At 41.2% G+C, this 245,790-nt stretch overlaps 1 protein-coding gene across 1 annotated transcript; it reads left to right on the top strand.

Moving 5' to 3' along the window:
* The first annotated feature begins 4,318 nt into the window (after positions 1 to 4,318).
* Positions 4,319 to 130,346, top strand: LOC128661714 (ATPase family AAA domain-containing protein 2). Its single transcript, XM_053715937.1, has 6 exons — positions 4,319 to 4,429; positions 11,107 to 11,578; positions 16,766 to 17,122; positions 34,796 to 34,908; positions 118,681 to 118,809; positions 130,206 to 130,346. The coding sequence occupies exons 1-6, from the start codon at positions 4,319 to 4,321 to the stop codon at positions 130,239 to 130,241; spliced, it is 1,218 nt and encodes a 405-aa protein (XP_053571912.1). The 3' UTR covers positions 130,242 to 130,346.
* The last annotated feature ends 115,444 nt before the right edge of the window (positions 130,347 to 245,790 follow it).

Below are 245,790 nucleotides of genomic sequence, written 5' to 3'. Positions count from 1 at the left end.
GGGGGAGTGGTCTCTCCATCCAGATGTGTTTCATCAGATTGTACAGATGTGGGGTCTTGCAGAAATAGATCTGATGGTCTCCCGTTTGAACAAGAAACTTCCCAGATATGTTTCCAGATCCAGTAATCCTCAGGGGTAGATGGTGGATGCTTTAGCAGTTCCTTGGTTTTACCAACCTGCTTACATTTTTCCACCTCTAGTTCTTCTTCCAAGAGGATCTCCAAGATCATAATGGAACAATCTCATGTGTTTCTGATAGCACCAGCATGGCCTCTCAGGTTTTGGTATGCAGATCTTGTCTAGATGTCCAGTTGCCAACCTTGGCCACTTCCTTTAAGGCCAGACAGAAGGTCTCAAGGGCCGTTTTTCCATCAGGATCTCAAATCTCTAAAATGAAAGGTATGGATATTGAACGCTTAGTTCTTAGTCATAGAGTTTTCTCTGACTCAATTATTAACACTGTTAAAGGCTCTTAAGTCTAATTTGAGGAAGATTTTTTTGCGTTTGGAAAACCTATATTTCATGGTGCTCCTCTCATAATTTTTCTTGGCATTCTTTTAGAATTCCTAGGATTTTAGTTTATTCAGGATGGTTTGGATAAGGGTTTGTCTGCAAATCCTTTGAAGGGACAAATCTCTGCTCTTTCTGTCTTATTTCATAGAAAGGTTGCTAAACTTCCTGATATTCACTGTTTTGTTCAGGCTTTGGTTCGTATCAAATCTGTTAAGTCCATATTTCTCTTCCTTGAAGTCTCAATTTGGTTTTAAGGATTTTGCAGGCTCCTCCTTTTGAGCCTATGCATTCTTTGGATATTAAACTACTTTCTTGGAGAAGTGTTGTTTCTGTTGGCTATCTCTTCTGCTAGAAGAGTTTGAGTTGTAGGCTCTCTTGTAAGTCTCCTTATCTGATTTTCCATCAAGATAAAGCTGTTTTATGGACTTCATTTAAATTTTTGCCTAAAGTTGTGAAATTGTTGCCTAAAGTTGTGAATTCTAACAACATTAATAGGGAAAATGTTGTTCCTTCTTTTTTTGTCCTAATCCTAAGAATTCTCTTGAGAGATCTCTACATTCTTTGGATGTGGTAAGAGCTTTGAAATACTATGTTGAGGCTACTAAGGATTTGAGAAAGAATTCTAGTCTATTTGTTATTTTCGCTGGTTCCAGGAAAGGACAGAAAGCCTCTGCCATTTCTTTGGCATCTTAGTTGAAACTTTTGATTCACAAGGCTTATTTGGAGTCGGTTCAGTTTCCGCCTCAAAGACTTAAAGCTAATTTTACTAGATCAGTTGCCACTTCTTGGGCTTTCAAGAATGAAGCTTCAGTTGATCAGATTTGCAAAGCAGCAACTTGGTTTTCTTTGCATAAATTTACTAAATTTTACCATTTTGATGTATTTGGTTCTTCAGAAGCAGTCTTTAATAGAAAAAATTCTACAGGCAGCTATCTCAGTTTGATTCTACTGCCTATGATTTGAGTTTTTTGAACTTTTTAAGAAAACTTCATTATTATTTGGATTTAATTTTTCAGCGGAAATAGCGGTTTTTATTTGATCCCTCCGTCTCTAGTGACTCTGTGGATTTCCACATCTTGGGTATTACTATCCCATACATCACTAGCTCATGGACTCTTGCCACTTACATGAAAGAAAACATCATTTATGTAAGAACTTACCTGATAAATTAATTTCTTTCATAGTGGCAAGAGTCCATGAGCCCCACCCTATTTTTTTGGTGGTTATGATTTTTTTGTATAAATTGTTTTTTTCATGCAGATAAGGCTGTTCTCCGTACCAAGTTTGGTTTTCTTCCTAAGGTTGTTCCTTCTTTCTGTCCTAATCCTTCTCATAAAGAACATTTGTTGCACAACTTAGACGTTGTGCTGGCTCTTAAGTTCTATCTGCAGGCTACTTAGGACTTCCGTCATTCTCCTGCATTGTTTGTTAGCTTTTCTGGAAAACGTAAGGACCAGAAAGCTACTGCCACTTCTTTCTCTCTGGTTGAGAAGTGTTATTCATATGGCTTATGAGACTGCTGGACTGAAGCCTCCTGAGAGAATTACAGCTCACTCCACTAGGGCGGTGTCTTCCTCTTGGGCCCTCAAGAATGAGGCTTCTGTAGAACAGATTTGCAAGCCTGCGACTTTGCAGACTTTTTCAAAATTCTATAAATGTGATACTTTTGCTTTAGCAGAAGCTTCTTTTGGGAGAAAGGTACTGCAAGCAGTGGTGCCTTCTGTTTAGGTTACCTGTCTTGCCCTCCCTAATCATCTGTGTCCTCTAGCTTGGGTATTGATTCCTAACAGTAATTGATGATTCCTTGGACTCACCGTGTCTTAAGAAAGAAAACAAAATGTATGCTTCCCTGATAAATTTCTTTCTTTCTTGACACGGTAAGTTCACGGCCCTCCCTGTTTTCTCAGACAGTTTTTTATATTTATTTATATATATATATATATATATATATATATATATATATATATATATATATATATATATATATATATATATATATAAACATCTGCACCTTGTGGTATTTCCTTTCTCTCCTTTTCCTTCGGTCGAATGACTGGGGGTTGTGGGAAGGGAAGTGATACTTAAAGGGACACTGAACCCACATTTTTTCTTTCCTGATTCAGATAGAGCAGGCAGTTTTAAGCAACTTTCTAATTTACTCCTATCAATTTTTCTTCATTCTCTTGCTATCTTTAATTTAAAAAAAGAAGGCATCTTAGCTTTTTTTTTTTATTCGGAATTCTGGACAGCACTTTTTTATTGGTGGATGAATTTATCCACCAATGGGCTGGTATCTAAACTTACATTCTTGCATTTAAAATAAAGATACCAAGAGAATGACGAAAATTTGATAATAAGAGCAAATTAGAAAGTTGCTTAAAATTTCATGTTCTATCTGAATCACTAAAGAAAAAATGTGGGTTCAGTGTGCTCTTTGCCTCCTCCTGCTGGCCAGGCCAGGAGTGATATTCCCAACAGTAATTGATGATTCCAGGGACTCACCGTGTCAAGCATTCATTTTGTTTATGATTAAGAAATTAATCCAATGCCTAGACCTACTTTTTTCTTGTATAGAGCATAAACATATCTGGTGATTTATTATCATTACAAATGCCTCATTATATTTCTGATTTTGGAAATACAGTTCTCGGGTGGTTTATTAGCCTTGCTAGTGTCTACATATGCTCATAACTTTTATATAGCCTTTGCATTTTTGTGTTTTATTTCCAGTAATTAAACATACTACTTTTATTATATAGAAAATAAGCATACCTGGTGGTATAGTACATTATCTTTACTTAGACATACTTATTTCTTATATAGCAGTCAAGCATATCTGCTGGTTAATGAACATGGCCAATGTTCAATCTGGCTTAATTCTTATATAAAATCTAAATGTCTGGTGGTTTATCAGTCTTCCCAGTACTTGAGCATATTTATTTTTCTTTTTACATTAAAAAAAATTGTCTAGTGTTTCAAAAGCTTTTCTTGTACATACTTTCTGGGATATGAACAGTACTAATGTTAAACTTTATTTTCTACAGCTAATAACATATCTTGTTACCTACCGTCACCTCCACTTATCCAAATTCTCATTAGCATGGATTGTGTTTAGACGCTGATTTCTCTCCTGCAAATCCCTATATGCATTATAGTGTTTATTGCACTTTATTTGACACTAGGTGATAAGCCTGCCCAGAAGGCAGTCTTTTTAAAATTACTGGAAAAAATAAACAAAATTATTAAATATTAAACCTAATCTAATACCCCTATAAAATAACCCCCCCCCCCCCCGCCAAAAAAAAAAAAAAAACGCTAATCTAACAAACTACCAATAGCCCTTAAAAGGGCCTTTTGTAGGGCATTGACCTAAGTTAAACAACTCTTTTACCTAAAAAAATTAAGTACCCCCTAAAAGTAAAATTAATTACTTATTTCTTTTACAAGATATGATGAGTCCACGGATTTCATCCTTACTTATGGGATATCGCCTCCTGGTCAACAAGAGGAGGCAAAGAGCACAACAGCAGAGCTGTGTATATATAGCTCCTCCCTTCCCTCCCACTCCAGTCATTCTCTTTGCCTGTGTTAGAATAGGAAGAGGTAAAGTGAGGTGTTAGTTTAGTTTCTTCAATCAAGAGTTTTTTATTTTTAAATGGTGCCAGTGAGTACTATTTTTCTACAGGGTGTAGCCAGGACCTGGTCAGCCTCTTGTTAGCAGGGCTACAGGTGGCTTTAAGGCATTGGGAACTGGTGGGATTCATTTCTCACTGCGCCTCCCATACTGTATGCTGCCCTTCTCAAAATGGTTTTAGACATGCTAACTAAGGCCCTGTATGTCTCCACAGATTTACAAGAAGATAATGAAGACTTCTTTGTAGCTGTGGGACGTTTCATGCTGTCGATCAGCAACAAGGTATGTGCAGCTCTTTTTTTCTAGGCAGAATTAACTCAGGAGTCGCTGCTACCTTCTGTCTACAAGCCCCTTATTTCTCTTGTAAGGTGTATCCAGTCCAAGAGGATCACCCGCAGCAGAGCTGTCTATATAGCTCCTCCCCTAACTGCCACCTCCAGTCATTCTCTTGCAGCTCTCGACAAGGGAAGTATCAAGAGAGATGTGGTGAATTAGTGTAGTTTATCTTCAATCAAAAGTTTATTTTTAAACGGTACCGGGGTTGTACTGTTTTTTACCTCAGGCAGAAATTAGAAGAAGAGTTTTGCCTGAGGTTTTTGATGATCTTAGCAGGTTGTAACTAAGGTCCACTGCTGTTCTCACACATAACTGAAGAGTATGGGGAAACTTCAGCTGGGGGAACGGCCTGCAGAATTAACTGCCCTGAGGTATGTTCAGTATATTTTTTCTAGAGGATGATAAGAACTAGAAAATGCTGACAGTGCCTGATATATTTAAGGTAAGCCTGATTGCAGTGATTTAATAGACTGGCATCATGCTTGCAGTAAAGGGTAATATTCATATTACTTTCTATTATGGCTTAGTATGTAAAACGTTTGCATATATATAAAGAACGTTTTTTTTACTGAGGGTGATAAATCTTTATTTGGGGCCTAGTTTTCCACATGGCTGACTAGATTTCTCCTAGGGGTAGTTATTTATGGCCCTTTCACTTTGAGTGCATGGTGGGAGGGGCCTATTTTTGCGCTCTAATTGCGCTGTTGTTTTTACATTCTAAGACATCCAGCTTCCCTGAAGGAGTCCCCTGACATATTGGACCTCTATAAAGGGTTTTTGTGCCTACAAAAGTCGTTTTCTGGGAAGGTAGGAGCCACAGTAGAGCTGTGGCAGTTTGCTTGTGACTGTTATAACGGTTTTACCATTTTTTTGCTTCGTTTTTGAGCCTGAGGGGTTAATCATCCATTTGCAAGTGGGTGCAATGCTATTTTAGTCTGTTATACACACTGTAAAAATTTCATAACGATAACTGCTTTTTTCACTGTTTTGCAGTTTTTGTGTTTGTTTTTTTCCCTTAAAGGCACAGTACCGTTTTTTATAATCTGCTTTTTCACATTAATTAAAGTGTTTTCCAAGCTTGCTGGTCTCATTACTAGTCTGTTAAACATGTCTGACATAGAGGAAACTCCTTGTTCATTATGTTTAGAAGCCATTGTGGAACTCCCTCTTAGAATGTGTACCAAATGTGCTGATCTTACTGTAAGTTATAAAGACCATATTCTGGCTTTGAAAGATTTATCACCAGAGGAAATTGACAAGGGGGAAGTTATGCTGACTAACTCTCCCCACGTGTCAGAACCTATAACTCCCGCTCAAGGGACGCCAAGTACATCTAGCGCGCCCATTGCGTATACTTTACAAGACATGGCGGCAGTTATGAATCATACTCTTACAGAAGTATTGTCTAAACTGCCAGGGTTACAAGGAAAGTGAGACAGCTCTGGGGCTAGAACAAATACAGAGCTCTCTGACGCTTTAGTAGCTATGTCTGATATACCCTCACAATGTGCAGAAGCCGAAGAAGGAGAGCTTCTATCTGTGGGTGATTTTTCGGACTCAGGGAAGACACTTCAACCTGATTCTGATATGTCTACATTAAAATTTAAGCTTGAATACCTCCGCATGTTGCTCAGGGAGGTTTTAGCAACTCTGGATGACTGACGCCATTGTAGTCCCAGAGAAATTGTGTAAATTGGATAAATATTATGCAGTGCCTGTTTTATACTGATGTTTTTCCAATACCTAAGAGGTTTTCAGACATTATTACTAAGGAATGGGATAGACCAGGTGTACCGTTCTCTCCCCCTCCTGTTTTTAAAAAAAGATGTTTCCTATAGATGCCGCTACATGGGACTTGTGGCAAACGGTCCCTAAGGTGGAGAGAGCAGTCTCTACCCTAGCGAAGCGTACAACTATCCCTGTCGAGGACAGTTGTGCTTTTCTAGATCCAATGGACAAAAAATTAGAGGGTTACCTTAAGAAAATTTTTATTCAACAAGGTTTTATTCTTTAGCCCCTTGCATGCATTGCCCCTGTCACTGCTGCTGCGGCCTTCTGGTTTGAGTCTCTAGAAGAGGCTCTACAGGTAGAAACCCCATTGGATGATATCCTTGACAAGCTTAAAGCTCTTAAGCTAGCCAATTCATTTGTTTCTGATGCCATTGTTCATTTAACCAAGCTAACGGCTAAAAACTCAGGTTTTGCTATTCAGGTGCATAGGGCGCTATGGCTTAAATCCTGGTCAGCTGACGTTACTTCAAAGTCTAAGCTTCTCAATATTCCCTTCAAGGGGCAGACCCTATTCGGGCCTGGACTGAAGGAGATCATTTCTGATATTACTGGAGGAAAAGGTCATACCCTTCCTCAGGATAGGTCCAACAAATTAAGGACCAAACAGACTAATTTTCGTTCCTTTCGAAATTTCAAGAGTGGCGCAGCTTCAACTTCCTCTAATACAAAACAAGAGGGAAATTTTGCCCAGTCCAAGCCGGTCTGGAGACCTAACCAGGCTTGGAACATAGTAAAGCAGGCCAAAAAAACCTGCTGCTGCCTCTAAGACAGCATGAAAGATCAGCCCCCGTTTCGGAAACGGATCTAGTAGGGGGCAGACTTTCTCTCTTCGCCCAGGCTTGGGCAAGAGATGTCCAGGATCCCTGGGCGTTGGAAATTGTGTCCCAGGGATATCTTCTGGACTTCAAAGCTTCTTCCCCAAAAGGGAGATTTCATCTCTCACAATTATCTGCAAACCAGATAAAGAGAGAGGCATTCTTACATTGTGTTCAAGACCACCTAGTTATGGGAGTGATCCACCCAGTTCCAAAGGAGGAACAGGGGCAAGGCTTCTATTCAAATCTGTTTGTAGTTCCCAAGAAAGAGGGAACTTTCAGACCAATCTTAGATTTCAAGATCCTAAACAAATATCTCAGGGTCCCCTCCTTCAAGATGGAGACTATTCGAACCATCCTACCTATGATCCAGGAGGGTCAATATATGACTACCGTGGACTTAAAGGATGCTTATCTTCACATTCCGATACACAGAGATCATCATCGGTTTCTCAGGTTCGCCTTCCTAGACAGGCATTACCAGTTTGTGGCTCTTCCCTTTGGGTTAGCTACGGCACCAAGAATCTTTACGAAGCTTCTAGGGTCACTCCTAGCGGTCCTAAGGCCGCGGGGTATAGCAGTAGCCCCTTACCTAGACGACATTCTGATACAGGCGTCGAATTTTCAAATCGCCAGGTCCCATACGAATATTGTGCTGGCATTTCTGAGGTCTCATGGGTGGAAAGTGAACGAAGAAAAGAGTTCTCTATCCCCTCTCACAAGAGTTTCCTTCCTAGGAACTCTGATAGATTCTGTAGAAATGAAGATTTACCTGACAGAGGCCAGGTTGTCAAAACTTCTAAATTCCTGCCGTGTTCTTTATTCTACTTCTCGCCCTTCAGTGGCTCAGTGTATGGAAGTAATCGGCTTAATGGTAGCGGCAATGGACATAGTTTCGTTTGCCCGCCTATATCTCAGACCGCTGCAACTTTGCATGCTCAGTCAGTGGAATGGGGATTACACAGATTTGTCCCCTCTACTAAATCTGGATCAAGAGACCAGAGATTCTCTTCTCTGGTGGCTATCTCGGGTCCATCTGTCCAAGAGTATGACCCTCCGCAGGCCAGATTGGACAATAGTAACGACAGATGCCAGCCTTCTGGGCTGGGTGCAGTCTGGAACTCCCTGAAGGCTCAGGGCTCATGGACTCAGGATAAACATTCTGGAACTAAGAGCGATATTCAATGCTCTTCAGGCTTGGCCTCAGCTTGCTGCGGTCAGGTTCATCAGATTTCAGTCGGACAATATCACGACTGTAGCCTACATCAACCATCATGGGGGAACAAGGAGTTCCCTTGCAATGTTGGAGGTTTCAAAAATAATTCTATGGGCAGAGGTTCACTCTTGCCATCTATCAGCCATCCATATCCCAGGAGTAGAGAACTGGGAGGCGACAGACTTTTCATCCGGGAGAGTGGGAACTCCATCCGGAGGGGTTTGCACAGTTGATTCAACTTTGGGGCAAACCAGAACTGGATCTCATGGTGTCTCGTCAGAACGCCAAGCTTCCTTGTTACGGATCCAGGTCCAGGGATCCCAAGGCAGCGCTGATAGATGCTCTAGCAGCGCCTTGGTCCTTCAACCTGGCTTATGTGTTTCCACCGTTTCCTCTGCTCTCTCGTCTGATTGCCAAGATCAAGCAGGAGAGAGCTTCAGTGATATTAATAGCACCTGCGTGGCCACGCAGGACTTGGTATGCAGATCTGGTGGACATGTCATCCCTTCCACCATGGACTCTGCCGCTGAGGCAGGACTTTCTATTTCAGGGTCCTTTCAACCATCCAAATCTAATTTCTCTGCGTCTGACTGCTTGGAGATTGAACGCTTGATTTTATCAAAACGTGGGTTCTCCGAGTCAGTCATTGATACCTTAATTCAGGCTCGAAAGCCTGTCAACCAGGAAAAACTATCATAAGATATGGTGTAAATATCTTCATTGCTGTGAATCCAAGGGTTACTCATGGAGTAAAGTCAGGATTCCCAGGATATTATCTTTTCTCCAAGAAGGATTGGAGAAGGGATTGTCAGCTAGTTCCTTAAAGGGACAGATTTCTGTTCTGTCTATTCTTTTGCACAAGCGTCTGGCGGATGTTCCAGACGTTCAGGCGTTTTGTCAGGCTTTAGTTAGAATCAAGCCTGTGTTTAAACCTGTTGCTCCGCCATGGAGTTTAAATTTAGTTCTTAAAGTTCTTCAAGGGGTTCCGTTTGAACCTCTGCATTCCATAGATATCAAGCTTTTATCTTGGAAAGTTCTGTTTTTGGTAGCTATCGCTTCGGCTCGAAGAGTTTCAGAGTTATCTGCCTTAGAGTGTGATTCCCCTTATCTGATCTTCCATGCAGATAAGGTAGTTTTGCGTACCAAACCTGGGTTTCTTCCTAAGGTGGTATCTAATAAGAATATCAATCAGGAGATTGTTGTTCCGTCACTGTGTCCTAATCCTTCTTCAAAGAAGGAACGTCTATTACATAATCTTGACGTGGTTCGTGCTTTAAAGTTTTATTTACAAGCTACTAAGGATTTTCGTCAAACATCTGCATTGTTTGTTGTCTACTCTGGACAGAGAAGAGGCCAAAAGGCTTCATCAACTTCTCTTTTTTTTGGTTAAGAAGTATAATCCGCTTATCTTATGAGACTGCTGGATAGCAGCCTTCTGAATGAATTACAGCTCATTCCACTAGAGCGGTGGCTTCCACATGGGCTTTTAAAAATGAGGCTTCTGTTGAACAGATTTGTAAGGCGGCGACTTGGTCTTCGCTTCATACTTTTTCTAAATTCTACAAATTTGATACTTTTGCGTCTTCGGAGGCTATTTTTGGGAAAAAGGTCTTACAGGCAGTGGTGCCTTCCGTTTAAGCGCCTGCCTTGTCCCTCCCTTCATCCGTGTCCTATAGCTTTGGTATTGGTATCCCACAAGTAATGGATTAATCCGTGGACTGGATACACCTTACAAGAGAAAACTAAATTTATGCTTACCTGATAAATTTATTTCTCTTGTGGTGTATCCAGTCCACTACCCGTCCTGTCATTTTAAGGCAGGTGTTTTTTATTTTTAAACTACAGTCACCACTGCACCCTATAGTTTCTCCTTTCTCTTGCTTGTCTTCGGTCGAATGACTGGAGGTGGCAGTTAAGGGAGGAGCTATATAGACAGCTCTGCTGTGGGTGATCCTCTTGCAGCTTCCTGTTGGGAAGGAGAATATCCCACAAGTAATGGATGAATCCGTGGACTGGATACACCACAAGAGAAATAAATTCATCAGGTAAGCATAAATTTTGTTTTTAACCCAGGACCTCCATTAAAGGGTTAAGGATGAGGTGGTGGGGGTGGATAGTTTGGATCGCTCTGGGCACATTTATGAAAATATGTGGGAGCGCTTATGGACTGGGCTGGCGCTGGGAGATTATTTTATATGTCTGCCTGAAGGTGGAGCTTGTCTCCGGTGTTTGTGTGCACTCGGTGTTTGTCTATAACTTGCAAACAGTTTGTTTTCACTGTATGCGCCTCTTAGATAGATGTGTGAGGCTTCAGGGTACTTAAACCACATGGCCGTTTCACTGCGATGCAGTGACATACGGCTTGCGGTTCTTGAGGGCTCAATCTGTATGACGTGGGGTATTAGTGACACCCACGAAGGGCGGGATTCTTGTCCCGCGTTCTGGATGCCGCGCTACTCCATTTCCGGATGGCTGCAACGGAGGAGAGTGTGATAGGAGCTTCCTCTCTGCCGGGACCGCATGGTCTTATGTTTTAGAGCAAACAGTCTTAGGCAGTGTGTGTGAACAGCGCAGACAACTTCGAGGGGGCAGGTAGGTGCCTCAGCAGAGCTGTTGAGGCGGCAGAGACTAAGTTTGACGATCCGTTTTTTTTTCTAAGCAAATATACTTGATCGTATTTTTTACTGCCCTCTTGGGTTTTCATGTTTAATTTACTTTAATTGGTTATCATCTGTTATTTGGTGGTTAACTGTTAACAGTGCAGCTGCATTTGTTATTAGAGCTGCTTATTAACCCTTTAGTTGCAGGACAAGACCAAGTTTACTGCTTATGCTATCATGGACACGACTGTTACATATTCGTTATGTTTGTCTGCACATGTGGAACCTCCCGTTACCTTTTGCCCCTCGTGTACTGAGAGGGCTTTACAGTTTAGGGAGCAAATGTTTTTTGATACAGATTTAAATAAGGCGGATGCTTCTCAAGGTTCTAACAATGAGAATCCGGGTATGCCACATCTTTCTCCCCAAGCGTCACAGTCCCTATCGCCTACCCAGGCACAGTCCAGTACCTCTGCAGTTTCACCTGCATTTACTGTAAAGGACATAGCAACTGTTATGTCCTCTACTCTTTCTGAAGCGTTGTCTGCCTTTCCCGTCCTGCAAGGCAAACGCAGGAGGAAGGACGACCTCGTGGCTACTACGCCTTTGGATGCTTTAATTGCGAGGTCAAAAATGCCTTTACAGGGCTCAGAATTGGAGCCCCTATCTGAAGGTGAGCTTTCTGAATCAGATAGCGCCCTGCTACTGACGTATTCAAAAGTAATGTCTTTCCGGTTTAAACTATAACACCTCCGTCTGTTATTGAAGGAGGTTTTGGTGACTCTGGATGACTGCGATTCAATCATGGTCCCTCCAGAAAAATTGAGTAAGTTGGACAGGTATCTAGAAGTCCCTTCTTATTCAGATGTTTTTCCAGTTCCCAAGAGAACTTCGGAAATTATTGCTAAGGAATGGGAGAGACCAGGTATACCATTCTCTCCTTCTCCCGTTTTCAGGAAGATGTATCCCATAGCGGATTCTATCAGGAATTCTTGGCAGACAGTGCCTAAGGTGGAAGGTGCCATTTCCCTATTGAGGATAGTTGTGCTTTTAAGGACCCTATGGATAAGAAATTAGAGGGTCTGCTTAAGAAACTTTATGTTCATCAAGGGTTACTTTTACAACCGGCAGCCCGCATCGTCACGGTTACCACGGCGGCTGCTTATTGGTTTGATGCTCTGGAGGAGTCTCTTAAAACTGCGACTCCTTTGGAAGAGATACAGGACAGAATTAAAGCCCTTAAGCTGGCTAATTCTTTTGTGACAGATGCTTCGCTGCAAATTACTAAGTTGGCGGCCAAAAGTTCAGGATTTTCAATTTTAGCACGTAGGGCCTTATGGCTGAAGTCCTGGTCTGCCGATGTGTCATCCAAAACTAAGCTTTTGGCTATCCCTTACAAGGGTAAGACCTTGTTTGGCCCCGACTTGAAATAAATTATTTCTGACATCACGGGAGATAAGGATCACCTCCTTCCTCAGGATAAGAAATCCAAACAGAGGGGTCGACAGACATTTCATCCGGGAGAGTGGGAACTCCATCCGGAGGTATTTGCCGACCTGATTCTCAGATGGTGCAGCCCGGAGTTGGATCTCATGGCATCTCGCCAGAATGCCAAGCTTCCGAGATCCAGGTCCAGGGATCCCCAGGCCGAGCTGATAGATGCCTTGGCCATTCAGCCTAGCTTATGTGTTTCCTCCATTTGCTCTCCTTCCCCGGGTGATTGCCCAAGTCAAGCAGGAGAGGGCATCGGTGATACTCATCGCCCCTGCGTGGCCTCGCAGGACTTGGTATGCCGATCTGGTGGACATGTTATCCCAGCCTCCGTGGAAGCTTCCATTGAGGAACGACCTTCTCATTCAGGGACCCTTCCATCATCCGAATCTAGTTTCTCTGCAGCTAACTGCTTGGAGATTGAACGCTTAATTTTATCTAAGCGAGGGTTTTCTGATTCGGTTAAAGATACTTTGATTCAGACACGTAAGCCTGTTACTAGGAAAATTTACCATAATATATGGCGTAAATATATTTTTTGGTGCGAATCCAAGGGCTACTCATGGAGTAGGGTTAGGATTCCCAGGATCTTGTCTTTTCTCCAAGATGGATTGGAGAAACGGTTGTCAGCAAGTTCCTTAAAGGGACAGATTTCTGCTTTGTCTATTTTGTTGCACAAACGTCTGGCAGATGTTCCAGATGTTCAATCTTTTTGTCAGGCTCTGACTAGAATCAGGCCTGTGTTTCGACCAATTGCTCCTCCATGGAGTTTGAATTTAGTTCTTAAAGTTCTTCAAGGGATTCCGTTTGAACCTATGCATTCCATAGATATTAAGTTATTATCTTGGAAAGTTTTTTTTTTGGTTGCCATTTCTTCTGCTCGCAGAGTTTCTGAGCTTTCAGCATTACAATGTGATTCTCCTTATCTTATTTTTCATTCGGATAAGGTAGTGTTGCATACCAAACCTGGTTTTCTTCCTAAGGTTGTTTCAAATAAAAATATTAATCAGGAAATTGTTGTTCCTTCCTTGTGTCCTAATCCTCCTTCTAAGAAGGAGCGACTGTTGCATTATTAGGACGTGGTCCGTGCCTTGAAGTTTTACTTACAGGCAACTAAGGATTTACGTCAATCTTCTTCCCTGTTTGTTGTTTTTTCTGGGAAGCGTAGGTATCAGAAAGCTATGGCTACCTCTCTTTCTTTTTGGCTGAGGAGTATCATCCATTTTGCATATGAGACTGCTGGACAGCAGCCTCCTGAACGAATTACATCTCATTTCGCTAGGGCTGTGGCTTCCTCATGGGCATTCAAAAATGATGCTTCTGTTGAACAGATTTGCAAAGCTGCAACTTGGGGCTAGATTTATCAAAGGCTAGGCGAACTCTGTATGTTCTTCGCCTGTAACTGCGCCCCAGCTCGCCTCCGGAGAGGCGCACATGTGCGCCTAAATTTATAAAAAAAATAGACTTAACTTTGCGCAGGCGAGCTGGGGCGTAATAATGATAAATTGCGCCTGTCGGAAAAAGCATTTACTCCCAATTTACTCCCTATTTATCACAGTACATCCCTATAAATATTTGCGCCGCCATGTTTTGATTATTAAAAAAACGTTTTTTAGGTAACTATTTAGCTAATATTTATATTATTTAATGTTTCTGTGCTGTTTGTGCCATATGTTGACACACAAATAAATATATATATATATATATATATATATATATATATATATATATATATATATATATATATATATATATATATATATATAAAACTTTTGGTACCATATGCCCTGTGGAAGCGCAAATTACTTGGAATAACAGTATCTTCTTTGCGCTGAACTTTTGAAAAATTAGTTAAGAGTAAAGTACTGCATCACAAGATGTAAAAGCATGAAAAGCATGTATTATAATGGTGTTCGACTCAGTCTGTATGGCGAAATATACAACACGCAATTACAGCCGAAATTATGATGAATAAGCAACTGGGCGTATTTGTAGGTCGGGCTGTTAAATTACGCCTATTACTAATGTATATTGGTGCACTCGGGAGCGCGCCTGTGAGCCTAGGCGAATGCAAGTGGAGTGCGAAGAAGTATCTTTCAGATTTGCGCAATTATAGGCGTAGAGTGCTTTGATAAATATGAGGATCCGTTTGTATGCGTTATTTTGGACGATATTAGAGGAGAATGGCTTTGATAAATCTAGCCCTTGGTCTTCTCTTCACACTTTTTCAAAATTTTACAAATTTGATACTTTTGCCTCGTCTGAGGCTGTTTTTAGGAGAAAAGTTCTTCAAGTGGTGCCTTCCGTTTAGGTTCCCTGTCTTGTCCCTCCCTTTCATCCGTGTCCTATAGCTTTGGTATTGTATCCCATAAGTAAGGATGAAATCCGTGGACTCATCATATCTTGTAAAAGAAAATGGAAATTTATGCTTACCTGATCAATTTGTTTCTTTTACGATACGATGAATCCACGACCCACCCTGTTTTGTATGACAGGTCTTTTATTTTTGTTAAACTTCAGTCACCTCTGCACCTTTGGCTTTTCCTTTCTCTTCCTAACTTCGGTCGAATGACTGGAGTGGGAGGGAAGGGAGGAGCTATATATACAGCTCTGCTGTTGTGCTCTTTGCCTCCTTTGACCAGGAGGCGATATCCCATAAGTAAGGATGAAATCCGTGGACTCATCGTATCGTAAAAGAAACAAATTTATCAGGTAAGCATAAATTTCCTTTTTTGCGATGTGGGGGTTGGCGGTTTAGAGGTACATTTTGCGTTACTTGTTTGTTAATATTTCTTGCGGGCGGTTAGTTTTTTTTGTTTTTTTGATAATACTTTGTGCGGGTGGTTAGGTGTTTTTTTTGTTAATACTTCGTGCAGGCGGTGATGGGTTTTTTTTTAATACTTTGTGCGGGCGGTTATGTGTTTTTTTGATAATACTTCGTTTACGGGGGTTAGATTTTTTTTAATATTTAATGCGGGCGGTTAGGTTATTTAAATGCTTCATTTGGCTGTGCGCGCAGCCTACATTCTTTTGGCTGCGTGCACGACGGACGCATTACAAACGCGATTATAGTATAGTTTGCTAGACTTGTTCTAGCCTTTGTCAGTGTTTATACACATTTTATTTCTTCCCTGCTATATTCATTCTTGTGGTTTTTGCAGTACATGTGCTGAAACAGACTTTGATTAGCATTATCGGGTACTTTAAAGTGCCATAAAACAGGTTGAGATCTGTGCATATCCTAAGGGTTAATTAATTAAAAATAGTTTGCATAAAAAAATGTTTAAAAATTGCTGGCAAGTATTTTAAAATAATTTTAAAAAATAAGCAAAATTAATTACATAGATAAGCTGCCTGGAACAGCGAACTCCACCCCTCTTGTCAGTGTTTAGACACAGGCATTGTATTTCAACTGAGTTCACAGCTTCTAGGCATGCACCAGCAGATAATCCCTATGCACTTTTGCAGTCTACCAAAGCAACAATAGATATAGATAGTCATAGTAGGAAATGTGTGGGGGGGAGTTAGAGCTTTACAATTCAGAAACTAAAAAGAAAGGGTTAATGGTGAGGTACTGCAGTATAAATTTGCAGTTAAAGTAATTAAAGTACATATTATATTTTGTCTCTATCCCAATGTTTTATGTCCCTTTGACTGACTCTGTCCTTAAACATTCCAGTGTTTAAAATCTCCTTGTACTGCAAACATACATTTCTTTTTCTAGCGTTGCGCTGTATGGGGTCCTCTGAGAGCTCCAGAGGGAAGCAAAACTTCCTATCAACATTCTGGAACTGAGGACCATCTTCCAAGATCTACAATCATGGCCTCGTTTGTGTTCCGTCTGTTTTAGACAATCTTAACCGGACATTATCTCTATGGTGGCCTATGTTAACCACCAGGGTGGAACTTGCAGTTCTCTGATGATAAAAGGAATTTTTTGTATCCTTCAGTGGACAGAGACTTACCAATGTCCAATTTCAGCCATCTACATTCCAGGCGTGGACAATTGGGAAGCAGATTTTATAAGCAGACAGGCTTTGCACTCCGGGGAGTGGTCACTAGACCAGGAGGTGTTTTGCGAGATCACCTGCAGGACAGTGCAGATCTAATCTACTACTCCATAAAAGTATCCTGCAGTGTTTTTGCTGTTTTTTTCCCACTCTTTCAAAACCATATATTGCTCTTTATCATTAAGTATCAACTATTGCAACTACTGGGGTAAGCATTCAGTATTTCACCATGGTAGTTCTATAATATAATCTTTTTTTAATACATGTAATGGGGCGTACTGGAGAGTTATAGGCTGCTGAATATAAGAATTTGACTCAGTGTTTCAACTGTATTTCTTTTTTTCCTTTTGACTTTATAGTTCAAACAAAAAGAAAATATAAAAGAAAAAACAAATGGCAGTCTGGTTTAATTGCAAAGAAAAAGAAGGTTTTAAACAAAGATGATAAAACTGATGGAGTTGAAAGTGAAATTGATCATGAAAATCCTGAATCAAGCCTAGACCATGCTGAAGTTGATTTTGAGTCCTCAGTTGAAGTTGAAAATGACACTTCCATGACAGAATGTGCAAGTCCTACTGTGAACTGGAAAGAAACTGTGGCTGCTCCTGAAAATACAAATCCTACTGGTTCCACGGCAGTTAATGACCCAACAAAAAAACATATGGAATCTTCTCAGTCCATTACCATTCAAAATGGTGACCACAGTGAGTTAGAAGGTATGTAGCAGATTTCGCCATAATATTTTCTCTTACAAGGTGCTATGTATTTAAAAGGACAGTGTACTCTAATATTTTTTCCCCTTTAATGTGTTGCCAATTATCCATTTTATCTACTGGAGTGTATTAAATAGTTTACAAATAGCTCCTTCACATATTTCTTTTTAATGGCAGCGAGGGTCCACAAAAATCATTCATAACCTATGGGAAATACTTCACCTGTCCATCAGGAGGAGGCAAAGATACCCCAAACAAAGCATTAAATATCTCTCCAACTTCCCTACCGTCCCAGTATTTCTTTGACTTCTTTCATGGAGGTTGGCAGAGAGAGGTGCTCTTCTGAAGATTGAGTTTCTGATTGCTCTCAATGGATTGTTTCCTGCAAGAGAGGGCAGTGGAGTTGGTAAAAGCCATGTTATTCTCTTAGTAGAGTTTTGGTGTTGTAGGGAAGTTCCCATACCTCTTCCAGATATCCGAGCTATCCTCCCTTTACAGATAAACATTGTTAGTTACACTGATTTATTTCTGTATTACAGGTCCCAGACTGGATACGTCTCTTATCTCCCTCCTTCCTCCCTAATGACTTGTTGCCTAAATATCAAGGGCACTGGATGACTCCTGCATTCAGGTAAAAGGGCAGTGTATCTTATAATGTGCATGAAGCTCACTACAAGTGGCACCGGTTACTCTGACTCGACTTGCCATACTGACCAGATGCACACTAGTTTGATGCCTAATGCTCCACTGAAGCTCTCATAGAAGCAAAGTTAGTGTCTTATACTGGGGCAGTGGGAAAGTTTGATGGCCACAACCGCGATTAGCACAGTATACATTAGATTTTGGCATCATTTGCTAGCGGACATAGTTCAGTCATCTGACGAGTGGATGCCGCACTTATGAAAGACGGCGATATTCCCGCCCATTTTTATGTTGCGCACTGTGTGCAGATATAGCCTTTATATGGATCGTCAGCGTGGAAGTGTAGTGCTACAGGGGACGTGGTAAGACATCCCAAAAATCATTGTTGTTCAGAGGGGCTACATTAGGGATTTTCTGTTTATTTTGGCTCAGAACGTGTTTTTCTTCATTGGCATATAGTTTATCATATATGGAGGACTTCAGTCAGAAGGATGTTTGCCCTGCTGAGAAGATTCCATATGTTTTCTTTCATGTAATTAACAAGAGTCCATGAGCTAGTGACGTATGGGATATACATTCCTACCAGGAGGGGCAAAGTTTCCCAAACCTTAAAATGCCTATAAATACACCCCTCACCACACCCACAAATCAGTTTTACAAACTTTGCCTCCGATGGAGGTGGTGAAGTAAGTTTGTGCTAGATTCTACGTTGATATGCGCTCCGCAGCAAGTTGGAGCCCGGTTTTCCTCTCAGCGTGCAGTGAATGTCAGAGGGATGTGAGGAGAGTATTGCCTATTGAATGCAGTGATCTCCTTCTACGGGGTCTATTTCATAAGGTTCTCTGTTATCGGTCGTAGAGATTCATCTCTTACCTCCCTTTTCAGATCGACGATATACTCTTATATTTACCATTTCCTCTACTGATTCTCGTTTCAGTACTGGTTTGGCTTTCTACAAACATGTAGATGAGTGTCCTGGGGTAAGTAAGTCTTATTTTCTGTGACACTCTAAGCTATGGTTGGGCACTTTATTTATAAAGTTCTAAATATATGTATTCAAACATTTATTTGCCTTGACTCAGAATGTTCAACTTTCCTTATTTCCAGACAGTCAGTTTCATATTTGGGATTATGCTTTAATTATCATATATTTTCTTACCTCAAAAATTTGACTTTTTTTCCCTGTGGGCTGTTAGGCTCGCGGGGGCTGAAAATGCTTCATTTTATTGCGTCATTCTTGGCGCGGACTTTTTTGGCGCAAAAATTCATTTCCGTTTCCGGCGTCATACGTGTCGCCGGAAGTTGCGTCATTTTTGACGTTATTTTGCGCCAAAAATGTCGGCGTTCCGGATGTGGCGTCATTTTTGGCGCCAAAAGCATTTAGGCGCCAAATAATGTGGGCGTTTTATTTGGCGCCAAAAAATATGGGCGTCGCCTTTGTCTCCACATTATTTCAGTCTCATTTTTCATTTGCTTCTGGTTGCTAGAAGCTTGATGTTTGGCATTTTTTTCCCATTCCTGAAACTGTCTTATAAGGAATTTGATCTATTTTGCTTTATATGTTGTTTTTTCTCTTACATATTGCAAGATGTCTCACGTTGCATCTGAGCCAGAAGATACTACAGGAAAACCTCTGCCTGCTGGATCTACCAAAGCTAAGTGTATCTGCTGTAAACTTTTGGTAGCTATTCCTCCAGCTGTTGTTTGTATTAAATGTCATGACAAACTTGTTAATGCAGATAATATTTCCTTTAGTGATGTACCATTGCCTGTTGCAGTTCCCTCAACATCTAAGGTGCAGAATGTTCCTGATAACATAAGAGATTTTGTTTCTGAATCTATAAGAAGGCTTTGTCTGTTATTTCTCCTTCTAGTAAACGTAAAAAGTCTTTTAAATCTTCTCTCTCTACAGATGAATTTTTAAATGAACACCATCATTCTGATTCTTTGGACTCTTCTGGTTCAGAGGATTCTGTCTCAGAGATTGATGCTGATAAATCTTCATATTTATTTAAGATGGAATTTATTCGCTCTTTACTTAAAGAAGTACTAATTGCTTTAGAAATAGAGGATTCTAGTCCTCTTGATACTAATTCTATACGTTTGGATAAGGTTTTTTAAAGCTCCTGCGGTTATTCCAGAAGTCTTTCCTGTTCCTAATGCTATTTCTGCAGTAATTGCTAAGGAATGGGATAGATTGGGTAATTCATTTACTCCTTCTAAACGTTTTAAGCAATTATATCCTGTTCCGCCTGACAGGTTAGAATTTTGGGACAAAATCCCTAAAGTTGATGGGGCTATTTCTACCCTTGCTAAACGTACTACCATTCCTACATCAGATGGTACCTCGTTTAAGGATCCTTTAGATAGAAAAATTGAATCTTTTCTAAGAAAAGCTTATCTATGTTCAGGTAATCTTCTTAGACCTGCTATATCATTGGCTGATGTTGCTGCAGCTTCAACTTTTTGGTTGGAAACTCTAGCGCAACAAGTAACAAATCGTGATTCTCATGATATTATTATTCTTCTCCAGCATGCTAATAATTTCATCTGTGATGCCATTTTTGATATTATTAGAGTTGATGTTAGATTTATGTCTCTGGCTATCTTAGCCAGAAGAGCTTTATGGCTTAAGACTTGGAATGCTGATATGGCTTCTAAATCAACTCTACTTTCCATTTCTTTCCAGGGAAACAAATTATTTGGTTCTCAGTTGGATTCTATTATTTCAACTGTTACTGGTGGGAAAGGAACTTTTTTACCACAGGATAAAAAGTCTAAAGGTAAAAACAGGGCTAACAATCGTTTTCGTTCCTTTCGTTTCAACAAAGAACAAAAGCCTGATCCTTCGTCCTCAGGAGCAGTTTCAGTTTGGAAACCATCTCCAGTCTGGAATAAATCCAAGCCTGCTAGAAAGGCAAAGCCTGCTTCTAAGTTCACATGAAGGTACGGCCCTCATTCCAGTTCAGCTGGTAGGGGGCAGGTTACGTTTTTTCAAAGAAATTTGGATCAATTCTGTTCACAATCTTTGGATTCAGAACATTGTTTCAGAAGGGTACAGAATTGGTTTCAAGATGAGACCTCCTGCAAAGAGATTTTTTCTTTCCCATGTCCCAGTAAATCCAGTGAAAGCTCAAGCATTTCTGAATTGTGTTTCAGATTTAGAGTTGGCTGGAGTAATTATGCCAGTTCCAATTCCGGAACAGGGGATGGGGTTTTATTCAAATCTCTTCATTGTACCAAAGAAGGAGAATTCCTTCAGACCAGTTCTGGATCTAAAATTATTGAATCGTTATGTAAGGATACCAACGTTCAAGATGGTAACTGTAAGGACTATATTGCCTTTTGTTCAGCAAGGGAATTATATGTCCACAATAGATTTACAGGATGCATATCTGCATATTCCGATTCATCCAGATCATTATCAGTTCCTGAGATTCTCTTTTCTAGACAAGCATTACCAATTTGTGGCTCTACCGTTTGGCCTTGCTACAGCTCCAAGAATTTTCACAAAGATTCTCGGTGCCCTTCTGTCTGTAATCAGAGAACAGGGTATTGTGGTATTTCCTTATTTGGACGATATCTTGGTACTTGCTCCGTCTTTACATTTAGCAGAGTCTCATACGAATCGACTTGTGTTGTTTCTTCAAGATCATGGTTGGAGGATCAATTTACCAAAAAGTTCTTTGATTCCTCAAACAAGGGTAACCTTTCTGGGTTTCCAGATAGATTCAGTGTCCATGACTTTGTCTTTAACAGACAAGAGACGTCTAAAATTGATTACAGCCTGTCGAAACCTTCAGTCTCAATCATTCCCTTCGGTAGCCTTATGCATGAAATTCTAGGTCTTATGACTGCTGCATCGGACGCGATCCCCTTTGCTCGTTTTCACATGCGACCTCTTCAGCTCTGTATGCTGAACCAATGGTGCAGGGATTACACGAAGATATATCAATTAATATCTTTAAAACCGATTGTTCGGCACTCTCTAACGTGGTGGACAGATCACCATCGTTTAATTCAGGGGGCTTCTTTTGTTCTTCCGACCTGGACTGTAATTTCAACAGATGCAAGTCTCACAGGTTGGGGAGCTGTGTGGGGATCTCTGACGGCACAAGGAGTTTGGGAATCTCAGGAGGTGAGATTACCGATCAATATCTTGGAACTCCGTGCAGTTTTCAGAGCTCTTCAGTTTTGGCCTCTTCTGAAGAGAGAATCGTTCATTTGTTTTCAGACAGACAATGTCACAACTGTGGCATACATCAATCATCAAGGAGGGACTCACAGTCCTCTGGCTATGAAAGAAGTATCTCGAATTTTGGTTTGGGCGGAATCCAGCTCCTGTCTAATCTCTGCGGTTCATATCCCAGGTGTAGACAATTGGGAAGCGGATTATCTCAGTCGCCAAACGTTGCATCCGGGCGAATGGTCTCTTCACCCAGAGGTATTTCTTCAGATTGTTCAAATGTGGGGGGTTCCCAGAGATAGATCTGATGGCCTCTCATCTAAACAAGAAACTTCCCAGGTATCTGTCCAGATCCCGGGATCCTCGGGCGGAGGCAGTGGATGCATTATCACTTCCTTGGAAGTATCATCCTGCCTATATCTTTCCGCCTCTAGTTCTTCTTCCAAGAGTAATCTCCAAGATTCTGAGGGAATGCTCGTTTGTTCTGCTAATAGCTCCGGCATGGCCTCACAGGTTTTGGTATGCGGATCTTGTCCGGATGGCATCTTGCCAACCATGGACTCTTCCGTTAAGACCAGACCTTCTGTCTCAAGGTCCTTTTTTCCATCCGGATCTGAAATCCTTAAATTTAAAGGTATGGAGATTGAACGCTTGATTCTTGGTCATAGAGGTTTCTCTGACTCCGTGATTAATACTATGTTACAGGCTCGTAAATCTGTATCTCGAGAGATATATTATAGAGTCTGGAAGACTTATATTTCTTGGTGTCTTTCTCATCATTTTTCTTGGCATTCTTTTAGAATACCGAGGATTTTACAGTTTCTTCAGGATGGTTTAGATAAGGGTTTGTCCGCGAGTTCTTTGAAAGGACAAATCTCCGCTCTTTCAGTTCTTTTTCACAGAAAGATTGCTATTCTTCCTGATATTCATTGTTTTGTACAAGCTTTGGTTCGTATAAAACCTGTCATTAAGTCAATTTCTCCTCCTTGGAGTTTGAATTTGGTTCTGGGAGCTCTTCAAGCTCCTCCGTTTGAACCTATGCATTCATTGGACATTAAATTACTTTCTTGGAAAGTTTTGTTCCTTTTGGCCATCTCTTCTGCTAGAAGAGTTTCTGAATTTTCTGCTCTTTCGTGTGAGTCTCCTTTTCTGATTTTTCATCAGGATAAGGCGGTGTTGCGAACTTCTTTTGAATTTTTACCTAAAGTTGTGAATTCCAACAACATTAGTAGAGAAATTGCGGTTCCTTCATTATGTCCTAATCCTAAGAATTCTAAGGAGAAATCATTGCATTCTTTGGATGTTGTTAGAGCTTTGAAATATTATGTTGAAGCTACGAAATCTTTCCGTAAGACTTCTAGTCTATTTGTTATCTTTTCCGGCTCTAGGAAAGGCCAGAAAGCTTCTGCCATTTCTTTGGCATCTTGGTTGAAATCTTTAATTCATCTTGCCTATGTTGAGTCGGGTAAAATTCCGCCTCAGAGAATTACAGCTCATTCTACTAGGTCAGTATCTACTTCCTGGGCGTTTAGGAATGAAGCTTCGGTTGACCAGATCTGCAAAGCAGCAACTTGGTCCTCTTTGCATACTTTTACTAAATTCTACCATTTTGATGTATTTTCTTCTTCTGAAGCAGTTTTTGGTAGAAAAGTTCTTCAGGCAGCGATTTCAGTTTGAATCTTCTGCTTATGTTTTTTGTTAAACTTTATTTTGGGTGTGGATTATTTTCAGCAGGAATTGGCTGTCTTTATTTTATCCCTCCCTCTCTAGTGACTCTTGTGTGGAAAGATCCACATCTTGGGTAGTCATTATCCCATACGTCACTAGCCTCATGGACTCTTGTTAATATGAAAGAAAACATAATTTATGTAAGAACTTACCTGATAAATTCATTTCTTTCATATTAACAAGAGTCCATGAGGCCCACCCTTTTTTGTGGTGGTTATGATTTTTTTGTATAAAGCACAATTATTCCAATTCCTTATTTTATATGCTTCGCACTTTTTTTCTTATCACCCCACTTCTTGGCTATTCGTTAAACTGATTTGTGGGTGTGGTGAGGGGTGTATTTATAGGCATTTTAAGGTTTGGGAAACTTTGCCCCTCCTGGTAGGAATGTATATCCCATACGTCACTAGCTCATGGACTCTTGTTAATATGAAAGAAATGAATTTATCAGGTAAGTTCTTACATAAATTATGTTTTTTTGTTGGGTCATTGCCAGTATTACAACACTAGGCTACCTGTCCACTCCCCTCACATGTGTTACCCTGCAACCCCGTCCCTCAAACTTCACCAGCAGTTGGTGTTTTTTCTCAAGTCTTTGCAGCCCAATTACAGTCTGCGGTTTCTGCTGCCTTGAGTGTGATGCCAATTGCAGTAAAAATGAAGAAGAAAGTTGAGCATGATTCCTCTGATTCTAGAACCATTCCTCTGATTCCAGTCATAGGCAACTTTCTGAAGAGGATGATTCCTTGGCTAGTTATGAATGGAAACTTTCATCCTTTAACTCCTCCGGTGAGTCAGTAAATGACACCGAGGACATTCATTTTAGGTTCAAAATTGAACATCTGAGATATTTGCTTAAGGAGGTATTATCCATTCTGGGCGTACCTGAGTTTAAACCATCAGAATAGAAACAGGAAAATAAATTGGATATGGTTTTTAAACCTAAGTTAAAGACCCTTGAAGTGTTTCCAGTACCTTCATTAGTGGCAGACATTCTATCCAAGGAGTGGGAAAAAACAGGTGTTCCCTTTTTCTCCTTCAAGTTTTAAGAAGATGTTTCTGGTTCGGATAGCTATTTGGAAGTGTGGAATACTGTTCCTAAAGTGGACAGTGCCATTTCCACTCTGAGTAAACGCGCTACTATACCTCTAGAGGATAGTACATCCTTTAAGGATCCTATGGATAGGAAATTAGGATACCCGAGAGAGGTTTTTCTTCAATGAGGCTTGCTTTCCCATCCTGCTGTAGGTGTTGCAATAGTGGCTGAGGCTACCACCTTTTGGTGTGACACCTGATCTGATTTCGGTGGAATCTCCCTTTAAAAGATATTCAAGACCGCATTCAAGCACTAAAAACATCCAATTTCTTTATTTGTGATGCAATTATCCAAATCATTCGTCTCAATGCTAAGACCTCTGGTTTTGCTGTACTTGCTAGAAGGGCTCTTTCGTTAAAGGTCCTGGCCAGCGGACATAGTTTCCAAGTTTAAGCTCCTATCTCTAGCCTTTAAGGGAAAGACCTTATTTGGGCCAGGCCTGGGTTCTGTCATTTCTACTGTCACTGGTGGTCTTTTCTGTCCCAAGACAAGAAATCTAAATCTAAGGTACGTCCTATGGGATATTTTTCGCTCATTTCGTCATAACAAGACACAGAGAAGCAACTCCACATCTAAGTAGGAAACTCACAGGAGTGCCTGGAATCCTAGCCCGGTGTGGAACAAAAGCAAACAACCCAAGAAGTCGACCCCAGACAACAAGTCAGGATGAAGGGTCAGCCCCCAACCTGGGTTCAGGTCAAGAAGGGGGCAGATTATCCCAGTTTCAGGAAGCATGGGCTCAGTCCGTCCAGAACCCCCTTGGTTTCTAGACATCATAACCCAGGGGATACAAAATAGGTTTTCTCCAAGGGGCAGGTTCCTTCTATCAAGGATCTCTCGGTAACCCAAAAAAAAATCCTTCCTGGGCTGTGTAGAAGATCTAGTATCTATGGGACTTTTTGTCCCAGTGCCTCAGTCAGAGAGAAGAGGGTTCTATTCAAACCTCCTAATGGTTCCCAAAAAGGAGGGAACCTTTCGTCCCATTTTAGATCTGAAGTGCCTCAACAAATTCTTAAGGGTACCTTCTTTCAAAATGGAGACCATCTGTTCCATTCTTCATCTCGTGCAAGAGGGTCAGTAATTCACCAACATAGATTTGAAGGATGCCTACCTTCACATCCCTATTCACCGAGATCACTACCAGTACTTATGTTCCTTTCTGGACAAACATTACTAGTTTGTAGCTCTTCCATTTGGTCTAGCTACGGCTCCCAGAATCTTTACAAAAGTTTTAGGGGCCCTTCTTGCTGTAGTCAGACTACAGGGGAATGCTGTGGCACCATGCTTAGACGCCATCTTGGTTCAGGTGCCATCTTTACATTTAGCGACATCTCACACAGAGGTTACTCTGGTATCTTCGGACGCATGGTCTGCAAACTAAATCTTGAAGAGTTCCCTCAACGCCTACACGAGAGTGAACTTTCTAGGGATAATCTTAGATTCTATCAGCATGCATATCTATCTCACAGATCAACACATGGATAAGTTGCAGTCTGCCTGCCTTCTCCTTTAATCTAATCCTCGGCCTTCGGTGGCCCAGTGTATGGATGTGGCTGCCTCAGACACTATTCCTTTTGCTCGTTTTCATCTGAGACCTCTACAGTTAATGGATGCCTCCGTCACTTGGATCTGTCTCGGACAATATCTCTGGATCCAGTGCTGGTGGCTGTCTTAAGAGTTTTTTGGTGTTTAAATGTAGTTTTTTATTCTTCAATCAAGTGTTTGTTATTTTAAAATAGTGCTGGTATGTACTATTTACTCTGAAACAGAAAAGAGATGAAGATTTCTGTTTGTAAGAGGAAGATGATTTTAGCAAACGTTACTAAAATCGATTGCTGTTTCCACACAGGACTGTTGAGATGAAGTAACTTCAGTTGGGGGAAGCAGTTGGCAGACTTTTCTGCCTGAGGTATGACTGGCCACATTTCTAACAAGACTTTGTAATGCTGGAAGGCTGTCATTTTCCCTATGGGGACCGGGTAAGCCATTTTCTTAGATTAAGTAAAAGAATAAAGGGCTTTATAAGGGCTTAAAAAACTGGTAGACATTTTTCTGGGCTAAAACGATTACTTTGCTAAGCATATTTGGCTGATTATAACTCTTTATAGTTATTATAATCTTGGGGATTGTTGTTAAAAAACGGCAGGCACTGTATGGACACCTTTTTCAGATGGTGGGACTTCTCATAGGCAGAGCCTCATTTTCGCGCCACTAATGCGCAGTTGTTTTTGGAAAGCAAGGCATGCAGATGCATGTGTGAGGAGCTAAGAACCACTGAAAAAGCTTATAGAAGGCGTCATTTGGTATCGTATTCCCCTCTGGGCTTGGTTGGGTCTCAGCAAAGCAGATACCTGGGACTGTATAGGGGTTAAATGTAAAAAACGGCTCCGGTTCCGTTATTTTAAGGGTTAAAGCTTTCAAATTTGGTGTGCAATACTTTTAAGGCTTTAAGACACTGTGGTGAAATTTTGGTGAATTTTGAACAATTCCTTCATGCTTTTTCGCATATTCAGTAATAAAGTGTGTTCTGTTTAAAATTTAAAGTGACAGTAACGGTTTTATTTTAAAACGTTTTTTTGTGCTTTGTTGACAAGTTTAAGCCTGTTTAACATGTCTGAACCATCAGATAAGCGATGTTCTATATGTATGAAAGCCAATGTGTCTCCCCATTTAAATATATGTGATAATTGTGACATAGTGTCCAAACAAAGTAGGGACAATGATGCCACAGATAATAATATTGCCCAAGATGATTCTTCAAATGAGGGGAGTAAGCATGGTACTGCATCATCCCCTTCTGTGTCTACACCAGTTTTGCCCACACAAGAGGCCCCTAGTACATCTAGTGCGCCAATACTTATTACCATGCAACAATTAACGGCTGTTATGGATAATTCTATTGCTAATATTTTATCTAAAATGCCTACTTATCAGAGAAAGCGCGATTGCTCTGTTTTAAACACTGAAGAGCAAGAGGACGCTGATGATAACGTTTCTGACATACCCTCACACCAATCTGAAGGGGCCAGGAGGGAGGTTTTTGTCTGAGGGAGAAATTTCAGATTCAGGAAAAATTTCTCAACAAGCTGAACCTGATGTTGTAACATTTAAATTTAAATTAGAACATCTCCGCGCACTGCTTAAGGAGGTATTATCTACTCTGGATGATTGTGACAATTTGGTCATTCCAGAGAAATTATGTAAGATGGACAAGTTCCTAGAGGTTCTGGTGCCCCCCGATGCTTTTCCTATACCCAAGCGGGTGGCGGACATAGTAAATAAGGAGTGGGAAAGGCCCGGCATACCTTTTGTTCCTCCCCCTATATTTAAGAAATTATTTCCTATAGTCGACCCCAGAAAGGACTTATGGCAGACAGTCCCTAAGGTCGAGGGGGCAGTCTCTACTCTAAACAAACGCACTACTATTCCCATAGAAGATAGTTGTGTTTTCAAAGATCCTATGGATAAAAAACTAGAGGGTTTGCTTAAAAAGATGTTTGTTCAGCAAGGTTACCTTCTACAACCAATTTCATGCATTGTTCCTGTCACTACGGCAGCGTGTTTCTGGTTCGAAGAACTAGAAAAGTCGCTCAATAAAGAATCTTCGTATGAGGGAGGTTATGGACAGAGTTCAAGCACTTAAATTGGCTAACTCTTTTATTCTAGATGCCGCTTTGCAATTAGCTAGATTAGCGGCGAAAAATTCAGGGTTTGCTATCGTGGCACGCAGAGCGCTTTGGCTAAAGTCTTGGTCAGCGGATGTGTCTTCCAAGACAAAAATTGCTTAACATCCCTTTCAAGGGTAAAACACTGTTTGGTCCCTGATTTGAAAGAGATTATTTCAGACATCACCGGGGGAAAGGGGCCACGCCCTTCCTCAGGATAGGTCTTTTAAGGCTAAACATAAGCCTAATTTTCGTCCCTTTCGCAGAAACGGACCATCCTCTACTTCTACATCCTCTAAGCAAGAGGGTAATACTTCTCAACCCAAACCAGCCTGGAGACCGATGCAAGGCTGGAACAAGGGTAAGCAGGCCAAGAAGCCTGCCACTGCTACCAAAACAGCATGAAGGGATGGCCCCCGATCCGGGACCGGATCTGGTGGGGGGCAGACTTTCTCTCTTTGCTCAGGCCTGGGCAAGAGATGTTCAGGATCCTTGGGCACTAGAAATAGTTTCTCAAGGTTATCTCCTGGAATTCAAGGAACTACCCCCAAGGGGAAGGTTCCACAGGTCTCAATTATCTTCAAACCAAATAAAAAGACAGGGCATTCTTACATTGTGTAGAAGACCTGTTAAAGATGGGAGTAATTCATCCTGTTCCATTAGAAGAACAAGGGATGGGATTCTACTCCAATCTGTTCATAGTTCCCAAAAAAGAGGGAACATTCAGACCAATCTTAGATCTCAAGATCCTAAACAAGTTTCTCAAGGTTCCATCGTTCAAATGGAAACTATTCGGACAATTCTTCCTTCCATCCAGGAAGGTCAATTCATGACCACGGTGGATTTAAAGGATGCGTACCTACATATTCCTATCCACAAGGATCATCATCAGTTCCTAAGGTCGCTTTTTCCTGGACAAGCATTACCAGTTTGTGGCACTTCCATTCGGATTAGCCACTGCTCCGAGAATTTTCACAAAGGTACTAGGTTCCCTTCTAGCGGTTCTAAGACCAAGGGGCATTGCAGTAGTACCGTACTTGGACGACATCCTGATTCAAGCGTCGTCTCTGTCAAAAGCAAAGGCTCATACGGACATCGTCCTAGCCTTTCTCAGATCTCACGGATGGAAAGTGAATATAGAAAAAAGTTCTCTTTCCCCGTCAACAAGAGTTCCCTTCTTGGGAACAATAATAGGACTCCTTAGAAATGAGGATTTTTTCTGACAGAGGTCAGAAAATCAAAACTTCTAAGCTCTTGTCAAGTACTTCATTCTGTTCTTCGTCCTTCCATAGCGCAGTGCATGGAAGTATTAGGATTGATGGTTGCAGCAATGGACATAGTTCCTTTTGCACGAATTCATCTAAGACCATTACAACTGTGCATGCTCAGACAGTGGAATGGGGATTATACAGACTTGTCTCCGACGATTCAAGTAGATCAAAGGACCAGAGATTCACTCAGTTGGTGGCTGATCCTGGACAACCTGTCACAGGGAATGAGCTTCCGCAGACCAGAGTGGGTCATTGTCACGACCGACCGCCAGTCTGGTGGGCTGGGGCGCGGTCTGGGAACCCCTGAAAGCTCAGGGTCTATGGTCCTCGGGAAGAATCTCTTCTCCCGATAAACATTCTGGAACTGAGAGCGATATTCAATGCTCTCAAGGCCTTGGCCTCATCTAGCAAAGGCCAAATTCATAAGGTTTCAATCAGACAACATGACGACAGTTTGCATATATCAACCATCAGGGGGGAACAAGGAGTTCCTGGCGATGGAGGAAGTGACCAAGATAATTCAATGGGCGGAGGATCACTCCTGCCACTTGTCTGCAATCCACATCCCAGGAGTGGAAAATTGGGAAGCGGATTTTCTGAGTCGTCAGACATTCCATCCGGGGGGAGTGGGAACTCCATCCGGAAATCTTTGCCCAAATAACTCGATTATGGGGCATTCCAGACATGGATCTGATGGCCTCTCGTCAGAACTTCAAGGTTCCTTGTTACGGGTCCAGATCCAGGGATCCCAAGGCGACTCTAGTAGATGCACTAGTAGCACCTTGGACCTTCAACCTAGCTTATGTATTCCCACCGTTTCCTCTCATTCCCAGGCTGGTAGCCAGGATCAATCAGGAGAGGGCTTCGGTGATCTTGATAGCTCCTGCGTGGCCACGCAGGACTTGGTATGCAGACCTGGTGAATATGTCATCGGCTCCACCATGGAAGCTACCTTTGAGACAGGACCTTCTTGTTCAAGGTCCATTCGAACATCCGAATCTGGTTTCCCTCCAACTGACTGCTTGGAGATTGAACGCTTGATTTTATCAAAGCGTGGGTTTTCAGATTCTGTAATAGATACTCTGATTCAGGCTAGAAAGCCTGTAACTAGAAAAATTTACCATAAGATATGGAAAAAATATATCTGTTGGTGTGAATCCAAAGGATTCCCATGGAATAAGATAAAAATTCCTAAGATTCTATCCTTTCTACAAGAGGGTTTGGAGAAAGGATTATCTGCAAGTTCTCTGAAGGGACAGATCTCTGCGTTATCTGTTTTACCTCACAAAAGGCTGGCAGCTGGTGCCAGACGTTCAAGCGTTTGTTCAGGCTCTGGTTAGAATCAAGCCTGTTTACAGACCTTTGACTCCTCCCGGAGTCTTAATCTAGTTCTTTCAGTTCTTCAAGGGGTTCCGTTTGAACCCTTACATTCCGTAGATATTAAGTTATTATCTTGGAAAGTTTTGTTTTTGGTTGCAATTTCTTCTGCTAGAAGAGTTTCTGAGTTATCTGCTCTGCAGTGTTCTCCGCCCTATCTGGTGTTCCATGCAGATAAGGTGGTTTTGCGTACTAAGCCTGGTTTTCTTCCGAAAGTTGTTTCCAACAAAAATATTAACCAGGAGATAGTTGTACCTTCTTTGTGTCCGAATCCAGTTTTCAAAGAAGGAACGTTTGTTGCACAATTTGGACGTAGTCCGTGCTCTAAAATTCTATTTAGAGGCCACTAAAGATTTCAGATAAACATCTTCTTTGTTTGTTGTTTATTCTGGTAAAAGGAGAGGTCAAAAAGCAACTTCTACCCTCTCTTTCTTTTTGGCTTAAAAAGCATTATCCGATTGGCTTATGAGGACTGCCGGACGGCAGCCTCCTGAAAGAATCACAGCTCATTCCACTAGGGCTGTGGCTTCCACATGGGCCTTCAAGAACGAGGCTTCTGTTGATCAGATATGTAAGGCAGCGACTTGGTCTTCACTGCACACTTTTGCCAAATTTTACAAATTTGATACTTTTGCTTCTTCGGAGGCTATTTTTGGGAGAAAGGTTTTGCAAGCCGTGGTGCCTTCCATTTAGGTGACCTGATTTGCTCCCTCCCTTCATTCCGTGTCCTAAAGCTTTGGTATTGGTTCCCACAAGTAAGGATGACGCCGTGACCGGACACACCTATGTTGGACAAAACAGATTTTTTGTTTACCTTATAAATTACTTTCCCAACGGGTGTGTCGGGCCCACGGCCCGCCCTGGTTTTTTTAATCAGGTCTGTTGAATTATTTTTCTAACTACAGTCACCACAGTATCATATGGTTTCTCCTATGCATATTTCCTCCTGTAACGTCTGTCGAATGACTGGGGTAGGCGGAGCCTAGGAGGTATCATGTGACCAGCTTTGCTGGGCTCTTTGCCATTCCTGTTGGGGAAGAGAATATCCCACAAGTAAGGATGACGCCGTGGACCGGGACACACCGTTGGAGAAAGTAATTTATCAGGGTAAACATAAATTCTGTTTTCATGTGGACCATATAGATAACATTGTGCTGGTGTGGTTGTGGATGACACTGCACTAATTGGCTAAAAGCAAGTCAATAGATTTATAAATAAATAGCCATGTGATCAAGGGGCTGTCTGCAGAGGGTTAGATACAAGGTAATCAAAGAAGTTAAAAGGTATATTATTATAACCATGTTGGCTGTGCAAAACTGGGGGATGGATAATAAAGGTGAATTATCTATTTTGGGAGTTGACTGTCCCTTTAACTGATAAATTATTTTCTTTCTTGGCAGTGAGAGTCCATGAACCTACCCTGATTTTTAATTTTGTTTGTAGTGGCAGCAGTCTTTTGGCACCTCTGTACCCCTTTTATGTCTCTACTTTTCCTTATCCTTGAACTACTGAGAGGGTAGGGGGAAGTGGAAGGGATGATTTGTCTTTGCCTCCTCCTGGTGTCCAGGTGAAGTATTTCCAATATGTTAGGAATGATTTTTGTGGACTTTATTTTTTTTATTTTTTTTTTTTTTTAAATCTTTATTATAAAAATAAGAAAGTGAGCAAAACTTCACACACATATCAAGAAAAAAATCATCTGGGATATCATTACATCTATATGATAAATAACCATCACCAATTTATAATACCCCCCCTATTCCTCCTTCTTTCACTTCGCTCTCTTTCCACTATAATTCAACAACGTTCTTTGGTCAAAAACGCTAAATAACTTTGCACTATTATCTTATGGTTTCAGATAAATATGGAACCTGTCCCTTCTCCACCCATCCCCACCCTCCAAGCAAAAAAGAAGGGGGAAAAAAGGGAGGGGGCAAATTAACCAGTGCTTCCCCACTTCCCATGGACAGTGGGGTTATTTGTGATATATTTTACACAGCATCTTCCCCCATATACTTAAAGGGACACTGAACCCAAATTTTTTCTTTTCGTGATTCAGATAGAGCATGCCATTTTAAGCAACTTTCTAATTTACTCCTATTATAAATTTTTCTTCGTTTCTCTTGCTATTTGAAAAGAAGGTATCTAAGCTTTTTTCTTGGTTCAGAACTCTAGACAGCTCTTTTTATTGGTGGATGAATTTATCCACCAATCAGCAAGGACAACCCAGGTTGTTCAACAAAAAAATTGGCCGCATCTAAACTTAAATACTTGCATTTCAAATAAAGATACCAAGAGATTAAAGAAAATTAGATAATAGGAGTAAATTATAAAGTTGCTTAAAAATGTATGACTCTATCTGAATCACAAAAGAAACATTTGGGGTTCAGTGTCCCTTTAATAAATTCCATAAAGCCATGTTTTCTTGTAACTCAAGACATTTGCTTTGTTGTAAAATTTTGTATCATAGGCCTCCAGGGTTTTTGTGGACTCTCACTGCCAAGAAAGAAAATAATTTATTAGGTAAGCATAAATTATGTTTATTGCATCTGAAAAAGCTGATTAAATCCCCACCTATACTGAAAATTCTGGTTACAAAAAAAACATGTAAAGAATGTTTTGAATAAAATAATGTTGCCAGTGTGGGGCTGTGACAGAGAGGTACTTCAATATTAATTTTTCATTATTCTTTCTAAGTATTGGCCTTCAAGGTATTATCTCCCTACAAGATTCAGACCGTTGTAGTGCGTTGTGGTTTTAGTTAGCAAAAATTGCTATTTCATATACAAAAATATTCACAAAGGAACACTTTGCCATACATTTAAAACTCTGCAGCTGGTATAACAAGTAATTGGAAAAACATTAAGGCGAAACCCGTTTCATGGTACACTGTCATTTAAAGAAGTATTGAGAAAAATGAACCTTATTTTTACATGTACATAAACAATTCTGTATTATTGCTATAAGCATGAATCACTGTTTGTTACATGGTGATGTTTTTCAACCTAGCTTGGTTTCATTATCATTAAACGCAATTAGTAGGTTCTTTGACTAAAGAGAATACATTAATTAAGCAACTCCGCTCCATGTCTGTGAAACAATCTCCCCAGCACTTTGAAAGAAGCCCCTTCTATAAACATTTTTAAACAAAGACTCAAGACCTGCTTGCTCACACGAGCCTTTCAGAACTAAAATCTCTTAACTTGAATCCCTTATTTAAATGTACCATTTGTAAAGTGCTTTGAGCCCATCAAGAGACAAGCCCTATATATGTTGTTGTTAAAGTATCATTTTTGAAGCAGTGGTCATAATTTCTTTAATACTGTTTTTTTTTGCCTCATATTAACCCTAAACATTTTTATTTAGTGCTAAGTTATGTTTGTAGTCCGCATGGATCAAAATTTCATGTCTCTTGCTTTAAAATCAAGCACTCAATATATTGTTGAAAGACTCTGAATTTTCAAAACATACCATTTCAAGTGTGTGCAAGTAACATTTTGCAAATATCACCCCTTCATCTGTCACAGAATATTGGCTACTGCTTAAAATAATCACTGCTACACAGTTCATTTTATACACAAATTGAATTGGGTAGCTTCAAGATACCATTTTATAGAGTCACCAATTAAAAGGTGTAGGGCACTGCATTTGATATATTGTGGTATGTAAATATAATTATTATTATTTTTTGTTACCCTTTCAACTTTTAAGATGTGCGCATTTTTCGAAACATACGTGGAAAGCCAATGGAAACAGAACAGCAAGCTATAATTAATGTTGAGAAAGAAGTGGAGACACTTAATGTGGATAGACCAAAGCTCAAGGTAAGATTTAATTGTGCTATTTCAGTTGAGTGTATAAGTTAAACTAAGTTCTGTACAAAAAAGCGCAAAGCACTCAACCAGGTGAAAAATAGCTTGTTCAAAGCTTTGCTTCACTCATACTCCCACTAATCCACCACTGCAGTCAATTACTTTTTTGACCTAAAATTTACATGCTTAATCTGAATCTTGAAACTTTACTTTTTACCGTCATGTCCCTTATATGATTAAAACTGCTTCCTTGGCTGTTTTAGCCAGATGTACTTTATGGCTTAAGCCTTAAAGGAACCGTCTATCCTTTTTAGTCTTCTTAAACTCTTACTTTAGATTAAGCTGCAAATATCTCCTGCACCCTTTCTACATCATGCAGCAGTAACAGTAAAAAAGTTATTTTAAAATGACTATTGTTTCTGGTCACTTTGAAATGGCTGCCAAGCTCTGCCCACTGATGACATCAATATCTGGGCTGCATTAAAGGTAGGGTTGCACCGATACTAGTATCAGTACTGATACCAAGTACTTGTGCAAATGCTCCGATACTTAAACCGATACCTCCAGATCTTAGATCTTACCCATACGCCATTTTGTGGCATTTTTTCCAAACTTCATGCTCCTATTTAATTTTAAGCTGGAGTGGAAACTTAACTAAAAATTGTTCACTGCTGTTCTGCCAATACAAATTGTGGGTATTTGTATTATTGTATGTCTGAGAGAAGTGCTCCAAAAGCTGCTACTATACAGCTGGAAGCCTACCTGGAGAGATCACTGTACCTCATTCAGACAAACTCCTGAAGTACTGGGCAGTTAATAAACAGATTTAATGGCGCAAAAATATCTTTCTGCCCCATGCAGTAGTGTGGAAATTATAAGACTGTTCAGATTAGTGTCAAATGTCCTTATTGATAAAAGAAACAGACTTATAGCTGAACATACAGAGATGCTTATGTTCCTTAAAAATAGCTTGCCACTATCTTTTGAAAAATGTATTCTAATTGCTAGATTGCCAGTTATACTGCTAGTTCTCATCTTGCACAATGTATGCTCAAAACATACTGTACTCTGAGGAACATCCTTAGCTTATATAATTGCAGGAAGAGTGTTCATAGGACACATTAAGTTAATCCCTATGAACACTCATCCTACAATTATAGGACTAGATTTAGATTACATTTGATTGGTAAGCTTTTTACCCAATGCTCTGTTCACATTTCCAACTCCATAGACTTTAGAATAGTTGGACATGTAATGAGAGCATTGGTAAAATTTACCAGCCAATGTAATCTATCCCATACTGTTGTTCCCCATGATTAAACAGTGCACTGTTATATTTTTTACTGTATTGCACTTTTGGTTGATTGTGATTTTATTTTTATTATTTTTCATTTGTTATTTATTGCTATTGTATTTTGTTGTAATATGTTTATTTATAAACATGTTCTGTGAAATTTCTTTGAGTTTTTACAACTTTGTGACAACAAGCAAATAAAACTTATTTCATAATATCTTTTGAGTTCTTCATAATTCTAAAGAAGCAATCTTAAATCATTAGTCTGTATTGTGCTTGAGAAACTGTCACATGACATTTAAAAAAAAAGCGTCGGTAATTGGTATCGGCGAGTATTTTAAAAAAAGTATCGGTACTTGTACTCGGTCTTAAAAAAAAATGTTATCGGTGCAACCCTAATTAAAGGCTTTACTAGTTACAAAAGACTCTCTAATTGGATTCAACAGACTGTCTATGCCATTCAGCAGAATGCATAAATGCAGCCCAGATCAGTAGGCAGTCATTTTAAAATTATTTTTTTACTTTTACTGCTGCATGATATAGAAAGGGTGCAGGAGGATATTTGCAGCTTAATCTAAAGTAAGACTTAAGAGGACTAAGGTGTAAACTGTCTCTAAGTTTCTGGCCCTCCTAATACGGTTTCCATGAGCGGACTGTTAACACTTCCTTCTTAGAGTAAATCTGTTTGAACAGGGCTATATGCTATTTTCTCCAACATAGGTGTGTCCGGTCCACGCGTCATCCTTACTTGTGGGATATTCTCTTCCCCAACAGGAAATGGCAAAGAGCCCAGCAAAGCTGGTCACATGATCCCTCCTAGGCTCCCCGCCTACCCCAGTCATTCTCTTGCCGTAGGTACAGTCATCCCAGAGAAACTATGTAAAATGGACAAGGTTCCTAGAGGTGCCGGGGCTCCCAGAAGCTTTTCCTATACCCAAGCGGTGTGGCGGACATTGTTAATAAAGAATGGGAAAGGCCCGGTATTCCTTTCGTCCCTCCCCCCATATTTAAAAAATTGTTTCCTATGGTCGACCCCAGAAAGGACTTATGGCAGACAGTCCTCCAAGGTCGAGGGAGCGGTTTCCACTTTAAACAAACGCACCACTATACCCATAGAGGATAGTTGTGCTTTCAAAGATCCTATGATAAAAAATTAGAAGGTTTGCTTAAAAAGATGTTTGTTCAGCAGGGTACCTTCTACAGACCAAGTTTCATGCGTTGTCCCTTCGCTACAGCCCATGTTTCTGGTTCGATGAGCAGATAAAGGGCGGTCGATAGTGATTCTCCTCCCTTATGAGGAGATTATGGACAGAATCAATGCTCCTCAAATTGGCTAATTCTTTTACCCTAGACGCCACTTGCAATTGCGTAGGTTAGCGAGGCTAAGATTCTGGTTTGCATTGTGGCGCGCAGAGCGCTTTGGTTGAAATCTTGGTCGGCTGAGTGCGTCTTCCAAGAACAAGCTACTTAACATTCCTTTCAAGGGGAAAACGCTGTTTTGGCCCTGACTTGAAAGAGATTATCTCATGATATCACTGGGGGTAAGGGCCCACGCCCTTCCTCAGGATCGGCCTTTCAAGGCAAAAAATAAACCTACTTTTTCGTCCCTTTCGTTAGGAAACGGACCAGCCCAAAGTGCTACGTCCTCTAAGCAAGAGGGTAATACTTCGTCAAGCCAAGCCAGCTTGGAGACCAATGCAAAGGCTGGAACAAGGGAAAGCAGGCCAAGAAACCTGCCACTGCTACCAAGACAGCATGAAATGTTGGCCCCCGATCCGGTACCCGGATCTGGTGGGGGGCAGACTCTCTCTCTTTCGCTCAGGCTTGGCAAGAGATGTTCTGGATCCTTGGGCGCTAGAAATAGTCTCCCAAGGTTATCTTCTGGAATTCAAGGGGCTTCCCCCAAGGGGGAGGTTCCACAGGTCTCAGTTGTCTTCAGACCACATAAAAAGACAGGCATTCTTACATTGTGTAGAAGACCTGTTAAAAATGGGAGTGATTCATCCTGTTCCATTAAGAGAACAAGGGATGGGGTTCTACTCCAATCTGTTCATAGTTCCCAAAAAAGAGGGAACGTTCAGACCAATCTTAGATCTCAAGATCTTAAACAAGTTTCTCAGGGTTCCATCGTTCAAGATGGAAACCATTCGAACTATTCTTCCTTCCATCCAGGAAGGTCAATTCATGACCACGGTGGATTTAAAGGATGCGTATCTACATATTCCTATCCACAAGGAACATCATCGGTTCCTAAGGTTCGCATTCCTGGACAAGCATTACCAGTTCGTGGCGCTTCCTTTCGGATTAGCCACTGCTCCAAGGATTTTCACAAAGGTACTAGGGTCCCTTCTAGCTGTGCTAAGACCAAGGGGCATTGCTGTAGTACCTTATTTGGACGACATTCTGATTCAAGCGTCGTCCCTTCCTCAAGCAAAGGCTCACACGGACATAGTCCTGGCCTTTTCTCAGATCTCACGGATGGAAAGTGAACGTGGAAAAAGAGTTCTCTATCTCCGTCAACAAGGGTTCCTTCTTGGGAACAATAATAGACTCCTTAGAAATGAGGATATTTCTGACAGAGGCCAGAAAAAACAAAGCTTCTAGACTCTTGTCGGTATACTTCATTCCGTTCCTCTTCCTTCCATAGCTCAGTGCATGAAGTGATCGGGGTTGATGTAGCGGCAATGGACATAGTTCCTTTGCGCGCATTCATCTAAGGACCATTACAACTGTGCATGCTCAGTCAGTGGAATGGGGGATTATACAGACTTGTCTCCGAAGATACAAGTAAATCAGAGACCAGAGACTCACGTCCGTTGGTGGCTGTCCCTGGACAACCTGTCACAAGGGATGACATTCCGCAGACCAGAGTGGGTCATTGTCACGACCGACGCCAGTCTGATGGGCTGTGGGCGCGGTCTGGGGATCCTGAAAGCGCAGGGTCTTTGGTCTCGGGAAGAATCTCTTCTACCGATAAAGATTTCTGGAACTAGAGCGATATCAATGCTCTCAAGGCTTGGCCTCAGCTAGCGAGGGCCAAGTTCATACGGGTTCAATCAGACAACATGACAACTGTTGCGTACATCAACCATCAGGGGGGGAACAAGGAGTTCCCTAGCGATGGAAGAAGTGACCAAAATCATTCTATGGGCGGAGTCTCACTCCTGCCACCTGTCCGCTATCCACATCCCAGGAGTGGAAAATTGGAAGCGGATTTTCTGAGGTCGTCAGACATTGCATCCGGGGGAGTGGGGAACTCCATCCGAAATCTTTGCCCAAGTCACTCAGGCTGTGGGGCATTCCAGACATGGATCTGATGGCCTCTCGTCAGAACTTCAAAGTTCCTTGCTACGGGTCCAGGATCCAGGGATCCCTAAGGCGGCTCTAGTGGATGCACTAGTAGCAGCCTTGGAGCCTTCAAACTAGCGTATGTGTTCCCGCCGTTTCTCTCTCATCCCCAGGCTGGTAGCCAGGATCAATCAGGAGAGGGCGTTGGGATCTGGATAGCTCCTGCGTGGCCACGCAGACTTGGTATCAGATCTGTGAATATGTCATCGCTCCACCTTGGAAGCTACCTTTGAGACGAGACCTTCTGGTTCAGGGTCCGTTCGAACATCCGAACCGGTTTCACTCCACTGACTGCTTGGAGATTGAAGCGCTTGATCTTATCGAAGCGGAGGGTTCTCAGATTCCTTTATCGTTACTCTGTTCAGCCAGAAAGCCTGTAACTAGAAAGATTTACCACAAAATTATTGAAAAATTATATCTGTTGGGGTGGTGAAGCGAAAGGATTCCCTTGGACAAGGTTAGAGATTCCTAAAGAGTCTATCCTTCCTTCAAGAAGGGATGGAAAAAGGATTATCTGCAAGTTCCCTGAAGGGACAGATTTCTGCCTTGTCTGTGTTACTTCACAAAAAGCGGCAGCTGTGGCCAGATGTTCAAGCCTTTGTTTCAGGCTCGTGGTAAATTAAGCCTGTTTACAAACCTTTGACTCCTCCTTGGAGTCTCAATTTAGTTCTTTCAGTTCTTCAGGGGGTTCCGTTTGGAACCCTTACATTCCGTTGATATTAAGTTATGATCTTGGTAAGTTTGTTTTAGTTGCAATTTCTTCTGCTAGAGAGAGTTTCAGAATATCTGCTCTGCAGTGTTCTCCTCCTTATCTGGTTTCCATGCAGATAAGGTGGTTTTAGACGTACTAAACCTGGTTTTCTTCCAAAAGTTGTTCTAACAAAAACATAACAGGAGATTAGTCGTGACCTTCTCTGTGTCCGAAACCAGGTTAGCAAAGAAGGAACGGTTGTTGCACAATTTGGATTTGTTCGCGCTCTAAAATTCTATTTAGAAGCTACAAAGGATTTTAGACAAACATGCTTCCTTGTTGTTGTTTATTCCGGTAAAAGGAGAGGTCAAAAAGCAACTTCTACCTCTCTCTCTTTTTGGATTGGCTTACGAGACTGCCGGACGGCAGCCTCCCGAAAGAATCACAGCTCATTCCACTAGGGCTGTGGGCTTCCCACATGGGCCTTCAAGAACGAGGCTTCTGTGATCAGATATGTAGGGCAGCGACTTGGTCTTCACTGCACACTTTTACCAAATTTTACAAGTTTGATACTTTTGCTTCTTCTGAGGCTATTTTTGGGAGAAAGGTTTTGCAAACCGTGGGTGCCTTCCATTTAGGTGACCTGATTTGTTCCCTCCCTTCATCCGTGTCCTAAAGCTTTGGTATTGGTTCCCACAAGTAAGGGATGACGCCGTGGGACCGGACACACCTAGGTTGGAGAAAACAGAATTTTATGTTTACCTGATAAATTACTTTCTCCAACGGTGTGTCCGGTCCACGGCCCGCCCGGGTTTTTTTTAATAAGGTCTGATAATTTATTTTATTTAAATACAGTCACCACGGTACCAAATGGTTTCTCCTATGCAAATATTCCTCCATAAAGTCGGTCGAATGACTGGGGTAGGCGGAGCCCTAGGAGGGATTCATGTGACCAGCTTTGCTGGGCTCTTTTGCCTATTCCTGTTGGGGAAGAGAATATCCCACAAGTAAGGATGACGCCGTGGACCGACACAACCGTTGAGGAAAGTAATTTATCAGGTAAACATAAATTCTGTTATTGCTTTTGGTCACTGGTGGTAAGGGAGCTTTTTCATTAAGTGGCAAGAGTCCATGAGCGAGTGACAGTGGGTATACATTTCCACACAGGAGGGGGCAAAGTTTTCCCAAACCTAAAATGGCTATAAATGCACCTTCCACCACACTCGTACCTTAATTTTCCTATGGAGGGTGAAAGTATGTTGTGCTTGATTTCGTCTGTGATAGGGCGCTTCAAAGCATTCTGGAAAACCCAATTCCTCGGAGTACGTGTTTGTCAGAGGTATGTGATGGGAGTATTGCCTATTGATTTTATGGTTTCACCCATGGGAAATTATTTAAAGGGCTCTGTTATCGGTCGCAGGGATTCATCCCCTGCCTCCCTTTTCAGATCAACTTATACTCCTATACCATTACCTCTGCTGAAATTTTCAGTACTGGGCTTTGGCTCTCTGCTATATGTGGATGGGTGTCTTCTGGTAAAGTATATATCATTTTTTCAGACACTCTCAGCTATGTTTGGTGCTTTATGGTTATATTGTAAAGTTTTAAATGTGTTTTGCTTATATTTGCTAGGTCTATATATCATTTCACCTTTGTTTGTGCAGACTATCAGTTTCAGTATGGAAATTATGTTTAAGGAGAATTTTTTTTTTCTTACCTGGGGTTCCGGTTCTTACAATTAGACTTTGTTTTCCAGAGATTTCACGGGCAAACTAGGCTTGCAAGGACACAAAAGGACGTTTTTTATGCGTCATTCTTGGGCGTGAAAAATTTTTGCCCGCTAAGTTGCGGCTATGGTGACGCAAGTCTAGTCAGTTCCTCAGACTTTGTTGACGTTTGTTCTTTTGGCGCAAAGTCACAATGTTGTATGATGCGAATTGCGTCATTTCCTGTGTTGGGCTTTGGCGCCAAAAAAACACTTTCACTTCCTTTTGTGTCATGCGTCATACTTGGCGCAAAAATTATTTTGTATATAACCCCTCTTCCTTTAATGCTTCTGGTTCTCTTTATATTTTAAGAGCTAGATGCTTTTTTTTTTTTTTTTTTTTTTTTTGCATCTTACTTTAGCATAAGCATTTTTTTCCCATTCCTGAAAAACTGGCTATATGAGGAAATTGGATATTTTGTTTAAAGTGTGCCGTTTTTCTTTTTTTACATTTTTCAAGATGTTTCAGTCTGATCCTGCCTCTGTTGCTGAAGAAACCATGCTGGCCTGAACACAGTTCTACCAAAGCTAAGTGTGTCCTGTTGTAAATTAACTGATATTTCTTCAACTCAATTATGGGCATTTGTCATGACAAGCTTGTTAAATTCTGATAATGTTTCTATAGTACAAATACATCATCTGTTGTCCTTCACATCTAATGTACCTGAGATTCCTACAGATGTAAAGAATGATATTGCTTCAGCTATAGACACGGCTATGTCTGCTATTCCGCCTTCAAATAAACATAAAAGGTCTTTTAAAACTTCATAATTCTGATGAAATTTGTATTAAACCGACTACATACTGAAATATCTTCTGCTGATGAGGATCTCTCTGGTTCAGAGGATACTGAATCAGACTCTGAAATTGACAAATCTTCCTATCTGTTTAAGAGTGATTATATTCGTTCTTTGTTGAAGGGAAGTGTTGGTTACTTTGGGTATTGAAGAGTCTAGTCCTCTTAATAACAAAGCCAGTAAAAGTTAAAATTTTGTTTTTAAAGGTTGCTTCTGAGGTGTTTCCTATTCTAGATGCTGTTCTGATGTGATTACTTACGAATGGGTCTAAGCCTGGTTCTTCTTTAATCCTCCTCCTAGGTTTAAGAAGTCGTATCCTTTACCTTTGGCTAATTAGAGTTTTGGGGAAAAGTCCCTAAAGGTTGATGGGCTATTTCTACTCTTGCCAAACGTACTACGTATCCTATGGAAGATAGTACTTCTTTTAAGGATTCTTTAGACAGGAAGATTGAATCTTATCTCGGAAAACTTTACGTTCTAGTTTATTCTTAGACCTGCCATTTCTATGGCTGATGTGGCTGCTGCTTCAACTTTTTGGGTTGGACAGTTTAGCTCGTCAGGTAGAAGATTCTGATTTGTCTAGCATTGTTCTTCTGCTTCAACATGCTAATCATTTCATTTGTGATGCTATATTTGACATTAAGATCGATGTTAAATCTATGTTCTTTAGCTATTTAGCTAGAAGAGCTTATGGCTTAAATCTTGGAATGCAGACATTGTGTCTAAATCTAGATTACTATCTCTATCTTTCAGGGTAAAGAATTTGTTTGTGGTTCTGAACTGGATTCTATTATTTCCACTATCACTGAGGGGAAGGGGAGTTTTTTACCTCAAGATAAAAAGTCTAAGGGTAAATTTAAGGCTCCTGATCATTTTGTTCCTTTCGTCAGAATAAAAAAAAAAAAAAAAAAAACACTCCTCCCCCTAAGGTCTCTAGTTCCAATTAGATACCATCTTCAAATTGGAATAAGACCAAGCCTTATAAAAAAACAAATCCAGCCCCGAAGACTGCATGAAGGGTACGGCCCTCAATCCAGTTCAGCTGGTGGGGGGCAGATTGAAATTATTTCAGGGAAATTTGGTCAGGTTCTTTTCAGAATCAGTGGATTCAAAATATTGTGTCTCAAGGGTATCAAATAGGTTTCAGAATAAGACCTCCCGTGGGAAGATACTTTCTTTCTCATGTTCCAACAAATCCTGTGAAGGTTTCAGGCTTTTCTGAAATGTGTTTCAGACCTAGAGCTTTCAGGGGTGACTGTACCAGTTCCTCTTCAGGGAACAGGGTTTGGGGTTCTATTCAAATCTATTCATTGTCACAAAGAAAGAGAAATTCTTTCAGACAAGTTCTGGGATCTCAAGTTTTTAAATCGTTTTGTAAGAGTCTCAACTTTCAAGATGTTGACTATAAGGACTATTCTGCCTTTTTGTTCAGCAAGGGCAGTTTTATGTCCACAATAGACTTACAGGATGCTTATCTTCATATTCCAATTCATCCAGACCACTATCGGTTTCTGAGATTCTCTTTTCTAGACGAGCATTACCAATTGTCTGCGCTCTTCCATTTGGCTAAGAATCTTTTCGAAGGTTCTCGTGCTCTTCTATCTGTAATCAGAGATCAGGGTATTGCCGTGTTTCCTTATTTGGACGATATCTTGTTCTAGCTTAGTCTTTACATTTAGCAGAATCTCACACAAAACTACTAGTGTGGTTTCTTCAAAGGCATGTTGGAGGATCAATTTACAAAAGTTTCTTGATTCCTCAGACAAGGAGTCACTTTTTCTCTTGTAAGATTATCGGGTCCACGGATTCATCCATACTTTGGGGATATTCTCCTTCCCTACAGGAAGGTGGCAAAGAGAGAGCACCCACAGCAGAGCTGTCTATATAGCTCCTCCCTTAGCTCCACCCCCAGGTCATTCTCTTTGTCTACTCTAAGTACTAGGAAGGGTAAAGTGATGTGGTGACAAAAATGTTAGTTGTTTTTATTTCTCAAGCAAAAGTTTATTTTAAATGGTACCGTGTGTACTATTTACTCTCTGGCAGAAAAGGGATGAAGATTTCTGCAAGGAGGATGATGATCTTAGCAACTTTGTAACTAAGATCCACTGCTGTTCTCACCAGGGCTGAAGAGTACAGGGAAAACTTCAGTTGGGGGAACGGTTTGCAGGGTAAACTGCATTGAGGTATGTTCAATCTATTTTTTTTTTTCTAGACAGACTGGGTTAATTCTAGAACACGTGGTAGAATCCCAGCTTGCCTGAAGGGCTCATTAGTTACTGGTGACACCGATAGGAAAAAACGTTTTTGTTTATTTAGAAAAAATGCAAATATAACGTTTTTTGAGGGAGACTTAAGGGGTCATTGTGGCGTTGTTTTAGGGTTATTAACCCTCATGGCTATGTTTAAGAAACACTCTGTTGTGTTTTCTTTTGCCCCAAAACATCGAGTGAGGTGGGAGGGGCCTATTGATTCCGCGCCTCAGTTGCATAGTTCTTTTCCTCAGAGACATCCAGCTGCTTCTCCAGAGGTGTGGCAATGTCCTCAACGTTTTTCTCTTGTATGGTGTATCCAGTCCACGGAATCATCTATTACTTGTGGGATATTCTCCTTCCCAACAGGAAGCTGCAAGAGGACACCCACAGCAGAGCTGTCTATATAGCTCCTCCCCTAACTGCCACTCCTAGTCATTCTCTTGCAGCTCTCGACAAGAAAGGAAGTATCAAGAAGATAAGTGGTGAATTAGTGTAGTTTATCTTCAATCAAAAGTTTGTTATTTTCAAAAGGTACCAGCGTTGTACTGTTTTTATCTCAGGCAGAAATTAGAAGAAGAGTTCTGCCTGAGGTTTTTGATGATCTTAGCAGGTTGTAACTAAGGTCCACTGCTGTTCTCACACATAACTGAAGAGTATGGGGAAACTTCAGCTGGGGGAACGGCCGGCAGGATTACCTGCTCTGAGGTATGTTCAGTATATTTTTTTCTAGAGAGATGATACGGTCTAGAAAATGCTGACAGTGCCTGATATATTTAAGGTAAGCCTGATTACAGTGATTTAACAAACGACTGGGATCATGCTTGCAGTAAAGGGTAATATTCATGTTTATTGCTCTTATTACTTAGTATGTAAAACGGTTGCATGAGATATAAAAAACGTTTTTTACTGAAGGTGATAAATCTTTATTTGGGGCCTAGTTTTCCACATGGCTGATTAGATTTCTCCTAGGAGTAGTTATTTATGGGCATGGTGGGAGGGCCTATTTTCACGCTCTAATTGCGGCAGCCTCGTTTTTGGCAGTCTGATACAGTCCAGCTTCCCTGAAGGAGTCCCCTGTCATATAGAACCTCTGTAAAGGGGTTTTTGTTGGCTACAAAAGTCGTTTTAAGGGCAGGTAGGAGTCACAGTAGAGCTGTGCAGTTTCTTGTACTGTTTATAACGGTTTTATCATTTTTTCTGATTCGTTTTTGAGCCTGAGGGGGTTGATCATTCCATTTGCAAAGGGTGCAATGCTATTTTTAGTCTAGTATACACACTGTAAAAATTGCGTAGTTTACTGCTTTTTTTCACTGTTTTGCAGTTTTTGTGATTGTTTTTTTCCCTAAAGTACCCGTTTTTTATATTCTGCTTTTTCACATTTATTAAGGAGTTTTTCAGCTTGCTGGTCTCATTACTAGTCTGTTAAACATGTCTGACATATGAGGAAACTCCTTGTTCATTATGTTTTAGAAGCCATTGTGGAACCCCCTCTTAGAATGTGTACCAAATGCACTGATCTTACTATAAATTATAAAGACCATATCTGGCTTTAAAAGATTTATCACCAGAGGAAATTGACAAGGGGGAAGTTATGCCGACTAACTCTCCCCACGTGTCAGAACCTATAACTCTTGCTTAAGGGACGCCAAGTACATCTAGCGCTCCCATTGCGTATACCTTACAAGACATGGCGGCATTTATGAATCATACCCTTACAGAGGTATTGTCCAAACTGCCAGGGTTGCAAGGAAAGCGAGACAGCTCTGGGGCTAGAACAAATACAGAGCTCTCTGACGCTTTAGTAGCTATGTCTGATATACCCTCACAATGGCAGAAGCTGAAGCAGGAGAGCTTCTATCTGTGGGTGATTTTTCTGATTCAGGGGAAGACATTTCAACCTGATTCTGATATGTCTACATTTAAATTTAAACTTGAACACCTCCGCGTGTTTGCTCAGGGAGGTTTTAGCAACTCTGGATGACTGTGACGCCATTGTAGTCCCAGAGAAATTGTGTAAATTGGATAAATACTATGCAGTGCCTGTTTACACTGATGTTTTTCCAATCCCTAAGAGGTTTTCAGAAATTATTACTAAGGAATGGGGATAGACCAGGTGTACCGTTCTCTCCCCCTCCTGTTTTTAAAAAAGATGTTTCCTATAGATGCCGCTACAACGGGACTTGTGGCAAACGGTCCCTAAGGTGGAGGGAGCAGTCTCTACCCTAGCGAAGCGTACAACTATCCCTGTCGAGGACAGTTGTGGCTTTTCTAGATCCAATGGACAAAAAATTAGAGGGGTTACCTTAAGAAAAATTTTATTCAACAAGGTTTTATTCTCTAGTCCCTTGCATGCATTGCCCCTGTCACTGCTGCTGCGGCCTTCTGGTTTGAGTCTCTAGAAGAGGCTCTACAGGTAGAAACCCCGTTGGCTGATATACTTGAAAAGCTTAAAGCTCTTAAGCTAGCCAATTCATTTGTTTCTGAAGCCGTTGTTCATTTAACCAAGCTAACGGCTAAAAATTCAGGTTTTGCTATTCAGGGCGCGTAGGGCGCTATGGCTTAAATCCTGGTCAGCTGACGTTACTTCAAAGTCTAAGCTTCTCAACATCTCTTCAAGGGGGCAGACCCTATTCGGGCCTGGACTGAAGGAGATCATTTCTGATATTACTGGAGGAAAAGGTCACGCCCTTCGTCAGGATAGGTCCAACAAATTAAGGACCAAACAGACTAATTTTCGTTCCTTTCGAAACTTCAAGAGTGGCGCAGCTTCAACTTCCTCTAATACAAAACAAGAGGGGAAATTTTGCCCAGTCCAAGCCGGTCTGGAGACCTAACCAGGCTTGGAACAAGGGAGAAGCAGGCCAAAAAACCTGCTGCTGCCTCTAAGGACAGCATGAAGGATCAGCCCCCGATCCAGAAACAGATCTAGTAGGGGGGCAGACTTTCTCTCTTCGCCCAGGCTTGGGCAAGAGATGTCCAGGATCCCGGGGCGTTGGAAATTGTGTCCCAGGGATATCTTCTGGACTTCAAAGCTTCTTCCCCAAAAGGGAGATTTCATCTCTCACAATTATCTGCAAACCAGATAAAGAGAGAGGCATTCTTACATTGTGTTCAAGACCTCCTAGTTATGGGAGTGATCCACCCAGTTCCAAAGGAGGAACAGGGGCAAGGGCTTCTATTCAAATCTGTTTGTAGTTCCCAAGAAAGAGGGGAACATTCAGACCAATCTTAGATCTCAAGATCTTAAACAAATTTCTCAGGGTCCCCATCCTTCAAGATGGAGACTATTCGAACCATCCTACCTATGATCCAGGAGGGTCAATATATGACTACCGTGGACTTAAAGGATGCTTATCTTCACATTCCGATACACAGAGATCATCATCGGTTTCTCAGGTTAGCCTTCCTAGACAGGCATTACCAGTTTGTGGCTCTTCCCTTTGGGTTAGCCACGGCACTCTCCTAGCGGTCCTAAGGCCGCGGTGGGGGGGGGGTAGGGGTGTTATAAGCAGTAGCCCCTTACATAGACGACATTCTGATACAGGCGTCGAATTTTTAAATCGCCAGGTCCCATACGGACATTGTTCTGGCATTACTGAGGTCTCATGGGTGGAAGGTGAACAAAGAAAAGAGTTCTCTATCCCCTCTCACAAGAGTTTCCTTCCTAGGAACTCTGATAGATTCTGTAGAAATGAAGATTTACCTGACAGAGACCAGGTTGTCAAAACTTCTTAATTCCTGCCGTGTTCTTAATTCCACTTCTCGCCCTTCAGTGGCTCAGTGTATGGAAGTAATCGGCTTAATGGTAGCGGCAATGGACATAGTGCCGTTTGCCCGCCTACATCTCAGACCGCTGCAACTGTGCATGCTCAGTCAGTGGAATGGGGATTACACAGATTTGTCCCCTCTACTAAATCTGGATCAAGAGACCAGGGATTCTCTCTCTGGTGGCTATCTCGGGTCCATCTGTCCAAGGGTATGACCTTCCGCAGGCCAGATTGGACAATAGTAACGACAGATGCCAGCCTTCTGGGCTGGGGTGCAGTCTGGAACTCCCTGAAGGCTCAGGGCTTGTGGACTCAGGAGGAGGCACTCCTTCCGATAAACATTCTGGAACTAAGAGTGATATTCAATGCTCTTCAGGCTTGGCCTCAGCTTGCTGCGGTCAGGTTCATCAGATTTCAGTCGGACAATATCACGACTGTAGCCTACATCAACCATCTAGGGGGAACAAGGAGTTCCCTAGCAATGTTGGAGGTTTCAAAAATAATTCTATGGGCAGAGGTTCACTCATCCAGCTATCCATATCCCAGGACTAGAGAACTGGGAGGCGGATTTTCTAAGTCGGCAGACTTTTCATCCGGGGGAGTGGGAACTCCATCCGGAGGTATTTGCACAGTTGATTCAACTTTGGGGCAAACCAGAACTGGATCTCATGGCGTCTCGTCAGAACGCCAAGCTTCCTTGTTACGGATCCAGGTCCAGGGATCCCAAGGCAGCGCTGATAGATGCTCTAGCAGCGCCTTAGTCCTTCAACCTGGCTTATGTGTTTCCACCGTTTCCTCTGCTCCCTCGTCTGATTGCCAAGATCAAGCAGGAGAGAGCTTCAGTGATTTTGATAGCACCTGCGTGGCCACGCAGGACTTGGTATGCAGATCTGGTGGACATGTCATCAGGGTCCTTTCAACCATCCAAATCTAATTTCTCTATGTCTGACTGCTTGGAGATTGAACGCTTGATTTTATCAAAGCGTGGTTTCTCTGAGTCGGTCATTGACACCTTAATTAGGCTTGAAAGCCGGTCACTAGGAAAATCTATCATAAGATATGGTGTAGATATCTTCATTGGTGTGAATCCAAAGGTTACTCATGGAGTAAGGTCAGATTCCTAGGGATATTATCTTTTCTCCAAGAAGGATTGGAGAAGGGGATTGTCAGCTAGTTCCTTAAAGGGACAGATTTCTGCTCTGTCTATTCTTTTGCACAAGCGTCTGGCTGATACTCCAGATGTTCAGGGCACAGAGGCGTTTTGTCAGGCTTAGTTAGAATCAAGCCTGTGTTTAAACGTGTTGCTCCACCATGGAGTTTAAATTTAGTTCTTAAGGTTCTGCAAGGGGGTTCCGTCGAACCTTTGCATTCCATAGATATTAAACTTTAATCTTGGAAAGTTCTGTTTTTAGTAGCTATTTCCTCGGCTCGAAGAGTTTTCGAGTTATCTGCTTTACATTTGATTCCCCTTATCTCATTTTCCATGCAGATGAAGGTAGTGTTACGTACCAAACCTGGTTTTCTCCCTAAGGTGGTATCTAATAAAAATATCAATCAGGAGATTGTTTTTCCTACACTATGTCCTAATCCTTCTTCAAAGAAGGAACGTCTATTACACAATCTTGATGTTGGTTCATGCTTTAAAATTTTATTTACAAGCTACGAAGGATTTTCTTCAAACATCTGCTTTGTTTGTGGTCTACTCTGGACAGAGGAGAGGCCAAAAGCTTCGGCAACTTCTCTTTCTTTTTGGCTAAGAAGTATAATCCGCTTAGCTTATGAGACTGCTGGCCAGCAGCCTCCTGAAAGAAATTACAGCTCATTCTACTAGAGCAGTGGCTTCCACATGGGCTTTTAAAAATGAGGCTTCTGTTGAACAGATTTGTAAGGCGGTGACTTGTCTTCGCTTCATACTTTTTCCAAATTTTACAATTCGATACTTTTGCTTCTTTCGGAGGCTATTTTTGTGAGAGAGGTTCTACAAGCAGTGGTGCCTTCCGTTTAAGGTACCTGTCATGTTCCTCCCCTTCATCCGTGTCCTAAAGCTTTGTATTGGTATCCCACAAGTATGGATGAATCCGTGACTCGATACATCTTACAAGAGAAAACATAATTTTTGGCTTACCTGATAAATTTATTTCTCTTGTCATGTTTCAAGTCCACGGCCCGCCCTGTTTATTTAAGAACAGGCAGTATATTTTTTATTGAAAAAAACTTCAGTCACCACTGCACCCTATAGTTGTTCTCCTTTTTTCTTCCTAGCCTTCGTTCGAATGACTGGGGGGTGGAGCAAAGGGAGGGAGCTATATAGACAGCTCTGCTGTGGGTGCTCTCTTTGCCACTTCCTGTAGGGAAGGAGAATATCCCACAAGTATGGATGAATCCGTGGACTCGATACATCACAAGAGAAATAAATTTATCAGGTAAGCATAAATTATGTTTTTTAGGTTTCCAGATAGATTCAGTGTCCATGACTCTGTCTTTAACTGACAAGAGGTGAATGAAATTGGTTTTAGCTTGTCTAAACCTTCAGTCTCGATCATTCCCTTAAGTGGCTATGTGCATGGAGGTTTTAGGTCTTATGACTGCAGCATCGGACGCGATCCCCTTTGCTCATTTTCATATGAGACCTCTGCAGCTTTGCATGCTGGATCAATGGTGCAGGGATTATACTCAGACATCACAACTTATATACTTAAATCCCAACATTCAACTCTCTCTGTCTTGGTGGTTGGACCATCACCGTATTGTTCGATGGGCATTTTTGTTTGTCCTTTCTGGACTGTCTTTTCAACGGATGCAAGTCTTTCAGGTTGGGGAGCTGTCTGGGGGTCTCTGTCAGCACAAGGGGTTTGGAAACCTCAAGAGATGAGGTTACCAATCAATTTTTAGAACTCCGTGCTATTTTCAGAGCTCTTCAGCTTGGCCCTCTTAAAGAGAGAACTTTTCATTCGTTTTCAGACAGACAATTTCACAACAGTGGCATATGTCAATCATCAGGGAGGGACTCGCAGCTCTTTAGCAATGAAAGAAGTATCTTGGATACTTTCTTGGGTGGAGTCCAATTCTTGTCCAATTTCTGAGATTCATATTCCAGGTGTAGACAATTGGGAAGCGGATTATCTCATTCGTCAGACTTTGCATCCGGGGTAGTGGTCTCTCCATCCAGATGTGTTTCATCAGATTGTGCAGATGTGTGGGTCTTCCAGAAAATAAATCTGATGGCCTCCCTTTGAACAAGAAACTTCCAAGATATCTTTCCAGATCCAAGGATCCTCGGCGGGAGATGGTGGATGCTTTAGCAGTTCCTTGGTCTTACCAACCTGCTTACATTTTTCTGCCTCTAGTTCCAAGGGTGATCTCCAAGATCATAATGGAACAATCTCATGTGTTTCTGATAGCACCAACATGGCCTCACAGGTTTTGGTATGCGGATCTTGTCCGGATGTCCAGTTGCCAACCATGGCCACTTCCTTTAATGCCAGACCTTCTGTTTCAAGGGCCGTTTTTCCATCAGGATCTCAAATCTCTAAATTTGAATGTATGGAAATTGAACGCTTAGTTCTTAGTCATTTTCTCTGACTCCGTGATTAACACTATGTTACAGACTCGTAAGTCTGTTTTGAGGAAGATTTATTATTGGGTTTGGAAAACCTATATTTCATGGTGCTCCTCTTATAATTATTCTTGGCATTCTTTTAGAATTCCTAGTTTTTTACAGTTTCTTCAGGATGGTTTGGATAAGGGTTTGTCTGCAAATACCTTGAAGGGACAAATCTCTGCTCTTTTTGTCTTATTTCATAGAAAGATTGCTAAACTTCCTGATATTCACTGTTTTGTTCAGGCTTTGGTTCGTATCAAACCTGTTATTAAGTCTATTTCTCCTCCTTGGAGTCTTAATTTGGTTTTAAGGATTTTGCAGGCTCCTCCTTTTGAGCCTATGCATTCTTTGGATATTAAATTACTTTCTTGGAAAGTGTTCTTTCTTTTGGCTATCTCTTCTGCTAGAAGAGTTTCTGAATTATCTGCTCTCTTGTGAGTCTCCCTATCTGATTTTCCATCAAGATAAAGCTCTTTTACGGACTTTGTTTCAATTTGTACCTAAAGTTGTGAATTCTAACAACATTAGTCGGGAAATTGTTCTTCCTTCCTTATGTCCTAATCCTAAGAATTATATTGAGAGATCTCTACATTCTTTGGATGTGGTAAGAGTTTTGAAATACTATGTTGAGGCTACTAAGGATTTCAGAAAGATTTCTAGTCTATTTGTTATTTTCTCTGGTTCCAGGAAAGGTCAGAAAGCCTCTGCCATTTCTTCCTCTGCCATTTCTTTGGCATCTTGGTTGAATATTTACTAAATGTTACCATTTTGATGTATTTGCTTTTTTAGAAGCAGTCTTTGGTAAAAAGGTTCTTCAGGCAGCTGTCTCAGTTTGATTCTTTTGCCTATGATTTGAGTTTTTTGAAAAAAAATAAAACATTATTATTTGTGTGTTAATTTTTTCAGCGGGAATAGCTGTTTTTATTTTATCCCTCCCTCTCTAGTGACTATGGATTTTCACATCTTGGGTATTATATCTCATACGTCACTAGCTCATGGACTCGTGCCACTATGAAAGAAATGAATTTATCAGGTAAGTTCTAACATAAATTATGTTTTTCTGCCACAGCACAAGAAATCTTAAGGACATGAATAACCTTTGGAATGTTTTTAATTTCTTTCGACAGCCGAGGTCCCAATAGAACAACTCTAGGGCTGCAACTAACTATTTTCATAATCGATTATTCGGCCGATTTTTTTTTTTTTTTTTTTTTTTTTTCCAACTAATCAGATAAAAAAAAATATTCATATATTTAAAGTTAAAGTCTAGCCCAAATTTTAACTTTCATGATTCAGATAGGGCATATAATTTGAAACAACTTTCCAATTTACTTTTGTCATCAATTTTTTCTTGTTTCTCTTGCTATTCTTTATTGAAAGCTAAACCTAAGTAGGTTCATATGCTAATTTCTAAGCCCTTGAAGGCCGCCTCTTATCTCAGGGCATTTTAACAGTTTTTTCACAGCATAGGGCAATCATGTTTTTCATATAGATAACATTGTGCTCATGCACATGGGGTTACCTAGCAGTCAGCACTGATTGGCTAAAATTCATGTCTGTTAAAAGAATTAAAATAAGGGGGCAGTCTGCAGAGGCTTAGATACAAGGTATTCACATAGGTAAAGTGTATATTAAAAAAATTGAGGTGCTTTCTCCAGCTCATTTATGTGACTCAAGTTTAGAATTATTATTGCAATCAGACCAACCTAATTCTGTTCTTAATTACTTTAGATTTAAAGATCCTAAAGTTTCTGGTGATAAGTCTTGTAATAGTTTTAATTCAGTTTTTAAGACTGTTGTTAATATCCCTGAGTTTTCCCTATTCCTGATGCTGTCTCTGACATGATTTCTTGGGAATGGTCTAAGTCAGGTGATTAATTTACTCCTCCTGCAAGGTTTAAAAAGTTATATCCTTTACCTGCTGCTAATGGTTAGTTGTGGAAAACTGCCCAAGTGGGAATGGCCCCATCCTCCATCTTGGGAACAAATGTACTGCTTTTCATAGAAGGTTCCTTTTTACAAGCAAGGTATTTGCTCAGCCAGCAATTTCTATTGCTGATGTGGCTGCTGCAACTTGTCCTAGTCTTTTCAGTTTAATGTTCTGATTACTCTGCTAGTGCAAATCTTTTGGGTTTTACTCTCAAGTGGCAGTTCTTTTATTTGTGATGCTGTATTTGATATTGTGAAGATTAATGTAAAAAGCATGTCTTTGGCAGTCCTTGCCAGGAGAACATTTTGGCTAAAAATCTTGGTATGCTGAAATGGTGTCAAAATCCAGATTATTTATTTCTATTCATGAAAGAAGTTGTTTGGTTCTGATTTGATGCTATAATATCTACTGTTACTGGAGGTAAATGGGTTTTCTTGCTCAGGATAACTTGTTCAGAGGGAAATCTAAATCTTCTAGTTTCGTTCTTTTGTCAGAATAAGGAACAAAAGGTTGACTCCTCTGCTCAGAAGCAAGGCACCTCTGGTTCACACTGGAGACCTAGTGCTAACAAATAAATGCAGGTTAAGAAATCTACGCCTACTACCAAAACTGCATGAAGGTGCGGCCCCTGATCCAGAAGTTTTGGTAGAGGGCAAGTTAAGCCTCTTTCAGGATGATTTGCATCAGTCTGTTTAAAAATCCTTAGGTTCTGAATATAATTTCTCAGGGATATCAAACAGGATTCAGAACAAGGCCTCCCAGTGGAAGGTTTTTTCTGTCAAGTGATACAAGGAATCATGTGAAATCTCAAGCTTTTTTTTCCCATTATCATATCTGGAAGCTATGAGACTGATTGCTCCAGTTCCTTTGCAGGAGCCGGGGATGGGATTTTATTCAAATTTCTTCATTGTTCCAAAGAAGGAATGAACTTTCAGACCAGTTCTGAATCTGAAAGCTCTGAACAAGTTTGTAAGGATTCCATCTTTCAAAATTGAAACACTTAGGACTATTTTACCTTTTGTTCAACAAGGTCAGTTTATGTCCACAATAGATTTAAAAGGATGCTTACCTTCATGTTCCAATTCAGAGAACATTAACAGTTTCTGAGGTTTGCCTTTCTGGACAGGCAGTTTGTTTGCTGCTTCATCTTTTGGTCTGGCTACAGGTCCAATAGTTTTCAGAAAGGTTCTGGTTGCCCTTTTGTCTGTAATCAGAACTCAAAGTATTGCAGTGTTTCCATACCTGGACATCTTGGTTCAAACTCAATCTTTAACAACATGGTCCTTACTTTTGGGAATTGCATCACCTGGCCACCAGGATGAGGCAGACACACCCTACACCAGAGTTTTAACTATCCCTCCTACTTCCCCTTTTTATCCCAGTATTTATTTGCCTCATCTAGGAGTAGGCATGGATAGAGATGCTGCTAAATTGTAAGATGATTTCCGCTTCACTCCTTCAATGGATAGTTCCGGGGAAAAGGTGTTTAGGAGGGTGCTGTTTGTGCATTATTTCTTCTCCGTGTTAGAGTTGAGTCACAATCTAGCCATGGGTGTCACAGGGTAGTACCTTTGCCCTCCCCTTGTTTGGCCAGATATTTCAACACTCTTTATACCTGTGTCCTGTTTGTGATAGGTCAGGCCAAGTATGAAGAAACATTGCAGGTGAGAAGGCTCTCTTCCCCAAGATGGCACTTAGTGCTGAGAAATTGCCCTATGGCTATTCTACCTCCCTTACACTTAGTGCTTAAATAATCAAAAGGTAGGGAACAGCAACCAAACAATTAGGCACAGGAGGCAGCCACCTCATCCACATCAAATGAGACTCCAAAAGAAAGGGTGCTCCAGCCTGTGCAGTTTAAAGTAAAATTACCTTTATTGTGCCATGGTGAAACGTTGTTTGTTTTGTGGACCATGGCACAATAAAGGTCATTTTACCTTAAACTGCACAGGCTGGAGCACCCTTTCTTTTAGAGTTACACTTAGTGCTGAGATTGTGCCTTAACCCCTTAGTGACCAGACCCACTTTTCAATTTGTTGACCGTCTGGTACCAAGGCTATTTTTGCATTACTGCAGTGTTTGTGTTTAGCTGTAATTTTCCTCTTACTCATTTACTGTACCCACACATATTATATACAGTTTTTCTCGCCATTAAATAGACTTTATAAAGATACCGTTATTTTCATCATATCTTATAATTTACTATAAAAAAAATTATAAAATATGAGGAAAAAATGGAAAAACACACTTTTTCTAACTGACCCCCAAAATCTGTTACACATCTACAACCACCAAAAAAACACCCATGCTAAATAGTTTCTAAATTTTGTCCTTAGTTTAGAAATACCCAATGTTTACATGTTCTTTGCTTTTTTTGCAAGTTATAGGGCAATAAATACAAGTAGCACTTTGCTATTTACAAACCACTTTTCTCTTGTTAAGTGTATCCAGTCCACGGATCATCCATTACTTATGGAATATATTCTCCTTCCCAACAGGAAGTTGCAAGAGTCCACCCACAGCAAAGCTGCTATATAGCTCCTCCCCTAACTGCCATATTCAGTCATTCTCTTGCAAGCCTCAACATAGATAGCAGGTCGTGAGAGTCTGTGGTGATTTATACTTAGTTTATTCTTCAATCAAAAGTTTATTTTTAAATGGCACCGGAGTGTGCTGTTTATCTCAGGCAGTATTTGGAGGAAGAATCTGCCTGCGTTTTCTATATCTAGCAGACGTAACTGAGATCCATTTGCTGTTCTCACACATTCTGAGGAGTGAGGTACTTCAGAGGGGGAATGGCGTGCAGGTTTTCCTGCAGATAAGGTATGTGCAGTAAAATATTTTTCTAGGAATGGAATTGACTAAGAAAATACTGCTGATTACCCGAAGTAATGTAAGTAAAGCCTTAAATGCAGCGATAGCGACTGGTATCAGGCTTATTAATAGAGATACATACTCTTATAAAAATGTGTTTTAAAACGTTTGCTGGCATGTTTAAATCGTTTTTTTATAGCGTACATTGGTGATAACAACTGTAATGTTGGTATAGCCTTAAATGCAGTAAAAGCACTGGTATCAGGCTTATTAATAGAAGATTACATACTCTTTTAAAAAGTTTTTTTTTAAAAACGTTTGCTGGGCATGTTTAATCGTTTTTTTAACATATGTTTTGGTGATAAAACTTTTTGGGGGCCTAAGTTTTTTCCACATGGCTGGCTTAAATTTTGCATAGAAACAGTTTAACTGAAGCTTCCCACTGTTTGTAATAGAGTGGGAGGGGCCTAATTTAGCGCTTTTTTGCCCAGTTAAAATTCAAAATGAATTATCCAGATTCCCTCAGCAGTCCCATGAATACTACAGGACATTTCTAAAGGGCTAAAAAGACTTCCAAAAATCGTTTTATAGGGGAAGGTAATCCACAGCTCTGCTGTGGCAGTTTTGTTGTGTCTGTTTTTAAAAAAAACGTCTGTCGTTTTTTTTTTATCTGTTTTTTTGCATTAAGGGGTTAATCATCCATTTGCAAGTGGGTGCAATGCTCTGTTACCTTATTACATGTACTGTAAAAATTTCGTTTGTTTTACTGCCTTTTTTCACTGTTTTTCAAATTTGACAAAATTTGTTTCTCTTAAAGGCACAGTAACGTTTTATATATTTGCTTGTTAACTTGATTTAAAGTGTTTTCCAAGATTATTAGTCTCATTATTAGTCTGTTCTAACATGTCTGACATAAGGAAGCTCTGTGTTCATTATGTTTTAAGGCCATGGTGAACCCCATCTTAGAATGTGTACCAGATGTACCGATTTCATGTTAAACATTAAAGATCATTTTTTGTCTTTAAAAACATTATCACCAGAGGATTCTGTCGTGGGGGTAGTTATGCCGACTAACTCTCCCCACGTGTCAGACCTTTTGACTCCCGCTCTAGGGACTCACGCTCAAATGGCGCCAAGTACATCAAGGGCACCCATAGCGTTTATTTTACCAGGGGATTCTGTCGAGGGGAAAGTTATGCCGATTAACTCTCCCCACGTGTCAGACCCTTCGACTCCCGCTTCAGGGACTCACGCTCAAATGGCGCCAAGTACATCAAGGGGCTCCATAGCGTTTATTTTACAAGACATGGCAAAGGTGGTGAATAATACTCTGGCAGAAGTATTAGTCAGACTACCTGAAATTAAAGGAAAGCAGATAGCTCTGGGGGTAGATACAGAGCATACAGACGCTTTAAGAACCATGTATGATACTACCTCACAATATGCTTAGTCTGTGGGTGATTTTTTTTTTGACTCAGGGAAGATGATTTAACCTGAATCTGATATTTCTACATTTAAAATTTATGCTTGAGAACCTCCACTTGTTGCTCAGGGAGGCTTTTGGCTGCTCTGAATGAATGGTGTACAATCGCAGGGCCAGAGAAATTGTGTAGACTGATAAATAATATGCAGTGCCGGTGTGTACTGATGTTTTTTCCAATACCTAAAGTAGGTTACTAAAAATTTTTTAATAAGGGAATGGGATAGACCAGGTATGGGCCGTTCTCTCCCCTCCTATTTTTTAGAAGAAATGTTTTCTAATAGTTACCACCACGGGACTTCTGGCAGACAGTTCCTAAGGGGGAGAGAAGAGTTTCTACTCTAGCTAAGCGTACCACTACCTCTGGCGAGGACAGTTTGTGCTTTTTAGATCCAATGGATAAAAAATGTTATTCAACAGGGTTTTATCCTGCAGCCCCTTGCATACATTGCTTCTGTCACTGATGTTGCGGCGTTCTGGGTGGGAGTCTCTTGATGAGGCTTTACAGTTAGCGACTCCATTGGATGATTATAATTGACAGCTTATGCTAGCCAATTCCTTTGTTTCTGATGCCTTTGTTCAGTTGACAAGACGAACGGCTAAGAATTCTGTTTTGTTACTATACTGGCCGCAGAGGCGCTATGGGCTTATATCATGGTCAGCTGTCGTGACTTTAATAAATAAGCTACTTAACTCCCTTCAAGGGGCAAGACCCTATTCGGGACTGGTTTGAAGGAGATTATTGCGTATATCACAGGAGGAAAAGGTCATGCCTTTCCTCAGGGATAGGAATCAAGGGCCAAAAAAGGTCTAATTTTTGTGCCTTTAAGAACTTCAGGGCAGGTGTGGGGCATCCACTTCCTCTAAGGCAAAACAAGAGGGAATTTTAGCTCAGGTTCCAAGGGCGGTCTGGGAGACAATTGGACCTGGAACAAAGAGAAGCAGCCAAGGAGCCTGCTGCTGCCTCTAAGGCAGCATGAAGGAACTGGACCCCTATCCGGTAACGGATCCTATAGGGGGCAGAGCTTTCATTCTTTTGCCCGGGCAGTGCAAGAGATGCCCAGGATCCCTAGGCATTGGAATTTATATCCCAGAGATATCTTCTTGATTTCAAAGATTCCCCCCCCCCCAAAAAAAGGGGAGATTTCGCCTTTCACAATTATCTGCAAACCAGATAAAGAAGGAGGCATTCTTACATTGTGTACGAGATCCATCCAGTTCCAAGAGAGGAACAGGGACAGAGCTTTTACGCATAGCTGTTTGTGGTTCCCAAGTGTGGAGGGAATCTTCAGACCTATTTTGGATCGAAAGATCTTAAACAAATTCCTCAGATTCCGTCATTTTAAGATGGAAACGATTCGTACCATCTTAACTATGATCCAGGAGAGTCAATAGAGGACTTACAATGGGATTTGAAGGATGCTTATCCTCACATTGTGATGCATAAAGATCACCTTCGTGTGTGTCAGGTTGCCTTCTAGACAGGCATTACCAGTTGTAGCTCTTTCCTTTGGGATATCTACAGCCCCAAGAATCTTTATGGAGGTTCTGGGGTCGCTTTGGCGGTCCTTAGGCCGCGGGGCATAGAAGTGGCCCCTTAGTTAGACGACATCCTGATACAGGCGTCAAACATCCAAATTGCCAAGTCTCATACGGACGTAGTACTGGCATTTCTAAGATCACATGGGTGGAAAGTGAACAAGGAAAGAGTTCTCTATCCCCAATCTCAAGGGTTTCCCTCCTAGGGACTCTGATAGATTCTGTAGAAATGAAAATTTACCTGACGGAGTCCAGGTTGTCAAAGTTTCTAAATTTCTGCCGTGTTTTTCATCCCATCCGCGCCCTTCGGTGGCTCAGTACATGAATGAAATCGGCTTAATAGGTAGCGGCAAGGGACATAGTACCGTTTGCACGTCTATATTTCAGACCGCTGCAACTATGCATGCTCAGTCAGAGGAACGGGGATTACACAGATTTGACCCCTGTTGATCCTGGACCAAGAGACCAGAGATTCTCTTCTCTGGTGACTATGTCGGGTCCATCTGTCCAAGGGTATGACCTTCCGCAGGTCAGATGGGACAATTGTTACAATGGATGCCATCCTTTTAGGTTGGGATGCAGTCTGGAACTCCCTGAAGGCTCAGGGATAGTGGACTTAGGAGGAGACCCTCCTTCTAATAACTATTCTGGGAGTGATATTCCATGCTCTTCAGACTTGGCCTCAGTTAGCAACTCTGAGGTACATCATACTCAGTCGGACAATATACACGACTGTGGCTTACATCAGCCATCAAGGGGGAACAGAAGTTCCCTAGTGATGTTAGAAGTCTTACAATAATTCACTGGACAGAGACTCACTCTTGTCTATCAGCTATCCATATCCCAGGTGTTGAGAACTGGGAGGTGGATTTTCTAAGTCGTCAGACTTTTCTTCCGGGGGAGTGGGATTTCCTCTGGAGGTCAAGACTAAGCAGGAGAGGGCTTTGGTGTTTTTGACAGCGCCTGCGTAGCCACGCAGGACCTGGTATGCAGATCTGGTGGACATGTCATCCTTTCCATCACGGTCTCTGCTTCTGAGACAGGTCCCTCTACCTCAGGGTCCTTTCAACCATCTAAATAGAATCAATCTGAGATGGACTACCTGGAGACTGAACGCTTGATGTTATCAAAGCATGGCTTCTCCGAGTCAGTCATTGATACCTTAAATACAGACATGAAAGCCTGTCTCTAGGAAAATTGAACATAGATATGGTGTAAATATCTGATTGTTATGAATCCAAGGGTTACTCATGGAGTAAAGCCTGGATTCCCAGGATATTATCTTTTCTCCAAGATGTTTTTGAGAAAAGGGTTGTCAGCTAATTCCTTAAAAGGGACAGATTTTTACTCTGTCTATTTTTTTGCACCAGCGTCTGGCAGGTATTCTAGACGTTCAGGCATTTGGTCAGGCTTTGGTTAGATCCAAGCCTGTGTTTAAAACTGTTGCTCCACCATGGAGCTTAAACCTGGTTCTGAAGGCTCTTCAAGAAGTTCCGTTTGAACCTTTTTTGTTCCATAGATATCAATCTTTATCTTGGAAAGTTCCTTTTGGGTAGCTATTTCCTCGACTCGTAGGGTCTCCAAGTTATCTGTGTTACAATGTGATTCTCCTTATCTGGTCCTTCGTACGGATAAGGTAGTCCTGCGTACCAACCTGGGTTTTTTTCCTAAGGTGGTATCTAACAAGAACATCACTCAAGAGATAGTTGTTCCATGCTTGTATCCTAATCCTTCCTCAAAGAAGGAACGTCTATTACACAATATTGGATGTGGTTTGTGCTTTAAAGTTTTACTTACAAGTTACTACAGTTTTCATCAAACGTTCACCTTGTTTGTTGTCTATTCTGGACAGAGGAGAGGTCAAAAGACTTCAGCAGCCTCTCTGTCTTTTTGGTTAAAAAGCATAATTCATTTAGCTTATGAGACTGCTGGACAGCAGCCTCCTGAAGGGATTGCAGCTCATTCTACTAGAGCTGTGGTTTTCACTTGGGCCTTTTTTAAATGTGGCTTCTGTTGAACAGATTTACAAGACGGAGTCTTGGTCTGCGCTTCATACTTTTTCAAATTTAACAAATTTTATACCTTGCTTCTTCGGAGGCTATTTTTGGGAGAAAGGGTTTTTTTACAGGCAGTGGTAACTTCCGTTTAAGTACCTGCCTTGTCCCTCCCATAATCCGTGTACTTTAGCTTTGGTATTGGTATTCCATAAGTAATGGATGATCCGTGGACTGGATACACTTAACAAGAGAAAACATAATTTATGCTTACCTGATAAATTTATTTCTCTTGTAGTGTATCCAGTCCACGGCCCGCCCTGTCACTTTAAGGCAGGTAATTTTTTCATTTGAACTACAGTCACCACTGCACCCTATGGTTTTTCCTTTCTCTGCATGTTTTCGGTCGAATGACTGAATATGGCAGTTAGGGGAGGAGCTATATAGCAGCTTTGCTGTGGGTGGACTCTTGCAACTTCCTGTTGGGAAGGAGAATATATTCCATAAGTAATGGATGATCCGTGGACTGGATACACTACAAGAGAAATAAATTTATCAGGTAAGCATAAATTATGTTTTTTTCAAAATTAGCGCTAGTTACATTGGAACACTGATATCTTTCAGGAATCCCTGAATATCCCTTGACATGTATATATATATATATATTTTTTTAGAAGACATCCCAAAGTATTCATCTAGGCCTATTTTGGTATATTTCATGCCACCATTTTACCGCCAAATGCGATCAAATAAAGAAAATCTTTCACTTTTTCACAAATTTTTTCACAAACTTTAGGTTTCTCACTGAAATTATTTACAAACAACTTGTGCAATTATGGCATAAATGGTTGTAAATGCTTCTCTGGGATCTCCTTTGTTCAGAAATAGTAGACATATATAGCTTTGGCGTTGCTTTTTGGTAATTAGAAGGCCGCTAAATGCCACTGCGCACCACACGTGTATTATGCCCGGCAGTGAAGGGGTTAATTAGGGAGCATGTAGAGAGCTTCTAGGGTTAATTTTAGCTTTAGTGTAGTAGACAACCCCTAGTATTGATCTAGGCCCATCTTGGTATATTTCATGCCACCATTTCAGATGGAGACCCCACTAGATGATATTTTGGACCGAATTAAGGCCCTTAAGTTGGCTAATTCTTTTATTACAGACGCCGCTTTTCATCTTGCTAAGTTATCGGCAAAGAATTCAGGTTTTGCCATTTTAGCGCGAAGAGCGTTATGGCTTAAGTCCTGGTCAGATGATGTGTCATCTAAATCTAAGCTTTTGACCATCCCTTTCAAAGGTAAGACCCTATTTGGGCCTGCACTGAAAGAGATCATTTCAGACATCACTGGAGGGAAGGGTCTTGCCCTCCCTCAAGATAAGTCAAATAAGACAAGGACCAAACAAAATAATTTCCGTTCCTTTCGAAACTTCAAGGGTGGTCCCACTTCCTCTTCCCCTGCTGCAAAGCAAGAGGGGAACTTTGCTCAATCCAAGCCAACCTGGAGACCTAACCAGGCTTGGAACAAGGGTAAACAGGCCAAAAAGCCTGCTGCTGCCACTAAGACAGCATGAAGGGGTAGCCCCCGATCTGGGACTGGATCAAGTAGGGGGCAGACTTTCTCTCTTTGCTCAGGCCTGGGCAAGAGACTTTCAGGACTCCTGGGCCGTAGAAATTGTAACCCAGGGGTATCTCCTAGATTTCAAAGATTCTCCTCCAAGGGGGAGGTTCCATCTTTCTCAATTGTTTGTAAACCAGACAAAAAGAGAGGCGTTCTTACGGCTGTGTAGAAACCGTTTTACCTTGGGAGTGATCTGCCCAGTTCCGAAAACAGAACAGGGGCAAGATTTCTACTCCAATCTGTTTGTGGTTCGCCAAAAAGAGGGATCCTTCAGACCATTCTTGATCTCAAGATCCTAAACCAATTCCTAAGAGTTCCATCCTTCAAGATGGAGACCATTCGGACTATTTTACCAATGATTCAAGAGGGGTCAATATATGACTAACCGTGGGATCTAAAGGATGCGTATCTACACATTCCTATCCACAATAGATCATCACCAGTTCCTCAGGTTTGCCTTTCTGGACAGGCATTACAGTTTGTGGCTCTTCCTTCGGGTTGGCCACGGCACCAAGAATCTTCACAAAGGTGCTAGGGTCCCTTCTGGGCGGTCCTAGGGCCGAGGGGCATAGCAGTGGCGCCTTATCTAGACGGACATCTTAATTCAAGCGTCGGACTTTCCAACTTGCCAAGTCTAACACGGACTTAGTGTTGGCCTTTCTAAGATCTCATGGGTGAATGTGAACGTGAAAAAGATGTTCTTATTCCTCTCACAAGAGTTCCATTCCTGGGAACTCTGATAGATTCGGTGGACATGAAAATATTTCTGACGGAGGTCAGGAAATCAAAGATTTTAACCACCTGCCGAGCTCTTCATTCCATTCCTTAACCGTCAGTGGCTCAGTGTATGGAGGTAATCGGACTTATGGTAGCGGCAATGGACATAGTTCCGTTTGCTCGCTTGCATCTCAGACCACTGCAACTATGCATGCTCAAACAGTGGAATGGGGATTATGCAGATTTATCTCCTCAGATAAATCTGGATCAAGAGACCAGAGACTCTTCTTTGGTGGCTGTCACAGGATCACCTTCCAGGGGAATGTGTTTCTGCAGGCCAGCGTAGGTTATTGTGACGACGGACGCCAGCCTACTGGGCTGTGGTGCAGTCTGGAATTCCCTGAAAGCACAGGGTTTGTGGACTCAGGAGGAGGCCCTCCTACCGATAAATATTCTGGAATTAAGAGCGATATTCAATGCTCTTCAGGCGTGACCTCAGCTGGCTTCGGCCGGATTCATCAGGTTTCAGTCGGACAACATCACGACTGTAGCTTATATCAATCATCAGGGGGGAACAAGGAGTTTCTTGGCGATGATAGAAGTTTCCAGAATAATCCGATGGGCAGAGACTCACTCTTGCCATCTATCAGCGATCTATATCCCAGGGGTGGAGAACTGGGAGACAGATTTTCTAAGTCGTCAGACTTTTCATCCGGGGGAGTGGGAGCTCCATCCGGAGGTGTTTGCTCGACTGGTTCAGCTATGGGGCACAGCAGAATTGGATCTGATGGCGTCTCGTCAGAACGCCACACTTCCTCGTTACGGATCCAGGTCAAGGGATCCTCAGGCTGTACGGATAGATGCTCTAGCAGTACCCTGGTCGTTCAACCTGGCTTATGTGTTTCCACCATTCCCTCTCCTTCCGCGTCTGATTGCCAGAATCAAACAGGAGAGAGCTTCAGTGATTTTGATAGCGCCTGTGTGGCCACGCAGGACTTGATATGCAGACCTGGTGGACATGTCATCTCTGCCACTGAGACGGGACCTTTTGATTCAAGATCCATTCAAGCATCCAAATCTAATTTCTCTGCAACTGACTGCTTGGAGATTGAACGCTTGATTTTATCAAAGCGGGGTTTCTCTGAGTCGGTCATAGATACCTTGATTCAGGCTCGAAAGTCTGTCACCAGGAAGATCTATCATAAAATATGGCGTAAATATCTTCCAAAGGCTACTCATGGAGTAAGATCAGGATTCCTAGGATTTTGTCTTTTCTCCAAGAAGGATTGGAGAATGGATTGTCCGCTAGTTCCTTAAAGGGACAGATATCTGCTTTGTCTATTCTGTTGCACAAGCGTCTGGCAGATGTCCCAGACGTTCGGGCTTTTTGTCAGGCTTTAGTTAGAATTAAGCCTGTGTTTAAACCTGTTGCTCCACCATGGAGTCTCAATTTAGTTCTTAAAGTTCTTCAGGGGTTCGTTTGAACCATGCATTCCATAGATATTAAGCTTCTATCTTGGAAAGTTCTGTTTCTAGTTGCTATCTCTTCAGCTCGAAGAGTTTCTGACTATCTGCATTACAATGTGACTCGCCTTATCTTGTTTTCCATGCTGATAAGTGGTTTTGCGTACCAAACCTGGGTTCCTCCCTAAGGTTGTTCTAACAGGGAATATCAATCAGGAAATTGTTGTTCCTTCTCTGTGTCCTAATCCTTCTAAGAAGGACCGTCTGTTGCACAACTTGGACGTGGTTCGTGCTTGAAGTTTTATTTGCAGGCAACCAAAGATTTTCGCCAATCATCTTCTTTGTTGTCTATGCTGGAAAGCGTAGAGGTCAAAAGGCTACGGCTACCTCTCTTTCCTTTTGGCTGAAAAGCATCATCCATTTGGCTTATGAGACTGCTGGACAGCAGCCTCATGAAAGAATTACAGCTCACTCCACCAGAGCGGTGGCTTCCACATGGGCTTTTTAAAAATGATGCTTCTGTTGAACAGATTTGTAAGGCTGCGACTTGGTCTTCGCTTCATACCCCTTTTCCAATTTTACAAATTTGATACTTTTGCTTCTTCAGAGGCTATTTTTGGGAGAGAGGTTTTGCAAGCAGTGGTGCCTTCCGTTTAGGTTCCTGTCTTGTCCCCTCCCTTCATCCGTGTCCTAAAGCTTTGGTATTGGGTATCCCACAAGTTAGGATGAATCCGAGGGACTCGGATACATCTTGCAAAAGAAAAACAGAATTTATGCTTACCTGATAAATTTCTTTCTTTTGCGATGTACCAAGTCCCCAGCCCGCCCTGGTCTATTCAAGACAGATAGTATTTTTATGTAAACTTCAGTCACCTCTGCACCTATAGTTTCTCCTTTTCTTCCTTGGCCTTCGGTCGAATGACTGGGGGGTGGAGTTAAGGGGGAGCTATATAGACAGCTCTGCTGTGGTGCTCTCTTTGCTACTTCCTGTCAGGAAGGACAATATCCCACAAGTTAGGATGAATCCGTGGACTTACATCTTAAAAGAAAGAAATTTATCAGGTAAGCATAAATTCTATTTTTTTCATAATTTTAGGTTTTCTCACTGAAATTATTTACAGCTTGTGCAATTATGGCACAAATGGTTGTAAATGCTTCTCTGGGATCCCCTTTGTTCAGAAATAGCAGACATATATGGCTTTGGCGTTGCTTTTTGGTAAATTAGAAGGCCGCTAAATGCTTTTTTTTTTCTGTAGTGTAGCAACCCCCCCCTACCAAAGACCAACCCCCTATCCCCATCCAGATCCCTTAGATCCTTTTTTAAATTAATTCCCCTCCCCCTTTCTCCCACTTCTTTACATCACTTTTTTCTGTAGTGTAGCGGTTCCCACCCGCTCCCTCCCCGTGCACGCGCCCGCCCTCGACGACCACTTCCCCGATCCCGCCCCCCACTTCCTACTTGAAGCCATCGATGGCCACCCACCTGCCTCCCACATCGGCTCTCTCTGCACCGGAGGGCTAAAAATGGTTATTGCAGGATGCCTCAATATCGAGGCATCACTGCAATAACCGGAAAGTGGCTGGAAGCAATCAGGGTCGCTTCCACCGCTTTCCAAGACCGACGACGTACGTCCTCAGGCGGTAACTGTATTTTTTTTTTGAGGACGTACCAGCATACGTCGTTGGTCATTAAGGGGTTTAAAGGGACACTGAACCCAAAAAAATGATTTTTGTGATTCAGATAGAGCATGCAATTTTAAGCAACTTTCCAATTTAATCCTATTTATAAAATTTTCTTCATTTTCTTGGTATCTTTATTTGAAAAGCAAGAATGTAAGTTTAGAGGCCTGCTAATTTTTGGTCAACAACCTGGGTTGTTGTTGCCGATTGATGGATAAATTGAACTACCAACAAATGCTGTCCAGAGTCCAAACCAAAAAATAGCTTAGATGCCTTCTTTTTCAAATAAACATAGCAAGAGAACGAAGAAAAAATTGATAATAGGAGTAATTTAGAAAGTTGCTTTAAATGGCATGCTCTAACTGAATCACAAAAGAAAATATTTGGGTTCAGTGTCCCTTTAATTACATGGTACAGTTCTCCTCTGCCTCCATCCTATATCTGTCTGTCATCACTTGGCAGGGGCTCTGTGTTTTTATTTATTGATTAGGGCTACTGAAATCATTTCTTGAATTCCCATGTTGGAATTTTTTAGGTGGGTCAGTGTTTCGTTTATAGTGCTCATCGGAACAGTTATTTACTTTCCCCTAGATGATGGCGGTAACGGTCTCCGCACTTCAGCGTGTTCTAGGATAGCTCGGAGTGCTGAGGCCTGCATCATGCCATACATCTTTGTGCCGGATGGGAGACAGAGGCACCTCTTTGTGCCAGGAAGTTCCTCTGGCGCCCTTTCAGCTCTTTCTTTTTAGAGGAATCGCAGTCAGGTGGCTGGTGTTTGCAGCGGCTCATTCCCTTGGTAATCACATCACTTTGATTCGCTCTGTCTGGAGGGGAGGATAAGACAGCCCAGAATCCGGGTTGCTAATTTTAAAGAATACTTACAGTATATTTGTATTGGCACATAGTATATTAGAAATACTAAATTTTCATCCTTAATATAAGGAGTGTCCACCAGCATCGTTCCTTACTTTTGGGAAATACTGAACCTGGCTACCAGGAGAAGGTGAAGACACCCCAGCCAAAGGCTTAAATACCTCTCCCACTTCCCCCATCCCCCAGTATTCTTTGCCTTTCGTCACAAGAGGATGGCAGAGACGTGTCAGAAGATTTAGGAGTAGTTCCTTAGGAAGGGTATCTGCCCTTCGATATGGGACTGGAGTTTTAAGTAGTCTTGTCAGCCTCTCAGTGAGAGCATTGACGAAAGTTAGTCTGGAGATGCAGGGAGAGTCTTTCTGCAACCCATCCAGACTGCTGCTAACAGATCCTAAGCAATCAGTGTTGACGAGTTTCACTGCCTGCTTGTTTTCTCACTCAACTCCATGTGCGGAACGATGCTACAAGACTATTCACACTTGACAGGCTGTGTTTCTGTTCCACAGCATGGATTTTAGTTTGATTGTTTCAATTTTTTACATAAGTTGAAAACACTAGAAGACCAGGGTCACAGTGTGGCTCCTTTTATCTTAATTGAATCATGGGTTAATATCTCCTGAGGGGGGATTATTGACAGTGGGAATTATTTAAATGTGATGCTTTGATTTTATGCTGCTTTATGTGTGAGATTTTATTGGGATACAAGAGAAAAAAAACATACTCCTGACTAAAAGTCCATTAATGATAAATGTTATCAAACACAAAGTCTCATAAGGTGCTAATGAGAGAGAGAGAGTACCTCTGTCTTGGCGGAACTCATCCAAGTATGTTACCTTGTCTCTGGTCCACTAGCCCTATTGCCTTCTTACCGGAATTTTCAAGATACGGGCAGCAGTTCTGCTAACTCCAAATGACTCCGGTGTGGCTGGCGTCCTCGTCGATCCTAGTTAGATGACTCCTACCAACGCATGGTTGCCATGGTGACATATATTCACTCATTCTTAGTGGATCCGGCTGGATGTGGATATCTTCCTCTGGTCACCTCGTCCTGTAGCGCTCTTACCGGTATGGTCCAGACACGGGCAGTGTGCATCTGCCAGCTCCAAGTTTCTACAGTATGGCTGGCGTCCGTGCAGATCTTGGCTCTTCCTACTAGCATATGGTTCCCATAAGACAACACCTGCCTCCATACCTCACTGCATACAAAGTTATTGGCAATCAGCTAGTGAAAGCCATTGCATGAAAAAGAACTATTTGCCAAAAAAGTAAAATCAAAAAATGTATTGTTATCGAGTTTAAACATCAAAAACAGTGTTGGGGGGGGGGGGGCGTTGTTGCCACGATACAGGGTGGCTGCACTCTCAGAAAGCTCTGTGGACCCAAGTGCATTTTTATATACTTTTTGGGGTATTTTTGCAACTCTTTACCATTCATCCCTCATCCTGACCCTAAAGATTTTACCAGAGTAATGAACTAAAAAGAAAAAACATGTTATAGTGGAGATTAGGAGATTTTTTCTTTCTTTTTTTTCTTCTCCCGTCTATTTTGGTGCCCAGCAGCGACGAGAGGTTACTTGCGGTTGTCTCTACAGACCATATTTGGCACCATTGTGCAGGAGCAAATGTCGTTAGTGGACTATTACCTCCACAAGCCACCCAACACTTCACCTCCTACCATATTTCCCCCCTGCACGGGGTCGGAGCTTGCAGGATTCCGGACAGAGACTGGAGCGGTGCTGGGACGGCAGTCGAACGAGATCCATGTGCAGTGCTGACACGCTGAGGATAGACAGCTGTCCGACTTACCTCACCGCCGCGCTCCACACACCTCCAAACAGGGTCGTCACTTAACCTACTGGGACTACAGCTAGGAACTCTCCTTTCCTGACCACAGCCGGCTTACAAGCGGCCCGTTGTGAGTCTTCTGATTGCAAAGGTTGCAGGAGACCCAGCAGAGGGCAGATACAGGTGGTAAGCAGATTCACCTCCCACACAACCACCTATTGCTTTTAAGACTGATGTTACCTCATCCTCTACGGCCCTCGGTCATTCTCCAATCTTCCTACTGGCCCTCCCCGGAACATATTGTGAAATCTCTCACTGTTTTAGCCTCATGAGCAAATACTTGAGGACCACAGCTCACAAGGCCTAACCATACTTTGAGACCTCATAATTATCTGTTTGGAATCTAACCCTCAGCCCTGGGATCACAGGGGGACAATACTGTGTTACAATATACACTCACAGCCTGGCCATACTCCCATGAATCTCCACTAAGAACATCTTGCTATTCTACATAAACTGTTAGCAGACAGTGTGAGGAAACGGACCAAAAAAAAAGATAAAGGAGAAAAATTCAGAGAAATAGAGAATACATTGCTACCATGATATGAACTTGGGGTTAAAAAAACACACATAAGTAAATGAATGTATCACTTTATACAAAACCTGCCAAAATTAGACAAGGGAATAAACATACATTATACAAATATTATTAACCCCAAGTACAACGTTATAGAAGAAATTACAAAGTTATAGAAATTTGTATGTCTCCATCTCATATATGAGATGAAGTTTTATCTTGCTGAATTCTGTGAATATGTCATATAAATATATTATAATCAATGTATATGTCACATTGTTGTTTGTATTAAATATATATTTGATCAAATCAAAATATTCATATGTATGACAGTTCACCCTAATACCACAAGACAATTATTTTCAAAAAACAATATAGTTTCCGCTGGGGATTCTGTGATCTTGCCATATTGTCATTCATATAGAATATGTAATGAATCACATCAATAGATTCATATATATGACATTTCACCCAATACAGCAGAATACTTTTATATCCAAAAACAGGAAATGCTAGATCAAATAATTCTCAATTATCCTTTGATACCTAAGAAAAGAGATACAAAAAAGAGAAAAGACGAGAGAATGATAAGCAAGAACCCTGAAGTCCAAAATACATCAAGGATATAAATGCAAGAGTATTTGAGGGTATACATTTAAAGCACATCTTCAATCCACATAATAAACTCATATCCATTCTTTATTCATGCCGAATGGCATTTTTGTTCTCAACATAAATATCCAATAAAGCTCTTTTTTCTGTAAAATCTTGTTCCTGTTTCCACCCCTAGGTGGCAGTTTGGCTAAATCTATTATCTTAACTCCAATTTCAGGTTTGTTCAAAAATTAAAAAGATTTTTTCATCTTAAAAAGATTTTATAATCTTAATAAAAGTGTGGATGAGGTTGTGAGAGAGCCTTTGATTTCTGCGGAATGTGATGAAATGATTGGTTATTTTGACTTCAAAGATAGTTGTATGTTAGAACAAACTCAGAGATTTTGGATGATAAGATGGTTATCTAGGTGATGAAAAATGTCCCAAACCAGTAAAGAAAAAGTCAGATTTTTATCCACTAATTTCAGGGGTTCGTGTTTGAATGTATTTCACAGAAAAGTAGAACAGGAAATTATAGAATTGGGAGAAAATAACAAGATTAAGGGTTTCCGACATAATCTTTTCTATCAAGGAGAGAAAAGCTTTAAATGAATTACAGGATAGCGGCGACATTGTCATCGGGTCTTCGGACAAAGGAGGCAATGTCGTCGTTATGAGAAAGGAAGACTATTTTACAGAGGCAGCCAGACAATTACAGGATACAGTCACATATAGGAGTTTAATGTACAACCCTATTCATGAATTTGATAACAAGATGAGGAGATTGCTTCAGCAGGCTGTTGCTTTTGAATATTTTGACGGAGGATGAGGTTGATAACCTGATTCCTGAGCACCCAGTTGTGCCCATCTTCCATTTCTTGCCTAAGATACATAAGGACCCCCAAAAAACCACCTGGGAGGCCTATCATTTCGGGGATTGGCTCACTCTTTGAGCCACTCTCCGAATGGTAGACAGCATATTACAACCGTTGGTTAAGAATTTGAGTAGTTATCTCAGAGATACGGGGCACTTGTTGTCTATCTTGAACAACATTAGGTGGAGAGATGGGTACAGCTGGGTTGTCATTGATGCAGCAGCTCTTGACCTCGAGCATTCCTCATACTTTGGGTATCACAGCTATAAAGTTCTTTTTGGACAGAGATACTTATTTTTCTGTGGAATTTAAATTGTTTCTCTGTGATGTAGTGGAGTTTCTTACTACAGCATAATTTTTTTCTTATTTGATAACACATATTATTTGCAAGTTTGTGGTACAGTGATGGGGGCCAAGTTTGCCCCCCTCGTTTGCAAATTTATATGTTGGGTGGTGGGAGCTTACACACATTTATGGAGAAACAAATCTTACAGCTCTAATATTATACAATATAACAGGTTCATAGATGATCTGATTTTTATTGTAGATTATCCCTTTGAGTTTGAAGCTTTTTTGGAGTATGTGAATAATAATGAGCTGGGGTTAAGATTTACAGGAGAGCAAAATAAAGATAAGATTAATTTTTTGGATTTGGAATTGACAGGCTCAACTGCACAGGGTTTAATTATAACTGACACTTTTAGGAAGTCTACAGCAGGCAATACAATTCTGCACGCAAACTCTTGCCACCCAATGCATCTGATCAAGTCAATTCCGAAAGTCAACTTCTGAGGTTAAAGAGGAACACTAATTCTGAATCATGTTTTGAAGTGCAAGCTGGCAAGTTGATTAATAGACTCAAACATATGAAGAAACGAAAATGTTACAGGATTTTCAGGAAATTAAAATAATGGATTCCAGAACTAAGAGTAGGAATAAAGAAAGAAATTGGAATTTGGGGGGGAGTTAAACAACCAATTGTTTTCTCCACTGAATATTCAATCAGTTTAGACAAGTCTGTGATATTATTAAAAAGAATCTAGAGGTTTTAAAAAGTGATAGACATTCTATCACCTTTAATAGGAAAACATTAGATTTGTCTCAAAAAAACCACCAACCTTGGCAAGTAAATTGTCTCCAAGTTTGGTATATCGTAAAGGTAATCGTACTGGAACTAACTGGTTAAATAAAAAAGGCACTTTCAAGTGTGGAGTTAGTAATTGTGGTACATGTGAACACATTGTGAAAGGTGAATCCTTCAAAAGTACCACAACAGGGAAAGAATATAAAGTTAACCATTATGGAAATTGTAGCATGGAGTACGTTGTGTATCTCTTGGAGTGCACAATTTGCCATGAACAATACATTGGTCAAACGACTCGTAGTCTGAGAAGTAGAATTGGAGAACATAAAAGAGATATTAAGAACTATAATAAGGACGTTGGAGTGGCTAGACACTTTAATTGCTTTCATTTTTTGACAAACCTGAAATTGGAGTTAAGATAATAGATATTAGCCAAACTGCCACCTAGGGGTGGAAACAGGAACAAGATTTTACAGAAAAAAAGAGCTTTATTGGATATTTATGTTGAGAACAAAAATGCCATTCGGCATGAATAAAGAATGGGATATGAGTTATTATGTGGATTGAAGATGTGCTTTAACTGTATACCCACAAATACTCTTGCATTTATATCCCTTGATGTATTTTGGACTTCAGGGGTTCTTGCTTATCATTCCTCTCGTCTTTTTCTCTTTTTTTGTATCTCTTTTCTTAGGTATCAAAGGATAATTGAGAATTATTTGATCTAGCATTTCCTGTTTTTGGATATAAAAGTAATTCTGCTGTATTGGGTGAAATGTCATATATATGAATCTATTGATGTGATTCATTACATATTCTATATGAATGACAATATGGCAAGATCACAGAATCCAGCGGAAACTATATTGTTTTTGAAAAATAATTGTCTTGTGGTATTAGGTGAACTGTCATACATATGAATATTTTGATTTGATCAAATATATATTTAATACAAATAACAATGTGACATATACATTGATTATAATATATTTATATGACATATTCACAGAATTCAGCAAGATAAAACTTCATCTCATATATGAGATGGAGACATACCAAATTTCTATAACTTTGTAATTTCTTCTATAACGTTGTACTTGGGGGTTAATAATATTTGTATAATGTATGTTTATTCCTTGACTAATTTTGGCAGGTTTTGTATAAAGTGATAACATTCATTTTACTTATGTGTGTTTTTAACCCCAAGTTCATATCATAGTAATTTTGATTTCCTTCAGTGCAATGTAATTGTAACAGTGTTTTTAATATGCAACATGAGTGACACTGCTCCATCCCTTTAAGAATACATTATGGCTAATGGTGCTCAGCTGATTGCTTTGGGCGTTTAGCGTATAAAGGTGTGGAGCAGTAGACACTCAGATTATCCCTATGACTAAGTGCCAGTTGGGCACGAAACGCGTAAGGATGTCTTGTGTTTACCCCCATTGTTGGATTGTGTTATTTTAAAGGACCTTAATAAAGAGACTTTTTATCTTTCCTTAAAGAGTGCTGCTTTAATGTGGTTTTTCTGGAGTTGGTATTACGGCTTGCTCAGCCGTCAAGCGTGCACCACGTCACAACATTCAGCTCACGCCCCCAAACAATAGCAGCACGCTACTCCTGTTAGTGGAGGAGACTGTCGGCTCTAGCCTTGGAGCAAGCGTAGAGGATCTGTTTATTACATTGCTACCTACTGGTAAGCTATTTGCTACACCTGCAACTGTACTCTAAGCTGGTGCACCCAGATTTGTGAGTTTGAATCACAGCAACATACTGCAGCTCCAGTTTGACTTTCCACACCTGATTCTCTCCAGCAACATAGGCAGAGCTGGAAAGCTTATTCCACATAGGCCCTTACTTTCTACTCTGCCGTGGATTTTCAGAGATTGGCCCAAGGACTTACCATCAAATAACTGCTTCACAATAAGAAGCTCAAGCATCCTGTCACTGTAGTCCCCCTGTTCTCTCTCCTCCCTTTCCCTGTCTGTCCTCGCTTTCCTGTCTGTCCTCGCTTAGACTCAGAGCTGGAGACCTATAGCCCCCTAAACATGAACTTAAAGTGAGAGGGCTTGGAGGAAACCTAGGCCACAGATTGGAAATATTATTGCTACTAGCCCACTCCGGTCCTTGCAAGGAGAGATACAGTCTTAGCACTCTTATTGTATATTGACACACTGTGGGACAATTGGAAGCCACCTACACAGATTGGGTGACCATGGAGTGTGGTATACTGCTCTGATACAGTGTGGGCTTGAGCACTGTGGCTGTGTGAAAAGAGAATAATTTTATTGCTTAATCTCCATACTGTTTTTTTTTTTTTTCTCTCTGCACCTAGGCCTAGCTAAACCTCTTACAGCCCTAGCATAAAGGCCCCAAAAGAGCTGACTACAATATTTATATACTCATCTCTCTAAACTCTGCAGTTTTTAATACAACTATCTTCATTAAGATTTTCTATGCTATCTACCAATAAAATGCAGGGATAGGGGGTTAGTGGCCCACAAGCCCTCCCTGTGCTAGTTTGCTTATACTAAACTACAAACTGAAATCCAGGAACCCAGCTTATACCTCAAATTACCCTTACCTCCCCTTATTGTTTTCCTGGGGGTAAAAGATTAGTTAAATCTACCAGCAATGTCTCAGTCTCAAAGAATAAAACAAGACATTATTCTAGAGCTAAAAACTCAGTTGCTGATCATTTCAAACCTAAAGATTTAACTGCTACAAGGGACTCTGTATCGCCTCACTCATGCCAAGAGAGCTCTGACAGTACTAATTCATCCATACTTCAATAACAGGAGGAAGAAATGGAACCTATAATCAGATCAGACATAGTGGATACTTTATCTAAGAGGTTAACCTGCCCCCCCTGCAGGATAACTTGACATCTACCATCAAAACTGCAGTTGCAGACCTCAAAAAGGATCTTGCAGAAATGAGAGAGAGGACTGAAGTACTGGAGCGCAAGCAAGAGGACTTGGCGATTGAACAGCAGAACATAATCGCCCACTCTCAAAATCTTGCAGACTATGTCTCAGAAATGGAACAGAAGGTGGCGGACATAGAGGATAGGTCTCGCCGTAACAATGTTAGATTTAGAGGCATTACTGAGGAGACCCTGCAGCGGATCTAGAGACATTTGTTAAGAAATTTTGTGTCTCACTAGCACCCCCCTCAGATCCAAAAGATAATGCTAATTGATAGAGGTCCATAGGTTCCTAGAGGCAGAAATGCTCCCAAAGACTAAGCTAGAGATGTAATTGCAAGGTTTCACTTCTATACTTATAAAGAGCAACTCATGAGGGCAGCCTTTTCCAAACCTCAACTTCCTGAGCATCTGAGACAGATACAAGTATTTCCAGATCTATCACAGTTCACCCTGCAGAAAAGGAGCACCTTCCGTCAGCTTACCCAATCCCTCCGTTCAAGAGGCCTAAAATATAGATGGGGCTATCCAACTAAACTCATCATACATCGAGAGGGATCTCTGGTTACAGTGGACTCCCCAGCGACAGGCGAAGACCTTCTGAAACATGGGATCAAGCAGAAAATAATGTCGCTCACACACCTTTAAGGCCCTCACAGCTAAGGCCCTCTAGCTGATCAATGGAACCCCCTTCCTCAAACGCCCCCTGTCTAGCAAAAGGAATTCAGTTCTTAGGGATTCTTCTCCAGGATAATCTGTTAATAACTGTTTCCCTGGAAGGCAGTCGTAAAACATACTGCCTATTTATGTTATGAGAGACCTGAGGGAAAAAATGCAATTTTTTTGTTTTGCATATTTTTATTTTTACTTTTTTATTTTTCGTATCTCAATGTATTGTTCTCAAGTCTGTTTAGGCAATAAGTAAATTATATGTTTTTTTTGTTTTTTTTGTTTTGTTTTTTTAAAACTCACCACTCACAGTGGATGAATCTAGGACTTTCTTCCCTCGCTAGTTTCTACAGTAACTCCAATTGGGTCCTTACTAAGGTAGATACAACTTCCTCGAGAAAGGAGGTAAAAGTCCTGGCTCTGAAAGCAACCCATTGGAGACCCACTGTGTGTGAGAATCCTGAGATATGTCAGTTCCTTTTTGATCACCCTTTTCTCCAACATAGGTGTGTCCGGTCCACGGCGTCATCCTTACTTGTGGGATATTCTCTCCCCAACAGGAAATGGCAAAGAGCCCAGCAAAGCTGGTCACATGATCCCTCCTAGGCTCCGCCTACCCCAGTCATTCTCTTTGCCGTTGTACAGGCAACATCTCCACGGAGATGGCTTAGAGTTTTTTAGTGTTTAACTGTAGTTTTTTATTATTCAATCAAGAGTTTGTTATTTTGAAATAGTGCTGGTATGTACTATTTACTCAGAAACAGAAAAGAGATGAAGATTTCTGTTTGTATGAGGAAAATGATTTTAGCAACCGTAACTAAAATCCATGGCTGTTCCACACAGGACTGTTGAGAGCAATTAACTTCAGTTGGGGGAACAGTGTGCAGTCTCTTGCTGCTTGAGGTATGACACATTCTAACAAGACGATGTAATGCTGGAAGCTGTCATTTTCCCTATGGGATCCGGTAAGCCATGTTTATTACGATTGTAAATAAGGGCTTCACATGGGCTTATTAAGACTGTAGACTTTTTCTGGGCTAAATCGATTCATTATTAACACATATTTAGCCTTGAGGAATCATTCTATTTGGGTTTTTTGATATAATAATATCGGCAGGCACTGTTTTAGACACCTTATTCTTTAGGGGCTTTCCCAAAGCATAGGCAGAGTCTCATTTTCGCGCCGGTGTTGCGCACTTGTTTTTGAGAGGCATGGCATGCAGTCGCATGTGAGAGGAGCTCTGATACTTAGAAAAGACTTTCTGAAGGCGTCATTTGGTATCGTATTCCCCTTTGGGCTTGGTTGGGTCTCAGCAAAGCAGATACCAGGGACTGTAAAGGGGTTAAAGTTAAAAACGGCTCCGGTTCCGTTATTTTAAGGGTTAAAGCTTCCAAATTTGATGTGCAATACTTTTAAGGCTTTAAGACACTGTGGTGAAAATTTGGTGAATTTTGAACAATTCCTTCATGTTTTTTCGCAATTGCAGTAATAAAGTGTGTTCAGTTTAAAATTTAAAGTGACAGTAACGGTTTTAATTTTAAAACGTTTTTTGTACTTTGTTATCAAGTTTATGCCTGTTTAACATGTCTGAACTACCAGATAGACTGTGTTCTGAATGTGGGGAAGCCAGAATTCCTATTCATTTAAATAAATGTGATTTATGTGACAATGACAATGATGCCCAAGATGATTCCTCAAGTGAGGGGAGTAAGCATGGTACTGCATCATTCCCTCCTTCGTCTACACGAGTCTTGCCCACTCAGGAGGCCCCTAGTACATCTAGCGCGCCAATACTCCTTACTATGCAACAATTAACGGCTGTAATGGATATTCTGTCAAAAACATTTTAGCCAAAATGAACCCTTGTCAGCGTAAGCGTGGCTGCTCTGTTTTAGATACTGAAGAGCATGACGACGCTGATATTAATATCTCTGAAGGGCCCCTAACCCAATCTGAGGGGGCCAGGGAGGTTTTGTCTGAGGGAGAAATTACTGATTCAGGGAACATTTCTCATCAGGCTGAACCTGATGTGATTACATTTAAATTTAAGTTGGAACATCTCCGCATTTTGCTTAAGGAGGTATTATCCACTCTGGATGATTGTGAAAAGTTGGTCATCCCAGAGAAACTATGTAAAATGGACAAGTTCCTAGAGGTGCCGGGGCTCCCAGAAGCTTTTCCTATACCCAAGCGGGTGGCGGACATTGTTAATAAAGAATGGGAAAGGCCCGGTATTCCTTTCGTCCCTCCCCCCATATTTAAAAAATTGTTTCCTATGGTCGACCCCAGAAAGGACTTATGGCAGTCAGTCCCCAAGGTCGAGGGAGCGGTTTCTACTTTAAACAAACGCACCACTATACCCATAGAGGATAGTTGTGCTTTCAAAGATCCTATGGATAAAAAATTAGAAGGTTTGCTTAAAAAGATGTTTGTTCAGCAGGGTTACCTTCTACAACCCATTTCATGCATTGTCCCTGTCACTACAGCCGCATTTTTCTGGTTTGATGAACTGATAAAGGCGCTCGATAGTGATTCTCCTCCTTATGAGGAGATTATGGACAGAATCAATGCTCTCAAATTGGCTAATTCTTTCACTCTAGACGCCTCTTTGCAATTGGCTAGGTTAGCGGCTAAGAATTCTGGGTTTGCTATTGTGGCGCGCAGAGCGCTTTGGTTGAAATCTTGGTCGGCTGATGCGTCTTCCAAGAACAAGCTACTAACATTCCTTTCAAGGGGAAAACGCTGTTTGGCCCTGACTTGAAAGAGATTATCTCTGATATCACTGGGGGTAAGGGCCACGCCCTTCCTCAGGATCGGCCTTTCAAGGCAAAAAATAGACCTAATTTTCGTCCCTTTCGTAAAAACGGACCAGCCCAGAGTGCTACGTCCTCTAAGCAAGAGGGTAATACTTCTCAAGCCAAGCCAGCTTGGAGACCAATGCAAGGCTGGAACAAGGGAAAGCAGGCCAAGAAACCTGCCCCTGCTACCAAGACAGCATGAAATATTGGCCCCCGATCCGGGACCGGATCTGGTGGGGGGCAGACTCTCTCTCTTCGCTCAGGCTTGGGCAAGAGATGTTCTGGATCCTTGGGCGCTAGAAATAGTCTCCCAGGGTTATCTTCTGGAATTCAAGGGACTTCCCCCAAGGGGGAGGTTCCACAGGTCTCAGTTGTCTTCAGACCACATAAAAAGACAGGCGTTCTTACATTGTGTAGAAGACCTGTTAAAAATGGGAGTGATTCATCCTGTTCCATTAAGAGAACAAGGGATGGGGTTCTACTCCAATCTGTTCATAGTTCCCAAAAAAGAGGGAACGTTCAGACCAATCTTAGATCTCAAGATCTTAAACAAATTTCTCAAGGTTCCATCGTTCAAGATGGAAACCATTCGAACTATCCTTCCTTCCATCCAGGAAGGTCAATTCATGACCACGGTGGATTTAAAGGATGCGTATCTACATATTCCTATCCACAAGGAACATCATCGGTTCCTAAGGTTTGCATTCCTGGACAAACATTACCAGTTTGTGGCGCTTCCTTTCGGATTAGCCACTGCTCCAAGGATTTTCACAAAGGTACTAGGGTCCCTTCTAGCGGTGCTAAGACCAAGGGGCATTGCAGTAGTACCTTACCTGGACGACATTCTGATTCAAGCGTCGTCCCTCCCTCAAGCAAAGGCTCACACGGACATCGTCCTGGCCTTTCTCAGATCTCACGGCTGGAAAGTGAACGTGGAAAAGAGTTCTCTATCCCCGTCAACAAGGGTTCCCTTCTTGGGAACAATTATAGACTCCTCAGAAATGAGGATTTTTCTAACAGAGGCCAGAAAAACAAAACTTCTGGACTCTTGTCGGATACTTCATTCCGTTCCTCTTCCTTCCGTAGCTCAGTGCATGGAAGTGATCGGGTTGATGGTAGCGGCAATGGACATAGTTCCTTTTGCGCGCATTCATCTAAGACCATTACAACTGTGCATGCTCAGTCAGTGGAATGGGGACTATACAGACTTGTCTCCAAAGATACAAGTAAATCAGAGGACCAGAGACTCACTCCGTTGGTGGCTGTCCCTGGACAACCTGTCACAAGGGATGACATTCCGCAGACCAGAGTGGGTCATTGTCACGACCGACGCCAGTCTGATGGGCTGGGGCGCGGTCTGGGGATCCCTGAAAGCTCAGGGTCTTTGGTCTCGGGAAGAATCTCTTCTACCGATAAATATTCTGGAACTGAGAGCGATATTCAATGCTCTCAAGGCTTGGCCTCAGCTAGCGAGGACCAAGTTCATACGATTTCAATCAGACAACATGACGACTGTTGCGTACATCAACCATCAGGGGGGAACAAGGAGTTCCCTAGCGATGGAAGAAGTGACCAAGATTATTCTATGGGCGGAGTCTCACTCCTGCCACCTGTCTGCTATCCACATCCCAGGAGTGGAAAATTGGGAAGCGGATTTTCTGAGTCGTCAGACATTGCATCCGGGGGAGTGGGAACTCCATCCGGAAATCTTTGCCCAAGTCACTCAGCTGTGGGGCATTCCAGACATGGATCTAATGGCCTCTCGTCAGAACTTCAAAGTTCCCTGCTACGGGTCCAGATCCAGGATCCCAAGGCGGCTCTAGTGGATGCACTAGTAGCACCTTGGACCTTCAGACTAGCTTATGTGTTCCCGCCGTTTCCTCTCATCCCCAGGCTGGTAGCCAGGATCATTCAGGAGAGGGCGTCGGTGATCTTGATAGCTCCTGCGTGGCCACGCAGGACTTGGTATGCAGATCTGGTGAATATGTCATCGGCTCCACCTTGGAAGCTACCTTTGAGACGAGACCTTCTTGTTCAGGGTCCGTTCGAACATCCGAATCTGGTTTCACTCCAGCTGACTGCTTGGAGATTGAACGCTTGATTTTATCGAAGCGAGGATTCTCAGATTCTGTTATCGATACTCTTGTTCAGGCCAGAAAGCCTGTAACTCGAAAGATTTACCACAAGATTTGGAAAAATATATCTGTTGGTGTGAATCTAAGGGATTCCCTTGGGACAAGGTTAAGATTCCTAGGATTCTATCCTTCCTTCAAGAAGGATTGGAAAAAGGATTATCTGCAAGTTCCCTGAAGGGACAGATTTCCGCCTTGTCGGTGTTACTTCACAAAAAAACTGGCAACTGTGCCAGATGTTCAAGCCTTTGTTCAGGCTCTGGTTAGAATCAAGCCTGTTTACAAACCTTTGACTCCTCCTTGGAGTCTCAATTTAGTTCTTTCAGTTCTTCAGGGGGTTCCGTTTGAACCCTTGCATTCCGTTGATATTAAATTATTATCTTGGAAAGTTTTGTTTTTGGTTGCAATTTCTTCTGCTAGAAGAGTTTCAGAATTATCTGCTCTGCAGTGTTCTCCTCCTTATCTGGTGTTCCATGCAGATAAGGTGGTTTTGCGTACTAAACCTGGTTTTCTTCCGAAGGTTGTTTCTAACAAAAACATTAACCAGGAGATTATCGTACCTTCTCTGTGTCCGAAACCAGTTTCAAAGAAGGAACGTTTGTTACACAATTTGGATGTTGTTCGCGCTCTAAAATTCTATTTAGATGCTACAAAGGATTTTAGACTAACATCTTCCTTGTTTGTGGTTTATTCCGGTAAAAGGAGAGGTCAAAAAGCAACTTCTACCTCTCTCTCTTTTTGATTAAGAGCATCATCAGATTGGCTTACGAGACTGCCGGACGGCAGCCTCCCGAAAGAATCACAGCTCATTCCACTAGGGCTGTGGCTTCCACATGGGCCTTCAAGAACGAGGCTTCTGTTGATCAGATATGTAGGGCAGCGACTTGGTCTTCACTGCACACTTTTACCAAATTTTACAAGTTTGATACTTTTGCTTCTTCTGAGGCTATTTTTGGGAGAAAGGTTTTGCAAGCCGTGGTGCCTTCCATTTAGGTGACCTGATTTGCTCCCTCCCTTCATCCGTGTCCTAAAGCTTTGGTATTGGTTCCCACAAGTAAGGATGACGCCGTGGACCGGACACACCTATGTTGGAGAAAACAGAATTTATGTTTACCTGATAAATTACTTTCTCCAACGGTGTGTCCGGTCCACGGCCCCGCCCTGGTTTTTTTAATCAGGTCTGATAATTTATTTTCTTTAACTACAGTCACCACGGTACCATATGGTTTCTCCTATGCAAATATTCCTCCTTAACGTCGGTCGAATGACTGGGTAGGCGGAGCCTAGGAGGGATCATGTGACCAGCTTTGCTGGGCTCTTTGCCATTTCCTGTTGGGGAGGAGAATATCCCACAAGTAAGGATGACGCCGTGGACCGGACACACCGTTGGAGAAAGTAATTTATCAGGTAAACATAAATTCTGTTTTTTTTTTTTTTTTTTTTTTTTTTTTTATGCCACAATTGTATTGTATTCAAATTTTTCTTAGTATTAAGCTCACTATAGGTCCTTTTTATTATATTTGCTTGACTCACAATGGAAGTACCCAGGATAGGCTTTTTTAGCCCAGTCTCCATAGCATATGCCATCTGGGTCCTAATTAAGGATACCATAATTCCCTCGAAAGAGGATCTAAAATTCTGGCACTAAGAATAACCAAACTGGGAATACATTATGTGAGCCTCTGAGATAAGTTTGTTGATTGCAGTTTTAACTTGCACCAAATTGCTCAAATTTTCTTAAAGTATAATTTATATTGTCCTTTTGACACAGGCAACTTATCTATTAGAAATTTTTGAAATAATCAGGGTTTTGGCCTTGGCCTCGGATACAAATACAGCATATAAGTCCTTATATATAGCCCTTTTGGCTTGCTATGTTTTAATAGAGAAATTGCTGTGCCTGGCTCCGAGGCTGACTCCAACGCTAGATGCTATTGAGATTATGTATTATCTCAGATGTACACATCTCCTTTTAACAATTTGTTACACTAGATAAGTTTAAGAAGGCCAAAGGAAAGTTTTTGTAACTTAAACACTAAGATAGATATCCACCCCTTTACTGGGAATGTATAGATTTGTCTATGCCATTTTTATTTATACCACAAAGCTCAGCTTTGAGCTATTTGTTTAATGTATTTTTGGTCAAGGTGTTAAATTGAACTGTTTTTTCTTTTTTTTCTTTTTTTTTTATTAGCACCTATATGTTGGTCTCTAGGTTTGCTTGATTATGCAATGTTTTAAGTTTTTGGAACCAAATATCGATATTTATCTTTCACAGGGAATTTATAGATTTGCTATTTACATTTTCACTTATATCACAAAAGCCCCAGTATTGTGCCACTTGCTCTATTTAGTTATGGTTAATGGTTCACAGTTAATGTTTTTATAGCACTTAGAAAGTCCACCTTATGGTCAATTCAATGTATATGTTGTTTTGAAGGTTCCATGTGTTAGATTAAAGACAAATAAATTCATATTCTATGTTTAGGTCTCCTCATCGGAGTAGAAGATACAGATAACCCTGAGGTATTAGCTATTAGAAGACATTAGCTCTAGCACTGGGTCCAAAACATTTGAGTATTATGCTCCTAGATTCTACAGTCTAAATGTATCTTGTTTATCTTTTTTTTTATCTTCTAACTAATAATGTTTAAAGTCACCTTTTTCTATATATTAGGATATTATTAGTTATACCACAAAGCTCAGCTTTGAGCTATTTGCTCCATTTTTTCGGTTAAGGTGTAAATTGAATGTTTTTATAGCACTTATATGTGGGTCTTAGGTTTGTTTTGATTATGCATGTTTTAGTTTTTGTAACTTATTATTAAGATAGATATTCACCTCTCACAGGGAATCTATAGATTTGCCTTTATCTTTTACCTTATATCAACAATGCCCAGTATTACCACCATTCCACTCTACTTAGTTATGGCTAATGGTTCACAAGTGAATGTTTTTATAGCACTTAGAAGTCAACCTTGGGTCAATTTGACTGCAGCGTTTTTAAATGTTTCATTTGTTAGACTGTAGACAAATAGATTTATATTCTATATTTGGGTCTCCTTACCGGAGTAGAAAAGGTGCATACTAACCTGAGGTTCAATTGTTAGAAGACATTTGCTCTAGCACTGAGTCCAAAACACTTGAGTATTATCTTCTTAGATTTTTATGTCCAAATGTATTATTGTTTATCCTTTTTTTTTTTTTTTTTTTTTTCTTTCTTCTTCCTCTTTTTGGGATATCAGTCCAGTGACAACCGTAAACCATACTCTCTTTAAAGGTCAAGCTCTATTTTAGGCTAATAAATTGCCACTAAATACACCACTTGTCCTAGCCACTTATGTTTTTTAATACAAATGCTATTCATTAGATACTTATTTTTCACATAGATTTAGTACAGACACATAGGTTTATATAAGTAAGCATAGACTACACTTAGGATATTTCCCCTTGGTTTCCCAAGATATTTTGTTAGACTTAAAATTAACCCCCTCTTCCCCGTAACCCCTCTCCCCCTTCCTTTCTCTCCCAATGGATTTCACCTATTATCATTTTAAGGGGTGGGCATTGGCTCTCCTCCTTCTAGATACCACTTAATATATTGGTTAAGAATCACATAAATTTATATCTGTTTTCAACCCAACTGTCTGCACAATATTTGCCCAACTCAATTTGAGGGCCTATATCTTTTATACCATCTGGCCTCATCAACTTCCTCCCCCTCAAAAATACTTAAGCTTTACGGATGTAAACTTGTGGATCAATTAGAATCCCTATGTTTCTTAAGAATATTGCTACTTTCTGGTACACCTGAATTCCCAAAATATATATATCATATTCCTTACATTTTTTACTTTTCTCCTATATGTTCTTCCTATTTTAGCTTCTTTTTTTTATTTTTTTCTTCTTCTTCTTCTTCTTTCTCCTTACTTTTCTCCTTTTCCCCCCTTGTCCTTTCCCCATTTTCCACAATGGAGACTTCCATACGATTCCTTACTCTAAATGCTAAGGGCCTAAACTCGCCTGATAAACGCAGTATGTTAACAACATACTGCAAAAAATTAAAGGGACAAGTTTTATTTATCCAGGAAACTCACTGGATAAAAGATAGACCTCAAACATATAGATCGACTCTATACCCAAGCCTGATTACGGCTTCTTATTCTGATAAGACAAGAGGAGTTGCAATACTCCTACATAAAGACCTTCAGTTTGAACAAATACACTTAGATAGAGACCCCGGTGGCAGATTCATTATTTGTGTGTGTCAAACTTAATGGCACCCTCTTTACCATAGTTAACTTATATGCCCCAAAACCAACAACAGTTACATTTTTTATCCAAAAGTCCTTAAACTAGCAAAATCGGTTGAGGCAAGGTCATATCGTAATTTGGAGGAGATTTTACTGTTATCTGGGACCCTATACTTAGATAAAAACTTGTAAGGGGCTAATCTATCGACCCTTTATACCAGCTCTATAGCAAGTAAATTTAGGTCCCTATCGCTAGACATGATTATATGATGTCTGGCGATCATGCCACCCTGAGGACAAAGATTTTACTTTTTTTCCAACCCCACAAATCCTATTCTAGACTGGATTATTTTCTAGTTGAATCTTGGCTTCTCAACGCAGGTCACAAATTCACGAATACACATTTGTACATGGTCAGACACGATGCGGTCTCTTTTGACATTTTCCCATCAGGGACTTACAAGGGGGGATATTCGTGGAAGTTCCCAAATTTTCTATGGGAAGAACCACGGATTTAAAGACTCACTTATAAAGCGATCAAAGACTATAAACAGTTTAATACACCAGGTCAAACTTCCTTCCAAATCTTTATGGGGGGCATTCAAGGCATAATAAGGGGGGTCTGCATCTCTGAATCAGCTAGAGTTCGGAAAAACAGAGGAGGTCTTTGGGCCAGCTGGTCATGAAATTGAGGGACATGGAAAAAATTAACAAAGATAATCCTACTAGCTTATTTCTGATGAAATAAGCGTCCTCAAAAGACAAATCCCCTCCAATTAGTGCACGATAGAATTAAAGCCAACCTGGCAAATTTTAAGCAAGTAATGTACCATAAAGGCAATAAGGCAAATGAGCTTTTAGCTCGAAAACTTAATGCCAGAACTGCCCACTCTAGGGTTCAAGCTCTAGAGATTAAGGCTACTAAACGTTTTAGCTCCCGAAGATATCGGAAATGCTTTTCACCGATTATTACTATCAACCTCTATACCTTACGGAAGCAGAAAACCTTGATACCTCCCTCTATAGATAAGATACAGGAGTTTCTGGACCCCCTTAAGCTTCCTGTACCTCACCAGAAGAGGCAAGGAACTCACTTCTACATCCGTCTCTCTATTAAAGAAATTTGTAATGTTATTACCCAACCTTAAACCGAATAAATATCCAGGACCACGACGGCTTTCACGGGCTCTTTCTATAAAATGTTTAAACAAACATCTATCATCCCTCCTCTGCCCCTCTCTCAATGAGGTCGGCCGGAGGTAGGAAGTTTTTCAAGAGAGTTCTTGGAAAGCATCTATTATTGCAATTCCTAAACAGGAAAGGATCCTCTCTACTGTGCCAATTATAGACCTATCTCTTTGATAAATTTAGACGTCAGATGTATTCTAAGCCTCTTAGCCCAATAGGATTGTTCCATTTACTACCGGATATCATACAAATAGACCAAGTTGGCTTCACATCTGGAGGCAGGTCCTGACAATACTCGTAAACTTTTACAGGTGTTCTCTGAGTCAGCCTGCCGGGGGGGTTCCATTGTGGCCCTGTCTTTAGATGCGGAAAAGGCATTTGACAGGGTCCGATGGGATTATATTGGCAGGTACTTAAATTCTTTTGGTTTTCCTCCCCCAATTCATTGGCATGGTTCAGGCATTATATACAGCACCATTTGCGACGGTCAGAGGCGTGGGTTTTAGATCTAGAACCTTTCCCATAACCAACGGGACCAGGCAGGGCTGCCCCCTTTCGCCTCTGATCTTATGCAATGGTTATGGAACCTCTAGCCCAAAAGATCAGGCACTCTCAAGGCATAGAGGGAAGTTAAGATAGGCGAGCGAATAGAGAAAACTTGCCCTCTTTGCTGATGACTTGACCATTTTGTTAACTAACCCGAGCTCTCTCAATTCCAGAAGTTTTCAGGACCCTAGAAACCTATGGGGCTCTCAGTCTCTATAAGTAAACATTCTCAAAACGGAAGCTCTAGCAATTAATCTGATCCTGGGCTCCTCGCCCACGTTTTAAGACCCGTTTCTCTTTCATCTGGCACCACAGATCTTATCAAACATCTGGGTATATTCTTAGGCCCTGATATAATAAGGTTATCAAATACAATTTTGAGCCATTGATTGTAGAAATTAAAAGTCTTCTACAGAGATGGGACTATAGAGAAATTTCCTGGATGGGCGTATCTCCCACTCTTAAAATGGCTATTCTTCCAAAAAATTTTGTACTTATTCAGATGCATACCCTATACGATACCAAAAATTTATTTATCTCAGATTCAGTCTATGTTCACTAACTATGTCTGGAGAGGAAAGATTCCGAGGGTGGCGAGTCGTATCCTTCAATTACCGATAAACAAAGGAGGCATAGCTTTTCCTAATATACTACTTATACTACGACGCAGCCAAGATTAACTCACATTGCGGCCTGGAGATTGAGAAAGAGAAACCGGCGTGGTTTCTGCTCGAGACTGAGGTCATCCCTAGAAAACTTCCTTCTTAAAAGATCTAATGTGGATCCCTAAGCATAGGCTCCTAGATGTAGCACTCACGAATAAAATTACTCTTAGACAATTGCCGGACATGGCATAGACTTACACATCACCAAGGATTGGCACCTCATCCTTCACCTATTCATAGTCTCCAGGGACTGATGATGGGCCTCTCAGATATGCATAGACAGGAATGGCTATCATGGAATTTTGGTCTGCGTTGGAGACCTCCTACCCCAGAAGAAGCTATCAACAACTAAAAAAATAGTCGCGCAGGTAAAAGAGGCTCCCGAGATGGTTAATGTTCGAAAGCTATAGATTGTTAGAATACTGCCAGGCTTGGGGTTTCCCCCAAGGCACAGCTGAGAGAAAAGTACTACTTGGGAAGAAAACGATGGCAAGCAGGGACTAAGCCTATAAAATCACTTACAAATCATCATCTGCTACTCCTTAACGACTATAGCGAAACCATACCTTGGCAGATTAAGGCGTGGGGACGTGAAATAGAAATCCAAATTACCCCGATGGAAGTGGAACACGCAACAACGATTACTAAATCAGCTATACATTGTATAACTTTTCTTGAAATCTACTTCAAGGTTCTCTTAAAGTGGTATTTAACCCCTCACAAGTTGTCAAAGATATACCCCACAGCCTCCCCGCAATGCTGGAGGGAATGTGGCCAACAGGGCACAGATTTACATATCTGGTGGTCCTGCCCAAAAATTGCCCCTTTGTGGAGAGAGATCTTTCTATTGTTATCTGACTTGGGTATTATATTATCTAAATCCCCAGCACTAGCCCTTCTGATTATCGGGCTCAGGGAAGTACAAAAACCCCAACAAATCCTTGGAGTTGCAATTTTTATTGCAACCAAGATGTGTATAGCCAGGTCATGGAAAAAACCTGAAGCTCCAACCTTAGCGCAGATCACTCAACTCATAGACTATTTAGCGTCAATGGAGAGAGGTTTTTATAACACAACTGACCGCATCGATAAGTATTGGACGATCTGGAGCAGGTGGGTCCCTAAATCTCCTTAGAAGCCCAATGCTTATTAACCCCTTAATGACCGGACCATTTTTCAATTTTCTTACCCTTAATGACAATGGCTATTTTTACATTTCTGCAGTGTTTGCGTTTAGCTGTAATTTTCCTCTTACTCATTTACTGTACCCACACATATTATATACCGTTTTTCTCGCCATTAAATGGACTTTCTAAAGATACCATTATTTTCATCATGTCCTATAATTTACTAAAAAAAAAATAATAAAATATGAGGAAAAAATGGAAAAAAACACACTTTTTCTAACTTTGACCCCCAAAATCTGTTACACATCTACAACCACCAAAAACACCCATGCTAAATAGTTTCTAAATTTTGTCCTGAGTTTAGAAATACCCAATGTTTACATGTTCTTTGCTTTTTTTGCAATTTATGGGGCAATAAATACAAGTAGCACTTTGCTATTTCCAAACCACTTTTTTTCAAAATTAGCGCTAGTTACATTGGAACCCTGATATCTGTCAGGAATACCTGAATATCCCTTGACATGTATATATTTTTTTTTAGAAGACAACCCAAAGTATTGATCTAGCCCATTTTGGTATATTTCATGCCCACCATTTCACCGCCAAATGCGATCAAAAAAAAAAAGTTCACCTTTTTTCACAAAATTTGTCACAAACTTTAGGTTTCCCCACTGAAAATTATTTACAAACAGCTTCCTGCAATTATGGCACAAACTGGTTGTAAATGCCTTCTCTGGGATCCCCTTTTTCCAGAAATAGCCAGACTTATATGGCTTTGGGGTTGCTTTTTGGTAATTAGAAGGCCCGCTAAATGCCCGCTGCTCACCCACACGTGTTTTATGCCCAGGAGTGAAAGGGTTAATTAGGGAGCTTGTAGGGTTAATTTTAAGCTCTTAGTGTAGTGTAGTCGGACAACCCCAAGTATTGATCTAGGCCCATTTTGGTATATTTCATGCCACCATTTCACCGCCAAATGCGACGCAAATAAAAAAAAATTTTACATTTTAACAATTTTAGGTTTCTCACTGAAATTATTTACAAACAGCTTGTGCAATTATGGCAAGAAATTGTTGTAAAAGCTTCTCCTGGGATCCCCTTTGTTCAGAAATAGCAGACTTATATGGCTTTGGCGTTGCTTTTTGGTAATTAGAAGGCCGCCTAAATGCTGCTGCGCAACCACACGTTAATTATGCCCAGCAGTGAAGGGGTTAAATTAGGTAGCTTGTAGGGAGCTTGCAGGGTTAATTTTAGAGATCAGCCTCCCCACCTGACACATCCCACCCCTGATCCCTCCCAAACAGCTCTCTTCCCTCCCCCCACCCCACATTGTTCCGCCATCTTAAGTACTGGCAGAAAGTCTGCCAAGTACTAAATAAAAGAGGTTTTGTTTTTTTTTAAAATAAAAATAATAAAGTATTTTAGCTGTGATGGACACCTGCCTTAGCCCCAACCTCCCCTGATCCCCCCTCCAGCTCTCTAACCCTCTCCCCCTACCTAATTACCGCCATCCTTGGGTACTGGCAGCTGTCTGCCAGTACCCAGTTTGGCCCCAAAAAACCCCCCAAAAAGTATTTTTATTTTATTTTTTACTTAAAAAACTATTTCTGTAGTGTAGCAGCCCCACACAATACCCCACCCCCTCCCAGATCCTTTTATATTTTTTAAAAAAAAATCCCTTTTTTTTCCCCTTCTGCCCTCATTTATTGGTGTCAGTGTGGCTAATGGGTGCAGTGCAAGCACGCCCCAGTGCCACGCGCACATGCACGCTCATCGCACACTGGCACTATCGCTACGGTGCAGGGAGGCCACAGAGTGGCTCTCTCTGCCATCGGAGGCTTGTAAAGTGGTATTGCAGGATGCCTCCATATCGAGGCATCACTGCAATACCCTCAGAGCTGCTGGAAGCATTTGTGATCGCTTCCAGCACTCTGTTAGACAACTGACGTACCAGGTACCGTCCATTGTCATTAACTGCTTGTTAATGCATGAGTACCTGGTACGTCATTTGTCATTAAAGGGGTTAATGTTCTCTTGGTCCCATTGTGGATTCATTATCCCCTGAAAATTCCCTCTATTTTTCTTTTCCCGTCCCTTCTTCCCGTCCCCACCTCCCTTCCCCCCTCTCCCTTCTCCCTTCTTTTTTTTTTCTCCTTTTTTTTTTTCTCTCTCTTTCTTTTCTGTGGTTATTCGAACTTGATGTCCCTACTTATTAACTTTGTTAGGGGACTATCCGTTTCCATATTAGGATTTAATGATAGATGAGAAAATGGGAATAGACATGGTCAAAAAACTCCAGTGATGTCCTATAAGTAATAAATTTAATAACTAAATTTTATTTTTTGAGCATATACTAAAGGACACTACTCTACCTTTGGAGATATTTCTCCTCAATCCAGATGTTAGAAACAAGAGTAACTTATTAGTTGGCAATTATTCTTATGTTAAAATTCTGTGGCCAGGCTGTATTATGAATACTTTTGTATTTTATATCCTAAAAATTGTTAAAGTCCTGTTTTTTTATGCTGATACTTCTATTGGTATCTTTTTTTTTTGTACTGATTTATGCTTAATAAAGCTTTAATAAAAAAAAAAAAAAAAAAAAAATCCAAAACATCTCACGCTTGCCGAGCAACTGATTCCTGTCCCCTCCTCTAGGTAGTGCCTTGACGTGTTCAATAGCCTGCCATCTAAGTGTGGCGTTACTCTTATTGTGAAAATTTCGAAAATGTTTAACCAAGGGGGGTACTGGCTTCGCCAGTTTAATTGTAGAAAGGTGGTTCCTAATTCTAGTGTTTACATCCGTGGTAGTGAGTCCCTACATACTGTAGGTGGCCACTCCATACAGTAAAGTAGGTAGATAACATAGGAGGATGTACAGTTGAGGCAGAAGTTATCTTGAAGATCTCTCCAGTGACTCTGATCTGAAATCATCAGAGATAATGATAAACTCACACGGTCTGCATCTCGATCTGCCGCACCTGTACATCCCCCTATGTTGCAACCAAGAACTCTGTCTATCAGGTTTCTTAATCAGAACTTCTGAGGGGGCCAGAATGTTACCCAAGTCCTGTTCTTCCTATAGGAGCACGTAAACCTCCCTCTACACAGCTAACAAGACTATCGTCTGCAGAGAGTAAAACTGAAATGTTTTTTTACAATCTTACAAATATCTCTGTAGTCCGTACTGAATCCGTCACGAATGTGACTTTGTGTTGGGTATTGGTGTTCACACCAGTCTTAGCACGATTAGATTCGTTTAAAAGAGACTGCCGATCCAAAAGATCAACCTGTCTCTGTGCTCTGTCTACAATATGTCCAGAGTAGCCTCTTTCTCTGAGTCTATTTTGCATGTCTCTACTTTGTGCTTTGTAGGTATCACTGTTGCTGCAGTTCCGTTTAACCCTAATGAGCTGTCCCTTGGCTACTGCCACTAGGGACATGTGCGGGGATGGCAGCTTTTTGCATGTAGCAATGAGTTTTCTCGATATAGGCTTCCTGTACATATTGCTAATGATTTTTCCATCATCCCCTGCAGTCAAAGTAAGATCCAAGTAGTTAATGGTCCTGGAGTTCATCTCAAATGTAAACTCAGGGCCAACACTCGTTTGGAATTTAGAAGACCAACAAATTCAAGAAGAGAGTCCTCCGATCCCTGCCATATGAAGAGCAAATCGTCAATGTAACGCCTATAAAAGGCGACACAGTGTCTATGTAGATTACTATCTCCATAGATGTGGGACAGCTCCCACCAACCCATAAAGATGTTGGCGTATGAGGGCGCAAATTTGGCCCCCATAGCTGTCCCACATCTCTGGAGATAGTATTGCTCCCCAAAACGGAAATAGTTGTGAGTCAAGGCAAAACTAGTTGCCCTCACCACATATTTCACCAAATCACTATCCAGATCCGATAGGTTCTCCAACATAAAAGATAGAGCTTTCAGACCTTCCTCATGTGGGATAGTGGAGTACAACGACACCACATCTATTGTTAACCACATGTGCCCTGTCAACATCCCAACAGAAGGTATCCACAGATTTAATAAATCCTTGGTATCTTTTAGGTAACTCTGTAAGGAGGCAACTAGAGGAAACGGTATGCTATCCAGCCACTGGGACAGGTGTTCCAAAAGGGAACCTACCCCACTGACTATAGGCCTTCCCTTGTACTTCAATTAGGGATCTTATGCACCTTTGGAAGATGGTGGAAGATGGGCACTACCGGAAGTTCCACCAACAATATCATATGTGTCACGGTCAAAGAACCCATCCTCCAAACCATTATCCAAAAGGCACTTAAGTTCTTTCTGAAAACGTCAAGTGGGATCCCTGTCTAGTCTCTGATAATTTACATCATTATGGAGTTGCCTATGGGCCTCCTTAACATATTCAGATTTGTCTAGGACCACAATAGATCCACCTTTATCGGCGGATCGAATGACCAAATTTTCATTTTGTTGTAGCTCTAACAGTGCCTGTCTCTCTTTAAAGGATAAATTAGGCCTCCAATTCTTGGTCTCAGTTTTAGTGGAGGCCAGGGAAGTGAGGTCTCTCTCAATCCTTTTAAAGAAGGTCTCTAAAGCTGGACCACGACATTGCAGGGGATAAAAATCAGATGGTTTCTTGAAACCGCTGTGGCATTTTATAGTCCCTGTTGCAGTCTCATTAGTCCCCTGTCTACTAAGTTCATATAGTGACATCAAATCACAGGACTCAGAGAACGAAAATTGTGTAGTATCAGAGGTGGACTTTTGTGACTGTGTCAAACATTCACCGGTGTCTGTGATGTTGTCAGAATTATAGAAAATTTTTTGTAAAGTTAGATTTCTAATTAATCTGTTGACATCCAATGGAGATAGTAATCTACATAGACACTGTGTCGCCTTTTATAGGCGTTACATTGACGATTTGCTCTTCATATGGCAGGGATCTGAGGACTCTCTTCTTGAATTTGTTGGTCTTCTAAATTCCAACGATGTTGACCTGAGTTTTACATTTGAGATGAACTCCAGGACCATTAACTACTTGGATCTTACTTTGACTGCAGGGGATGATGGAAAAAATCATTAGCAATATGTACAGGAAGCCTATATCGACTAAACCACATTGCTACATGCAAAAAGCTGCCATCCCGCAATGTCCCTATGGCAGTAGCCAAGGGACAGCTCATTAGGGTTTTAAACGGAACTGCAGAAACAGTGATACCTACAAAGCACAAAGTAGAGACATGCCAAAATAGACTCAGAGAAAGAGGCTACTCTGGACATATTGTAGACAGAGCACAGAGACAGTTTGATCTTTTGGATCGGCAGTCTTTTTAAACGAATCTAATTGTGCTTAAGACTGGTGTGAACACCAATACCCACCACCAAAGTCACATTGCTGACGGATTTCAGTACGGACTACAGAGATATTTGTAAGATTGTAAAAAAAACCATTTCAGTTTACTCTCTGCAGACGATAGTCTTGTTAGCTGTGTAGAGGGAGGTTAACGTTGCTCCTTTAGGAAGAACAGGACTTTGGTAACATTCTGGCCCCCCTCAGAAGTTCTGATTAAGAAACCTGATAGACAGAGTTCTTGGTTGCAACATAGGGGGATGTAAGGTGCGGCAGATCGAGATGCAGACCGTGTGGAGTTTATCATTATCTCTGATGATTTCAGATCAGAGGTCACTGGAGAAGATCTTCAGATAACCTTCTTGCCTCAACTGTACATCCTCCTATGTTATCTACCTACTTTACTGTATGGAGTGCCACCTACAGTATGTAGGACTCACTACCCACGGATGTAAAACACTAGAATTAGGAACCACCTTTCTACAATTAAACTGGGCGAAGCCAGTACCCCCTTGGTTAAACATTTTCGAAATTTTCACAATAAGAGTAACGCCACACTTAGATGGGCAGGCTATTGAAACACGTCAAGGCACCACTAGAGGAGGGTGACAGGAATCAGTTGCTCGGCAAGCGTGAGATGTTTTGGATTTTTAAACTGCGTACTAGAGTACCAGAGGGTTTAAACTCTGAATACGATTTGATTAACTATTGGAAATAATTACCATTGCCTCTCACGCTTGCCGAGCACTTTCTGGATTTTGTTATTACAATATATTCTTTATATACACCTCTCATAGATAGGGTTTTTTCATTATTTTCATTATTTTTACCTTTTTTCCCCCTTTTTTTCATTTTTTTCATTTTTTCATTTTTACTCACATCTTAGTGTAGTGTACCTTTACATTTCTCTACACCATGATAATTTTCTTCCCACCACACTCATTTAGTGTCTTTACTTAGTATTTTAGATTAGTGTAGTTGCATCATTCACTGCTCTATCTCCCTATATATATGGGTCACTGTTACCCGTGTACATTGATAAGCATTTGATACTTATACTGTCACTAGAAAGGGATCCTTATGCTGAGTATAATGAAGGAAATAGACACAAACAATATATTATCTCTGTCTGTGTTTGGGTAGTAGTTATTCCAGCAGGCCACTCTTAGTTATACATTGCTCCGGCGATGTCATAAATATATATATATGTATGATGTGCATGTACATACATATTTTTATATATACACTTTTGTATGTACAACAGTTTAATTACATACATATTTTCCATGCTTATACATCAATACATATTTATATGCTAGGTGGTTTGTGCATTTAGGTGTGTGTTTTACATCTGATCTTTGTGAGTTTTCTATGTCCCTGTTGTTATCTTTAATTGTTATTTCCTTTTTTCTTAGTGCTCGCAGCACACACTTTAGTGATTATCTTTTGTGGTGTGATTTGTGAGTTTATTTATTTATGTATTAACATGTCAGGGAGTATCGGTTCTTTCACTTTACTATGATTTATGATTAACAGTGTACCATTTCATTGGTTTTAACTTTGTCCAATGAGTGTTGATTTTGTCTTTTAAATAGCCAGCACACCAGTTTCCAATTAGCTATGATTACGGTCCTTACCGAAACATGTTAGCAGAACATCTTTGGTAACACTGTTATGCTGGATCCCCCAATCTTCTCATTTTTTTATCCCAAGTGGAATTTAATAAAGACTTTGCTTTTAAACTGCAGCCTGGATATCTTTTTCTCGTTTGATATATATATATAATTTACAAGACAGGTATTGGGAGAGGAATACTGACACCTTCCTGTTTAAACAGATCAAGGTGTTTTAACAGTAATTAACCTTTCTTTCATGTAATTAGCAAGAGTCCATGAGCTAGTGACGTATGGGATATACATTCCTACCAGGAGGGGCAAAGTTTCCCAAACCTCAAAATGCCTATAAATACACCCCTCACCACACCCACAATTCAGTTTTACAAACTTTGCCTCCGATGGAGGTGGTGAAGTAAGTTTGTGCTAGATTCTACGTTGATATGCGCTCCGCAGCAAGTTGGAGCCCGGTTTTCCTCTCAGCGTGCAGTGAATGTCAGAGGGATGTGAGGAGAGTATTGCCTATTTGAATGCAGTGATCTCCTTCTACGGGGTCTATTTCATAGGTTCTCTGTTATCGGTCGTAGAGATTCATCTCTTACCTCCCTTTTCAGATCGACAATATACTCTCATATATACCATTACCTCTACTGATTCTCGTTTCAGTACTGGTTTGGCTTTCTACAAACATGTAGATGAGTGTCCTGGGGTAAGTAAATCTTATTTTCTGTGACACTCTAAGCTATGGTTGGGCACTTTGTTTATAAAGTTCTAAATATATGTATTCAACCATTTATTTGCCTTGACTCAGAATGTTCAAACTTTCCTTATTTTTCAGACAGTCAGTTTCATATTTGGGATTATGCATTTGAATTATTCATTTTTTCTTACCTTCAAAAATTTGACTCTTTTTTTTTTCCCTGTGGGCTGTTAGGCTCGCGGGGGCTGAAAATGCTTCATTTTATTGCGTCATTCTTGGCGCGGACTTTTTTGGCGCAAAAATTCTTTTCCGTTTCCGGCGTCATACGTGTCGCCGGAGGTTGCGTCATTTTTTGACGTTATTTTGCGCCAAAAATGTCGGCGTTCCGGATGTGGCGTCATTTTGGCGCCAAAAGCATTTAGGCGCCAAATAATGTGGATTTGGCGCTAAAAAATATGGGCGTCGCTTTTGTCTCAACATTATTTAAGTCTCATTTTTCATTGCTTCTGGTTGCTAGAAGCTTGTTCTTTGGCATTTTTTCCCATTCCTGAAACTGTCATATAAGGAATTTGATCTATTTTGCTTTATATGTTGTTTTTTTCTCCTACATATTGCAAGATGTCTCACGTTGCATCTGAGTCAGAAGATACTACAGGAAAATCGCTGTCTAGTGCTGGATCTACCAAAGCTAAGTGTATCTGCTGTAAACTTTTGGTAGCTATTCCTCCGGCTGTTGTTTGTATTAATTGTCATGACAAACTTGTTAATGCAGATAATATTTCCTTTAGTAATGTACCATTGTCTGTTGCAGTTCCTTCAACATCTAAGGTGCAGAATGTTCCTGATAACATAAGAGATTTTGTTTCTGAATCCATCAAGAAGGCTATGTCTGTTATTTCTCCTTCTAGTAAACGTAAAAAATATTTTAAAACTTCTCTCCCTACAGATGAATTTTTAATTGAACATCATCATTCTGATTCTGATGACTCTTCTGGTTCAGAGGATTCTGTTTCAGAGATTGATGCTGATAAATCCTCATATTTATTTAAAATGGAATTTATTCGTTCTTTACTTTAAGAAGTATTAATTGCTTTAGAAATAGAGGATTCTGGTCCTCTTGATACGAATTCTAAACGTTTAGATAAGGTATTTAAATCTCCTGTGGTTATTCCAGAAGTTTTTCCTGTTCCTAATGCTATTTCTGCAGTAATTTCCAAAGAATGGGATAAATTGGGTAATTCATTTACTCCTTCTAAACGTTTTTAAGCAATTATATCCTGTACCGTCTGACAGGTTAGAATTTTGGGACAAAATCCCATAAAGTTGATGGGGCTATTTCTACCCTTGCTAACGTACTACCATTCCTACGTCAGATGGTACTTTGTTTAAAGATCCTTTAGATAGGAAAATTGAATCCTTTCTAAGAAAAGCTTATCTGTGTTCAGGTAATCTTCTTAGACCTGCTATATCATTAGCTGATGTTGCTGCAGCTTCTCAACTTTTTGGTTGGGAAACTTTAGCGCAACAAGTAGCAAATCATGATTCTCATGATATTATTATTCTTCTTCAGCATGCTAATAATTTTATCTGTGATGCCATTTTTGATATTATTAGTGTTGATGTCAGGTTTATGTCTCTAGCTATTTTAGCTAGAAGAGCTTTATGGCTTAAGACTTGGAATGCTGATATGGCTTCTAAATCAACTCTACTTTCCATTTCTTTCCAGGGTAACAAATTATTTGGTTCTCAGTTGGATTCTATTATCTCAACTGTTACTGGTGGGAAAGGAACTTTCTTTCATGTAATTAGCAAGAGTCCATGAGCTAGTGACGTATGGGATATACATTTCCTACAGGAGGGGCAAAGTTTCCCAAACCTCAAAATGCCTATAAATACACCCATCACCACACCCACAATTCAGTTTTTACAAACTTTGCCTCCGATGGAGGTGGTGAAAGTAAGTTTGTGCTAGATTCTACGTTGATATGCGCTCCGCAGCAAGTTGGAGCCCGGTTTTCCTCTCAGCGTGCAGTGAATGTCAGAGGGATGTGAGGAGAGTATTGCCTATTTGAATGCAGTGATCTCCTTCTACGGGGTCTATTTCATAGGTTCTCTGTTATCGGTCGTAGAGATTCATCTCTTACCTCCCTTTTCAGATCGACGATATACTCTTATATATACCATTACCTCTGCTGATTCTCGTTTCAGTACTGGTTTGGCTATCTGCTATATGTAGATGAGTGTCCTGGGGTAAGTAAGTCTTATTTTCTGTGACACTCCAAGCTATGGTTGGGCACTTTGTTTATAAAGTTCTAAATATATGTATTCAAACATTTATTTGCCCTTGACTCAGAATGTTCAACTTTCCTATTTTCAGACAGTCAGTTTCATATTTAAATAAAGCATTTTGATTTGACCATTTTTTTCTACCTTAAAATTTGACTTTTTCCCCTGTGGGCTGTTAGGCTCGCGGGGGGCTGAAAATGCTTCACTTTCTATTGCGTCATTCTTGGCGCGGACTTTTTTGGCGCAAAAATTCTATTTCCGTTTCTGGCATATACGTAGTCGCCGGAAGTTGCATTCCATCTTTGACGTTATTTCGCGCCAAAAATGTCGGCGTTCCGGAGTGTGGCAGTCATTTTTGGCCGCCAAAAAGCATTTAGGCCGCCAAATAATGTGGGCGTCTTATTTGGCGCGAAAATATAATGGGCGTCGCTTTTGTCTCCAATTATTTAAGTCTCATTTTTTATTGCTTCTGGTTGCTAGAAGCCTTGTTCTTTGGCATTCTTTCCCCTTCCTGAAACTGTCATTTAATAGGAATTTGATCAATTTCTGCTTTATATGTTGTTTTTCTCTTACATATTGCACGATGTCTCACGTTGCATCTGAGCCAGAAGATACTACAGGAAAATCGCTGTCAAGTGCTGAATCTACCAAAGCTAAGTGTATCTGCTGTAAACTTTTGTAGCTATTTCTCCAGCTGTTGTTTGTATTGATTGTCATGACAAACTTGTTAAAGCAGATAATATTTCCTTTAGTAAAGTACCATTGCCTGTTGCAGTTCCCTCAACATCTAAGGTGCAGAATGTTCCTGATAATATTAGAGATTTTGTTTCTGAATCCATAAAGAAGGCTATGTCTGTTATTTCTCCTTCTAGTAAACGTAAAAAATCTTTTAAAACTTCTCTCCCTACAGATGAATTTTTAAATGAACATCATCATTCTGATTCTGATGACTCCTCTGGTTCAGAGGATTCTGTCTCTGAGGTTGATGCTGATAAATCTTCATATTTATTTAAAATGGAATTTATTCGTTCTTTACTTAAAGAAGTTCTAATTGCTTTAGAAATAGAGGATTCTGGTCCTCTTGATACTAATTCTAAACGTTTAGATAAGGTATTTAAAGCTCCTGTGGTTATTCCAGAAGTTTTTCCTGTTCCTAATGCTATTTCTGCAGTAATTTCCAAAGAATGGGATAAATTGGGTAATTCATTTACTCCTTCTAAACGTTTTAAGCATTTATATCCTGTGCCGTCTGACAGATTAGAATTTTGGGACAAAATCCCTAAAGTTGATGGGGCTATTTCTACCCTTGCTAAACGTACTACTATTCCTACGTCAGATGGTACTTCGTTTAAGGATCCTCTAGATAGGAAAATTGAGTCCTTTCTAAGAAAAGCTTATCTGTGTTCAGGTAATCTTCTTAGACCTGCTATATCTTTGGCTGATGTTGCTGCAGCTTCAACTTTTTGGTTGGAAACTTTAGCGCAACAAGTAACACATCGTGATTCTCATGACATTATTATTCTTCTTCAGCATGCTAATAATTTTATCTGTGATGCCATTTTTTATATTATCAGAGTTGATGTCAGGTTTATGTCTCTAGCTATTTTAGCTAGAAGAGCTTTATGGCTTAAGACTTGGAATGCTCTTCATTGTACCAAAGAAGGAGAATTCCTTCAGACCAGTTCTGGATCTAAAAATATTGAATCGTTATGTAAGGATACCAACGTTCAAAATGGTAACTGTAAGGACTATCTTGCCTTTTGTTCAGCAAGGGAGTTATATTGTCACAATAGATTTACAGGATGCATATCTGCATATTCCGATTCATCCAGATCATTTTCAGTTCCTGAGATTCTCTTTTCTGGACAAGCATTACCAGTTTGTGGCTCTGCCGTTTGGCCTAGCTACAGCTCCAAGAATTTTTACAAAAGGTTCTCGGTGCCCTTCTGTCTGTAATCAGAGAACAGGGTATTGTGGTATTCCTTATTTGGACGATATCTTGGTACTTGCTCAGTCTTTACATTAGCAGAAATCTCATACGAATCGACTTGTGTTGTTTCTTCAAGATCATGGTTGGAGGATCAATTTACCAAAAAGTTCTTTGATCTCTCAGACAAGGGTAACCTTTCAGGGTTTCCAGATGGATTCAGTGTCCATGACTCTGTCTTTAACAGACAAGAGACGTCTAAAATTGATTGCAGCTTGTCGAAACCTTCAGTCACAATCATTCCCCTTCGGTAGCCTTATGCATGGAAATTCTAGGTCTTATGACTGCTGCATCGGACGCGATCCCCTTTGCTCGTTTTCACATGCGACCCTCTTCAGCTCTGTATGCTGAAGCAATGTGTCAAGGATTACACGAAGATATCTCAAACAATATCTTTAAAACCGATTGTTCGGCACTCTCTAACATGGTGACAGATCACCATCGTTTAATTCAGGGGGCTTCTTTTGTGCTTCCGACCTGGACTGTAATTTCAACAGATGCAAGGTCTCAAGGGTTGGGGAGCTGTGTGGGGATCTCTGACGGGCACAGGGAGTTTGGGAATCTCAGGAGTGAGATTAACCTATCAATATCTTGGAACTCCGTGCAATTTCAGAGCTCTTCAGTTTTGGCCTCTTCTGAAGAGAGAATCGTTCATTTGTTTTCAGACAGACAATGTCACAACTGTGGCATACATCAATCATCCAGGAGGGACTCACAGTCCTCTGGCTATGAAAGAAGTATCTCGAATTTTGGTTTGGGCGGAATCCAGCTCCTGTCTAATCTCTGCGGTTCATATCCCAGGTGTAGACAATTGGGAAGCGGATTATCTCAGTCGCCAAACGTTGCATCCGGGCGAATGGTCTCTTCACCCAGAGGTATTTCTTCAGATTGTTCAAATGTGGGAACTTCCAGAAATAGATCTGATGGCGTCCCATCTAAACAAGAAACTTCCCAGGTATCTGTCCAGATCCCGGGATCCTCAGGCGGAGGCAGTGGATGCATTATCACTTCCTTGGAAGTATCATCCGGCCTATATCTTTCCGCCTCTAGTTCTTCTTCCAAGAGTGATCTCCAAGATTCTGAAGGAATGCTCGTTTGTTCTGCTGGTAGCTCCAGCATGGCCTCACAGGTTTTGGTATGCGGATCTTGTCCGGATGGCCTCTTGCCAACCGTGGACTCTTCCGTTAAGACCAGACCTTCTGTCACAAGGTCCTTTTGTCCATCAGGATCTGAAATCCTTAAATTTAAAGGTATGGAGATTGAACGCTTGATTCTTGGTCAAAGAGGTTTCTCTGACTCTGTGATTAATACTATGTTACAGGCCCGTAAATCTGTATCTCGAGAGATATATTATAGAGTCTGGAAGACTTATATTTCTTGGTGTCTTTCTCATCATTTTTCTTGGCATTCTTTTAGAATACCGAGAATTTTACAGTTTCTTCAGGATGGTTTAGATAAGGGTTTGTCCGCAAGTTCTTTGAAAGGACAAATCTCTGCTCTTTCTGTTCTTTTTCACAGAAAGATTGCTATTCTTCCTGATATTCATTGTTTTGTACAAGCTTTGGTTCGTATAAAACCTGTCATTAAGTCAATTTCTCCTCCTTGGAGTTTGAATTTGGTTCTGGGGGCTCTTCAAGCTCCTCCGTTTGAACCTATGCATTCATTGGACATTAAATTACTTTCTTGGAAAGTTTTGTTCCTTTTGGCCATCTCTTCTGCCAGAAGAGTTTCTGAATTATCTGCTCTTTCTTGTCAGTCTCCTTTTCTGATTTTTCATCAGGATAAGGCGGTGTTGCGAACTTCTTTTGAATTTTTACCTAAAGTTGTGAATTCCAACAACATTAGTAGAGAAATTGTGGTTCCTTCATTATGTCCTAATCCTAAGAATTCTAAGGAGAAATCGTTGCATTCTTTGGATGTTGTTAGAGCTTTGAAATATTATGTTGAAGCTACGAAATCTTTCCGTAAGACTTCTAGTCTATTTGTTATCTTTTCCGGTTCTAGAAAAGGCCAGAAAGCTTCTGCCATTTCTTTGGCATCTTGGTTGAAATCTTTAATTCATCTTGCCTATGTTGAGTCAGGTAAAATTCCGCCTCAGAGAATTACAGCTCATTCTACTAGGTCAGTATCTACTTCCTGGGCGTTTAGGAATGAAGCTTCGGTTGACCAGATCTGCAAAGCAGCAACTTGGTCCTCTTTGCATACTTTTACTAAATTCTACCATTTTGATGTATTTTCTTCTTCTGAAGCAGTTTTTGGTAGAAAAGTACTTCAGGCAGCGGTTTCAGTTTGAATCTTCTGCTTATGTTTTTCGTTAAACTTTATTTTGGGTGTGGATTATTTTCAGCAGGAATTGGCTGTCTTTATTTTATCCCTCCCTCTCTAGTGACTCTTGTGTGGAAAGATCCACATCTTGGGTAGTCATTATCCCATACGTCACTAGCTCATGGACTCTTGCTAATTACATGAAAGAAAACATAGTTTATGTAAGAACTTACCTGATAAATTCATTTCTTTCATATTAGCAAGAGTCCATGAGGCCCGCCCTTTTTTTGTGGTGGTTATGATTTTATATAAAGCACAATTATTCCAATTCCTTATTTTATATGCTTTCGCACTTTTTTATCACCCCACTTCTTGGCTATTCGTTAAACTGAATTGTGGGTGTGGTGAGGGGTGTATTTATAGGCATTTTGAGGTTTGGGAAACTTTGCCCCTCCTGGTAGGAATGTATATCCCATACGTCACTAGCTCATGGACTCTTGCTAATATGAAAGAAATTAATTTATCAGGTAAGTTCTTACATAAATTATGTTTTTTTACCACAGGATAAAAAATCTAAAGGTAAAAACAGGGCTAATAATCGTTTCTCCAACATAGGTGTGTCCGGTCCACGGCGTCATCCTTACTTGTGGGGATATTCTCTTCCCCAACAGGAAATGGCAAAGAGCCCAGCAAAGCTGGTCACATGATCCCTCCTAGGCTCCGCCTTCCCCAGTCATTCTCTTAAGATGGCTTAGAGTTTTTTGGTGTTTAAATGTAGTTTTTATTCTTCAATCAAGAGTTTGTTATTTTAAAATAGTGCTGGTATGTACTATTTACTCTGAAACAGAAAAGAGATGAAGATTTCTGTTTGTAAGAGGAAAATGATTTTAGCAACCGTTACTAAAATCGATGGCTGTTTCCACACAGGGCTGTTGAGAGGAATTAACTTCAGTTGGGGGAAACAGTGAGCAGACTTTTGCTGCTTGAGGTATGACACATTTCTAACAAGACTTGGTAATGCTGGAAGCTGTCATTTTCCCTATGGGATCCGGTAAGCCATTTTTATTAAATAAGAATAAAGGGCTTCACAAGGGCTTTAAAGACTGGTAGACATTTTTCTGGGCTAAAACGATTGATATATAAGCATTTTTAATACTTCATAGTTTTGAGGAGTTATTTTATTCTTGGGAATTATGTAAAATAACCGGCAGGCACTGTATTGGACACCTTTTTCACTGGGGGCCTTCTCTAATCATAGGCAGAGCCTCATTTTCGCGCCTCTATTGCGCAGTTGTTTTTGGGAAGCAAGACATGCAGATGCATGTGTGAGGAGCTCAGATACATAGAAAAAGCTTACTGAAGGCGTCATTTGGTATCGTATTCCCCTTTGGGCTTGGTTGGGTCTCAGCAAAGCAGATACCAGGGACTGTATAGGGGTTAAATATAAAAACGGCTCCGGTTCCGTTATTTTAAGAGTTAAAGCTTTCAAATTTGGTGTGCAATACTTTTAAGGCTTTAAGACACTGTGGTGAAATTTTGGTGAATTTTGAACAATTCCTTCATACTTTCTCACATTTTCAGTAATAAAGTGTGTTCAGTTTAAAATTTAAAGTGACAGTAACGGTTTTATTTTAAAACGTTTTTTTGTACTTTGTTATCAAGTTTATGCCTGTTTAACATGTCTGAACTATCAGATAGACTATGTTCTGTATGTGGGGAAGCCAAGGTTCCTTCTCATTTAAATAGATGTGATTTATGTGACACAAAATTTAGAGAAAATGATGCCCAAGATGATTCCTCAAGTGAGGGGAGTAAGCATGGTACTGCATCATCCCCTCCTTCGTCTACGCCAGTCTTGCCCACACAGGAGGCCCCTAGTACATCTAGTGCGCCAATACTCCTTACTATGCAACAATTAACGGCTGTAATGGATAATTCTATCAAAAACATTTTAGCCAAAATGCCCACTTATCAGCGAAAGCGCGACTGCTCTGTTTTAGAAAATACTGAAGAGCATGAGGACGCTGATGATATTGGTTCTGAAGTGCCCCTACACCAGTCTGAGGGGGCCAGGGAGGTTTTGTCTGAGGGAGAAATTTCAGATTCAGGGAAAATTTCTCAACAAGCTGAACCTGATGTGATTACATTCAAATTTAAATTGGAACATCTCCGCGCTCTGCTTAAGGAGGTGTTATCTACTCTGGATGATTGTGAGAATTTGGTCATTCCAGAGAAATTATGTAAGATGGACAAGTTCCTAGAGGTCCCGGGGCCCCCCGAAGCTTTTCCTATACCCAAGCGGGTGGCGGACATTGTAAACAAAGAATGGGAAAGGCCCGGCATACCTTTTGTCCCTCCCCCTATATTTAAGAAATTGTTTCCTATGGTCGACCCCAGAAAGGACTTATGGCAGACAGTCCCCAAGGTCGAGGGGGCGGTTTCTACTCTAAACAAACGCACTACTATCCCTATAGAAGATAGTTGTGCTTTCAAAGATCCTATGGATAAAAAATTAGAGGGTTTGCTTAAAAAGATGTTTGTTCAGCAAGGTTACCTTCTACAACCAATTTCATGCATGGTTCCTGTCACTACAGCAGCGTGTTTCTGGTTCGATGAACTAGAAAAGTCGCTCAATAAAGATTCTTCTTATGAGGAGATTATGGACAGAATTCATGCTCTCAAATTGGCTAACTCTTTTACTTTAGACGCCACTTTGCAATTGGCTAGATTAGCGGCGAAAAATTCAGGGTTTGCTATTGTGGCGCGCAGAGCGCTTTGGCTAAAATCTTGGTCAGCGGATGCGTCTTCCAAGAACAAATTGCTTAACATACCTTTCAAGGGGAAAACGCTGTTTGGCCCTGACTTGAAAGAGATTATTTCTGATATCACTGGGGGTAAGGGCCACGCCCTTCCTCAGGATAGGTCTTTCAAGGCTAAAAATAAACCAAATTTTCGTCCCTTTCGCAGAAACGGACCAGCCCCAAGTGCTACATCCTCTAAGCAAGAGGGTAATACTTCTCAAACCAAGCCAGCCTGGAGGCCAATGCAAGGCTGGAACAAAGGTAAGCAGGCCAAGAAACCTGCCACTGCTACCAAGACAGCATGAGATGTTGGCCCCCGATCCGGGACCGGATCTGGTGGGGGGCAGACTTTCTCTCTTCGCTCAGGCTTGGGCAAGAGATGTTCTGGATCCTTGGGCGCTAGAAATAGTCTCCCAAGGTTATCTTCTGGAATTCAAGGAGCTACCCCCAAGGGGGAGGTTCCACAGGTCTCAATTGTCTTCAGACCACATAAAAAGACAGGCATTCTTACATTGTGTAGAAGACCTGTTAAAAATGGGAGTGATTCATCCTGTTCCATTAGGAGAACAAGGGATGGGATTCTACTCCAATCTGTTCATAGTTCCCAAAAAAGAGGGAACATTCAGACCAATCTTAGATCTCAAGATCCTAAACAAGTTTCTCAAGGTTCCATCGTTCAAAATGGAAACCATTCGGACAATTCTTCCTTCCATCCAGGAAGGTCAATTCATGACCACGGTGGATTTAAAGGATGCGTATCTACATATTCCTATCCATAAGGAACATCATCGGTTCCTAAGGTTCGCCTTTCTGGACAAGCATTACCAGTTTGTGGCACTTCCATTCGGATTAGCCACTGCTCCAAGAATTTTCACAAAGGTACTAGGGTCCCTTCTAGCGGTGCTACGACCAAGGGGCATTGCAGTAGTACCTTACTTGGACGACATACTGATTCAAGCGTCGTCCCTACCACAAGCAAAGGCTCATACGGACATTGTCCTGGCCTTTCTCAGATCTCACGGGTGGAAAGTGAACGTAGAAAAAAGTTCTCTATCTCCGTCAACAAGAGTTCCCTTCTTGGGAACAATAATAGACTCCTTAGAAATGAGGATTTTTCTGACAGAGGCCAGAAAATCAAAACTTCTAAGCTCTTGTCAAGTACTTCATTCTGTTCCTCTTCCTTCCATAGCGCAGTGAATGGAAGTAATAGGTTTGATGGTCGCGGCAATGGACATAGTTCCTTTTGCGCGAATTCATCTGAGACCATTACAACTGTGCATGCTCAGTCAGTGGAATGGGGATTATACAGACTTGTCTCCGACGATACAAGTAGATCAGAGGACCAGAGATTCACTCCGTTGGTGGCTGACCCTGGACAACCTGTCACAGGGGATGAGCTTCCGCAGACCAGAGTGGGTCATTGTCACGACCGACGCCAGTCTGGTGGGCTGGGGCGCGGTCTGGGAACCCCTGAAAGCTCAGGGTCTTTGGTCTCGGGAAGAATCTCTTCTCCCGATAAATATTCTGGAACTGAGAGCGATATTCAATGCTCTCAAGGCTTGGCCTCAGCTAGCAAAGGCCAAATTCATACGGTTTCAATCAGACAACATGACGACTGTTGCGTATATCAACCATCAGGGGGGAACAAGGAGTTCCCTGGCGATGGAAGAAGTGACCAAAATCATTCAATGGGCGGAGACTCACTCCTGCCACTTGTCTGCAATCCACATCCCAGGAGTGGAAAACTGGGAAGCGGATTTTCTGAGTCGTCAGACATTTCATCCGGGGGAGTGGGAACTCCATCCGGAAATCTTTGCCCAAATTACTCAATTGTGGGGCATTCCAGACATGGATCTGATGGCCTCTCGTCAGAACTTCAAGGTTCCTTGCTACGGGTCCAGATCCAGGGATCCCAAGGCGACTCTAGTAGATGCACTAGTAGCACCTTGGACCTTCAACCTAGCTTATGTATTCCCACCGTTTCCTCTCATCCCCAGGCTGGTAGCCAGGATCAATCAGGAGAGGGCATCGGTGATCTTGATAGCTCCTGCGTGGCCACGCAGGACTTGGTATGCAGACCTGGTGAATATGTCATCGGCTCCACCATGGAAGCTACCTTTGAGACAGGACCTTCTTGTTCAAGGTCCGTTCGAACATCCGAATCTGGCATCACTCCAACTGACTGCTTGGAGATTGAACGCTTGATTTTATCAAAGCGAGGGTTCTCAGATTCTGTCATTGATACTCTTGTTCAGGCCAGAAAGCCTGTAACTAGAAAGATCTACCATAAAATATGGAAAAAATATATCTGTTGGTGTGAATCTAAAGGATTCCCATGGAACAAGATAAAAATTCCTAAGATTCTATCCTTTCTTCAAGAAGGTTTGGAGAAAGGATTATCTGCAAGTTCTTTGAAGGGACAGATTTCTGCTTTATCTGTTTTACTTCACAAAAAGCTGGCGGCTGTGCCAGATGTTCAAGCTTTTGTTCAGGCTCTGGTTAGAATCAAGCCTGTTTACAAACCTTTGACTCCTCCTTGGAGTCTCAATTTAGTTCTTTCAGTTCTTCAGGGGGTTCCGTTTGAACCCTTACATTCCGTAGATATTAAGTTATTATCTTGGAAAGTTTTGTTTTTGGTTGCAATTTCTTCTGCTAGAAGAGTTTCAGAGTTATCTGCTCTGCAGTGTTCTCCTCCTTATCTGGTGTTCCATGCAGATAAGGTGGTTTTGCATACTAAACCTGGTTTTCTTCCGAAAGTTGTTTCTAACAAAAACATTAACCAGGAGATAGTTGTGCCTTCTTTGTGTCCGAATCCAGTTTCAAAGAAGGAACGTTTGTTGCACAATTTGGATGTAGTTCGTGCTCTAAAATTCTATTTAGATGCTACAAAGGATTTCAGACAAACATCTTCCTTGTTTGTTGTTTATTCTGGTAAAAGGAGAGGTCAAAAAGCAACTTCTACCTCTCTCTCTTTTTGGCTTAAAAGCATCATCAGATTGGCTTATGAGACTGCCGGACGGCAGCCTCCTGAAAGAATCACAGCTCATTCCACTAGGGCCGTGGCTTCCACATGGGCCTTCAAGAACGAGGCTTCTGTTGATCAGATATGTAAGGCAGCGACTTGGTCTTCACTGCACACTTTTACCAAATTTTACAAATTTGATACTTTTGCTTCTTCTGAGGCTATTTTTGGGAGAAAGGTTTTGCAAGCCGTGGTGCCTTCCATCTAGGTGACCTGATTTGCTCCCTCCCATCATCCGTGTTCTAAAGCTTTGGTATTGGTTCCCACAAGTAAGGATGACGCCGTGGACCGGACACACCTATGTTGGAGAAAACAGAATTTATGTTTACCTGATAAATTACTTTCTCCAACGGTGTGTCCGTTCCACGGCCCGCCCTGGTTTTTTAATCAGGTCTGATATTTTATTTTCTTTAACTACAGTCACCACGGTATCATATGATTTCTCCTATGCAAATATTCCTCCTTTACGTCGGTCGAATGACTGGGGAAGGCGGAGCCTAGGAGGGATCATGTGACCAGCTTTGCTGGGCTCTTTGCCATTTCCTGTTGGGGAAGAGAATATCCCCACAAGTAAGGATGACGCCGTGGACCGGACACACCGTTGGAGAAAGTAATTTATCAGGTAAACATAAATTCTGTTTTTCGTTCCTTTCGTTTCAACAAAGAACAAAAGCCTGATCCTTCGTCCTCAGGAGCAGTTTCAGTTTGGAAACCATCTCCAGTCTGGAATAAATCCAAGCCTGCTAGAAAGGCAAAGCCTGCTTCTAAGTCCACATGAAGGTGCGGCCCTCATTCCAGCTCAGCTGGTAGGGGGCAGGTTACGTTTTTTCAAAGAAATTTGGATCAATTCTGTTCACAATCTTTGGATTCAGAACATTGTTTCAGAAGGGTACAGAATTGGTTTCAAGATGAGACCTCCTGCAAAGAGATTTTTTCTTTCCCGTGTCCCAGTAAATCCAGTGAAAGCTCAAGCATTTCTGAATTGTGTTTCAGATCTAGAGTTGGCTGGAGTAATTATGCCAGTTCCAGTTCCGGAACAGGGTCTGGGGTTTTATTCAAATCTCTTCATTGTACCAAAGAAGGAGAATTCCTTCAGACCAGTTCTGGATCTAAAAATATTGAATCATTATGTAAGGATACCAACGTTCAAGATGGTAACTGTAAGGACTATCTTGCCCTTTGTTCAGCAAGGGAATTATATGTCCACAATAGATTTACAGGATGCATATCTGCATATTCCGATTCATCCAGATCACTATCAGTTCCTGAGATTCTCTTTTCTGGACAAGCATTACCAGTTTGTGGCTCTACCGTTTGGCCTAGCTACAGCTCCAAGAATTTTTTCAAAGGTTCTCGGTGCCCTTCTGTCTGTAATCAGAGAACAGGGTATTGTGGTATTTCCTTATTTGGACGATATCTTGGTACTTGCTCAGTCTTTACATTTAGCAGAATCTCATACGAATCGACTTGTGTTGTTTCTTCAAGATCATGGTTGGAGGATCAATTTACCAAAAAGTTCTTTGATTCCTCAGACAAGGGTAACCTTTCTGGGTTTCCAGATAGATTCAGTGTCCATGACTCTGTCTTTAACAGACAAGAGACGTCTAAAATTGATTGCAGCTTGTCGAAACCTTCAGTCACATTCATTCCCTTCGGTAGCCTTATGCATGGAAATTCTAGGTCTTATGACTGCTGCATCGGACGCGATCCCCTTTGCTCGTTTTCACATGCGACCTCTTCAGCTCTGTATGCTGAATCAATGGTGCAAGGATTACACAAAGATATCTCAATTAATATCTTTAAAACCGATTGTTCGACACTCTCTAACGTGGTGGACAGATCACCATCGTTTAATTCAGGGGGCTTCTTTTGTGCTTCCGACCTGGACTGTAATTTCAACAGATGCAAGTCTCACAGGTTGGGGAGCTGTGTGGGGATCTCTGACGGCACAAGGAGTTTGGGAATCTCAGGAGGTGAGATTACCGATCAATATTTTGGAACTCCGTGCAATTTTCAGAGCTCTTCAGTCTTGGCCTCTTCTGAAGAGAGAATCGTTCATTTGTTTTCAGACAGACAATGTCACAACTGTGGCATACATCAATCATCAAGGAGGGACTCACAGTCCTCTGGCTATGAAAGAAGTATCTCGAATTTTTGGTTTGGGCGGAATCCAGCTCCTGTCTAATCTCTGCGGTTCATATCCCAGGTATAGACAATTGGGAAGCGGATTATCTCAGTCACCAAACGTTGCATCCGGGCGAATGGTCTCTTCACCCAGAGGTATTTCTTCAAATTGTTCAAATGTGGGAACTTCCAGAAATAGATCTGATGGCGTCTCATCTAAACAAGAGACTTCCCAGGTATCTGTCCAGATCCCGGGATCCTCAGGCGGAGGCAGTGGATGCATTATCACTTCCTTGGAAGTATCATCCTGCCTATATCTTTCCGCCTCTAGTTCTTCTTCCAAGAGTAATCTCCAAGATTCTGAAGGAATGCTCGTTTGTTCTGCTGGTAGCTCTGGCATGGCCTCACAGGTTTTGGTATGCGGATCTTGTCCGGATGGCCTCTTGCCAACCGTGGACTCTTCCGTTAAGACCAGACCTTCTGTCTCAAGGTCCTTTTTTCCATCAGGATCTCAAATCCTTAAATTTAAAGGTATGGAGATTGAACGCTTGATTCTTGGTCAAAGAGGTTTCTCTGACTCTGTGATTAATACTATGTTACAGGTTCGTAAATCTGTATCTAGAGAGATATATTATAGATTCTGGAAGACTTATATTTCTTGGTGTCTTTCTCATCATTTTTCTTGGCATTCTTTTAGAATACCGAGAATATTACAGTTTCTTCAGGATGGTTTAGATAAGGGTTTGTCCGCAAGTTCCTTGAAAGGACAAATCTCTGCTCTTTCTGTTCTTTTTCACAGAACGATTGCTATTCTTCCTGATATTCATTGTTTTGTACAAGCTTTGGTTCGTATAAAACCTGTCATTAAGTCAATTTCTCCTCCTTGGAGTTTGAATTTGGTTCTGGGGGCTCTTCAAGCTCCTCCATTTGAACCTATGCATTCATTGGACATTAAATTACTTTCTTGGAAAGTTTTGTTCCTTTTGGCCATCTCTTCTGCCAGAAGAGTTTCTGAATTATCTGCTCTTTCTTGTGAGTCTCCTTTTCTGATTTTTCATCAGGATAAGGCGGTGTTGCGAACTTCTTTTGAATTTTTACCTAAAGTTGTGAATTCCAACAACATTAGTAGAGAAATTGTGGTTCCTTCATTATGTCCTAATCCTAAGAATTCTAAGGAGAAATCGTTGCATTCTTTGGATGTTGTTAGAGCTTTGAAATATTATGTTGAAGCTACTAAATCTTTCCGGAAGACTTCTAGTCTATTTGTCATCTTTTCCGGTTCTAGAAAAGGCCAGAAAGCTTCTGCCATTTCTTTGGCATCTTGGTTGAAATCTTTAATTCATCTTGCCTATGTTGAGTCGGGTAAAACTCCGCCTCAAAGGATTACAGCTCATTCTACTAGGTCAGTTTCTACTTCCTGGGCGTTTAGGAATGAAGCTTCGGTTGATCAGATTTGCAAAGCAGAAACTTGGTCCTCTTTGCATACTTTTACTAAATTCTACCATTTTGATGTATTTTCTTCTTCTGAAGCAGTTTTTGGTAGAAAAGTACTTCAGGCAGCGGTTTCAGTTTGAATCTTCTGCTTATGTTTTTCATTAAACTTTATTTTGGGTGTGGATTATTTTCAGCAGGAATTGGCTGTCTTTATTTTATCCCTCCCTCTCTAGTGACTCTTGTGTGGAAAGATCCACATCTTGGGTAATCATTATCCCATACGTCACTAGCTCATGGACTCTTGCTAATTACATGAAAGAAAACATAATTTATGTAAGAACTTACCTGATAAATTCATTTCTTTCATATTAGCAAGAGTCCATGAGGCCCGCCCTTTTTTGTGGTGGTTATGATTTTTTTGTATAAAGCACAATTATTCCAATTCCTTATTTTATATGCTTTCGCACTTTTTTATCACCCCACTTCTTGGCTATTCGTTAAACTGAATTGTGGGTGTGGTGAGGGGTGTATTTATAGGCATTTTGAGGTTTGGGAAACTTTGCCCCTCCTGGTAGGAATGTATATCCCATACGTCACTAGCTCATGGACTCTTGCTAATATGAAAGAAATGAATTTATCAGGTAAGTTTCTTACATAAATTATGTTTTTCTGCAATGTGCTGTTACCCTGTACCGCACTGGAGTTCAGGAAGTGGAAGGCAATTAAAAAGAGAGAAACATTGCAAATATTTACATTGAGATAGAATGGAACAGTGACACCTGCAGGCAGAAATTAAAAGTGCAGGCAAAAAAAAATTCCACTGCCGTTCTTTCTGCAAAGACCCTTCAGTTTCTGCGATAAGAACGCAGATCGCACAGTGTTCTGCCTTGGGGACGGTTACTATCTCCAAAGATGTGGAAACACTCCCAGCAACCAAGAAACAGGTTTGCATAGGAAGGGGCGAACTTCCACACCTTTGGAGATAGTATGTTCCCTCAAATTGGAAAGTGTTATGGGTGAGTAAAAACCCGGACTTCGTTAAGGCCCTCTGTGGCTCAGTGTATGAAGTTGATTGGTCTTATGGTGTCCAGCATGGACATCATTCCCTTTGCCAGGTTCAACTGTGCATGCTGAGGCATTGGAACGGCGATCATTCGGATCTGTCTCAACAGATTTCTCTGGACAACCGGTTGAGAGAATTGCTCTCTTGGTGGCTCTGTCCAGATCATCTGTCCCGAGGGACATCCTTCTTAAGACCATCCTGGGAGATTGTGACTACGGACGCAAGTCTATCAGGATGGGGAGCTGTTTGGGGTGCCAAGAAGGCACAGGGCCTGTGAACTAAGGAGGAATGCTCCCTCCCTATCAACATTCTGGAATTACGGAGAATCTTTAATGCTCTGAAGGCTTGGCTACTCCTGGGTTCGTATCAGATTCCAATCAGCCAATATAACCTCGGTGGCTTACATCAACCACCAGGGGGGAATGAGAAGCTCCCTAGCAATGAGGGAAGTATCTCGGATTCTGGAGTGGGCGGAGGCCCACAGCTGTTCACTGTCAGAGATCCACTTTCCGGGTGTGGACAACTGGGAAGCGGATTTTCTCAGCAGACGATCCTTTCATCCGGGGGAAATGGTCTTTCCATCCCAAAGTGTTTGCAGAGTTATGCAACAGGTGGGGGACGCCGGAGATAGATCTCATGGCGTCCCGTCTCAATACCAAGCTACCCAGATATGGGTCGAGGTCCAGGGATCCTCATGTGGAGCTAATAGATGCATTAGCAGTGCCTTGAAAGTTCAGTCTAATTTACCTTTTTTCCGCCGTTACCACTCCTTCCTCATGTAGTGGCTTGCATCAAGCAGGAGCAAGCATCAGTGATACTGATTTCTCCATCGTGGCCGCGAAGGATGTGGTTTGCGGATCTGGTGGGGATGTCTTCATCTCTTTGCCGTGGAAGTTACGTTGTCTCAGGGATCTGCTGGAACGGGGTCCTTTTGTTCATCAAAATCTAGATTCTCTGAGGGTGACTGCGTGGGGATTGAACGCTTAGTTCTAGCCAAAAGTGTTTTCTGAGAGAGTTATTGATACTCTCATTCAAGCTTGTAAGCCGGTTACTGGTCACATCTATCATAAGGTGTGGAGAACCTACTTATTCTGGTGTGAAGTGTGGATTTTCCTGGCATAAAGTTAAGGTTGCCAGGATCCTGTCGTTTCTCCAGTTCCCTGAGGGGACAGTTTCATCCCTGTCTGTTTTACTGCACAAGAAGCTCTTGGAGCTCCCAGATGTACAGTCTTTTGTTAAGGCTCTAACTAGTATCAGCCCTTTGTTTAGAAATAAGGCTCCTCCTTGGAGTCTAAATCTTGTTCTTAAGATTTTGCAACGGGCTCCGTTTGAGCCTATGTATGAAATTGACATTAAATTGTTGTCCTGGAAGGTTCTTTTTCTATTGGCTATTGCTTCTGCGTGCAGAGTATCTAAGATTGCTGCCTTGCAATGTGAGCCTCCTTATCTGGTGTTCCATTCTGATAAGGCTGTCCTACGTACTAAGTTAGGTTTTCTTCCTAAGGTCGTGTCAGACCGCAACATCAATTAAGAGATTGTGGTTCGTTCCTTGTGTCCCAATCCTCCTCTTTCGAAGGAACGTTTGCTTCATAATTTGGACGTGGTTCGTGCCTTGAAGTTCCATCTTCAGGCTACTAAAGATTTTAGACAAACTTCTTCCTTGTTTGTTGTCTATTCTGGGAAACATAAGGGTCAGAAGGTCTCTTCGACTTACTTATCTTTTTGGTAAAGGAGTGTTATCCGCTTTGCTTATGAGACAGCGGGACATAAACCTCCTCAGAGGATTACGGATAATTCTACTAGAGCAGCCTCTTGGGCCTTTAAGAACGAGGCCTCTATGGCGGCTACCTGGTCCTCCTTACATACTTTTTCTAAATTTTATAAGTTTGATGTTTTTGCTTCGGCTGAAGCAGCTTTCGGGAGAAAGGTTTTTCAGGTTGTGGTGCCCTCAGATTAGGGTCCAGCTCTCTTTTTGTCCCTCACGTTAAAATTCCTTGTCCTCTAGAGCTTGGGTATAAGTTTCCCAACAGTAAGGAATGATGCCGTGGACTCTCCTTATATTAAGAAGGAAAACATAAATTATATCTTGCCAGATAATTTCATTTCCTTCTGTATAAGGAGAGTCCACGGCCCCCGCACGTGTTCTCCGATGGGCGGCCCTCCAAAATATATTTTTCTTCTGGCACCATTTATACCCTGATATTTCTCCTACTGTTCCTTGTTCCCTCGGCAGAATGACTGGGGGATGGGGGAAGTGGGAGAGGTAATCAATGGGGTGTCTTTGCTTCCTCCTGGTGGCCAGGTTCAGTACTTCCCAACAGTAAGGAATGATGCCGTGGACTCTCCTTATACAGAAGAAAATGAAATTATCTGGTAAGCGTAATTTGTTTTTGGGAATTTTGATTGCGATTATGCAATTTGCTTTAATACACAGACAAGGGCTGAGTATTACTTCATAGTGTGGACCCTTCTAGGACTGAAGCCATCGGTTTAATATAGCTAGTTTTATTTTTAGCGGTTTATTTTACACATTCTTGCAGTAAACAAATACGTAAAGTAAATTTTAGGAAATATGTTGTTTCATTACCATATTAAATATATGCGCATTTATATATTATACTGGCCAATTAATACTAGAAAGATTCGATCGTATGTTTCCTAAAAAGGCTAGCAGAGCATCAGTTTTAAATAGTATAATATCCTTTAACATTGCCTTTAGCCATATTAATAATTCCTCTCCCAGGCTTAATATTTGACATCTGAGATATTTGATATAGAAAAAGTTCACATAGGCTTATTTTTTTTTTGTAAGCCCTTTTAATCTTTTTTTCTCCCCTGGGATTTCAGCCTTTTATTTAGGCCTCCACCTTTTGCAGTAGTAATCACCTACAGGTGAGCTGGTCTTTCTCCCAAGCTGAAATTACACACAGATCGCTTTAACAATGTGAAGCCTTGTTAGCATGGAATCTTCAGCCTTCTAATGTGGCTTCCACTTTTGAGGATGTTTCAAACTGCTCCAATATTATATTGCAAATTTTGGATGTATATGTAGCATGGTTAGCCTTGGAGTCAACAGGGGGTATTCCCGGTTCCGAGAATTAAAAATTGCTAATGTTTTTTAAAACTAAGTTACACGAAAAGGGGGCAAAATAAATAACAAGCATACATTTCAGATGTTTCATTGCGCACATCTAAACATTTTATATATAATAAAAAAAAATCTCAAGGTGTCTGCTGTCCATTTTAACTCTGTCTCACCCTATTCTGGTGGTTTTGTAGACGTCACTGCTTTGATATTAGAGCACACATAAATTAATACTTTATGCTTACTTTCTATAAATGTATTTCTTTCATGATGGTGAGATTCTAGAACCTTGCCTAGTAAATATTACAGTTGGCGGCAAGTCCTGTTTTGCACTTTCTTTTTGGTCCTTCCCCGGTTTCTAGCCTTATTACTCTGCTTTACCATATATAACTGAGTGACAGGGGAATTCTGGGAGATGAGGTGGAGCAAAGCTCTGCAGTATAGGGATGTTTTGCCTCCTCTTTGTGGGCAGGAAATGTATATCCCATTTGTGAGAGTGCATCTCTTTTTGTGCATAATAATTGAGACATTGGGGGCTGCTCCTCGTGGGGTGACTAGCCACAGAACAAGCCATTATGCTTTTGTTCTTTCCTTGTATGAGCACTTATTTCTTTGTGTAAGCTAATTATGACCCTTGAGCTTTAGTCCCCTTAAAGATGATGGCAGGAAACCACATCTGGACCCATGTGCCTGGGGTTGCCATGGTTTGGTCATGGAGGAATTGCCTGGTGTTTTCTTGCTTATTTTACCAGACTAATACACTACATGAAAGTTCATCTCTGGTAAAGTCACATTAGGCTGTTACTGGCTATTCGTTCAGTTGACATTGTGTTTTTAAATAAATTTTCTATCAAGAGGCAATCACATTTGCCAAATAGTGAACAATATGCCTTGTTAAAACTTTATCCTAAACATTGTAATGACGGCAGCTTGAGCATTAGTTCCAAAATGTTGAGTGGTTTGACTAATAGCTCGTGCCACCCAGTGAGAAAATAAAAATATGTTCGGTGGGTGACCAGGAGATTAATATAAGCTAGACATATAACAACTGCAACTAGAATGCTTAAATTGCAGTTTTAACTGGTCTACAGGTGGGCAGCCCAGGAATAATCTTTTTCTTGATAACTTAAGTTCCCAGTTATACCTTAATATAACATTGCTTAAAATATAGAGACATTGGTTTAGTGTTGAATGTTTAATTTGTTTTTGTTTACTTTTCAGACACTTTTGAACAGAGTTGTAGAAAAAAGTAATGGATATAATGTATTTCAAATGGAAAAGCTGTATGCCATCCTAAGCCAGTGTATTTACAGGCATCGCAAAGACTATGACAAAACTATATTACTAAAGGTATGTTTTTTACAGATTCACATTCCTTATATAAAAATTGTATTCTTAAAGGGACACTCAATTTAAACTTTTATGCTTCAGATAGAGCAGAAATTTTAAACAAATTTTCCAATTTACTTCCATTAACAAAATGTGCACATATTTACACTTTGAGTCCCCAGCTCCTACTGAGCATGTATAAGAATTCACAGAATATATGTATTTGCATTTGTGATTGGCTGATGGTGATCACATGATGCAGTGGGAATGGAAATAGACATAACTTTGAAATTTGTCAGAAAAAATCTGCTCATTTGATGTACAGACTAAGTGCTTTTATATTGTCTTTTTATCATGCATTTGTTGATAATGCAAATCTGCTGTATTTACTGAGGGGGGTTACCCCTGGAGGACTCTATAGATATATGCGTTTAAATAGAGCGACCATCACCATCACGACTATCTGCTGAGGGGGGTTACTGAACAGGTGGGACTTTAATCATGTTTGTTATGTGGTTATATCTGCTAATGTGTAGTAAGCTTAGGCTCAAGGCTTTTCGGAACATAACTGCCTTATCAGTTGGCACAATCTCTTTAGTTTTGCACACTCTTTTTGTGACTGGCACGGTGCGCCTCGTGACCTGGTTTAGGGGTGTAAAAAGGGTGCCAGTTAGTGTTTGTCATTTTTGTAAACCCAAAGTTATGGAGGATTCTGATTTTTTTTTAGACATGGATATCTTCGATTCAGAGAATGCGTTTTGTGGTGAATATGAAATGGCCCTGGTTATCCATGCCCATCAGTTATGTTCCGATTGCCGTTCTAGAGTACTCTCTTCTCCCGAATCGGCCATCCGAGGATTCCATGTCTGGTGAGGCGCATGTCCCAAAACCTTCCTTCAGAGGTTACGGCACGGTTCCACATGGCCATATCTATGGCACTGGCTCATTTATATCTCCCAAGTGAAATATTTTTAAGGTACTTTCCTTGTTCTGTCAACCAGGGCCCGTTGGGCGTGAGATGGCCTAATTCAGTTCGGCCTTCTGGGGAAGCGTTGGCCTCTGAGGCTTCAGGGGCCCCAACCTCGGTGCCGGGGTCGCTGATCGATCCAGCGAGGGATAATTTTGCCTTCTGTTATAGGCTGGCACGTCTTCGTGTCATACTAAGGCATGTTTTGCAGTTCTAGAAGATTCCAGTCCTAGTGGGCCGAGGGACCCTCTGCCTTAGTTGCCGGATGGCAAACTGGGTTAGACTTTTGGGGATGAAGCTAATCTCCTTGACGTCTGTTTTTCTTTCTTTCTTTTATGTATCGTTCTAAACTTGGGTGAATGGGGACTCTGATTGGCTGGTCCTGTTGGCGTACCCATTTTACTTGGGAGTTCATCTGCGGGTGCTGCCTTACTTTTATTTTGATCCGGATAGGATGTATTTGATTTGTTTTAATAAGCTCACGTCTGATATAATCACTTTTGGGAATGTTCTTCTCTAGAACTGATACTTGTGATTTTGTGGTCATGTGGACACTTCCTCGGAAGTTGCGCTTTTTTGGTTAAGAATGAAGTTATGTTTCTAGTTGATATTATTGAATCTTCGGGTTGATTTTTCTTGGACGTTAGACAGTTCTGGAGTGTTCTTGTACCTGCCTGGTACTGGTCGGGCACTATCTGCTGTTCCTTGGGTTCCAGTCACCCTCATGGTGCTGATTATCCTGTCGGATTCTGAATGTCACTTTGATATGGATTCTGGGCTCGGATCCTAAACCTACTACGAAGTATGAAGGCCTAGTGCGTAGATCCAATGCTTCTGGATGGAAGGTTATGAGCTCTGATTTAAGTTGGTCATTTGCTTTCAATTTGTTTGGGATACGTGACCGACTTTTTAAGACATTGTGGTTTCTAAAGGTCCCGGTGGACTCGGTACCATAGTTTCACATTCCTTTAATGGAGATGTGTATGACCTTGGGAGGTCTAGTATTCCGGGTGGTGGATGATTTTCGTTTTCACTTTTGTTGATGTTGAATCTCGTAGCCCAGTCTCATTCCTTTTTGGTGGTGGAGTCCCTTGTCTTCCTGTCTTGGGTTGGGTCATCTGTGTCTGGAAGTGCGGTCATGTCCTTCCTTTAATCAGCGTCTTGTTTGCTCTAGTGCTTGGAGTGTAGGGGGGTGGATCGCCCTGTATTTTCTGTCAAGAGCTGTGAGGCTCTCATTGTTATTCCTGTTACAGGATTTTCGGAAGTCCGATCATGTGAGTATCTCTGGAGACTGTCGTCTTCTTAATCTAAGAACTGCCCCTTGTCATACCGTGGTCTTTAGACTCTCGGGTGCTTCGACCTTATGGAGCCCTAGCCTTTTGGGTTTGCGGATAGGAGGTCAGGGGTCTGATACAGACCTTCGCCTTCCTGGGGGTCAAGGAAATTACCATTTATATACACCAGCGTGTAGATCAGGTCGTTAAGCCTATCTACAAAGGATTACCTTATGATCAATGTGGTTGCCGTTTTCTTAGACTGGTCAGGAGGTTTTCAGACTCTTGGGTTTGAGGCTGTTGCTGGTACTCTACGTCTAGGGACTTTAGATGGTGGAAGAGTTGGTCTTGGGTGCGCCCCTAACATAGGAGGCTGCTTATGGGTTCCTCAGGCGGTTAGATCTTGCGATCACTCCCATTTTTAAGGAATCTGGCTTAGGACCTTGTCTCTTGCCTGGAACGGGCGTGGGCGGTTCAGTTTAACCTTAAGGTTGGTTCTCCTGCGTGTCCCTTGAGGGGAACGTGGGGTTTTGACTCTCATGGGATGGGAAGGGTGGGGGATGTGTGCTTGCGTTGCTCTCCTTGATTTGGAGTTACCTCAGTATCCGTGAAGGCCTGTGGGCCCTTATTTCTCTTGTAAGATGTATCGAGTCCACGGATTCATCCATACTTGTGGGATATTCTCCTTCCCTACAGGAAGTGGCAAGAGAGCACCCACAGCAGAGCTGTCTATATAGCTCCTCCCCTAGCTCCACCCCCCAGTCATTTTTTTTGCCTACTCTAAGTACTAAGAAGGGCAGAGTGAGTGTGGTGACAAAAATGTTAGTTTTTTATTTCTCAAGCAAAAGTTTGTTATTTTAAATGGTACCGGTGTGTACTATTTACTCTCTGGCAGAAAAGGGATGAAGATTTCTGCAAGGAGGATGATGATCTTAGCACTTTGTAACTAAGATCCACTGCTGTTCTCACAAGGGCTGAAGAGTACAGGAAAACTTCAGTTGGGGGAACGGTTTGCAGGGTAAACTGCATTGAGGTATGTTCAGTCTATTTTTTTCTAGACAGGCTGTGTTAATTCTAGAAAAGGCTGGCAATATCCCCATGAGGGAAGGGTAAGCTGTTTTCAAACACTTGATAGGAATTCCAGCTTGCATGAAGGGTTCATTAGTTACTGGTGACACTGATAGGAAAAAACGTTTTTGTTTATTAGAAAAGTTGCAAATATAACGTATTTTGGAGGGACTTTAAGGGGTCATTGTGGCTTGTTTTAGGGTTTTTTAACCCACATGGCTAGTTTATGAAACACTCTGTTGTGTTTCTGATAGGCCTCAAAACATCGAGTGAGGTGGGAGGGGCCTATTTTCGCGCCTCAGTCGCACAATTTCTTTTCTTCTGAGACATCTAACTGCTTCTCCAGAGGTTCCTGTTGTGTTTGAGGGCTGTAAAAGAAGTTTTTTCCCCACAAATTGTTCCTAAAGGGCAGGTAGGCGCCACAGCAGAGCTGTGGGAAGGTGCTGAATGCTTTTTTGCTGGTTTTGACGTTTTTTCAATCCGGTTTTTCAATTAAGGGGTTAATTGTTTATTTGCATAGCTGTGTGCAAAGTTACCAAGGCTTTATGATACTACTATAAAAATTTCGTTGAGTTTACTGCTTTTTTACATTGTTTTGCAGAATTTGTGCAGCTTTTTTTCTCTTAAAGGCACAGTACCGTTTTATTTCTAAGTGTTATTTGCTTTGATTAAAGTTTTTTCCAAGCTTGCTTATTACATTACTAGCCTGTTTAACATGTCTGACACCAAGGAAAATTCTTGTTCAATGTGTTTAGAAGCCATTGTGGAACCCCCTCTTAGAATGTGTCCCAATTGTACTGATATGTCTATAAACTATAAAGAACATATTTTAGCACTTAAAAATAGAGCAATAGATGATTCTCAGTCAGTAGTAAATGAGGGTTTGCCATCTAGCTCTCCCCAAGTGTCACAACCAGTACCGCCCGCACAAGTGACGCCAAGTACCTCTAGTGCATCAAATTCATTTACTTTACAAGACATGGCCACAGTTATGAATACAACCCTCACAGAGGTTTTAGCCAAACTGCCTGGTTTACAAGGAAAGCGGGACAGCTCTGGGTTAAGAACAAATGCTGAGCCGTCTGACGCTTTAGTAGCCGTATCCGATATACCCTCACAATGTTCTGAAGTAGGGGTAAGGGATTTGTTATCTTAGGGAGAAATTTCTGATTCAGGAAAGACGCTCCCTCAGACAGATTCTGATATGACGGCCTTTAAATTTAAGCTTGAACACCTCCACTTATTGCTCAGGGAGGTATTAGCGACTCTAGATGATTGTGACCCTATAGTGGTCCCAGAGAAGTTGTGTAAAATGGACAAATACTTAGAGGTTCCTGTTTACACTGATGTTTTTCCAGTCCCTAAGAGGATTGTGAATATTATTGCTAAGGAGTGGGATAGACCAGGTATTCCGTTTACTCCCCCTCCTGTTTTTAAGAAAATGTTTCCCATATCTGACACCATGCGGGACTCGTGGCAGACAGTTCCTAAGGTGGAGGGAGCTATTTCTACTCTGTCTAAGCGTACAACTATACCTATAGAAGACAGTTGTGCTTTCAAAGATCCTATGGATAAAAAATTAGAGGGTCTCCTGAAGAAAATTTTTGTTCATCAAGGTTTTCTTCTCCAACCTATTGCGTGCATTGTTCCTGTAACTACTGCAGCTGCTTTCTGGTTTGAGGCTCTAGAAGAGGCTCTTCAGATGGAGACTCCATTAGAGGAGACATTATGGACAGAATTAAGGCCCTTAAGTTGGCTTATTCTTTTATTACAGATGCCGCATTCCAACTGGCTAAATTGGCGGCAAAGAGTTCAGGTTTTGCCATTTTAGCACGCAGGGCGTTATGGCTTAAGTCCTGGTCTGCTGATGTATCATCAAAATCTAAACTTATGAACATCCCTTTCAAAGGAAAGACACTATTCGGGCCTGAACTGAAAGAGATTATTTCAGACATCACTGGAGGGAAAGGCCATGCCCTCCCTCAGGATAGAACAAATAAAATGAGGACCAAACAAAATAATTTTCGTTCCTTTTGGAACTTTAAGAGTGGTCCCGCTTCAGCTTCCTCTGCTGCAAAGCAAGAGGGGAATTTTGCCCAATCCAAGTCAGTCTGGAGACCTAACCAGACTTGGAACAAGGGTAAACAGGCCAAGAAGCCTGCAGCTGCCTCTAAGACAGCATGAAGGGGTAGCCCCCGATCCGGGACCGGATCTAGTAGGGGGCAGACTCTCTCTCTTCGCTCAGGCAAGAGATGTTCACGATTGCTGGGCTTTAGAAATTGTGTCCCAGGGATATCTTCTGGACTTCGAAGACTCCCCTCCAAGGGGGAGATTTCACATTTCTCGATTGTCTGTAAACCAGACAAAGACAGAGGCGTTCTTACGCTGTGTAGAAGACCTACATACCATGGGAGTGATCCGCCCAGTTCCAAAAGAGGAAAAAGGGCTAGGGTTTTACTCAAACCTGTTTCTGGTTCCCAAAAAAGAGGGAACTTTCAGACCAATATTGGACCTCAAAGTACCATCATTCAAGATGGAGACTATTCAGACTTTTCTACCTCTGATCCAGAAGGGTCAATATATGACTATCGTGGACTTAAAGGATGCGTATTTACACATCCCTATTCAGAGATCATCATCAATTCCTCAGATTTGCCTTTCTAGAAAGGCATTACCAGTTTGTGGCCCTTCCCTTCGGGTTGGCCACGGCTCCCCGAATTTTCACAAAGGTGCTAGGGTCCCTCCTGGCGGTTCTAAGACCGCGGGGCATAGCAGTGGTGCCTTATCTAGACGACATCTTAATTCAGGCGTCGACTTTCCAGCTAGCCAAGTTTCACACGGACATAGTGTTGGCTTTTCTGAGATCTCACGGGTGGAAGGTGAACATAAAGAGTTCTTTCGTCCCTCTCACAAGAGTTTCCTTCCTAGGGACTCTGATAGACTCTGTAGAAATGAAAATATTTCTGACAGAGGTCAGAAAATCAAAACTCCTAACCACTTGCCGTGCTCTTCATTCCATTCCTCGGCCATCAGTGGCTCAGTGTATGGAGGTAATCGGACTCATGGTAGCGGCAATGGACATAGTTCCTTTTGCCCGCCTACACCTCAGACCACTGCAACTATGCATGCTCAAACAGTGGAATGGGGATTATGCAGATTTATCTCCTCAACTGTATCTGGACCAGGAGACCAGAGATTCTCTTCTCTGGTGGTTGTCTCAGGACCACCTGTCTCAGGGAATGTGTTTCCGCAGGCCAGAGTGGCTCATTGTAACGACAGATGCCAGCCTGCTAGGCTGGGGTGCAGTCTGGAACTCCCTGAAAGCACAGGGCTTATGGTCTCTGGAGGAAACTCTCCTCCCGAAAAAACATTCTAGAACTGAGAGTGATATTCAATGCGCTTTAGGCATGGCCTCAGCTTGCTGCGGCCAAATTCATCAGGTTTCAGTCGGACAACATCACGACTGTTGCTTATATCAATCATCAAGGAGGAACAAGGAGTTCTCTAGCGATGATGGAGGTAACCAAAATAATCCGATGGGCAGAGGATCACTCTTGCCATCTCTCAGCAATCCACATCCCAGGAGTAGAGAACTGGGAGGCGGATTTCCTAAGTCGTCAGACTTTTCATCCGGGGGAGTGGGAACTCCATCCGGAGGTATTTGCCCAGCTGACTCAGCTATGGGGCACACCAGAATTGGATCTGATGGCGTCCCGTCAGAATGCCAAACTTCCTCGTTACGGGTCCAGGTCCCGGGATCCCCAGGGGGTACTGATGGATGCTCTAGCAGTGCCTTGGTCCTTCAATCTGGCCTATGTATTTCCACCATTTCCTCTCCTCCCACGTCTGGTTGCCAGAATCAAGCAGGAGAGAGCTTCAGTGATTCTGATAGCACCTGCGTGGCGACGCAGGACTTGGTTTGCAGACCTAGTGGACATGTCCTCGGTTCTACCGTGGACTCTGCCAATGAGGCAGGACCTTCTAATCCAAGGTCCATTCACGCATCCAAATCTAATTTCTCTACGTCTGACTGCTTGGAGATTGAACACCTGATTCTATCAAAGCGTGGTTTCTCTGAGTCAGTCATTGATACCCTGATTCAGGCTAGAAAGCCTGTCACCAGGAAGATCTATCATAAGATTTGGCGCAAATATCTCTATTGGTGTGAATCCAAAGGTTACTCATGGAGTAAGATTAGGATTCCTAGAATATTGTCTTTTCTCCAAGAAGGATTGGAGAAGGGATTATCAGCTAGTTCCCTAAAAGGACAAATATCTGCTTTGTCTATTCTGTTACACAAACGTCTGGCTGATGTCCCAGACTTTCAAGCATTTAGTCAGGGCTTGGCCAGGATCAAGCCTGTATTTAAACTTAGTTCTTAAAGTTCTTCAAGGGGTTACGTTTGAACCTATGCATTCCATAGATATTAAGCTTCTATCTTGGAAAGTTTTGTTTTTAGTAGCTATCTCTTCGGCTCGAAGAGTTTGAGCCATCTGCTTTACAGTGTGATTCACCTTACCTTGTTTTCCATGCATATAAGGTGGTTTTGCGTACCAAACCTGGTTTTCTTCCTAAGGTTGTTTCTAATAGGAATATCAATCAGGAGATTGTTGTTCCTTCACTGTGTCCTAATCCTTCATCAAAGAAGGAACGTCTGTTGCACAATCTTGATGTGGTTCATGCTTTAAAGTTCTACTTATAAGCAACTAAAGATTTCCGTCAAACATCTTCATTGTTTGTTGTTTATTCTGGTAAACGGAGAGGTCAAAAGGCTACAGCTACCTCTCTTTCCTTTTGGCTGAAAAGCATCATCCGTTTGGCTTATGAGACTGCTGGCCAGCAGACTCCTGAAAGAATTACTGCTCATTCTACTAGAGCTGTGGCTTCCACATGGGCTTTTAAAAATGAGGCTTCTGTTGAACAGATTTGTAAGGCGGCGACTTGGTCTTTGCTTCATACTTTTTCCAAATTTTACAAATTCAATACTTTTGCTTCTTCGGAGGCTATTTTTGGGAGAAAGGTTCTACAAGCAGTGGTGCCTTCCGTTTAGGTACCTGTCTTGTCCCTCCCTTCATCCGTGTGCTAAAGCTTTGTTATTGTTATCCCACAAGTATGGATGAATCCGTGGACTCGATACATCTTACAAGAGAAAACATAATTTATGCTTACCTGATAAATGTATTTATCTTGTGATGTATCGAGTCCACGGCCCGTCCTGTTTATTAAGACAGGCAATATATTTTTATTTAAAAACTTCAGTCACCACTGCACCCTATAGTTTCTCCTTTTTCTTCCTAGCCTTCGGTCGAATGACTGGGTGGTGGAGTTAGGGGAGGAGCTATATAGACAGCTCTGCTGTGGGTGCTCTCTTTGCCACTTCCTGTAGGGAAGGAGAATATACCACAAGTATGGATGAATCCGTGGACTCGATACATCACAAGAGAAATAAATTTATCGGGTAAGCATAAATTATGTTTTTTCTCTCCTCAGAGGGTCTTTTCCCTTCCTTGCGTACTCAGGATCATGGGGCTGGATTCTGGTATTAGGATGCTGCGGGTCAGAATACCATCTTCCCTTTGGGACTGTTCCTTCTTCTAGAAGGCAACAGGGTAGGGGTTCTGGGCCGTGTACTTTTATGGAGTCTGTTCTCCCCTTTGGTGGGGGGGTTCTTGATGTCCATCTCTCTACTGGTGGCGTCTGCTGCTGGGATGGGATGCTCCTTGGAGTCCGATTTTTTTCTGGAAGGGAACTGCTGCCAAGTATTTTTGGCGCTTCTCGCTGGGATGAGCTTTGCTACCTGAACTTTGGTCATCGAGTCCTTGTTTTTGGGTGGCTCTGTGTTTTCACGGAGAGCTCCTTTTTGGCTGCTAGGCCAATTATCCTTTCTATGCTTGTCTAGCCGGATGGTTTGACTTGTCTATGAGGCAATGAGAATCTTGCATTTTTTTTGTTATTTGGAGCACCATATGTAGTATGAGGGTGGCTCTCTGGTCATCATAGTGGCGTTTTTTCCTGAGTATGGACTTCTCTTTCTGGTCTTTGTCCTCTTGGGAGTTTGTCTCCCTAGGCAGTGGTCTTGTGGCAAACTTAGGTTTGCTCCAAGTTTTGATTTGGAGCCCTTGTTGGATGGTCCTTTGGATCTCTTAGAGGGTTCTCTATTCTCCCTCTCGGGGGTTGATAGAGGTTCTTGTCCTTTAGTCTGGGGGTACTTTTGTGGGAGTCTAGAGCCGCAGGGCTGGCTCCTCGGAGGCTTTTGTGCTCAGCAGACTCTGGGTCTGAGTGGTCACTAGTACGGTGTTGCAGGTTGCGTAACTAATGAGCAGTTACCTGGGCTTCCGTTTTTTTTTCCCTTGTTGTTTTTTTTTTGGGTGTCGGTAATTTCAGGCTGTGGTGCCTTTTAAAGGGGCCACCTTTTTGTACCCGCCCTTTGTTTGCAGTGTCCTCTATAGCTTGGGTATTGTTTTCCCAAAAGTAATGAATGCAGCTGTGGAAAAACCTAAATTATGCTTACCTGATAATTTTCTTTTCTTCTGACAGGAAGAGTCCACAGCTCCCGCCCGCGTTTTGTCTGAGGCGTCGGTAAATTTTTGTTCTTCTACTTGCACCTTTTTCACCCTGATATTTCTCCTACTGTTCCTTGTTCCCTTGGCAGAATAACTGGGGGATGAGGGAAGTGGGGGAGGTATTTTAAGCCTTTGGCTGGGGTGTCTTTGCCTCCTCCTGTTGGCCAGGTTCTGAATTCCCAAAAGTAATGAATGCAGCTGTGGACTCTTCCCGTCAGAAGAAAAGAAAATTATCAGGTAAGCATAATTTATGGGGTGGGGGTTTGGATTTTTTTACGCTCTAGCAACGAGCCATATTCAGGGAATAGCAGCATCCAAAGGATATCCCTCAGTAGTTATCAGAAATGCCACCGAACCAGCCTCAATCCAATATAGTATACAGCATGCCTCCAAAGCATCAGAAGAGCCCAATGCCAGGGAAATAAGTTTTAGCAAAACCGCAGGTGGGAAGTTTAAGACACAGCCTCTGCTATAATTGTAGTAATAAGAAAGGGAACCCTAACTCTGTCCACCCTAGGATGGACAGAACTAGGAATGAAGAGGGAGCGAGGTGTGTATTTGGGTAAAATGGACGTGGTACTTTTATTTCCATGCACACCTGGTAAGTGATAGGTAGGTTAAAGGGACAGTCTACGCCAGAATTTTTATTGTTTTAAAAGATAGATAATCCCTTTATTACCCATTTCCCAGTTTTGCATAACCAACACAGTTATAATAATATACTTTTAACCTCTGTGATTATCTTGTATCTAAGCCTCTGCAAACTGCCCCTTTTTTCAGTTCTTTTGACAGACTTACAGTCTAGCCAATCAGTGCCTGCTCCCAGATTACTTCACGTGCACGAGCACAGTGTTATCTATATGAAATATGTAAACTAACACCCTCTAGTGGTGAAAAACTGTTAAAATGCAATCTGAAAGAGGTGGGCTTCAAGGTCTAAGAAATTAGCATATGAACCTCCTAGGTTAAGCTTTCTACTAAGAATACCAAGAGAACAAAGCAAAATTGGTGATAAAAGTAAATTGGAAAATTGTTTAAAATGACATGCTCTATCTGAATCATGAAAGTTTATTTTGGCCTAGACTGTCCCTTTAAGATACAAATGTTTAGGGGTTTTTTTTGTATAGCTCTCACAGACAATTATTTAGAACACACTATTTCCCCAGGTGTGCAGTGGATTTCTTTATTCAAGTTTTAGAGAAGTATATTCCTTATCCATGTATGTTTGTCCTCTATTGTCTGTCCTGTTTCTGCTAGTAAATGTTTAACCGAAAACCTCTGAAAACAGCACATTTTAAGAAAAAACAGCTCAGTGTCATCCACATGTCATCATATCCAACATGAGAAATATATAATTTACATTTAACATATTTGTGTGTCTACAAAGTATCTGACCTTATATATTGAACTTAGGCCAGGAACAAGAGGAATGCTATATTGGAATGGTATGTTACAACGTCAGATATGAAAAATGTTTAAATTTGTGTTTGTTTTTGTATAAAAACAATAAAATGTAACTTTTTTTTTTTTTTTTTTTTTTTTTAGGAAATGGAAGTCGAAATTGGAAATTTCAGAATTTGAGATCTGTACCTTTTTTTTTTTTTTTTTAATGGTCTTTCATTTGCTTTGTTCGGACATGAAATTATATAATATATATTGTGACCTAATAAATCTTAATTACTTGTATGATTTGATTGTGATTTATTAAGTTAAAAAAGAATCTAGTAGATTATACGTGTTACTAGTGGTCAGAAAATACAAAATACAATCACTGTTTTTACAGGGAGATTTTTTTTTTTTTTTTTTTAATAAAACATTCTTTCTACTTACTCAAGGCTTGATTTTGCTTACTTTGCCTTATTTCCAAATGTAAAGCTATAGTGGTTGAATAGCAGATTAAATTTTGGTCTTCATTTATTATATTTTTTAGGTTCTCACAAAGCACAATATAACATTCTTCCATTTTCTAAAGCCTAAAATGTATATTGTAGTCTATACATCTGCTGTGTAAATTTATTTCCAAATGTGTATCCATTTAAACGTTTAATCTGGGTCCATTTTGTTGCCTGTACCGAAAATATTTCTTTTGTATGATGATGATAGTCCCTAGGGCTTCATAACATGTGGGATATAAATCCCGCCACAAGGAGGAGGCCAAAAACCTGCACAAGAGCTTAAATGCATCCCACCTCCCATCTCTTCAGTTTTGTTCTTGGTCTCCCAGGAGTAGGTTAAGAATAGAGGTGTTCTAGCTCCTCGCTTATGGATTAATATATGGGATGCTCAGATCAATGTGAAACCCTTTATCCCTAGGACAAATAATTCACAAATAAGAAATTTCTACCAAGCTGAATGATACAGGGACATAGGAATACACTGTTATGGCTGAAATCCCTAGGGAGATACTGCACACATAACTACCCTCAGGCGTCGCAGGGACATATCCCTGAGCCTCCGCATTTGGGATAATGGGATTTCTTCTAAAATCTTCTGCTGTACTTGTACAATCACTGGATAGGGTCTCTACTGGATACTGCTGCAGTTTGGTGCCTGGTAAGATGGTGAAGGGGTACTACCTTTGGTAAGCCATTTACCACAGTCACAGCCCACAGTCTATTAGAAGGTACTCTTGCACAGGTACAGCAAAGCTAGGGGACTTAGCCTACTCTCCTACTAACACAATTTTTCTCCAACATAGGTGTGTCCGGTCCACGGCGTCATCCTTACTTGTGGGATATTCTCTTCCCCAACAGGAAATGGCAAAGAGCCCAGCAAAGCTGGTCACATGATCCCTCCTAGGCTCCGCCTTCCCCAGTCATTCTCTTTGCCGTTGTACAGGCAACATCTCCACGGAGATGGCTTAGAGTTTTTTGGCTTAAAAGCATCATCAGATTGACTTACGAGACTGCCGGACGGCAGCCTCCTGAAAGAATCACAGCTCATTCCACTAGGGCCGTGGCTTCCACATGGGCCTTCAAGAACGAGGCTTCTGTTGATCAGATATGTAAGGCAGCGACTTGGTCTTCACTGCACACTTTTACTAAATTTTACAAATTTGATACTTTTGCTTCTTCTGAGGCTATTTTTGGGAGAAAGGTTTTGCAAGCCGTGGTGCCTTCCATCTAGGTGACCTGATTTGCTCCCTCCCTTCATCCGTGTCCTAAAGCTTTGGTATTGGTTCCCACAAGTAAGGATGACGCCGTGGACCGGACACACCTATGTTGGAGAAAACAGAATTTATGTTTACCTGATAAATTACTTTCTCCAACGGTGTGTCCGGTCCACGGCCCGCCCTGGTTTTTTAATCAGGTCTGATAATTTATTTTCTTTAACTACAGTCACCACGGTATCATATGATTTCTCCTATGCATATTTCCTCTGCAAATATTCCTCCTTTACGTCGGTCGAATGACTGGGGAAGGCGGAGCCTAGGAGGGATCATGTGACCAGCTTTGCTGGGCTCTTTGCCATTTCCTGTTGGGGAAGAGAATATCCCACAAGTAAGGATGACGCCGTGGACCGGACACACCGTTGGAGAAAGTAATTTATCAGGTAAACATAAATTCTGTTTTTTTCCTGCCCCACCTCAATTAGAAGGGAATACACAGGACACTGACAACCTTTTTGCACCCTTTGGCAACCCTGGGACCCTCCTTTTTTTTTAGCTCTTTCAAACATAGGGATATGGCCCTTTGAGGGAACCACTTACTACACAGAGCAATCAGCGGTTTTATTAATCAACATGCGGTTTCGCTCTAAAGCAAACAACAAATGTTTTAGGGTATGTTTATACTCGGTTTTTGTAGACTTTCTTAGGAAGGAAAGTTTATTTTAATAGAGAGTCCACTGCTTCATTCCTTACTGTTGGGAAATACCTGGCCACCAGGAGGAGGCAAAGACACCCCAGCCAAAGGCTTTAAATATCCCTCCCACTTCCTCATTACCCCAGTTATTGTTTGCTTTTCATCACGTTAGGAAGTAGCAGAGAAGTGGCAGAGGATTCGGAGAGTCCTGAAAAAGGGTATCTTCCCTATTGAGATAGGACTGGAGTTTTAAGTAGTCATGTCAACCTTTCAGTGAGAGTATTGATGAGTTAGTCTGGAGATGCAGGGAAAGTGGTTTTCCCACCCACTCAATTATGTTCCACATGCCTTAACACAGTTATAAAATCTAATAAGGGAGACAAGCCTTCTAAGGCTCTTAGTCCCCCTGAGCCGTCAAACTCTCAGGACTCGGCGTCCCGTGAGATTACTACCCTTGCTACATTATCCAGCACATCTAATCCTCCATCCGGAGGGGGCCTTCTTTCTGTAGACTTTGCCACACAGTTACAAACGGCGGTGTTTGCGGCCCTCAGTGCAGTACCTCGCTCTAACAAACGCAAGGTAAAGGTTAAATATAGCTCTTCTGACCTTGAGTCATCTAAATATTTATCGGATTTAGCTATTATGTCCCAGTTATCCGATGAGTTAACCTCTGTAGCTTCAGAGGGTGAACTTTCTGGGTCGGAGTCCTTAGCGTCTAAGCCTCCTGCTGAGGAGAAACCATCAATTGAGCACTTGGGTTTTTTATTAAAGTAGGTTCTGTCTACGTTAGAGGTTCCAGAGGCCGCGCTGCCTGAAGAACCTATGATACCTAAATTAGACAAAGTTTACGAAGACAGGAATGTTCCTTTGACTTTTCCTTTGCTGGTTAAGATGGCGAACATTATTAAGAACGAATGGGAAAGAATTGGTTCTTCCTTTTCCCCCTTGTCTACTTTTAAAAAGTTGTTCCTGGACTCTCAACTGGATTTGTAGGTTTCCATTCCTAAGGTTGATGGTGCTATTGCTAAGCTTGCTAAATGTACTACTATACCGCTTGAGGATAGTTCTTCATTCAGAGAGCCGATGGATAAGAAAATAAAAAGCTTTCTGAGAAAGCTGTTTCAACCGGTGGCTGCGGTTGCCGGAGCGGCTACCTACTGGTGCGACTTTGTCGGAACTCATTGAGGTGGAGTCTCTCCCCTCGATGATATTTAAGACAGAATTAAAGCTCTTAGAATTGCTAATTCTTTTATCTGTGATGCGAACGGGCAAATTATTTGCCTAAATGCAAAGGCGTGTGGCTTTGCGGTCCTAGCCTGCCGGACGCTCTGGTTGGAGTCTTGGTCTGCAGATATGACTTCTAAGTCAAGACTCCATTATTTCTACTGTTACCGGAGGCAAGGGATAAGAACAAGTCTAAGGGACGACAATCTTCTAATTTTCGTTGTGACAAATCCCAACGACAACAATCCTCCAAGCCCGAGCAACCCAAGAGTAATTGGAAGCCGGCTCAGTCCTGGAATAAATACAAGCAGAATAAGAAGCCCGCCGAAAACAAGGACATACAAGTTCAAGGACATACAGGATCCGTGGGTCCTGGAGGTGGTATCTCAGGGATACAAGATAGGCTTCAAATTTAATCTGCCATGGGGCAGATTCCTTCTCACGAATCTATCTACCAGACCAGAAAAGAGGGATGCGTTTCTAGGGTGCATTCTGGATCTATCCTCCTTAGGAGTTGTTGTCCCGGTGCCTATCGAAGAAAGAGGTTTGGGTTTTTATTCAAACCTTTTCGTGTTCCTAAAGAAGGAGGGAACTTTCCGCCCAATTCTGGACCTAAAGTGCTTAAATGTCTGTGTCCCTTCCTTCAAGATGAAGACAATAAGGTCCATCCTTCCTTTAATTCAGGAAGGCAAGTTTATGACCACTATAGATCTGAAGGACACTTACCTTCATGTTCCAATCCACAGGGAACACTTTCAGTTCCTGAGATTGGCATACCTGGACCAGCACATCCAGTTCATTGCCCTTCCGTATGGCCTAGCTACTGCCCCAAGAATCTTTACGAAGGTTCTGGGTTCTACTAGCCGTTGCCAGAACTCAGTAGCCCCATACTTGGATGATATTCTGGTGCAAGCACCATCTTTTCGTCTTGCGGAAGAATTCTCGGAGTCCCTTCGATCACATGGATGGAAGATAAACTTGGAAAAGAGTTCTCCTATCCCAAGTACCAGGGTGGAATTCCTGGGTACTATAATAGACTCCATATCCAAGATGGTGCACAATAAGGTAGAGGGGGAAGGTTAGAGAGCTGTTTGGGGGATCCTAAAAAAAAAAAATTTAGTACTGGCAGACTTTCTGCTAGTACTTAAGATGGCGGGGACAATTGTGGGGGAGGGAAGAGAGCTATTTGGGAGGGATCAGGGAGTGGGATGTCAGGTGGGAGGCTGATCTCTACACTAAAGCTAAAATTAACCCTGCAAGCCCCCTACAAGCTACCTAATTAACCCCTTCACTGCTGGGCATAATACACATGTGGTGCGCAGCAGCATTTAGCGTACTTCTAATCACCAAAAAGCAACACCAAAGCCATATGTCTTTTTCTGAACAAAGGTTATCCCAGAGAAGCATTTACAACCAATTGTGCCATAATTGCACAAGCTGTTTGTAAATAATTACAGTGAGAAACTTAGTTTATGAAAAAGTGAACAATTTTTTTTATTTGATCGCATTTGGCGGTGAAATGGTGCATGAAATATACCAAAATGGGCCTAAATCAATACTTCGTTGTCTTCTAAAAATATATATATACATGTCAAGGGATATTCAGGGATTCCTGACAGATATCAGTGTTCCAATGTAACTATCACTAATTTTGAAAAAAAAAAAAATGGAAATAGCAAAGTGCTACTTGTATTTATTGCCCTATAACTTGCAAAAAAAGCAAAGAACATGTAAACATTGGGTATTTCTAAACTCAGGACAAAATTTAGAAACTATTTAGCATGGTTGGTTTTTTGGTGGTTGTAGATGTGTAACAGATTTTGGGGGTCAAAGTTAGAAAAAAATGTTTTTTTCATGTAATTGGCAAGAGTCCATGAGCTAGTGACATATGGGATATACAATCTTACCAGGAGGGGCAAAGTTTCCCAAACCTCAAAATGCCTATAAATACACCCCTCACCACACCCACAATTCAGTTTTTACAAACTTTGCCTCCTATGGAGGTGGTGAAGTAAGTTTGTGCTAGATTTCTACGTTGATATGCGCTTCTCAGCATTTTGAAGCCCGATTCCTTTCAGAGTACAGTGAATGTCAGAGGGATGTGAAGGGAGTATCACCTATTGAATGCAATGGTTTTCCTTGCGGGAGATCTATTTTATAAGTTCTCTGTTATCGGTAGTAGAGATTCATCTCCTACCTCCCTTATTCAGATCGACGATATACTCTCATATTGCATTGCGTCTACTGATAACTGTTTCAGTACTGGTTTGGCTATCTGCTATATGTGGATGGGTGTCTTTCGGTAAGTATGTTTTCATTACTTAAGACACTCTCAGCTATGGTTTGGCACTTTATGTATTAATATAAAGTTCTAAATATATGTATTGTACTTATATTTGCCATGAGTCAGGTTTATGTACATTTTCTTTTGCAGACTATTCAGTTTCATATTTGGGAAAAACATATTTAGGAAAATATTTTTCTTACCTGGGGTTTAGTCTTTTTTTCAAATTGACTGCTTTTTCATTAAATTTTCACAGGCAAAATTAGGCTTGCTGATGTTGATTGCGTCATTCTTGTTGCGAGAAATTTTTTGGAGCGAAGGGACGTCCGGTGACGCAAGTTCGTCATTTACAGCCTCTTAGTTGATGCCGAGTTCCTTGTACAAGGTCTGCGATGACGTGATGTCTCATTTCCGGATGTTGTTAGCGGCAAAAAAATTTCAGTTTGCGTTGTGCGTCATTATTTAAAACCCCATTCCTATATGCCTCTTGCCTTTTTCTATGTCAGAGGGCTATGTTGTTTGCATTTTTTCCCCATTTCTAAAGCTATCATATAAGGAAATTGATCATTTTGCTTTGTATGTTGTTGTTTTTTCTCTTACATTTGCAAGATGTCTCAATCTGATCCTGTCTCGGAAACCATTGTTGGAACCCTGCTGCCTGATAACAGTTCTACCAAAGCTAAGTGCATTTGTTGTAAATTTGTGGAGATTATATCTCCAGCTGTGGTATGTAATAGTTGTCATGATAAGCTTTTACATGCAGAGAAAGTATCCATCAGTAATAGTACAATGCCTGTTGTTCCTTAAACATCTAATGTACATGATATCCCTGTGAATATAAAAGATTTTATTGCTGATGCAATTCAGAAGGCTTTGTCTGCTATCCCACCTTCTAATAAACTTAAAAGGTCTTTTAAAACTTCTCATAAAGTTAATGAAATTTCAAATGACCGACAACATACTGAATTATCCTCCTCTGATGAGGATCTATATGATTTAGAAGATCATTCTTTAGATATTGACACTGACAAATCTACTTATTTATTTAAAATGAGTATATTCGTTCCTTGTTAAGGTGTTGATTACATTGGATATTGAGGAAACTAGTCCTCTTGATGTTAAAAGTAGTAAATGTTTAAACTCTGTTTAAAAACCTCCTTTGGTTATTCCAGAGGTTTTTCCAGTTCCTGATGCTATTTCTGGTATGATTTCTAAGGAATGGAATAGGCCTGGTACTACTTTTATCCCTTCTTCAAGGTTTAAAAAATTGTATCCTTTGCCAGCAGTTAGATTGGAGTTTGGGGAAAAGATACCCAGAGTTGATGGGGCTATTTCTACTCTTGCCAAACGTACTACTATTCCTATGGAAGATAGAACTTCCTTTAAGGACCCCTTAGATAGGAAACTTGAATCTTATCTAAGGAAAGCTTATTTATATTCTGGCTATCTTATCAGGCCTGCCATTTCTATGGAGGATGATGCAGCTGCATCAACTTTTTGGTTGGAACGTTTAGCGCAACAGGAAACAGATCCTGATTTGTCTAGCATTGTAAACTTGCTTCAACATGCTAATCATTTTATCTGTGATGCCATTTTTGATATCTTTAAAATTGATGTTAAATCTGTCTTTAGCTATTTTAGCTAGAAGAGCTTTGTAGCTTAAATATTGGAATTTTGACATGGTAAATCTAGATTACTATCTCTGTCTTTTCAAGGTAATAATTTATTTGGTTCTCAGTTGGAGTCAATTATTTCAACTGTCACTGGGGGGAAGGGATTTTTTTTTGCCTCAGGATAAAAGACCTAAGGGTAAATCTAAAGCTTCTAACCATTTTCGTTCCTTTCGACAAAATAAGGAACAGAAACCCAATCCTTCCCCCAAAGAATCTGGTTCCAATTGGAAACCTTCAAGTTGGAACAAATCCAAGCCGTTTAAGAAACTAAAGCCAGCCCCCAAGTCTGCATGAAGGTGCGGCCCTCATTCCAGCTCAGATTCTGTCCAAAATCATGGGATTGAGTATTGTCTCTCAAGGGTACCGAATAGGATTCAGAATTCAGAAGTAAGACCTCCTGTGAGAAGATTTTTTTTTTCTCTCACACATCCCGGCAAATCCAGTAAAGCCTCAGGCTTTTCTGAAGTGTGTTTCAGACCTGGAGCTTTCAGGGGTAATCATACCAGTTCCGTTTCAGGAACAGGGTCTGGGGTTTTATTCAAATCTATTCATTGTCCCAAAGAAAGAAAAATCTTTTAGGCCAGTTCTGGATCTGAAAATGTTTTAATCGTTTTGTAAGAGTGCCAACTTTCAAAATGGTGACTATAAGGACTATTCTGCCTTTTTTTCAGCAAGGTCATTATATGTCCACAATAGACTTACAGGATGCCTATTTTCATATTCCGATTCATCCAGACCACTATTAGTTTCTGAGATTCTCTTTTCTAGACAAGCATTACCAATTTGTCGCTCTTCAATTTGGCCTAGCGACAGCTCCAAGAATTTCTTTCATGCAATTAGCAAGAGTCCATGAGCTAGTGACGTATGGGATATACATTCCTACCAGGAGGGGCAAAGTTTCCCAAACCTCAAAATGCCTACAAATACACCCCTCACCACACCCACAAATCAGTTTTACAAACTTTGCCTCCCTTGGAGGTGGTGAAGTAAGTTTGTGCTAGATTCTACGTTGATATGCGCTTCGCAGCAGACTGGAGCCCGGTTTTCCTCTCAGTGTGCAGTGAATGTCAGAGGGATGTGAAGAGAGTATTGCCTATTTGAATTCAATGATCTCCTACGGGGTCTCTTTCATAGGTTCTCTGTTATCGGTCGTAGAGATTCATCTCTTACCTCCCTTTTCAGATCGACGATATACTCTTATATACCATTACCTCTACTGATTCTCGTTTCAGTACTGGTTTGGCTATCTACTATATGTAGATGAGTGTCCTGGGGTAAGTAAGTCTTATTTTTTGTGACACTCTAAGCTATGGTTGGGCACTTTTATATAAAGTTCTAAATATATGTGTTTAAACATTTATTTGCCTTGATTCAGGATGTTCAATATACCTTATTTCAGACAGTCCGTTTCATTATTTGGGATAATGCATATGAATTATCAATTTTTTCTTACCTCAAAAATTTGACTCTATTTTCCCTGTGGGCTGTTAGGCTCGCGGGGGCTGAAAATGCTTCATTTTATTGCGTCATTTTTGGCGCTGACTTTTTTTGGCGCAAATTTTTTATACTTGTCGCCGGAAGTTGCATCATGTTTTTGATGTTTTTTGCGGCAAAAATGTTGGCGTCACCGGATGCGGCGTCATTTGGCGCCAAAAAGCATTTAGGCACCAAATAATGTGGGCGTCTTTTTTTGGCGCTAAAAAATTTGGGCATCATTATTGTCTCCACATTATTTCAGTCTAGTTGTTTATTGCTTCTGGTTGCTAGAAGCTTGTTCATTGGCATTTTTTCCCATTCCTGAAACTGTCATTTAAGGAATTTGATCAATTTTGCTTTATATGTTGTTTTTTCTATTACATATTGCAAGATGTCTCAGATTGACCCTGAATCAGAAGCTACTTCTGGAAAATCGCTGCCTGATGCTGGATCTACCAAAGTTAAGTGTGTTTGCTGTAAACTTGTGGTAACTGTTCCTCCGGCTGTTGTTTGTGATGAATGTCATGATAAACTTGCTAATGCAGATAACATTTCCTTTAGTAGTGTTCCATTATCTGTTGCTGTTCCATCAACATCTAATACTCAGGGTGTTCCTGTTAATATAAGAGATTTTGTGTCTAAATCTATTAAGAAGGCTATGTCTGTTATTCCTCCTTCCAGTAAACGTAAAAGGTCTTTTAAAACTTCTCATTTTTCAGATGATCTTTTAAATGAACATCATCATTCTGATTCTGTTTCTGATGATGATTTCTCTGGTTCAGATGATTCTGTTTCAGAGATTGATACTGATAAATCTTCATATTTATTTAAAATGGAATTTATTCGTTCCTTACTTAAAGAAGTCTTAATTGCATTAGAAATAGAGGATTCTGGTCCTCTTGTTACTAAATCTAAACGTTTAAACACGGTTTTTAAATCTCCTGAAGTTATTCCGGAGGTTTTTCCCGTCCCTGATGCTATTTCTGAAGTAATTTCCAGGGAATGGAATAATCTGGGTAATTCATTTACTCCTTCTAAACGGTTTAAGAAATTATATCCTGTGCCATCTGACAGATTAGAGTTTTGGGACAAAATCCCTAAGGTTGATGGGGCTATCTCAACTCTTGCTAAACGTACTACTATTCCTACGGCAGATAGTACTTCCTTTAAGGATCCTTTAGATAGGAAAATTGAATCCTTTCTAAGAAAAGCATATTTATGTTCAGGTAATCTTCTTAGACCTGCTATATCTTTGGCGGATGTTGCTGCAGCTTCAACTTTCTGGTTGGAGGCTTTAGCACAACAAGTAACAGATCATAATTCTCATAGCATCGTTAATCTTCTTCAACATGCTAACAACTTTATTTGTGATGCCATCTTTGACATTATTAGGGTTGATGTCAGGTATATGTCTTTAGCTATTTTAGCTAGAAGAGCTTTATGGCTTAAAACTTGGAATGCAGATATGTCTTCTAAGTCAACTTTGCTTTCCCTTTCTTTCCAAGGTAATAAATTGTTTGGTTCACAGTTGGATTCTATTATTTCAACTGTTACTGGGGGGAAAGGAACTTTTTTACCACAGGATAAAAAATGTAAAGGTAAATATAGGGCTGCTAATCGTTTTCGTTCCTTTCGTCACAATAAGGAACAAAAGCCTGATCCTTCCCCTACAGGAACAGTATCGGTTTGGAAACCATCTCCAGTCTGGAATAAATCCAAGCCTTTTAGGAAGCAAAAGCCAGCTCCCAAGTCCACATGAAGGTGCGGCCCTCATTCCAGCCCAGCTGGTAGGGGGCAGATTACGATTTTTCAAAGAAATTTGGATCAATTCGATTCACAGTCTTTGGATTCAGAACATTGTTTCACAAGGGTACAGAATAGGTTTCAAGATAAGGCCCCCTGCAAGAAGATTTTTTCTTTCTCGCGTTCCTTTAAATCCAGTGAAGGCTCAAGCATTTCTGAAATGTGTTTCAGATCTAGAGTTGGCTGGAGTAATTATGCCAGTTCCACTTCTGGAACAGGGGCTGGGGTTTTACTCAAATCTCTTCATTGTACCAAAGAAGGAGAATTCCTTCAGACCAGTTCTGGATCTAAAAATATTGAATCATTATGTAAGAATACCAACATTCAAAATGGTGACTATAAGGACTATTCTGCCTTTTGTTCAGCAAGGGCATTATATGTCCACAATAGATTTACAGGATGCATATCTGCATATTCCGATTCATCCAGATCACTATCAGTTTCTGAGATTCTCTTTTCTAGACAAGCATTACCAGTTTGTGGCTCTGCCGTTTGGCCTAGCAACAGCTCCAAGGATTTTGACAAAGGTTCTCGGTGCCCTACTATCTGTAATCAGAGAACAGGGTATTGTGGTATTTCCTTATTTGGACGATATCTTGGTACTTGCTCAGTCTTCACATTTAGCAAAATCTCATACGAATCGACTTGTCGTTTCTTCAAGAACATGGTTGGAGGATCAATTTACCAAAGAGTTTGTTGATTCCTCAGACAAGGGTAACCTTTTTAGGTTTCCAGATAGATTCAGTGTCCATGACTCTGTCATTGACAGACAAGAGACGTCTGAAATTGGTTTCAGCTTGTCGAAACCTTCAGTCTCAATCATTCCCTTCGGTAGCCTTATGCATGGAAATTCTAGGTCTTATGACTGCTGCATCGGACGCGATCCCCTTTGCTCGTTTTCACATGCGACCTCTTCAGCTCTGTATGCTGAACCAGTGGTGCAGGGATTATTCAAAGATATCTCAATTAATATCTTTAAAACCGAACGTACGACACTCTCTCACGTGGTGGACAGACCATCATCGTTTAGTTCAGGGGGCTTCTTTTGTTCTTCCGACCTGGACTGTGATCTCAACAGATGCAAGTCTGACAGGTTGGGGAGCTGTATGGGGGTCTCTGACAGCACAGAGGGTTTGGGAATCTCAGGAGGTGAGATTACCAATCAACATTTTGGAACTCCGTGCGATTTTCAGGACTCTTCAGTCGTGGCCTCTTCTAAAGAGAGAGTCGTCCATTTGTTTTCAGACGGACAATGTCACAACCGTGGCATATGTCAATCATCAAGGGGGGACTCACAGTCCTCTGGCCATGAAAGAAGTATCTCGGATACTTGCTTGGGCGGAATCCAGCTCCTGTCTAATTTCTGCGGTTCACATCCCAGGTATAGACAATTGGGAAGCGGATTATCTCAGTCGCCAGACGTTACATCCGGGCAAATGGTCTCTTCACCCAGAGGTATTTCTTCAGATTGTTCAAATCTGGGGTTTTCCAGAAATAGATCTGATGGCTTCTCATCTAAACAAGAAACTTCCCAGGTATCTGTCCAGATCCAGGGATCCTCAGGCGGAGGCAGTGGATGCATTGTCACTTCTTTGGAAGTATCATCCTGCCTATATTTTTCCGCTTCTAGTTCTTCTTCCAAGAGTGATTTCCAAGATTCTAAAGGAGCGTTCTTTGTTCTGCTGGTGGCTCCAGCATGGCCTCACAGGTTTTGGTATGCAGATCTTGTTCGAATGGCTTCTTGCCAACCGTGGACTCTTCCGTTAAGACCAGACCTTCTGTCGCAAGGTCCTTTTTTCCATCAGGATCTCAAATCCTTTAATTTGAAGGTATGGAGATTGAACGCTTGATTCTCAGTCATACTATAATGCTATGTTACAGGCTCGCAAAGCTGTATCTAGGAAGATATATTATCGAGTCTGGAAGATTTACATTTCTTGGTGCTCTTCTCATCATTTTTCCTGGCATTCTTTTAGAATTCCTAGAATATTACAATTTCTTCAGGATGGTCTGGATAAGGGTTTGTCTGCAAACTCTTTGAAAGGACAAATTTCTGCTCTTTCTGTGTTGTTTCATAGAAAGATTGCTAATCTTCCTGATATTCATTGTTTTGTTCAGGCTTTGATTCGTATCAAACCTGTTATTAAGTCTATCTCTCCTCCTTTGAGTTTGAATTTGGTTCTGAGGGCTTTACAAGCTCCTCCGTTTGAACCTATGCATTCTCTGGACATTAAATTACTTTCTTGGAAAGTCTTGTTCCTTTTGGCCATCTCTTCTGCTAGAAGAGTTTCAGAGCTATCTGCTCTTTCTTGTGAATCTCCTTTTCTGATTTTTCATCAGGATAAGGCGGTGTTGCGAACTTCATTTAAATTTTTACCTAAAGTTGTGAACTCTAACAACATTAGTAGAGAAATTGTGGTTCCTTCATTGTGTCCTAATCCTAAGAATTCTAAGGAGAGATCGTTGCATTCTTTGGATGTAGTTAGAGCTTTGAAATATTATGTTGAAGCTTCTAAGGATTTCCAAAAGACTTCTAGTCTATTTGTTATCTTTTCCGGTTCTAGGAAAGGTCAGAAGGCTTCTGCCATTTCTTTGGCATCTTGGTTAAAATCTTTGATTCATCATGCTTATGTCGAGTCGGGGAAAACTCCGTCTCAAAGGATTACAGCTCATTCTACAAGGTCAGTTTCTACTTCCTGGGCGTTTAGGAATGAAGCTTCGGTTGATCAGATTTGCAAAGCAGCCACTTGGTCTTCTTTGCATACTTTTACTAAATTCTACCATTTTGATGTGTTTTCTTCTTCTGAAGCAGTTTTTGGTAGAAAAGTACTTCAGGCAGCTGTTTCAGTTTGATTCTTCTGCTTATAATTTCAGGTTTTTTTTCATTATAAAGATTAAAACTTTATTTTGGGGTGTGGATTATTTTTTCAGCGGAATTGGCTGTCTTTATTTTATCCCTCCCTCTCTAGTGACTCTTGCGTGGAAGCTCCACATCTTGGGTATTTATATTCCATACGTCACTAGCTCATGGACTCTTGCTAATTACATGAAAGAAAACATAATTTATGTAAGAACTTACCTGATAAATTCATTTCTTTCATATTAGCAAGAGTCCATGAGGCCCACCCTTTTTTGTGGTGGTTATGATTTTTTTGTATAAAGCACAATTATTCCAATTCCTTATTTTTTATGCTTTCGCACTTTTTTCTTATCACCCCACTTCTTGGCTATTTGTTAAACTGATTTGTGGGTGTGGTGAGGGGTGTATCTGTAGGCATTTTGAGGTTTGGGAAACTTTGCCCCTCCTGGTAGGAATGTATATCCCATACGTCACTAGCTCATGGACTCTTGCTAATATGAAAGAAATGAATTTATCAGGTAAGTTCTTACATAAATTATGTTTTTTTCAAAGGTTCTCAGTGCCCTACTCTGTAATCAGAGAACAGGGTATTGCGGTGTTTCCTTATTTGGACAATACCTCGGTACTAGCTCAGTCTTTACATTCTGCAGAATCTCACACAAATCAACTAGTGTTGTTTCTTCAAAGACATGGTTGGAGGATCAATTTTACCAAAAAGTATTGATTCCTCAGACAAGGGTCACCTTTTTAGGTTTCCAGATAGATTCAGTGTCCATGACTCTGTCTCTAACAGACAAGAGATGACTAAAATTGGGTTCAGCTTGTCGGAATCTTCAGTCTCAATCATTCCCTTCAGTAGCTATGTGCATGGAAGTTTTAGTTCTCATGACTGCAGCATCGGACGCGATCCCCTTTGCTCGTTTTCATATGAGACCTCTACAGCTTTGTATGCTGAATCAATGGTGCAGGGATTATACAAAGATATCACAATTAATATCCTTAAATCCCAATGTTCGACTCTCTCTGACTTGGTGGTTAGATCACCATCGTATAGTTCAAGGCGCCTCTTTTTTTTGTCCAACCTGGACTGTGATCACAACAGATGCAAGTCTTTCAGGCTGGGGAACTGTCTGGGGATCTCTGACAGCACAAGGGGTTTGGAAATCTCAAGAGGCGAGGTTACCAATCAATATTTTAGAACTCTGTGCTATTTTCAGGGCTCTTCAGGTGTAGCCTCTGTTGAAGAGAGAACCATTCATTTGTTTTCAGACAGACAATATCACAACTGTGGCATATGTCAATCATCAGGGTGGGACTCAGTCCCCAAGCTATGAAAGAAGTATCTTGGATACTTTCTTGGGCAGAATCCAGCTCCTGTCTAATTTCTGGGGTTCATATCCCAGGTGTAGACAATTGGGAAGCGTATTATCTCAGCCGTCAGACTTTACATCCGGGGGAGTGGTCAGATTGTTCAGATGTGGGGTCTTCCAGAAATAGATCTGATGGCTTCCCATCTAAACAAGAAACTTCCCAGGTACCTGTCCAGGTCCAGGGATGGATGGTGGTGGATGCGTTAGCAGTTCCTTGGTGTTACCAACCTGCTTATATCTTCTTGCCTCTAGTTCTTCCTCCAAGAGTGATTTCCAAGATCATCATGGAACAATCATTTGTGTTGCTGGTAGCTCCAGCATGGCCTCACTGGTTTTGGTATGCAGATCTTGTTCGGATGTCCAGTTGCCAACCTTGGCCATTTCCTTCAAGACCAGACCTCCTGTCTCAAGGTCCGTTTTTCCATCAGGATCTCAAATCATTAAATTTGAAGGTATGGAAATTGAACACCTAGTGCTTAGTCATAGAGGTTTCTCTGACTCAATGATTAAATACTATGTTACAGGCTTGTAAATCTGTTTCTAGGAAGCTTTATTATCGAGTTTTGAAGTCTTATATTTCATGGTGTTCTTCTCATAAATTCTCCTGGCATTCTTTTAGAATTCCTAGAATTTTACAGTTTCTTCAGGATGGTTTGGATAAAGGTTTGTCTGCAAGTTCCTTGAAAGGACAAATCTCTGCTCTTTCTGTTTTATTTCACAGAAAGATTGCTAAGCCTCCTGATATTCACTGTTTTGTACAGGCTTTGGTCCATATCAAGCCTGTCATTAAATCAATCTCTCCTCCTTGGAGTCTTAATTTGGTTTTGAAGGCTTTACAGGCTCTTCCATTTGAGCCTATGGGGCCTATCTATCAAGCTCCGAATGGAGCTTGATGCCCCGTGTTTCTGGCGAGCCTGCAGGCTCACCAGAAACAGCAGTTATGAAGCAGCGGTCCGCTGCTCCATAACCTGTCCATCTGCTCTGAGCAGTCGGACAGACATCGCCGTAATTCAACCCGATCGAGTACGATCGGGTTGATTGACACCCCCCTGCTGGCAGCTGATTGGCCATGAGTCTGCAGGGGGCGGCATTGCACCAGCAGCTCACAAGAGCGTATTGCTCTCCGTATTCAGCAAGGTCTGGCGAACCTGATCCGCACTGTCGGATCAGGTCCGCCAGACTTTGATAAATATCCCCCTATGCATTCTTTGGACATTAAACTACTTTCTTGGAAAGTGGTGTTCTTTTTGGCCATCTCTTCTGCTAGAAGAGTTTCCAAATTATCTGCTCTTTCTTGTGAATCTCCTTTTTTGATTTTCTATCAGGATAAGGCAGTTTTGCGGACTTCATTTAAATTTCTACCTAAGGTTGTGAATTCTAACAACATTAATAGAGAAATTGTTTTTCCTTCTTTGTGTCCTAATCCTAAGAATTTTTTGGAGAGATCCTTACATTCTTTGGATGTTGTAAGAGCTTTGAAATATTATGTTGAAGCTACTCAGGAAGACTTCTAGTCTATTTGTTGTCTTTTCTGGTCCTAGGAAAGGTCAGAAAGCTTTTGCCATTTCCTTGGCATCCTGGTTAAAGCTTTTGATTCATCAGGCTTATTTGGAGTCGGGTCAGGCCCTGCTTAAGAGAATTACAGCTCATTGTACTAGATCAGTCTCCACTTTGTGGGCTTTTAAGAATGAAGCTTCAGTTGATCAGATTTGCAAAGCAGCAACTTGGTCTAATTTGCATACATTTTACTAAATTCTACTGTTTTGATGTATTTGCTTCCTCTGAAGCTTTTTGGTAGAAAAGTTCTTCAGGTAGCTGTTTCAGTTTGATTCCTCTGCTTATGTTTGTCTTTCTTTTCATTTTTGAGAATAAACTTATTTTGGGTTGTAGATTAATTTTTTTCAGGGGAAAATGGCTGTTATTATTTTTATCCCTCCCTCTCTATTGACTCTTCTGTGGAGTTCCACATTTTGGGTATTACTATCCCATATGTCACTAGCTCATGTACTCTTGCCAATTACATGAAAGAAAACATAATTTATGTAAGAACTTACCTGATAAATTCATTTCTTTCCTTATGGCAAAAGGCCATGAGACCCACCCTTTTTATGGTGGTTATGATTTTTTTGTATAAAGCACAATTATTACCAAATTTGTTTTTTGATGCTTTTTACTCCTTTATCACCCCACTACTTGGCTATTTGTTAAACTGAATTGTGGGTGTGGTGAGGGGTGTATTTATAGACATTTTGAGGTTTGGGAAACTTTGCCCCTCCTGGTAGGATTGTATATCCCATACGTCACTAGCTCATGGACTCTTGCCAGTATGAAAGAAATGTATTTATCTGGTAAGTTCATACATACATTTTTTTCCATTTTATAAAAATGTTTATACTAAATGATATACTAGTCCTAAAGCCTGTGTACACGGGCCATTTTTTGCAGTACAGCGGTCCCACCACTTGCTCTCTTTCCCCCCTCTCTTTTGCTCTCTCTTTCCCCCCTCTCTTTTGCTCTCTCTTTCCCCCCTCTCTTTTGCTCTCTCTCCCCTCTTTTGCTCTCTCTCCCCTCTTTTGCTCTCTCTCCCCTCTTTTGCTCTCTATTTTGCTCTCTCCCCCTCTTTTGCTCTCTCCCCTCTTTTGCTCTCTCCCCTCTTTTGCTCTCTCTCCCCTCTCTTTTGCTCTCTCTCTCCCCTCTCTTTTGCTCTCTCTCTCCCCTCTCTTTTGCTCTCTCTCTCCCCTCTCTTTTGCTCTCTCTCTCCCCTCTTTTGCTCTCTCTCTCCCCTCTTTTGCTCTCTCTCCCCTCTCTTTTGCTCTCTCTCCCCTCTCTTTTGCTCTTTCTCTCCCCTCTCTTTTGCTCTTTCTCTCCCCTCTCTCTTGCTTTTTTCTCCCCTCACTTTTGCTCTTTTTCTCCCCCCTCTCTTGCTCTTTCTCTCCCCCCTCTCTTGCTCTTTCTCTCCCCCCTCTTTTGCTCTTTCTCTCCCCCCTCTTTTGCTCTTTCTCTCCCCCTTCTTTTGCTCTTTCTCTCCCCCTTCGTTTGCTCTTTCTCTCCCCCCTCTTTTGCTCTTTCTCTCCCCCTTCTTTTGCTCTTTCTCTCCCCCTTCGTTTGCTCTTTCTCTCCCCCCTCTTTTGCTCTCTCTCCCCCCTCTTTTGCTCTCTCTCCCCCCTCTTTTGCTCTTTCTCTTCCCCCTCTTTTGCTCTTTCTCTTCCCCCTCTTTTGCTCTTTCTCTTCCCCCTCTTTTGCTCTTTCTCTCCCCCCTTGTTTGCTCTTTCTCTCCCCCCTCGTTTGCTCTTTCTCTCCCCCCTCTTTTGCTCTTTCTCTCCCCCCTCGTTTGCTCTTTCTCTCCCCCCTCTTTTGCTCTTTCTCTCCCCCCTCTTTTGCTCTTTCTCTCCCCCCTCTTTTGCTCTTTCTCTCCCCCCTCTTTTGCTCTTTCTCTCCCCCCTCTTTTGCTCTTTCTCTCCCCCCTCTTTTGCTCTTTCTCTCCCCCCTCTTTTGCTCTTTCTCTCCCCCCTCTTTTGCTCTTTCTCTCCCCCCTCTTTTGCTCTTTCTCTCCCCCCTCTTTTGCTCTTTCTCTCCCCCCTCTTTTGCTCTTTCTCTCCCCCCTCTTTTGCCCTCTCTCCCCCTCTTTTGCCCTCTCTCCCCCTCTTTTGCTCTCTCTCCTCTCCCTCCTCTTTTGCTCTCTCTCCTCTCCCCCCTCTTTTGCTCTCTCTCCTCTCCCCCCTCTTTTGCTCTGTCTCTCCCTCTTTTGCTCTCTCTCCTCACCCCCCTTTATTGCTCTACCCTCTTTTGCTCTCTATCCTCCCTCTCTTTTCTTCTTTGTCCTTCCTCTTTGTCGCTATCTCACTGCCACGTCCCTTGTCACGCCCGCAGGCCACGTCTCCTCGTGGCTCGGCCGGCCACACCCCCCACTACGGCGCTCATCCTCTCTGTTGCTCAAGGCCAGGTATGTTTGTCCTCGCGCAGTCTCTACTGTGCATGACTGCATCTGACAAACATACCTGTCCTTTTAGGATGATTAAAATGGTATCTTTAGAAAGTCCATTTAATGGTGAGAAAAACCGTATATAAAATATGTGTGGGTACAGTAAATGAGTAAGAAGAAAATTACAGCTAAACAAACACTGCAGAAATGTAAAAATAGCCCTGGTCCCAAACGGTCAGAAAATGGAAAAGTGTTGTGGTCCTTAAGGGGTTAAAAGGACATGAAACCCATTTTCTTATTTCTTTAATGATTCAGATAGAGAATACAAATTTAAACAACTTTCTAATTTACTTCTATTATCTAATTTGTTTAATTCTCTTGGTATTATTTGTTGAAGGAGCAGCAATGCACTACTGGTTTCTAACTGGACCCATAGGTGAGCCAATGACAATCAGTATATATATGCAGCCACCAATCAGCAGCTAGAACCTAGGTTTTTTTGCTGCTCCTTAGCTTGCAAAGATAAACTTTTCAGCCAAGGAAAACAAGAGAAGGAAGCAAATGAAATAAAGTAAATTGGAAGTTTATTTAAAATTAAATTCTCTATCTGAATCATGAAAGAAAAATTTTGGGTTTCATGTCCCTTTAAGGCTCTGATTAGGATCAGACCTGTGTTTAGATCTGGGGCTACTCCTTAGAGTCTAAATCTTGTTCTTTGGGTTTTGAGCCTCTGCATTCCGTTGACATTAAATTATCTTGGAAGGTTCTCTTTTTTTATTGGCTAATGCCTCTGCGCAGCGAGTTTCTGAGATCTCTGCTTTGCAATGTGAGCCCACTTATCTGATTTTTCATGCAGATAAGGCAGTTTTACGTACTAAATTAGGTTTTCTTCCTAAGGTGGTGTCAGATCGCAACATCAATCAGGAGATTGTGGTTCCTTCCTTGTCCTAATCCTCCTCCATGGAAGGAATGCTTACTTCACAATTTGGATGTGATTCGCGCTTTGAAGTTCTATCTTCAGGCTACTAAGGAGTTTAGACAATCTTCCTCTTTGTTCGTTGTCTATTCGGGGGAATCGTAAGGGGCAGAAGGCTACTTCGACTTCCCTATCTTTTTGGTTAAGGAGTGTTATCCGCTTAGCTTACGAGACAGCGGGGCATCGGCGTCCTGAGAGGACAACGGCTCATTCCACCAGAGCAGTGGCTTCCTCTTGGGCCTTTAAGAACAAGGTCCTCCTTACATACTTTTTCAAAATTTTACAATTTTGATGTTTTTGCTTCGGCTGAAGCAGCTTTCGCGAAAAAGGTTTTGCAGGCTGTGGTGCCCTCAGAATTGGGTCCGCCTCTTCCTTTTTTTTCTGTCCCGTTATTCATTCGGTGTCCTCTGGAGCTTGGGTAAAGTTTTCCCAACAGTAAGGAATGAAGCCATGGACTCTCCCTATCTTAGGAAGGAAAACATAATTTATGCTTACCAGATAAATTCCTTTCCTTCTGGATAGGGAGAGTCCACGGCCCCGCACGTTTTTTCTGGTCTATTGCCGGTCCCCTATTTATTTTATTCTTCTGGCACCTTTTATACCCTAATGTTTCTCCTACTTTTCCTTGTTCCCTCGGCAGAATGACTTGGGTAATGAGGAAGTGGGAGGGATATTTAAGACTTTGGCTGGGGTGTCTTTGCCTCCTCCTGGTGGCCAGGTGTTGTATTTCCCAACATTAAGGAATGAAGCCGTGGACTCTCTGTATCCGGAAAGAAAGGAATTTATCTGGTAAGCATAAATTGTTTTTTCTTTCAAATGGCATGGAGAGTCCACAAATCCATTCCAATTACCAGTGGGAATTCAACTCCTGGCCACCAGGAGGATTCAAAGAACACCCCAGAACTGTTAAGTATCTCTCCTACTTCCCATAAGCCCCAGTTATTCTTTGTTCATCTGGAGGATGTGCGAAGATGGTGTCTGAAGATATTTAATTCTTTAATGGCTACTTTTCTCTGCAAGCAAGGTTTGGGGCTATGCTGTGTCCATGTAATCCTCTTTAGTAAGAGTAATTGTGGTTTTAGCCGTTAGAAGACAGCAAGGTAGTCCTTACCTTCTAACATTTATGCTACCCCTTGATAGAAAACCAGGGTTGGTTACTCTTTTTCTACAGATCCCTGTCAGAGGTTGGCTGAGTCTGTCATACCTGTGAAGCTGTACCTGCCCTGCAGTGGATCCACAAGGTAGACAGTGGACTGCAGATGCGGAAGAAAGGAATTTCAAACATCTGCCTGTTTTTAATTCAAAATTGTGCCAGAATCTGTGTTCTGTTACTGGAGGGGAGTGTATACCAATGCAGGAGCTGCCATGGGGTCACATGTTGCATTTTGTCAGTGTGAAACTTTCTAGGGCATAGGTATTTCCTTACCCTTTATATAAATTGCAGGTTTCAGAAATGTTAATTGGCAAGTGTAGAGCGCTTTCTACCATTATTATTTAACAGTGTAGGTGTTCATACTCTGCTATACTGTAAGTTTTGCATACAATGGAACCCAGTGAATCTGTTCACCTCTCAAACTATGGAAGTGTGTTCTACTGATAACGCTCCCTGTACTATTTTGTATCTGTTTTGCAAACTTCCATTGTGCCTGGCCAATCAACTTTGCAATAGTTGTGTGCTTCAATTTTACTCAATCACTGTGATGACTGATGCCAGTCTTTCAGCCTGGACGGGGTCTAGATTTCTCAAAAAGCGCAATGAGTTTGGTCCCCTCAATATTCAGTAACAGCAATTCTTCACTCCTGGCCCCTTATAAAAGAAGAAAGGTTTCAGTTTCTAGTCGGACAATATCACGGCGGTGGCCTACATAAATAATCAAGGGGGAACCCACAGTTAACTGACTATGCAGGATGTGTCCCAGATTCTGTCTTGGGCAGAGCGGAATCAATGCTCCCTGTCAGCAGTTCACATTCCAGGAGTGAACTGGGAAGAGGATTACCTAAGCCATCCAGTCAGTTCATCCCCGAGAGTTTTCTCTCAATCAGGACATCTTCGATCAATAAATGTTCAAATGGGGTCTACCAGACATAGATCTTTAAATGTTTAAATCACAAACTTCCAATGTATTGTGCAAGATCCACAGGCTCAAATGATAGACGTCTTGGGGTGCCCATGGAACTGTTATCTAGCGTAACTGTTTCCTCCATTCTACTTCCAAGAGTAATTTCAAATCTCTGTCGGTGTGGAGGTTGGATGCATAGTTTCCTTCTAAATACAGGGAGAGTCCACAGCTACATTCATTACTTCTGGGAATACAGAACGTCATTCTTTGCCTTTCGTCACAGGACGTTGGCAGAGAAGTGTCAGAAGTTTTCGGAGTAGTTCCTTATGGAGGGTAGTACTCTTCGAGATGGAACTGGAGTTTTAAGTAGTCTTGTCAGCCTCTCAGTGAGAGCATTGATGAAAGTTAGTGCAGGGAGAGTCTTTCTGCGAACCCATCCAGACTCATATTAACAGCTCCTTAAGCAATCAGCGTTGATGAGTTTCGCTGCCTGCTTTCTTTACTCAAGTCCATGTCAGAAGCGCTGCTACAATCTGTCAAACTTGAAGGACCGTGTCACTGTTCCACGGCATATATTCCGGTAAGATCGTTTCATTTTTTTACACACTTGTTAACGATAGAAGACAGGGTCACAGTGGGACTCCTTTATCTTTATGGAATCAAGGGTTAATATCTCGTAAGGGGGATTATTGAACAGTGGGACCTTTTAATCGTATATTGTTATGTGATTTGACTGCTTATGTGTAAGAACGTTTGGGCTCCTAGGCTAATACGGAACATACAGGTTATTCTCATTGGAGAGCTGCGCAGTTTGTTTTTTTTTTGTTTTTTTTTAAGATGGCACATTTTTTCCTTAACAGGACCAGGTCCTGCATGAGTACCATGTGACTGCGAGTGGTCACGTTTTTTTCCTATTTTCCGATTCCTGACCGGGTGGCTTTGGAGAGGAGCATCTTATCTTCTCTATCTGTCTGGGTCATAGGAGATGGTGAGTGCCGCAGCCATTAAGGGTATAAGATGCCAGTTGTTTTTCCTTTTCTATAATTTGATATAGACGAGTTATGGAGGATTCTGATATTTTAGGGGATTCCTCCAATACAGATTTTGATACCTGTGTATATTGTGAGGAGGCCCGGTTACTCCAGCCCTCTCAATTATGTTCTGTATGCCGCAATAGGGTGTTCTCATCAACCAATGTTGAGATGTTAGAGACCACTGAGCCATCCACCTCTGAGGATTCTTCATCCAGTGAGGTGTTTTTCCTAGATTATGTTCCTACATATGCAGTTGTCCTGGGCTCCGACCCTCCTTCGCCTGTAAGGGGTTTGTTTACACCAGAGGTTACTACGCAGTTCCACATGGCCATCTCTACAGCCTTAGCTATGTTACCTATCCCTGCTACGCGTAAGCGAAGGGGTAATTTGGGCTCTCCTGCCCATGGACACTTGTGTTAAATAATGATTGTATCCTATCAGTACTCTGAGGATGCGGTTCCTTCAGAGGGAGATGCTCCTGGGTCGGAGTCTGCTGACTTGGGTCCTCTGTCTGCGGAGGGATTAGTATTTAGATTGACATGCCTGCGTTTACTCCTGAGAGGTTTTGGCAATGTTAGAGGTGCCTAGTACTGATCCGTCAGTTGCATCTCAGTCCTCTAAATCTGATAAGATAGTAACTAGACGAGGGAAGGACGGGATCCTATTCCTTGTCGGCCTTTTTTGTTTGTTTATTTAGAATCCCAGTTTCTGCGCTCTATGGGGGATTGTGTCATATTACAGGCTATTCTTTGAAGGCTGTTTCGTCACTTGGGATTCTTCGTACTATCGACTTTGATATTCAGGGATTGTTGGAGTTTCCAATGGAAGCTTCTAGGTGTCGGGGTGATGTTCCCTCGATTTTCTAGAAATGAAGGTTAAGCCTCAGAGCTTATTTCCATTTTGTTATTCTCAGTTTCCTAGCACTGCTGGGACTTAAGAATTACTTTTTGTTTTTTATGACAAACGTGCCGTACCCTTGATGATGGGCAGGACCTGTTTTGGGTATTAAGTCTGTTCTTCCCTTCTACCTTAGAGAAGGAGCTCTTTTTGTCCAGGCAGAGCAGGTCCGTCTATACCAGAGAACAGGCAGGACCTGTCTTAGGTTCATTTGGATGGGCACTTGATGCTGGATCATAGGGGTACGGGGGTCCTAGAGGGAGTTGAGCCTTTCCTTCAGGCCTTCTGGATAGGTGACTTTTGGAGTCTTGTACCGGTACTCTTCACAGTGTCTTTACACTGTTGGTGTGGACCAATAGGGGAGGGTTTTTTCCCATCCTTTCTGGGTCTGATGATTTTAGGCAGAGCTTATTGGATCTCTTTGGTCAGTGCGAGTCCACGGTTCTTCTACCGGGATTTAGACCGAAGATATCTTTCTGGCCTAGAGCAGTCCAGCGTAGCCTGGTTATCTCTGTGGCTTTGCAACTCAAGGGTTGAGGGATCAAATCCAGCTGCTGTTGCTGGATACCCATTTATTACTTCCTTGTTTAAGCAGACCCGGGTTTGGATCCTAAGTTTCTTTGGGATCTGAGGTTTAATGTGGCAGTAGCCTGTTTATAGGTGTTGTGGTGGCTCCCGAGTCTTGAGGGTTCTGGGTTTTCCAATGTCTTAGTAGTTTTTTTTTGGGATTGCTTTCTGCTGATTCCACCTTCAGAGGTGGACCTAGACCTGAGTTTCTGGTGTGGACACAGCTTGGTCTTTCAGACAGTAAGGCTCTTTGCCTTTGAACTTGCCGAGTTAGAATCCTTTGTTTTCTGCCCTCCAATTCACCTTCAGGCCTTCATTGGCACGGTTGGGGGGGGGGTTATGGGTTCAGCCCTGCCCGCTTCTTCGATATAGCATTGGGGGGTTTTGTGTTCTGTCTGAGCAGTCTTTTCTTTTGGATACCGGTTAGGGTTTCATTCTCCAGTGTTCAGTTCTGATCTCCCAGTATTGGGGGATCTTTATCCTAGTACTCCAGGGCAGTTTTGTCTTGGTCTCTTCCCCATCAGTAGAGTGTAAGTGGCTCTCAATTTCCTTCCAATTATCTTGGGGGTTTTCTGCCAGTTGAGCTTTTTTGCTATGAGGTCTGGTTTGCTGGCTTCATACCATTCGGGACTTCTTAGTAAATTTTTTGTGACTGAGTGAGTCCCTCCTGTGTAGACAGGAGGGTCTCGAATTGGTGGTGGCCGGAGGCCTACCACGGTTTTTGGTGGCAACTCATTCTCTGAGCGTGCTCTTTCAGAACGGATATTGCTTACGATCGTCGTTTCATTTTGTCTATCTAGAGGTTATAGACTGTGGACCTGAGGAAAGCCGATCGAGTTCTCTTCTGGGTTCCACTGAAATTGTGGCCTCAAGATTGGTTTCCGGTTTAGCAAGCTGTAGGCTTGGAGTTTTGAATTTTGGTACTTGGTTCCAGAAATCCTTGGTCTTCCAAGTGTTCAGTTATTTTGCTAGGTCACTTCCTGCGGCAGGACCGGCAAGTCTACTTTCTACTCTTTGGGGTTGGATTTATCCTTCAGGAGTTACATCGGGTTTTCTTTGTACCTGTACGAGAGGTGGTTGTTGAATTTTATTCAAGGACCTATTTCGTCTGTAGTTGTGTTCCGCGTTTCATAGTTCATGTGTTGCAACTATTACAATATGTTCTCTTTCTCCTGTTAAGTGTAGTCAGTCCACGGGTCATCATTACTTATGGGATATTAACTCCTCCCCAACAGGAAGTGCAAGAGGATCACCCAAGCAGAGCTGCTATATAGCTCCTCCCCTCTACGTCACACCCAGTCATTCTCTTGCACCCAACTAATAGATAGGATGTGTGAGAGGACTGTGGTGATTATACTTAGTTTTTATATCTTCAATCAAAAGTTTGTTATTTTAAACAGCACCGGAGTGTGTTGTTTCTTCTCAGGCAGAATTTGAAGAAGAATCTACCTGAGTTTTGTATGATCTTAGCGGACGTAACTAAGATTCATTTTGCTGTTCTCGGCCATTCTGAGGAGTGAGGTAAACTTCAGATCAGGGGACAGCGGGCAGGTACACCTGCAAAGAGGTATGTTGCAGTATATTATTTTCTAAGGAATGGAATTGACTGAGAAAATACTGCCAATACCGATATAATGTAAGTTCAGCCTTAAATGCAGTAGTAACAACTGGTATCAGGCTGATATGTATATATGTTTACACTTCAGTATTCTGGGGAATGGCACTTCACTGGGACAATACTGTATGCATATAACTTTTAGCCTAACTTGCAGTGTGAACGACTAGCAGCAGGCTTTTTAATGATTTCATATAATTAGATTTTAAACGTTTGCTGGCATGTTAAATCGTTTAATTATCTGAGGTACTTGGTGAAAAATTGTTTTGGGCGTTATTTTCCACATGGCTGTCGTTTATTTTAAATTAAAAACAGTTTCACTGAGCTTCCCTCACTGTTGTGTGTGAGTGGGAGGGGCCTATTTTGGCGCTTTTGCTACGCATCAGAAATTCAGTCACAAGTCTGTCTTCTCTCCCTGCATGATCCGGAACATCTCTACAGAGCTCAGGGGTCTTCAAAACTTATTTTGAGGGAGGTAATCACTCACAGCAGACCTGTGAGATTGTGCTTTGACTGTGATAAAAACGCTTATATTTTAAATGTTATACGTTTTTTCTGATATTAAGGGTTAGTCATCCATTGCTAATGAGTGCAATCCTTTGCTAATTTTATGCTTTTACCGGGAAAATTTGGTTTTTATAACTAATCCGGTTCACTGTTATTCAACTGTCATATTTTTTCTGTGCTTCTTAAAGGCACAGTACGTTTTACATATTACTTGTAAATTTAGTTGAAAGGTATTTCCAAGCTTGCTAGTCTAATTGCTAGTTTGTTAAACATGTCTGACTCAGAGGAATATCTCTGTGCTATATGTGTAAAAGCCAAGGTGGAGCCCAATAGAAACTTATGTACTAATTGCATTGATGCTACTTTAAATAAAAATCAATCTGTACATGTTGAACATCATTCACCAGACAACGAGGGGGAAGTTATGCCGACTAACTTGCCTCACGTGTCAGTACCTGCATCTCCCGCTCGGGAGGTGCGTGATATTGTAACGCCAAGTACATCAGGGCGGCCATTACAAATCACTCTACAGGACATGGCTAATGTTATGACTGAAGTTTTGTCTAAATTGCCAGAACTTAGGGGTAAGCGAGATCACTCTGGGGTGAGAACAGAGTGCGCTGATAATACTAGGGCCATGTCAGATACTGCGTCACAATTTGCAGAACATGAGGACGGAGAGCTTCATTCTGCGGGTGACGGATCTGATCCAAATAGACTGGATTCAGACATTTCAAATTTTAAGTTTAAACTAGAAAACCTCCGTGTACTGCTAGGGGGAGGTATTAGCGGCTCTGAATGATTGTAACACGGTTGCAATCCCAGAGAAATTATGTAGGCTGGATAGATACTATGCGGTACCGGTGTGTACTGACGTCTTTCCTATACCTAAGAGGCTTACAGAGATTATTACCAAGGAGTGGGATAGGCCCGGTGTACCCTTTTCCCCCCCTCCTATATTTAGAAAAATGTTTCCAATAGACGCCACCACACGGGACTTATGGCAGACGGTCCCTAAGGTGGAGGGAGCAGTTTCTACTCTGGCTAAGCGTACCACTATCCCGGTGGAGGATAGCTGTGCCTTTTCAGATCCAATGGATAAAAAGTTAGAGGGTTACCTTAAGAAAATGTTTGTTCAACAAGGTTTTATATTGCAACCCCTTGCATGTATTGCGCCTATCACGGCTGCGGCCGCATTTTGGTTCGAGTCTCTGGAAGAGACCCTTGACTCAGCGCCAATAGAAGAGATTTCAAACAAGCTTAAAACCCTTAAGCTAGCTAATTCATTTATTTCTGATGCCGTAGTACATTTAACTAAACTTACGGCTAAGAATTCCGGATTCGCCATTCAGGCACGCAGAGCACTGTGGCTAAAATCCTGGTCAGCTGATGTTACTTCTAAATCTAAATTACTTAACATACCTTTCAAGGGGCAGACTTTATTCGGGCCCGGTTTGAAAGAAATTATCGCTGATATTACAGGAGGTAAAGGCCATGCCCTGCCTCAAGACAGAGCCAAACCTAGGGCTAGACAGTCTAATTTTCGTGCCTTTCTTAACTTCAAGGCAGGAGCAGCATCAACTTCCTCTACTCCAAAACAGGAAGGAGCTGTTGCTCGCTACAGACAAGGCTGGAAACCTAACCAGACCTGGAACAAGGGCAAGCAGGCCAGAAAACCTGCTGCTGCCCCTAAGACAGCATGAAGTGAGGGCCCCCGATCTGGGAACGGATCTAGTGGGGGGCAGACTTTCTCTCTTCGCCCAGGCTTGGGCAAGAGATGTCCAGGATCCCTGGGCGTTAGAGATCATATCTCAGGGATATCTTCTGGACTTCAAAGCCTCTCCCCCAAAAGGGAGATTTCATCTTTCAAGGTTGTCAACAAACCAGATAAATAAAGAGGCGTTTCTACGCTGTGTACAAGATCTTTTACTAATGGGAGTGATCCATCCGGTTCCGCGGTCGGAACACAGACAAGGGTTTTACTCAAATCTGTTTGTGGTTCCCAAGAAAGAAGGAACCTTCAGACCAATCTTGGATTTAAAGATCCTAAACAAATTCCTAAGAGTTCCATCGTTCAAAATGGAAACTATTCGGACAATTTTACCCATGATCCAAAAGGGTCAGTACATGACCACAGTGGATTTAAAGGATGCCTACCTTCACATACCGATTCACAAAGATCATTACCGGTATCTAAGGTTTGCCTTCCTAGACAGGCATTACCAGTTTGTAGCTCTTCCATTCGGGTTGGCTACGGCTCCAAGAATCTTCACAAAGGTTCTGGGCTCTCTTCTGGCGGTACTAAGACCGCGAGGAATTTCGGTGGCTCCGTACCTAGACGACATTCTGATACAAGCGTCAAGCTTTCAAACTGCCAAGTCTCATACAGAGTTAGTACTGGCATTTCTAAGGTCGCATGGGTGGAAGGTGAACGAAGAGAAGAGTTCTCTTTTACCACTCACAAGAGTTCCCTTCTGGGGGACTCTTATAGATTCTGTAGAAATGAAGATTTACCTGACAGAAGACAGGTTAACAAAGCTTCAAAATGCTTGCCGTGTCCTTCATTCCATTCAACACCCGTCAGTGGCTCAATGCATGGAGGTAATCGGCTTAATGGTAGCTGCAATGGACATAGTACCCTTTGCACGCCTGCATCTCAGACCGCTGCAATTGTACATGCTAAGTCAGTGGAATGGGGATTACTCAGATTTGTCCCCTACTCTGAATCTGGATCAAGAGACCAGAAATTCTCTTCTATGGTGGCTTTCTCGGCCACATCTGTCCAGGGGGATGCCCTTCAGCAGGCCAGACTGGACAATTGTAACAACAGACGCCAGCCTACTAGGTTGGGGCACTGTCTGGAATTCCCTGAAGGCTCAGGGATCATGGATTCAGGAGGAGAGTCTCCTTCCAATAAACATTCTGGAATTGAGAGCAGTTCTCAATGCCCTTCTGGCTTGGCCTCAGTTAACAACTCGGAGGTTCATCAGGTTTCAGTCGGGCAACATCACGACTGTAGCTTACATCAACCATCAAGGAGGGACAAGAAGTTCCCTAGCAATGATGGAAGTATCAAAGATAATTCGCTGGGCAGAGTCTCACTCTTGCCACCTGTCAGCGATCCACATTCCAGGAGTGGAGAACTGGGAGGCGGATTTCCTAAGTCGTCAGACTTTTCATCCGGGGGAGTGGGAACTTCATCCGGAGGTCTTTGCCCAACTACTTCGACGTTGGGGCAAACCAGATATGGATCTCATGGCGTCTCGCCAGAACGCCAAGCTTCCTTGCTACGGGTCCAGGTCCAGGGACCCGGGAGCGGTCCTAGTAGATGCTTTGACAGCACCTTGGACCTTCGGGATGGCTTATGTGTTTCCACCCTTCCCGATGCTTCCTCGTTTGATTGCCAGGATCAAACAGGAGAAAGCATCGGTGATTCTAATAGCGCCTGCGTGGCCACGCAGGACCTGGTATGCAGATCTAGTGGACATGTCATCCTGTCCACCTTGGTCTCTGCCTCTGAGACAGGACCTTCTAATTCAGGGTCCTTTCAAACATCAAAATCTAATTTCTCTGAAGCTGACTGCATGGAAATTGAACGCTTGATTTTATCAAAGCGTGGATTTTCGGAGTCAGTAATCGATACTTTAATACAGGCTAGGAAACCTGTTACCAGGAAGATTTACCATAAGATTTGGCGTAAATACTTACACTGGTGTGAATCCAAGAGTTACTCATGGAGTAAGGTTAGGATTCCTAGGATATTGTCTTTTCTACAAGAGGGTTTAGAAAAGGGTTTATCTGCAAGTTCTTTAAAGGGACAGATCTCAGCTCTGTCCATCCTTTTACACAAACGTCTGTCAGAAGTTCCAGACGTTCAGGCTTTTTGTCAGGCTTTGGCTAGGATTAAGCCTGTGTTTAAAACTGTAGCTCCACCGTGGAGCTTAAACTTAGTTCTTAACGTTTTACAGGGTGTTCCGTTTGAACCCCTTCATTCCATTGATATCAAGTTGTTATCTTGGAAAGTTCTGTTTTTAATGGCTATTTCCTCGGCTCGTAGAGTCTCTGAGTTATCAGCTTTACATTGTGATTCTCCTTATCTGATTTTTCATTCAGATAAGGTAGTTCTGCGTACTAAACCTGGGTTCTTACCTAAGGTAGTTACTAACAAGAATATCAATCAAGAGATTGTTGTTCCATCATTGTGCCCTAACCCTTCTTCAAAGAAGGAACGACTTCTACACAATCTGGACGTAGTCCGTGCCCTGAAAATTTATTTACAGGCAACTAAGGATTTTCGCCAAACTTTTTCCCTGTTTGTCGTTTATTCTGGTCAGAGGAGAGGTCAAAAAGCATCTGCTACCTCTCTATCCTTTTGGCTTCGTAGCATAATACGTTTAGCCTATGAGACTGCTGGACAGCAACCTCCTGAAAGGATTACAGCTCATTCTACTAGAGCTGTGGCTTCCACTTGGGCCTTTAAGAATGAGGCCTCTGTTGAACAGATTTGCAAGGCTGCAACTTGGTCTTCTCTTCATACTTTTTCCAAATTTTACAAATTTGACACTTTTGCTTCTTCGGAGGCTGTTTTTGGGAGAAAGGTTCTTCAGGCAGTGGTTCCTTCCGTATAAAGATCCTGCCTGTCCCTCCCGTCATCCGTGTACTTTAGCTTTGGTATTGGTATCCCATAAGTAATGATGACCCGTGGACTGACTACACTTAACAGGAGAAAACATAATTTATGCTTACCTGATAAATTCCTTTCTCCTGTAGTGTAGTCAGTCCACGGCCCGCCCTGTTTTTTATGGCAGGTCTAAATTTTAAATTATACTCCAGTCACCACTGCACCCTATAGTTTCTCCTTTCTCGTTTGGTTCTCGGTCGAATGACTGGGTGTGACGTAGAGGGGAGGAGCTATATAGCAGCTCTGCTTGGGTGATCCTCTTGCACTTCCTGTTGGGGAGGAGTTAATATCCCATAAGTAATGATGACCCGTGGACTGACTACACTACAGGAGAAAGGAATTTATCAGGTAAGCATAAATTATGTTTTTCTTCTTAAATGGAAAGAGTCCACAGCTGCATTCTTTACTTTTGGGAAATAAGAACCTGGCCACCAGATGAAGGTAAAGACACCCCAGCCAAAGGCTTAAATACTCCTCCCACTCCCCTCAACCCCCAGTCATTCTTTGCCTTTCATCCTAGGAGGTTGGCAGAGAAGTGTCAGAATTTATTTTGTCTCTTATGGAGGTTAGTACTCTTCGGCATGGGACTGGAGTTTCAGGTAGTCCTTTCAGTCTCTCAGTGAGGGCTTGGATGAAAGTTAGAGTCTAGAGATGCAGGAAGAGTCTTTCTGCGAAACCATCCCGACTCATGTTAACAGCTCCTAAAGCAATCGAGGTTGTCGAACTTCGCTCTGCTGCCTGCTTTCTTATCTCAAGTCCATGGCGGAGGCAACGCTACTATCCGTCACACTTTAAAGGCTGTGTTCCTGTTCCACGGCGTAGATTCCGGTAAGATCGTTACATTTTACTTTCTTTATGAATGTACTGTAATGCAATTGTCTTCCCGAGAGGCTACCACCTTGCGGGTCTAACTTAACATAAGGGTTTCAGTGAGTCTCCTTTAGTATCTTGGAATCAAGGGTTAATATCTGCTGTGTGGGGTTATTGAACAGGGGGGTTTATATAATCATGTTTGTTATGTAATTCAACCTGCTTATGTGTGGTGTTTACGGGCTCGTGGTTGGAACATTGAGGCTCTTTTTTGGACTATACGGTTCACCTTGTGGTTGGGCGTGGTTACGCTCCGTCTTCCATTTCCGCATTCCCGACCGTGTGGCAAAGGAGAAATTCTAGTTCGCAGGGGTCTGGTCATAGGAGGTGGTTACTTCTTTAGTCCATATTTGCTTATCCTCTATCCAGTTATGGAGGATTCTGATGCTGAGACACTGCAAATTTCAGATTCAGTTATGAAGGATTCTGATACTGAGACTATTTTAATTTCAGATTCTGGGTCCGGTGAAGAATCCCGATTGGCCTCGTTGACACATGTCAACCAGTTTTGTTCTGTATGCCATATGAGAGCGCCTTGTTCTTCGGGCTCTGGGAATCAAGGGTCAACTAAGCCATCTGCCTCTGGGGGTCCCGTCCTCTGAGAGGCGAGTTCCCTACTGCTCCATACTTCTACACATGCGGGTAACCCAGTTTATGATTATTCCTCCATGCAGGGGGGCGTGCTCCCCCCGGAGGTTGCAGCACGTTTTCGCTACCACCTATTTCTAATGACACGCTGAGTCCACGGATCATCATAATTACTGTTGGGAATATCACCCATGACCAGCAGGAGTTGGCAAAGAGCGCCACAGCAAAGCTGTTAAATACCACTCCCTTACCCACAATCCCCAGTCATTCTCTTTGCTTGTATCAATTACAAGGAGGTGGTAAAGTTAGGTGTCTGAATGAATTTCTTCAATCAAGAGTTTATTTTCAAAGCAGAGCAGGTTGTTCTGATCTTTGCTGGGGTCTAGCCATGTCAGTCTCTTCAGTAGAGCAGTGGTGGCTTTAAAGTATTTGGGAACTTGTGGGGTATAATCCCCACTGTGCCTCCCAAGTAGTTTGTTGCTGCCCTTCTTTGAAAGCCTGAGTAGGTTTACTCAATCTTTTCTTTTTTCCACAGGTCCATGTGAGGGATGGTGCCTTTCAAACCTTGTGAGCTGCCTTGCTGTCAGGCAGATGGTCGTGGAGGTAAGTGCTATGTTTATTTTCTTTAAAGGGTGCAGAAAGTTTGGCACTTGTACAGTTTAATTCTGATGGGGACTTGTACATTATTCCTGTTTGGTAAACAGGTTATTGTGTGGCAGTTCGTGGGGCACTGTAAGAGGATTTTTCATGTTTATTAGTTTATTTGGCTCAAGTCTTGCTGGTTCCGGTTTTTATTTTTATGTGCTTTGATACTCCCGGCGGCTGTTTGTAAACATAACTTCAGTGGCTTACATCAATCATCAGGGAGGAACTTGGAGTTCCTTGGCCATGATAGAGGTAGCCAGGATTATTCAGTGGGCGGAAACCCACAATTGCTGTCTGTCTGCGATCCACATCCCAGGGGTGGAAAATTGGGAAGCGGATTTTCTGAGCAGACAGACTTTTCATCCGGGGGAGGGGGAGCTTCACCCGGAGGTGTTTTCCAGTTTGATTCTCAGATGGGGACTGCCGGAGTTGGATCTCATGGCATCTCGTCAGAATGCCAAGCTTCCAAGGTATGGGTCAAGGTCAAAGGACCCTCAGGCTGTACTTATAGATACTCTGGCGGTTCCTTGGAATTTCAGTCTGGCTTATGTTTCCTCTGTTTGCTCTGCTTCCTCGGGCCATTGCTCGGATCAGACAGGAGAGGGTGTCAGTGATTCTCATTGCACAGCGCGGCCTCGCTAAACATCTGGTATGCAGATCTGGTGGAGATGTCATCTCTTCTACCTTTACTTCAGGGGCCCTTCCTTCATCCAAATCTCGTTTCTCTGAAGCTGAATGCTTGGAGATTGAACGCTTGATATTATCTAAGCATGGAGTCGGTTATTGAGTCTATGATTCAGGCTTGTAAGCCTGTGACTAGAAAGATTTACTATAAGATATGGCGTAAATATCTGTATTGTTGTGAATCTAGAGGCTACTCTTGGAGTAGAGTTAGGATTCCTAGGATTTTGTCTTTTCTCCAGGAGGATCTGGAGAAGGGTTTATCTGCAAGTACCTTGAAGGGTCAAATTTCTGCTTTATTTTGTTGCACAAGCATCTGACGGATGTGCCAGATGTTCAGTCTTTTTGTCAGGCCCTGGTTAGAATCCGGCCTATGTTTAAGTTTGCTACTCCTTGGAGTCTTAATTTGGTTCTTAGAGTTCAACAGGCTCCATTTGAGCCTATGCATTCTTTGGATATTAAAATGTTATCCTGAAAGGTTTTATTTTTGGTTGCTATTTCTTCGTCTAGAAGAGTTTTGGAGCTTTCAGTGTTAGTGTGAATCTCCTTTCCTTATTTTTCATTCTGATAAGGTAGTACTGCTTACTGCTTTAGGTTTCCTTCCAAGGGTGGTTTCGGATAGAAATATTAATCAAGAGATTGTTGTTCCTTCCTTGTGTCCTAATCCTTCTCATAAGGAGCGTTTGTGGCACAACCTGGATGTGGTGTGTGCGTTAAAGTTTTATTTGCAGGCGACTAAGGATTTCTTTCATGTAATTGGCAAGAGTACATGAGCTAGTGACGTATGGGATATACAATCCTACCAGGAGGGGCAAAGTTTCCCAAACCTCAAAATATTTTTCTTACCTGGGGTTTAGTCTTTTTTTTCAATTGACTACTTTGTTTCAAATTGCGGGCTGACTTAGGCTCGCGGGTGCGCCAAATGCTACACTTTATTGCGTCATTCTTGGCGCAATAATTTTTTGGCGTGAAAGGCACGTCCGTTGACGCAAGTTCGTCATTTCCGGCGTCTTAATTGACGCAGAGGTTCACACAGGGTTGCGTCATTAGTGACGCGAGTGTCATTTCCAGACATGGCACCAAAAATGTTTTCAATTTTTTTCATTATTTGCCCCATTGCTTTTTGCCTCTTGCCTTTTTCTATGTCAGAGGACTATGCTGTTTGCATTTTTTTCCCATTCCTGAAACTGTCATATAAGTAAATTGACAAATTTTGCTTTATATGTTGTTTTTTATTTTACATTTTGCAAGATGTCTCAATCTGAACCTGCCTCAGAAGTATCTGTTGGAACTTTGCTGCCTGATGTCGGTTCTACTAAAGCTAAGTGCATTTTATTTCCGAATACCATTGTATTGGTTATCATGATAAACTTTTACATGCAGATATTGTGTCCTTCAGTTAATAGTACATTTCCTAATGTTGTTCCTTCAACTTTTAATGTACATGTTATACCTATGAAATTTAAAGTACAGGCTTTAGTTCGTATTTAAGCCTGTCTTTAAATCAATCTCTCTTCCTTGGAGTCTTAATTTGGTTTGGAGGGCTTTACAGGATCCTCCATATTGAGCCTATGCATTCTTTGGCCATCTCTTCTGCTAGAAGAGTTTCTGAGCTATCTGCTCTTTCTTGTGAATTTCCTTTTCTGATTTATCATCAGGATAAGGCAGTTTTGCGGACTTCATTAAAAAAAATTTCCTAAGGTTGTGATTTCTAACAACATTAGTAGAGAAATTGTTGTCCCTTCGTTGTGTCCTATTCCTAAGAATTCTTTGGAAAGATCCTTACATTCTTTGGATGTGGTGAGAGCTTTGAAATATTATATTGAAGCTATTAAGATTTCAGGAAGACTTCTGCTATTTCCTTGGTTTCTTGGTTTAAGCTTTTGATTCTTCAAGCTTATTGGAGTCGGGTTAGGCCCCGCCTCAGAGAATTACAGCTCATTCTAATAGATCAGTCTCCACTTTGTGGGCTTTTAAGAATGAAGCTTCAGTAGATTAAATTTGCAAGCGGCAACTTGGTCTTCTTTACATACATTTACTAAATTCTACCGTTTTGATGTATTTGCTTCTTCAGAAGCAGTTTTTGGTAGAAAAATTCTTCAGGCAGCTGTTTCAGTTTGACTCTTTTGCTGATGTTTTAAGTTTTTCTTTTCTTTATGAGAATAACTTATATTTTGGGTTGTGGATTAATTTTCAGCATTTGGCTGTTGTTTATTTTTATCCCTCCCTCCCTCTCTAGTGTCTCTTGCGTGGCGTTCCACATCTTGGGTATCTGCTATCACATACGTCACTAGCTCATGGACTCTTGCCAATTACATGAAAGAAAACATAATTTATGTAAGAACTTACCTGATAAATTCATTTCTTTCATATTGGCAAGAGTCCATGAGACCCACCCTTTTTTATGGTGTTTATGATTTTTTTGTATAAAGCACAATTATTTCCAGATTCCTTTGTTGATGCTTTTTACTCCTTTCTTTATCACCCCACTACTTGGCTATTCGTTAAACTGAATTGTGGGTGTGGTGAGGGGTGTATTTATATAGGCATTTTGAGGTTTGGGAAACTTTGCACCTCCTGGTAGGATTGTATATCCCATACGTCACTAGCTCATGGACTCTTGCCAATATGAAAGAAATTAATTTATCAGGTAAGTTCTTACATAAATTATGTTTTTCACCAGCCTTCTTCTTTGTTGTTTTTTTCTGGGAGGCGCAGGGGTTAGAAAGCTATGGCTACTTTTTTCTTTTTTGGTTGAGGAGTGTTATTCGCTTGGCGTATGAGACTGCTGGACAGCAGCCTCCTGAGAAAATCACGGCTCATTCCATGAGGGCTGTTTCTTCTTCTTCTTCTTGGGCCTTCAAAAATGGAGCTTCTGTAGAACACATTTGCAAGGCTGCCACTTGGTCACCTTTACACACTTTTTCTACATTTTCTAAATTTGATACTTTTGCTTCGGCTGAGGCTTCTTTTTGGAGAAAGGTTCTTCCCAACAGTAATTATGATGATCCATGGACTCACCGTGTCATTAGAAAGAAAACAAAATTCATGCTTACCTGATAAATGTATTTATTTCTTGATACAGTGAGTCCACTAGCCCGCCCTGTATTTTTCAGACAGTTTATTTTCCCATAAACCTCAGGCTCCTCTGCACCTTATATTACTTCCTTTCTCCTTTCCCTTTGGTCGAATGACTGGGGGTTGTGGGTAAAGGAGTGGTATTTAACAGTTTTGCTGTGGTGCTATTTGCTGCCTCCTGCTGGTCAGGAGTGATATTCCCAACAGTAATTATGATGATCCGTGGACTAACCGTGTCAAGAAATACATTTATCAGGTAAGCATAATTTATTTTATTTTTTTGGCGATTATTCGTCTGCAGAGCCCGGACGTTTATGCGTTTGTGCTCGTGCCCTATTGTCCTGGGTCTTCCACCTTGGGGAGGGTCTGTACAGTTCCCTGTGGGTGTAACTGTCCCTGAGTGTTGAACTTTTCGTTATAGAGTGGCGCGTCTTCGCGTCCTACTCAGACATGTTTTTCAGTTATTAAAGGATCCTATCCTCGGATACGGGAATTTTCAGTCTGCCTCGAATGGTGCATCTCAGTAGACGTGGGGATGATGTAATCTCCTGACTGTTCTTGTTTGAGATCCTTCCCAGTTTGTTTGGATTAGGGCTCTGTTCGGCTGATCCTGCGGTAGGCCTGTTTTCCTATTGGGCGTTAACCTACGGGTTGCCTTATATTTTCTTTTTATCCGGTTAGGATGTCTTTTATTTGTTTATTATTTTCCTTCGGGAATCTTAAACTGGGATCGATGCTCTCTGTTACTTTGGCGGAAGTGTTTTTGGGGACATGTTAGTCCTAGGTTTGTCTGTTTCCTTCTCCCTCTGAGGGAGGATTTATGCGGCCTGACTGTTAGGACCCAGATGCAGGCTGGTCTTGTTCAGTTCGGTTTTGTCTTGTGGCTGTTCAGACACGTGGCACAGTTCTGATTGGCTGGTCCGGTCAAGGTGCCGAGTGCTCATGTTATCATTTGTTTTTCATTCAACTAAGCATTCTAGAGGACCTGTGGGTCTACAAGGCAAGGAGGATTGTCTGTCCTTATAGCCTTCAATTTTGATTACTGGGTCAGTGGATTCTCCGCTGCGTTGTTCTATGGTGTTTGGTATTGCCAGACCCTAGTGTTCCGCTCCCACGTGGTGGAGAGTTGAAGGGCTTGGCGCCTTCTTCCCGCTGTGTGGCGGTGTGGCCTTTTTTATCTTAAGGCTCGAGGATCGTCATTGGACTTGGTCCTCAGCAGCTAGTAAGTTAATAGGGTAGTTTGGCTGTCTTGCAGCGGTTCGGTTGCAGAATGTAACCAGCTGCAGCTATTGCACATCGACTGTGTACTGTCTAACTGGTTTTAGGAGACTTTTTGATCTCCCTCTTCCATGTTAGGCCTACTTTTAGGGGCCTGGGAGATGTTTGTTCCCTGTTAGGGACACTGGGCCTGGTCTCCTTTTGGCTTGTTTGGGGTTTCTCCTGGAACCGGGGATGGTTTGTGGCCCTTCTCCCCGTGATCATCCACTTTTGCGGAGGTGATGTGGAGACCAGCCTTTGCTGGAGTGGTTTTGTCCTCGAGATATCCCCTTGCCTTACTGTCCTGAGGCTGTTGGTGAGTCTAGAAGCTTTAGCTAGCTGGCTACCTAAGCTTACAAGCAGTGGGTCTGGGATTGCTCCACCTCGGGTTCGGGGTGTCACTTCTCTACTTGGGGGACCTCGTGGAGGTTATGATCCCCCTTTTTTGGAGGGAGTTGACTTTTGCTCTCAGCAAGTATTGCCTGTGTCATCCTGAGGATGGGAGCGTGTTCTTGACTCAAGGTTTTTCGTCTGGGTCTGTTACAAGTTTGTAGCAGAATACTTCTGTGTTCCAAGTTTAGGACTCCGTCCTCCGTTGTCCTTGGTGCTTTTGCACGACGTTTGAGAGAAAGTTTTCTCTCTTTCTATGCCTGGTCCTACACCTCCGGTTTCCTTGGTCTAGGTTTAGTCTCCCCTTGTTTGTCGGGACCCATTTGGGCATTTGTGAGCTGGGCTTGTTCGGGGGGGTCCTCTTTCTGGATTGTGACTTTTTGGTCATTTACTTCATTTCTCCTGGCCCTCTCCCTTTGGGAGTTTAGGCTGGTGTTCCCTTCTTTAGTGAGGAGTGTGTGAGGAGGATCCGACTGTTGGGTGATGGTGTCTCTTGGAGGCCTGTTGGCTCAGTTGAGTCCGTTTTTGCAATCTCTAGCTTGGCTCTGGACTACCTGCGGGTCTGTGTCCTCGGGGAGTGGGAGGAGTATTTAAGCCTTTGGCTAGGGTGACTTTGCCGCCTCCTGGTGGCCAGGTTTTTATTTCCCAAAAGTAATGAATGCAGCTGTGGACTCTTTCCATCAGAAGAAAAGAAAATTATCAGGTAAGCATAATTGGTTTTCTTGGTTTCTCCCTGCTATAGGGCTTTCCGGTTTTTTTCTCCCTAGATGGTTGTATGTCCGTTGTTCAAATGGGAAGAGGTTCTTCCTTTTTTGGGGGGCGGGGGACTCTTACCTTTAAGTTTTTCCTTTTGGTTATCGTTTCTGGGGAGTGCAAGGTTTGGAAGCTGATTAACTTCCTCCTCCTTGGTGGAGGTGTGTGTTTAGCTGGCTTTAGGAGACAGCGGGACACAAGCCTCCTCAAAGGTCTATGTCTCAGTTCGAGTGCGGTGACATTTTTGTGGGTCTCTGACATGAGTTCCTATGGTTCTGATTGTTGGACAGGTGCTCGGTCTTCCTCTCATTCTTTTTCTTTTCTTTTTGCTTATATCGGAAGCCTTCGGTAGTGTTTTTCTTGCAGGCTGGGGTGCCCTCAGTTTGGGCCGCCTCCTATTGTCCATCCTGTTAGCATTCAGTGTCCTTTGTAGCTTGGGTATAATTTTCCCACAAGTAATGAATGCAGCTGTGGACTCTCCCTGCATTTAGAAGGAAAACATAAATTATGACTTACAAGATAATTTCCTTTCCTTCGATACAGCTCCCGCCCGTGCTCTCCGGTGGGCGGCCCTAAATTTAAATAGTTTTTTTCTTCTGGCCTCTTTTTCATCCTGATATTTCTTCTACTGTTCCTTGTTCCCTCGGCAGAATGACTGGGGGATGGAGGAAGTGGGGGGAGATATTTAAGCCTTTGACTGGGTTGTCTTTACCTCCTCCTGGTGGCCAGGTTCTGTATTCCCACAAGTAATGAATGCAGCTGTGGACTCTCCCTGAATCGAAGGAAAGGAAATTATCTGGTAAGTCATAATTTATATTTTTAAAACAGAGGGTTCACTGATTAAGTTATTACATAACCTCTGCTGATATCTTTAAGTACTGGTTTGGCTGTCTACTGTATGTATGGAAATTAGATGATAAACCAAAAAGATAATAGCAATCCTAAATTTTACTGCGCAACAATTTTAGAAATAGTATGCGAGTATACGTTTGAGAGTATATAAAACAACTAGATACACAAGGGGGTCAATTTATCAAGACCGCTGCTCCATAACCGGTCCGCCTGCTCTGAGGCGGCAAACAGAAATCAACCTGATCGAATACGATCGGGTTGATTGACACCCCCCTTCTAGCGGCCAATTGGCTGCGAATCTGCAGAGGGCGGCATTGCACCAGCAGTTCACAAGAACTGCTGGTGCAATGACGCTGTTGGCATTTATCGATGTGCGGCAAACATGATACACTACATTGTATCATGTCCGCTCGCACATTAATAAATTGACCCCTACGTGTTTAGATAGCCATCCAACACTACTGCTGCTAAATGTAAAAATATAGGAGCCCACAGAGCTATATACAAAGATACAGAAAAACAAAGAGGAACACAAGCGCTGTTACTGAATGGCTATAATATGCACATATACACTGTTAAAAAATACTTTTGGTTAATGGCAAACAGAATGGTAACAACCTGAAATAATATATAATAGTAATAATAACAATATATCAAGTATGTATATTCTCCAAATAATGCGCGAAATAAGGAGAAAAAAAAATCCCAAAGTATCTGATGTAAAATTACTAGAGATTACCTAAATTTTTTGCAGTTTTGTGCAGTTAACAGTTTAGTTGTGCACACTCTAGCCCTTGTAGGAAATGGGTTTTTAATGCTTTTTTTTTGCTCAGTACAGAAAATGTTTTTTGCCATTTTTACTATTGCCCTCACTCCGGCCTTTAGCACCTCCACAACTTCCCATTTTATTTCCAAACTCCCTAGGCCTACTAAGCAGTGCAGTGTTCTGGGTCTGTAATTCATCCAGTTTTATGCATCCAATCATGGATTATGTTGCTAGAAAGGGGTGAGTACTCTGAGAATGCTAATAAAAACCCCTGGCAGCACTTTTGCATGTCTGCAGTTTGATGCTTTTAGTGTATAAACACTAAGTTTAACCCCTTAACGACCGAGGACATGCAGGGTACGTCCTCTAAAAAAAAATGTCAGTTAACGACCAAGGACGTACCCTGCACGTCATCGGTCTGGAAAGCAGCTGGAAGCGATCCTGCTCGCTTCCAGCTGCTTTCCGGTTATTGCAGTGATGCCTCAATATGGAGGCATCCTGCAATAACCCTGCATGGCCATCCGATGCAGAGAGAGCCACTTGGGAGGCGGTTGGGCGGCCATCGATGGGCCCTGTAATGTGGAGGGGGCGGCGGGCGAGTGCACGGGGCGGCGGGCGGGCAGGAACCGCTACACTACAGAAAAAAGTTAATGCTAAAAGTAAAAAAAAAAAAAACAATGGGTATTTAAGTTTTTTAAAAGCATCTAAGGAATCTGGAAGGGGTGGGGAATTGGTCTTGTGGGGGAAGCTACACTACAGAAAAGGTCAATTTTTTTTTATTTTTTTAAAAAAAGCATATTTTCTTTTGCATGATGTACAGAGTCCACGGATTCATCCTTACTTGTGGGATATTATCCTTCCTAACAGGAAGTGGCAAAGAGAGCACCACAGCAGAGCTGTCTATATAGCTCCCCCCTTAACTCCACCCCCCAGTCATTCTCTTTGCCGGCTCTAAGCAGGAAGGGTAAAGTGAAAGAGGTGTTAAAGATTTTGTCCACCTGCCAAGCTCTTCACTCCATTCCTCGGCCGCCAGTGGCTCAGTATATGGAGGTAATCGGTCTAATGGTAGCGGCAATGGACATAGTTCCGTTTGCTCGCTTGCATCTCAGACCACTGCAACTATGCATGCTCAATCAGTGGAATGGGGATTATGTGGATTTATCTTCTCAGATAAATCTGGATCAAGAGACCAGAGACTCTCTTCTTTGGTGGTTGTCACAGGATCATCTGTCCCAGGTAATGTGTTTCCGCAGGCCAGAATGGGTTATAGTGACGACAGACGGCAGCCTTCTGGGCTGGGGTGCAGTCTGGAATTCCCTGAAAGCTCAGGGTTTGTGGACTCGGGAGGAGGCTCTCCTACCGATAAATATTCTGGAATTAAGAGCGATATTCAATGCTCTCCAGGCATGGCCTCAGCTGGCTTCGGCCAGATTCATCCGGTTTCAGTCGGACAACATCACGACTGTGTCTTATATCAATCATCAGGGCGGAACAAAGAGTTCCTTAGCGATGATAGAGGTCTCAAGGATAATCCGATGGGCAGAGGCTCACTCTTGCCATCTGTCAGCGATCTATATCCCAGGTGTAGAGAACTGGGAGGCAGATTTTCTAAGTCGTCAGACTTTTCATTCCGGGGGAGTGGGAACTCCATCCGGAGGTGTTTGGTTCGGCTATGGGGCACACCAGAATTGGATCTGATGGTGTCTCGTCAAAACGCCAAACTTCCTCGTTACGGCTCCAGGTCAAGGGATCCTCAGGCTGTACTGATAGATGCTCTAGCAGTACCCTGGTCGTTCAACCTGGCTTATGTGTTTCCACCTTTCCCTCTCCTTCCACGTCTGATTGCCAGAATCAAACAGGAGAGAGCATCTGTGATTTTGATAGCACCTGCGTGGCCACGCAGGACTTGGTATGCAGACCTGGTGGACATGTCATCTCTTCCACCATGGTCTCTGCCTCTGAGACAGGACCTTCTGATTCAAGGTCCATTCAAGCATCCAAATCTAATTTCTCTGCAACTGACTGCTTGGAGATTGAACGTTTGATTTTATCAAAGCGGGGTTTCTCTGAGTCGGTCATAGATACCTTGATTCAGGCTCGAAAGCCTGTTACCAGGAAAATCTATCATAAGATATGGCGTAAATATCTTTTTTGGTGCAAATCCAAAGGCTTCTCCTGGAGTAAAATCAGGATTCCTAAGATTGTGTCTTTTCGCCAAGAGGGATTGGAGAAAGGATTGTCAGCTAGTTCCCTAAAAGGACAGATATCTGCTCTGTCTATTTTGTTGCACAAGCGTCTGGCAGATGTTCCAGACGTTCAGGCTTTTTGTCAGGCTTTAGCTAGAATTAAGCCTGTGTTTAAACCTGTTGCTCCACCATGGAGTCTAAATTTAGTTCTTAGAGTTCTTCAGGGGGTTCCGTTTGAACCCATGCATTCCATAGATATTAAGCTTTTATCTTGGAAAGTTTTGTTCCTAGTTGCTATCTCTTCAGCTCGAAGAGTTTCTGAATTATCTGCATTACAATGTGACTCACCTTATCTTGTGTTCCATGCTGATAAGGTGGTTTTGCGTACCAAGCCTGGGTTTCTACCTAAGGTTGTTACTAACAGGAATATCAATCAGGAAATTGTTGTTCCTTCTCTGTGTCCTAATCCTTTTTGTAAGAAGGAACGTCTGTTGCACAACTTGAACGTGGTTCGTGCTTTGAAATTTTATTTGCAGGCAACCAAAGATTTTTGTCAAACATCTTCTTTGTTTGTTGTCTATTCTGGAAAGTGTAGGGGTCAAAAGGCTACGGCGACTTCTCTTTCATTTTGGCTGAAAAGCATAATCCGTTTGGCTTATGAGACTGCTGAACAGCAGCCTCCTGAAAGAATTACAGCTCATTCCACTAGAGCTGTGGCTTCCACATGGGCTTTTAAAAATGAGGCCTCTGTTGAACAGATTTGTAAGGCGGCGACTTGGTCTTCGCTTCATACCTTTTCTAAATTCTACAAATTCGATACTTTTGCTTCTTCGGAGGCTATTTTTGGGAGAAAGGTCTTACATGCAGTGGTGCCTTTCCGTTTAAGTTCCTGCCTTGTCCCTCCATTCATCCGTGTCCTAAAGCTTTGGTATTGGTATCCCACAAGTAATGGATGAACCCGTGGACTGGATACACCTTTACAAGAGAAAACAAAATTTATTCTTAACTGATAAATTTATTTCTCTTGTGGTTTATCCAGTCCACGGCCCGCCCTGTCATTTTAAGGCAGGTGTTTTTTATTTTTAAACTACAGTCACCACTGCACCCTATAGTTTCTCCTTTTTTCTTGCTTGTCTTCGGTCAAATGACTGGGGGTGGCAGTTAGGGGAGGAGCTATATAGACAGCTCTGCTGTGGGTGTCCTCTTGCAACTTCCTGTTGGGAAGGAGAATATCCAACAAGTAATGGATGAACCCGTGGACTGGATACACCACAAGAGAAATAAATTTATCAGGTAAGCATAAATTTTGTTTTAGTTGGGGCCTAGTTTTCCACATGGCATAGTCAGATACTCCTAGGAGTATTTCCTTAAGGCCCCTCTGACATCGAGTACATGGTGGGAGGGGCCTATTTTCGCGCTTTAGTTGCGCAGTTTCTTTCAGACTGAGACATCCAGCTTCCCTAGAGGAGTCCTCTGGCATCTGAGGACCACTATAGAGGGCTTATTTCTTCCCTAATCGTGTTTGAGGGCAGGTAGGAGCCACAGCAGAGCTGTGGCAAGGTGCTTAACTGTCTTTTAACTGTGGTTGATGTTTTTCCAATCCGGTTTGGGGGCTAAGGGGTTAATCATCCATTTGCAAGTGGGTGCAATGTTGCTTTGGTCCCTTACTCACACTGTAAAAATTTCGACGTTTTTACTACATTTTATCACTGTTTTGCAGTTTAAGTGCTATTTTTTTTTCTCTTAAAGGCACAGTACCTTTTTTGTTTAATTACTGTTTCACATTTATTAAAGTGTTTTCCAAGCTTGCTGGTGTCATTACTAGTCTGTTAAACATGTTTGACATAGAGGAAACTCCTTGTTCAATATGTTTAGAAGCCATTGTGGAACCCCCTCTTACAATGTGTACCAAATGTACTGAAGTATCTATTAACTATAAAGACCATATTATGGCTTTTAAAGATTTATCACCAGAGAATTCTCAGACTGATAAAAGGGAGGTTATGCCATCTAGCTCTCCCCATGTGTCAGAACCTATAACTCCCGCCCAAGTGACGCCAAGTACATCTAGCGCGTCTAATTCTTTTACCTTACAGGACATGGCGGCAGTTATGAATTCTACCCTCACAGAGGTATTGTCCAAACTGCCAGGGTTACAAGGAAAGCGAGACAGCTCTGGGGCTAGAACAAATACAGAGCTTTCTGACGCTTTAATAGCTGTGTCCGATATACCCTCGCTAGGCGCCGAAGCCGGTGCAAGGGAGCTTCTATCTGAGGGTGACATTTCAGATTCAGGGAAGGCTTTACTTCAGTCCGATTCTGAAATGACAGCGTTTAAATTTAAGCTCGAACACCTCCGCTTATTGCTCAGGGAGGTTTTAGCGACTCTGGATGACTGTGACCCCATTGTAGTTCCAGAGAAATTGTGTAAAATGGACAAATACTATGCAGTGCCTGTTTACACTGATGTTTTTCCAGTCCCTAAGAGGTTTTCGGAAATTATTACTAAGGAATGGGATAGACCAGGTGTGCCGTTCTCTCCCCCTCCTGCTTTTAAAAAGATGTTTCCCATAGATGTCGCCATACGGGACTCGTGGCAGATGGTCCCTAAGGTGGAGGGAGCTGTTTCTACCCTAGCTAAGCGTACAACTATCCCTGTAGAGGACAGTTGCGCTTTCCTAGATCCTATGGATAAAAAATTGGAGGGTCTCCTTAAGAAAATTTTTGTTCATCAAGGTTTTATTCTCCAGCCTCTTGCATGCATTGCTCCAGTTACTGCTGCAGCGGCTTTTTGGTTCGAGTCTCTTGAGGAGGCTCTACAGGTGGAGACTCCGTTAGATGATATCTTAGACAGGATTAAAGCTCTTAAGTTAGCTAATTCCTTTATTTCTGACGCCGTTTTTCATTTAACCAAACTAACGGCTAAGAATTCAGGTTTTGCCATTCTGGCGCGTAGGGCGCTATGGCTTAAGTCCTGGTCAGCAGACGTTACTTCAAAGTCTAAGCTTCTTAACATCCCCTTCAAAAGACAGACCCTATTTGTGCCTGGCCTGAAGGAGATCATCTCTGACATTACCGGAGGAAAAGGTCATGCCCTTCCTCAGGATAGGTCCAATAAATTAAGGACCAAACAGAATAATTTTCGTTCCTTTCGATACTTCAAGGGTGGCGCAGCTTCGGCTTCCTCTAATGCTAAACAAGAGGGAAATTTCACCCAGTCCAAAACGGTCTGGAGACCTAACCAGACATGGAACAAAGGGAAGCAGGCCAAAAAGCCTGCTGCTGCCTCTAAAACAGCATGAAGGAGTAGCCCCCGATCCGGGACCGGATCTAGTCGGGGGCAGACTGTCTCTCTTCGCCTTGGCTTGGGCAAGAGGCGTCCAGGATCCCTGGGCACTGGAGATTGTTTCCCAGGGATATCTTCTGGAATTCAAAGGTTCATCTCCAAAGGGGAGATTTCATCTCTCACAACTATCTGCAAACCAGATAAAGAGAGAGGCATTCTTACGTTGCATTCAAGACCTACTGGTTATGGGAGTAATCCACCCAGTTCCAAGAGAGGAACAGGGGCAGGGTTTCTATTCAACCTGTTTATAGTTCCCAAAAAAGAGGGAACTTTCAGACCAATCTTGCATCTCAAGATCCTAAACAAATATCTCAGGGTCCCATCTTTCAAGATGGAGACAATCCGAACCATCCTTCCTATGATCCAGGAGGGTCAATATATGACTACCGTGGACTTAAAGGATGCTTATCTCCACATTCCAATTCACAGAGAGCATCATCAGTTCCTCAGGTTCGCCTTCCTAGACAGGCATTACCAGTTTGTGGCTCTTCCCTTCGGGTTAGCCACGGCGCCAAGAGTCTCTACGAAGGTTCTAGGGTCCCTTCTGGCGGTTCTAAGGCCGCGGGGCATAGCGATCCTTACCTAGACGACATTCTAATCCAGGCGTTAACTTTTCAAATCGCCAAGTCCCATACGGACATTGTTCTGGCCTTTCTGAGGTCTCACGGGTGGAAAGTGAACAGAGAAAAGAGTTATCTCTCTCCTCTCACAAGAGTTTCCTTCCTAGGAACTCTGATAGATTCAGTAGAAATGAAGATTTTTCTGACAGAGGTCAGGATATCAATGCTTCTCACTTCCTGCCGTGTTCTTAATTACACTTCTCGGCCGTCAGTGACTCAGTGTATGGAAATGATCGCCCTAATGGTAGCGGCAATGGGCATAGTTCCGTTTGCCTGCCTACATCTCAGACCACTGCAACTTTGCATGCTCAACCAGTGGAATGGGGACTACACAGATTTGTCTCCTCTGTTAAATCTGGATCAAGAAACCAGGGATTCTCTTCTCTGGTGGTTATCTCGGGTCCATCTGTCCAGGGGAATGAGTTTCCGCAGGCCAGAGTGGACTATAGTGACAACATATGCCAGCCTTTTGGGCTGGGGCGCAGTCTGGAACTCCCTGAAGGCTCAGGGTTCGTGGACTCAGGAGGAAGCCCTTCTGCCGATAAACATTCTGGAACTCAGAGCGATATTCAATGCTCTTCAGGCTTGGCCTCAGCTAGCTGCGGTCAGATTCATCAGATTTCAGTCGGACAATAGCACGACTGTAGCCTATATCAACCATCAGGGGGGAACAGGGAGCCCCCTGGCAATGATGGAGGTTTCCAAGATAATTCTATGGGCAGAGGTACACTCTTGCCATCTCTCAGCTATCCATATCCCAGGAGTAGAGATCTGGGAGGCGGACTTTCTAAGTTGGCAGACCTTTCATCCGGGGGAGTGGGAACTCCATCCGGAGGTATTTGCCCAACTGATTCAACTATGGGGCAAACCAGAACTGGATCTGATGGCGTCTTGTCAGAACGCCAAGCTTTCCTGTTACGGGTCCAGGTCAAGGGATCCCCAGGCAGCACTGATAGATGCTCTAGCAGTGCCTTGGTCCTTCAGCCTGGCTTATGTGTTTCCAAGAGAAAAAAAGGAGGTTTTGTAAGGGCGCTAATAGCTAAAGATACTATGTGGATTTACTAAGTGTATATCTGTGATAAGAGTTTAAAGTATTAATAAAGTCAGATCTAAAAAATGTGTAAAAAACATACAGTTTATTTAGTTACAATATGATTAAAGAACTTATAGAGACGTCTCTAGTACAAATCAATAAAATTTAAAAACAGACAAAATAAATAAAAGATAAGATAAAAAAGCAAGTAGTACTATATGAGAATATTCGTATGCTACTTATTATGTTGGTCACTCAGAAATATCACATATAATGTGACTAGGCAATTTGCCAAACTTTCCGTGAGTATTTTAAAGTTCATAAAATTTCATACAATTTCATACATACTTCCATTTGAAATTCGTTTACCAACTGGATAAAAACTTTGAAAAAAGATGAAAAAAAAGATGGAGCTTAAAGCAGAGCTGTGCATAAAAAATGTTTGTATAGAGTTGTATCTTTCTGTCAAATTGTACCAGACCTTTGTGTTAGTTTCACAGCAAACTTTCAGGGATAATTATCATGTCCATATATATGAACCAAGAGAGATGTCCCATAAACTTATTTTGCTAATGGTTTGAGATTGCAGTTTGCGACTCCCATACAAATTGTACCTTATCGTATACGTGAGCTACAGCAGGGTATCCTGTGCATCCTGCAGCTCGGTTCCTCCGATAGTGTCCTCGTGTTGTTGGCGTCTGACGTCACATCCAATGTGTGGGGGCCTGCCTTGCGTCCGCCAATCAATACTTAGCCAGTTTCAGGATACCTTTTTGCATCCGATACAAGGTGTACAATTTTCTTCTTATTTCTGATACTTGCTTGTACCGGTCAGCAGAGGTGTGTTTGAATGAAATAAATTTACCTGCACTTAGTGCTTTTAAGCACGCAGGTTCCGATGATATATAATTTCAATGTCTTTTGTTAACAATCAACCCGGGTTGGTTCATTCGGTTCAAAACGATAGTGGAGTCAAGGATACAGTCTTTAGCTTCTACGCGTTTCACACTCCCTCTAGGAGCTTTATCAAGAATGATTCTGACTGTTTGGACTCCTCTCTTTAATAGGTGTATACAGTGTCTCATTGGTTCAAAGAAAATCTCGTAGTTAAGGTGGTATCCATGGTTTGCACTTGCTCCTAATACCATTGCTCCATCATAATATTTATCAAAGTTTGACCAAACATATTTCAGACCAATTTATTTTAAAACAATTTCATTGTCGTGTTACCTTAAGACAATTTAATTTATTTAAACCTATTATGTTTAGGATAGGTGGAAGATGTGGAGAAACATATAATAGAATTGTTAGGTTAAGGGTGCACTGAAAAATACGTTCCTTATTCTAGAAGAAATGGTGAGATGTCCAGTTCTGAATTTAACCCTTTGGGGGAATAGCGTGTCAAATTTAAAGATGTACTCTGCCTCTTTAAGGAGCAGTTTTCTTCTGTATATCCCCGCCTCTCCAGTGTTTTTTACTTTGTATATACCCCAATAGGATAGATCTTTTGTGTTGCCCTTATGTGTGGTTTTGAAATGTTGATAGAGGTGTGTGTCTTCAATTCCATTCTCTATATTATTGAGATGTTCCCTGATTCTATCTCTCAGAGTTCTCTTAGTTTCTCCAAAATAAAAAGATTGCAAGTACATTTTAGGACATAGATAATACCTTTGTAGTGAGCATCTTTACTAAGTTCTTTGATTGGTATGGTATTGTTATGACCTATCTGTATCATATTGGATTTATTGCTGTGTTTACATGACTTACATGTGTAGCATGGGAAGAAGCCTGTTAATTTTTGTCCATGGAGTCTTTTTGTATTAGTTTGTTTTTACTGGGTTTTTCTTTCATGTAATTAACAAGAGTCCATGAGCTAGTGACGTATGGGGATATACATTTCCTACCAGAGAGGGGCAAAGTTTCCCAAACCTTAAAATGCCTATAAAATACACCCCTCACACACCCACAAAATCAGTTTTTACAAACTTGCCTCGATGGAGGTGGTGAAGTAAGTTTGTGCTAGATTCTTCAGAGGATTCTGTCTCAGAGATTGATGCTGATAAATCTTCATATTTATTTAAGATGGAATTTATTCGCTCTTTACTTAAAGAAGTACTAATTGCTTTAGGAAATAGAGGATTCTAGTCTCTTGATACTAATTCTAATTCGTTTGGATAAGGTTTTTAAAGCTCCTGCGGTTATTCCAGAAGTCTTTCCTGTTCCTAATGCTATTTCTGCAGTAATTGCTAAGGAATGGGATAGATTGGGTAATTCATTTACTCCTTCTAACGTTTTAAGCAATTATATCTGTTCCCGCCTGACAGATTAGAATTTTGGGACAAAATCCTAAGTTGATGGGGCTATTTCTACCCTTGCTAAACGTACTACCATTCCTACATCAGATGGTACCCTCGTTTAAGGATCCTTTAGATAGAAAAATTGAATCTTTTCTAAGAAAAGCTTATCTATGTTCAGGTAATCTTCTTAGACCTGCTATATCATTGGCTGATGTTGCTGCAGCTTCAAACTTTTTGGTTGGAAAACTCTAGCGCAACAAGTAACAAATCGTGATTCTCATGATATTATTATTCTTCTCCAGCATGCTAATAATTTTCATCTGTGATGCCATTTTTGATATTATGTAGAGTTGATGTTAGATTTATGTCTCTGGCTATCTTAGCCAGAAAGAGCTTTATGGCTTAAGACTTGGAATGCTGATATGGCTTCCTAAATCAACTCTACTTTCCATTTCTTTCCAGGGAACAAACTTATTTGGTTCTCAGTTGGATTCTATTATTTCAACTGTTACTGGTGGGAAAGGAACCCTTTTTTACCACAGGATAAAAGTCTAAAGGTAAAAACAGGGCTAACAATCGTTTCGTTCCTTTCGTTTCAACAAAAGAACAAAAGCCTGATCCTTCGTCCTCAGGAGCAGTTTCAGTTTGGAAACCAACACCATCTCCGTCTGGAATAAATCAAAGCCTGCTAGAAAGGCAAAGCCTGCTTCTAAGTTCACATGAAGGTACGGCCCTCATTCCAGTTCAGGCTGGTAGGGGGCAGGTTACGTTTTTTCAAAAGAAATTTGGATCAGTTCTGTTCACAATCTTTGATTCAGAACATTGTTTCAGAAGGGCTACAGAATTGGTTTCAAGATGAGACCTCCTGCAAGAGATTTTTTCTTTCCCATGTCCCAGTAAAATCCAGTGAAGCTCAAGCATTTCTGAATTGTGTTTCAGATCTAGAGTTGGCTGGAGTAATTATGCCAGTTCCAGTTCCGGAACAGGGGATGGGGTTTTATTCAAATCTCTTCATTGTACCAAAGAAGGAGAATTCCTTCAGACCAGTTCTGGATCTAAAATTATTGAATCGTTATGTAAGGATACCAACGTTCAAGATGGTAACTGTAAGGGACTATATTGCCTTTTGTTCAGCAAGGGAATTATATGTTCCACAATAGATTTACAGGATGCATTCTGCTATTCCGATTCATCCAGATCATTATCAGTTCCTGAGATTCTTCTTTTCTAGACAAGCATTACCAATTTGTGGCTCTACCGTTTGGCCTTGCTACAGCTCCAAGAATTTTCACAAAGATTCTCGGTGCCCTTCTGTCTGTAATCAGAGAACAGGGTATTGTGGTATTTCCTTATTTGGACGATATCTTGGTACTTGCTCCGTCTTTACATTTAGCAGAGTCTCATACGAATCGACTTGTGTTGTTTCTTTCAAGATCATGGTTGGAGGATCAATTTCCAAAAAGTTCTTTGATTCCTCAAACAAGGGTAACCTTTTCTGGGTTTCCAGATAGATTCAGTGTCCTTGAATTTGTCTTTAACAGACAAGAGACGTCTAAAATTGATTACAGCCTGTCGAAACCTTCAGTCTCAATCATTCCCTTCGGTAGCCTTATGCATGGAAATTCTAGGTCTTATGACTGCTGCATCGGACGCGATCCCCTTTGCTCGTTTTCACATGCGACCTATTCAGCTTGTATGCTGAACCAATGGTGCAGGGATTACAACGAAGATATATCAATTAATATCTTTAAAAACCGATTGTTCGGCACTCTCTGACGTGGTGGACAGATCAACCATCGTTTAATTCAGGGGGCTTCTTTTGTTCTTCCGACCTGGACTGTATTTCAACAGATGCAAGTCTCACAGGTTGGGGAGCTGTGTGGGGATCTCTGACGGCACAAGGAGTTTGGGAATCTCAGGAGGTGAGATTACCGATCAATATCTTGGAACTCCGTGCAGTTTTCAGAGCTCTTCAGTTTTGGCCTCTTCTGAAGAGAGAATCGTTCATTTGTTTTCAGACAGACAATGTCACAACTGTGGCATACAACAATCATCAAGGAGGGACTCACAGTCCTCTGGCTATGAAAGAAGTATCTCGAATTTTGGTTTGGGCGGAATCCAGCTCCTGTCTAATCTCTGCGGTTCATATCCCAGGTGTAGACAATTGGGAAAGCGGATTATCTCAGTCGCAAACGTTGCATCCGGGCGAATGGTCTCTTCACCCAGAGGTATTTCTTCAGATGTTCAAATGTGGGGGCTCCAGAGATAGATTCTGATGGCCTCTCATCTAAACAAGAAACTTCCCAGGTATCTGTCCAGATCCCGGGATCCTCAGGCGGAGGCAGTGGATGCATTATCACTTCCTTGGAAGTATCATCCTGCCTAGATCTTTCCGCCTCTATTCTTCTTCCAAGAGTAATCTCCAAGATTCTGAGGGAATGCTCGTTTGTTCTGCTAATAGCTCCGGCATGGCTCACAGGTTTTGGTATGCGGATCTTGTCCGGATGCATCTTGCCAACCATGGACTCTTCCGTTAAGACCAGACCTTCTGTCTTCAAGGTCCTTTTTTCCATCCGATCTGAAATCCTTAAATTTAAAGGTATGGAGATTGAACGCTTGATTCTTGGTCATAGAGGTTTCTCTGACTCCGTGATTAATACTATGTTACAGGCTCGTAAATCTGTATCTCGAGAGGATATATTATAGAGTCTGGAAGACTTATATTTCTTGGTGTCTTTTCTCATCATTTTTCTTGGCATTCTTTTAGAATACCGAGAATTTTACAGTTTCTTCAGGATGGTTTAGATAAGGGGTTTGTCCGCGAGTTCTTTGAAAGGACAAATCTCCGCTCCTTTCTGTTCTTTTTTCACAGAAAGATTGCTATTCTTCCCTGATATTCATTGTTTTGTACAAGCTTTGGTTCGTATAAAACCTGTCATTAAGTCAATTTCTCCTCCAAGGAGTTTGAATTTGGTTTTGGGTAGCTCTTCAAGCTCCTCCGTTTGAACCTATGCAATTCATTGAGACATTAAATTTACTTTCTTGGAAAAGTTTTGTTCCTTTTGGCCATCTCTTCTGCTAGAAGAGTTTCTGAATTATCTGCTCTTTAGTGTGAGTCTCCTTTTCTGATTTTTCATCAGGATAAGGCGGTGTTGCGAACTTCTTTTGAATTTTTACCTAAAGTTGTGAATTCCAACAACATTAGTAGAGAAATTGTGGTTCCTTCATTATGTCCTAATCCTAAGAATTCTAAGGAGAAATCATTGCATTCTTTGGATGTTGTTAGAGCTTTGAAATATTATGTTGAAGCTACGAAATCTTTCCGTAAGACTTCTAGTCTATTTGTTATCTTTTCCGGTTCTAGGAAAGGCCAGAAAGCTTCTGCCATTTCTTTGGCATCTTGGTTGAAATCTTTAATTCATCTTGCCTATGTTGAGTCGGGTAAAATTCCGCCTCAAAGAATTACAGCTCATTCTACTAGGTCAGTTTCTACTTCCTGGGCGTTTAGGAATGAAGCTTCGGTTGACCAGATCTGCAAAGCAGCAACTTGGTCCTCTTTGCATACTTTTACTAAATTCTACCATTTTGATGTATTTTCTTCCTTCTGAAGCAGTTTTTGGTAGAAAAGTTCTTCAGGCAGCGTTTCAGTTTGAAATCTTCTGCTTAGTTTTTTGTTAAACTTTATTTTGGGTGTGGATTATTTTCAGCAGGAATTGGCTGTCTTTATTTTATCCCTCCCTCTCTAGTGACTCTTGTGTGAAAGATCCACATCTTGGGTAGTCATTATCCCATACGTCACTAGCTCATGGACTCTTGTTAAATTACATTGAAAGAAAACATAATTTATGTAAGAACTTACCTGATAAATTCATTTCTTTCATATTAACAAGAGTCCATGAGGCCCACCCTTTTTTGTGGTGGTTATGATTTTTTTGTATAAAGCACAATTATTCCAATTCCTTATTTTATATGCTTCGCACTTTTTTTCTTATCACCCCACTTCTTGGCTATTCGTTAAACCTGATTTGTGGGTGTGGTGAGGGGTGTATTTTTAGGCATTTTAAGGTTTGGGAAACTTTGCCCCCTCCTGGTAGGAATGTATATCCCATACGTCACTAGCTCATGGACTCTTGTTAATAAGAAAGAAATGAATTTATCAGGTAAGTTCTACTTAAATTATGTTTTTTTAGGTCACTAGGGTGCAAAGGGTTGATTTTTAAATTACTAGCTTTTTTGAAAACAAAACTGGGGTTATCTGTAACTTTTTCTCCAGGATAATTGTCTTCCTTGATGAGATGCCAATGCTTTTTTATGATTTTTTTCACCATATTATGATTCAATGTGATAGTCTGTTATAAATGGAATTTTTATTTTTATTTCAATCTATATTTGTTTTTTTATTTGTATATTATAATGATTCCCTATAGGTGTTTTTAGCCCTTTCTAATGCTTTTTTTGGTATGTGTTGTGTTATAACCTCTTGAGTTAAATCTTTCTATTAGTGTTCCGGCCCTGAATGTCAAAAGTCTGCCATCCTAGAGCAGTTTTTTCGAACTCTGAGGCACTGCCCTATTGGTATGTTATCCTTCCAAGCATCCAGATGACAACTTTTAGCGTTGCAAATAATTATTACAGTCAACTGGTTTAAAGTATGTTTTTTGTCTCTATCTTATTGCCCAATACCATCATTCTAAATCAAGGAAGGTAATTCCTTCTTTACTTTGGTTATGTGTGAAATGTAGCACCTAAAGTATTTTGGTTCATCTTTTCAAACATTTTGATTAGATCGGTCTCCTGCCCCTTTCCAAATTATTAACAGGTCATCTATGTACCTTTTGTAGAGTACAAGGTTTGCACCATAGCCGCCAGACCCAAAGAAATTCTCTTCCCAAAGGCCATGAAAAGATGGCATAGCTAGGTGCAAACCTTGTACCCATTGCTGTTCCTTCTGTTTGGAGATAAGAACTTATTATCAAAGGAGGAAATAGTTGTTCTCTAAAAATGAATTGATGCTCATTAAAATAAATTCCTTATTGTATTTCTGGCATATCTGTGTCTTTTGATAGATAGTGGTAATTGCCTCCATTCCCTCTTTTTATGGTCTATTATTGTGTAAAGTGACGTTACATCACATGTGCTAGGTACATATCAACTTCCCACTGAAAAGTATTTAGGATGTTGAGTACTTGAGTGGAATCCCTCAAATAAGAGTTTAGGTTTGTTACATATTTTTGTAAGTATCCGTCTACATATCGTGAAAGATTGGAGGAGATTGAATCGATCCCTGATATGATGGGCCTACCAGGGGGATCGATTAGTCTCCTTGTGAATTTTTGGTAGAAAGTAAAAGATCGGTTATCTTGGATTGTGCGGGAGTTAAGAATTGAATTCTTTATCATTTAATACACCTGATCTTTTTACCCTCTTACCAGATAATTTATTCAATGTTTGTACATATTTATTAGTAGGATTAAGATCCAATTTTTTATATGTTGTGATATTGTCTAATAGTCTGTGGGCTTCAATGAGATATTTGGCGGTGTCCATCACGACTATGCCGCCGCCCTTATCTACAGATTTTATGGTTAGTTCTTTATTGTTCTGTAAATTGTTTATGATGGATTTTTCTTTCAGGCTCAAATTAAACTGTTTTGGTTGTTGGGGATTACATCTTTTGATGTCTTTCAGTACTAATTTTTCGAAAGTATCTAGATAATTCCCTTTTGATTGTATAGGGTTAAATTTCGATTTGGGTTTTAAATTGGAGTGATTAATTTTCACGGGTGCTTGTATACTTAGCTGTCTCTCTGTAGGGTTTTTTAAGAAATGTCTTTTCAAAGTAAGATTTCTCACGAATTTTTTTTACATGTATAAAAAGTATTGAATTTATTGAGTCTAGCAGTGGGGGCATATGTAAGACCTAGCTCAGGACTTTTTCTTCCTCTTTGTTTAGGGGAGTGCTGCTTAAATTATATATTCCTTGCGTGTTATTAGTTATCTCCCTCTTTTTGGCTACTTTTTCTGGATAATCCCCTTCCTTCTTTCTCTAATCCCCTTTTTCTTCTGGGATTTGTTGCTGTTTCTGGTTGGAAGAGTTCTCTTGAGGTGCCCTCTCTCAGAGGGCCTTTTCCCTAAAAAAAGGGGGGAATCATTATGTGTTTGGTATTCTCTTCTTTGCTCTAGGTCTCTTAGGGGTTCAAACCTATTATGGGCTCGGGGTTCTCCAAGAGTCCCATTGTCTATTTTCTCTCCTATAAGTTCTTGGGTGCTCCCACTCACTAGGTTTTTCATTGTATGTTCTGGAATGGGTATTTATCTATCCTATTATGTGGATGATATTGTTCTCTTGCTCTATGCCATGATTGTTGGTTTGATGACGGTCTCTATTGTAGTTAAATGATCTTTCAGTTTGATAGTTATTCCTATTGGATGTGTTTTTGATACCTATAATTATCATAATGATGATAAGTGTTATATTGTCTCTTGATATTATAAGTATTACCATGTGGAGGATAATAGGTGTGGGGTCTTAGATGTGTCTGGGTTAACTTCAGAAAATTTCCTTCTATTTGCTGAGACTGATTGTTATTTTTAATGTCTCTTTCCATCTTTTCCCCATTTTGTTCTTAATAAATTCTTTATCAGATTATTAATTTATCCATTATTACTTTTTGTTCTTTTCTTTATATTCATTTCTTTTTTCCTATCCTTTAATTTCTCTTTAATTTCTAAGATTTTTTCTCAATAATTAAAAGTGTTTCTTTTCTAGATCTTTTAAGAATCTCAATTAGTGTATTAGAAGGCTTTAGTTAGTGTGTCTTTCCATTCTGTTTGTAGAGTTTCGCTATAAGTGAAAGTTGCAATTTTTCTTTAAAAGTAATCCTTTTGGTATAATGCCTTTTTTTGTGCTAGCTGTTAAGAAAAACTAACTCCATTTGTTGCTTTAAATTCTTTTGTGAGTTCGTGTTCTTAACTTTGCATTAGGTCTAAGGTTTTATCTGAGCTGATCTGATTTATTAAAGGGATATTTTCCTCTCTCATAATCTAGAAATATTTTGTCCCTAAAGTCAAATATGTCCTCCATATTAAGTTAGATGTTGTAAAAAAGGGGGGAAAACTGTGCAACTATTTAAGTGAAGGAAAATCGTGATGTGCAAGAAGTGGTGGGTAAATAGTGCGCTGGTGAAATAAAGTATCAAACTCCTTACAGTGTTTTAGATCCCTTCAATCTAAAAGTAATGTGTAGAGAAAAAAAAGGAGGTTTGTAAGGGCGCTAATAGCTTAAAGATTACTATGTGGATTTACTAAGTGTATATCTGTGATAAGAGTTTAAAGTATTAATAAGGTCAGATCTAAAAAATGTGTAAAAAAACATACAGTTTATTTAGTTACAATATGATTAAAGAACTTATAGAGACGTCTCTAGTACAAATCAATAAATTTAAAAACAGGACAAATAAATAAAAGATAAGATAAAAAAGCAAGTAGTTACTATATGAGAATATTCGTATGCTACTTATTATGTTGGTCACTCAGAAATTATCACATATAATGTGACTAGGCAATTTGCCAAACTTTCCGTGAGTATTTTAAAGTTCATAAAATTTCATACAATTTCATACATACTTCCATTTGAAATTCGTTTTACCAACTGGATAAAAACTTTGAAAAAAGATGAAAAAAAAGATGGAGCTTAAAGCAGAGCTGTGCATAAAAATGTTTGTATAGAGTTGTATCTTTCTGTCAAATTGTACCAGGACCTTTGTGTTAGTTTCACAGCAAACTTTCAGGGATAATTAATCTTTGTCCATATATATGAACCAAGAGAGATGTCCCATAAACTTATTTTGCTAATGGTTTGAGATTGCAGTTTGCGGACTACCATACAAATTGTACCTTATCGTATACGTGAGCTACAGCAGGGTATCCTGTGCATCCTGCCCAGCTCGGTTCCTCCGATAGTGTCCTCGTGTTGTTGGCGTCTGACGTCAATCCAATGTGTGGGGGCCTGCCTTGCGTCCGCCAATCAATACTTAGCCAGTTTCAGGATACCTTTTTGCATCCGATACAAGGTGTACAATTTTCTTCTTATTTCTGATACTTGCTTGTACCGGTCAGCAGAGGTGTGTTTGAATGAAATAAATTTACCTGCACTTAGTGCTTTTAAGCACGCAGGTTCCGATGATATATAATTTCAATGTCTTTTGTTAACAATCAACCCGGGTTGGTTCATTCGGTTCAAACGATAGTGGAGTCAAGGATACAGTCTTTAGCTTCTACGCGTTTCACTCCCTCTAGGAGCTTTATCAAGAATGATTCTGACTGTTTGACTCCTCTCTTTAATAGGTGTATCCAGTGTCTCATTGGTTCAAAGAAATCTCGTAGTTAAGGTGGTATCCATGGTTTGCACTTGCTCCTAATACATTGCTCCATCATAATATTTATCACAAGTTTGACCAAACATATTTCAGACCAATTTATTTTAAAACAATTTCATTGTCGTGTTACCTTAAGACAATTTAATTTATTTAAACCTATTATGTTTAGGATAGGTGGAGATGTGGAGAAACATATAATAGAATTGTTAGGTTAAGGGTGCACTGAAAAATACGTTCCTTAATCTAGAAGAAATGGTGAGATGTCCAGTTCTGAATTTAACCCTTTGGGGAATAGCGTGTCAAATTTAAAGATGTACTCTGCCTCTTTAAGGAGCAGTTTCTTCTGTATATCCCCGCCTCTCCAGTGTTTTTCTACTTTGTATATACCCCAATAGGATAGATCTTTTGTGTTGCCCTTATGTGTGGTTTTGAAATGTTGATAGAGGTGTGTGTCTTCAATTCCATTCTCTATTTATTGAGATGTTCCCTGATTCTATCTCTCAGAGTTTCTCTTAGTTTCTCCAAAATAAAAAAGATTGCAAGTACATTTTAGGGACATAGATAATACCTTTGTGTGAGTCATCTTATAAGTTCTTTGATTGGTATGGTATTGTTAGGGACCTATCTGTATCATATTGGATTTATTGCTGTGTTTACATGACTTGCATGTGTAGCATGGGAAGAAGCCTGTTAATTTTTTGTCCATGGAGGTCTTTTTGTATTAGTTTGTTTTTATGGGGTTTTTTTAGGTCACTAGGTGCAAGGGTTGATTTTAAAATTACTAGCTTTTTTGAAAACAAAACTGGGGTTATCTGTAACTTTTTCTCCCAGGATATTGTCTTCCTTGATGAGATGCCAATGCTTTTTTATGATTTTTTTCACCATATTATGATCAATGTGATAGTCTGTTATAAATGGAATTTTTATTTTATTTTCATCTATATTTGTTTTTTCTTGTATATTAATAATGATTCCCTATTGGTGTTTTTAGCCCTTTCTAATGCTTTTTTGGTATGTGTTGTGTTATAACCTCTTGAGTTAAATCTTTCTATTAGTGTTCCGGCCTGAATTTCAAAGTCTGCCATCCTAGAGCAGTTTTTTCGAACTCTGAGGCACTGCCCTATTGGTATGTTATCCTTCCAAGCATCCAGATGACAACTTTTAGCGTGCAAATAATTATTACAGTCAACTGGTTTAAAGTATGTTTTTGTCTCTATCTTATTGCCCAATACCATTCATTTCTAAATCAAGGAAGGTAATTCCTTCTTTACTTTGGTTATGTGTGAAATGTAGACCTAAAGTATTTTGGTTCATCTTTTTCAAACATTTTGATTAGATCGGTCTCCTGCCCTTTTCCAAATTATTAACAAGGTCATCTATGTACCCTTTTGTAGAGTACAAGGTTTGCACCATAGCCGCCCAGACCCAAAGAAATTCTCTTCCCAAAGGCCCATGAAAAGATTGGCATAGCTAGGTGCAAACCTTGTACCATGGCTGTTCCTTCTGTTTGTTATGTGTTTTCCACCCATTTCCTCTCCTCCCTCGTCTGATTGCCAAGATCAAGCAGGAGAGAGCTTCAGTGATTTTGATAGCACCTGCGTGGCCACGCAGGACTTGGTATGCAGATCTGGTGGACATGTCATTCTTTGCACCATGGACTCTGCCGCTGAGGCAGGACCTTCTACTCCAAGGTCCATTTAACATCCAAATCTAATTTCTCTGCGTCTGACTGCTTGGAGATTGAACGCTTGATTTTATCAAAACGTGGTTTCTCCGAGTCGGTCATTGATACTTTGATTCCGGCTCGAAAGCCTGTCACCAGGAAAATCTATCATAAGATATGGTGTAAATATCTTCATTGGTGTGAATCCAAGGGTTATTTATTGAGTAAGTCAGGATTCCTAGGATTTTATCTTTTTCTCCAAGAAGGATTGGAAAAGGGATTTTCAGCTAGTTCCTTAAAGGGACAGATCTCTGCTCTGTCTATTCTTTTGCACAAGCGCTGGCAGATGTTCCAGACGTTCAGGCGTTTGTCAGGCTTTAGTTAGAATCAAGCCTGTGTTTAACCTGTTGCTCCTCCATGGAGTTTAAATTTAGTTCTTAAAGTTCTTCAAGGGGTTCCGTTTGAACCTTAGCATTCCATAGATATCAAGCGTTTATCTTGGAAAGTTCTGTTCTTAGTAGCTAATCTCTTCGGCTCGAAGAGTTCTGAGCTATCTGCCTTACATTGTGATTCCCTTATCTGATCTTCATGCAGATAAGGTAGTTTTGTGTACCAAACCTGGGTTTCTTCCTAAGGTAGTATCTAATAAGAATATCAATCAGGAAATGTTGTTCCGTCACTGTGTCCTAATCCTTCTTCAAAGAGGAACGTCTGTTACACAATCTTGACGTGGTTCGTGCTTTAAAGTTTTATTTACAAGCTACTAAGGATTTTCGTCAAACATCTGCTTTGTTTGTTGTATACTCTGGAGGAGGAGAGGCCAAAAGGCTTCGGCAACTTCTCTTTCTTTTTGGACTGAGAAGCATAATCCGGTTAGCTTATGAGACCTGCTGGCCAGCATCCTCCTGAAAGAATTACAGCCTCATTCTACTAGAGCGGTAGCTCTCCACTTGGGCTTTTAAACACGAGGCCTCTGTTGAACAGATTTGTAAGGCGGCGACTTGGTCTTCGCTTCATTCTTTTTCAAAATTCTACAAATTGATACTTTTGCTTCCTCTGAGGCTATTTTTGGGAGGAAAGGTCTTACAGGCAGTGGTGCCTTCCGTTTAAGTTCCTGCCTTGTCCCTCCCTTCATCCGTGTCCTAAAGCTTTGGTATTGGTATCCACAAGTAATGGATGAACCCGTGGACTGGATACAACACAAGAGAAGAAATTTATCAGGTAAGCATAAATTTTGTTTTTATACTTAGCTGATAAATTTCTTTCTTTTGCGATGTACTGAGTCCACGGCCCGCCCTGTCTATTCAAGACAGATGGTATTTTTTATTACTTCAGTCACCTCTGCACCTTATAGTTTCTCTTTTTTCTTCCTTAGCCTTCGGTCGAATGACTGGGGGGTGGAGTTAAGGGGGGAGCTATATAGACAGCTCTGCTGTGGTGCTCTGTTTGCCACTTCCTGTTAGGAAGTATAATATCCCACAAGTAAGGATGAATCCGTGGACTCGGTACATCGCAAAAGAAAGAAATTTATCAGGTAAGCATAAATTTTGTTTTTTTACTAAACTGGGTACTGGCAGACAGCTGCCAGTACCCAAGATGGCGCCCATTAAGGCAGAGGGGGAGGGTTAGAGAGCTGTTTGGTGGAGGATCAGTGAGGTTGGGGGCTAAGGGGGGATCCTACACAGCAGCATATGTAAATATGCTATAAAAAAACACAAAAAAAAACCAAATATACCTTTTATTTTAGTACTGGCAGAGTTTCTGTTTGGGAGGGATCTGGAGGTCTGATGTTTCAGGTGGGAGGCTGATCTCTACACTAAAGCTAAAATTAACCCTGCAAGCTACCTAATTAACTCCTTCACTGCTAGCCATAATATACGTGTGATGCACAGCTGCATTTAGCGGTCTTACCAAAAAGCAACGCCAAAGCCAATATATGTCTGCTATTTCTTTCATGTAATTAGCAAGAGTCCATGAGCTAGTGACGTATGGGATATACATTCCTACCAGGAGGGGCAAAGTTTCCCAAACCTCAAAATGCCTATAAATACACCCCTCACCACACCCACAATTCAGTTTTACAAACTTTGCCTCCCTTGGAGGTGGTGAAGTAAGTTTGTGCTAGATTCTACGTTGATATGCGCTCCGCAGCAGGTTGGAGCCCGGTTTTCCTCTCAGCGTGCAGTGAATGTCAGAGGGATGTGAGGAGAGTATTGCCTATTTGAATGCAATGATCTCCTTCTACGGGGTCTATTTCATAGGTTCTCTGTTATCGGTCGTAGAGATTCATCTCTTACCTCCCTTTTCAGATCGACGATATACTCTTATATATATATATATATATACCATTACCTCTGCTGATTCTCGTTTCAGTACTGGTTTGGCTATCTGCTATATGTAGATGAGTGTCCTGGGGTAAGTAAGTCTTATTTTCTGTGACACTCTAAGCTATGGTTGGGCACTTTTTTATAAAGTTCTAAATATATGTATTCAAACATTTCTTTGCCTTGACTCAGGATGTTCAACATTCCTTATTTTCAGACAGTCAGTTTCATATTTGGGATAATGCATTTGAATCAATCATTTTTTCTTACCTTAAAAAATTTGACTTTTCCTGTGGGCTGTTAGGCTCGCGGGGGCTGAAAATGCTTCATTTTATTGCGTCTTTCTTGGCGCGGACTTTTTTGGCGCGGACTTTTTTGGCGCAAAATTTTTTTTCTGTTTCCGGCGTCATACGTGTCGCCGGAAGTTGCGTCATTTTTTGACGTTCTTTTGCGCCAAAAGTGTCGGCGTTCCGGATGTGGCGTCATTTTTGGCGCCAAAAGCATTTAGGCGCCAAATAATGTGGGCGTCATTTTTGGCGCTAAAAAATATGGGCGTCATTGTTGTCTCCACATTATTTAAGTCTCTTTATTTATTTGCTTCTGGTTGCTAGAAGCTTGTTCACTGGCATTTTTTCCCATTCCTGAAACTGTCATTTAAGGAATTTGATCTATTTTGCTTTATATGTTGTTTTTTTCTATTACATATTGCAAGATGTTCCACGTTGCAACTGAGTCAGAAGATACTTCAGGAAAATCGCTGCCGGTGCTGGAGCTACCAAAGCTAAGTGTATCTGATATAAACTTTTGGTATCTGTTCCTCCAGCTGTTGTTTGTATTGAATGTCATGACAAACTTGTTAATGCAGATAAAAATTTCCTTTAGTACTATTACATTACCTGTTGCTGTTTTGTCAACATCTAATACTCAGAGTGTTCCTGATAACATAAGAGATTTTGTTTCTAAATCCATTAAGAAGGCTATGTCTGTTATTTTTCCTTCTAGTATACATAAAAGTCTTTTAAAACTTCTCTTTTTTCAGATGAATTTTTAAAATGAACATCATCATTCTGATACTGATAATGGTTCTTCTGGTTCAGAGGTTTCTGTCTCAGAGGTTGATGCTGATAAATCTTCGTATTTGTTCAAGATGGAATTATTTGTTCTTTACTTAAAGAAGTATTAATTGCATTAGAAATTGAGGATTCTGGTCCTCTTGATACTAAATCTAAAACGTTTAAATAAGGTTTCTAAATCTCCTGTAGTTATTCCAGAAGTGTTTCCTGTCCCTGGTGCTATTTCTGAAGTAATTTCCAGGGAGTGGAATATTTTGGGTAATTCATTTACTCCTTCTAAAAACGTTTTTAAGCAATTATATCTTGTGCCATCTGACAGATTAGAGTTTTGGGACAAAATCCCTAAGATTAATGGGACTGTCTCTACTCCTGCTAAAGATCCTTTAGATAGGAAAATTGAATCCTTTCTAAGAAAAGCTTACATGTGTTCAGGTAATCGTCTTAGACCTGCTATATCCTTAGCGGATGTTACTGCAGCTTCAATTTTTTTGGTTAGAAGCTTTAGCGCAACAAATAACAGATCATAATTATCATTTGCATTTCTATAACATGCTAATTATTTTATTTGTGATGCCATTTTTTGATATCATTAGAGTTGATGTCAGGTATATGTCTCTAGCTATTTTAGCTAGAAGAGCTTTATGGCTTAAAACTTGGAATGCTGATATGTCTTCTAAGTCATCTTTGCTATCCCTTTCTTTCCAGGGTAATAAATTATTCGATTATCAGTTGGATTCTTTTATCTCAACTGTTACTGGAAGAGAAGGGAACTTTTTTACCACAGGATAAAAAATCTAAAGGTCAATTTAGGTCTAATAATCTTTTTCGTTCCTTTCATCACAACAAGGAACAAAAGCCTGATCCTTCATCCTCAGGAGCAGTATCAGTTTGGTAACCTTCTCCAGTTTGGAATATATCCAAGCCTTATAGAAACCCAAGCCAGCTCCTAGGTCCACATGAAGGTGCGGCCCTCATTCCAGCTCAGCTGGTACGGGGCAGATTATGTTTTTTTCAAAGAAATTTGGATCAATTCCGTTCACAATCTCTGTTTTTCGGAACATTGTTTCAGAAGGGTACAGAATTGGCTTCAAGTTAAGGCCTCCTGCAAGAGATTTTTTTCTTTCCAGTGTCCCAGTAAACCCAGCAAAGGCTCATGCATTTCTGAAATGTGTTTCAGATCTAGAGTTGGCTGGAGTAATTATGCCAGTTCCAGTTCTGGAACATGGGGCTGGGGTTTTATTTAATCTCTTTATTGTACCAAAGAAGGTCAAATCCTTCAGACCAGTTTCGGATCTGACAATATTGAATCATTATGTAAGGATACCAACATTCAAGATGGTAACTGTAAGGACTATCCTGCCTTTTGTTCAGCAAGGGCATTATATGTCTGCATTAGATTTACAGGATGCATATCTGCATATTCTGATTCATCCAGATCACTATCAGTTTCTGAGATTCTCTTTTCTAAACAAGCATTACCAGTTTGTGGCTCTACCGTTTGGCCTAGCATCAGCTCCAAGAATTTTTACAAAGGTTCTCGTGCCCTTCTGTCTGTATTCAGAGAACAGGGTATTGGTATTTCCTTATTTGGACAATATCTTGGTACTTGCTCAGTCTTCACATTTAGCAGAATCTCATACGAATCGACTTGTGTTGTTTCTTCAAGATCATGGTTGAAGGATCAATTTACCAAAAAGTTTGTTGATTCCTCAGACAAGGGTAACCGCTTTAGGTTTCCATATAGATTCGGTGTCCATGACTCTGTCTTTTTCGGACAAGAGACGTCTAACATTGATATCAGCTTGTCAAAACCTTCAGTCACAATCATTCCTTTTGGTTGCCTTATGCATGGAAATTTTAGGTCTTATGTCTGCTGCATCGGACGCGATCTCCTTTGCTCATTTTCACATGCGACCTTTCCAGCTCTGTATGCTGAACCAATAGTGCTGGGATTACACAAAGATATCTCAATCAATATCTTTAAAACCGATTGTACGACACTCTCTGACGTGGTGGACAGATCACCATCGTTTAATTCAGGGGGCTTCTTTTTTTCTTCCGACCTGGACTGTATTTTCAACAGATGCAAGTCTTACAGGTTGGGGAGCTGTGTGGGGATCTCTGACGGCACAAGGAGTTTGGAAATCTCAGGAGGTGAGATTACCGATCAATATTTTGGAACTCCGTGCAATTTTCAGAGCTCTTCAGTCTTGGCCTCTTCTGAAGAGAGAATCGTTCATTTGTTTTCAGACAGACAATGTCACAACTGTGGCATACATCAATCATCAAGGAGGGACTCACAGTCCTCTGGCTATGAAAGAAGTGTCTCGAATTCTGGTTTAGGCGGAATCCAGCTCCTGTCTAATTTCTGCGGTTCATATCCCAGGTATAGACAATTGGGAAGCGGATTATCTCAGCCGCCAAACGTTACATCCGGGCGAATGGTCTCTTCACCCAGAGGTATTTCTTCAGATTGTTCAAATGTGGGAACTTACAGAAATAGATCTGATGGCGTCTCATCTAAACAAGAAACTTCCCAGGTATCTGTCCAGATCCCGGGATCCTCAGGCGGAGGCAGTGGATACATTATCACTTCCTTGGAAGTATCATCCTGCCTATATCTTTCCGCCTCTAGTTCTTTTTCCAAGAGTAATCTCCAAGATTCTGAAGGAATGCTCGTTTGTTCTGCTGGTAGCCCCGGCATGGCCTCACAGGTTTTGGTATGCGGATCTTGTCCGGATGGACTCTTGCCAACCGTGGACTCTTCCGTTAAGACCAGACCTTCTGTCACAAGGTCCTTTTTTCCATCAGGATCTCAATCCTTAAATTTAAAGGTATGGAGATTGAACGCTTGATTCTTGGTCAAAGAGGTTTCTCTGACTCTGTGATTAATATTATGTTATTATACCGAGAATTTTACAGTTTCTTCAGGGTGGTTTAGATAAGGGTTTGTCCGCAAGTTCCTTGAAAGGACAAATCTCTGCTCTTTCTGTTCTTTTTCTCAGAAAGATTGCTAGTCTTCCTGATATTCATTGTTTTGTACAAGCTTTGGTTCGTATAAAACCTGTTAAGTCAATTTCTCCTCCTTGGAGTTTGAATTTGGTTCTGGGGGCTCTTCAAGCTCCTCCTTTTGAACCCATGCATTCTTTGGACAATTAAATTACTTTCTTGGAAAGTTTTGTTCCTTTTAGCGATCTCTTCTGCCAGAAGAGTTTCTGAATTATCTGCTCTTTCTTGTGAGTCTCCTTTTCTGATTTTTCATCAGGATAAGGCGGTGTTGCGAACTTCTTTTCAATTTTTACCTAAGGTTGTGAATTCCAACAACATTAGTAGAGAAATTGTGGTTCCTTCATTATGTCCTAATCCTAAGAATTCTAAGGAGAAATCGTTGCATTCTTTGGATGTTGTTAGAGCTTTGAAATATTATGTTGAAGCTACTAAGTCTTTCCGAAAGACTTCTATTCTATTTGTCATCTTTTCCGGTTCTAGAAAAGGTTAGAAAGCTTCTGCCATTTCTTTGGCATCTTGGTTGAAATCTTTTAATTCATCATGCCTATGTCGAGTCAGGTAAAACTCTGCCTCATAGGATTACAGCTCATTCTACTAGGTCAGTTTCTACTTCCTGGGCGTTTAGGAATGAAGCTTCGGTTGATCAGATTTGCAAAGCAGCAACTTGGTCCTCTTTGCATTCTTTTACTAAATTCTACCATTTTTGATGTGTTTTCTTCTTCTGAAGCAGTTTTTGGTAGAAAAGTACTTCAGGCAGCGGTTTCAGTTTGAATCTTCTGCTTATGTTTTTATTAAACTTTATTTTGGGTGTGGATTATTTTCAGCAGGAATTGGCTGTCTTTATTTTATCCCTCCCTCTCTAGTGACTCTTGCGTGGAAAGATCCACATCTTGGGTAGTCATTATCCCATACGTCACTAGCTCATGGACTCTTGCTAATTACATGAAAGAAAACATAATTTATGTAAGAACTTACCTGATAAATTCATTTCTTTCATATTAGCAAGAGTCCATGAGGCCCACCCTTTTTGTGGTGGTTATGATTTTTTTGTATAAAGCACACTTATTCCAATTCCTTATTTTATATGCTTTCGCACTTTTTTCTTATCACCCCACTTCTTGGCTATTCGTTAAACTGATTTGTGGGTGTGGTGAGGGGTGTATTTATAGGCATTTTAAGGTTTGGGAAAATTTGCCCCTCCTGGTAGGAATGTATATCCCATACGTCACTAGCTCATGGACTCTTGCTAATATGAAAGAAATGAATTTATCAGGTAAGTTCTTACATAAATTATGTTTTTGGGACAAAATCCCTAAAGTTGATGGGGCTATCTCTACTCTTGCTAAACGTACAACTATTCCTACGGTGGATAGTACTTCCTTTAAGGATCCTTTAGATAGGAAGCTTGAATCCTTTCTAAGGAGAGCTTATTTATGTTCAGGTAATCTTCTTAGACCTGCTATTTCTTTGGCTGATGTTGCTGCACCTTCCACTTTCTGGTTAGAGGCTTTAGCGCAACAAGTGTCAGACCATAATGCTTATAGCATTGTTAAACTTCTTCAACATGCTAATAACTTTATTTGTGATGCCATTTTTGATATCATTAGAATTGATGTCAGGTATATGTCTTTCTTTCATGTAATTAGCAAGAGTCCATGAGCTAGTGACGTATGGGATATACACTCCTACCAGGAGGGGCAAAGTTTCCCAAACCTCAAAATGCCTATAAATACACCCCTCACCACACCCACAATTCAGTTTTACAAACTTTGCCTCCCATGGAGGTGGTGAAGTAAGTTTGTGCTAGATTCTACGTTGATATGCGCTTCGCAGCAGGCTGGAGCCCGGTTTTCCTCTCAGAGTGCAGTGAATGTCCATGAGCTAGTGACGTATGGGATATACATTCCTACCAGGAGGGGCAAAGTTTCCCAAACCTTAAAATGCCTATAAATACACCCCTCACCACACCCACAATTCAGTTTTACAAACTTTGCCTCCTATGGAGGTGGTGAAGTAAGTTTGTGCTAGATTCTACGTTGATATGCGCTCCGCAGCAGGTTGGAGCCCGGTTTTCCTCTCAGCGTGCAGTGAATGTCAGAGGGATGTGAGGAGAGTATTGCCTGTTTGAATTCAATGATCTCCTTCTACAGGGTCTATTTCATAGGTTCTCTGTTATCGGTTGTAGAGATTCATCTCTTACCTCCCTTTTCAGATCGACGATATACTCTTATAAATATACCATTACCTCTGCTGATTTTCGTTTCAGTACTGGTTTGGCTTTCTACAAACATATAGATGAGTGTCCTGGGGTAAGTAAGTCTTATTTTCTGTGACACTCTAAGCTATGGTTGGGCACTTTTTTAATAAAGTTCTAAATATATGTATTCAAACATTTATTTGCCTTGACTCAGGATGTTCAACATTCCTTATTTTCAGACAGTCAGTTTCATATTTGGGATAATGCATTTGAATCAAATATTTTTCTTACCTTAAAGATTTGACTTTTTTCCCTGTGGGCTGTTAGGCTCGCGGGGGCTGAAAATGCTTCATTTTATTGCGTCATTTTTGGCGCAGACTTTTTTGGCGCAAAAAATCTTTTCTGTTTCCGGCGTCATACGTGTCACCGGAAGTTGCGTCATTTTTGACGTTCTTTTGTGCAAAAAATGTCGGCATTCCGGACGTGGCGTCATTTTTGGCGCCAAAAGCATTTAGGCGCCAAATAATGTGGGCGTCTTATTTGGCGCTAAAAAAATATGGGCGTCGCTTTTGTCTCCACATTAAGTTTCATTATTTATTGCTTCTGGTTGCTAGAAGCTTGTTCACTGGCATTTTTTCCCATTCCTGAAACTGTCATTTAAGGAATTTGATCAATTTTGCTTTATATGTTGTTTTTTCTCTTACATATTGCAAGATGTCTCACGTTGCATCTGAGTCAGAAGATACTTCAGGAAAATCGCTGTCTGGTGCTGGAACTACCAAAGCTAAGTGTATCTGCTGTAAACTTTTGGTAGCTATTCCTCCAGCTGTTGTTTGTATTAATTGTCATGACAAACTTGTTAATGCAGATAATATTTCCTTTAGTAATGTACCATTACCTGTTGCAGTTCCATCAACATCTAATGTTCAGAATGTTCCTGATAACATAAGAGATTTTGTTTCTGAATCCATCAAGAAGGCTATGTCTGTTATTCCTCCTTCTAGTAAACATAAAAAATCTATTAAAACTTCTCTTTATACAGATGAATTTTTAAATGAACATCATCATTCTGATTCTAATGACTCTTCTGGTTCAGAGGATTCTGTCTCAGAGATTGATGCTGATAAATCTTCATATTTATTTAAAATGGAATTTATTCGTTCTTTACTTAAAGAAGTACTAATTGCTTTAGAAATTGAGGATTCTGGTCCTCTTGATACTAAATCTAAACGTTTAGATAAGGTCTTTAAATCTCCTGTGGTTATTCCAGAAGTTTTTCCTGTTCCTGGTGCTATTTCTGAAGTAATTTCCAGAGAATGGAATACTTTGGGTAATTCATTTACTCCTTCTAAACGTTTTAAGCAATTATATCCTGTGCCGTCTGACAGATTAGAATTTTGGGACAAAATCCCTAAAGTTGATGGGGCTATTTCTACCCTTGCTAAACGTACTACTATTCAGATGGTACTTCGTTTAAGGATCCTTTAGATAGGAAAATTGAATCCTTTCTAAGAAAAGCTTATCTGTGTTCAGGTAATCTTCTTAGACCTGCTATATCATTGGCTGATGTTGCTGCAGCTTCAACTTTTTGGTTGGAAACTTTAGCGCAACAAGTAACAGATCATGATTCTCATAATATTATTATTCTTCTTCAACATGCTAATAATTTTATCTGTGATGCCATTTTTGATATTATCAGAGTTGATGTCAGGTTTATGTCTCTAGCTATTTTAGCTAGAAGAGCTTTATGGCTTAAAACTTGGAACGCTGATATGTCTTCTAAATCAACTCTACTTTCCATTTCTTTCCAGGGTAACAAATTATTTGGTTCTCAGTTGGATTCTATTATCTCAACTGTTACTGGTGGGAAAGGAACTTTTTTACCACAGGATAAAAAATCTAAGGGTAAAAACAGGGCTAATAATCGTTTTCATTCCTTTCGTTTCAACAAAGAACAAAAGCCTGATCCTTCATCCTCAGGAGCAGTTTCAGTTTGGAAACCATCTCCAATCTGGAATAAATCCAAGCCTTCTAGAAAAGCAAAGCCAGCTTCTAAGTCCACATGAAGGTGCGGCCCTCATTCCAGCTCAGCTGGTAGGGGGCAGGTTATGTTTTTTCAAAGAAATTTGGATAAATTCTGTTCACAATCTTTGGATTCAGAACATTGTTTCAGAAGGGTACAGAATTGGTTTCAAGATAAGACCTCCTGCAAAGAGATTTTTTCTTTCCCGTGTCCCAGTAAATCCAGTGAAAGCTCAAGCATTTCTGAAATGTGTTTCAGATCTAGAGTTGGCTGGAGTATTATGCCAGTTCCAGTTCTGGAACAGGGGATGGGGTTTTATTCAAATCTCTTCATTGTACCAAAGAAGGAGAATTCCTTCAGACCAGTTCTGGATCTAAAAATATTGAATCGTTATGTAAGGATACCAACGTTCAAAATGGTAACTGTAAGGACTATCTTGCCTTTTGTTCAGCAAGGGCATTATATGTCCACAATAGATTTACAGGATGCATATCTGCATATTCCGATTCATCCAGATCATTATCAGTTCCTGAGATTCTCTTTTCTGGACAAGCATTACCAGTTTGTGGCTCTGCCGTTTGGCCTAGCTACAGCTCCAAGAATTTTTACAAAGGTTCTCGGTGCCCTTCTGTCTGTAATCAGAGAACAGGGTATTGTGGTATTTCCTTATTTGGACGATATCTTGGTACTTGCTCAGTCTTTACATTTAGCAGAATCTCATACGAATCGACTTGTGTTGTTTCTTCAAGATCATGGTTGGAGGATCAATTCACTAAAAAGTTCATTGATTCCTCAGACAAGGGTAACCTTTCTGGGTTTCCAGATAGATTCAGTGTCCATGACTCTGTCTTTGACAGACAAGAGACGTCTAAAATTGATTTCAGCTTGTCGAAACCTTCAGTCAAAATCATTCCCTTTGGTAGCCTTATGCATGGAAATTCTAGGTCTTATGACTGCTGCATCGGACACGATCCCCTTTGCTCGTTTTCACATGCGACCTCTTCAGCTCTGTATGCTGAATCAATGGTGCAGGGATTACACAAAGATATCTCAATTAATATCTTTAAAACCGATTGTACGACACTCTCTAACGTGGTGGACAGATCACCATCGTTTAATTCAGGGGGCTTCTTTTGTTCTTCCGACCTGGACTGTAATTTCAACAGATGCAAGTCTCACAGGTTGGGGAGCTGTGTGGGGATCTCTGACGGCACAAGGAGTTTGGGAATCTCAGGAGGTGAGATTACCGATCAATATTTTGGAACTCCGTGCAATTTTCAGAGCTCTTCAGTCTTGGCCTCTTCTGAAGTGAGAATCGTTCATTTGTTTTCAGACAGACAATGTCACAACTGTGGCATACATCAATCATCAAGGAGGGACTCACAGTCCTCTGGCTATGAAAGAAGTATCTCGAATTCTGGTTTGGGCGGAATCCAGCTCCTGTCTAATCTCTGCGTTTCATATCCCAGGTATAGACAATTGGGAAGCGGATTATCTCAGTCGCCAAACGTTGCATCCGGGCGAATGGTCTCTTCACCCAGAGGTATTTCTTCAGATTGTTCAAATGTGGGAGCTTCCAGAAATAGATCTGATGGCGTCTCATCTAAACAAGAAACTTCCCAGGTATCTGTCCAGATCCCGGGATCCTCAGGCGGAAGCAGTGGATGCATTATCACTTCCTTGGAAATATCATCCTGCCTATATCTTTCCGCCTCTAGTTCTTCTTCCAAGAGTAATCTCCAAGATTCTGAAGGAATGCTCGTTTGTTCTGCTGGTAGCTCCGGCATGGCCTCACAGGTTTTGGTATGCGGATCTTGTCCGGATGGCCTCTTGCCATCCGTGGACTCTTCCGCTAAGACCAGACCTTCTGTCGCAAGGTCCTTTTTTCCATCAGGATCTCAAATCCTTAAATTTAAAGGTATGGAGATTGAACGCTTGATTCTTGGTCAAAGAGGTTTCTCTGACTCTGTGATTAATACTATGTTACAGGCTCGTAAATCTGTATCCAGAGAGATATATTATAGAGTCTGGAAGACTTATATTTCTTGGCGATCTCTTCTGCCAGAAGAGTCTCTGAATTATCTGCTCTTTCTTGTGAGTCTCCTTTTCTGATTTTTCATCAGGATAAGGCGGTGTTGCGAACTTCTTTTGAATTTTTACCTAAGGTTGTGAATTCCAACAACATTAGTAGAGAAATTGTGGTTCCTTCATTATGTCCTAATCCTAAGAATTCTAAGGAGAAATCGTTGCATTCTTTGGATGTTGTTAGAGCTTTGAAATATTATGTTGAAGCTACTAAGTCTTTCCGAAAGACTTCTAGTCTATTTGTTATCTTTTCCGGTTCTAGAAAAGGCCAGAAAGCTTCTGCCATTTCTTTGGCATCTTGGTTGAAATCTTTAATTCATCATGCCTATGTCGAGTCGGGTAAAACTCCGCCTCAAAGGATTACAGCTCATTCTACTAGGTCAGTTTCTACTTCCTGGGCGTTTAGGAATGAAGCTTCGGTTGATCAGATTTGCAAAGCAGCAACTTGGTCCTCTTTGCATACTTTTACTAAATTCTACCATTTTGATGTATTTTCTTCTTCTGAAGCAGTTTTTGGTAGAAAAGTACTTCAGGTAGCGGTTTCAGTTTGAATCTTCTGTTTATGTTTTTCATTAAACTTTATTTTGGGTGTGGATTATTATCAGCAGGAATTGGCTGTCTTTATTTTATCCCTCCCTCTCTAGTGACTCTTGCGTGGAAAGATCCACATCTTGGGTAGTCATTATCCCATACGTCACTAGCTCATGGACTCTTGCTAATTACATGAAAGAAAACATAATTTATGTAAGAACTTACCTGATAAATTAATTTCTTTCATATTAGCAAGAGTCCATGAGGCCCGCCCTTTTTTGTGGTGGTTATGATTTTTTTGTATAAAGCACAATTATTCCAATTCCTTATTTTATATGCTTTCGCACTTTTTTCTTATCACCCCACTTCTTGGCTATTCGTTAAACTGAATTGTGGGTGTGGTGAGGGGTGTATTTATAGGCATTTTAAGGTTTGGGAAACTTTGCCCCTCCTGGTAGGAATGTATATCCCATACGTCACTAGCTCATGGACTCTTGCTAATATGAAAGAAATGAATTTATCAGGTAAGTTCTTACATAAATTATGTTTTTTGCCTCAGGACAAAAAATCTAAAGGTAAATATAGGGCTGCTAATCGTTTTCGTTCCTTTCGTCAGAATAAGGAACAGAAGCCTGACCCTTCTTCTAAAGGAACGGTTTCCGTTTGGACGCCTTCTCCAGTCTGGAATAAATCCAAGCCTTTTAGAAAGTCAAAACCAGCTCCCAAATCCGCATGAAGATGCGGCCCTCATTCCAGCACAGCTGGTAGGGGGCAGGTTACGATTTTTCAAAGATATTTGGATCAATTCGATTCACAGTCTTTGGATTCAGAACATTGTTTCACAAGGGTACAGAATAGGTTTCAAGGTAAGGCCGCCTGTGAGAAGATTTTTCTCCTGTTAAGTGTGGTCAGTCCACGGGTCATCATTACTTCTGGGATATTAACTCCTCCCCAACAGGAAGTGCAAGAGGATTCACCCAGCAGAGCTGCTATATAGCTCCTCCCCTCTACGTCACACCCAGTCATTCTCTTGCACCCAACGAATAGATAGGATGTGTGAGAGGACTGTGGTGATTATACTTAGTTTCATACCTTCAATCAAAAGTTTGTTATTTTATAATAGCACCCGGAGTGTGTTATTTCTTCTCTGGGTAGAATTTGAAGATAGAATCTACCTGAGTTTTTTCTATGATTTTAGCCGGCGTAGTTAAGATCATATTGCTGTTTCACGGCCGCCATCTGAGGAGAGGTAAACTTCAGATCAGGGGACAGCGGGCAGATTAATCTGCAAAGAGGCTATGTAGCGAGCTTATTATTTTCTGACAATGGAATTGATGAGAAAATTCTGCCATACCGATATAATGTAAACTCAGCCTTAAATGCAGTAGCAGCAAACTGGTATCAGGCTGTCATGTATGTATATTTTACCACTTCAGTATTCTGGGGAATGGCACTTCACTGGAATTATACTGTATGCATAAGACTTTAGCCTAATTTTGCAGGGACTAGCAACAGGCTTTTTAATAACACTTAATTTATTTAATGTTAAACGTTTTTTTGCATGGCATGTAAAATCGTTTATTTTCTGAAGGTACTGGTGAAAAAATGTTTGGGCACATATTCTTTTTTTTTTTCCACTTGCAGTCGTTTTATTTAATTTAAGACAGTTTACTGATCTCTCTCACTGTTGTGTGTGAGGGGGAGGAGGGGCCTTTTTTGGCGCTTTTGCTACGCATCAAAAAATTCAGTCAGAAGTTTATTGTCTTCCCCTGCATGATCCGTTCATCTCTACAGAAACTCAGGGGGTCTTCAAACTTATTTTGAGGGAGGTAATCACTCACAGCAGAGGCTGTGAGATTGGTAGTTGACTGTGATAAAAAACGTTTATTTCTGTATTTTTTTTTTCTGCTATCAGGGTTTGTTATCCTTTGCTAATGGGAGCAATCCTTTGCTAAAATTGTGTTTTTACAAAGATTTGATGCTACAACTTCTCAGTTTATTAATTTTCAACTGTCATAACTTTTTCTGTGCTTCTTATAGGCACAGTACGTTTTCATATTATAGTAAATTACCTGAAAAGTATTTCCAAGTTGCTAGTTTATTTGCTAGTGTGTTAAACATGTCTGATTCAGAGGAAGATATCTGTGCTATATGTGCTAAAGCCAAAGTGGAGCCCAATAGAAATTTATGTACTAACTGCATTGATGCTACTTTAAATAAAAGTCAATCTGTACAAATTGAACATATTTCACCAAACAACGAGGGGAGGAGTTATGCCGACTAACCTCGCCTCACGTGTCAGTACCTGCATCTCCCGCTCGGGAGGTGCGTGATATTGTAGCGCCGAGTACATCTGGGCGGCCATTACAAATCACATTGCAGGATATGGCTACTGTTATGACTGAAGTTTTGGCTAAATTACCAGAACTAAGAGGTAAGCGTGATCACTCTGGGGTGAGAACAGAGTGCGCTGATAATATTAGGGCCATGTCAGACACTAGCGTCACAATTTGCAGAACATGAGGACGGAGAGCTTCATTCTGCGGGTGACGGTTCTGATCCAAACAAAACTGGATTCAGACATTTCAAATTTTAATTTAAGCTGGGAAAACCTCCGTGTATTACTAGGGGAGGTGTTAGCGGCTCTGAATGATTGTAACACAGTTGCAATACCAGAGAAAATGTGTAGGTTGGATAAATATTTTGGGTAGTTGCGGTACCCGTCGAGTACTGACGTTTTTCCTATACCTAAGAGACTTACTGAAATTGTTACTAAGGAGTGGGATAGACCCCGGTGTGCCGTTCCTCACCCCCTCCTATATTTATAAAGAGTGTTTCCAATAGACGCCACCACACGGGACTTATGGCAAACGGTCCCTAAGGTGGAGGGAGCAGTTTCTACTTTAGCTAAGCGTACCACTATCCCGGTGGAGGATAGCTGTGCCTTTTCAGATCCAATGGATAAAAAGTTAGAGGGTTACCTTAAGAAAATGTTTGTTTCAACAAGGTTTTATATTGCAACCTCTTGCATGCATTGCGCCTGTCACGGCTGCAGCAGCATTTTGGTTTGAGTCTCTGGAAGAGACACTTGAATCAGCTCCTTTAGATGAGATTACACACAAGCTTAAAGCCCTTAAGTTAGCTAACTCATTTATTTCGGATGCCGTAGTACATTTAACTAAACTTACGGCTAAGAATTCCGGATTCGCCATTCAGGCGCGCAGAGCACTGTGGCTAAAATCCTGGTCAGCTGACGTTACTTCTAAATCTAAATTGCTTAATATACCTTTCAAAGGGCAGACCTTATTCGGGCCCGGGTTGAAAGAAATTATCGCTGACATTACAGGAGGTAAAGGCCATGCCCTGCCTCAAGACAGAGCCAAACCTAAGGCTAGACAGTCTAATTTTCGTTCCTTTCGTAATTTCAAAGCAGGAGCAGCATCAACTTCCTCTGCAACCAAAACAGGAAGGAGCTGTTGCTCGCTACAGACAAGGCTGGAGACCTAACCAGTCCTGGAACAAGGGCAAGCAGGCCAGGAAACCTGCTGCTGCCCCTAAGACAGCATGAATTGAGGGCCCCCGATCCAGGAACGGATCTAGTGGGGGGCAGATCTTTCTCTGCTTCGCCCAGGCTTGGGCAAGAGATGTCCAGGATCCCTGGGCGTTAGAGATCATATCTCAGGGATTCCTTCTGGACTTCAAATCCTCTCCCCCAAAAGGAGATTTCATCTGTCAAGGTTGTCAACAAACCAAATAAAGAAAGAGGCGTTTCTACGCTGTGTACAAGATCTTTTACTAATGGGAGTGATCCATCCGGTTCCGCGGTCGAACAAGGGTTTTACCTCAAAATCTGTTTGTTGGTTCCCAAAAAAGAGGGAACTTTCAGGCCAATTCTGGATTTAAAAATCCTAAACAAATTCCTAAGAGTTCCATCGTTCAAGATGGAAACTATTCGGACAATCTTACCCATGATCCAAAAGGTCAGTACATGACCACAGTGGATTTAAAGGATGCTTACCTTCACATACCGATTCACAAAGATCATTACCGGTATCTAAGGTTTGCCTTCCTAGACAGGCTATTACCCAGTTTGTAGCTCTTCCATTCGGATTGGCTACGGCTCCAAGAATCTTCACGAAGGTTCTGGGTGCTCTTCTGGCGGTACTAAGACTACGAGGAATTTCGGTAGCTCCGTACCTAGACGACATTCTGATACAAGCTTCAAGCTTTCAAAACTGCCCAAGTCTCATACAGAGTAAGTACTGGCATTTCTAAGGTCGCATGGATGGAAGGTGAACGAAAAGAAGAGTTCTCTCTTCCACTCACAAGAATTCCCTTCTTGGGGACTCTTATAGATTCTGTAGAAATGAAGAATTACCTGACAGAAGACAGGTTAACAAAGCTTCAAAATGCATGCCGTGTCCTTCATTCCATTCAACACCCGTCAGTAGCTCAATGCATGGAGGTGATCGGCTTAATGGTAGCGCAATGGACATAGTACCCTTTGCACGCCTACATCTCAGACCGCTGCAATTGTGCATGCTAAGTCAGTGGAATGGGGATTACTCAGACTTGTCCCCTACTCTGAATCTGGATCAAGAGACCAGAAATTCTCTTCTATGGTGGCTTTCTCGGCCACATCTGTCCAGGGGGATGCCATTCAGCAGGCCAGACTGGACAATTGTAACAACAGACGCCAGCCTACTAGGTTGGGGCGCTGTCTGGAATTCTCTGAAGGCTCAGGGACAATGGAATCAGGAGGAGAGTCTCCTGCCAATAAACATTCTGGAATTGAGAGCAGTTCTCAATGCCCTTCTGGCTTGGCCCCAGTTAACAACTCGGGGGTTCATCAGGTTTCAGTCGGACAACATCACGACTGTACCTTACATCAACCATCAGGGAGGGACAAGAAGCTCCCTAGCAATGATGGAAGTATCAAAGATAATTCGCTGGGCAGAGTCTCACTCTTGCCACCTGTCAGCCAATCCACATCCCGGGAGTGGAGAACTGGGAGGCGGATTTCCTAAGTCGTCAGACTTTTCATCCGGGGGAGTGGGGAACTTCATCCGGAGGTCTTTGCCCAAATACTTCGACGTTGGGGCAAACCAGAGATAGATCTCATGGCGTCGCGACAGAACGCCAAGCTTCCTCGTTACGGGTCCAGATCCAGGGATCCGGGAGCGGTTCTGATAGATGCTTTGACAGCACCTTGGACCTTCGGGATGGCTTATGTGTTTCCACCCTTCCCGATGCTTCCTCGATTGATTGCCAGAATCAAACAGGAGAGAGCATCAGTGATTCTAATAGCGCCTGCATGGCCACGCAGGGACTTGGTATGCAGATCTAGTGGACATGTCATCCTCTCCACCTTGGTCTCTACCTCTGAAACAGGACCTTCTGATCCAGGGTCCCTTCAAACATCAAAATCTAATTTCTCTGAAGCTGACTGCTTGGAATTGAACGCTTGATCTTATCAAAACGTGGTTTTTCTGAGTCAGTTATTGATACCTTAATACAGGCTAGGAAGCCTGTTACCAGAAAGATTTACCATAAAGATATGGCGCAAATACTTATATTGGTGCGAATCCAAGAGTTACTCATGGAGTAAGGTTAGGATTCCTAGGATATTGTCTTTTCTACAAGAAGGTTTAGAAAGGGTTTATCCGCTAGTTCCTTAAAGGGACAGATTTCAGCTCTGTCCATTCTTTTACACAAACGTCTGTCAGAAGTTCCGGACGTTCAAGCTTTTTGTCAGGCTTTAGCTAGGATCAAGCCTGTGTTTTAAAACTGTTGCTCCACCATGGAGTTTGAACTTAGTTCTTAATGTTTTACAGGGTGTTCCGTTTGAACCCCTTCATTCCATTGATATCAAGCTGTTATCTTGGAAAGTTCTGTTTTTAATGGCGATTTCCTCGGCTCGAAGAGTCTCTGAGTTATCTGCCTTACATTGTGATTCTCCTTATCTGATTTTTCATTCAGACAAGGTAGTTCTGCGTACTAAACCTGGGTTCCTACCTAAGGTGGTCACTAACAGGAATATCAATCAAGAGATTGTTGTTCCATCTTTGTGTCCTAATCCTTCTTCGAAGAAGGAACGTCTGCTACACAATCTAGATGTAGTCCGTGCCCTGAAATTTTTATCTACAGGCAACTAAGGATTTTCGACAAACGTCTTCCCCTGTTTGTCGTTTATTCTGGTCAGAGGAGAGGTCAAAAAGCTTCGGCTACCTCTCTCTATTTCTTTCATGTAATTAACAAGAGTCCATGAGCTAGTGACGTATGGGATATACATTCCTACCAGGAGGGGCAAAGTTTCCCAAACCTTAAAATGCCTATAAATACACCCCTCACCACACCCACAAATCAGTTTTACAAACTTTGCCTCCAAGGGAGGTGGTGAAGTAAGTTTGTGCTAGATTCTACGTTGATATGCGCTCCGCAGCAAGTTGGAGCCCCGGTTTTCCTCTCAGCGTGCAGTGAATGTCAGAGGATGTGAAGAGAGTATTGCCTATTGAATGCAGTGATCTCCTTCTACGGGGTTCTATTTCATAAGGTTCTCTGTTATCGGTCGTAGAGATTCATCTCTTACCTCCCTTTTCAGATCGACGATATACTCTTATATTTACCATTTCCCTCTACTGATTCTCGTTTCAGTACTGGTTTGGCTTTCTACAAACATGTAGATGAGTGTCCTGGGGTAAGTAAGTCTTATTTTCTGTGACACTCTAAGCTATGGTTGGGCACTTTATTTATAAAGTTCTAAATATATGTAAATCAAACATTTATTTGCCTTGACTCAGAATGTTCAACTTTCCTTATTTCCAGACAGTCAGTTTCATATTTGGGATTATGCATTGAATTATCATATTTTTTCTTACCTCAAAAAATTTGACTTTTTTCCCTGTGGGCTGTTAGGCTCGCGGGGGCTTGTAAATGCTTCATTTTATTGCGTCATTCTTGGCGCGGACTTTTTTGGCGCAAAAATTCTTTTCCGTTTCCGCCGTCATACGTGTCGCCGGAAGTTGCGTCATTTTTTGACGTTATTTTGCGCCAAAATGTCGGCGTTCCGGATGTGGCGTCATTTTTGGCGCCAAAAGCATTTAGGCGCCCAAATAATGTGGGCGTCTTATTTGGCGCTAAAAAATATGGGCGTCGCTTTTGTCTCCACATTATTTCAGTCTCATTTTTCATTTGCTTCTGGTTGCTAGAAGCTTGATGTTTGGCATTTTTTCCCATTCCTGAAACTGTCTTATAAGGAATTTGATCTATTTTGCTTTATATGTTGTTTTTTCTCTTACATATTGCAAGATGTCTCACGTTGCATCTGAGCCAGAAGATACTACAGGAAAACCACTGCCTGCTGGATCTACCAAAGCTAAGTGTATCTGCTGTAAACTTTTGGTAGCTATTCCTCCAGCTGTTGTTTGTAATAATTGTCATGACAAACTTGTTAAAGCAGATAATATTTCCTTTAGTGATGTACCATTGCCTGTTGCAGTTCCCTCAACATCTAAGGTGCAGAATGTTCCTGATAACATAAGAGATTTTGTTTCTGAATCCATAAAGAAGGCTTTGTCTGTTATTTCTCCTTCTAGTAAACGTAAAAAGTCTTTTAAATCTTCTCTCTCTACAGATGAATTTTTAAATGAACACCATCATTCTGATTCTTTGGACTCTTCTGGTTCAGAGGATTCTATCTCAGAGATTGATGCTGATAAATCTTCATATTTATTTAAGATGGAATTTATTCGCTCTTTACCTTAAAGAAGTACTAATTGCTTTAGAAATAGAGGATTCTAGTCCTCTTGATACTAATTCTATACGTTTGGATAAGGTTTTTAAAGCTCCTGCGGTTATTCCAGAAGTCTTTCCTGTTCCTAATGCTATTTCTGCTGTAATTTCCAAGGAATGGGATAAATTGGGTAATTCATTTACTCCTTCTAAACGTTTTAAGCAATTATATCCTGTTCCGCCTGACAGGTTAGAATTTTGGGACAAAATCCCCTAAAGTTGATGGGCTATTTCTACCCTTGCTAAACGTACTACCATTCCTACGTCAGATGGTACCTCGTTTAAGGATCCTTTAGATAGAAAAATTGAATCTTTTCTAAGAAAAGCTTATCTATGTTCAGGTAATCTTCTTAGACCTGCTATATCATTGGCTGATGTTGCTGCAGCTTCAACTTTTTGGTTGGAAACTCTAGCGCAACAAGTAACAAATCGTAATTCTCATGATATTATTATTCTTCTCCAGCATGCTAATAATTTCATCTGTGATGCCATTTTTGATATTATTAGAGTTGAGGTTAGGTTTATGTCTCTGGCTATCTTAGCCAGAAGAGCTTTATGGCTTAAGACCTGGAATGCTGATATGGCTTCTAAATCAACTCTACTTTCCATTTCTTTCCAGGGAAACAAATTATTTGGTTCTCAGTTGGATTCTATTATTTCAACTGTTACTGGTGGGAAAGGAACTTTTTTACCACAGGATAAAAAGTCTAAAGGTAAAAACAGGGCTAACAATCGTTTTCGTTCCTTTCGTTTCAACAAAGAACAAAAGCCTGATCCTTCGTCCTCAGGAGCAGTTTCAGTTTGGAAACCATCTCCAGTCTGGAATAAATCCAAGCCTGCTAGAAAGGCAAAGCCTGCTTCTAAGTTCACATGAAGGTACGGCCCTCATTCCAGTTCAGCTGGTAGGGGGCAGGTTACGTTTTTTCAAAGAAATTTGGATCAATTCTGTTCACAATCTTTGGATTCAGAACATTGTTTCAGAAGGGTACAGAATTGGTTTTCAAGTTGAGACCTCCTGCAAAGAGATTTTTTCTTTCCCGTGTCCCAGTAAATCCAGTGAAAGCTCAAGCATTTCTGAATTGTGTTTCAGATCTAGAGTTGGCTGGAGTAATTATGCCAGTTCCAGTTCCGGAACAGGGGATGGGGTTTTATTCAAATCTCTTCATTGTACCAAAGAAGGAGAATTCCTTCAGACCAGTTCTGGATCTAAAATTATTGAATCGTTATGTAAGGATACCAACGTTCAAGATGGTAACTGTAAGGACTATATTGCCTTTTGTTCAGCAAGGGAATTATATGTCCACAATAGATTTACAGGATGCATATCTGCATATTCCGATTCATCCAGATCATTATCAGTTCCTGAGATTCTCTTTTCTAGACAAGCATTACCAATTTGTGGCTCTACCGTTTGGCCTTGCTACAGCTCCAAGAATTTTCACAAAGATTCTCGGTGCCCTTCTGTCTGTAATCAGAGAACAGGGGTATTGTGGTATTTCCTTATTTGGACGATATCTTGGTACTTGCTCAGTCTTTACATTTAGCAGAGTCTCATACGAATCGACTTGTGTTGTTTCTTCAAGATCATGGTTGGAGGATCAATTTACCAAAAAGTTCTTTGATTCCTCAAACAAGGGTAACCTTTCTGGGTTTCCAGATAGATTCAGTGTCCATGACTCTGTCTTTAACAGACAAGAGACGTCTAAAATTGATTACAGCTTGTCGAAACCTTCAGTCTCAATCATTCCCTTCGGTAGCCTTATGCATGGAAATTCTAGGTCTTATGACTGCTGCATCGGACGCGATCCCCTTTGCTCGTTTTCACATGCGACCTCTTCAGCTCTGTATGCTGAACCAATGGTGCAGGGATTACACGAAGATATATCAATTAATATCTTTAAAACCGATTGTTCGACACTCTCTAACGTGGTGGACAGATCACCTTCGTTTAATTCAGGGGGCTTCTTTTGTTCTTCCGACCTGGACTGTAATTTCAACAGATGCAAGTCTCACAGGTTGGGGAGCTGTGTGGGGATCTCTGACGGCACAAGGAGTTTGGGAATCTCAGGAGGTGAGATTACCGATCAATATCTTGGAACTCCGTGCAGTTTTCAGAGCTCTTCAGTTTTGGCCTCTTCTGAAGAGAGAATCGTTCATTTGTTTTCAGACAGACAATGTCACAACTGTGGCATACATCAATCATCAAGGAGGGACTCACAGTCCTCTGGCTATGAAAGAAGTATCTCGAATTTTGGTTTGGGCGGAATCCAGCTCCTGTCTAATCTCTGCGGTTCATATCCCAGGTGTAGACAATTGGGAAGCGGATTATCTCAGTCGCCAAACGTTGCATCCGGGCGAATGGTCTCTTCACCCAGAGGTATTTCTTCAGATTGTTCAAATGTGGGGGCTCCCAGAGATAGATCTGATGGCCTCTCATCTAAACAAGAAACTTCCCAGGTATCTGTCCAGATCCCGGGATCCTCAGGCGGAGGCAGTGGATGCTTATCACTTCCTTGGAAGTATCATCCTGCCTATATCTTTCCGCCTCTAGTTCTTCTTCCAAGAGTAATCTCCAAGATTCTGAGGGAATGCTCGTTTGTTCTGCTAATGGCTCCGGCATGGCCTCACAGGTTTTGGTATGCGGATCTTGTCCGGATGGCATCTTGCCAACCATGGACTCTTCCGTTAAGACCAGACCTTCTGTCACAAGGTCCTTTTTTCCATCCGGATCTGAAATCCTTAAATTTAAAGGTATGGAGATTGAACGCTTGATTCTTGGTCAAAGAGGTTTCTCTGACTCCGTGATTAATACTATGTTACAGGCTCGTAAATCTGTATCTCGAGAGATATATTATAGAGTCTGGAAGACTTATATTTCTTGGTGTCTTTCTCATCATTTTTCTTGGCATTCTTTTAGAATACCGAGAATTTTACAGTTTCTTCAGGATGGTTTAGATAAGGGTTTGTCCGCAAGTTCTTTGAAAGGACAAATCTCCGCTCTTTCTGTTCTTTTTCACAGAAAGATTGCTATTCTTCCTGATATTCATTGTTTTGTACAAGCTTTGGTTCGTATAAAACCTGTCATTAAGTCAATTTCTCCTCCTTGGAGTTTGAATTTGGTTCTGGGAGCTCTTCAAACTCCTCCGTTTGAACCTATGCATTCATTGGACATTAAATTACTTTCTTGGAAAGTTTTGTTCCTTTTGGCCATCTCTTCTGCTAGAAGAGTCTCTGAATTATCTGCTCTTTCTTGTGAGTCTCCTTTTCTGATTTTTCATCAGGATAAGGCGGTGTTGCGAACTTCTTTTGAATTTTTACCTAAAGTTGTGAATTCCAACAACATTAGTAGAGAAATTGTGGTTCCTTCATTATGTCCTAATCCTAAGAATTCTAAGGAGAAATCGTTGCATTCTTTGGATGTTGTTAGAGCTTTGAAATATTATGTTGAAGCTACGAAATCTTTCCGTAAGACTTCTTGTCTATTTGTTATCTTTTCCGGTTCTAGGAAAGGCCAGAAAGCTTCTGCCATTTCTTTGGCATCTTGGTTGAAATCTTTAATTCATCTTGCCTATGTTGAGTCGGGTAAAATTCCGCCTCAGAGAATTACAGCTCATTCTACTAGGTCAGTATCTACTTCCTGGGCGTTTAGGAATGAAGCTTCGGTTGACCAGATCTGCAAAGCAGCAACTTGGTCCTCTTTGCATACTTTTACTAAATTCTACCATTTTGATGTATTTTCTTCTTCTGAAGCAGTTTTTGGTAGAAAAGTTCTTCAGGCAGCGGTTTCAGTTTGAATCTTCTGCTTATGTTTTTTGTTAAACTTTATTTTGGGTGTGGATTATTTTCAGCAGGAATTGGCTGTCTTTATTTTTTCCCTCCCTCTCTAGTGACTCTTGTGTGGAAAGATCCACATCTTGGGTAGTCATTATCCCATACGTCACTAGCTCATGGACTCTTGTTAATTACATGAAAGAAAACATAATTTATGTAAGAACTTACCTGATAAATTCATTTCTTTCATATTAACAAGAGTCCATGAGGCCCACCCTTTTTTGTGGTGGTTATGATTTTTTTGTATAAAGCACAATTATTCCAATTCCTTATTTTATATGCTTCGCACTTTTTTTCTTATCACCCCACTTCTTGGCTATTCGTTAAACTGATTTGTGGGTGTGGTGAGGGGTGTATTTATAGGCATTTTAAGGTTTGGGAAACTTTGCCCCTCCTGGTAGGAATGTATATCCCATACGTCACTAGCTCATGGACTCTTGTTAATATGAAAGAAATGAATTTATCAGGTAAGTTCTTACATAAATTATGTTTTTTGGCTTCGTAGCATAATACGGTTAGCCTATGAGACTGCTGGACAGCAGCCTCCTGAAAGAATTACAGCACATTCTACTAGAGCTGTGGCTTCCACTTGGGCCTTTAAGAATGAGGCTTCTGTTGAACAGATTTGCAAGGCTGCAACTTGGTCTTCTCTTCATACTTTTTCCAAATTTTACAAATTTGACACTTTTGCTTCTTCGGAGGCTGTTTTTGGGAGAAAGGTTCTTCAGGCAGTGGTTCCTTCCGTATAAAGAGCCTGCCTGTCCCTCCCGTCATCCGTGTACTTTAGCTTTGGTATTGGTATCCCAGAAGTAATGATGACCCGTGGACTGACCACACTTAACAGGAGAAAACAAAATTTATGCTTACCTGATAAATTCCTTTCTCCTGTAGTGTGGTCAGTCCACGGCCCGCCCTGTTTTTTATGGCAGGTCTAAAAAATGTTTTAAATTATACTCCAGTCACCACTGCACCCTTTGGCTTCTCCTTTCTCGTTGGTTCTTGGTCGAATGACTGGGTGTGACGTAGAGGGGAGGAGCTATATAGCAGCTCTGCTGGGTGAATCCTCTTGCACTTCCTGTTGGGGAGGAGTTAATATCCCAGAAGTAATGATGACCCGTGGACTGACCACACTACAGGAGAAAGGAATTTATCAGGTAAGCATAAATTTTGTTTTTTCTCTCACGCATTCCAGTAAACCCAGTGAAGGCTCAGGCGTTTCTGAAATGTGTTTCAGACCTAGAGTTGGCTGGGGTAATTGTGCCAGTTCCAGTTCTGAAACGTGGTCTGGGGTTTTACTCAAATCTATTCATTGTACCAAAGAAGGAGAATTCCTTCAGACCAGTTCTGGATCTAAAAATATTGAATCGTTATGTAAGGATACCAACATTCAAAATGGTGACTATAAGGACTATTCTGCCTTTTGTTCAGCAAGGGCATTATATGTCTACAATAGACTTACAGGATGCATATCTTCATATTCCAATTCATCCAGATCACTATCAGTTCCTGAGATTCTCTTTTCTAGACAAGCATTACCAGTTTGTTGCCCTTCCGTTTGGCCTAGCAACAGCTCCAAGGATCTTTTCAAAGGTTCTCGGTGCCCTTCTCTCTGTAATCAGAGAACAGGGTATTGCGGTATTTCCTTATTTGGACGATATCTTGGTACTTGCTCAGTCTTTACATTCTGCAGAATCTCATACGAATCAACTTGTGTTGTTTCTTCAAAGACATGGTTGGAGGATCAATTTACCAAAGAGTTCCTTGATTCCTCAGACAAAGGTAACCTTTTTGGGATTCAGTGTCCATGACTTTGTCTCTAACAGAAAAGAGACGTCTGAAGTTGGTTTCAGCTTGTCGAATCCTTCAGTCTCAATCATTCCCTTCGGTAGCTTTGTGCATGGAAATTCTAGGTCTCATGACTGCTGCATCGGACGCGATCCCCTTTGCTCGCTTTCACATGAGACCTCTCCAGCTTTGTATGCTGAACCAGTGGTGCAGGGATTATACAAAGATATCACAATTAATATCCTTAAATCCCAATGTTCAATCTTCTCTGACTTGGTGGTTGAATCACCATTGTCTAATTCAAGGGGCCTCTTTTGTTCGTCCAACCTGGACTGTGATCTCAACAGATGCAAGTCTTTCAGGTTGGGGAGCTGTATTGGGATCTCTGACAGTGCAGGGGGTTTGGGAATTTCAGGAGGCGAAATTACCAATCAACATTTTGGAACTCTGTGCGATTTTCAGAGCTCTTCAGTTCTGGCTTCTTCTGAAGAGAGAATCGTTTATTTGTTTTCAGACAGACAATGTCACAACCGTGGTGTATGTCAATCATCAAGGAGGGACTCACAGTCCTCAGGCTATGAAAGAAGTATCTCGGATAATTGTATGGGCGGAATCCAGCTCCTGTCTAATCTCTGCGGTTCACATCCCAGGTGTAGACACTTGGGAAGTGGATTATCTCAGTCGCCAGACGTTACATCCGGGCGAATGGTCTCTTCACCCGGAGGTTTTTCTTCAGATTGTTCAAATCTGGGGACTTCCAGAAATAGATCTGATGGCCTCTCATCTAAACAAGAAACTTCCCAGTTATCTGTCCAGATCCAGGGATCCTCAGGCGGAAGCAGTGGACGCGTTGTCGCTTCCTTGGAATTATCAACCTGCTTATATCTTTCCGCTTCTAGTTCTTCTTCCAAAAGTGATTTCCAAAATTCTAATGGAACGTTCGTTTGTATTGCTGGTGGCTCCAGCATGGCCTCTCAGGTTTTGGTATGCGAATCTCGTTTGGATAGCAAGTTGCCAGCCTTGGACAATTCCGTTAAGGCCAGACCTTCTATCTCAAGGCAAATTTTTCCATCAGGATCTCAAATCATTAAATTTGAAGGTATGGAGATTGAACGCTTGATTCTTAGTCATAGAGGTTTCTCTGACTCAGTGATTAATACTATAATACAGGCTCGTAAATCTGTGTCTAGGAAGATTTATTACCGAGTCTGGAAGACTTACATTTCTTGCGCCTAGATTTAGAGTTTTGCGGCCAAAGGGGTGCGTTAGCTACGCGTGCTTTTTTCTGGCCGCACCTTTTAAATACCGCTGGTATTTAGAGTTCACAGAAGGGCTGCGTTAGGCTCCAAAAAAGGAGCGTAGAGCATATTTACCGCAACTTCAACTCTCCATACCAGCGGTGCTTACTGACGCGGCCAGCTTCAAAAACGTGCTCGTGCACGATTCCCCCATAGGAAACAATGGGGCAGTTTAAGCTGAAAAAAAACTAACACCTGCTAAAAAGCAGCGTTCAGCTCCTAACGCATCCCCATTGTTTCCTATGGGGAAACACTTCCTAAGTCTGCACCTAACACCCTAACATGTACCCCAAGTCTAAACACCCCTAACCTTACACTTATTAACCTCTAATCTGCCGACCCCGCTATCGCTGACCCCTGCATTTTATTATTAACCCCTAGTCTGCCGCTCCGTATACCGCTGCAACCTACATTATCCCTATGTACCCCTAATCTGCTGCCCCTAACACCGCCGACCCCTATATTATATTTATTAACCCCTAATCTGCCCCCCACAACGTCGCCGCCAGCTACCTACAATAATTAACCCCTAATCTGCCGACCGCATCTCACCGCTACTATAATAAAGTTATTAACCCCTAATCTGCCCTCCCTAACATCGCCGACACCTAACTTCAATTATTAACCCCTAATCTGCCGACCGGAGCTCGCCGCTACTATAATAAATGTATTAACCCCTAAAGCTAAGTCTAAACCTAACACTAACACCCCCCTAAGTTAAATATAATTTAAATCTAACATATATTAGGGTTTATTTTACTTACCTGTAAAATAAACCCTAATATAGCTACAATATAAATTATAATTATATTGTAGCTATTTTAGGATTAATATTTATTTTACAGGCAACTTTGTAATTATATTAACCAGGTACAATAGCTATTAAATACTTAATAACTATTTAATAGTTACCTAGTTAAAATAATTACAAAATTACCTGTAAAATAAATCCTAACCTAAGTTACAATTAAACCTAACACTACACTATCAATAAATTAATTAAATACAATACCTACAAATAAATACAATGAAATAAACTAACTAAAGTACAAAAAATAAAAAAGAACTAAGTTACAAAAAATAAAAAAATATTTACAAACATAAGAAAAATATTACAACAATTTTAAACTAATTACACCTACTCTAAGCCCCCTAATAAAATAACAAAGCCCCCCAAAATAAAAAAATGCCCTACCCTATTCTAAATTAAAATAGTTTGAAGCTCTTTTACCTTACCAGCCCTGAAAAGGGCCCTTTGCGGGGCATGCCCCAAAGAATTCAGCTCTATTGCCTGTAAAAAAAAACATACAATACCCCCCCCAACATTACAACCCACCACCCACATACCCCTAATCTAACCCAAACCCCCCTTAAATAAACCTAACACTAAGCCCCTGAAGATCTTCCTACCTTATCTTCACCATACCAGGTTCACCGATCCGTCCACCGAAGTCTTGATCCAAGCCTCCGAAATCTTGATCCAAGCCCAAGCGGGGGCTGAAGAGTGACGTCCATCCTCCGGCTGAAGTCTTGATCCAAGCGGGCAGAAGAGGACATCCGGACCGGCAAACATCTTCATCCAAGCCGCATCTTCTATGTTCTTCAATCCGATGACGACCAGCTGATCTTCAAGACCTCCAGCGCGGATCCATCCATCTTCACCGACGACTTCCCGACGAATGACAGTTCCTTTAAGGGACGTCATCCAAGATGGCGTCCCTTGAATTCCGATTGGCTGATAGGATTCTATCAGCCAATCGGAATTAAGGTAGGAAAATTCTGATTGGCTGATGGAATCAGCCAATCAGAATCAAGTTCAATCCAATTGGCTGATCCGATCAGCCAATCAGATTGAGCTCGCATTCTATTGGCTGATCGGATTGAAGAACATAGAAGATGCGGCTTGGATGAAGATGTTTGCCGGTCCGGATGTCCTCTTCTACCCGCTTGGATCAAGACTTCAGCCGGAGGATGGACTTCACTCTTCAGCCCCCGCTTGGGCTTGGATCAAGATTTTGGAGGCTTGGATCAAGACTTCAGTGGACGGATCGGTGAACCTGGTATGGTGAAGATAATGTAGGAAGATCTTCAGGGGCTTAGTGTTAGGTTTATTTAAGGGGGGTTTGGGTTAGATTAGGGGTATGTGGGTGGTGGGTTGTAATGTTGGGCGGGGGGGGTATTGTATGTTTTTTTTTACAGGCAAAAGAGCTGAATTCTTTGGGGCATGCCCCAAAGGGCCCTTTTCAGGGCTGGTAAGGTAAAAGAGCTTTGAACTTTTTTAATTTAGAATAGGGTAGGGCATTTTTTTATTTTGGGGGGCTTTGTTATTTTATTAGGGGGCTTAGAGTAGGTGTAATTAGTTTAAAATTGTTGTAATATTTTTCTAATGTTTGTAAATATTTTTTTATTTTTTGTAACTTAGTTCTTTTTTATTTTTTGTACTTTAGTTAGTTTATTTCATTGTATTTATTTGTAGGTATTGTATTTAATTAATTTATTGATAGTGTAGTGTTAGGTTTAATTGTAGATAATTGTAGGTATTGTATTTAATTAATTTATTGATTGTGTAGTGTTAGGTTTAATTGTAACTTAGGTTAGGATTTATTTTACAGGTAATTTTGTAATTATTTTAACTAGGTAACTATTAAATAGTTTTTAACTATTTAATAGCTATTGTACCTGGTTAATATAATTACAAAGTTGCCTGTAAAATAAATATTAATCCTAAAATAGCTACAATATAATTATAATTTATATTGTAGCTATATTAGGGTTTATTTTACAGGTAAGTATTTAGCTTTAAATAGGAATAATTTATTTAATAAGAATTATTTTATTTCGTTAGATTTAAATTATATTTAATTTAGGGGGGTGTTAGTGTTAGGTTTAGACTTAGCTTTAGGGGTTAATACATTTATTATAGTAGCGGCAAGCTCCGGTCGGCAGATTAGGGGTTAATAATTGAAGTTAGGTGTCGGCGATGTTAGGGGAGGGCAGATTAGGGGTTAATACTATTTCTTATAGGGTTATTGAGGCGGGAGTGAGGCGGATTAGGGGTTAATAACTTTATTATAGTAGCGGTGAGATGCGGTCGGCAGATTAGGGGTTAATTATTGTAGGTAGGTGGCGGCGACGTTGTGGGGGGCAGATTAGGGGTTAATAAATATAACATAGTGGTCGGCGATGTTAGGGGCAGCAGATTAGGGGTACATAGGGATAACGTAGCTGGCGGCGGTGTACGGAGCGGCAGATTAGGGGTTAAAAAATTTTAATAGAGTGGCGGCGATGTGGGGGGACCTCGGTTTAGGGGTACATAGGTAGTTTATGGGTGTTAGTGTACTTTAGAGCACAGTAGTTAAGAGCTTTATAAACCGGCGTTAGCCCAGAAAGCTCTTAACTACTGACTTTTTTCTGCGGCTGGAGTTTTGTCGTTAGATTTCTAACGCTCACTTCAGCCAAGACTCTAAATACCGGCGTTAGAAAGATCCCATTGAAAAGATAGGATACGCAAATGGCGTAGGGGGATCTGCGGTATGGAAAAGTCGCGGCTGGAAAGTGAGCGTTAGACCCTTTCCTGACTGACTCCAAATACCAGCGGGCGGTAAAAACCAGTGTTAGGAGCCTCTAACGCTGGTTTTCACGGCTACCGCCCAACTCTAAATCTAGGCCTTGGTGTTCTTCTCATAAATTCTCTTGGCATTCTTTTAGAATTCCTAGAATTTTACAGTTTCGTCAGGATGGTTTGGATAAGGGTTTGTCTGCAAGCTCTTTGAAAGGTCAAATCTCTGCTCTTTCTGTTCTTTTTCACAGAAAGATTGCTAATCATCCTGATATTCATTGTTTTGTTCAGGCTTTGGTTCGTATCAAGCCTGTCATTAAGTCAATCTCTCCTCCTTGGAGTCTTAATTTGGTTCTGAGGGCTTTACAGGCTCCTCCATTTGAACCTATGCATTCTCTGGATATTAAATTACTTTCTTGGAAAGTGTTGTTCCTTTTGGCCATCTCTTCTGCTAGAAGAGTTTGAGTTATCTGCTCTTTCTTTCATGTAATTAGCAAGAGTCCATGAGCTAGTGACGTATAGGATATACATTCCTATCAGGAGGGGCAAAGTTTCCCAAACCTCAAAATGCCTATAAATACACCCCTCACCACACCCACAAATCAGTTTTACAAACTTTGCCTCCTATGGAGGTGGTGAAGTAAGTTTGTGCTAGATTCTACGTTGATATGCGCTCCGCAGCAGGTTGGAGCCCGGTTTTCCTCTCAGCGTGCAGTGAATGTCAGAGGGATGTGAGGAGAGTATTGCCTATTTGAATGCAGTGATCTCCTTCTACGGGGTCTATTTCATAGGTTCTCTGTTATCGGTCGTAGAGATTCATCTCTTACCTCCCTTTTCAGATCGACGATATACTCTTATATATACCATTTCCTCTACTGATTCTCGTTTCAGTACTGGTTTGGCTTTCTACTACATGTAGATGAGTGTCCTGGGGTAAGTAAGTCTTATTTTCTGTGACACTCTAAGCTATGGTTGGGCACTTTTTATATAAAGTTCTAAATATATGTATTCAAACATTTATTTGCCTTGACTCAGGATGTTCAACATTCCTTATTTCAGACAGTCAGTTTCATATTTGGGATAATGCATATGAATAATTCATTTTTTTCTTACCTTAAAAATTTGACTTTCCCTGTGGGCTGTTAGGCTCGAGGGGGCTGAAAATGCTTCATTTTATTGCGTCATTCTTGGCGCGGACTTTTTTGGCGCAAAAATTATTTTCTGTTTCCGGCGTCATACGTGTCGCCGGAAGTTGCGTCATTTTTGATGTTCTTTTGCGCCAAAAGTGTCGGCGTTCCGGATGTGGCGTCATTTTTGGCGCCAAAAGCATTTAGGCTCCAAATAATGTGGGCGTCTTTTTTGGCGCGAAAAAATATGGGCGTCACTTTTGTCTCCACATTATTTAAGTCTCATTGATTTTTTGCTTCTGGTTGCTAGAAGCTTATTCACTGGCATTTTTTTTCCCATTCCTGAAACTGTCATTTAAGGAATTTGATCAATTTTGCTTTATATGTTGTTTTTTCTATTACATATTGCAAGATGTCCCACGTTGAAGCTGAGTCAGAAGATACTTCTGGAATATCCCTGCCTGGGGCTGGAGCTACCAAAGCTAAGTGTATCTACTGTAAACTTATGGGGCGCGATCCGATATAGATCGCAGTTTGCGGCGCAAGCGAGGGAACCGGCGTCGCCCGCAGTTTCAGCTCGCAACTCGAGCTATCCCATATATGTCGCCGTCAGATGCTAACGTGCCGTAAGTCGGATAAACCAGCGATGTCCAGAAATCTGCGTAAGTACAAATTTCTGGCGTCGCCAGTGACTTGCGGCACGTTAGAAACTGCCGGCGCCTATAAAACCTGACTAAAGTCTAAAACACCCGCACTGTCTAACACGCCTCCCTAACATAGCCCGCACTGTCTAACACGCCTCCCTAACATAGCCCGCACTGTCTAACCCTCTATCCGCTATCCCCCCTCACTATCCTAACAATAAAAAAGCTATTAACCCCTAAACCGCCGCTCCCGTACCCCGCCGCAACCTAATAAAGTTATTAACCCCTAAACCGCCGCTCCCGTACCCCGCCGCCAGCTATATTATATCTATAACCCCCTAAAGTGAGCCCCTAACACCGCCGCCATCTATATTAAAATTATTAACCCCTAATGTAAGCCCCTTACACCGCCGCCATCTCTATTAAAATGATTAACCCTAATTTAATCTACCTACCCCCGCCGCCAGCTATATTATCTATATTAACCCTAAGTATATTATAGTTAATATAGTTATTACATTATATATATTAACTATATTAACCCTAATTATATTAGGGTTAATATAGTTAATATAGTTACTATAGTATTTATATTAACTATATTAACTCTATCTAACCCTAACACCCCTAACTAAATTTATATTAAATTAATCTAATTCATTTATAAACTAAAATATTCCTATTTAAATCTAAATACTTACCTATAAAATAAACCCTAAGATAGCTACAATATAATTAATAATTACATTGTAGCTATGTTAGGGTTAATATTTATTTTACAGGTAAATTGTTAATTATTTTAACTAGGTATAATAGATATTAAATAGTTATTAACTATTTAATATCTACCTAGTTAAAATAATTACCCAATTACCTGTAAAATAAATCCTAACCTAAGTTACAAATACACCTACACTATCAATAAATTTAATAAACTACAAACATCTATCTAAAAATACAATTAAATTAACTAAACTAAATTACAAAAAAAAACACACTAAATTACAAAAAATAAAAAAAAGATTACAAGATATTTAAGCTAATTACACCTATTCTAAGCCCCCTAATAAAATAATAAACCCCCAAAATAAAAAAAATTCCCTGCCCTATTCTAAATTAAACAAATTTCAAAGCTCTTTACCTTACCAGCCCTTAAAAGGGCCTTTTGTGGGGCATGCCCCAAAGAATTCAGCTCTTTTGCATACAACAAATACAATCCCCCCCCCCCCATTACAACCCACCACCCACATACCCCTATTCTAAAACCACCCAAACCCCCCTTAAAAAAGCCTAACACTACCCCCCTGAAGATCTCCCTACCTTGTCTTCACCACACCGGGCCGAACTCCTGATCCGATCCGGGCAATGTCTTCCTCCAAGCGGCAAAGAAGAATTCTTCCCCGGCGATGTCTTCCTCCAAGCGGCAAAGAAGAATTCTTCCTCCGGCGACGTCTTCCTCCAAGCGGCAGCAAAGTCTTCATTCTTCCGGCGGCATCTTCAATCTTCTTTCTTCGCTCCGCCGCCGCGGAGCATCCATCCTGGCCGACTGCTGTACTTGGAATGAGGTACCTTTAAATGACGTCATCCAAGATGGCGTCCGCCAAATTCCGATTGGCTGATAGGATTCTATCAGCCACTCGGAATTAAGTTAGAACAATCTGATTGGCTGATTGAATCGGCCAATCAGATTCAAGTTCAATCCGATTGGCTGATCCCATCAGCCAATCAGATTGAGCTCGCATTCTATTGGCTGTTCCGATCAGCCAATAGAATGCGAGCTCAATCTGATTGGCTGTTCGGATCAGCCAATCGGATTGAACTTGAATCTGATTGGCTGATTCAATCAGCCAATCAGATTTTTCTAACTTAATTCCGATTGGCTGATAGAATCCTATCAGCCAATCGGAATTCGGCGGACGCCATCTTGGATGACGTCATTTAAAGGTACCTCATTCCAAGTACAGCAGTCGGCCAGGATGGATGCTCCGCGGTGGCGGAGCGAAGAAAGAAGATTGAAGATGCCGCCGGAAGAATGAAGACTTTGCTGCCGCTTGGAGGAAGACGTCGCCGGAGGAAGAATTCTTCTTTGCCGCTTGGAGGAAGACATCGCCGGAGGAAGAATTCTTCTTTGCCGCTTGGAGGAAGACATCGTCGGAGGAAGAATTCTTCTTTGCCGCTTGGAGGAAGACATCGCCCGGATCGGATCAGGAGTTCGGCCCGGTGTGGTGAAGACAAGGTAGGGAGATCTTCAGGGGGGTAGTGTTAGGCTTTTTTAAGGGGGGTTTGGGTGGTTTTAGAATAGGGGTATGTGGGTGGTGGGTTGTAATGGGGGGGATTGTATTTGTTGTATGCAAAAGAGCTGAATTCTTTGGGGCATGCCCCACAAAAGGCCCTTTTAAGGGCTGGTAAGGTAAAGAGCTTTGAAATTTGTTTAATTTAGAATAGGGCAGGGAATTTTTTTTATTTTGGGGGTTTATTATTTTATTAGGGGGCTTAGAATAGGTGTAATTAGCTTAAATATCTTATAATCTTTTTTTTATTTTTTGTAATTTAGTGTTTGTTTTTTTTTGTAATTTAGTTTAGTTAATTTAATTGTATTTTTAGATAGATGTTTGTAGTTTATTAAATTTATTGATAGTGTAGGTGTATTTGTAACTTAGGTTAGGATTTATTTTACAGGTAATTGGGTAATTATTTTAACTAGGTAGATATTAAATAGTTAATAACTATTTAATATCTATTATACCTAGTTAAAATAATTAACAATTTACCTGTAAAATAAATATTAACCCTAACATAGCTACAATGTAATTATTAATTATATTGTAGCTATCTTAGGGTTTGTTTTATAGGTAAGTATTTAGATTTAAATAGGAATATTTTAGTTTATAAATGAATTAGATTAATTTAATATAAATTTAGTTAGGGGTGTTAGGGTTAGATAGAGTTAATATAGTTAATATAAATACTATAGTAACTATATTAACTATATTAACCCTAATATAATTAGGGTTAATATAGTTAATATATATAATGTAATAACTATATTAACTATAATATACTTAGGGTTAATATAGATAATATAGCTGGCGGCGGGGTAGGTAGATTAAATTAGGGGTTAATCATTTTAATAGTGATGGCGGCGGTGTAAGGGGCTTACATTAGGGGTTAATAATATTAATATAGCTGGCGGCGGTATAGGGGGATTAGATTAGGGGTTAATAATTTTTATATAGGTGGCGGCGGTGTAAGGGGTCAGATTAGGGGATAGATAAGGTAGATGGCGGCGGTTTTAGAGGCTCACAGTAGGGGGTTAGTTTATGTAGATGGCGGCGGGGTCCGGGAGCGGCGGTTTAGGGGGTAATAACTTTATTAGGGATTTTGGGGGGGGGGGATCGCGGTTGACAGGGAGATAGACATTGCGCATGCGTTAGGTGTTAGGTTTATTTTAGCAGATCGCGGTTGACAGGGAGATAGACATTGCGCATGCGTTAGGTGTTAGGTTTATTTTAGCATCCAGTTTAGGAAGTTACGGGGCTCCAATAGTCAGCGTAAGGCTTCTTACGGCTGCTTTTTGTGGCGAGGTGAAAATGGAGTAAGTTTTCTCCATTTTCGCCACGTAAGTCCTTACGCTGCATATTGGATACCAAACTGCGCGGGTTTGGTATACCTGCCTATGGCCCAAAAAACTGCGGGCGACGGCAGAAATATACGGGCGTAACTTCTAGGTTACGCCGTATATGTGATACCAAACCCGCGCAAATATTGGCGTCGCCGGCTTTTGCGGGCGACGATTTATATCGGATCGACCCCATGGTATCTGTTCCTCCAGCTGTTGTTTGTACTGTTTTGTCATGACAAACTGTTTATGCAGATAATATTTCCTTTAAGTACTGTTACATTACCTGTTGCTGTTCTGTCAACATCTAATATTCAGAGTGTTCCTGATAACATAAGAGATTTTGTTTTTAAATCCATTAAGAAGGCTATGTCTGTTATTCCTCCTTCTAGTAAATGTAAAAAGTCTTTTAAAACTTCTCATTTTTCAGATGAATTTTTAAATGAACATCATCATTCTGATTCTGATAATGGTTCTTCTGGTTCAGAGGATTCTGTCTCAGAGGTTGATGCTGATAAATCTTCATTTCTTTCATGTAATTAGCAAGAGTCCATGAGCTAGTGACGTATGGGATATACATTCCTACCAGGAGGGGCAAAGTTTCCCAAACCTCAAAATGCCTATAAATACACCCCTCACCACACCCACAATTCAGTTTTACAAACTTTGCCTCCGATGGAGGTGGTGAAGTAAGTTTGTGCTAGATTCTACGTTGATATGCGCTCCGCAGCAAGTTGGAGCCCGGTTTTCCTCTCAGCGTGCAGTGAATGTCAGAGGGATGTGAGGAGAGTATTGCCTATTTGAATGCAGTGATCTCCTTCTACGGGGTCTATTTCATAGGTTCTCTGTTATCGGTCGTAGAGATTCATCTCTTACCTCCCTTTTCAGATCGACGATATACTCTTATATATACCATTACCTCTACTGATTCTCGTTTCAGTACTGGTTTGGCTATCTGCTATATGTAGATGAGTGTCCTGGGGTAAGTAAGTCTTATTTTCTGTGACACTCCAAGCTATGGTTGGGCACTTTGTTTATAAAGTTCTAAATATATGTATTCAAACATTTATTTGCCTTGACTCAGAATGTTCAACTTTCCTTATTTTCAGACAGTCAGTTTCATATTTGGGATAATGCATTTGATTTAATAATTTTTTTCTTACCTTCAAAAAATTTGACTCTTCCCTGTGGGCTGTTAGGCTCGCGGGGGCTGAAAATGCTTCATTTTATTGCGTCATTCTTGGCGCGGACTCTTTTGGCGCAAAAATTCTATTTCCGTTTTCGGCGTCATACGTGTCGCCGGAAGTTGCGTCATTTTCTCCAACATAGGTGTGTCCGGTCCACGGCGTCATCCTTACTTGTGGGATATTCTCTTCCCCAACAGGAAATGGCAAAGAGCCCAGCAAAGCTGGTCACATGATCCCTCCTAGGCTCCGCCTACCCCAGTCATTCTCTTTGCCGTTGTACAGGCAACATCTCCACGGAGATGGCTTAGAGTTTTTTTTTTAAATTTAAGTTGGAACATCTCCGCATTCTGCTTAAGGAGGTATTATCCACTCTGGATGATTGTGACAAGTTGGTCATCCCAGAGAAACTATGTAAAATGGACAAGTTCCTAGAGGTGCCGGGGCTCCCAGAAGCTTTTCCTATACCCAAGCGGGTGGCGGACATTGTTAATAAAGAATGGGAAAGGCCCGGTATTCCTTTCGTCCCTCCCCCCATATTTAAAAAATTGTTTCCTATGGTCGACCCCAGAAAGGACTTATGGCAGACAGTCCCCAAGGTCGAGGGAGCGGTTTCCACTTTAAACAAACCCACCACTATACCCATAGAGGATAGTTGTGCTTTCAAAGATCCTATGGATAAAAAATTAGAAGGTTTGCTTAAAAGGATGTTTGTTCAGCAGGGTTACCTTCTACAACCAATTTCATGCGTTGTCCCTGTCGCTACAGCCGCATGTTTCTGGTTCGATGAGCTGATAAAGGCGGTCGATAGTGATTCTCCTCCTTATGAGGAGATTATGGACAGAATCAATGCTCTCAAATTGGCTAATTCTTTTACCCTAGACGCCACTTTGCAATTGGCTAGGTTAGCGGCTAAGAATTCTGGGTTTGCTATTGTGGCGCGCAGAGCGCTTTGGTTGAAATCTTGGTCGGCTGATGCGTCTTCCAAGAACAAGCTACTTAACATTCCTTTCAAGGGGAAAACGCTGTTTGGCCCTGACTTGAAAGAGATTATCTCTGATATCACTGGGGGTAAGGGCCACGCCCTTCCTCAGGATCGGCCTTTCAAGGCAAAAAATAAACCTAATTTTCGTCCCTTTCGTAGAAACGGACCAGCCCAAAGTGCTACGTCCTCTAAGCAAGAGGGTAATACTTCTCAAGCCAAGCCAGCTTGGAGACCAATGCAAGGCTGGAACAAGGGAAAGCAGGCCAAGAAACCTGCCACTGCTACCAAGACAGCATGAAATGTTGGCCCCCGATCCGGGACCGGATCTGGTGGGGGGCAGACTCTCTCTCTTCGCTCAGGCTTGGGCAAGAGATGTTCTGGATCCTTGGGCGCTAGAAATAGTCTCCCAAGGTTATCTTCTGGAATTCAAGGGGCTTCCCCCAAGGGGGAGGTTCCACAGGTCTCAGTTGTCTTCAGACCACATAAAAAGACAGGCATTCTTACATTGTGTAGAAGACCTGTTAAAAATGGGAGTGATTCATCCTGTTCCATTAAGAGAACAAGGGATGGGGTTCTACTCCAATCTGTTCATAGTTCCCAAAAAAGAGGGAACGTTCAGACCAATCTTAGATCTCAAGATCTTAAACAAGTTTCTCAAGGTTCCATCGTTCAAGATGGAAACCATTCGAACTATTCTTCCTTCCATCCAGGAAGGTCAATTCATGACCACGGTGGATTTAAAGGATGCGTATCTACATATTCCTATCCACAAGGAACATCATCGGTTCCTAAGGTTCGCATTCCTGGACAAGCATTACCAGTTCGTGGCGCTTCCTTTCAGATTAGCCACTGCTCCAAGGATTTTCACAAAGGTACTAGGGTCCCTTCTAACTGTGCTAAGACCAAGGGGCATTGCTGTAGTACCTTATTTGGACGACATTCTGATGCAAGCGTCGTCCCTTCCTCAAGCAAAGGCTCACACGGACATAGTCCTGGCCTTTCTCAGATCTCACGGATGGAAAGTGAACGTGGAAAAGAGTTCTCTATCTCCGTCAACAAGGGTTCCCTTCTTGGGAACAATAATAGACTCCTTAGAAATGAGGATATTTCTGACAGAGGCCAGAAAAACAAAGCTTCTAGACTCTTGTCGGATACTTCATTCCGTTCCTCTTCCTTCCATAGCTCAGTGCATGGAAGTGATCGGGTTGATGGTAGCGGCAATGGACATAGTTCCTTTTGCGCGCATTCATCTAAGACCATTACAACTGTGCATGCTCAGTCAGTGGAATGGGGATTATACAGACTTGTCTCCGAAGATACAAGTAAATCAGAGGACCAGAGACTCACTCCGTTGGTGGCTGTCCCTGGACAACCTGTCACAAGGGATGACATTCCGCAGACCAGAGTGGGTCATTGTCACGACCGACGCCAGTCTGATGGGCTGGGGCGCGGTCTGGGGATCCCTGAAAGCTCAGGGTCTTTGGTCTCGGGAAGAATCTCTTCTACCGATAAATATTCTGGAACTGAGAGCGATATTCAATGCTCTCAAGGCTTGGCCTCAGCTAGCGAGGGCCAAGTTCATACGGTTTCAATCAGACAACATGACAACTGTTGCGTACATCAACCATCAGGGGGGAACAAGGAGTTCCCTAGCGATGGAAGAAGTGACCAAAATCATTCTATGGGCGGAGTCTCACTCCTGCCACCTGTCCGCTATCCACATCCCAGGAGTGGAAAATTGGGAAGCGGATTTTCTGAGTCGTCAGACATTGCATCCGGGGGAGTGGGAACTCCATCCGGAAATCTTTGCCCAAGTCACTCAGCTGTGGGGCATTCCAGACATGGATCTGATGGCCTCTCGTCAGAACTTCAAAGTTCCTTGCTACGGGTCCAGATCCAGGGATCCCAAGGCGGCTCTAGTGGATGCACTAGTAGCACCTTGGACCTTCAAACTAGCTTATGTGTTCCCGCCGTTTCCTCTCATCCCCAGGCTGGTAGCCAGGATCAATCAGGAGAGGGCGTCGGTGATCTTGATAGCTCCTGCGTGGCCACGCAGGACTTGGTATGCAGATCTGGTGAATATGTCATCGGCTCCACCTTGGAAGCTACCTTTGAGACGAGACCTTCTTGTTCAGGGTCCGTTCGAACATCCGAACCTGGTTTCACTCCAGCTGACTGCTTGGAGATTGAACGCTTGATCTTATCGAAGCGAGGGTTCTCAGATTCTGTTATCGATACTCTTGTTCAGGCCAGAAAGCCTGTAACTAGAAAGATTTACCACAAAATTTGGAAAAAATATATCTGTTGGTGTGAATCTAAAGGATTCCCTTGGGACAAGGTTAAGATTCCTAAGATTCTATCCTTCCTTCAAGAAGGATTGGAAAAAGGATTATCTGCAAGTTCCCTGAAGGGACAGATTTCTGCCTTGTCTGTGTTACTTCACAAAAAGCTGGCAGCTGTGCCAGATGTTCAAGCCTTTGTTCAGGCTCTGGTTAGAATTAAGCCTGTTTACAAACCTTTGACTCCTCCTTGGAGTCTCAATTTAGTTCTTTCAGTTCTTCAGGGGGTTCCGTTTGAACCCTTACATTCCGTTGATATTAAGTTATTATCTTGGAAAGTTTTGTTTTTAGTTGCAATTTCTTCTGCTAGAAGAGTTTCAGAATTATCTGCTCTGCAGTGTTCTCCTCCTTATCTGGTGTTCCATGCAGATAAGGTGGTTTTACGTACTAAACCTGGTTTTCTTCCAAAAGTTGTTTCTAACAAAAACATTAACCAGGAGATTATCGTACCTTCTCTGTGTCCGAAACCAGTTTCAAAGAAGGAACGTTTGTTGCACAATTTGGATGTTGTTCGCGCTCTAAAATTCTATTTAGAAGCTACAAAGGATTTTAGACAAACATCTTCCTTGTTTGTTGTTTATTCCGGTAAAAGGAGAGGTCAAAAAGCAACTTCTACCTCTCTCTCTTTTTGGATTAAAAGCATCATCAGATTGGCTTACGAGACTGCCGGACGGCAGCCTCCCGAAAGAATCACAGCTCATTCCACTAGGGCTGTGGCTTCCACATGGGCCTTCAAGAACGAGGCTTCTGTTGATCAGATATGTAGGGCAGCGACTTGGTCTTCACTGCACACTTTTACCAAATTTTACAAGTTTGATACTTTTGCTTCTTCTGAGGCTATTTTTGGGAGAAAGGTTTTGCAAACCGTGGTGCCTTCCATTTAGGTGACCTGATTTGCTCCCTCCCTTCATCCGTGTCCTAAAGCTTTGGTATTGGTTCCCACAAGTAAGGATGACGCCGTGGACCGGACACACCTATGTTGGAGAAAACAGAATTTATGTTTACCTGATAAATTACTTTCTCCAAGGGTGTGTCCGGTCCACGGCCCGCCCTGGTTTTTTTTTTTAATCAGGTCTGATAATTTATTTTCTTTAACTACAGTCACCACGGTACCATATGGTTTCTCCTATGCAAATATTCCTCCTTAACGTCGGTCGAATGACTGGGGTAGGCGGAGCCTAGGAGGGATCATGTGACCAGCTTTGCTGGGCTCTTTGCCATTTCCTGTTGGGGAAGAGAATATCCCACAAGTAAGGATGACGCCGTGGACCGGACACACCGTTGGAGAAAGTAATTTATCAGGTAAACATAAATTCTGGTTTTTTGACGTTATTTTGCGCCAAAAATGTCGGCGTTCCGGATGTGGCGTCATTTTTGGCGCCAAAAGCATTTAGGCGCCAAATAATGTGGGCGTCTTATTTGGCGCGAAAAAATATGGGCGTCTCTTTTGTCTCCACATTATTTTAGTCTCATTTTTTATTGCTTCTGGTTGCTAGAAGCTTGTTCTTTGGCATTTTTTCCCATTCCTGAAACTGTCTTTTAAGGAATTTGATCAATTTTGCTTTATATATGTTGTTTTTTCTCTTACATATTGCAAGATGTCCCACGTTGCATCTGAGTCAGAAGATACTACAGGAAAATCGCTGTCAAGTGCTGAATCTACCAAAGCTAAGTGTATCTGCTGTAAACTTTTGGTAGCTATTCCTCCAGCTGTTGTTTGTATTGATTGTCATGACAAACTTGTTAAAGCAGATAATATTTCCTTTAGTAAAGTACCATTGCCTGTTGCAGTTCCTTCAACATCTAAGGTGCAGAATGTTCCTGATAATATAAGAGATTTTGTTTCAGAATCCATTAAGAAGGCTATGTCTGTTATTTCTCCTTCTAGTAAACGTAAAAAATCTTTTAAAACTTCTCTCCCTACAGATGAATTTTTAAATGAAGATCATCATTCTGATTCTGATGATTTCTCTGGTTCAGAGGATTCTGTCTCAGAGGTTGATGCTGATAAATCTTCATATTTATTTAAAATGGAATTTATTCGTTCTTTACTTAAAGAAGTACTAATTGCTTTAGAAATAGAGGATTCTGGTCCTCTTGATGTTAATTCTAAACGTTTGGATAAGGTATTTAAAGCTCCTGTGGTTTTTCCAGAAGTTTTTCCTGTTCCTAATGCTATTTCTGCAGTAATTTCCAAGGAATGGGATAAATTGGGTAATTCATTTACTCCGTCTAAACGTTTTAAGCATTTATATCCTGTGCCGTCTGACAGATTAGAATTTTGGGACAAGATCCCTAAAGTTGATGGGGCTATTTCTACCCTTGCTAAACGTACTACTATTCCTATGTCAGATGGTACTTCGTTTAAAGATCCTCTAGATAGGAAAATTGAATCCTTTCTAAGAAAAGCTTATCTGTGTTCAGGTAATCTTCTTAGACCTGCTATATCTTTGGCTGATGTTGCTGCAGCTTCAACTTTTTGGTTGGAAACTTTAGCGCAACAAGTAACACATCGTGATTCTCATGATATTATTATTCTTCTTCAGCATGCTAATAATTTTATCTGTGATGCTATTTTTGATATTATCAGAGTTGATGTCAGGTTTATGTCTCTAGCTATCTTAGCTAGAAGAGCTTTATGGCTTAAAACTTGGAATGCTGATATGGCTTCTAAATCAACTTTGCTTTCCATTTCTTTCCAGGGTAACAAATTATTTGGTTCTCAGTTGGATTCCATTATTTCAACTGTTACTGGTGGGAAAGGAACTTTTTTACCACAGGATAAAAAATCTAAAGGTAAAAACAGGGCTAATAATCGTTTTCGTTCCTTTCGTTTCAACAAAGAACAAAAGCCTGATCCTTCATCCTCAGGAGCAGTTTCGGTTTGGAAACCTTCTCCAGTCTGGAATAAATCCAAGCCAGCTAGAAAGGCAAAGCCTGCTTCTAAGTCCACATGAAGGTGCGGCCCTCATTCCAGCTCAGCTGGTAGGGGGCAGGTTACGTTTTTTTCAAGGAAATTTGGATCAATTCTGTTCACAATCTTTGGATTCAGAGCATTGTTTCAGAAGGGTACAGAATTGGTTTCAAGATGAGACCTCCTGCAAAGAGATTTTTTCTTTCCCGTGTCCCAGTAAATCCAGTAAAAGCTCAAGCATTTCTGAATTGTGTTTCAGATCTAGAGTTGTCTGGAGTAATTATGCCAGTTCCAGTTCCGGAACAGGGGATGGGGTTTTATTCAAATCTCTTCATTGTACCAAAGAAGGAGAATTCCTTCAGACCAGTTCTGGATCTAAAAATATTGAATCGTTATGTAAGGATACCAACGTTCAAGATGGTAACTGTAAGGACTATATTGCCTTTTGTTCAGCAAGGGAATTATATGTCCACAATAGATTTACAGGATGCATATCTGCATATTCCGATTCATCCGGATCATTATCAGTTCCTGAGATTCTCTTTTCTGGACAAGCATTACCAGTTTGTGGCTCTGCCGTTTGGCCTAGCTACAGCTCCAAGAATTTTTACAAAGGTTCTCGGTGCCCTTCTGTCTGTAATCAGAGAACAGGGTATTGTGGTATTTCCTTATTTGGACGATATCTTGGTACTTGCTCAGTCTTTACATTTAGCAGAATCTCATACGAATCGACTTGTGTTGTTTCTTCAAGATCATGGTTGGAGGATCAATTTACCAAAAAGTTCTTTGATTCCTCAGACAAGAGTAACCTTTCTGGGTTTCCAGATGGATTCAGTATCCATGACTCTGTCTTTAACAGACAAGAGACGTCTAAAATTGATTGCAGCTTGTCGAAACCTTCAGTCACAATCATTCCCTTCGGTAGCCTTATGCATGGAAATTCTAGGTCTTATGACTGCTGCATCGGACGCGATCCCCTTTGCTCGTTTTCACATGCGACCTCTTCAGCTCTGTATGCTGAAGCAATGGTGCAAGGATTACACGAAGATTTCTCAAATAATATCTTTAAAACCGATTATTCGACACTCTCTAACATGGTGGACAGATCACCATCGTTTAATTCAGGGGGCTTCTTTTGTGCTTCCGACCTGGACTGTAATTTCAACAGATGCAAGTCTCACAGGTTGGGGAGCTGTGTGGGGATCTCTGACAGCACAAGGAGTTTGGGAATCTCAGGAGGTGAGATTACCGATCAATATTTTGGAACTCCGTGCAATTTTCAGAGCTCTTCAGTTTTGGCCTCTTCTGAAGAGAGAATCGTTCATTTGTTTTCAGACGGACAATGTCACAACTGTGGCATACATCAATCATCAAGGAGGGACTCACAGTCCTCTGGCTATGAAAGAAGTATCTCGAATTTTGGTTTGGGCGGAATCCAGCTCCTGTCTAATCTCTGCGGTTCATATCCCAGGTATAGACAATTGGGAAGCGGATTATCTCAGTCGCCAAACGTTACATCCGGGCGAATGGTCTCTTCACCCAGAGGTATTTCTTCAGATTGTTCAAATGTGGGAACTTCCAGAAATAGATCTGATGGCGTCCCATCTAAACAAGAAACTTCCCAGGTATCTGTCCAGATCCCGGGATCCTCAGGCGGAGGCAGTGGATGCATTATCACTTCCTTGGAAGTATCATCCTGCCTATATCTTTCCGCCTCTAGTTCTTCTTCCAAGAGTAATATCCAAGATTCTGAAGGAATGCTCGTTTGTTCTGCTGGTAGCTCCGGCATGGCCTCACAGGTTTTGGTATGCGGATCTTGTCCGGATGGCCTCTTGCCAACCGTGGACTCTTCCGTTAAGACCAGACCTTCTGTCACAAGGTCCTTTTTTCCATCAGGATCTGAAATCCTTAAATTTAAAGGTATGGAGATTGAACGCTTGATTCTTGGTCAAAGAGGTTTCTCTGACTCCGTGATTAATACTATGTTACAGGCTCGTAAGTCTGTATCTCGAGAGATATATTATAGAGTCTGGAAGACTTATATTTCTTGGTGTCTTTCTCATCATTTTTCTTGGCATTCTTTTAGAATACCGAGAATTTTACAGTTTCTTCAGGATGGTTTAGATAAGGGTTTGTCCGCAAGTTCTTTGAAAGGACAAATCTCTGCTCTTTCTGTTCTTTTTCACAGAAAGATTGCTATTCTTCCTGATATTCATTGTTTTGTACAAGCTTTGGTTCGTATAAAACCTGTCATTAAGTCAATTTCTCCTCCTTGGAGTTTGAATCTGGTTCTGGGAGCTCTTCAAGCTCCTCCGTTTGAACCTATGCATTCATTGGACATTAAATTGCTTTCTTGGAAAGTTTTGTTCCTTTTGGCCATCTCTTCTGCTAGAAGAGTTTCTGAATTATCTGCTCTTTCTTGTGAGTCTCCTTTTCTGATTTTTCACCAGGATAAGGCGGTGTTGCGAACTTCTTTTGAATTTTTACCTAAGGTTGTGAATTCCAACAACATTAGTAGAGAAATTGTGGTTCCTTCATTATGTCCTAATCCTAAGAATTCTAAGGAGAAATCGTTGCATTCTTTGGATGTTGTTAGAGCTTTGAAATATTATGTTGAAGCTACGAAATCTTTCCGTAAGACTTCTAGTCTATTTGTTATCTTTTCCGGTTCTAGAAAAGGCCAGAAAGCTTCTGCCATTTCTTTGGCATCTTGGTTGAAATCTTTAATTCATCTTGCCTATGTTGAGTCGGGTAAAACTCCGCCTCAGAGAATTACAGCTCATTCTACTAGGTCAGTTTCTACTTCCTGGGCGTTTAGGAATGAAGCTTCGGTTGACCAGATTTGCAAAGCAGCAACTTGGTCCTCTTTGCATACTTTTACTAAATTCTACCATTTTGATGTATTTTCTTCTTCTGAAGCAGTTTTTGGTAGAAAAGTACTTCAGGCAGCGGTTTCAGTTTGAATCTTCTGCTTATGTTTTTCGTTAAACTTTATTTTGGGTGTGGATTATTTTCAGCAGGAATTGGCTGTCTTTATTTTATCCCTCCCTCTCTAGTGACTCTTGCGTGGAAAGATCCACATCTTGGGTAGTCATTATCCCATACGTCACTAGCTCATGGACTCTTGCTAATTACATGAAAGAAAACATAATTTATGTAAGAACTTACCTGATAAATTCATTTCTTTCATATTAGCAAGAGTCCATGAGGCCCACCCTTTTTTGTGGTGGTTATGATTTTGTATAAAGCACAATTTATTCCAATTCCTTATTTTTTATGCTTTCGCACTTTTTTATCACCCCACTTCTTGGCTATTCGTTAAACTGAATTGTGGGTGTGGTGAGGGGTGTATTTATAGGCATTTTGAGGTTTGGGAAACTTTGCCCCTCCTGGTAGGAATGTATATCCCATACGTCACTAGCTCATGGACTCTTGCTAATATGAAAGAAATGAATTTATCAGGTAAGTTCTTACATAAATTATGTTATTTATTTAAAATGAAATTTATTCGTTCTTTACTTAAAGAAGTCCTAATTGCATTAGAAATTGAGGATTCTGGTCCTCTTGATACTAAATCTAAACGTTTAAATAAGGTTTTTAAATCTCCTGTAGTTATTCCAGAAGTGTTTAATCTCCCTGATGCTATTTCTGAAGTAATTTCCAGGGAATGGAACAATTTGGGTAATTCTTTTACTCCTTCTAAACGTTTAAGCAATTATATCCTGTGCCATCTGACAGATTAGAGTTTTTTGGGACAAAATCCCTAAGGTTATGGGGCTGTCTCTACTCCTGCTAAATGTACTACTATTCCTACGGAAGATAGTACTTCCTTTAAGGATCCTTTAGATAGGAAAATTGAATCCTTTCTAAGAAAAGCTTACTTATGTTCAGGTAATCTTCTTAGACCTGCTATATTTTTAGCGGATGTTGCTGCAGCTTCAACTTTTTGGTTAGAAGTTTTAGCGCAACAAGTAACAGATCATAATTTTATAGCATTATTATTATTCTATAACATGCTAATAATTTTATTGGTGATACCATCTTTTGATATCATTAGAGTTGATGTCAGGTATATGTCTCTAGCTATTTTAGCTAGAAAAGCTTTATGGATTAAACTTGGAATGCTGATATGTCTTCTAAGTCAACTTTGCTTTCCCTTTCTTTCCAGGGTAATAAATTATTATCTCTACTGTTTCTGGAAGGAAGGGAACTTTTTTACCAAAGGATAAAAAATCCAAGGTAAATTTAGGTTTAATAATCATTTTTCGTTCTTTTCCTCACAACAAGGAACAAAAGCCTGATCCTTCATCCTCAGGAGCGGTATCAGTTTGGAAACTATTTCCAGTTTGGAATATATCCAAGCCTTATAGAAACCTATAGCCAGCTCCTAAGTACCCATGAAGGTGCGGCCCTTATTCCAGTTCAGCTGGTATGGGGCAGATTACGTTTTCTTCAAAGAAATTTGGATCAATTCCGTTCTCAATCTCTGGTTTCAGAACATTGTTTCGAAAAGGTACAGAATTGGCTTCAAGTTAAGGCCTCCTGCTAAGAGATTTTTTTCTTTCCCGTGTCCCAGTTAACACAGCAAAGGCTCAGCATTTCTGAAATGTGTTTCAGATCTAGAGTTGGCTGGAGTAATTATGCCAGTTCCAGTTCTGGAACAGGGGCTGGGGTTTTATTTTATCTCTTCATTGTACCAAAGAAGGTCAATTCCTTCAGACCAGTTCCGGATCTATCAATATTGAATCGTTATGTAAGGATACCAACATTCAAGATGGTTACTGTAGGACTATCCTGCCTTTTGTTTGGCAAGGGCATTATATGTCTACAATAGATTTACAGGATGTGTATCTGCATATTCCGATTCATCCAGATCACTTTTAGTGTCTGAGATTCTCTTTTTAGACAAGCATTACCAGTTTTGTGGCTCTACCGTTTGGCCTAGCCTCAGTTCCAAGAATTTTTTTCAAAGGTTCTCGGTGCCCTTCTTTCTGTAATCAGAGAACAGGGTTTTGGTATTTCCTTATTTGGACGATATCTTGGTACTTGCTCAGTCTTCTCATTTTCGAAGAATCTCATACGAATCGACTTGTGTTGTTTCTTCAAGTTCATGGTTGGAGGATCAATTTACCAATCAGTTCATTGATTCCTCAGACAAGGGTAACCTTTTTAGGTTTCTAGATAGATTCAGTGTCTATGACTCTGTCCTTGTCAGACATGGTAGCCTTATGCATGGAAATTTTAGGTCTTAGGACTGCCGCATCAGATGCGATCTCCTTTGCTCCTTTTCACATGCGACCTCTTCAGCTCTGTATGCTGAACCAATGGTGCAGGGATTACTCAAAGATATCTCAATTAATATCTTTAAACCGATTATACGACACTCTCTGACATGGTGGACAGATCACCATCGTTTAGTTCAGGGGGCTTCTTTGTTCTTCCGACCTGGACTATAATCTCAACAGATGCAAGTCTTACAGGTTGGGGAGCTGTGTGGGGGTATCTGACGGCACAAGGGGTTTGGGAATCTCAGGAGGTGAGATTTCCGATCAATATTTTGGAACTCCGTGCAATTTTCAGAGCTCTTCAGTCTTGGGCTTTTCTGAAGAGAGAGTTGTTCATTTGTTTTCAGATAGACAATGTCACAACTGTGGCATACATCAATCATCAAGGAGGGACTCACAGTCCTCTGGCTATGAAAGAAGTATCTCGAATTTTGGTTTGGACGGAATCCAGCTCCTGTCTAATCTCTGCGGTTCATATCCCAGGTATGGACAATTGGAAAGCGGATTATCTCAGTCGCCAAACGTTGCACCTGGGTGAATGGTCTTCACCCAGAGGTATTTCCTCAGATTGTTCAAATGTGGGAATTCCCAGAAATAGATCTGATGGCTTCTCATCTAAACAAGAAACTTACCTGGTATCTGTCCGGATCCCGGGATCCTCGGGCGGAGGCAGTGGATGCATTATCTCTTCCTTACAAGTGTCATCCTGCCTATATCTTTCCGCCTCTAGTTCTTCTTCCAAGGGTATTCTCCAATATTCTAAAGGAATGCTCATTTGTCCTGCTGGTAGCTCCAGCATGGCCTCACAGGTTTTGGTATGCGGATCTTGTCCGGATGGCCTCTTGCCAGCTGTGGACTCTTCCGTTAAGACCAGTCTTTCTGTCTCAAGGTTCTTTTTTCCATCAGGATCTCAAAACCTTAATTTTAAGGTATGGAGTTTGAACGCTTGATTCTTGGTCAAAGAGGTTTCTCTGACTCTGTGATTGATACTATGTGACAGGCTCGTAAATCTGTATCTAGAGAGATATATTATAGAGTCTGGAAGACTTATTTTTCTTCAGGATGGTTTAGATAAAGGTTTGTCCGCAAGTTCCTTGAAAGACAAATCTCTGCTCTTTCTGTTCTTTTTCACAGAATGATTGCTAATCTTCCTGATATTCATTGTTTTGTACAACCTTTGGTTCGTATAAAACCTGTCATTAAGTCAATTTCTCCTCCTTGGAGTTTGAATTTTGCTCTGGGGGCTCTTCAAGCTCCTCCGTTTGAACCTATGCATTCATTGGACATTAAATTACTTTCTTGGAAAGTTTTGTTCCTTTTGGCAATCTCTTCTGCCAGAAGAGTTTCTGAATTATCTGCTCTTTCTTGTGAGTCTCCTTTTCTGATTTTTCATCAGGATAAGGCGGTGTTGCGAACTTCTTTTGAATTTTTACCTAAAGTTGTGAATTCCAACAACATTAGTAGAGACATTGTGGTTCCTTCATTATGTCCTAATCCTAAGAATTCTAAGGAGAAATTGTTGCATTCTTTGGATGTTGTTAGAGCTTTGAAATATTATGTTGAAGCTACTAAGTCTTTCCGAAAGACTTCTAGTTTATTTGTTATCTTTTCCGGTTCTAGAAAAGGCCAGAAAGCTTCTGCCATTTCTTTGGCATCTTGGTTGAAATCTTTAATTCATCTTGCCTATGTTGAGTCGGGTAAAACTCCGCCTCAGAGGATTACTGCTCATTCTACTAGGTCAGTTTCTACTTCCTGGGCATTTAGGAATGAAGCTTCGTTTAATCAGATTTGCAAAGCAGCAACTTGGTCCTCTTTGCATACTTTTACTAAATTCTACCATTTTGATGTATTTTCTTCTTCTGAAGCAGTTTTTGGTAGAAAAGTACTTCAGGCAGCGGTTTCAGTTTGAATCTTCTGCTTATGTTTTTCATTAAACTTTATTTTGGGTGTGGATTATTTTCAGCAGGAATTGGCTGTCTTTATTTTATCCCTCCCTCTCTAGTGACTCTTGTGTGGAAAGATCCACATCTTGGGTAATCATTATCCCATACGTCACTAGCTCATGGACTCTTGCTAATTACATGAAAGAAAACATAATTTGTGTAAGAACTTACCTGATAAATTCATTTCTTTCATATTAGCAAGAGTCCATGAGGCCCGCCCTTTTTTTGTGGTGGTTATGATTTTTGTATAAAGCACAATTATTCCAATTCCTTATTTTATATGCTTTCGCACTTTCTTATCACCCCACTTCTTGGCTATTCGTTAAACTGAATTGTGGGTGTGGTGAGGGGTGTATTTATAGGCATTTTAAGGTTTGGGAAACTTTGCCCCTCCTGGTAGGAATGTATATCCCATACGTCACTAGCTCATGGACTCTTGCTAATATGAAAGAAATGAATTTATCAGGTAAGTTCTTACATAAATTATGTTATTCCTACGGCAGATGGTACTTCCTTAAGGATCCTTTAGATAGGGAAATTGAATCCTTTCTAAGAAAAGCTTACTTGTGTTCAGGTAATCTTCTTAGACCTGCTATATCTTTAGCGGATGTTGCTGCAGCTTCATCTTTTGGTTAGAAGCTTTAGCGCAACAAGTAACACATCATAATTCTCATAGCATTTTTTCTTCAACATGCTAATAATTTTATTTGTAATGCCATCTTTGATATCATTAGATTTGATGTCAGGTATATGTCTCTAGCTATTTTAGCTAGAAGAGCTTTATGGCTTAAGACTTGGAATGCTGTTATGTCTTCTAAGTCTACTCTGCTTTCCCTTTCTTTCCAGAGTAATGATCGTTTTCATTCCTTTTGTCACAACAAGGAACAAAAACCTGATCCTTCATCCTCAGGAGCGGTATCAGTTTGGAAACTATTTCCAGTTTGGAATATATCCAAGCCTTATAGAAACCTATAGCCAGCTCCTAAGTACCCATGAAGGTGCGGCCCTTATTCCATTTCAGCTGGTATGGGGCAGATTACGTTTTCTTCAAAGAAATTTGGATCAATTCCGTTCTCAATCTCTGGTTTCAGAACATTGTTTCGGAAAGGTACAGAATTGGCTTCAAGTTAAGGCCTCCTGCTAAGAGATTTTTTTCTTTCCCGTGTCCCAGTTAACACAGCAAAGGCTCAGCATTTCTGAAATGTGTTTCAGATCTAGAGTTGGCTGGAGTAATTATGCCAGTTCCAGTTCTGGAACAGGGGCTGGGGTTTTATTTTATCTCTTCATTGTACCAAAGAAGGTCAATTCCTTCAGACCAGTTCCGGATCTATCAATATTGAATCGTTATGTAAGGATACCAACATTCAAGATGGTTACTGTAGGACTATCCTGCCTTTTGTTTGGCAAGGGCATTATATGTCTACAATAGATTTACAGGATGTGTATCTGCATATTCCGATTCATCCAGATCACTTTTAGTGTCTGAGATTCTCTTTTTAGACAAGCATTACCAGTTTTGTGGCTCTACCGTTTGGCCTAGCCTCAGTTCCAAGAATTTTTTTCAAAGGTTCTCGGTGCCCTTCTTTCTGTAATCAGAGAACAGGGTTTTGGTATTTCCTTATTTGGACGATATCTTGGTACTTGCTCAGTCTTCTCATTTTCGAAGAATCTCATACGAATCGACTTGTGTTGTTTCTTCAAGTTCATGGTTGGAGGATCAATTTACCAATCAGTTCATTGATTCCTCAGACAAGGGTAACCTTTTTAGGTTTCTAGATAGATTCAGTGTCTATGACTCTGTCCTTGTCAGACAAGAGAAGTTTAACATTGATATCAGCTTGTCAAAACCTTCAGTCACAATCATTCCCTTTGGTAACCTTATGCATGGAAATTTTAGGTCTTAGGACTGCCGCATCAGATGCGATCTCCTTTGCTCCTTTTCACATGCGACCTCTTCAGCTCTGTATGCTGAACCAATGGTGCAGGGATTACTCAAAGATATCTCAATTAATATCTTTAAACCGATTATACGACACTCTCTGACATGGTGGACAGATCACCATCGTTTAGTTCAGGGGGCTTCTTTGTTCTTCCGACCTGGACTATAATCTCAACAGATGCAAGTCTTACAGGTTGGGGAGCTGTGTGGGGGTATCTGACGGCACAAGGGGTTTGGGAATCTCAGGAGGTGAGATTTCCGATCAATATTTTGGAACTCCGTGCAATTTTCAGAGCTCTTCAGTCTTGGCCTTTTCTGAAGAGAGAGTTGTTCATTTGTTTTCAGATAGACAATGTCACAACTGTGGCATACATCAATCATCAAGGAGGGACTCACAGTCCTCTGGCTATGAAAGAAGTATCTCGAATTTTGGTTTGGGCGGAATCCAGCTCCTGTCTAATCTCTGCGGTTCATATCCCAGGTATGGACAATTGGAAAGCGGATTATCTCAGTCGCCAAACGTTGCACCTGGGTGAATGGTCTTCACCCAGAGGTATTTCCTCAGATTGTTCAAATGTGGGAATTCCCAGAAATAGATCTGATGGCTTCTCATCTAAACAAGAAACTTACCTGGTATCTGTCCGGATCCCGGGATCCTCGGGCGGAGGCAGTGGATGCATTATCTCTTCCTTACAAGTGTCATCCTGCCTATATCTTTCCGCCTCTAGTTCTTCTTCCAAGGGTATTCTCCAATATTCTAAAGGAATGCTCATTTGTCCTGCTGGTAGCTCCAGCATGGCCTCACAGGTTTTGGTATGCGGATCTTGTCCGGATGGCCTCTTGCCAGCTGTGGACTCTTCCGTTAAGACCAGTCTTTCTGTCTCAAGGTTCTTTTTTCCATCAGGATCTCAAAACCTTAATTTTAAGGTATGGAGTTTGAACGCTTGATTCTTGGTCAAAGAGGTTTCTCTGACTCTGTGATTGATACTATGTGACAGGCTCGTAAATCTGTATCTAGAGAGATATATTATAGAGTCTGGAAGACTTATTTTTCTTCAGGATGGTTTAGATAAAGGTTTGTCCACAAGTTCCTTGAAAGACAAATCTCTGCTCTTTCTGTTCTTTTTCACAGAAGGATTGCTAATCTTCCTGATATTCATTGTTTTGTACAACCTTTGGTTCGTATAAAACCTGTCATTAAGTCAATTTCTCCTCCTTGGAGTTTGAATTTGGTTCTGGGGGCTCTTCAAGCTCCTCCGTTTGAACCTATGCATTCATTGGACATTAAATTACTTTCTTGGAAAGTTTTGTTCCTTTTGGCAATCTCTTCTGCCAGAAGAGTTTCTGAATTATCTGCTCTTTCTTGTGAGTCTCCTTTTCTGATTTTTCATCAGGATAAGGCGGTGTTGCGAACTTCTTTTGAATTTTTACCTAAAGTTGTGAATTCCAACAACATTAGTAGAGACATTGTGGTTCCTTCATTATGT

The sequence above is a fragment of the Bombina bombina genome, chromosome 5, assembly GCF_027579735.1.
Source record: "Bombina bombina isolate aBomBom1 chromosome 5, aBomBom1.pri, whole genome shotgun sequence".
NCBI classification, from domain to species: Eukaryota; Metazoa; Chordata; class Amphibia; order Anura; family Bombinatoridae; genus Bombina; species Bombina bombina.
Note: the sequence above shows the minus strand (reverse complement) of the source record. Positions and strands in the feature narration are given on the sequence as shown.

Bases quoted from the DNA above. Each gene is read 5' to 3' on its own strand.
- LOC128661714 (XM_053715937.1), top strand. From the start codon at position 4,319: ATGGTTTTAGACATGCTAACTAAGGCCCTGTATGTCTCCACAGATTTA. The intron at 11,579-16,765 runs GTGAGCTTTCTG...TTGACTTTATAG, and splicing joins ATTGGAGCCCCTATCTGAAG to TTCAAACAAAAAGAAAATAT. The intron at 17,123-34,795 runs GTATGTAGCAGA...TCAACTTTTAAG, and splicing joins TGACCACAGTGAGTTAGAAG to ATGTGCGCATTTTTCGAAAC.